The 240,339-nt window shown below is 57.1% G+C and overlaps 9 protein-coding genes and 1 long non-coding RNA gene across 21 annotated transcripts; 6 read left to right on the top strand and 4 right to left on the bottom strand.

Annotated features, from left to right (window-relative positions):
* Positions 1-31,186: 31,186 nt before the first annotated feature.
* On the top strand, positions 31,187-53,720 carry LDLR (low density lipoprotein receptor). Its single transcript, XM_038378727.2, has 18 exons — positions 31,187-31,428; positions 39,627-39,749; positions 40,128-40,250; positions 40,953-41,327; positions 42,103-42,225; positions 43,432-43,554; positions 43,879-43,998; positions 44,672-44,797; positions 45,376-45,547; positions 46,072-46,299; positions 46,550-46,668; positions 47,404-47,543; positions 48,367-48,508; positions 48,666-48,818; positions 49,106-49,282; positions 49,838-49,915; positions 50,509-50,666; positions 51,809-53,720. Exons 1-18 carry the CDS (start codon positions 31,350-31,352, stop codon positions 51,842-51,844), a joined length of 2,595 nt encoding a protein of 864 aa, XP_038234655.1. The 5' UTR covers positions 31,187-31,349; the 3' UTR covers positions 51,845-53,720.
* Positions 53,721-68,831: 15,111 nt separating this feature from the next.
* Positions 68,832-71,585, bottom strand: LOC119845974 (probable serine/threonine-protein phosphatase ECU05_0440). Its single transcript, XM_038379004.1, has 3 exons — positions 71,493-71,585; positions 69,992-70,208; positions 68,832-69,112 (listed from the first exon to the last, which is right to left on the bottom strand). The coding sequence occupies exons 2-3, from the start codon at positions 70,197-70,199 to the stop codon at positions 68,862-68,864; spliced, it is 459 nt and encodes a 152-aa protein (XP_038234932.1). The 5' UTR covers positions 70,200-70,208; positions 71,493-71,585; the 3' UTR covers positions 68,832-68,861.
* Positions 71,586-75,936: 4,351 nt separating this feature from the next.
* KANK2 (KN motif and ankyrin repeat domains 2) lies at positions 75,937-103,189 on the bottom strand. Of its 3 annotated transcripts, none has more exons than XM_043506320.1 (14): positions 103,108-103,189; positions 102,655-102,704; positions 93,962-94,096; positions 88,551-88,666; positions 86,446-87,879; positions 82,750-82,848; positions 82,544-82,643; positions 82,092-82,283; positions 81,510-81,597; positions 79,099-79,318; positions 78,786-78,928; positions 78,150-78,350; positions 77,725-77,823; positions 75,937-76,948 (listed from the first exon to the last, which is right to left on the bottom strand). In XM_043506320.1, exons 4-14 carry the CDS (start codon positions 88,585-88,587, stop codon positions 76,886-76,888), a joined length of 2,676 nt encoding a protein of 891 aa, XP_043362255.1. In that variant the 5' UTR covers positions 88,588-88,666; positions 93,962-94,096; positions 102,655-102,704; positions 103,108-103,189; the 3' UTR covers positions 75,937-76,885. The 3 variants fall into 3 exon arrangements, with proteins under 3 accessions (XP_043362255.1, XP_043362254.1, XP_043362256.1); XM_043506319.1 differs by having other exon boundaries at positions 102,655-102,798; positions 103,108-103,181; XM_043506321.1 differs by lacking the exon at positions 93,962-94,096 and having other exon boundaries at positions 102,655-102,798; positions 103,108-103,181.
* A 2,721-nt stretch (positions 103,190-105,910) lies between these two features.
* Positions 105,911-155,671, bottom strand: DOCK6 (dedicator of cytokinesis 6). Its single transcript, XM_043506301.1, is given in 51 exon segments — positions 105,911-107,607; positions 107,958-108,121; positions 108,449-108,555; positions 108,904-109,047; positions 109,359-109,595; positions 109,996-110,085; positions 110,950-111,075; positions 113,047-113,061; positions 113,662-113,793; positions 113,978-114,121; positions 114,595-114,787; positions 115,205-115,305; positions 115,683-115,841; positions 116,165-116,317; positions 116,834-116,968; positions 117,377-117,473; positions 117,873-117,957; positions 119,441-119,567; positions 120,214-120,396; positions 120,852-121,003; positions 121,826-121,906; positions 121,909-121,994; positions 122,285-122,424; positions 122,774-122,944; positions 123,699-123,812; positions 124,194-124,334; positions 124,625-124,720; positions 126,215-126,301; positions 126,574-126,678; positions 127,057-127,232; positions 127,672-127,833; positions 128,953-129,184; positions 129,814-129,900; positions 130,382-130,483; positions 130,853-130,991; positions 131,155-131,225; positions 132,007-132,124; positions 136,279-136,441; positions 136,930-137,023; positions 137,316-137,440; positions 138,141-138,291; positions 138,604-138,684; positions 138,845-138,994; positions 143,630-143,696; positions 144,299-144,384; positions 144,724-144,936; positions 145,197-145,308; positions 146,119-146,187; positions 146,959-147,134; positions 148,749-148,839; positions 155,542-155,671. Coding segments are annotated over 51 exon segments (6,321 nt in total). The 5' UTR covers positions 155,586-155,671; the 3' UTR covers positions 105,911-107,560.
* LOC122458317 lies at positions 118,119-118,920 on the top strand. The gene is made up of 2 exons (XR_006278310.1): positions 118,119-118,511; positions 118,598-118,920. It is a non-coding gene; the product is annotated as an uncharacterized LOC122458317 (long non-coding RNA).
* Positions 155,672-159,623: 3,952 nt separating the features above from the next.
* Positions 159,624-172,349, top strand: LOC119845948 (tetraspanin-1-like). The gene is made up of 8 exons (XM_038378954.2): positions 159,624-160,029; positions 163,275-163,341; positions 163,556-163,762; positions 165,704-165,778; positions 168,635-168,742; positions 169,337-169,477; positions 170,098-170,181; positions 171,427-172,349. Exons 2-8 carry the CDS (start codon positions 163,285-163,287, stop codon positions 171,481-171,483), a joined length of 729 nt encoding a protein of 242 aa, XP_038234882.1. The 5' UTR covers positions 159,624-160,029; positions 163,275-163,284; the 3' UTR covers positions 171,484-172,349.
* Positions 172,350-180,406: 8,057 nt separating this feature from the next.
* On the top strand, positions 180,407-189,836 carry TSPAN16 (tetraspanin 16). The gene is made up of 7 exons (XM_038379125.2): positions 180,407-180,475; positions 181,087-181,284; positions 181,909-181,983; positions 183,169-183,276; positions 184,703-184,855; positions 185,450-185,533; positions 189,789-189,836. The coding sequence occupies exons 1-7, from the start codon at positions 180,407-180,409 to the stop codon at positions 189,834-189,836; spliced, it is 735 nt and encodes a 244-aa protein (XP_038235053.2).
* Positions 189,837-195,952: 6,116 nt separating this feature from the next.
* On the top strand, positions 195,953-216,455 carry LOC119845871 (KH-type splicing regulatory protein). Of its 3 annotated transcripts, XM_038378775.2 has the most exons (21): positions 195,953-196,343; positions 199,494-199,550; positions 200,766-200,862; positions 201,474-201,512; positions 201,818-201,857; positions 202,439-202,488; positions 203,776-203,847; positions 204,582-204,639; positions 205,534-205,705; positions 206,701-206,799; positions 208,806-208,904; positions 209,120-209,222; positions 209,813-209,913; positions 211,723-211,864; positions 211,967-212,127; positions 212,248-212,366; positions 213,215-213,303; positions 213,402-213,599; positions 214,230-214,307; positions 214,479-214,639; positions 215,896-216,455. In XM_038378775.2, the coding sequence occupies exons 1-21, from the start codon at positions 196,143-196,145 to the stop codon at positions 215,902-215,904; spliced, it is 2,145 nt and encodes a 714-aa protein (XP_038234703.1). In that variant the 5' UTR covers positions 195,953-196,142; the 3' UTR covers positions 215,905-216,455. The 3 variants fall into 3 exon arrangements, with proteins under 3 accessions (XP_038234703.1, XP_038234702.1, XP_038234704.1); XM_038378774.2 differs by having other exon boundaries at positions 214,479-216,455; XM_038378776.2 differs by lacking the exon at positions 199,494-199,550 and having other exon boundaries at positions 214,479-216,455.
* On the bottom strand, positions 215,955-222,301 carry LOC119846017 (adenylate kinase isoenzyme 1). Its single transcript, XM_043506333.1, has 4 exons — positions 221,854-222,301; positions 219,818-220,017; positions 219,292-219,405; positions 215,955-219,057 (listed from the first exon to the last, which is right to left on the bottom strand). The coding sequence occupies exons 1-4, from the start codon at positions 221,912-221,914 to the stop codon at positions 218,746-218,748; spliced, it is 687 nt and encodes a 228-aa protein (XP_043362268.1). The 5' UTR covers positions 221,915-222,301; the 3' UTR covers positions 215,955-218,745.
* Positions 222,302-222,683: 382 nt separating this feature from the next.
* Positions 222,684-237,103, top strand: GTF2F1 (general transcription factor IIF subunit 1). Of its 8 annotated transcripts, none has more exons than XM_043506311.1 (14): positions 222,684-222,719; positions 223,917-224,119; positions 224,496-224,542; positions 225,300-225,372; positions 225,983-226,176; positions 226,573-226,743; positions 227,398-227,576; positions 228,047-228,194; positions 228,447-228,511; positions 229,150-229,269; positions 229,992-230,065; positions 235,608-235,746; positions 236,037-236,163; positions 236,450-237,103. In XM_043506311.1, exons 1-14 carry the CDS (start codon positions 222,713-222,715, stop codon positions 236,652-236,654), a joined length of 1,752 nt encoding a protein of 583 aa, XP_043362246.1. In that variant the 5' UTR covers positions 222,684-222,712; the 3' UTR covers positions 236,655-237,103. The 8 variants fall into 8 exon arrangements, with proteins under 8 accessions (XP_043362246.1, XP_038234090.1, XP_043362241.1 ...); XM_038378162.2 differs by having other exon boundaries at positions 228,041-228,194; XM_043506306.1 differs by lacking the exons at positions 235,608-235,746; positions 236,037-236,163; positions 236,450-237,103 and adding an exon at positions 230,435-233,387 and having other exon boundaries at positions 228,041-228,194; positions 228,450-228,511.
* The last annotated feature ends 3,236 nt before the right edge of the window (positions 237,104-240,339 follow it).

Below are 240,339 nucleotides of genomic sequence, written 5' to 3'. Positions count from 1 at the left end.
TGCGTCCGCCATGGAAGGGATTCTTTGCACCCCCGAGGACTGGAGATTGAGTTAGTATATGAATGAAGGTTCAGATTGTGGAGCATGGTTCTGGAGACAATTTAAAAAATTCAGTCTCGTTTCCAGCCTGAGGATGTGCCTGGAGCCAGTAGGGGAACACTGCTGCAGTGACCCGCAGAGAGACCCCAGTGACACCCAGCCATGAAGTTCCTGTCTTCCCAGCAAGGTCCACTAGGTGGGGGTGTGCAGTCAAATACAGCAGAGGGTCTCGCCAGGGTCTGGCGGTGGCTGGCTACTGGCAGCCCCCTGCAATGCCTTTGCTTCAACATGGGCACGGAGAACCAAATTGCCTCAGCCTCGCAGGGGACTTCTTGTTTGTTAATGTATTTTAAACTTCATTGTTCCTGAGGGTTTCTTTTTACGATTTGTGCCGTGTAAGCACGGCTTAGTGGATTAGGCTGAGAGAGACAGGTAAATAATCCACCTCTTTTGGGAATTATTTACATGTGTCTGTGAAGTCCCAGAGGTTCTCTGCTCTCCCATAGGCTCCCTGCTACCCTTTCCTCTGCGCTCGATGGTGCAACAGCCTTTTTCACCTAATAATCATTAATATTTTGGCAATGAAAATTGAGGGCAGCCAGGGAAGATGAGTGGGAGGGAACGGTTACTTCGAGACGTCTTGGCTGCATGGACCCCAGTTACAGCTCCCATGCGTGCTACATGTGAGCATCAGTGGATCCACATGGACAAGACCTCTCGAAGAAGCAGAGGGTTTCCCATAGGAGCTGTAGCCAGCTGGCACCCCGGCAGCACCTCCCCTCCTAGAGCCAGGCTGCGCTGCTCAGAAGCAACTGAGCTGTATTTCATCTGCCCTGCCACACTAGGAAGTTGGAAGCTGGCTGAAGGCGGGGCTGGTTTGACTGTGGAACATAAGCAGCAGTCAAGTCTCTCCTTCCTGGGATCTGTTGTCCTCAGTGGCTTGAGTCAAAGATCTCTCCATGGAGTTGTTGCCACATGGCTCTGACTGGAGGGCAGCAGACCAGCGTCTGGGGCACCCCTGTGATCGATGAGCCTGGCTGAAGAATCTGATTAGATTAATGTCTGTCTTCATCCCCAAACATCACAGGATCTAGCCGCCTTAGTCCTCTCTCCTGCCCTGCTGTTGGAAAGCGTGGAAGGTCCCGGGAGGAATGACAGCTGCATCTTGCATTGCACGGCGCTCGCAATAACACCAGTCATGTGGATGCAAACTTCCCCCGCCTGATTTTTGCTGATGCCATCTGTCCATGTAAGTCAGAACCGGAAATCCACCTCACCTCTTTCCCGGCCCCCTCGCCCCCCCCACTACAGTTGCACCAAGTTGCTCTGTACTAGGCACTGTGTTCTTCTGCCTTCCTTCCTGTTTAACGGAACATGTTCTGGTAGAGAGGCATTCCGTAGGAGATGCGGGGAGGGGAGCATGGCCCTGCCTTTCCCAACTGCTGTTCTGAGGCTTTCTTTTTCCCCAAAGTGAAAGCAACCCAAGCAGGAGGGACTGATTTGCTCTGGGACTTTGTCCCACAGTAGTGCAGCTGAATGGCCAGTTGCAGGCTGTGAAGCTCTTGGTTTGTCCTGTGCTATGGGAAGGTGCTTTTCAGAAAAGAACAGGAAATAAGGGGTGACATTTTCCAAAGCACCCTGGTGATTTAGGAACCTACTTCCATTCTCCAAAGGGATTTAAGACTCACTGTGTCACTGAAAGCTGATGGGCTGTAAGTCTACTGCGCCAGCAGCCTCCCGCTTGGGTGAACCTACCTTGGTTTGCCAGAGGGGCACGTGAGATGTGTGCTGAGGACAATGGCTGGGGGAGAGAGGAAGACCTCAGCCCAAGCATGGCATGGATGCCCCATTTCACCCCTGCCGCTCGGAGCCAGGCCAGCTCTCACTAGCCGTTTGCCCTCATAAGAACATAAGAATGGCTCTACTGGGTCAGACCAAAGGTCCATCCAGCCCAGTGTCCTGTCTACCAACAGTGGCCAGTGCCAGGTGCTCCAGAGGAAATGAACAGAACAGGGAATCATCCAGTGATCAATCCCCCCTGTCGCCCATTCCCAGCTTCTGGCAAACAGAGGCTAGGGACACCATCCCTGCCCATCCTGGCTAATAGCCATTGATGGACCTATCCTCCATGAACTTATCTAGTTCTTTTTTGAAGCTAGTTATGGTCTTGGCCTTCACAACATCCTCTGGCAAGGAGTTCCACAGGTTGACTGTGCGTTGTGTGAAGAAATACTTCCTTTCATTTGTTTTAAACTTGCTGCCTGTTAATGTCATTTGGTGACCCCCTAGTTCTTATGAAAAGTAGTAAACACTTCCTTAACACATCTACTTTCTCCATACCAGTCATGATTTTATAGACCTCAATCGTATCTCCCTTTAGCTGTCTCTTTTCCAAGCTGAAAAGTACCAGTCTTATTAATCTCTCCTCATACGGAAGCCGTTCCATACCCCTAATTTCTGTTACCCTTTTCTGAACCTTTTCAAGTCTAATAGATCTTTTTTGAGATGGGGCGACCACATTTACACGCAGTATTCAAGATGTGGGCGTACCATGGATTTATATAGCAGCAACATGATATTTTCTATCCTATTATCTATCCCTTTCTTAATGATTCCCAACATTCTGTTAGCTTTTTTGGCTGCTGCTGCACATTGAGCAGATGTTTTCAGAGAACCATCCGCAATGACTCAAAGATCTTTCTTGAGTGGTAACAGCTAATTCAGATCCCATCATTTTATATGTATAGTTGGGATTATGTTTTCCAATGTGCATTACTTTGCATTTATCAACATTAAATTTCATTTGCTGTTTTGTGAGATCCCTTTGTAGCTCTTCGCAGTCTGCCTGGGTCTTAACTCTCTTTAGTAACTTTGTATCATCTGCAAATTTTGCCACTTCACTGTTTACCCATTACCACTGTTTACCCCTCGGCCCTCCTGCCAGCCTCCTGAATGGGGCTGCCACCCCGAGGAGCAGAGGGTAGAGTCAGGGATGTTGGTGGGGATGGGGCAGAGGCTGGACCCCCACGTCTCTGCCCTGAGGCATCATGGGCCCCCTTGGCACTGTTTCCTCGATGTACCAAAGAGCCCCGCAAGAGCCAGAGCCTTGGTGTGGCCCTCTGTCACGGAGTCCTGGGGCGATGCTCTGGAACTGCTCCCTACAAAGCCAGTCAGGACTCAGGTGAAGACTTCTCTCTGGGAGCAGCCTGTCTGCAGGACAAAAAGCTCACACAGCTTCCCCCTTCCTGGGTCTGACCTCGGAGCATTTAGCATCCTCTGTGCGCTTCCCACAGCGAGTCCGCCCAGGCTGGGTCCTGGGGAAGCCAGAGGGTCCTGCCCCCCAACTCCGCAATCAGACAGGACTCTCAGCCAGCCAGTAAAACAGAAGGTTTATTAGACGACAGGAACATGGTCTAATACAGAGCTTGTAGGTGCAGCGAATAGGACCCCTCAGCCAGGTCCATTTTGGGGGGCAGTGAGCCAGACAACCCCGTCTGCCCTTCACTCCTTGTCCCTAGCCAGCCCCCAACTGAAATTCTCTCCACCCCCTCCTCCTCTGGGCTTTGTCCCTTTCCCAGGCCAGGAGGTCACCTGATTCCTTTGTTCTCCAACCCTTTAGCTCTCACCTTGCAGCGGGGAAGGGCCCAGGCCATCAGCTGCCAGGAAACAGGGTGTCGGCCTTTCTCTGTGTCCAAACCCCTCCACACACCTGCCCTCTAGGGCTCTGCAACGATCATACACCCTTATCCCACCCCCTAGATACTTAAGAACTGCCTAGGGGAAACTGAGGCACCCCCACACTATTCAGAAGAAACATTAAGAACAGTCCCACTTTGTCACACCCTCACACCGTTTTCCCTGGATAATCCCTAGAGCAGAGGGATGTCAGTGCTCTGGGAAGTGCTTTGCGTGAATGGTGCTGTACTGGGGATGTCCCACGGGGATAGGGCTGGGCAGGACCTCTGCCATGGATGAAAAGGACAGGGAGCCAGGCCTGGGCCCAGTGCTAGATGGGGCAGCAGCTTGCGGATGTGCTGGGAGCAGCAGTTGCCTCCATCAGAAGGGAAGCAAAGTCAGGTTGTAATCCTAGGACTGCTCCCTGGCCCAGAGGTGTGAATAAGGAAGGTTGCCCAGTGGTAAGGGGGCTGGCCTGGGAGAGCCAGCTGTCTCGGATCCCAAGGCCAGAAGGGACCATTGTGATAGCCTGGTCTGACCCCCTGCATAACACATGTCCAAGAACTCCCTGCCTGAGAGCAGAGCTTTTAGAAATGCATCCCATCTGGACGTAAAAATAGTCACTGATGGAGAATCCACCACAGCCCCTGGAAAACTGTTCATATGGTTAATTCCACTCCATTAAAAACGTACATCTCATTTCCAAGCTGTTTGTCTAGCTTCGACTTCCAGCCATGGGATCAGGTTAGAACCTCCCTCTGCTAGGCTGCAGAGCCCAGGGTTAAGGTTTTATTCCCTGTGTAGATACTTACAGGCTGGGATCAAGTCACCACTAACCTCTTTGTTTGGCACCCGGCATCTCACTAGGAGGCAGGTTTTCTTCAGTCATTCTTGTGGCTCTTCTCCGATCCCTTCATCCTTCTTGAACTGTGGGCCCCAGAACTGGACACAGGGTCCCAGCAGCGATTTGCACCAGTCCCAACTACAGAGGTAAAATAACCTCTCTGCTCCTCCTCAAAATTCCTGTTTTATGCATCCCAAGATCACATTAGCCCTTTCGGCTTCAGTGTCACCTTAGGAGTTTACGTTCAGCTGATGATCTACCATCTCCCCCAGCCTCCTAAAATATATATTTTTTCTGTCCCCGCTTCCTCCACCCTGTGAGCATGGCCTGCATTCTTTCTTCCCAGCTGTGTACACTTCCATTTAGCCATATTCCAACCCATATTGTTTGCTTCCGCCCAGTTTACCATGTGACCTGGATCACTCTGTGACCTGCCCTCCTTGCTAGGAACCACTCCCCTCACTTGTGCGTCATCTGCAGACTTCCTTTGTGGTGATTTTTTTTTCTTCCAGGTTCTGCTCTGCCATAAACTCTGTGTGACCTTTGGGTAAATCATTTAGTTGCTGTGCTTCAGTTTCCCACCTGTGCAATGGGTTTAATAGCCCTGCCCTGTCTCCTGGGTGGTTGGGAGAATAAACACAGTAAGGATTGGCAGGGGCCCAGATATTATGGTGATGGAGTCTAGCTAGATGCTTAAGCCGTGATGCTCACTGGGGTTGAATTAACCACAGCTGCTGTTCTTCCCAGGCCTGCTCTGGGGGAATTGTCATCGGCTTTTGACTTGGAAAGTCCCTGCTGGAGAATGAAGCTCCCTCCCCTGCCTTTCACTGAATCCTCTGTGGAAGGACACGACCCTCCTTGAGTAGCTCTGGGGGGTTTCTGGGCAGCAGGTGTGAGCTAATAGTGACTTGGTGTGGCCCTCGCTGAGCTCGGCGGTACTTGTGGACCTTTGTCATGAAGGCAGCAGTGTGGTTCGTAGCAGCATCGTACATGCACCACGGCTGTGGTGGGGCTGTGCCTTAGCAACGCAGGCTTCCACCATGCTGCCCCACCTGTTTGCCAGCAGCCCTGTGGAAGTCAGTCCGGAGGCCCTCAGGGCCCATCTCATCGGGGAAGCACCTGTGGGTTCTAGCTGGTGTTAGCCTTGATTTAGCACTGGGGGCCATCCTTGTCTACGCTCCTAACATCTGCCCTTGGGCTTTGTCTAAGGGCTCTTGCTTATTTGATGTTCGTTTCTTTTGTAGGAGATTTTTGCACAGCCACAGCAAGCTTTTTGGGGGGGGGCTGGGAAGAGGGGGGCAGGAGCTGGAGAAAACCCGTTTAGTTCAAGCCTGGCAACTCCCAGCTCAGCAGTGCTAGGGCTGGTGTATCATGGAAAGAGGCAAAAAGCGCCACAGCATGAGCTGAGCCCAGGCCCTCCTCCTGGCGCTGCTCGTATGGGCTCAGCAGGAGGATTAAGTCCCCCTCGGTGCCAGGATTCCTGTCCATGGCGTGGTCTCTGAGCTGGCTGCCAGTGCAGCAGAGAGCAAATGAAGCCCGATGACAGGTCAAGCTGGGCTGGGACAGCCGCCAGCCTGGCTTGTGGGGATGCACAAGTGTTTCTGGGGGGGGGCGGTGAGGAGCCGCACTCATGGGTTAGAAAATCCCAGTTCTGTCTGGAACGGCATTGAGAGGCTGTGAATGAGCAGAAATCCTGCCCCCTCCCCTCCCCATGCGCACACACACACTGGATTCTGTGCAGAATTGGCTTTAGCTTCCACCCTCGTCGCTCTCAGCAGTGCTCGGTTTTCTTTCCCTGGCTGCAGTACTGCATAGAGCTGCTGCAGAGCCGGCTATGACTGTGTCCGTGTCCCTCGGTGCTCCTTCCCCCCGCTGTGCTGCAGGGCCTGTCTGCACCCATGTGCCCTAGTTTAAACCCTCCTCTGGAAACTGGTTTTGGTTTAAGAGTGACTTCACTTCAGCTTGACCCTGCTCCTAACTGATCAGGCTGAACTAGAGTAAGCCTGGTTTGAATGGAAATCTGAGCATCCATACAGCCGGTAGCACAGGTTGATCGTCGTGCTTTTAAAGTGGTGCTGCTCTGCCCGTGCCTCTGCTCAAATAAACTGACCCCTACCCGACCCAGCTGTCTAGCTTCACTTTCCCCCAGGCCTTCTTCCCAGAATTCCCAGGAGCCAGCCGCAGCCCTTCGTGTTTTCAAAGGGAGCTGCATCACACGCACCAAGGGCCCGCTTTCCATGGAGGCGTGGGCTGGAATTAACGGCACCGAACTCTGAGCCTGCCGTGGCTTGAAGACGCTGCCCTAGGAGTTTTGCAGTCTTGCACCAGCTGCGTTAGGACAGTGATGCAACATGGTGTTGGTACCCAACTGCCCTCCTTCCTCCAGAATATCACTGTGGCTAGGGAGTCCCCTTGGGATTCCAAGCAGCCGTGGGCTGGCCCAGGGTCAGGGCCTCACCCAAAGGTGGCTTAAGGCCACTTTTGCATGTACACAGCCCTCACCAGCTGGGGCAAATCCACCCCACGGGTGGTGGAGGCTTGGGCTGAGAGGACGGGCCATCAGCACACAGCTAGAATCCTAGAAATGCAGGGCAGGGCTGCGAGGCCACGTGGGAAGAGGAGTCTGCACCTACCCAGGAGGGAGGCCGATTCCCCAAGAAGAATCAAATTCTGAATCTGAGCTGCCCTTTCCTAGAGACACATTCCGGAAAGGCCCTCCTGGCCCACAGCCACCGCCTCTTGGATGCCTTTCATCCACTAGGGATTGTTTCCTCCAAGAAGCTGCCCCTTTCCCATTGCCAGAGGCAAGCTCTGGGGAGGAGTCTCCTCCCTTCCTTGTCCCCTGTGGCTCTGCAGCCAACCAGCAAAGGAGCAGGGAGGAGTCACAAAGTGGCCTGATTTCTTTTTAAGGTAAACCTGACTCCTCGCCATGTAGACCTGGCTCCATTTTAGCGGCTGCCAGATTCCTCAAGTACAGCCAGCTGGGAGAGGCTGGGCCTCACTTCATGGATGTCAGCGACTAATGAATTAAAGGGCCATGATAGAGCGGCTTTGCCTGCTGGCGTGATGAACACGGGCAGCTCCACTCGCTCTTTGTGACCACTGAAAACATCCGATGAAATGAGCTGTAGCTAACGAAAGCTTATGTTCAAACAAATTTGTTAGTCTCTAAGGTGTCACAAGTCCTCCTTTTCTTCGTGACCTAGCAGTTCACAGGGGTCCCTGGGATCAGCTGAGCAAGGTTCTCTGCCTTGTGAGATGATCACAATGTCCGGTCTCCAGGTAAACTCGGGGGTGAGATTGTCACCCCCCTCCTGCCAGGAGTGGTGTGGTCCCCATACCCAGGCAAGGGAGGATTCACTTCCCAGGGCCCCCTCGTAAGCCCTGGGCTAGAGGGGGGCAGTGTAAACTCCTCCCTGGAGCACATGGAGTCAGCACGCTTTGGCTCTAGCAGCTGTCCAGAGCCTTGACTCCCGGATGCATGGGAGCATTTAGGTCGTCATGGCTGGTGGCATGTCTCGGTAACTGGGCGAATTGACCAGAGCTCAATAGAGCCGGTGGCGGGATTGAAACCCCAGCAAGTATGTTAGTCAGCGTCCCTCGCTTGCTGCGACCTGGGCCAAGAGGCCTGTCATGCTGATCCTGTGCCCCTCGGAGAGTGGGACCATTGTTCTTGTTTATGGCTAGTATTAAAGTCTGGTTTGGAGGCCTCCGCTGAAATCAGGGCCTTGTTGGGCCGGGCGCAGCGCAGACACAGGCTGAGGTGGTCCCTGACCCAGGGAGTTCACAGTCAAAACCAATGAGAGACAGGAAGGATCATTCTCCCCATAGTACAGATAAGGAAACTGAGGCCCAGACCCTCAAAGGTATTTTGGTGCCTACAGGAATCACTGATTACAATGGTAGTTAATCATGTAAATGTCTCTGAAGCTCTGGGCCTAGATCCCTGACCGGAACAGTGCCTCAGTAGCTCTAAAGATCTGGGCCGAGACTTGCCCAAAGTCGCCCAGGGAGTCTGTGGCAAAGCAGGGACTCTCACCTAGGTCACCCTAACCATTGCACCCTCCTTCTGCCCCCCCCCCCCGCCCCCCTGGAATGAGTGTCGCTACCATTTGAGCTTCTCAGCAAGACGCTCGATTTGGAGGGCGGGAGGGGTTACACTAGCTCCTGGGAGCGCAGTCTGGTGCAGAATGGAAGTGACTGGAAATAAATCCTACACCTCTGCAGCGCCACCCATCCCAGGAAGGGGCCTTTTCTGTGCAGCACGCAGCCAGGCTCCCTTGGCAGCACGCAAACAGTGAAGACATAAGCTGGGCTCATGTTGGTTTCATGTGACCCCTGCCATTGATGCTCAGTTACCCAGACAAAAATGCACAAAAATCCAGGAACTGGCTCCGGACCAGTGAGTTGAGGGTGGTCAGGCTGCCGGAGAGAAGATCTCTGGGAGGAAAATACTCCAGCAGGAGGATTAAACTCTGGCTATGTCAGCCCCAGACGACCCAGCAGCGATTGTCAGAGAGCCAGCACAGACGCCTGCTTGGTCCAGAGACTCAACTCCTGCCACAGCATCTCACCTACCAAAGGTGCAGGGCTCAGACCCTCCACGCCGTGGGCGTTAGGATCTGGGCCGAGGGGTCTAGGAAGGGCCCCCCCAGAGGAAGGAAGCGGGAGCTCGCAATGAAGGAGAGCCAGTGACAGGCTGTGGCTATCATGGCTAAGGTGCTGTTGTAAGAAGGTAGAGTAGTCTAGTGGTTAGAGAAGGGAAGAGGGGTCAGGACTCCTGGGTTCCGTTCTGAGCTCTAGGGGACAGCATGGCCCGTGATTCGAGAAGGAAACCAGGACTCCTGCATTCTGAGGTGGAGGTTTGTCCAGTTGTTGGAGGTGAGAACCGGGGGTCAGGACTCCTGGGTTCTGTAAGTCACTTCCCCTCTCTGTGCTTCCTCTCCACTTTATCTTTCAAATGGGGCTGCTCCTGATCCGTCTCCCGGGTACAAGGTGTCAGATTGGCTGGTCCCTGAGATCTGGAGGATCAGCAATTGAGGGGCTCATTGCGTGCTCCTAGCTGCACTGACGCTCAGTTCTCCTGGTCTGAGCTGAGTCACCTTCATCCTCACCCCTGTGGCTGGCCTCCTCCTCTTCCTGGCCCCGGACTGGCTAAGCCACGTGCCATGCCAAAGGGGAGATAGAGGGGATACACTGCTGGGCGACGGGACGAGTCAGAGCATCATGAAGTAGCACAGGCCTATTCAACGTGGATGCTCTGAAATGGGACCCCCATCTTCACCTTCCTTTGATGTTGATTAATGAAGCTGGGTTCGTCACATGCTTCCTGCCCCCAGCAGCCTCTTCTGCACAGCCCACGGTGGCCTGGATCGGAAGAGAACTCGCTGCCCGATTCCAGGCACCAATCCCTTCGGTGAGCATGCGCACAAGGGAAGGAGAAGAGGTCCCCTGCGGGGGCAGGGCTGCGTGATGACTCTGTGCAAAAAGCTCGGTATGTAGACGTTGCAAGGGGACTGTGACCAGAAAAAGCTCCTGGAAGAGGAAGTCAGCAGAGGATCCCGTCCTCCATTGGTGTCCAACACCCGCAGCTAATCTCTCCCTGGCGTTTGGCTTGGTGTTCTGGGCGGGCAGGAGAAAACTCAAGCACCACAGCAAACCTAGGGCAGGAGGACACCAGGGTGTGCGGGGCTGAGATCTAAACCCGTTCTCCTCTTGGACTGACTAGTGCCAAAGCGGTTCCCATTGCAGGGTGTCTGTGGAGGGCAAGGCCCCTCCGGGTTAAGAAGGACCCAGGATAAGGAACGTTTTAATTGTAGATTGCTTTGCTCAGAGAATGGGAACGAAGCCGGCTGGAAGTAAGTTAATTTCTTTCTCCTGAAAGGAAGTGACTAGTGTCAGAGCAATTATTTCAGCTCTTACTGTGGGTAGATCTCAAAGCACTTTACAAAGGGAGGGTCAATGTCATTATCTCCATCTTACAGGTGGGGAAACTGAGGCACAGAGAAACAAAACAAGGTTCAACAAGGCCATGTGGCAGGCCTGGGCAGAGAACCTAGGTCTCCTTGAGGCCCCAGCCACTGTTCTATCCGCTAGACCATACTGTCTCCTCATCTGCCATCCCTCCCTTGTGTGTTTTTAAACACCTATGGAGACCGCCGGCAGCTGCCTTCTGGAAGCTCTGCTGCCCCAGCCTGCATCTTGCATCCACCTGGTGGTCCGTCTGCCATGGCCGCCCGGGGCGTCTTACTGACCGATCCTGCCTAGAGCCGCTAAGCTGTATCAGGGAAACCCGCTGAGCCAACGCTGCAGGGCTGCCAGCGGGGAACGCTCGCCAACAACTCACAGCAGCATTGGGCAGGACCATCTGGCTACGGGGGCAGGCCTGGTGGACTTTACCCCATGGAATCGAGGGGCTGGCGTGCTGTTTAATGAGAGCCAGCCGTGTGTTTGCAAATTCGAGCTGTACTCTGGCCACAAATAGACGTGCTGGCCCGGTGGATCTGGGGGCACCAGTGAGGCACTCCGTCTAGCCAATCGCACGCCTGGGAGACACGCCAGACAACACCGTCCACTCCGGCGGGGCTCACTGAGCCAGGGCCATCAACCAGCAGCGCTTCCCTGGGCTAATTCTACTGTAGGGCAGTGACGGCTGGCCACCCCGGGTGGGAATTAGAGCGCCTTGTCCAGTTTAGCTCCTGTCACTGGGGAAGCACCTTGAGCTAGAATTAGACTGCTGAAGCTATGCTGGTGAATTGTCCCATATAGACATATTGTGCCAGGAGCTGTACATTATCTATTAGGTGTATTATGGTAGCACCTAGGAGCCCAGTCATAGCCCAGGGCCCCGGCGTGCCAGGAGCTATACAAACACAGAGCAAAAAGACGGGCCCTCCCCCAAAGAGCTTCTAGTCCAGGTATGAGACCAGACGCCTGCTGGGTCCGGACGGGCGGGCAGCCCAAGGAAATGCTAGATGCTAGTGCCCAGTGCGATGGGCTGTGCTCAACTCGGAATTCTCGGGTTGGTTGCAGGCCTCCCGGCAGAGAGGAGGGATTTGCAGGTGGATGATGAGGCTCTTGGCGGGGTTTTACAGGGAGCTGCTCCCAAGCAGAGAGAGAGCACCGTGGGTCTGGTTTGGAAAAGGTCCAGGCAGGTGCTGGAGGCTGGGATCGGGGCCGGTTGGAGAGTGGAATCGGCAGCTCCATGTCCGTGGAAATGAATCATGCACCAAAAATGCAAATTATTGCAAAGAGAAATTCACTAGCTCAACAGGTTTCAGAGTAGCAGCCGTGTTAGTCTGTATTCGCAAAAAGAAAAGGAGTACTTGTGGCACCTTAGAGACTAACACATTTATTAGAGCATAAGCTTTTGTGAGCTACAGCTCACTTCAACCCTGACTCAGATCCTGTCCTGTCTCCCAGGCTGGAAATCACTGGAGAGTTTGGCTCCGGGGGCCGTTCCCCCTCCTCCCCTCCTGTCAGCACACTGCGGACTTTGAAGTGAGTTAAATCATTGCTTGAGGCTGCAGGAACTCAGAGTGGGTGTCAGGTGCAGCTACAGCCCCTTTAAGGGACCTGGGCACTGCTGGATTTTTGCCACTGTCTCTGCACCTTTTATGCCCTGAATTTGAGGGATCAGCTGCTACTGGTAGCCAGCACGATCCTGAACTTGCCCAGCAGAGACCAGGGAGGGCAGCCAGAGGCCGTCCACACTGCAAACCACTGTAGCTCTCTCAGCTGCTGAGCAGCCCTGGCCTCCTATTCCAGCCGCCAGGGCCATGCTCAGGCACCAGACGAAGTTCTGACAGGGAAGCCTGTTAGCTGGACTCTAGGCTGGATCCCTGGGGGTTTGGGTCACATGCTGCACTATCTTTTCACCTGCACAGCTGGTGGACCTTGCACGAGCCAAGCTCGCGTAAGCCCTGGGTGAAGAAGCAATGCAGGACCAAGCCCCAAACCGGACTTAGGACAACTCGTCAGGGCATGCAGAGGAACTGTGTGAATGCTGGGGTCCTTCCTCGGAGGAAAACAAATGGGCTGGATCTCGACAGGCAGGAGGCGCCTACCTTCACTTTGGAAGTGAATTGAGCTAAACTGCATGAAGGCCACTTCAAGTCTGAGGGCTTGTTTAGGCCGTTGCGAGCTGGGGTGTGACTCTACCCCACGGCAGCGGGCCGCGCGCTGGCTGTCTGGCTGCAGCTGCTGCGTAAACGGTTCCGGCGTGGGCTTTGATCTGAGCCGTTTTGAAACGGGAGTAGCCTCCAAGCGCCCTTGGGAACGGTTAGTGCGCAGACGCAGTGTCCAGGCAGACACCGAATGCGCGGCCGACCAGGTCAGGGGAGGGGCACGGCCCAGCTTGCCACGAACTCGGTGTCCAGGTAGACAAGCCCTGAATGAGCGTCCACCGAGGAGTTTGATGTGATTTAACTCTTTACATTCACGCCGGCGGTGAATTTGGTTTTGTTCCCCCCCAAGTGCTGGTGTATAGACAAAGCCCTACTTTAGTTTTAAAAAAATCAAAGCAGCTCCTGACATCATCACGTGACTCAAACTGCTGGGGCCATGGGCACAAAACTACGGGGCCTGTACCATAGTCCGGGCCTGCCCCGTTGCAGCCATTTCAGAGGGGGCTTTGGAAGCAGTTACGGCTACAAATCTTTTAATAGAAGGAACTAGGAATAAAGAGCAGGGAACAGACAAAAAGATTCCTGCTCTTTGCCTCTGCTTCTCCAGGAGTTGAGCAATCAGTGCATGGTGACGCTGTTATTTTTCTGGGGTGCCAGCTCTCCTATTTTCATTGCCAGTGTCGTGATATTTGGTTTTTTCCTGTAAAGCCCCAGATCCTGGAGTCTCGTGATTTTTTTTTTTTTGCCTGAGAATTGCAGCTTTCATTTAAAAAAAAAATATTATCCTGCTCTCCACAGTTGCAGAGAAAAGCTTGTTAATGTGACCCACACGATTCAGAACCCACACGGCAAATGGGAAGAAACCAAATAATATATTTTGGGAAGATCTCATAATTTTTCTAGCCATTCGCTTTAATTTTTTGAGGCTGGATTTGTGAGTTTTCTGAGCTTGGCAGCGCCGCAGTTAAAATGAACGATTGCTATGGCAGCTGTGAAGGGTTTTGAGGGATGTCGTGGCCAGGGTCAGGAGACCATTACAATCATCTGGGGCTTGTCATGCAAAGGGGAAGCAGCCAGAAACTCTGGGTCCAAAAAGAGGCAAGAGACAATTTCCTTTGCTAAATGTTTAATGGGGATCCCCCTGGCCCCTTAAGACCCAACTTCACAACTCAAAGTAGAATTTTATTCTATCTGCACCAGTTTCTACATAACGCCCTTTGCCTTGTTCCTGGGGGGGAGGGGGCTGCCCTCCTGGCCATACATCAGGAATTGAACCTGGGATCTACAACTGCTGGAGCCTGTAATAACTCGTAGACTCTGTGGACTGACAAAGAGGGGGACTCACCCGCGTGGGGTACACACGTGTGGTCAGATGGCCGGAGCTCACTGGATGTCCCTGAGGCGGGCTCTCTTACGGAGACACCCACGTACATAACATGTGTGTTACAAGCAGACAATCTGACACCCCTGGCCTTGAAGAGAGAGGCAGTGAAATTCGGGGCCAAGCTCTCTGCAGTGACGCATAGTGCAGACGGAGCTGTCAAGGTCTCCTGGACCCTGTGGTGTCCACGCCCCTGTCTCCCTATAAACCACGTGATCCTGCAGGCTCATGAGTGCAGTGGCTTGAGTCCTTGTAGCATAACATAAAATATCTCGGTGATTCTAGGCTCATTCCTTCCCCAGGGCGATGCTGAGACACCCGTGGAGGGTCTGGCCCATGACGGGGGCTTGCAAAGTTTAAGTGGTGCCTCTAATGTCTGGTGGGCAGGGTTTGCCCAACGCTGTGCCCCGCGCTGCTGTGGGCCAGTAGCCGAAAGGCCGCACCTGCCTTACAACTGGGACATCTTGCAACCAGTTCCTCTTTCCTAGAGATGTGCAGCCCCTGCGCCCAACAGTGCCCGCTGAGCCAAACCTGCCCTATGGTGCATTGTCTTTGACACCCAGGTGAACAGAAGAGTTTTATGATCTGTAGCAGTGATTCTCGGCCCGTGGGCTGCCTGCAGCCCAATCAGCACACAGCTGCAGCCCATGTGACATCTTCAGGGCCACACAGGCAGTCTGTACACTGTGTGGATGTGGCCCACATAACAGAGAGTTGCGTAGGTGGCCCACAATGGTAGACAGATTGAGAACCACTAGTCTATAGGGACTTCCAGCTGAGGATCGCAAAGCACTTGCCAAACATGAATGAATTTAGCCTTAAATCAGTCCTGTGAGGCCATTACTATTAGTCCTCATTTAACACGTGGGGAAACTGAGGCTATGATGTACCAAAGGGCGCACAGCATTAGAGGTATTAGCGGCTGTGGCTCTTCTTCTCCCCCCCCCCCCCCCCCGGCCGCCTGCTGCTCATCTTAGCAATCACGTGGCAGATGGCCTTTTAGCAAGGCCCAGAGCAGCTGCTGGCGGGTTAAGTTCAGCTGATTAATCGGAGCATCAGGGAGAACCTTGGAGGACAATCGCCTGTCAGTTGTCAGTCCTTGAGCTGGTCGCTGTGGTTACAGAATACTGGACGGCAAGCAGAGGTGGGAATCCTGGGACCGGAGGGAATAGTTCTTGCAATTCACATTTGGCATCGCTTCGGTGAAAGTCTCGCCGGTATCATCTTCGAGTCAGTGGAATCATCTCGTTTGACGTGCGTCGCACATGGGGCTGCCCTGAATTACTTCCTGGTTGTACTAGCACAGATCTTAGACCGGAGGAACGACAAAGAAGGGGCCATCTGTTTTGTCCTGTGCTCGTAGGGGCACCTCACACAAGGGGTCCTGAGCGCTACCCTAGTGCAAATAAATATTCATAGTCTTCTAAGTTATCAACCGTTATCTAAAATGAAATCTGTGCTACACACGTTCCTCCCTGTTTGCATCCTCACCGGCTCAAAATACAGCTCTCAGTTAAGCGCACAACTCTGCAAATCTTCCCATGCAGGTTTTAAACACAGTGTGCCTGAAATCCTGAGGGCTTGTGTCTCCTCACACATCGGTTTACCCTGGGGTAACTCCAGGGGCCGAAGTAGAGTGATTCCTGACTTTCAACCATTTAAATGAGGGTAAAATCAGGCCCAAAGTTCTCAAGGAAGCTGCCAAATAAGGAGGTTTCAGAGTAGCAGCCGTGTTAGTCTGTATTCGCAAAAAGAAAAGGAGTACTTGTGGCACCTTAGAGACTAACAAATTTATTAGAGCATAAGCTTTTGTGAGCTACAGCTCACTTCATCGGATGCATTTGGTGGAAAAAACAGAGGAGAGATTTATATACACACACAGAGAACATGAAACAATGGGTTTATCATACACACTGTAAGGAGAGTGATCACTTAAGATAAGCCATCACCAACAGCAGGGGGGGGAAGGAGGAAAACCTTTCATGGTGACAAGCAGGTAGGCTAATTCCAGCAGTTAACAAGAATATCAGAGGAACAGTGGGGGGTGGGGTGGGAGGGAGAAATACCATGGGGAAATAGTTTTACTTTGTGTAATGACTCATCCATTCCCAGTCTCTATTCAAGCCTAAGTTAATTGTATCCAGTTTGCAAATTAATTCCAATTCAGCAGTCTCTCCTTGGAGTCTGTTTTTGAAGCTTTTTTGTTGAAGTATAGCCACTCTTAGGTCTGTGATCGAGTGACCAGAGAGATTGAAGTGTTCTCCAACTGGTTTTTGAATGTTATAATTCTTGACGTCTGATTTGTGTCCATTCATTCTTTTACGTAGAGACTGTCCAGTTTGGCCAATGTACATGGCAGAGGGGCATTGCTGGCACATGATGGCATATATCACATTGGTAGATGCGCAGGTGAACGAGCCTCTGATAGTGTGGCTGATGTGATTAGGCCCTATGATGGTATCCCCTGAATAGATATGTGGACAGAGTTGGCAACGGGCTTTGTTGCAAGGATAGGTTCCTGGGTTAGTGGTTCTGTTGTGTGGTGTGTGGTTGCTGGTGAGTATTTGCTTCAGATTGGGGGGCTGTCTGTAAGCAAGGACTGGTCTGTCTCCCAAGATCTGAGAGAGCGATGGCTCGTCCTTCAGGATAGGTTGTAGATCCTTGATGATGCGTTGGAGGGGTTTTAGTTGGGGGCTGAAGGTGATGGCTAGTGGCGTTCTGTTGTTTTCTTTGTTGGGCCTGTCCTGTAGTAGGTGACTTCTGGGTACTCTTCTGGCTCTGTCAATCTGTTTCTTCACTTCAGCAGGTGGGTACTGTAGTTGTAGGAATGCATGATAGAGATCTTGTAGGTGTTTGTCTCTGTCTGAGGGGTTGGAGCAAATGCGGTTATATCGTAGCGCTTGGCTGTAGACAATGGATCGAGTGGTATGATCTGGATGAAAGCTAGAGGCATGTAGGTAGGAATAGCGGTCAGTAGGTTTCCGATATAGGGTGGTGTTTATGTGACCATCGCTTATTAGCACCGTAGTGTCCAGGAAGTGGATCTCTTGTGTGGACTGGTCCAGGCTGAGGTTGATGGTGGGATGGAAATTGTTGAAATCATGGTGGAATTCCTCAAGAGCTTCTTTTCCATGGGTCCAGATGATGAAGATGTCATCAATGTAGCGCAAGTAGAGTAGGGGCATTAGGGAACGAGAGCTGAGGAAGCGTTGTTCTAAGTCAGCCATAAAAATGTTGGCATACTGTGGGGCCATGCGGGTACCCATCGCAGTGCCGCTGATTTGAAGGTATACATTGTCACCAAATGTGAAATAGTTATGGGTCAGGACAAAGTCACAAAGTTCTGCCACCAGGTTAGCCGTGACAGTATCGGGGATACTGTTCCTGACGGCTTGTAGTCCATCTTTGTGTGGAATGTTGGTGTAGAGGCTTCTACATCCATAGTGGCTAGGATGGTGTTTTTAGGAAGATCACCAATGGACTGTAGTTTCCTCAGGAAATCGGTGGTGTCTCGAAGATAGCTGGGAGTGCTGGTAACGAAGGGCCTGAGGAGGGAGTCTACATAGCCAGACAATCCTGCTGTCAGGATGCCAATGCCTGAGATGATGGGGCGTCCAGGATTTCCAGGTTTATGGATCTTGGGTAGCAGATAGAATACCCCAGGTCCTGGCTCCAGGGGTGTGTCTGTGCGGATTTGTTCTTGTGCTTTTTCAGGGAGTTTCTTGAGCAAATGCTGTAGTTTCTTTTGGTAACTCTCAGTGGGATCAGAGGGTAATGGCTTGTAGAAAGTGGTGTTGGAGAGCTGCCTAGTAGCCTCTTGTTCATACTCTGACCTATTCATGATGACGACAGCACCTCCTTTGTCAGCCTTTTTGATTATGATGTCAGAGTTGTTTCTGAGGCTGTGGATGGCACTGTGTTCTGCATGGCTGAGGTTATGGGGTAAGCGATGCTGCTTTTCCACAATTTCAGCTCGTGCACGTCGGCGGAAGCAGTCTATGTAGAAATCCAGGCTGCTGTTTCGACCTTCAGGAGGAGTCCACCTAGAATCCTTCTTTTTGTAGTGTTGGCAGGAAGGTCTCTGTGGGTTAATATGTTGGTCAGAGGTGTGTTGGAAATATTCCTTGAGTCTGAGACGTCGAAAATAGGATTCTAGGTCACCACAGAACTGTATCATGTTCGTGGGGGTGGAGGGGCAAAAGGAGAGGCCCCGAGATAGGACAGATTCTTCCGCTGGGCTAAGAGTATAGTTGGATAGATTAACAATATTGCTGGGTGGGTTACGGGAACCATTGTTGTGGCCCCTTGTGGCATATAGTAGTTTAGATAGCTTAGTGTCCTTTTTCTTTTGTAGAGAATCAAATGCTGTCGTCATCATGAATAGGTCAGAGTATGAACAAGAGGCTACTAGGCAGCTCTCCAACACCACTTTCTACAAGCCATTACCCTCTGATCCCACTGAGAGTTACCAAAAGAAACTACAGCATTTGCTCAAGAAACTCCCTGAAAAAGCACAAGAACAAATCCGCACAGACACACCCCTGGAGCCAGGACCTGGGGTATTCTATCTGCTACCCAAGATCCATAAACCTGGAAATCCTGGACGCCCCATCATCTCAGGCATTGGCATCCTGACAGCAGGATTGTCTGGCTATGTAGACTCCCTCCTCAGGCCCTTCGTTACCAGCACTCCCAGCTATCTTCGAGACACCACCGATTTCCTGAGGAAACTACAGTCCATTGGTGATCTTCCTAAAAACACCATCCTAGCCACTATGGATGTAGAAGCCTCTACACCAACATTCCACACAAAGATGGACTACAAGCCGTCAGGAACAGTATCCCCGATACTGTCACGGCTAACCTGGTGGCAGAACTTTGTGACTTTGTCCTGACCCATAACTATTTCACATTTGGTGACAATGTATACCTTCAAATCAGCGGCACTGCGATGGGTACCCGCATGGCCCCACAGTATGCCAACATTTTTATGGCTGACTTAGAACAACGCTTCCTCAGCTCTCGTTCCCTAATGCCCCTACTCTACTTGCGCTACATTGATGACATCTTCATCATCTGGACCCATGGAAAAGAAGCTCTTGAGGAATTCCACCATGATTTCAACAATTTCCATCCCACCATCAACCTCAGCCTGGACCAGTCCACACAAGAGATCCACTTCCTGGACACTACGGTGCTAATAAGCGATGGTCACATAAACACCACCCTATATCGGAAACCTACTGACCGCTATTCCTACCTACATGCCTCTAGCTTTCATCCAGATCATACCACTCGATCCATTGTCTACAGCCAAGCGCTACGATATAACCGCATTTGCTCCAACCCCTCAGACAGAGACAAACACCTACAAGATCTCTATCATGCATTCCTACAACTACAGTACCCACCTGCTGAAGTGAAGAAACAGATTGACAGAGCCAGAAGAGTACCCAGAAGTCACCTACTACAGGACAGGCCCAACAAAGAAAACAACAGAACGCCACTAGCCATCACCTTCAGCCCCCAACTAAAACCCCTCCAACGCATCATCAAGGATCTACAACCTATCCTGAAGGACGAGCCATCGCTCTCTCAGATCTTGGGAGACAGACCAGTCCTTGCTTACAGACAGCCCCCCAATCTGAAGCAAATACTCACCAGCAACCACACACCACACAACAGAACCACTAACCCAGGAACCTATCCTTGCAACAAAGCCCGTTGCCAACTCTGTCCACATATCTATTCAGGGGATACCATCATAGGGCCTAATCACATCAGCCACACTATCAGAGGCTCGTTCACCTGCGCATCTACCAATGTGATATATGCCATCATGTGCCAGCAATGCCCCTCTGCCATGTACATTGGCCAAACTGGACAGTCTCTACGTAAAAGAATGAATGGACACAAATCAGACGTCAAGAATTATAACATTCAAAAACCAGTTGGAGAACACTTCAATCTCTCTGGTCACTCGATCACAGACCTAAGAGTGGCTATACTTCAACAAAAAAGCTTCAAAAACAGACTCCAAGGAGAGACTGCTGAATTGGAATTAATTTGCAAACTGGATACAATTAACTTAGGCTTGAATAGAGACTGGGAATGGATGAGTCATTACACAAAGTAAAACTATTTCCCCATGGTATTTCTCCCTCCCACCCCACCCCCCACTGTTCCTCTGATATTCTTGTTAACTGCTGGAATTAGCCTACCTGCTTGTCACCATGAAAGGTTTTCCTCCTTCCCCCCCCTGCTGTTGGTGATGGCTTATCTTAAGTGATCACTCTCCTTACAGTGTGTATGATAAACCCATTGTTTCATGTTCTCTGTGTGTGTGTATATAAATCTCTCCTCTGTTTTTTCCACCAAATGCATCCGATGAAGTGAGCTGTAGCTCACGAAAGCTTATGCTCTAATAAATTTGTTAGTCTCTAAGGTGCCACAAGTACTCCTTTTCTTTTTGCCAAATAAGGAGACTCTGTAAGATAAGGATTGGGGGTAAGTGCTGCTTTTTAATTTCGCCTCATTCAGACGCTGTTCTATCCCCCTAATTATTTTTGTTGCCTTTCTCTATACCTTTTCCAGTTCTAATATCTCTTTTTTGAGATGGGGCAACCAGATCTGCATGCAATGTACAAGATGTGGGTGTACCAGGGATTTATAGAGAGGCGTTATGATATTTGATAATAACGTTGTTAATGCACCTATTCATTTTGTGGGGTTTGCTGTAACTTTATAATTATGACTGTGACTGTCACAGATCCCATGAGTTCTGTTGCTCTGTACACATGTAGTGGGTGCTTTCGAAAGCCCTAGACATTCTGCAATGTATGTTGTGAAATGACAAGGATAGATGATGCTCCCTAAAATCAACGTGTATTGCAAACCACAACCAGACCCGGAAATGATGTGCAAAGCAAAATAAAAACTCCAATAAAAACTCTGAAATCAATGAACAGAACAGCACTTCACCAGGGGAAAGAGCATCCCTGTCCATTTCACTCTGTTTTGGCTACACCTGCAGCAGTGTGTGTGAGGTGGGGCTGTCCTGGCCCTCCCCCGGGGCGGAGGGACAGGGATGCAGCCTCTGGTGCCACGTAGATTGTCCACAAGCGTCTGCAGCATCTGTGTTTGCTGCCAGAGAAGCCCTGTTATGTCCTGGTGCACCTCCCTCTGCTCTCCTTTTCCTGCTGGGTCTCTCCTGTCTGCTTCTTCCCTCTCCTACCTCTAGAGACAATGCTGCCCATGCAAGTCCCCTAGCGGCTGACGGGGGAGCCCAGGGCTCCTCAGTGCAAGCTCTGCCCCCAGGACTTTTCCTCCAGCTGGTTATTGGTTCCCATCTAGCTGTGGTTGCCAGCTGCAGAGTGCCAGGCTGCCCCCTGGGGGCACTGCTGCCATTCTTTAGGCCTTTAGGTCCAAGTGATCACGGTGTAACAAGAGCTAACGCCGGTCTCTGAGCTCCGACGTGCTCGGCTGACCTGCTGAACTGCACAGGCCCCGCTTGCTCCCCTGGGCAGTGGAGTTCACGACTGTGGCCAGAGCGGTCAGTGTCGGGCATTGTGGGACAGCTGCTGGAGGACTGTTTGGGTTGCTATAGGTCATGCAGCGTCTACGCTCGGACGTCAGCCACAGCCCAGTGCCACTTGGGGAGGTTGTGTTCCTGCGTCGCTGGTGGTAAACAAATCTAAGTGCAGACATGAGCCCAGCTCGGTTGACGCAAACCGTCTTACATTGACCTAAGTTTGTAGAGTAGACCAGGTGGGCTTCAGTGCCATAGGGAGCAGCCTGCTTTGTCTCTCTCTGGTTACTGGGCCTGCTCGGTCTGGAGTCTAAGTGATCAAGGCGTTTTATGTTGCAACCTCCCAGCAAGAATGATTGATGTTTGGTTCTAAGTTCTCTATGTGTGTACCGTGAAACACAGCCCCAACGAGGCTATTAAAACCCCCCAGCCATGCTCATATGATGCAGGCCACCACCTCCTCCTCCTCCAGCCTGTCTGTGTCTCCTATCTCTTGGGTTGGGATGTTAGCCAGCATAGCAAGCTGTGTGGGACAGGGATTGTCATTCTGTTTGCACAACGCCTTGCACAATGAAGCCCTGTTGCATGATTGGGCCCTTTGCCAGTTGCTGTAATGCAACTGAAAAAGAAATCCCCATTAAACCCTTGAAGGCGGTGTCTTAACATTGATTCAGAATCACCGGTTCCACTCGTGTCAGATGGAGTCCCCAGATCACAGTGGCTTATGGTGAACCTCTTGGTTGTGGGAGGCTGGCTCTGCATTGCTACACTGTGCCTCAGTTTCCCCAATTATAAAATGGGGGTAATGATACTGACCTCGGTAAAGCGCTTTGGCCCCAATTGGCAAAGGGATTTAGGTGCCCCATGGGATTTACTTGCCAAAATACCTTTTTGGAGCTAGGCCTTTTGAAATCTACTGATGAAAAGTGCTAGATAAAAACTAGGGCTTTTTATTAATATGGACCCATGCCTTCATAACCCACCAGCTCCCTTAATGAGTGTGGTGGTGTGCTAGGCCCTTAGGGCTAAGCCAACTCTTTGGGGCTGTTACTAGCTGACATCCTAAAACATATTTATCGAAGATCATTCAACCCCAAGAGGATTTTAGGTTTCTTAGAGCATCAAGGCCCCATCTAAGCTCTGGCACAATGCTGCTGTAGCACGGTATTGTAGCTTCTTCCTATAGCAATGGAGCCGGGTTTTCCACCGCTGGAAATCATCCCCCTCCAAGCAGCGGTAGCCAGGGCAATGGAAGAATGCTTCTGTCAGCCGAGCGGCATCTACACCATGGTCGGGATAGCTCCAGGGCTCGGGAGTGAATTTACACCCTGAAAGCTGGAGCAATGTCAACCTCACTTCTGAGCGTAGATGAGGTTTTAAAGTTTAGATTGGGCCTAATTAAGGGTCCCAGTTCTCCAGCTGTGGATGACAAAATTCTTTGTCTGTTTACTTTTGACATGGTTGGTTGGCTCCTATATGTGCTAATGTACCAAACAATAAATAACACTCATCTTCCCACCTGCCAGCAGAGCTGCTATTACTGAACAGACAGATCCCAAAAGGGCAGTTTTCCTCTGGGCAATTTCTTCTGTTAGTGGTGCCGTGATTCCAGTTCACTCTCAGTAAAGAAACGGGGTCTGAGCTGGCTGCAGTGTTGCACGCATGGCGTGTGTTGTCGTGTGATGGTCCTAAGAGGGCTGATCAAAGGAGTTGCCTTCAAATAATGTCCTTTTCCTTCCAAAATTTTGCTAGGTGACTTTGGTGTCTGTCACAGTCTGGTCAATTTCTGTTCAGATAAAGTATTTTCATGCTGTCACTGGAAAACTTCAAGGGAGAATTTCCGGGACAAATCAGTGGTAAAAAAATAGAGCTAACTTTGGCCCTACTTTCCCTCAAAGCCAAACCCAATCGAACTCTCAGTATCATTTAGCTCCAGAGTTCAGGTTTTGATTTTAAACACAACGGAGAGAATTTTAGTGCATCTTTCCGTAGCTGGATTTGACAGCTATAGTTTGGGCAGTAGCCACTGACGCTTCCCCTACACATCACACCCTGCCCCGTGTCCAGTTATCCGTGGCCATGTGAATGCAGCACTTATGTGAAATCAGTCCTGTGTCCTTTGCACACGGCTGTGGAAAACTGCAGTGTTCGCTTGCTGGAGACGGGACTGCAAGAAGGGATGCAAGATGTGATCACAACCTACATTGGTCCTTGTTGATTGTTCCTGTGGGGATAAGATCTGCCATGTTTCCCCACCCAGCTTCTTGCCGTGGGGTGACTGACTGCTTTCACGGGCCACGCCCTGTATGGTGTGATCCCTCTTGAACCAGTTTCTCTGGGTTTTCACTACCCCCGAAGGCCAGGAATATTGCTCAGCTGGTAGTCTTAACTGAGGCGGAGTGTAAGCCATGACTAGCTGCAAGGTTGCAACAGCCAAGGGCCGTGGTACCCCTGAAAAGCGCAGTGCCAGGTGATTCTCACTTTCATCAGCACTAGAATACAGGAAGGGTAAAGAGCTGTCATCAGGCATGGGTCAATTACAGAGCTGGTTTAAAGACGGAGGTCCTAGCCACCCTTCTCTAAGGCTAAAGGGGAGGAGCACTTAAGCCCCTTTGTGTAGTGATAGCTGGAGCCAATAGAAGCCATCGCCCAAGGCAATTGGCTGCATACCGAAGCACCGAAGCCTGAGTGGAATCAAACCATGTGATCTGAGGGGTCTCCCTGGGGACTGATTGGCACCCAGGGATATGGGAAAGGGGGAGTTGCTGGTAAGCTGTGTGCCTGAGGGAGAAAACCAGCAGGCAGCGAGAAAAGCAGTTATGGGCATAGGCGGCGGGTTATATGGGCCTGTCGTGCCCTGGCACCAGCAATATTCAAAGCCCAGGGGCCCAGCTCCACCAGTATTTGGGGCTGAGTGTCCCCCTCTGGCCCACCTACCGCCCCCCTGCACCACCTACAAGTGTCCCCTGACCTCCCTTTGCTGTCCCCAGGCACCAGAGCAGAGTGTCCCTGCCTCCACGCTGCCTCCCTGCAGCAACTGCTGCCTCAGGGTCCTCGTGACCCCCCCCACTCCTTTGCCAGGGTAGACTGACTCTGAGCCTGCCCTTCCACCTCAGACCCTTCCCTTTTCCGGCGGGACCTTCCACCAGCACAGGGGGCCCCCCTGCCAGCAGTCACCACTCCTGCCCCATGCTGGGTTAGGGGCAGCCCCATCCCTCACCCCCAGTGAGGCTACAGTCAGGGGCAACAGCAGGGGAGGAGGTGCACACAGCACCCCCCCCCAGCACCCACCCTGAGGGAGGGGAGGGAGATTCCTGGACCTGAGAGGGGCCCTAGGAGCACATGCAGTGACAGTGGGGGGGGGACTGTGCTGCTGGGGGGGTGGGAAAGGGGGGCTCCTCCCCCCAGAGCTCGCTGCTGCCAGCAGGGAAAGGGCCGGGGGGAATCCTCCTCTCTGGCCCCTGTCCCGGAGCAGCCTGCCTGCACCCCAAACTCATCCCCAGCCCTGCCCCACCCTAGAGCCCACACCCCCAGCCAGAGCTTTCACCCCCCACTGCACCCTCAACCCTCTATCCTAGCCCTGAGCCCCTCCAGCACTCCAAACACCTTATCCCCAATCCCAGCCAGAGCCCTCATCCCACTGCACTCCAACCCTCTGCCCCAGCCCTGAGCTTCTCTAACACCCCAACCCCCCCAGCCCCAGACAGAGCCCTCACCCCCTACACCCCTACTCTCACCCTGAGCCCCTCCCACACCTCAAACCCCTCATCTGCAGCCATACCCCACAGCCCTCACCCCACACCCCTGCACCCCCTCCAATGCCGAAACTCCCTCCTAGAGCCTGCACCCCAATCTCCTGCCCCAGCCTAGGGCCTGCACCCCAGACCTCTTCCCCAACCCAAACTCCCTCCCAGAGCCTTGAGCAGGTGGGGGGCGGAGTTTGGGCAGGGGCGGGTTCTGGGCACCACCAAAAATTATACAAACCTGCCGCCCCGGTTGTGAGCATGTCCCTGAGACAGGGCGGAGGGACAGAGCTCCTTGGGGCACAGGACTGGCTAGAGGGAGGCTTGGAAATAGCGAGCCAGGAAACTGCCTGCTGTCGTTTGTTTGTTTCTACTGTGATCAAGGAAACAGGACTTTGTGTGCATAAGGAGTCAGGACTTTGAGCATTCTGTGTAAATAAACAGAATTGCACCAGAGAACTACCTGACTTGTAGCATCAATTTTTCCTCCAAATGGAAACAAGCCTGGCACTGGTTAACCGCTTGGGCAAAGGGGAAGCGCTGGCAACAAAAATATTGGATAACTACAGCAGCTGGCGCAGCAAAGCTGGCGTGCACCTCGGAGCCAGGTGCTGGACGTTGGTGATAGGCTAACCTGCCGGTGGATTTTGTCTCAACTCACCAGCCCCCCCCCCCACACACACACCAAATCCCCTGGGGGCTGACAGAATGAGAGAGTGCTCTACGCTCGCTGTGTGCTGCGGGGGACTGCCGTGGTTTGGCGAAACCCACTGCTTAGCGGGTGCTAAAGTGCTTTGCTGAACTGCGGCCTATATGACTGGAGAAGGTGCTGGGCAATGGAGAATCTGGCCTTTGCCACTCTGCTTTTCTACCTGCTTGCATCCTCAGTCTCTCTCTCCCTTCCCGTGGGCTTGTCCCTGCAGCTCCGGTAGTTTGGAACCCTCCCGCTGTGCCTCTTTCTGCCTCACTGATCTCCTGCTCTGTACACAAGAACTATTGCAGCTAGCGGTGGGATTTTCTTTTGACTCCTCTAGTATAATTTCATTGATTTATTAGGCATATTATAGTTGCATCAAAGAGCCCCAGTCATGGAGCAGGACCCCACTGTGCTGGGCTCTGTACAAACCCAGAACAAAAAGACAGTTCCTAATCATTATACCTGCATCGCCCCTCGCGTGGATGCGTTTACCCCACTAGAATTGAGGCACAGAGAGATTAAGCAACTGGCTCAAGCTCACTCAGGAAGTCTGTAGCAGAGGACAGACTTGAATCCAGGCTTTCTGAGTCTAAGCCAGCTCCCTAGCCACCAGCCTGGTGTTTTTTTTAATCCCCTCTTGTATTATTTCAGTTCCTCTGCACTGTCCGGCGCTGTCGTAGTTCTCAGCTCCTCGGCCCTCACGGCTCTCCGGTGGCAGCCAAAAGAGTTTCAGTAGTAGAAGTGAGTGAAAACTGGACTTTTCGGTGTGTTGGCAATTTGGAGAAGTCAAAAGAGAAACTGTTTTGGGTGAAACAACATTTCAACAAAATCAAAATGTTTCGATTCTGAGCATTTTTAATTGTTTTTGGATTAAAAACTAAATATCAGTAAAGGACATCTTGAAAGCAAGACTCATTTCAGACTGAAAAGTCTGGGCGTTTCGTTATGAAAACAGCCATCCCAGCATTTTGAGTTTTCTGAAATTTTAAAACTTTTTTCCAAAACAAAAATGTCAGCAAAAGCGGCGCATAGTTGGAAACCATTTTGGTGTCACTGAAGCTGCATTGTTTGCCAAATAAAAGGTTGGTGTAAATAATTTCATCCAGTCCTAGTTATTAGCTCTCCTGCAAACCACTGCTTACTCCTGTCTGCATTTGTTCCCATGGTAATGGCCCTCAGAATGCTGCAAATGGGGCAAGGTCCTTTTAAAACAATGAAAATAACCCAGTGAGGAGCTAATTCTCACTATGGGCTCCGTGCAGCTAGCTGTTTTCTGCCTGAATTTGACTCCAATGAACAAAGAGGCAGAGAAAGTGAGGGGGCCGAAGAAAGAAAAGGCACTGCACTACACTGACACTTGGAGATAGGGAAGGGGAAAATCTGGACACAACGGAAGAAAACTAAAGCGTCAAAGCAAAACAGCAACCCCTAAAGAAATAGTGTCACACCGTCATACCCAGTGTAGAACTACCAGTCACCAAACCCAGAGGAATCAAGAGAGAGAAGGAAAGAGGAACGCACATCAGGAAATCTCAGTCACAAAATATAACAGTAAATTATTTTAAAAGAGAGAGAGATCAAAGAACATTTAAATACTTGTTATGTTTCTTCCTCCAGCTTGAGTGTGTCACATCAGTGTCAGTCACTACCGTGCCTCTCTCTGTGAATAGTAAATGTTGTACATTTCTACAACCCTTTTCATCCCGACAGATCCCAAAATACTTTAACAAACTGCTAAACACACAAATGACAGGCCGGGATTCCCTGTGTGCCCCAGGGAAACGCAGCTGTTTTGTAACCCGCAGCGACACTCCATGAGCGTTTGGGACAGGAAGTCAATATTTCCTCCAAATTCGTTTGCAATTCTAATTAACCCCATTGCGGTGGACCTAGAGGGGTTAGACCATATTTAACGACGTTGGACTTTGGTTAGGCTGCTTGTGGTAATATTTCAGACTCTTGCAAAAAAATGCTCTGGGATCTCCAATCTCTACCAGTGCATGCTGAGGAAATAAAGACAAATTAGACCTCTTTCCAGTTACTTTTCTCTCACTCTTCAACCCCCTCCCTGGACCCCACAAGGCCTCTGCCAACCCAGCCCTAACTTCTCCCCTCCGCTACCAGCCATCCTCCCCGCTCAGATCAGCTCCTGGTTCTCGCTTTGCAGGCCTGCGCCTGACGCAGGTCCCTTGCGAGCTGTAGGAACGAGACCGCAGGCCAAGGGAGGGGAGGGACAGTGGGCGCCCAGCTGGGTTGCTGGCGTAGTGGTGGCAGGCCATTGTCTGTGTCTCTGTGAGTGTGTTCCAGGTCCTGCTCTATGCCCAAGCCCCAGCACTGTCAGTTGCAGTCCCAGCTAGGGCGTTTCAGCTGTGGAAGTCCCCGGTTCACTCCTTAGCGTGCTGAGCGACACGGCAGCTGTCACATCTCATGTAGGTGCCTCGACAGGTCACCTCCACAGCTTGGCACTCATTTAGCAACCCAGCTGTTAGCTCTGCCGTGTACCCCCCAGCGAGCTAGGGGAGAATCCTTATCCCCATTTCACAGGTGGGGCAGTCTAGCAAAGACAGCGTCCACCATGAAACGTCTAGTTCTCAACAAAACGGACAGCGGCGTGGGGAAGAGATGAAGGTGCCAATCGGTGCATGTTTCCTATGGCAGCGGTTTGGCCGTGGTACGAACCCTTCCCCCTGCACAGGTTGGGAATGGCCCCCAGCGGGGTAAACAGGGATCAGACAATGGAGCTGCTGTGCAGATCTGCCATTAGCACGGGAGAGACAGTCAGGGCCCAAACGTTGCGCTGGGAGAATTTGCGACGGGTGAACTACAGAGAAGCACCGGAGGGGGCCCCACTTTCCGTTCTGCTCACAGAATTAAAAGGGAGCCCAGTCAGAAGGCTGCCATGCTGCTTAAGTCCCACTTAAGTGCTACTGTGAAGGCTTAAGTGGGACTTATGTGATGCATCGGAGGTGGGCGGGGCCACGCTGGACATTAAGAGGTGCTGAGTCCATGACCCTCCCATTGCTGGAGCTAGAAATCTCGGGACGTTCCAGGTGCTCAGGGCCTCTCAGGATGAGACCTTGAGGATGGAAAGTAGGTTTTAAATCTCCTGCATGGAAACTTGCAGCTACTGCTGTGGCGTCCCCAGGCTGTGTCTCTCCTGGCCCTATGCCAGCCTTCCCAAGAGAGTTGCTGCAGTTCTGATGGTGGGGGATCCTGGGAAGCAGTATTACCTAGGGGCTAGAGCTCTGGGCTGGGACTCTGGAGACCTGGCTTCTAGTCCTGGCTCTGCCACAGGCCTGCTGGATGACCTTGGGCAAGTCATGTCACTGCCCCGTGCCTCAGTTTCCCCATCTGTGAAATGGGGATAATGCTGCCTCCGGTGGTGAAGCCCTTTGCGCTCTGCTGATAGAAAGTGCTAACTCAGAGCTGGGGCTTATGATTTATTTTCAACAAAACCAGCTTTCCTTCGCTGGTTTGAGCTGGCTGCCATCTTGGCTCGTAGTGCGTGTCTCTATCATCCTGCTTTTCCTGCAACCTGCGTTACAAAGCGCTGGGCTGCCATTTCCACCTGTAGCCCTTGATATTCATCCCTGCACGGCATGAGTGCCCCCACCCAAGCATGACGTAGGCGTGGCCTTGTGAAAGAGGAACACAGGGCAGGTGTTGTGGAGACACAGTTGTAGCTTTGGCTTCAGATATTTCCTCTCTGGTTCAATTTTCTAGCTGGGGTTGAATATCCAGGTTAACGGCGTTTTAGGAAGACAGATCTAGTGCTGGGCTGTTTTACAAGGTAGCGTTTCTCCTCCTCACTGTCTCTGCCTTAGATTCATGCCCAGCCCCACCTTTGCTGAAAAATTGAACTCCTAAAACCCAAGAACCGAGGGGATTGGTGCAAACCCAAGTTCCTGCACCTCCCAGAAAAAGCTTCAGATCTCTGCTTCCCTGCAGTGGGTTGGGAATGGCTCTGAAAAGCCAGGGGGCACGTGCCTGCCGCAGCGTCCCACACAGAGTCACTGGGCCTGAGTCCTGTCTCTCTTACTCCGGTTTTTACATCACTGTAATGCTGCTGACTTTGGTGGAGTTACTACTGATCCATGCGGCTGGAAGTGACGAGAGAATCAGGCCTGGTGTTTCTTCGGGAATATATTGGTGCTGCTGCCTCACTGTAGAAGACCAGGCATCGAGGCACCAGGCCAGGGCCCTGGATTTCTAGCATGGCACACTCTTGATTTCAGCAGAGGCAGGAGAATTACTCAGCTTTGCTTCATGCTCTTAGCACATCCACCTCTCCCCGGTGAGAAACCAGCAGCAGCCCTGGATTACAAACAGTGAAGGGAATAAGAACGGGAGTTGAGCTGTAGCCCACGAAAGCTTATGCTCAAATAAATTTGTTAGTCTCTAAGGTGCCACAAGTCCTCCTGTTCTTTTTGAGGAGTACTTGTGGCACTTTAGAGACTAAGACATTTATTTGAGCAGTGTAGGGAATACAACCCCATTGGGGTTCCTGCACTGGCCCCTCACTCATTCTTACTAGGTGGGGCTTCTTAATAGTGTGACCTTCTTAATTGCTAAAAGAACAGGAGGACTTGTGGCACCTTAGAGACTAACACATTTATTTGAGCATAAGCTTTCGTGGGCTACAGCTCACTTCATCGGATGCATCGGATGCTGTAGCTCACGAAAGCTTCTGTGCAAATAAATGTGTTAGTCTCTAAGGTGCCACAAGTCCTCCTGTTCTTTTTGCAAATACAGACTAACACAGCTGCTACTCTGAAACCTTAATTGCTAAAGGCTCTTTTATTGAGTAGCCAGGTTGGCTTGTGCCAGCCCCTTTACGCGTGAACCAGTCCTATTGCTACCTTGCATTCCTGCAGCACCGGGGGAAACCAAAGCACTTTGCTAGCAGGAGTCAGGCACCAACAGTAAAATTAACTCCTCCATTCGTAGCGGGGACCGGTTTGGGGGGAGACCAGGACCGGCCATTACCATGGCTTCGGTTAGTAAACGACCCAGCCAGGGGGAAACAGGGTCCCCCCCTTGTCTCTGGTGGCCGCGGAGGCGCTCAGCACCCGCCCCAAGGCCAGGACCGGCGGTGGGGGGGGTGTTAAGCCGCCCATGTCACATCATCCGTTCCCAGCTCCGCCCCGCCGGTGAGGTTTGAAAATCACCCCACTTTAAACCCCTCCCCGCCGCAGCCCGTTGAAATGCGCTGACTCCAGCCCCCCGGCGCTGGCCAGCAGAGCGGGCTCCCGGCTCCGGATTAAAGGGCGCCCAGGCCGGCCGCTGCACGGAGAGGCGCCCCCGGGGGAAGCCGGCATGGGGCAGGCAGGGGTCGCAGCCTCCCAGCTGGGGCTGGCGCTGGGGCTGGGGCTGCTCGTCCTGGCTGCAGGCGCAGGTAGGGCCGGCGCGCTCCGCCGGGGGCAGCCCCCCTCCTTGGGAAGCACGTGGGGCGCTTGGCTTGGCTGGGCGGGGGGGAGTCCCGGGGGGGCGCTTGTTGCCCCCAGGGCGGTCGGAGGGAAAAGGGGGTGACTGGGTGGTTCTAGAGTGTGATGTTGGGGCTTGGGGGGGCCGCCCTGGCTGGGGCAGGGGCTAGTTACTGCCCGGAGTCCCCTCGCTGCTCCCCAGCCTCGCTGCAGCTAGACGTGGGGGGGACCCCACGTTTCTCAGGGTGAGGGGCTTTCCTGCCCCCCCTTGCTTCCGATGGGGGGGTTACTGTCAAGCCGCTTCCTCCCTGGTGTGTTTCTCTTGCACCCCCCTGCCTGGGGAGGGGTTGGGAAGTCTGGGGGGGGCTCAGTCCCTCTGTGTCGGGGGGGTTGCAGCTGGATTCACCCCCCCTTTTCCTAGCACCCCTTAACCCAGGTGGAAACATCCAGGGCCCGCCTGGCTCCACCTGTTGCTGCGTTTTGACCCCCCTGACACACCCTGCTCCCCCCGGCGTGGCTAGACCGGAGTTAATCCGGATTGACACCCGAGCGCCGAATCAAACCCTAGACCTTGCTGGGGGGGGTCTCTGTAGAAGGAGGGTTCAATTCCCCCCGCCCCCCCGGGAGCAGGGGATTGACATGGGGACTGATTTGGTCTTGAGGCGCCCCTGAGCCCAAAGTGCCGTCAAGGGGCGTTAGGAGCCCAAAGTGGGGGCGTGCATGGTGGGGGGCCTGGTGGCTGCTTGGGGGGTGTAAGGTGGAGGGTCCCTGGTGGGGCTCTGAGGCGAATGGGGGGGCTGGTGTTGGGGGGGTAACAGGGTTTCGCACGGGGGGGCACTGTCCGGGTGACGGGGGGACTGGAGAACTTGGGGGGGGGAGGGTTTGGCATCGTGGGTGGGCGGGGCCACCCGGATGGGCGGGAAGGAAAGGGGCGGGGCCCCGCTCCTCCCCCTCTTCCGCCCCAGCTTGCGCGCGCTGGGCTCTCCCCTCGCCCATTGGCTGTGGCGGCAACTGGCCACCGGGAGGCCCCGCCCCCTGCCCAATGAGAGCTGATGTGGGCGGAGCCCAGCCTAGGAGTCCCCCCTGTCTCTCATGACCCCCCCCATGGGAGCCCCTCTGAACCAACCCCCCTCCCCACATGAGCCCTGTGACCCCCCCACATGGCCCCCTTCTGTGTCTGCCTCAACCCCCTCCCCACATAACCCCTGAGCCCCCCCAGGGTCTCTCTCAGTGACCCCCCCACATGGCCCCCTTCAGTGTCTGCCTCAGCCCCCCTCCCCACATGACCCCTGAGCCCCCCCCAGGGTCTCTCTGTGACCCCCCATATGGCCCCCTTCAGTGTCTGCCTCAGCCCCCCTCCCCACATGACCCCTGAGCCCCCCCCAGGGTCTCTCTGTGACCCCCCATATGGCCCCCTTCAGTGTCTGCCTCAGCCCCCCTCCCCACATGAGCCCCCTAGTGTATATTGAGTGCCCCTGTGTGTACCCCCTGCCGCAAATCCCCTTCTCCCCATAAACCCAGGACCACCCCCCCAAGAGCCCCTGGTGCAGGTGTCCCCAGTGCCCCCCCACCCATGGCCAGCGTCGCGCCCCAGCCAGGGGGAGCGGGACCTGGGGCATTGGCTTCTTTGCTGACTTGGGGATGTGGCTGATCCCAAAACTAATTTCTGTGGCCAAGCCCGACTCGGGGGGCGAATGGTCGCCCTGACTGCGGCAGGACCACGGGGAGCTGCAGCCCGGCCCTGTCCTTAGTCGCTGAGTCTAAAAATCCATAAACAAGCTTCAGGGCCATGGCCCCAGGGCCATGGCCCCGTGTCCAAAGCCCCTTGTCAGGCAGCCTGCAGAGTGTGTCAGAGGGGCCCTGCTTTGACATGCCAAGGGCTGTGACCAAGGTGAACCCTCCAGGCCTGTTCCTGGCACGTTTCCGTCCCATCCCCACAGTGCTTGGATTTTCATGAGCGAGGATCCTGCGTCACTCTGCGTCTTGTGTCGTCACTTACACTAGTGCAAGGGGCTAAACCATTTGGACTTGGCAGCGTTTTGCACCTCAGTGTGCAGGAACATAAACCTGTTTGGAAGGGCTTTGTCTGCACACAAATGCCTGTTGCTTTGAGTGTCAGGTGGGCATGTCCTTGCTTCCCCTGAGTGGTGGCTGACTGCAGTCTTTTTTGGGGGAGGGACCCCCCCCCAATTTTTTAAAAACACGCTAGTATTCAAAAGAAGAGAGACGCTATGTGAGTTGATACAAAAGACTAACTGATCATCTCAGTATTTAGTAGGGTGTCTTTGATGCTACATACACAAAATGCAGCTGCGCTGGGCTTTACAACGCCCCTTTAAAACCTCTGTGTCTAGTCTGAAAGAGTCCGGTGGCTGGCAAAATTTCAGATTCAGCATTCTTGAGTGTCTAGCAGTGTGGTTTGCACGTTGGTGCTTTGGAAGCATTTGCTAGATCTCTAAATGCTCCTGTCCTGAGATTTGTATGGTTTTGGTTCAGGATCTCTCTCCACTTGTTCAAAATCCCCATGCAGGGGTGAACTCTTGGGATGTTTTTACACACCCCTCTCCTCAGGTGCTGCCCCCTGTAGCCGGGGAATGTGCACTTGTGCTCTGTCCAAGAAAGCAGATAGTTGTTATGCCTCTCTAGGCAAATATCTACCTGTATGTTCAGCAACCACAGATGTCACTGTAGCATTGCTGTGCTCTCCCAGTTATCTCTGTAGCCAAAAATCCTAGTTAGCTGAATCCACAGCCTTGGGCTCCCCCCTTCCCCACCCCCCTTGGGTGCAAACACTGGATCTAGATAGCCAACATTGCTGTAAATTGGGAGTTTACCGGAATTAAACTACTGTAGGGGAGCACCTGTATCTTTACTAGCTGCAGATGTTGCTGTAGCATTCATTTAACTAGAGCAAGAGGCAGAGTCTCTTCCCTACAAACCTACCCTTCCCTCTGATTTCACCAGGGCACTGTGGTGTCTTGAGAAATCAATGTTTCCTTTCAGTCAAGCACAGTGAGCTGTATTGAATGTAGGGTGTTTTATTCAGCAGGAAAGGAAACTCATTGCTCATCTTACAAATCTGGCTCATCTGAGATTTCCCTGCCTGTGTCACATAGAGAGAGAGTTTCGACATCAGGCTGCATGTCACATTGGGGCTGCTTCTCAGGGCACCACTTGAGCCAAACTGTGCGGACATAAAGTTAGACTAAGGGCCAAATTGATGATGGTATTTAGGCACCTGGAGATGCTGATAGGTTCTCTTGTAAATTCCTCTAGGTGCCTAACTCCTATTGACTGTCAACCCAACTCGGATGCCTTTGTAAATCTGGTCCTAAGTCTGTAGAGTAATTACTCTGTTACTTTGTCATTAGTTTGCTTTGGCCTTATAAGCTGTTCCTGATCTACACGGATTCCTGCCTTCCCCCCCCCCCCCCATGGACTCCTGCCATCTGCGCTAATTGCCTAGTGCCCTTGGTCTTCCGGAGTGTGATTCCAGGTCCTCTGGATCTGTTCCCTTGCTTCTCAGCTCCTTCTGAAGGCTGAATGGAGACACGCTGGGTTTCAATTGCTTGTGCTCCAGTGCGACCTACAGCAAAATGCCACTAATGAATGCACATGGCTTTTTGGCTCGAGTACAGGCTCTGGAGTGAGTGCATTACTCATTCATCCTTCCAGGCGCTGTCAAGGGCGTGATGTCGTTGCTACAGGGAGGTGTTGCTCCAGACGCCCATGCCAGGCAAAGGGGTTTGCGATTGGCTTTGCCAGCGATTTGAGGAATTTAACTGTATTCCAGGCATTCTTACAAACTAGGCAGGGGCTGGAGTGATGTTTTATCCTGAACTTGTGACCTGAGAAAGCTGAAATGGAAAGAGTAGCTACAGGCTTCTATAACCAGTACTTGCAGGACTTACGAACAGTCTGTAGCAAAGTGGTACCTGCAGTGGAAGTGGGTTAGAAATCGTCTTGTCACATGAAAGGGTGACTTGAGCCCCCCCCCTCCCCCAATCCAGCCCTAAATCTCCAACTGGAGCAAATAGAACATCACAGTTCTAAGTGTCTGCAGTGAAAAATATTTAAACTTTGCCTGGCTTACTGTTCTACCACACACACCGGCTGTCTGCACAGAGAGAGTGGAGAGCAAAAGGAACTATTGCCTAGTGGCAACATGTATATTTTTCTCTACTGGTCCTAGAAACAAATTTAATTTTTAATTTGATTTTTAGGGAAAATAATTGAGGATGTCAATTTGAAAAGGAAGTGTTTTTTTTTTTTTTTAGTTGCTTAAACTTTTTAATGTAAATTTCAAAGAGTTTCTTAGATGGGTGTCTGTTCTGGCCAAGATGGCAGGGTCTCTTCCATTTTAACCCAAAAATACTATCTGCAAACCACCCACTCCCGTGGCAGTTGACCATGGTCTGATGGGATGCCAGATGCCCCAAGCTGGGTTGAAAATCAGTTCAGAGAGTCTTGTCGTCTGACTGTCCTCTCCAGGGGCTCAGCAGTCGAAATGTCTCCTCAGTGCTTTCCAGTTTTTTGTTGTTGAGGCCATAAAATGGTGTGAAATGGCTTAATTCTGTCTAATCTAAATCCCCAGGACCAATGCTGGCTGTCAGGCCGCACCCCTTGCTGTACAAATAGCCTTACAAAGAGATGAAAACCCCGTAAGGGATGCTCTTCTTCCACAGTCAGTAGTGGATGGGGCCTCACTGGGCAAAGCCGAATGAGTGGCTTTCTCCTGCAGTGCATTGACTGAAGTATTCTTTTGAGCAGCCCTCATCTCTGGCTGAGTTCTCACTGATGGGTTAAAGGGAAGTAGGTTGCCTTTACTGGAAATTGAGCAGTGCTGTTGCAAATTGTGCCCAACAGTCCTTTTAATAACCTTGCTTGGGCACTGCTAGTTTCCAACATTAAAGACCTGTTGGCTCAGCGTTGCCTTGGTGTGGCTGAGCTGTACGGTTCTTGCACTTAAGGCCTGCGAGGGGCAGAAAATGTTGAAATCTGCAAGTGATGCGCCACTTGGCCCTGAGCCCCTAAAAGCTCTCCCCAGGCGAGTGGAATCACTTGAGCCCTGATCCTGAAAAGACCAGAAGGTGAGCTTAGCTCTGCCCTGGGGGCAGCCCCAAAGCTAAGCGAGTGCGTGTATGTTCCCAGACAGCCTCGGGGCCCGGACGAATAGGGACGCTGCGGTGACTCTAAAGTGAAGTGAAACCAAGGGATGTCTCAAGTGCCGCTTTGATGTGTCTGACCTTGTAACAGACAGAGCTGCCAGCTCCTGCTAGATGTTTCCTCTGGCCGTAGGACAGGGCCCCAGCCTTGGATCCCTCAAGACTCTAGCGTTTGGCCTGGCTGTGTGTGGTTAAAGTAGACCACACTAGAGGTTGATGTCCAAGGCTTTGGACTGCTACGTTGCTGGGAACTGGTTTCCCTGGATACAGATGCTGTTTGCTTTCTTGGATCCTTCTGCGCATCAGCTGACGTCTGTGTAGCGACAACCCCATCTTAGGATTGTTTACGCTTAAAACACTTGTGACAAGTAGAGAGGCTCCCGTCAGTGCAGGTAACCCACCTCCAAGAGGCAGTAGCTAGATGGACGGAAGAATTCGTTCGTCGACCTAGCGCTGTCTCCACGGGGACTTGGTACAGTGTAACTGTGCACTCTGGGGTGTGGATTTTCCCCACCCCCGATGGGCGTAGTTCAACCAACCTCATTGTTTGGTGTAGTCCAGGCCTTTTGGGGGAGCTGCAAAAAACAGACACCACAAAGATGGAACTGTGCATTAGTGGAACTTCCCTAGGGGAAGTCGGATCCAGCGAAGCCCAGTTAAAAACGGAATGAAAGTCCCAGGTGGCTTGTGGTGCCTGTCGAGAGGAGAGGTGGTGTGTGGGTTGTACTTGTCAATGCCTTCCTGCCGGAGCCACAGCTGCCATCTTGTGTCTCTTCCTTCACAGGAAGAATGTTGCAAAGCAGCCAACAATTGGCCTCTCGGGGTGCCTTACTATCTGTTCACTCGTGTTCAGATGTCAGGTGAAATAAGCCATCTAGGCTGGAAAAAATGCCCGGCTCATGTCCATTTCAATGCCACAAGATTTGCAAATTGGTAGCCATTCCAGATCCTGGGAAGAGCACTGTGGTCAGGGCCGGCTATATAATAGACTCACTTCTAGAAAGGCTCCAATCTGCCATTATCCCTCATGACAGGTGCAATCCTGTAACAAGGTGCATACTAGAAATGGACCAACAGCTGCAAAATTCAGCTGGAGGGGAGGAAGGTTTTTACTTCAGGCCCCCTGAGTATTTAAACTTGGGTGACACAACTGGGTGTGCATGTGAAGGCAGGGAATAGATTTCAGTGTTGTGCCAAAGATGTCCCCATGGCTCAATCACCTGATGGTGTCTTGTTTGTGTTAGGGTCTGGCTGGCAAACACTGAAGCGGTGGTGGAGCCAGACAGGAAAAGTACCTCTCCTTTGGAGAGCTTATCTCAGAAGATTAATAGCTGGGCTGAGCCCTGGGTGCTGGTGGTGTGATCCTGGCTCCTCCTCACTGTGCGCTGGGATGACTGTGACACAGAGCTGGGGCAGCTCCCCTGTTTTAAGGGCGTGTGAGAAATGATGTCTTGTGAATCAGCTGAAACTCGGTGGTGTGCTGCAGAGCGGAAGCAGTAGTAATAGTACAAACAGCAGTGGGAGGAAAACCCAGTGTGCCATGAGTCAGCTCATGCCTGAGATGTGCGTGTGTCTGTTTCACAGGGCATGTCTGATGCCAGCTGGGATCCGAGGGCCGAGCACAGTCATGTACTTCCTCCTGGGGTGCAGGAGCCGGGGAAGAACAGCCTAGTGCCCAGCTAACCCTGGTCTCTTTGAATCATTGTAGTTCAGTGTAATTATCTGCGGCTTGCAGCGGGACTGTCCCTGGAGTTTTAAATATTCTGGCTGACCCCAAACATCAGACAGTCCCAAGCTGGGCCCCATAAAATCATGAGATCTTAAAAGTGGACTCTCTTGGTGTAGGAACTGGGTGGCCCAGCAGTTAGAGCACTAGCCTAGGATCTCTGGGTTCAAATCCCGGGTCTGCCAGACTCCCTGTGTGACCTTGGCCCAGTCTTTGGGCCTCCATTCCCATCTGGATAATGGCCTTACCCTGCCTCCCAGTGGTGTTTGTGAGGCTAAAGATGTTAAAGGCTGTCAGGTGCTCAGCTGTTCTGGTGCTGGGGGCCAGAGAAGGACCTTGGGTATGGCTGACATGTTTGAGATTCCCCCAGCAGCTAGTGGAAAAGGTACCCTGCTTTCCTACCAAAAACTCCCGGCTCCTTCTGGTCACTTTCACAGCATCTCTAGTCGGGTGACGGTATTCCTTAGCACAGGGTGAACACCGGCTCCCTCTCTCCTGTGGATGAGTGAGGAGAGTTCATTTCCTTTCCTTTCCAGTGATGCTTTTTCCAAGGCTTCTGCTTGCATTGGCGAAAGGGATCAAGGCTGGAGGAGCAATTCTTTAATGATCAGCTGGTGTAGGGAGACCAGGAATTGCTTCTTGGCCCTGTGCAATGCCCATGTGGGTTCTGTAGCACTGTATGGGTACACGGTGCTTTGCAAAAAGCCTGTAAAAAGACACTGGTGAAGTCTGGGCCCATTGAAGTCACAAATTCACTCCATGGATCTACCATGAAGATCTTTAAAATGTGGTTGCACTCAAGTGGGGGACCCCAAATCCCCATGGAAAGTGGGGCTCCGATCAGAGCTGGGATAACAGCTTGCATCCAAAGATTCTGAGAGACCTTGGTTTGCCCCTCTCGCCCTCAGATGGGTTAAAGGGCCAGATCTTCAGCTGGTGTGAATCAGGATGGCTCCCTTGGCATCAGTGGGTCTATGCTGATTTACACCAGCAGATATCGCTGGAGCGAAGTTGCCGTGGAGCGGAGGATCTGGCCTGTTATCTCGCCCACTGCAGCAGACAGGCAGATGGGGGATACTACAGGCTTAGCTGGAGTTTTTCCAGGGATGACCTTGGCCTATAGGGTCTAGTCTGTCTCCAGCCATGCAGCGTGGTTCCTGATAGAACATTTCCGAGTGCTCTACTTCACTGTCTGCGTCCCGGGCTGCTGCTGCTCCCCCGGTAGCCTGTCTCGCTCTCCTCTCCGCACTAACCTGGTGGCCTCTTGTTTCTCTTGCAGCTGAGGAGAAATGCAGTAAGACCGAGTTCCAGTGCCAGGATGGCAAGTGCATCCCCTCCAAGTGGGTGTGCGATGGCAGCCCGGAGTGCAAAGACGAGTCTGACGAGTGGCAGGAGACCTGCAGTAAGTAGCCGCTCTAGGAGGCTGAGCAGGGAATCGAGGGCCGATCTCATGGGAGGAGACGTGGAGCTTGGCTGTCTCTGAGAGGGGGTGGGCCTGCATCGGGGGCGGGGGGGACCTCTGGGGGAGGGTGAAGAGCTGTTAAAGGCCAAAGTTGACCCAAGAAGAAATGGGGGCAAACTGGCCAGGGATTGATGGCCTCTGCAAAGGAGAGGAAATCTTTGAACCATCGGACGGAGGGAGGGAGGATCTGGGCCGGCCAGGGTGAGATGACAGGGTGGCCCATGCTAGCAGGGACTGGCCTCAAGGTCTCATCCAGCCCCGTGTCCCCTGCACCCAGTGCAGTTCCTGAGGCCATTGCCTGTTCCTTGTCTCCTCCAGAGTCGGTGACGTGCAAGTCGGAGGAGTTCAGCTGCGGGGGCCGCGTTAACCGGTGCATCCCGGCCTCCTGGAGGTGCGACACCAAGGCGGACTGCGAGAACGGCTCAGATGAACAGGATTGCCGTAAGTTGTGCTCGGCGCCAGGGCTGTTCGGGCTCCTGGAGCCAAAGGCTCTCACAGGACGTCCTGCATGCCTGGGTTTAAATGGAGGGAGCAGGACCTGGCATCCGAGCAGGCATGTTTGGAGGTGCTGGTGCTGGAGGGACTAGTTTGGTCTAGGGGAAAATGGGGAATCGTGATTGCGGGGTTCTGTTCCCAGCTCTGGGAAGGGAGGGGGGCTAGTGGCTAGAGCAGAGGGAACTGGGAGACAGGCTCCTGGGTCCTACCCCAGCTCTGTAGCTGCTTTGTTGTGACCTTGGGCACGTCGAACAGGGCTGGTGCCTAGCTGCAGTTGGAGGTGTGACTGCTGCGTGTGTAGACGGAGCTGAGTTCGCTCCAGGATCAGCCTCCCGGGCCGCCGGGGATGTGCCCTGGGGGCTGCCCATGCTCCTGGGGCTCTGTTGCGGCTATTCACGCTAGCTGGCTCACATGGAAGGCAGAAAGCACGTCAAGTCCTGTTGCAGGGGCCAAGTCTCTCTCTCTAGCCCCATGGCGTGGGCCGCTGATCACCCCCCTGCCTTGCCCCTCTCTCCAGTGCCGTCCCCTCACCCGCCCAGCATGGCCTGCCGATCATTCCCCCGCCTTGCCCTTCTCTCCAGTATTGTATTTCCCCCCCCCCCCGGTGTGGGCTGCTGATCTCATCCTCTGCCTTGCCCCTCTCTCCAGCCCCCAAGAGCTGCATGGACGACCAGTTCCAGTGCCACAGCGGGCAGTGCGTCTCCTTGTCTTTTGTCTGCGATGAGGACCACGACTGCGAGGATGGGAGTGATGAGGCTGACTGCCCGGCCCCGACCTGCAACCCCAACATGTTCCAGTGCAACAGCTCCCTCTGCATCCCCAAGCTATGGGCCTGTGACGATGACCCTGACTGCCCGGACGGCTCCGATGAGTGGCCCCAGAACTGCGGCGGGCGGGTGGCCCCTGCCCCCAACCCCTGCTCGCCACTGGAGTTCCACTGTGGCTCCGGGGAGTGCATCCACGCCCAGTGGCGCTGCGACGGGGGCTTGGACTGCCGGGATCAATCAGATGAGGAGAACTGTGGTACGTTGGGCATTCTCCGGGCGGGGCCAGGGAGCTGCCGATTTCTAGCCGCGCAGGGAAGGCCTGATGCCTGTGACTGGCTGGGGGCCAGACAGTGGCTCCTGGGAAATGAGTCGGGTTTTCAATGCACATCCTACTGGCCCAGTCTCCTCCCTTCCAACTGGCTCTAGTGGATCAGCATCGGGAGAGGTGTGGAACAGCCCCAGATACTAATCTCAGGGCCCATCCAGGCCCAGGGCTCAGCCGTGTTGGCTGAAGCGTGAGGTGGGGCAGGGAAACCTGACCTTCACATAAGACTGGCCGTACTGGGTCAGAGTAATGGTCCATCCAGCCCAGTGTCCTGTCTTCTGACAGCAGCCCGTGCCAGGTGCTGCAGAGGGAATGAACAGAACAGGGCAATTATCATGTGATCCATCCCCTGTTGGCCACTCCCAGCTTCTGACAAACAGAGGCTAGTGACCTGTCCCTGCCTGGCCATCTCCTGGGCTGACCCTGCTCAGGGATGAATTGGGAGTGGCTGATATGAGTGTCACGTCGCCCTCCTGCTGCATGGCAAGCGACCGCTGTGACTGCCCCTCGTTCAGCTGGCACGTTCACTGGGGCCGGCTCCAGCCCAGAGACGCTGTGTGCTTTTTGGGGTCAGATTTAAGTAAAATCCCTCCAGAGCAAGCGGGGTAGAAACCCGAGTTGGCTTTCCCCGGGCAGTGGGAAACACCACGCCGGTTGCTTTTGCAGCTGGGTCCTCAAGTCTCTGCCTTCCTCTCCGTCCCCTCAGCGAAGCCCACGTGCCGCCCGGACGAGTTTCAGTGCGGTGACGGGGCCTGCGTGCACGGCAGCCGGCAGTGCGACAAGGAGTATGACTGCAAAGACCTGAGTGACGAGGTCGGCTGTGAGAACGGTGAGTGCTGCAGGGTGGGTGCGTCCGAGAGACCTGCGTGACCTGGTGTTCGACAAGCCCAGGGCCGTCTCCTGTGGGCTTGAGCCGGGTCACCGATGCTCTCCAAGCTGTTCTAAGACCAATAATTCCCATTCGGGCCAGAATCTCTAGCTGAACAAGGATTTCTGCAGTCACAAGTTGTGCCCACGTTCTAGGATGGCTGGTACTCCTGGGGGGGCTTCTGCGGGGGTGCATAGTTCATATGGCCTTCATTTTTCTGTGCCCTCCCCCACAAAAAAAATCTGCTGGGGGACACACCTTTCTTTCCAGGCAGCGCATCTGTTCCAGCATGCCCGGAGCAGCCTCAGAGACTGGAGAGGGGCGCTGGGCGTGCGTGCCTGTATGATTGATCACTGTCGGGGGGAGAGGGGGCGCAGGGCTGGGTGTACATGCGTGGCAATGAGAGAGACTCTGTCCCTCTCCCTTGCTACTGCAGCTGGCTGGCCTGGAAGGGTCAGGCTTTTATTATGCAGGAGGCAGGCTAGAGATACAAATGTAGCAGCCTGCCTGAGTAAATTGATTTCATTCTCTGAGGCAGAAATGCAGCAGCCTGCCTGCTAGTAACATTGTTAATGTTCCTGTTGTTAGTTAACGGTTCCCATTCTCAATCCATTCCCCCAGGAGCCTAAAACCTGTGACGGTTTTAGGGCCCCTCCACAGCCAGGGTGGTGTAGAGGAGCTTTATCCTAAATGACAGGAAGGGGATCCTCAGCTAGGAAGATCTATGCGCTTTCTCGCTTGTTTCCTGTGCCAAAGTGGCACCATGGGGTTTGATTTCAGCTCAGGATTTATTTTACTTATCCATTTAAAACCAAGACTTGGAAGGCAAATAAAACATTTCCCAAGCAGTCAATAAAATGTCAGGACAGTCCGAACCCAGCACTTCCCAAAGTACCCAGCCAGGTCTGGGACAACGATTGATTTAGCAAAACTGAGAGACTTCCATGTGGAATTAGCTGCTGTGCTGAGCTCTTAGCTGAGGAGAAGGAAGACTGAACATCCCCCACCCCACCCCGTCCTGGCCTTTCTCTGCACTGCTGGAGGTGAGGCGCTCAGTTGGCAGACCTCTCTTGCTCTTGCTGAGTGGGGCAGAGCAGCCATCCAGGGCTTGTCTGTCTTACAAGAGAAGCCTGGCATGAAACTCAAGAGACCCTTCCTTCTTTCCAGTGACTGCCTGCGAAGGGCCTGACAAGTTTAAGTGCCGCTCTGGGGAGTGCATCGCTCTGGACAAAGTGTGCAACCGGCAGAGGGATTGCAGGGACTGGTCCGACGAGCCCATCAAGGAGTGTGGTAAGAGTTTGTTCTGTTGTGCGTTGGGTGTGCTGCCTTGCAGCATCATTGCTCGAAGACACACAGTTGGCCAGAGCAGGGCACCGTCCATTCAGGGGAGAACAGGTGGCTCTGTTTAGCTGGGATCCAAAGTTTCTTGCAATTGGTTCTCTCGCCATTGCTGGATCCTACAGACTCTCTGATGGGTTTCAGGAAGGGGGTATTCAGTGTCGTGTTTACAGACGCCTCTGCTCGGGACCCGTGATGGCCTTGGAGGGACGGGTGGGTTAGGTGAAAAGCTTTGCTCACCATCGTCCACTCATGCCCCAGTCGGTTTCCTTCCAGATACAAACGAGTGCCTGGCCAACAAAGGCGGCTGCTCCCACATATGCAAAGATCTCAAACTTGGGTACGAGTGCCTGTGTCCTGAGGGCTACCAGCTGGTTGGCCAGAAGAAATGTGAAGGTAGGTTCTCCACCCCGCCGTCAACCTCCCGCCAACTGCTGCATTTGGCTTTAAAATCCGCTGCCAGGTGCGGTGACGAGTCTGGAGCAGTATTTTTAACTGCTTCTCGCTGGCCGTGGGGGAGATTTCTGTGGCTTTGAGGGGTAACGGCTGCTTTTAAACAGCACACTTGAGACCGCTCCCAACGGCACCGCGGCCTGCAAGCACCGTCTGATGAGTGAGGCCCATGGAGGTCCTACTCCATCCTGACTGGGCCATATTCAGCGCAAAGGCAGGTCCGTTTACTGTGACCAGACATGCGGCTGCCAGTCCCGCCTTGCTGTCCAGGGGGCTTTGCTCCGTCTAGCGCAGCTGACTTTCCAGTGCCCTGCTGATGAGTAAGGCACTCTCCGGTTCTGGCCACCATCCCTAGCCCTGAAATCGGGGCAAGCCAGTTTTTATGATGGAGGTAAATGTAGCTCCCTTTCTGAAGCCCATTTCCCCACTCTACCTTGGCAAGACCCTTTTTAGTATCTCAAACTGAAATGCTCCTTTGAGATTGTGACACAACAAATGCATGCGGCTCTCAGCCTCCTGGGAATTAAAAAACTTTTCCCTATTTAGAATCTCTGCTGGGATATCCTGTCTCTTATGTTTCAAGGGGTTTTTAACTGCTTCCTCTTGGGGTTTGCAGATATTGACGAGTGTCTGAACCCTGATACGTGTAGCCAGACCTGCCTGAACCTGGAGGGAAGTTACAAGTGTGAATGTAACGAAGGATACCAATTTGACCTCACTACCAAAACCTGCAAAGCCATCGGTAAGTCAGCAACTCCTGGTTCTTGGGGGCACCTCTTCTGATCTACATGCCTGAATGTTTTGGCCAGGCGGGGCTAAAAAAATACTGCAGTATTCTTGGGAAAACTGGGGTTCGCTTCACTGTGCAATGCAGCATCTGGTCCCTAGTCCCTCCGTGCAGCCAGGCTGTTTCAGGTCTGCCTCTTGCCCGTCCCAGGTCCGTCTCTCAGCAGTCCCTGCTTTTAAGACCATTCCCCAGTGTTGCTTCCAACCTTAGGGTCAGGTGACTCACCGGGAATCTGAGAGCAGGATGTTTGCTTAAGGAAACTGTTACAAGTGGTTAATGAGAAACCGACTAGCTATTTCCCAGCGCCTGCCAGACGGAAACTGTGGGATGGTAGCTGTGGCCGTGGTTGTTGCCACGGCAACAGCAGGTGTCTTGGTACTGGACTGTGTCTATCGCTATGAACTTCTGCCTGGCTGTTCCCTCTTCCCGTTCATGAAGGGGACCTGGCGCATCTTGCCTGCGTCTAAGCGAACGTGACTGTCGTCTGGCTGGCCCTGTCTCATGGCCCCTCTCTTCCTTCCCGTCCCTGCCAGGCACCATCGCGTACCTCTTCTTCACCAACCGCAACGAAGTGAGGCGCATGACGCTGGATCGCAGCGACTACGGCTACCTCATCTCCCACCTGAAGCACGTGGTGGCCTTGGACTTGGAAATCGCTGAGCACAAAATCTACTGGTCTGACCTGTCTCAGAAGAAAATCTACAGGTACAACCAGCTCCGCTGGGGCAGCCTGGCTTTGCTAGCGATGGGCGCGATGCCAGATCCGCGCTGAGCAGTGGTAACCTGACCCAGCAGGGTGTGAAGGCCTCCCCCAGCTGATAGACCCTCCAGCAAAGAAGCTAATCCCATTTCCCAGTGGAGGGGGGTCCACATAGTCAAACCACAAGCCCCTTCATGGTAGCCCCAGCAGAGACTCCCATGAGGTCCCCTTCCTAGGCTGGGAGGAGTGATGCGGACTGGGGGAAGCTGCCCCTGCTGATCCCTAGGCTGGGAGGGGTGATGCAGGCTGGGGGAAGCTGCCCCTGCTGATCCCTAGGCTGGGAGGGGTGATGCAGGCTGGGGCAGGGGCTGGGGGGGAAGCCGGCCCTGCTGATCCATAGGCACTGCCCTGACTGGCCCGTTGTCTCTGCTTGCCCACAGCCCTGCTGCAAGGACGCGTTTGGTACCACTTCTCCAGTGCGTCTCGGTCCAAGCCCCAGGCTCTAACCTGTCTCTCTTCTCCCCGGCAGCACCCAGATAGACCAGGCTGACAACTCCACCCACCACACCACTGTGATCAGCACCGGCCTCCAAGCCCCCGACGGCATCGCCATCGACTGGGTCCACGGGAACATCTACTGGACGGACTCGGCGCTGGGCACCGTCTCTGTGGCCGACCGGGAGGGTGCCAAGAGGAAGACCTTGATCCAAGAGCCCGGCTCCAAGCCACGTGCCATCGTGGTGGACCCCAGCCACGGGTACGTGGCTTTAAAGCCGTCTCGTGTGTAACTGGAGGAGGGGAAGCGCCCGTCAGAGCTCCTGCCAATTTGTGAGCATTCCCTCGGCAACACAGCCGATGAGACATCTGATGCGCTGACTGGAGAATTCAAACAGAGATGGGCTTGAACTCTGTGCCCAGACTCAGAGCTTTCTCCTCCAGGTTGTGCTAGCTTAGCCTGTCCGCGATGAGCAGTGCTTTCGAATCTCATTGTGCCTCTCTCCTGGCAGCTTCATGTACTGGACAGACTGGGGAACTTCTGCCAAGATTGCAAAGAGTGGGCTGAATGGAGTGGACAGCTTCCCTCTGGTGAAAGACAGCATCGAGTGGCCGAATGGAATAACTCTAGGTACAAGGGGGGTGTCTGTGGGTCCCCCTGTTCCCCGCCAGAAGGGTGAGCACAGAACTGAAGCAACATTCCCTTGAGGAGAGCCTGGGTAGGAGAATGCAGGCGAAACAGATCGGAAACCAAAGGGAATTTGGCCAATTGGTTTCCCTGGCCTGGGCACCATGCTGCAGTGACCCCTTTCAGCGCAACATTTCTATGGGTCGAAGAACAACCACCAGGGCTAGAGTAACGAGCTGGGGGGGGGGGTGTCAGTAACACACACACAGGAGGATTTATTGGCCAAGACTTTCAAGTCTGGGAGCCCAAAACTAAGCTCCTCAGGGAGTGAGTTTCTTGGGAGCTTCTGAAAATCAGGCCACTGACTTAGGCACCCAAATATAGATCTTCTGAAGGCCAGAAATTGTCTAAAGCGAGGCTCCTGAATCGATCTGTTGTGTCCCATTTAAATCGGGTTCCTTTGACCTCTTGGCCACGCAGAGGTTTCAGGCACGCGTATGAGGCGTGCTGGTGGGTCTTGTCGAGCCAAAGATGTCTTTGGAAGCTCTTTGTTTCTGTAGCTTTGGGGAGCGTTAGCACAGAATGGTGCGTAACATGTTCCTTTCACGTGGCTGGATTCTCCATGGCTTGGCTGAATGGGGAGGCTGGCTTGTCTAGAAGGTCTCTTAGCTGAGTGCTCCAGCTCCCTGCAAGATTTCTGCTGTCCTGGAGCCTTCACTGTACCCGGGTCTATTTCAGATCTGGTAAACCAGCGCCTCTACTGGGTAGACTCCAAGCTGCATTCCATCTCCAGCGTGGGTGTCAATGGGGGCAGCAGGAAAACCATCCTCGAGGACCAGGAGAGACTGGCTCACCCTTTCGCGGTTGCTGTCTTTGAGGTGAGTCTTGGGTCTAAGCTCTTCTGTCTTGGATCAGCCTCGCGAAATCATGGTGGAAACTTAAACGTCCCGGGACAAAATCAAAGTACCTGCCCCTGGTGTCATGGGGCTCCCTGCTTTCAAAAGCAGCTTGTGATGTGGGTGCCTCTGTGATTGCCCAACTTGACACTTTGAAAGAGGCCTGGCTTTTTCCCCCCGCTCTCCCAGCGAGCACTGAGCACCTGCCCTCTGAAAATCCAGCCACTTTAAGGGATCCCAAGTTGGACACCCGGTAATTGCTAGTCACTCTTGGAAAAACATTCACCTCGGAGTTAAAAGCCTCTCCCTGTCCCAGCGCCTGCTGTAGATTGTGTTGGTGGGTGACACGGCATTACAGGCTCCAACCTGGTCTGACACTACCCCATTCTGCTGGGGGCTTTGTAGACACAATGGAAAAGCCAGTCCCAGGAGCTTACGGCTGACATGCTTTGTGCATAGGGGCTGTTCCGAACGGGGCCGTTCTCCTGACTCGGTTCACTGGCGAGGCACTAAATTTCTAGCCTCTCTTCAACCCCCAATTCAATCCGTTGGGTCGACCATTCTGCTTAGAGGAGGAAGGTCTGGGACTGCCTGGACCTTGCACCATGCAGAGATCAGTGATGCAACTTGCTCTGGATACAGAGGCCAGGCATTTGTCTGCCTCTTGGTCAGTATTTGCTCTTGTGTCCCTGGCACATGCTGTTTGTGTTTTCGGTGGGTGGGTGTCAGGAGGAGTCAGTGGCTAACAAGGGGGTGGCTTTTTGATTTTTTTTTTTTTTTTTTTTCATCTCGATTCCCACTTCAGGATAAAGTGTTCTGGACGGATATCCTCAATGAAGCCATCTTCAGCGCCAACCGCCTGACTGGTGCCAACGTCACCCTGGTGGCGGAAGACTTGTTTTCCCCGGAAGATATCGTCCTGTATCACAACCTGCGGCAGCCAGCAGGTATGGAAGGCGCTCATCTGGTCAACCCGGAGTGTGCAGGCTGCGTGACTCTCTGCCCCCACGTTGGAATCTCCTTGCAGAATCCCTCCGTCTGTCTCCGGAGTGGCCTCCCCCCAGTTACTTTCGGTGCTCATGCTTATACTCTGTGCCCTCCCAGGCGTCAACTGGTGCGAGAACCACCCTCTCCCGAATGGCGGCTGTGAGTACCTGTGCCTCCCAGCCCCCCAGATCACACACCACTCGCCCAAGTACACCTGTGCCTGCCCCGATGCCCTGCACCTCGCCACGGACATGAGGAGCTGCACCAAAGGTATGTGGGGGAATCAACCACCGCTTGTGCTGCCAGCTCAGTGGCGTTTCCCGCTGCGTCTGTGCCAAGCTTTCTGTAGGTCTGGCCCTGTTGGAGGGGGAGGGAGTGTTCCCTGGTGGTTAGAGCAAGGGAGTGGGGAGCCAGGACTCCTGGGTCCTATTCTCAGTGCAGTCGTTGACACCCAGCATCACACAGGGAAAGTCACTTGACCTCCATAGGCTGCCAGTAAAATGGGCAGAGAAACCTCTCTTCCCGCCTCTCCGCTAAGTGTTAAATTCCCCTCCCAGATCCTGAAGTCCCTGCGGTCCCCAGAACCACGCCTGGGAGATCTGCCGCCAGCACCACGCCTCTGGTCCAGCTGCTCACCACGACCAGCACGCTGAAGCAGACAGCAAGGCCGCCGGCTGCCACCCGTGCCGGCCCCGACCTCACCACACCAGAGATGGTCACTCTGTCGCAGCAGGGTAAGAGCGCTTTTCTATTTCTCCCCCCACCGTGACCAGCCCAGGGGCCAAACAGCCTCCCTTCTGCAGAACCGTAGCTAGAAATGCTGTTCAGTGGTGAGAGCAGAGGGGACTGGGAGTCCTGACTCCTCGGTTATGCTCCCAACTCGGGGGAGGGCAGCATGGTCTAATGGTTAGAGCTGGGTGTTCTTGGTGTCCTGACACCTGGCTTCTATTTTTCGGTCCTGGGAGAGGAGTGTATTCTCATGACTAGACGGGAGGGGAGAATGGGAGTTGGGACTCCTGGGTTCTAATCCTGCCAAGGCATCGATTTGCCTGAGGTCACTGGGCTTCTGTGCCTCAGTTTCCCCACCCATAAAAGGAGGCTGATGCAATCAGTGGTGGAAGAGCCAAGAGTCAGCCAGTTGCTCTGTTGGCTACCGTGACAGTGGGATTTCTGTACAGTGCTTGGAAAGGATGGCTTGTCTATCCCACCAGTCCCAACCTGTCTCGAACGGCCACTTGGCTCCTGCCCCTCTGCCATGTGCTAACTGGCTTCTCCCCCCTTCCTCCCAGCTCGCAACGATGTTGCTGCTGAGACCAACCAGGACAAGCACAGCGGCCCCACTGCGCTGTCCATTGTCTTGCCACTGGGTAAGTTCCTGTTCCTAAAACGCTGGCTGCTCTGAGCAGCCTCCTTTCTCTGTGAACGAAATTGCTGGGGGCTTGGATCCTGGCTGTTCCCTGCCTTGGTTGCCAAGGCGTCCAGTCTTGGCCATTGGGTTCAGCGGCTTGCCCCAGTCTGGAGTTGGGAAGGAATTTTTCCCATGAATGCGTTAGGGACCCCTGGGGTGGGTGCCTGCCTCAGTTTCCCCATCAGTATAATGGGGAATAGCAGCGCTGTTGTGGGGATGAACACATTGGATTCTGAGGCACTCAGTCCCCATCAGCGGGGTCTAAGTACCAGAGAGAGAGACAGACCTCCATTATCTCTGATCCATCTTTCCCTCCCATCGGTGATTCTCTGACTTCAGCTTAAATGCTTTGCCGGATCAGGACCGGTTGGGGGGCCTCTGTGCACCATGGGAATTTCACATCCCAGCATCTTCCGTAGTGAATAGATAGAGACTGTACCATTGCCTCATGGGGGCAGGGATTAATAGAACTTCTCAGGTCTTGTGTTTAATTCCAGCAGTTACAATAACGTTTCCTCCTCCTCTTACCCCTCTTATCCCCCTCCCCCCCAGTGCTCATTAGCTTAATTGCCTTCGGTGCTTTCCTGGTGTGGAAGAACTGGCGCCTCAAGAACACCAACAGCATCAACTTCGACAACCCAGTCTATCAGAAAACGACAGAGGACGAGATTCACATCTGTCGGAGCCAGGACGGATATACGTACCCATCGGTAAGCCAGTTCCTGCCTCTCTGCTAGCTGCCAAAATCCGCTTGCAAAACAGAGTTCCGACCCATACACCAATTGGGAGGTCTGCAGTCCCCGCTGAAAGGAAGGTGGCAAGGAGCCCAGGGTCCAAGTATGTCCCCAGTCTGTGCTCTGCTAGTAGTCTTCAAAGAGCCGCAGGCATGGCCTGCACGCAGGGCTGGCAGCCAGGAACGTCTGAGCAAAGCTGGGCCAAAAAAATTCTGTTTGCTTTGTCAGCAACTTTGAAAACTTAAGAAAAAAAACAAACAAAAAAAAAACTTTTGACAAAGCAGATTCAGTGACCCCGCAAATGTTTCTCAAACACAGGTGTCAATTTCACTGTGTTTTTTGAAGCAGCCAGCTTCCACATGTCCTGATTGAAATGTTTGGGTTTGACACAGCTTTTTGTCTAAGCAATTTGTTTCAGTTAAAGCTACTCCGCACCAAAACAGCCGACAAAAAACCCGGAAACTTTTTTTTTTTTTTTTTAAGTTTTCAAAAGTTTCCGGGTTTTTTGTCGGCTGTTTTGGTGCGGAGTAGCTTTAACTGAAACAAATTGCTTAGACAAAAAGCTGTGTCAAACCCAAACATTTCAATCAGGACATGTGGAAGCTGGCTGCTTCAAAAAACACAGTGAAATTGACACCTGTGTTTGAGAAACATTTGCGGGGTCACTGAATCTGCTTTGTCAAAAGTTTTTTTTTTTTTGTTTGTTTTTGTTTTTTTTTTTTCTCCCCCACCCCCCCCCCCCCACACCCAGCACAGGGCTTTGGTAAAGTCACTGCTCATCTCACTGGGATAATATTTCACACCTCTTTGGATCCTGGGAGTACCACTACCCCCTACCTGATGAAATCGGAGTAGCTTGACTGTGTCCTAGCCCCTATACTGCCAGCAGCTAAGAGGAGTTCTCCTTTAGCACAAGCAATTTCTGAAGCAGAAGTTCCTGCATCCTATTTCCCAATGGTCGATGCATCCTGGCTAGTCAGAGCTTCACCCAATAGGGACAAACCCTGAAGTCTGAAGCAGCCACTTTGTTTGGTTTCTGAGGCTTAGCTAGATCCCCGCCCCATGTCTTGTCCGAAGGAGACCCCTTTGGTAATGGCTGAAATGTGTTTCCTTAACAGAGACAGATCGTCAGCTTGGAAGATGACGCCGCATGAATCTGAATGTGCCTCCTGCCAGACTTTGCTGCTTGTTTCACGGGAGGGAGGGACACACCACGTCTTTCTCCCCTCCCCCCCCCGACTTTTTGATTCTTTATCGACCGTCCAACCCTTCCACAGTGCCACACCACTTCCTGAGTAACTTGATGAGCCTGCGTTGCTTCTCCCCAATACACTGTTCACCTGGCTCTCAGGGGCAGAGACGCATGTGGTTTGACTCGTGGGGTTTTTATGTTTTATATATTTAATACTTTTTGTATCTGATGCAGTCAATTTCCCCCCAGGGACGTACCTGCTGGTTTTCTTCCGTTTTATCTGGGGAAGGAGAATTTTTCTTGCGTGTGAAATCGGGGGTGTGTGGAAAGAAACACAACTTCTCTGGATGTGAGCTGGCAGTCCCCACGGCTACAGCTGGTCAATTTCACAAAAGGGCTAACGGCAGGGAGGAAGGATGGAGCCTGATCTATATCAGGGACTTTAAAAACCAAATCGGTGCTACCATCACCTCTGTACTCAGTGTCTGCCTGCGTGTGCCCCTTCTGGGGAATGGATGTTTGCTTGGATCTGGAATCCCGCCCCCCACCCCGACACATATACATGTCCCATGGCTCTTTCCCAAGCAGGATAAGTCTTCAGACACCCCTTCCCAGGCAAATGTGGCATGACCCACGTGCTTCTCTCAGTCAGCGACACTGGCATGTGAACAGGACGGTTCTTCGGAGATGGGCCGGTTGGTGCAGTCACCCTTCGTCGATTGCTGTCGCCGGGTTCAAACATAACTTCTCCCCCACCCGCCTTGCACTTTTTGGGGTTCTTTTCAGGGGGAGGTTGTGTATTTTTGGTAACTTTTTTTTCCCTCCCTCCCTCTTGCGCTGCAGGGTTGGCAGAGCATGGGGGGCGCTAGGAAGAAATCCAAGTCGGGCTCAAAGAGGTCTCGTTGCGTTGGCGCTGTGCTGACACTAAGTACTGTATGTCCTCTGCGTACCTGGCTGGGAGGGCAAAGAGGAGCGGCTTGTGCTGGCCAGGGCAGTAGGAAATGTAAGCCATGATAGCGGGGTTTGAATTTTTATTACTGTTTACAGTTGCCACATGCCTTAGCACTTTGAGTCTTGATAACAACTAAGCCGGCTGCCTTCCCCCACCCCCCAGTTCCTCCCTCCCTCCTGCTTTGTCTGAATGCTTTTTACAGCCTCATCCCTGGAACTGCCCTTTTTTAAAAAAAAAAAAAAAAAAAAAAAAAAACAAAACAAAAAAAAAAACAACAAAACCCTGCGCAGGACTTGCGAGCCTGCTTGATTCTGCGCCCTACCAAAAATACCCAGAACGAAAAGTCTTCTAAGTTTTTTGTGAACGATGGAGTTTTTCTCTACCCGTGCTCTACAGTTTATTTGAGTTATTGGCATTCCCCATGTGCGTATATCCTGCGTTGGAGCAACTTTGCTCACAAACGTGCAGGATCAGGGCTTAAATGTTGCCTTTCTGATCTGATTTGGTACCTTCCCTATTCAGTCTGTCTGCAGGGGGGGAATTCTGCATAGATGTGAGTTTTAATGATAGAGGTGGGGGGAAGCCAGTGTAATGTTACGGGATCTAAAGGTTAAAGATGATAAAAGGGCAACTCTTCCCGCCTTGGCTTAGCCACCCTTTCCCACGGGCCGGGGAACATGGCTACAGACCAATGCAAAGAACTTGCCCCTTTTTGCCTGAAGCTGTGACAGATTCAACTTTTCTTATTTTGAAGGGTGTAAATAATAGCTGTGTACAGCTTATATATAGTATCTATTGCCACACACAATGGCCTTTTGTGTGTGTTTGTAAATGTTTGGTTGGAGCCGTTTCCTGTATGTAAAATATGATTTATTTATTTTCTCGATTTCATGGTTGCTGAGTTAATTTCTTCCTTCATCCCCCTCTTTCTATTTTGTTTTTGGGGGTGGGGGGGGTGTCTCCACCTGCCAGCTAATTTTTTCAATGAATAAAGGGATGTTTGCACTACTGACCGCTCTCCATGCCACAACCGGCACCTACTGGGGAAAAGTGTCGTCTACAGTCAATAAGTGTCACAGATTTAAAAAAATCCAAGTGTTAAAATTTCTATTCTAATATGATCGATCCGTTTTGGAATGGAAACTATTAGTAGAAACTTCACCATGTTCTTCTCTTCGTAATTAATATAGACTCTTAATTAGTTACATCTCCCTTTCGAATGACGGGATAAGGTTTGTGGAGTGTGTGTTTGTTTGTTGTTTTTCTTTCCCCCCCCCCTCCAGTTCTTCTGACTCTCAATTCAGGAAAGCTTGAATTGCATGAGACCTTAAGCATGTGGTCAAAGCTAAGGGCATGCTTTCTTGAATTGGTTTTTTATATATAATTTAAACAAAAGAGATTCTTACAAGTTCTGTAAACTGCATGTTTCCAGGTTATCTTTCCCATTGGGCACACCTATTTGTAAACTGCCTGGCAAATGTGCTGAAATTAATCATTAACTGTGCAGCATAATGTTAATCTATCAATCTGTCGGTTGTCCTCTTTAACCGCATCAGCTGTATGTTTAATTGTGACCATCAGACTCCACAGCCAAAAAATAACCCTTACCCTGGCATTTTTACTTTAAAAAAGACATTACACAGACATTACTTGTATAATGCTCCCCAGCCACTTACCCTTCCATCAAGGCTTTCGATGGTAGCTTAGTGGATGCAGTATGATCAGTCATTAGACTCTAGCTCCCTGGAGCATGACTCTTCTGCGGATTTTAAGCAAGGGCTGCTGCATGGATTGATTGATTGTAGTCAGAGATGGCTCGGAATATGCCGCTGTCTCTTCTTTTCCCCTCCTCGGCTGTCGTATCCATGTAACCAAGCCTGAGCTTGTTCTTCAATGGCTTTGAATGTGTCCCCCCAAGTCTCTCATGTGTCTGCAGAATAAGGCACGGGTTGGCTGCGCTCACATAGTCCGAGCTGCACGTACTTATTTAAACCAAGTGACTCTTAAAGAAGGAAAAAACAGCCTATGGTAACTTTTCTCTAAACTTTTTGTTGCCTTTTATATAAACAAAACTGCAACCTGTACCTGGAACGAATGTTGGGTTCTGTAGCGTCTGTCCTCAGTTACCTAAACCAACGTCTAATACTGGGCCTTCAATCCAACGTGAGCTGGTATCTTTCTGTCAGATACAGAGGCCTTTTATAAGGAGAAGAGTTCTGTACTCTGTGTCCTGGAGCGCTGCTAAGGAAATGGGGCTCCAGCTGTTAATTCCACACATTTCTTGGCTTTACTAACAAGTGGTAGATCTATTTTTTGATGGCAAAGCACTGGACCAAGTCCTTGTCTTGCAGAGGACCTGATCCAAAGGTCGCCTTTTCCAATAGGCTCTGGGTCCGGCCCAGAGGCCAAAGCCTGTGACACAGAGAACATTCCCTTTCTGTGGCAGAGGTGCCTCCAAAAATCAACTTACTCTCCTCCCACTCTTCTCCATCAGCTGGCCTCCTGCTGGAGTCTCCTTCTGCCAAAAACCAAGAGCTCTACATTGTCAGAAAAGGAAAGGAACTTAAAAATTGCACTCATGATTTTTTTTTTTTTTACGTGGAGACAGTTGCGTGGCTCACCTGCAGTCCTCAAGCAGGTTTAGTGAATTGGAATTTCTTTGTTAATTGTATTTGACCTGATCTTAATGCCACAGGCCCCATCCCTGCTCATGGTGATCATGATGGACCTGTGGGGTTCTGAGCTTTAGCCAAGTCTCCCACCGAGTGAGACAAGGGAAAGGAAATGAATAGGGCAAGCTGGGATGTTTCAAAGGAACCTAAGACCATTAAACACTAACTCCAGTGGGATTTGAGTGTTAAGCTCTTCTAAGACTGGGGAAAAACCCTGCCTGAAACCTGCTCAGGTGAAACTTGTCCTAATGCTGGCTCCAAGAGCTAAACCCAACTGCCTTGATTCTGTTCACTTTCTGCCTTGATTTCTTCTCTTTTCTCTTTCTCTCTCTTCCCCCCCGCCTTACCTTCCAGACAGGTGGCCTCTTTCTCCACAAATTCTTCATAAGGTGCTAAACTGATCTCCTGCCACTTGCCTTATTCAGCATCCCTGGTTCTAAATGTTTCGGCAAGTTGCTACTTTTATGCTCCTCTAAACAATCAAAATGCACGAAGGAAATTCTACCTCTTTTTCCCAGGCAGTGCCTCTTCCTTCTAGTAAATTCCTCCTTTCCTGAAGGCTTTGGGGGGTGGGGGCTGAAAGTTGTGGGGCCAAGGGCTAGTTGGAATTTCTTAGCTGCTCCCTAGTGGGGAAAGTGGCAGAGTGAAGTATTGGAAGGGTAGGGGGACCTGCTGGTAGAGTGGTTTCTTTCTCCATGAAGCAGCTTGCGGGGCCGTCTGTCCTGCCCATTCAGTCTGTGCCCTGCAAGCCTTAGGAGGAAGATTTTTGCAAGCTTCCCCTGTTAACAGCAGTTCAGCTACATTAACCCTAGCAATGTTGGGTGCCCTGGTGTAGACAGGTCTCCAGTGTTCTGAATACTGTTATCTAAACCATCTTGGAACAGGTTTTGCTGGCCCTCCTAGCTGGCCCTGCCCTGGCTTCCCCTTTACATGGTAGAGTTTTGAACCAGTGCCCTCAGGGGTGGCTGCGTTCTGCAGGATTGGCAAGACACTGAACTGGGGCAGGAAGCAAAAGCAATGATGGCAAAGGGCTTGTCTCTCTCCTGGGCATAGGGCTGGTGCAAAAATCACCGGGGCTACTAGACCCAGATCCTATTGAGTCTAGGGGAAGATAGAGCCCACCTGCTGCTGCAGAGCTGGGTCTAGACTAGCAGGTTCCTCTGTTCTTGGGGGGATTCCCCCAGCCAGGGCACAGCTGCCCGCAGTGCACTCCACAAGCAGTCGTGTGTTTGCCAGGGTGTTGCTACACCTGCCACAAGGGCCGTTTAAACAGCTGTCCCCCCCTTTCATTTCAGGCCATTTGCAGGCACTTTGCAGCAAACCCCAAGGGCAGGGCCTGCTCCCCTTCCCACGAGGGGTCCCTGGGAGCCCAGGCAGGGTTCGGGTTCGGGCACTGAGCTGAGGCCTAGATGTAGTTCCAGGCAGGCCTGCCGAGGGCGAGGTATTTGGGGTGGGAGCAGGGTTTGCAGAAAGGCTGGCGCTGGGTCCTCCGCAGGAGGGGAGACGTCTTAAAGTCCCACTCCTTACTCAGGCAGGGCCCCAGTCACCGCTGTGTGATTGCCTGAGGCGGCAGCCGCCGGATCGAGGAGCCCAGGGGAGCTTTCAGGGACGGCGAACGCCTTGTGGCTGGGTATGGGTCGTGCTTTGCTAGCCAAGCCTACGTGGGCCGGGGAGAGGAGGGATCGGCTGAGGAAGCCTCCTGACCTGGCCTCAGCTGTGTTAAAACCCTGCCTTAAACCACCCCCCCCGTCAACCCCCCATTGGCGTTTGACTGTTTTCATACACCAGTGACTGAATAAAACTTTAAATGTACCAAACCAGCTCCTAGTTTCTTTCCTCTGTATTGCTTTGACATTTCCATGGTGCCCATGGCATTTGCCTTGGCCTGAAGGGGGGGAATTGAGGAGCTTGGGGTGGGGGGGTCTCAAAAATATTTAGAGAGGGGGGCTTGGGTGTAAACTCCTTATTCCCTGTCTCCCCCGGAGCTCTGTGCAATGAGCCTGAATGCTCACCTACCACTGTTAACCACAGGAGGCCACTAGTGCCAGCTTCAGTTTACAGAGGGGGGAAACTGAGGCACAGAGAGGGCAAGTGCCTTGCCCAAGGTCACCTTGCAGGCCAGAGGTAGCTGGTGGTAGCTCTGCTGAATCAACCACGTTTCGGCTGAGCCCGGCTGGGGGCAAACGAGCTGCTTTGTTTTCTGTCTCCATGGGCGAGTTGGTTAACGCTTGGGAGAGCTGCCGTTTGATGTAGGTTTGCTGCTGTGGGAGCGGCCAGGGCAGGGGGCTGTTAGACTCACTGCGCTGCTGTTGTGCAAACATCTTCTGCAAATCATTTTCTAGGCTAGTTTGCAAAGGGCAGGTGTTACCCTCACAGCATCGAGGTGCACACATAACCGCGCCTGCTGGCAGCCTGCAGCGTACCATGGCTTTCTGTCTGAGAATCCCACCCCATCAAATCCAAAACCAGCGAGAGACAAAGCAGGCTGCTCCCTCTGGCAGGGGTGCACAATTCTCCCCACCTTACACTAGGCTGGGACACAGATCACAGCGTTTCCTACAGCATCTCGCTGCCAGCAGCACCAGGAGCCCCCCCTGAACCGCACGGGGTCAGCCTGCAATTTTAACATGCTTTGCTCTTGGCCCGGCAGCTCTGGGTGCCCACTTACCTCTCCCCGCTGCCAGAGAGAGAGGCGTATAAATAAGGTTTGAACTTTGTGCTAGTGGGCACTGGGCCATCCTTGGCATTGCTCCCTGGCAGCCAGCCTACGCCACAGGGCAGGGGACAAGGACGCTAAACAGCCATTGCTCCCATTAGGGCTTGTCCACGAGTCAGGGTTGAAGAGAGAGCCGCAGGGGTCACCAAAGCCAGCCCCACAGCTCACTTGCCTCTGAAAGGGCCTAGGGATTTGTCAGCAGAGACAGCCAGAGAGCCAAAGGGAGAGATGAGGGAGCCAGGAGCCAGGACTCCTGGGTTCTATCCCAGCTCTGGGAGGGGAGGGGAATGGGGTCTAGTGGTTAGAGCAGGGGGCTGGGGCTCAGGACTCCTGGGATCTATCCCAGCTCTGGGAGGGGAGTGGGGTCTAGTGGTTAGAGGGGCTAGGCTGGGACCCTGGGTTCTTTCCCTGACTCTGTAAGAGGAGTGGGGTTTACTGGTTACAACCTGGGGGGAGGGTTGAGAGTCAGGACTCCTAGGTTCTCTTCCCAGGTCTGGGAGGGTGGTGGGGTGCAGTAATCAGAGCAGGGTGTCAGGACTAGATCTGGGAGAGATGGTTTGGGTTGGGCACAGGAAGGGTTATTCACAGCATTGATACCCCTGAATGTTGGACCCCTGAGCCTGGCTGACAAATGCTGACTTTGTTTACAAAAAGAAAAGGAGGACTTGTGGCACCTTAGAGATTAAAATGTATTTGAGCATAAGCTTTCGTGAGTTACAGCATCCGATGAAGTGAGCTGTAGCTCACAAAAGCTTATGTTCAGATAAATTTATTAGTCTCAAAGGTGCCACAAGTCCTCCTCTTCTTTTTGTGAATACAGACTAACATGGCTGCTACTCTGAAACCTGACTTTGTTTAGTGATCCATTTGCTGGCTTTTGAGCATTTGTGTGTGTGAGTGTGAGTGTGAGTGAGATGCTCTTTTCTCCACAACCGAGAGGGTGAGAAATCAACTCATTTTTTAAACTGAAACCTGCAAATCTCCCTGTCCCGGTCTTGGGTGCACCCAGGCTGTGGCCTCCTGCCCCGTACCCGCGAATGCCTCCCCAGACCGTGCCACTGGCCTCAACAATCCAGCGCTCTGGGTACTGTGCAGCCATAGGCTGCTGCGTTGGGCCCTGGGTCCTGTGGGCAATAGCACAGATCTCCGCTGGCTTCCCCCAGCCTTGGTTACCTGGGCCGGTGCTGCCCCAGCCCCGAGCCGTGTGTGCGGGACCGGCCAGCCCTTTCTGGGAACACTCAGCGGGACGGTCACGTTCATCGCCCCTTTAAGGCCTCACTAGTCAACAGTTTGTTCCTTTAACCAGCGTTACCAAGCTGGGCTGGGGCAGAGTAAAACTAAACCCGGGGTAGTAACAAAAGGAGCCAGGCGTTTGTGTGAATTCCTGGCTCCGGGGCGACGACAGACCTGGGGCCTGGCAAATCTAAGTGACAAGATGCAGCTAAAAGTCTCAGCCTTAACCTAGCAAGTCTGGGGCCTGGGCTTTGCTCATGATGGCTGCTGCCCCCCAGCGCCCCTCTCCTGGCCCCGGCTCGCGCCCAAAGGCTCCATAGGTGAAAGGGGTTCTCGGCTCCTGACTTCTATAGTCCTGTGAGGCACTGGCGTCTTCTGCAGGGTCCCTGCAAAGGGCAGTTGAGTCGAGCTGTGACAAAGGCAACGGGAAGGTGGCTCTGGGCTCCTTGAATGCAAATTGCTCTGTGTCATACCAGCGCCTCCCCAGCTGCCTTGAGGCCCCTGTTTAACCCGCCCGCCTCGGCTGTGTTTAGGCCAGGCCAGTTCAATGCCATTTGCTGGGGCAGCACTGCCGGGTTTTTGAGCAGGTGCTAATAGCATCGTACAGGGAGCCGCCAAACTGCACCCAGAATACGGCCCTGGCCATTTCATAGCGACTGGCGGGGTTGTTAGTTTTCAAACGAGCCCTCATAAGGCAAGTAGTGTGCAAAGACAATTACAATAGTGTGTAGGGGTCTATTGGGGGGGGGGCGAGGGGCTTGATAATGTGACTCCAGGAGCTGGGGCTTTAGGAAAGCCAGGAAATAGTGCAAGACTTGATGTACGGGCAGTCAAACTGGTGGCACTGCTTCCCCTGCCAAAGCTGGGGTGGGAGCCAGGAGTCCTATTAGCCCACCGCTAATAGCGAGCACTTACACTATGTAACCGTTTTGTTACTCCAGTGCTGGGGAATCCCAGCGGCTGCAGCTAATGAGAGGCCCAGGGAGGGCAGCCAAAAAGAAAAGGAGGACTTGTGGCACCTTAGAGACTAACAAATTTATTAGAGCATAAGCTTTCGTGAGCTACAGCTCCAGTGTCCAGGTGGAGAGCTAGGACTGTTCATGAATGGCACGAGGGCACCCCCTAGCGGTGGGAGCCAGGCTAGCACTGCTTCCCACCAGGGCAGCTAGCTAGTGAAGGGGAGTAGTATCTAGTGGTTAGAGCAGGGGAGGGCTGAGAGTCAGGTCTCACGGACTTTATCTCTAGCTCAGGGCGGGTAGGATCTAATGGTTAGAGCAATGTGATCTTGAAACAATTGCTAGACCACTCTGTGCCTCAGTTTCCCCCTCCAGCAATGAGGCTGAGCCCGATGTCCCTCCCTCCCGCTTCAGATACATCAGGTGACTTGTGAGCTCCCTGCTAGGGCCGTCCTGCACCCCAGTGACTTTCAGTGGCACCTAAGTCACTTAGGCTCAGTTGCCCAACCCCCATTGCTGGCACCTAAATCCCACAGCGGTGCCGGGCCTGGGGCACATCCAAAGCTGGTCCCATGTGGGTGGGGGGAGGGGCTATAGCGCGACAGCAGCGCCGGGCTCCTGGCCCTTCGCCCTCACCTGAGGGTCTCCCTGCTGCTTTGGGACGTGCTGCCCCAGCTGGGCACGCTCAGCCTGGGGGGTTTGCAGCCCTGGCCGAAGCACGAGCTGCTGGAACTAGCAGGCGGCGTTGGCCAGCCCAGGTCAGCTCTTGGCGCGGCGGTGCTCAGCCTGGCACCTGGATGCCTGGTTTCCTAACTGCCCTGCCCTCACGCCCACATGTACAATGGCCCGGGCCCCATGCATCATGCAGCTCTGCTGCCCCACGCGCTCTGCTTAGCTTGCACAGGAGCCCTGCGTGCCCACGGGCCGCCCACCTTCACGCCCAAAGCCCGGCCGCGCCCACGGGCCACCCGCCGAGGTGGCTGAGCAACGACCCGGCAGCTCGCGAGCAGGCCGGGGCTAAGCGGCTTCTGCACACCGGCGACTGGCTCGGTGCCGGTTGGGATATGGGAAGCCCAGCACAGAGCCCTGGCTCTACGGGGAGTGTGGGGGGTGGAGGGCCGGGGAATGCATTTGCCCAGGGAGAGCTGGGCTCAGGGCTGTGTCCACAGCTGCACCCCTGCTCTCTGCAGGCTCCTAGCCGCCTGTGTGCCCAGTCCCTCTGTCCCAGGACAGTGAGTGTAGCGGGTGGCAGGCAGGGGGAGAGTCTTGGAGGTGGATCTGCAGGACTCCTGGGGTCTCTCCCTGGCTCTGGGAAGGGAACTAGCATCTCGTGGTTACAGCCGGGGAGCTGGGAGCCATTTCCCCAGCTGTGTGGCAGGAGGTGCAGGGGGTGATGGGGGGGTGTCTGTGCCCCCCCCCAAGTCCTTCCTGGGCGTGTTCCACTTGCTGCCCTTGAATATCCCCGATACTGTCACGGCTAACCTGGTGGCAGAACTTTGTGACTTTGTCCTGACCCATAACTATTTCACATTTGGTGACAATGTATACCTTCAAATCAGCGGCACTGCGATGGGTACCCGCATGGCCCCACAGTATGCCAACATTTTTATGGCTGACTTAGAACAACGCTTCCTCAGCTCTCGTTCCCTAATGCCCCTACTCTACTTGCGCTACATTGATGACATCTTCATCATCTGGACCCATGGAAAAGAAGCTCTTGAGGAATTCCACCATGATTTCAACAATTTCCATCCCACCATCAACCTCAGCCTGGACCAGTCCACACAAGAGATCCACTTCCTGGACACTACGGTGCTAATAAGCGATGGTCACATAAACACCACCCTATATCGGAAACCTACTGACCGCTATTCCTACCTACATGCCTCTAGCTTTCATCCAGATCATACCACTCGATCCATTGTCTACAGCCAAGCACTACGATATAACCGCATTTGCTCCAACCCCTCAGACAGAGACAAACACCTACAAGATCTCTATCATGCATTCCTACAACTACAGTACCCACCTGCTGAAGTGAAGAAACAGATTGACAGAGCCAGAAGAGTACCCAGAAGTCACCTACTACAGGACAGGCCCAACAAAGAAAACAACAGAACGCCACTAGCCATCACCTTCAGCCCCCAACTAAAACCTCTCCAACGCATCATCAAGGATCTACAACCTATCCTGAAGGACGAGCCATCGCTCTCTCAGATCTTGGGAGACAGACCAGTCCTTGCTTACAGACAGCCCCCCAATCTGAAGCAAATACTCACCAGCAACCACACACCACACAACAGAACCACTAACCCAGGAACCTATCCTTGCAACAAAGCCCGTTGCCAACTCTGTCCACATATCTATTCAGGGGATACCATCATAGGGCCTAATCACATCAGCCACACTATCAGAGGCTCGTTCACCTGCGCATCTACCAATGTGATATATGCCATCATGTGCCAGCAATGCCCCTCTGCCATGTACATTGGCCAAACTGGACAGTCTCTACGTAAAAGAATGAATGGACACAAATCAGACGTCAAGAATTATAACATTCAAAAACCAGTTGGAGAACACTTCAATCTCTCTGGTCACTCGATCACAGACCTAAGAGTGGCTATACTTCAACAAAAAAGCTTCAAAAACAGACTCCAACGAGAGACTGCTGAATTGGAATTAATTTGCAAACTGGATACAATTAACTTAGGCTTGAATAGAGACTGGGAATGGATGAGTCATTACACAAAGTAAAACTATTTCCCCATGGTATTTCTCCCTCCCACCCCACCCCCCACTGTTCCTCTGATATTCTTGTTAACTGCTGGAATTAGCCTACCTTGCTTGTCACCATGGAAGGTTTTCCTCCTTTCCCCCCCCCCTGCTGCTGGTGATGGCTTATCTTAAGTGATCGCTCTCCTTACAGTGTGTATGATAAACCCATTGTTTCATGTTCTCTGTGTGTGTGTATATAAATCTCTCCTCTGTTTTTTCCACCAAATGCATCCGATGAAGTGAGCTGTAGCTCACGAAAGCTTATGCTCTAATAAATTTGTTAGTCTCTAAGGTGCCACAAGTACTCCTTTTCTTCTTGCTGGAGAAGTGTCTGAGTTCCCTGATCCCCCCCCAGGGCACTGCAAGTGCGGTGAGTGCCCCGCTGCTGGGGAGCCCCCTCGTGGGGCGGGAGGTGGGGAGCTGGATGGCTCAGCAGGGGCATCCAGGGAGTCCCATTTGTGGGGTGGGGAGGGAGATTAGGGAGCCCTCCAAGGGCTGTGGCACCTCAGGGGGTCCAGCGAAGGCGGCTGTGGCAAGCAGCTGGAGGGCTGGGAGCCAGGTGGGCAGAGGGGGCCCTGCAGTGAATGGTACTGGGAAGTGGAGGGGGGCATGCAGGTGGGTGAGGCCAAGGCGTGATTGAAGCTGGGGGGGTGCAGTGTCCAAGGGTCAGACCCCCCCCCCAACCCCCTGTCCCAGCCTGGTTCCCTATTGACCATAGGGCCAGGTGGGTGAAGGGTATTGGGGAGGATCTGCAGGGGCAGATCCCGGGCTGGTAATGGTCCCGATCCGGGGGCAAAGGTGGCCCTGGGCCAGACCTGCTGTCCCCATGCCTTTGGCGGGAGTCCCCAAGCCCCACAACCTGTCAGGCCCTTTTCGCCAAGGAGCTGCCCCTGCCTGGTGGGAGGGTGGGCCCTGCTGAGTGGGGGGCAGGCAGCGAAGCCTGGGGTACAGATGAGGTGTTCTCAACCGCCCTGCAGGCTATAAAAACACCAGGGCCCAGTGGGGCAGCCCCCAGGCTTCAGCTGCCAGCACAGGGGTGATGCTGGGGGTCATCCAGCTCCCTGGCTGAGGAGACGGGAGCCAGCCCCCATCCCAAAGAGACACAGCACGGCCCAGTCCCCCTGCCATGGAGCTGGACTGGAACTGGCAGCCCCTAGAGGGGAATGGCCCCATGTCCCACTCCACAAGCCCTGGGGTCTGGGCTGGCTGGCTGGCATCTCTGGGGTGGGGGCTTTGGGCAGCAGTTTATAGCGAGTGGCCGGTGGGTCCTAGGGGGTGGCATGGCAGTGTGGGGACACCGGAGGGGCTGATGCTGAGCCCCCCGAGCCCAGCAGGACAATGGTGCCACTCCGAGGACGAGCTCCAGGACAGCCAGGGGCAGCAGCAGCCCCATATCATCTTCTGCCTCAAGGCATCCACCCCCCCCCCACCGCGCTTCTGCTCTAGCCCCAGAGGGTGGAGCTGACGCCCTGCCCCGTCTGTCTGCCCCTAGGGTCTCCTGAGCGTCGCCGCGTCCGCCAACGTGTCCCTCTTCGACTCCCCCGGAAGGTACGGCCAGGCCTTTGGGGGGTGGGGATGCTCCCTGTACCGCAGTGCCCTGAGCTGGCTCTCCTCTGATGGGATCGTGTGCTCCTTGCCACGGTCACGCCCTGGCCCCGTTCCTGCCGCAGCTCTCTCCGTACACACCCTGTGCTGTCTATGTGAAGTCCTGGCCCTCCCCTCCTGCTCTGTCTCACTCCCCTGCGCTAGCCCTGCAGATCGCCCGTCTTCACCCTGTTGGACCCCCTGCTGGAAGTGCACCTGGTCTTGGCCATCTTGTCAGACCCCAACAGCAGCTCACAGGCCCGCTCCACAACCTTGCAGGCCTGGCCGGCCAATGGGTAAGCAGGGCCCTGAGGGTTCGATAGTGGCACTCACAGTTGTCATTAGGGTTCAGAGTAAACAATCCCATTGGACTTGCTGGCTGCCACCTCCCTCATAGGGCTGCTGTTGCAGGATGTCTGCCGACTCAGCTAGCAGCTTCTGTGGGGAAGCCTAAGGGTGGGAGAGCTGGGATACTGGTCTGGCTAAAGGGGGGTAGGGTAAGGACCGTATCTCTGGCCCAAGCCCCGCTCCCTTCTCCCCACAGGGCCTTTCCCCCAGCTACCCCTGCTGATGACTTCATGGGTGATGACGTCGATTCCTACATGATTGCCTTGGAGACCACATGTGTGGAGGGGCTAGGGCTGCCCTCCAGCCCCACCTTTCCCCAGAGATGCCCCCATCTGGGCGCTGCCCTGGAGTCAGAGAGCAGTGACCTGGAGGGGGCTGCCAGGGACCCCCCCCCCCACAGAAAAAGGTATGTAGTGGTGACTGGGGGGGGCCCTAATGTGGGCAGAGGTATCTGGGCTGTTCTGGGGGGGGCGTAGGGGCTGTATTGATGCCTGGGGGGAATGGTTTCAGAGTAGCAGCCGTGTTAGTCTGTATTCGCAAAAAGAAAAGGAGGACTTGTGGCACCTTAGAGACTAACAAATTTATTAGAGCATAAGCTTTCGTGAGCTATAGCTCACTTTTTCCACCAAATGCATCCGATGAAGTGAGCCGTAGCTCACGAAAGCTTATGCTCTAATAAATTTGTTAGTCTCTAAGATGCCACAAGTACTCCTTTTCTTTTTGGGGGGAATGGGATCATGTGGATGGGTGGGGAAGCTGGGGAGTTCCTCCCGCATCCTGCTGCAACTCTTTCACCTCTGCTCCTTGTTCTTTGGGTCACCTTCTGCAGCCCGGCTCCAAGCCCCCCCCCCCCCAAAGCCCCCAGGAGCCTGCATGGAGAAGCTGGACTTTACAACCCCCTCATCTTTGCTGGAGCAGGGCAGGAAGACCGGGCAGGGGCTTTGCTTCCAAGCCCCTGTGAAGAGACGTAGCCCTGTAAATAAAGCTTTGATTAAGATGTTTAAAAAAGAAAACGTGAACAGTACAGAGTTAAAGCGTTGGCATTTCTGGTTATCAGGGAACGAGGTACAGATTATCAAGGGGTGCGAAGTTCGGTTTCACAGTGGGTGGCGGAAGGAATACATAATCTGCAGTATCCCTGATTGGGGGTAAAAGGTTGACGAGTCAAGGTACAGGCAGTGAGATATGGGGTAGGGTGTTCATAGAATGGCTACGTTCCAGCGTGGAGCATAACGAGTGGATATGATGATGAGGATGGATTGACCCTCATTTGGGGAGATTTAACGTTCAGAGAGTTTATGGTCCAAAGGAAAAAGTCTCTCGGTCCCTTTCTCACTGTCAATCCGGCTCACCCCTCCTGGTACTGTCGGTAGCCGGTGACGTGTTCGGTGTACATGGCCCTGGACCAGCGGCTGGCGTCCGAGACCACAAGGGGCCGCATGAGCCGCGCGTAGCGTGGACCGATCCTGCAGACCCGCAGCACATGCTCGTCACAGGGGTCCCAGGTGCCCGGGGCTCCGACGATCAGGGCGTCCATCTGCCCCCATAGCCCTTCGCTCTCAGGTGGTTGGCCGGGGGGCCCTACTTTTCCAGCTTACGAGCTGGGGCCTCGCGAAAGGCCGGGGTCCTGTTCTCACAGGAGACCGGGACGTCGACGAGGGTGATCTTTTTCTGGGCCTCATGGGCGACGAGGACGTCAGGTCACCGCTGGCTGTCGGTGCGGGGATGGCGCGGTTCACGGCGCCCTCCCCCAGGCACAGCACACGCGTTCACCAGGCGGTTCTGGCGGGCGTTGTGTAATAAAACCGACTGCTGCTGCTGGTGGAGAAGCTCAGCTCCCCCCTCTCCTGGGCAGAACAGCACCCCAAGGATCCTTTCCCTCCTGCACCTTGCAAAGGCTGGGCCCGGAGTGGGAGGCAGGCTAGTCCATCCCCCAAGTTCCTCTTACAGTAGCCAAGCTAGCCTAGGTCCTTCTTGCAGTGCTGGTGGGTTTGCGGCGGGGGCAGGGGGTGTATCAGTCTCCCCCAGCTTGCCCTGCAGGGATGGTCCTCGCTCAGGGCAAATTCCTGGAAGCTGGCAGAGCCCTGCTGCCGGCCGAGAGGGGGCTGGCTATGGAGCTGAGCGGCTGGGGCCCACGGTAACTCTCTAACTGCCCGCAGAGCACGATCCCACCCAGCCCTGGGGCTCAGTAACCGGCCGTCCCCAGGCCGCCCTGCAGAAAATCTGCAGCTGCCAGGACTCCTACCTCGGCCGAGGGAAGCCGCTAGACGGTCCCCCTCTGCTAGGCAGAGCGGGGAGCTGGGTCCCGCTCCTGGCTCGTATCAGCCCACATGGGGGGCAGGAAGAGAAGGCCCATGCTTCACCCCCCCCGCAGCAATGCAAGACCCCCTGCGCCATTGTAATGGCTGTGATACCCCCTGAGATCCTCTGTGACAGCGACCCCCACTTTGCCAGTCTGGGCTCAGCTTCCTCTGACACCCTCAACACCCGCTTCCGGGCAGGGGCCCCTTGGCTCCTGGAGCCATCAAGGTCCCTGCAGGGGCTGTGGCCCCCTGCTCTCCTCCATCGCACCAGCAAGGTAGATCCCAGTGGAGTTCACGGTCCCACTGTAATACCCCCCCCCCCGACACACAGTGAGGGGCAGCCCAGCTCTCCCCAGAAGTGGCTGCACATCAGCACTCTGCCCCGGGGTGATGTCAGAAGGTGCTGGGGCCCGGAAGACACCACCCAGGGCAGGCCCCCTATGAGTCTGCTAGATTCCTCCCCTCACAGGAGCCCCACCCCTGTGGCAGCATATTAATAGGGCCCTTTGTTTTCAGTTTTTATTTTATTTAATTTTCCCCAGGAATTTATCAGTGTTTGTTACCACCACAACAAACCCAGGTGAAAATCAGAGCAAAAATTCATTTTTTTCTGGGTAAATATTGGGTTTATTTTGGTGGATGGAAGGACGGGGGGAAGTATTCAGCAGATGAATGGAAGTCACAGCATTAACCAACGCGGTTTGATCTCTAATCCCCAAACTGAAAAGTTTTCGTTTGAACAAACAGGTTACTGGTGTAGACTTAGAACTATTAGCCTATAAATAGTGACAGTTAATAATGGGGCTGCACCTTTTGGGGCGCGAACACTCATCTTCGTCCTGTTTTCCTGTTTCGGTTTCTGAAAACTTTGGAATACTTCCTTGTGTTCGGAAATGTATTCCGACAGATTTTCCCCGTCTTCCCGTTTCAGTGTGTCAGATCGTTGCACCATTATCTGCTAACAGCTTGAAACGCGTACGTGGCAGGTCAGATGCGCGCGCACCTCCGAGCTTGCCTGTTTCTGGCGTGTATCTTCGAGACCGATATGTAGCCTTAGTTCAACAGGCAGCTTTGCATAGGCACCCAGACGCATGTATTATCGTGACACATTTCGCACATGCAATGCTTTATCTTTTCCGAATCAAACACGTTCTTTATATATATTTAAATGATACAAAAATAGGGCGAAAATCATAAAAAACTGAATAGTCCTTTTTGTAAAACCTGGGGATTTTTCAGTAAAAATCATTTAAAACTGAAAACGAAGGGGCTTAATTTTTAATTATCCCACCATATACAGCCCCTATAGCAACTCCCTGCCCTCCCCAATATCTGCCCCCCAGAAGCCTCCCAGCATCCATTAGCCCTGACCCAGCACCCCCACATCCCATCTCCATGACAACACCCTACCCTGATCAAGTGCCCCCAGCCCCAAGGTGCCTAGCACCCTCTGCCTTCCCCAGCAGCGCCCTCCACTGGACAAAGCCCACATTGGCATTCCTGCAACACCCCGCTGTGCTGTCTCCCTCCCTCCCAGGGACAGGGGCACGGGGCACTGCCCCCCACACCCTGCGGCCCCTCCCACACCTCCATGGCAGCAGAAGATCTTCTTGTCCACAATAGCGGCGATGGGCAGGCAGTTGAAGCAGTCGGTGAACGTCTTCCACAGCTTGATGTGTAGCGCCTCTTGCCTGTGGGACACAATCGGGGGCATGGGGGCCAGCCACTGAGGGAGACACGGGAGAGGGGCCCCCTCCCAGGCTGGGTCCTGGCCTGCTGGGAGAGACCCAGGCCATACAGGGAGCCAAGTGAACTGTGCAGCGACAGCACACAGGGCCCTCCTCCGCCAGACCCCAGCATCAGCACATGGCACGTGGGGCAGAGGCTGCCATGGGCACTGGCGCACTCATGGTTGGGGGTGTAGGGGATATGGTGGTCAGGGCAGAGGGGGTACAAGAGTGTAGATGTGGGGCGGTGGAGGAGATGGAGTGTACAGGGGGCAGAGTAATGCAGGCACACTCATCATAGATGCGGTTGATGCTGGCGCACTCATGGTAGGGGTGAGGGGAGCGGGGTGGGAGGGACTCGGGGGGACCGGGCGGGGGGGGCCACACTGTCACTCATCGTAGAAGCCGTAGATGCGGTTGATGCTGGGGCACTCGTGGTAGGGGTGAGGGGAGCAGGGTGGGGAGGACTTGGGCGGCTGGGTGGTGGGGAGGGGCCCACACTCACACTCATCGTAGAAGCCGTAGATGCGGTTGATGCTGGGGCACTTGTGGTAGGGTGAGGGGAGCAGGGTGGGCGGGACTCGGGGGGCTGGGCGCTGGGGGGGGGCCCACACTCACACTCATCGTAGAAGCCGTAGATGCGGTTGATGCTGGGGCACTCGTGGTAGGGGTGAGGGGAGCAGGGTGGGGGGACTCGGGGGGCCGGGCGCTGGGGGGGTCCCACACTCACACTCATCGTAGAAGCCGTAGATGCGGTTGATGCTGGGGCACTCGTGGTAGGAGTGAGGGGAGCAGGGTGGGGGGGACTCGGGGGGCCAGGCGCTGGGGGGGTCCCACACTCACACTCATTGTAGAAGCTGTAGATGGGGTTGATGCTGGGGCACTCGTGGTTTCCCCGTAGCAGGAAGAAGTTCTCGGGGTACTTGATCTTGTAGGCCAGCAGGAGGCCGATGGTCTCCAGCGACTGCTTGCCCCGGTCCACATAGTCGCCCAGGGAGACGTAGCTGCTCTCAGGCGGGAAGCCCCCCCCCCATACTCGAAAACTGCCCATGGATGTCACCTGGGGAGGGCGGGAGGTGAGGGAGCAGCTACCACAGCCAGGCCTAACCCACCTCCCCCCAGAGCTAGGGATCCCTCCCACCGCTGGAAAGGGCCAGCAAGGGGGCCACGGATCCACCCCTGGCCTCCCCACCCAGCCCAGCCCCAGCCAGTGAACTCCCGCAGAGTGAACAAGGGGTGCAGGGAATCCCCCCATGGCCGCTGGGAGGAAGGGTCCCCACCCCCCGGCCTCGCTCACTCCCCGCAGACCTGATCTCCCGCTCTGGCAATTGCACATTCGTGCCGGGCCAGGAGCCTTGCACTGCAACACAGCGCAGCGGGCGTCTCTGCCGGGGCAGGGTCATAGCCCCCGTACTGCTCACAGACCCACCCACAGCTCAGGGCAAGGCCCCAGCTCCAGCTGGGATGGTCTAAGGGGTGACCGGGCTGAACTGCCAGAGGCTCTTCTGGGCGGGCCTGTGTACCACCTCTCTGCCCCCGGCCAAAGGGCAGGATCAGAGCCGGTGCCCGCTGGAGGGACAGGTCCTGTATCCCCCCCCCCGGGGCTCCTGGTCACACTCGAGTCCTTTCCAGCATTGCAAGAGGCAGAATACACATGCTTTAAGAAGCAGGGTGGCCTAGTAGCTGATACTGGACTGTGAGGCCGGGCACCTGGGCTCTTTCCCCAGCTCTGAACGGTTCTGTAATCTTGGGCCACTCCCTTCCCCCGGGCCTCAGTTTCCCCACATGACACACAGGACTGGTGCGTCTGCTTTGCCTGTGTGATGCGAGATCAGATAATCTGCCACTCCGCAACTGCTCCGGTCCAGGGTCCAGCCCCAGGGCCAGGTGCCACCCAGAAAGCGTAGCTGGGGTCACCCCCCCAAACACCCCTAGTATTATAGGGGTGCAGGGAAGTAACAGCTAATCTCCCCCGCCCGTTTGTTAGCAGCACTGGGAGAACAGAGCTCGCACTGGGACGACCGCCCCCCCCCCGTCTCCACTCCCCTCCCCCGCGTAGGGGCAGCCCCGACCCCCGCCCAGGAGCGCTGCAGGCGGGGAGACCCGAGCGAAAACAAAGGAACCCACAAAGTCCACACGGAACTTCCCGGAGCGCCCGGCCCGCGGCCGTTCCAGCCCCAGCGCCCCTGGGCGCCCCGGGCCCCCCACGGCCGGCCCCGCCACAGCCCAGCCCGTGCATGGGGGCGGGGGAACAGGATCCAACCGGACAAACCCCCCAGCACCGCCCCACGCCCTTGATCGCCCCCGCTCAGACTCCCCCCCGGCCCCAGGGCCCCCCCCGCACCTTCCAGCAGCCGCCCGATGATAGAGTCCAAGTTGAGTTTCTCGCCCTCCGACATGGCAGCTTCCGCCCCCGGGAAGCTCCTAAGCCCCGACAAACAGCGATTAGGGGGAGGGAAGCGCTGGGAGGGAGGAGCGGGGGCGCTGGCTGGGGGGGGCGCCCGGCTATTCCAGCCTCTGCCGGCAGGGGGCGCTGCAGGGAGCGGGGCGCTGGCTGGGGGGGGGCGCCCGGCTATTCCAGCCTCTGCCGGCAGGGGGCGCTGCAGGGAGCGGGGCGCTGGCTGGGGGGGGCGCCCGGCTATTCCAGCCTCTGCCGGCAGGGGGCGCTGCAGGGAGCGGGGCGCTGGCTGGGGGGGGGGCGCCCGGCTATTCCAGCCTCTGCCGGCAGGGGGCGCTGCAGGGAGCGGGGCGCTGGCTGGGGGGGGGGCGCCCGGCTATTCCAGCCTCTGCCGGCAGGGGGCGCTGCAGGGAGCGGGGCGCTGGCTGGGGGGGGGGGCGCCCGGCTATTCCAGCCTCTGCCGGCAGGGGGCGCTGCAGGGAGCGGGGCGCTGGCTGGGGGGGGGGCGCCCGGCTATTCCAGCCTCTGCCGGCAGGGGGCGCTGCAGGGAGCGGGGCGCTGGCTGGGGGGGGCGCCCGGCTATTCCAGCCTCTGCCGGCAGGGGGCGCTGCAGGGAGCGGGGCGCTGGCTGGGGGGGGGCGCCCGGCTATTCCAGCCTCTGCCGGCAGGGGGCGCTGCAGGGAGCGGGGCGGGGGCCACACGCCCCTTGGCCTCAGCCCTCCTCCCCCCCCAGCCCCTGCCTCAGCCCAGTCAGGTGCACAAGGAAATGGCAGCAAAGAGGAAACCAGTCTGCAGCGCCCGCGGGGAGCGCGCTGGACTGGGGGGTTGGCAAGGGCGGGTGCTCGGCCGTGCCACCTGGGCACTGCTCCACTGGGAATGGCCCCAGCACAGAGCACGACCCAAGGGGATTGGGCACACTGAGGTGGGAACAAGGGAATGGAGCACGGGGGGGGGCTCCTTGAGGGCAATGTGGAGAGATTCCCTAGGAAGCCCCCTGAGCCGTGCCGGGGGGTCCAGGCTTGGAGACAAGGGCTTCACAAAGTCACCCCCCCGGGATAGACACACGAGAAACCAGCCCCCCATGGATTCCTCCCCACAGTACATATGGGGTGGGAGGAGCTGGGCCCGAGGGGGGGGCAGGGGAATGGAGGTGTGGGGCCCTGGGCTGGAATCAAAGATGTGGGGGAAGAGCCCTGAGTGGGGCAGATCCTGGGGGATGGGAGTGTGGGGTTTTTGGTGGGGCAGATCCTGGAAAAGATGGGGGTGAGGGGCCCTGGGTGGGGCAGACCCTGGAGGGGAGGGGATGAGGGACCCGAGGGGGGAGACCCTGGGAGAGATTGGGGGTGCGGGGCCCGGGCCATTCCAGCCACAGCACCCCGGGGCTCCCTGCCTCCCCCAGCCCAGCCCAGCCTGTGCTTGGGGGGGCGGGATCCAACAGGACAAACCCCCAGCACCGCCCCATGCCCTCAATCAGCCCTGCTCGGTCTCCTCCCGTCCCGGCCCCCCATGATGGGGCCCCCCCGTGCCTCCAGGGCCCCCCGCACCTTCCAGCAGCCCTGCGATGAGAGAGTCCAAGTTGAGAGTCTCCCTCTCCCCAGTGACAGCTCTACAGGGGGAGGCCCAGAGGGTTCAAAGCCCGGCTTGGGGGCTTAGTGTCGGAGCATTAATGCAATTGGCTTCGCGCTGCCCTGGCTGAATGGCGGGTCAGGCACTGCCTGCCATGAGGGGCTGCAAGGTGCCATGTTTGCTGGGGGGAGTTGGTCTGGGCTAGCTGGGGGGGCAGTTGGTCAAGAGTGAGGGGCATTGGGGGGCGGGGTCAGGAGAACTAGGGTAGGGGTGGGAATGAGACCAAGGCTGGAGCCTGCCATGTTTCTGCCTGAGGCTCGCCTGGCTCAAGCCAGGCCAGGTGAACCCCAAGGCCTGTGTGTGGACAGCAGCTCCCGGGCTGCCGGGACCAGACACTAGCAGCTGCTGATGGCTTGCACTGGCAGAGCAAGGGCAGGCCCTGGGGCTTTTCCGGCCCAGGCTGGGGCTGTGCAGGGAGCCGGGCACCAGCCCCTCTGTCTGGACCAGGGAGACGCGCGCCAGCCTGAGCCCAAGGCCAGCGCGTGCTGCAGCACCTGGGGTGGGGACGGGGGGACAAAGCTGCGTTGTATTAGTGACACATGCGCCCGGGCTGGTGCCACCCAGACCAGCCCGATGATGCTTGGCTCCCTGCATCAATGCACTGATTTTATTTCAACCTGTGCAGTCCCTGGCCAGTAGGGGGCGTCTGGCACCTTCTTCTGCAGCAGCTGATGGCTGTCGGAGGCCAGATACCGGGGTAGATGGGCCCCTGGAGTCTGGCAATTTCTTTGCTCTGACGGGCCATGCAGGGATTTTGAGATGAGAGCTTAAAATCTGAGTACTGGCCTGACAATAACGCTCCCCAGGTGAGGATGTGATTTCACAGCTAGCTGGCCCCATTAATATTAGTTGCATTATGGTAGCAATTAGAGATAGATAGACTGAGATTGACCCCCCCCCACACACACACACAGCATGCCAGGTGCTGCACAAACCCGCACCCAATATCAGGGCCCCGTCGTGCCAGCGCTGCACAAACACCCAGCCAAGATCAGGGCCCTGTCGTGCCAGGCACTGCCCAGGCCCCAGCCAAGATCAGGGCCCTGTCGCATCGGGCGCTGCCCAGACCCCTTGTCATGCTGGGCCCTGCAGTGACATGTTGAGACAGTCCTTGCCCTAAAGAGCTCACAGTCTAACTCGACAAAGGTAGAGAGGGGAAACTGAGGTATGGAGGGAAAAGTGACTCACTCTAGGTCACCCAGCAGGACAGTGGCAGAGCTGGGACCAGACCTTGGGTCTCAGCTCAGCCTGCAGCATGCCCCAGCCCTCTAACTGCCCTGATGTTTAACAAACCAGAACCAGGGCATCGTTTTTCCAATAGCTTTATTTTTAACAGGTTATAAATGGGATTAACGTAATACTGACATCAGCGAATACACCTCTTTGTATGTGTGACTAAACAGCCCCCCCAGGTATAAACTGAGTGCTGAGCTCACCGCCCCCCACCCCAGGATACTGCCCCAGCATACGTAGGGGCAGGGGATTATAAAATGTTCAATAAACGTGGCTGGGGGGTGGGGCGGGTCAGGCAGCAAACAAAACAAAAAAACAAAAGACACAGATTTGTACCGCAGCTTTGAACCAAGCCCCAAATGTGGGGGTGGAGGGGGCAGGGGAGGGGAAAATAAGACATTGCCCTAAAAGTCCGACTGGCTCATACCAAGGCAGAGTGTAAATGTGGAAGCTAAACACCCGGCGGGTCCGTGAACGCTGCAGCCAGCCCTGTCCTGCTCCGCTTTACACGCTGGCCGTCTGTGTCCACCGAGGCCCTAAATAGCAGGCGGTAAAGTAACATATATCTGTCGTTTTTTCTTGGCGTATATTAATATATAGATTTGATATAAAATAGGAATATTTCCTTTCTTAGTTCTTTGTTTTTAAAAGCGCTTGCCACACACTTTGGTTCCAATTTCTTTCCCGTTCTTTGGCTGGAGAGAAATGGCTTTTGGGAGAAGTTTGGTACTTAAAAGGTTTTGTTATTGCAACTCAAAGATATATAGAGCTAAGTTTCAGAGTAACAGCCGTGTTAGTCTGTATCTGCAAGAAGAACAGGAGGACTTGTGGCACCTTAGAGACGAACAAATTTATTTGAGCATAAGCTCTCGTGAGCTACAGCTCACTTCATCAGATGCATGCAGTGGAAAATACAGTGGGGAGATTTTATATGCACAGAGAACACAAAACAATGGGTGATATATGCCATCATGTGCCAGCAATGCCCCTCTGCCATGTACATTGGCCAAACCGGACAGTCTCTACGTAAAAGAATAAATGGACACAAATCAGACGTCAAGAATTATAACGTTCAAAAACCAATCGGAGAAAACGTCAACCTCCCTGGACACTCGATTACAGACCTAAAAGTGGCAATTCCTCAACAACAAAACTTCAAAACAGACTCCAGCAAGTGACTGCTGAATTGGAATTAATTTGCAAACTGGACACCATTAAATTAGGCTTGAATAAAGACTGAGAGTGGATGTGTCATTACACAAAGTAAAACTATTTCCCCTTGTTTATTCCCTGCCTCCTCTACTGTTCCTCACACGTTCTTGTCAACTGCTGGAAATGGCCCACCTTGATTCTCACTACAATAGGTTCCCCCCCCCGCCTTCGCTCTCATGTAGTAATAATTCACCTTACCTGATCACTCTCCTTACAGTGTGTACGGTAACACCCATTGTTTCATGTTCTCTGTGTGTGTATATAAATCTCCCCACTGTATTTTCCACTGAATGCATCTGATGAAGTGAGCTGTAGCTCTAAGGTGCCACAAGTCCTCCTTTTCTTTTTATATATAGAGCTAGGTAGGTATATAGAGAGAGGAGGTGCTGTCCCCTACTGGCCAGGTAGGGTAATTAATCCATGCAACCTCCCAGAGAGTTAACACCCTATGAGTTGTGTGGATATTTACCAGGCTGGAATTTTTAGGAAGGTTTTTTTTAAAAAAACCTGCTCCCTTTAAAATCGATTCTAGAAACAGAACCCCAGCTGCTTCCATCACAGAAATAACACTGAGTAGAGCAAGTTTTTTAAGTGGGGGAAAAAAATCCAGAGGGGAAACTGAGGCACAGAGCAACAGAATGTGACTTGCCCAAGGTCACACACACAGGAGGAGTCTGTGTCTGTCACCTGAAGATGGATGGAGTACCCACAATGCACCAAAGAGCCCCCCGTCTCCAGCTACAGTCCAATGGGGGACAGGGGAGGGGAGCTCCCGGCTCACGTGAATTTCCAGGGCGTGTAGGAATGGCCCCTGGATGGGAATCCTGTGTCTGCCAGAAGCAGGCCAGGGCGATGCAGCTGCTGCTGGAGTGGAGCCTATCAAACCAGCTGTGGCAGGGCCCACAGTCGCGGGTCCTTCCATGTGGGACCTAATCCAGCGGAGACGTAGAAAACGCAGCTGCCCGATTTCCGCCACTGAGCTTGTCTCCAGCTTCCTTTGTCTCGTGTCCTTGCTGCCCCCCGACATCCATCCCAACTCCCACCAGCCAGCGGCAGCCGCCCCCCGGCTCCGGCTGGCACAGAGGCTCCAGTGGCTTGGCTCGGACCGCAGGAGGGACGGGCCTTCGTAAGTTTCAGTGCTTGGGGTGGACGGCATGCCCTCGAGACCCGCCCCACATCTCGGTCACTGTCTTCAGGGCTGCCTGGGCGGAAATGCCGCCCCCTGCTGCCAGCGAGAGGGGGGAGAAACAGAGCAGGTCCCTCCTCCGCTACTTAGCCTCGGTGGGCAGGACGGCTGCTGCGGTCTCGGCTTTTGGCTGCCTTGGGGTCCCCTGGAAAGAACATTTTGCCTTCAGTGTCGACCCGGCCTTGGCCCTGTCCTTCCGCTCCCTGTCCCTATTTAACAGCTGGGGAAACTGAGGCATGGAGCAGGGACGGGACACGCCACTGCTCATGCACAACAGAGCCAGAATTCGAACCCAGGGCTGCTGAGTCCCAGCCCAGGGCGTCCTCTCAGCCGTGCTCAGGGAGCCTCTCTCAGAGCCAGGGATAACGGCCCAGATCCGGGGGCCAGCTGGCTCTAAGCCGCACTGACCACTCCAGAAGCAGCCCACCCAGCTCGGTCTGCATCTGCAGGTGTCTTTATGTGTGAGACACGCCCAGGCCTGCCCCCCACCCAAGACACTGTCCCCCCATCCCACCCTTGGGAGAGGACACCAGCCCCTGCAGGCTCTGTCTCCCAGAGGGGCCTTGGGCCCTGAGCTAACCCAGCCTGCTCCTGCTGCATGCCGAGGGGCTGCTGGCCCCAGCTCTGCCTGGCCTGCTCGCTGCCCCATCCTCGGGGCTCCCAGACGCCCCGCAGCCAGAGCTCCCTCTTTCGGGGCAGCGCTGCCCCACGGCTCCCCCCAGCTAGAGCCACTAGGGACTGGTGGAGCCGGCGGGGGGCGCTGAAAAACAGCGCCCAAGCCCGGGAAAGCTGGACTTGCCCCTTGGCATAGCCCTGCTCCATTTGTATCAGTGTGGGGGGCTGCGTGTTACATGCCCCAGGTCGGGCTCTGTCTGCACCCAGGGGTGCCATGCAGGGGTGGGGGGCACACCCATCACTCACCGGGGAAGGCGGCTTGGCGAAGTTCATGTGGGCGTAGAGCATGGCGGCGATGTCGTTCTGCCCAGCCTCCAGCGCGATGGACAGGGCCGTGCTGCCATCCTGCCGGGGGGGACGGGGTCAGGGGCGCCCGCTTGGGGTGACCTGTCCCGTCTCCGCAACTGCCCCCTCCCCAATGCTCCTGGCCCCTCTGGCTGCCCCAAAGCAGCTAGCACCCACCCAGTAGGGGAATGGTTACGCAGAGGGCTGACGCATAGGCCAATATGCAAATCAGGACATCACCACATTTGCATAAGCTCCCCCCACACCCCTCAGAGTATCTGCAAAGCTGGGTCTCCCCCCATCCTCACTTCGAGGGCCCCCCTTTAAGCTACCCAGGCCGGGGATGCTGACAAAGTCCCTGGCTGCCCCCCGGGCGTGGCACTCACGTGGTCGGCCATGCCCACGTGGCAGGCGGGCGTGGCCAGCAGCAGGCGGGCGATCTCGGCGTGGCCGTGCTCACAGGCGCACATCAGGGCCGTCGAGCCGTCGGCGTCCTGCAGGTTCACGTCGGCCGTGCAGGCCAGCAGAGCCCCCACCATGTCCTGGCGCCCGTGGCTCACGGCCAGCATCAGGGCCGTCTGCCCCGCCTGCGGGGAGCCCGGGGTCAGGCAGAGCTTGTGGGATTGATCCATGGGAGCAGGTGGGAAGGATGAAACTCAGCGTGAGGGGAGAGACTGATGGGGGAAGGAGGCCGGGAGGGCGAATTTCAGGAGAGATCTATAGGGGGAGGAGTCCACAGGGGACAGGAGGGGTGGGGGGGTGTCTGTGGGTGGGGGGGGGAGAGCGAGCTGGGGGGGTGAGGGAGGAGTCCATAGGGAAGGGGGTGGGGTGGGGCGGGGGCCAGGTGGGATGGAAGGGGTTGCACCCAGGCTAGTTCATCCAATCCCTGCCCCCCCCGGCCAGTCCCCAGCCCCCTGCACTCCTGGCCAGCCAGTCCCCAGCCCCCCATGCTCCCAGCCAGATCTCCCCCGCCCCGGCCAGTCCCCAGCGCCCCCGTGCTCCTGACCTGCCCCCGCCCACACCTGGCTGGCCTTGGCGTTGACGTCGCCCAGCTGCAGCAGCTGCTGGATGGTGGCCATGTCCTTGTCGGAACGGGTGGCAGCCAGTGCCGTCAGCATGATGGCCGTGTAGCCTGCTTTGTTCTGCTTGTCCACGTTGCACAGGCCTGAGGAGGGAAACAGAGTCAGTAGGGGGAGACACCCCCACCAGCCCCGCTGTGCCAACCACTAGCTCCCACCTCCATCCAAGTGCTGGAATAGAACCCAGGAGTCCAGGCTCTCCACACACCCCCTGCTCTAATCACTAGCCCCCACTCTCCCCTCCGTGGCCCCTCACCGGTCTCCAGGAGGTGCTGGACCACGGGGAAGTTGGAGTGCGAGACGGTGTAGTGCAGGGCCGTGTTCCCATTCCCATCTGCCATGTTGAGGACGAACTCCAGCAGCCGGGGTGAGAGGGCACGGTATGCGGCCAGGCGCCCCCCCACGGCCTCAGGGGCAGCCTCCCTGTGGCACGACAGCTGCAGCCAGTCCTGCAGCACCAGGGTGTAGGCGGCCTTCTGGGGGGAGATGGGGAGAGAGGTGTCGCCCGTGAGCTTTTGGAGGAATTGACACGGCCCCTGCTCTAGCCACCAGCCCCCACTCTCCTCCCAGAGCTGGGACAGAACTCAGGAGTCCTGGTGTGATGTTGGACTCCATATGTTTATGGAAATATGCTTATGAGTGTAAATATAATGTAACTGGAATACGCTTTATGCAAAAGGTCTCTTGTAAGGTATCATTACAAAGCTTATAATCCACTGAGTGTAGTCATCCTATGTGTATGAATGTTCTTGTATCTAAAACTAGAAATATGAAATATAACTCTGAGGTCCTATTGTAATTATGCAAAGCATGGGCCATTAATGGTGGTTTGGAATCTTGATGGCTCCCACTAACCAGGACAATTGACTGTAGATGGCTCTGTTTACTTGCAAGCCTTCCTGTGAGTCAGGCCTAGAAGAACAAAGGCTTGGGGGGCTCACAGGACATGTGACCATGTCACCTGGTACTGGAATCCATCTTAAACCTGGTGCTTTTCCTTTTAGAAGAATGGTGGGAACCCAGAGAGAGACAAAGGATTCCCGCCTTGTGCCAAAGCTATAAAAGAGGGTAGAAGAGAACAAAGGGGGCTGCCAGTCATGAGAAATCCCCTAGTTACCACCCGAGCTGGAACTAACAAGGTCTGTACCATGGGAAAGGATTGGGCCCAGACTAGGAAGGAGTCTAGTCTGTGAAAGAAGCTTATTGGAACATCTCTCGGGGTGAGATTTACCTGTATTCAGTTTCTTAATGTATCAGGCTTAGGCTTGTGTGTTTTGTTTTATTTTGCTTGGTAACTCACTTTGTTCTGTCTGTTATTACTTGGAACCACTTAAATCCTACTTTTTATACTTAATAAAATCACTTTTGTTTATTAATTAACCCAGAGTAAGTGATTAATTCCTGGGGGAGCAAACAGCTGTGCATATCTCTCTATCAGTGTTATAGAGGGCAGACAATTTATGAGTTTACCCTGTATAAGCTTTATACAGAGTACAACAGGTTTATTTGGGGTTTGGATCCCATTGGGAGCTGGGTGTCTGGGCGCTGGAGACGGGAGTACTTGCTGAGCTGTTTTCAGTTACGTCTGCAGCTTTGGGGGCCTGGTTCAGACCCTGGGTCTGGATTGCGGCAGGCTGGTGTGTCTGGCTCGACAAGGCAGGGTTCTGGAGTCCCAAGTTGGCAGGGAAAAAGGTCTCAAAGTCTCAGCACATCAGGTGACAGTCTCAAGGGGGTCTCTGTGACTGAACCCGTCACTTCTGGCTCCCAGATCCCCTGCTCTGACCACTAGACCCCCTCAGGCTCAGCTAGGAGCTGTGCAGCACCCAGCATGATTGGTCCCTGATTTTGGCTGGGGTCATTACCCCCTAACCCTAGTACAAAGAATTGACAGGAGCAAATCTTTGCCTGGCACCTGCTTTTGCTCTGTTTCAATCCCCCCACCCTGTTTCTCTCAGCTGACATGAATGAGGTGCCTCATTTCACTTTAAGGCCACCTCACTTTCACCTCCTGGCACTGCTCTGCTTCGCTGGCAGAATCCTGCCGGGGAATTTCCCGGTTGTTTGAGCCCCTCTATGGGCTCTTCGGCGGGTCTTCGCGTTGTATAACCCCTGGCTCTTCCCAGGGTGCTCCCTGCAGCTAGCCAAGAGGGCAGTGTGAAGGGAGGCAGCATGGCCTAATGGGTAGCACACTGCCCTGGCCCTCAGGAGCCCAGGGATCTCCTCCCAGCTCTGCCCTAGGCCCGCTGGGTGAGCTGGAGCAGGTCACGTCCCTTCCCAGTGCCTCAGTTTCTCAGATGACGATTCTGTGACCTGCTTTTCAAAGGGATCTGAGCTCTAGGGATTATTCTTGTTAGTTCCTCCACGTCCATTAAACCACCTGCCGGGCAGGAAGCTGGGCCGTGTCTCGCTGCCCTAGGCTGGCAGGATGTGTTCTGGGCTCGCTGAGGAAAGCCCTCTGCCAGGAGAAAGCAGCGAGAACCCAGGAGTCCTGCCTCCACCCACAGCCTGCACCAGGATAGTTCACTGTCCCCGCCCCCCCACATGCAGTGGCCACTCTGTGAACAGCAGTTGCTTCAGATCCTGTAGCTCAGGCAGAAGCAGCCTGGGCTGTCGTACCCTGAGGTCCCAGGTTCTAGACCCGCGCACGGGCCCCTTATCTCTCCGTACCATCTCCTTGTCCATGAGCATGTCTGGGCTCTCCAGGTACTTCTGCAGGATTTCACAGGCCGCTAACAACTCTGGGCTGAGTCCTGTCCTGCAACAAGAGGTGGGAGCAGGGGGCTAGTGAGGTCTAACCCATTGCAGGGGGATCCTGAATTGGGGGGGGGATGAGATGACGAGCCAGGGACTCTAGTGAGTCCTGCAGAGAGGGCTGCTCCCTGAAAGCGGCATCCAAGGGGTTATGTTGGGTCTAACAGGCAGCAGGGCCAGGGCAAGGTGGCTGGAGGGGAGAGCTGCCCTCCCCAGGTGTGGTGCAGGACAGAGGGAAGCCAAGGAGCCAGCTGCTCAGGGCATGATCCTGGCTCCGGCTGCAGTCCTGAGAGCCCAGCCTGGGCCCAGGTTAGTCCCGGCTGGGTGGGGGCAGAGCCCAACCAGGTGCTGAAGGCGTTAGCCCAGCTAGGATCCAGACAAATCCCTGGCACAACATTCCCTGCTCAGAGCTGGGAGAGAACCCAGGAGTCCTGGCTCCCTGGTCTAACCCCCAACCCCACTCTCCTTACACGAGGGCGCAGACCCCTGTACAGTTACCCAGTGGCGCTTCCTTGTGCCATGCTGGGGGGTTCCCCTGCCGTCGCCATGTCGCCCTCTGCCGGGACTCTCTGGGGGGCCGGCACCTGCCCCGCCGGGGGCCCCTCGCTGGCCTCATGGTACTCGCTCTCCGTGCTCTCGTTGTCGGAGGAGTTCTCAGCCGTGCTGGAGCCCGAGGAAGTGGACTCATACCTGAGGTGGGGAAAGGGCTCAGAGCTGGCAGGGCAGCACCAGGCCTCGCACCCCTCCCTGAACTCAGGAGTCCTGGCTCCCAGGCCCCCTGCTCTAACCGCTAGACCCCGCTCCCCTCCACAGCTGGCAAATAGAACCCAGGAGTCCTGGCTCCCAGCCCTCCTGCTCTAACCACTAGACCCCGCTCCTCTCCACAGCTGCCAAATAGAACCCAGAAGTCCTGGCTCCCAGCTCTCCTCCTGCTCTGCAGTTCTCCTTACCCGCCATTGACGCCCACAAACTGGAAACTTTTCCTGCCCGCCATCTCCGGGGCCTCCTCCTGCCGCTTCATGCCGGTTCTGATGCCCCCCTGAGCCGAGGCTGCGGGGAGACAAGCAGAGAGGCCAGGATCAGAGACGGGCCCGGGCCCCCAGCCCCTCAAGCTCCTTGGCCACTCCTGAAGCCCCTGGCCCACCGCACCCCTCACCTGGGTCCTCTGCCTTGCTTGGATATGGTGCAGCCGGCTGAGCTGGGACGAAGTCCGGGATGACTGGGGCCTCTGGCTTCTGGGGGGCTCCGGGGGGCTCTGGAGGGGGGGCAAAGGGGGGCAGGGTTAGAGACACAGAAGCCATGCCCAGGTGGCACCACTGACCCTGGGCTGGCTGGCGGGGGAGGGGAGATGCTCGGATGCCAGCTGGGCCTGGCCCGACACAACCAGGACCCGGCAAGGCTGTGACCGGTGCCCAGCGGGCAGGGGGATGGTGGAGTGTGGGGGAGGGGCTCTAAGAGGTTCTAAGTGGGGGAGTTGGTTGGGAGATGGGATCAGAGATCTCCTGCCCCCCCTTAGCAGCAATCCTTGCGTCCATGGGCCCACTGCCTCCCCAGCAGGTCCCGTTCCACCCTCCAGCCCCACCCAGCATGTGGGGCAATCGGGGGGGGATGACACTGGGTGATGCAATGAGCAAGGACGCTAATCAAATCTCACACTCCGGCCTCAGCTCCAGCAGCCCAGAGCCCCTAGGCAAGAGGGGGACCCAGGGGTCCGGGCTCCCAGGACCTCTAGGCAGGAGGGGGAACCAGGGGTCTGGGCTCCCAGGACCTCTAGGCAGGAGGGGGACCCAGGGGTCTGGGCTCGCAGGACCTCTAGCCATGAAGCTACAATCCCCAGCTAGGGCTGGGAAGGGACCCAGGTGTCCTGCGCTGCACTCACTGTCTTGTGTGGTTTCCCAGCCCTGCACAACCCTTTCCCCGCCCCACCCCCCAGCTCCCTCCTAGGCCTTCCCCGCAGCTACCCCCCATCTCCCCTTCCAGCTCTGAGGCTTAGGCCAGCTGCCCCCCACATCCAGCCCCCCCTCAACTCCACTTGTGAGACCACAGACCCCTCAGTCAACATGAAGGGGCCTGATTCTCAGTGATGCTCGCCCCACCCCCGGGGTGGAAGTGCACCTCCGAGGTCGCTGCTCCCAGGTGTAGGGGGCCGGGTCGGGGGCACGGCCAGAGCACATGGCATTATGGGTATTCTCTGCTCGGCCATGCATGAGGTAGAGCAGCCCCAAGGCTGCTGGAAGTGACACAGGGTCTGGGCAAGACAGGGGGAGGGGAAGGAGCTAAGGAGGCTCAGACCCCCTCCCCCAAGGACAGGCCGGACATTTGTGGAGAGAGCTGGGGCCCCAGGAAACAAGCTTGGAGCCACCCCAGAGGCACGGGCAACGGGACTGGGGTGCAAGTAGGTTTATCCATCCAACCGCTGGGAAAGGACTGAAAAGAACCAGAGCTTGCCAGGCTCCTGGATTCCCAGCCCTCTTTGATCTCCCCAGGGAGGAGGCTGCTTAAAGTCTCTCTTGCCTGCTCTAAGCAGGTGGCCCCAACCATCCTCTCCAAACAACCCCCCACGATTTCGGGCAGGCGGGAGATGGGGACGGCCAGCGGTGCCCCTCCCCCGTGATTTCGGACAGGTGAGAGACAGGAGATGGCCAGCGGTGTCCCCCCACAATTTCAGGCAGGCAGGAGACGGGGGACGGCCAGCGGTGTCCCCTTGTGATTTTGAGCAGATGGGGGACGGCCAGCGGTGCCCTTCCCCCCCTTGATTTCGGGCAGGCAGGAGACAGGGGACAGCCAGCGCTGTTATTGCAGGAGCCGACTGTGATGAAGCGGGACTGTTCTTAATAAGAAAAGGAGGACTTGTGGCACCTTAGTGACTAACAAATTTATTTGAGCATAAGCTTTCGTGAGCTACAGCTCACTTCATCGCTGTAGCTCACGAAAGCTGATGCTCAAATAAATTTGTTAGTTTCTAAGGTGCCACAAGTCCTCCTTTTCTTTTTGTGAACACAGACTAACACGGCTGCTACTCTGAAAACTGTTCTTAATGTTTCCTCTGGATATTGTGGAGGTGCCTCAGTTTCCCCATGCAGTTCTTAAGTATCTAGGGGGTGGGATAAGAGTGTATGATCATTGCAGAGCCCTAGAGGGCAGGTGTGGGCAGGGGTCTGGACACAGAGAATGGCTGACACCCTGTTTCCTGGCAGCTGATGGCCTGGGCCCTTCCCCCCCTGCAAGGTGAGAGCTAAAGGGTTGGAGAACAAAGGAATCAGGTGCCCTCCCGGCCCGGGAAAGGGACAAAGCCCAGAGGAGGAGGGGCTGGAGAGGGTTTCAGTTTGGGGCTGGCTGGGGACATGGAGTGAAGGGCAGATGGGGTTGTCTGGCTCACTGCCCCCCAAAATGGACCTGGCTGAGGGGTCCTGTTCTCTGCCCCTACAAGCTCTGTGTTAGACCCTGTTCCTGTCGTCTAATGAACCTTCTGTTTTATTGTTTGGCTGAGAGTCCCGTCTGACTGTGGAGTTGGGGGGCAGGACCCTCTGGCCCCCACAGGACCTTGCCTGAGCGGACTCGCTGTGGGAAGCGCAGGGGGGGCAAAGGATGCTGGATGCTCCGAGGTCAGAGCCAGGAAGGGGGGAGCCGGGGGAGCTGTGTGTCCCGCAGACAGGCTGCTCCCAGAGAGGAGGCTCCCCCAGAGTCCTGCCTGGCTTCGCGGGGAGCAGTTCCAGAGCATCGCCTGGGGACGCTGGGATGCCATTGGCACCGGATTCTGCTCTGGTTCCAACGGGGACGGACGCTGGACATTTTAAACTCAACACGGGCTGGGTTCTGGCGAGATCTCCCTCTAATGCCCGAAGTGCCAGGGCCCATGTTCCCCAGGAGACTGGAGCCCACGGTCACTGCGGCCCAGCTGGCTGTGCAAGGCTCGGCAGCCAGTGGGTTTATTTTGGTCTCATTTTGATGGCCAGCACAGTTTATTTTTAAGCATCTTTTCTCTATTTTTATCGATTTCGGTTTTCCCAGTGGTGCTGGCTGACGGGGTTCAAGCATTGCTTTGCTATTTCCCCAGTGGTGGGATATTACGGTGGGGCAGGCAGGAATTGTTTTTTACAGCAGCCGCTGAGCGTCCAAAATTGAACACGCTGCAACCGGTCCAACCCAAACCGCCCGGGGCACAGGTCCGAGAAGCCCAGGGGAACAGCCTGAAGTCAAACGCTGACGGCATCTCAAGCAGTGGCTTGCTGGCTTCGCCCACCTGTGCACTTCGCTGATTACCGTGGGCGAGATCTTTCGGTTGGGTCTGTGCCGTGACATCAACAGTCCCTGAGAAAAATCTGACCCTTCCAAACCTGGTTCTAATCGATGGACCTATGAACTCAGAGCATGTTGTTCCCTGCAAAACCCAGCTGTCTTCTTACCCTTAACTCAAGTAAAGATCCTAATGAAGCCCCACAAATCGCAGAGTCAAGAGGAATCTGGAGGTCACATTAAACTCCAGACGCCCTTATGATTTTGACCTTGGTCTGCTAACTTGTGTTCGACTCCTACCCACCGCTCACTCACCTGAGCTGCAGCCAGTTAGACCGCACCTCGCTGCGCCGTGTAGACGTGCCCCGTAGCTGGGCTTTCAAACCAGTTTAGGTCGGGCTGGTTGGACGAGTGCAGATCTGGTCTTTCCCCTGGGGGGCTCTGCATTGGATGGGGGGGGATGGGCTGGCTCAGGGGGGTGGGGAACGGGACACAGGGACTTTCCCATTTAGCTCTGCCCCCCAATAATCCCCACCCCAGCACTGCCCGGGGGCAGGGAGCCCCTGAGGAAGGACACAGGGCGCCCCCTCCCCCAGATGCCTGCGCTTGGCCCTACCTGGCGAGGCTCCACCGACCAGGCCCGTCTCCTCCCCGTGGGGCTCAGCCACAATGCTGATCTTCTTAACGCCGTGGATGGGGGTAGCGTGGGGCGCGGCGGCATGGACGGGGAAGGCCGTCTCCACCACCACGGCCTGGGGCGGCGTCCCCGGCTCCCCCCGGGTCAGGGCCCGCAGACTGGTGTAAGGCTCCTTGGTCTCCAGGCTCTGTGCCCGCTGCGGCCGGTGGGCCACGCCCAAGGCCGTGCTGGCGGCGATCTCCGGCTCCCGCTGCACCTGGATCACCTTGACCGTGTCTGCCTTGACGGGCACATCCTGATGCTGCCAGCCAGGGCATCCCTCTGCCCGCCGCTGCCCCGCAGCTCCCTCCTGCCCAGCTGTGCCCGGCTGCGCCAGCTTCTGCTGGGCCCCCTGCAGCTCCCGGAGGGCCTTCTGCAGCTGCTTCTCCAGCACGGTGACCTTGGCCGACAGGGCAAGCGCGACCTGGCGCTGCCCCTCCGGCGCCAGCTCCTGCTCGCTCACCCCCACCCCCACGCTCCGCCTGTGCCCCGGCTCCGATGTCCCCACCCCCACCGACCTCACCTCCTTCCGCTCTGCCGCCGGTGGGGGGCTCAGGGGGGCCGAGCCCCCCGAATCCAGCCTCCGCCTCCCCCGCAGCGGGGAGGTGGCCCCCTCCCCGCCCCCACCCCCGTCCTCCTCCGGGATCTCGATGTAGAGCTCGCCCCTGGCTTTGCCCTTCCCAAACCCGCCTGGGTGGCCCAGGAACTTCTGGCTCTTCAGCTGGACGCTGAGCTGCCGCTTCTCTTCCTGCAGCACCGAGATCTTCACCTGCAGCACCGGGATGACCTTCACCTGCTCCTCCAGCTGCCGCAGCTTCTTCAGGGCCACGGCCATCTGCTCCCGCACGTGCTGAAGGTGCCCGGGGCTGGGGGACACGGGCGTGGACAGCCCTGAGCCCAGGGGGGTGAACCCGGCCTGCGCGCCGTTCAGCTTGCCGGGGGGCTGCCCGCCCACCAGGGAGCTGGTGGAGCCCGAGACGCTGCTGTGCAGGCTCCCAAGGGCCCCCGCCTGGTCCTCCAGCTTCTTGCGGGCGTCCAGCAGGGTCTTCTCCACGCGGGCGTTGAAGGCGCCCGTCCCGCACTGGGGGTAGAAGCCGGTGGTGCAGTAGGAGTAGGAGGAGTGGCGGCTGTCCAGGCTGGCGTTGGAGCACAGGGACTCGGTGGAAGTCCACCAGGAGCCGGCGCCGCGGGGCAGGGAGCCGTAGCGGGGCCGCCGGTGCACCGGGACCCTCCGGATGGTGTTGCCTTTCTCGATGTCGTCCACGTACTTCAGGAAGTCCAGGTCGAGGCGGTAGCCGTACGGCGTCTCCACCGAGTAGGGCAGCTGCGGCTCCTGGGCCCCAAAGGCGGCGGGGGAGGTCGGGGTGGGCTTCCCTGCAAGCCAGGGGAGGGAAGGGGTCAATGGGGGTGCACAGACGTTAGCTGACGCCCCCGCCCCCATCCCTGTTTGCAGAGAGAGAAAAACTGAGCCACGAGAAAGTTACCCCAAGTTCATCAGTAACTAGAGCCCCAGAGTCCAGGCACCCAGCCCCCGCTTCACTAACCCACTCCCCTCCCCGAGCTGGGGATAGAACCCAGGAGTCCTGGCTCCCTGCCCCCCTCCCAACACACACATTAACCACTGGACTCCACTCCCCTCCCCAAGCTGGGAACAGAAACCAGGAACACTGTGATTTGGATTTATCCAGCGCCGTGCACCCTGGAGGAACCCAAAGGTCCTTAGAAAACTAATTTACCGTCTATAGGTGCCCAGGCAGCTTCCTTATCTCATGGGTAGAGTGCAGCCACCTCTGGGGTGGGGCACAGCAGCTGTTTATACAGCGATCACTTGCCCAGCACTAAAATGCACCTGCCTCTGGGGTGGAGGGCAGCAGCTGACTAATACCCCACAGCACCGCTGCACTGGACAGGAAGTGAGGCTGTTGGGTTCTACTGAAACCGCATTGAGGGCAGACTTTGGCCCAGACTCCTGCTTTCACACGTGAGCTCTGCAAAGCGGGCCCAGAGGTCTTTGCACTACCTGTGCCCTGAGCACAAGCACTCACCTGGGAAACCGGACTCCATGTGCAGCACCTGTGCCATCCCGGCCCGGGTTCAAGCCTCAGCCGATCACCAAAATCCTGGGGAGTTCTTAGCAAGTGGGAAGACGCAGCCCCACGACCTGCAACAAGAGGCAGTGACGTGGCTGAGAACACGGCCGGGGGAGGAGACTGACCAGGGGGCCCATCAAGCTCCAGGCCCCCCCAGCCCCGAGGGGACTGGCTGGCCCAGGAGTCCTGCCTCAAACCACTACACGCCCACTTTCCTCCCAGGGCTGGGGAGAGAACCCAGGCGTCCTGGCTCCCAGACCCGCTGCTCTAACCCACCAGCCCCCCTCCCCTCCCAGGGCTGGGAGGGAACCCAGGAGTCCTGGCTCCCAGCCCCGCTCCCCTCCACCAAGATCCCAGTTTGCTTGAAGCCTGACTCTTCAGGCCCCGTACCCCCGCCCCGGCTCTCGCACTCCCAGTGACCCAGCGCCCAGACCCCCCCAGCACTTTCCCATCTGCTGCGTCTGGTTTCCTGGCCCCGCTAGGCTGGGCCCTGCGCCAGCAGCATGGATCCCGCCCTCCCCCATCCGCTCACTGGGGGGTCCTACGAGGTGTCCCCTCCCCAGCCTGCTCAGCCAGTCACGGGGTGGGGACATGGCCTCCCACTGACCCACAGCGTCCCCCACCCTCCCACTCCCTCCCCCAAGAGCCCCTCCTACTGCAGGGGGTCCCTTCCCCACTCCATCCATGCCTGGAGCCCAGAGCAGGGTCCCCACACCCAGTGTGGAGCCCGGTGCCTTGGGGGGGGGGAGTCCTGCTCTGACCCCCAACTAGACCCCACTCCTCTCTCAGAGCCAGGGAGAGAACCCAGGAGTCCTAGCTCCCCAATGCCCCCCATCCCCCCACTAGACCCCGCTCCCCTCCCAGAGCCAGGGAGAGAACCCAGGAGTCCTGGCTCCCAGCCCCACCCTGCTCTAACCCACCAGCCCCCACTCCCCTCCCAGAGCCAGGGAGAGAACCCAGGAGTCCTGGATCCGACCCCCACCAGCTCTAACCACTGGACCCCATTCCCCAGCCAGGCATTAACGTGAGCTGCTTGGCCAGGCTGCTCAGCTGGGGTGAGCTGGCGTTGCTCCGTCAGCTGCAGGGGGGGCCCGCTGGGGCTTCGGCCCCCTGGCTCCGTCATGCCAAGGGCATTTTTGCAAAGGAGCCAGGCGCAGAGAACCAGTGATGGGGGCCAGGGAGCCACAGGGACTTTCCAGCCCCCTGGCCAAGTGGAGCTCCTGGCGGGGTCATTCCCGGTGCCAGGCCTCTGGCAAGTCTGATGCTGGGCAGGGGAGGGGGCTGGGAACTGGACCAAGACAGCGTCTCGCTGGGAGGGGAAAGCGCCCCCCTGGGGTTGGTCCGGCCTCCCTGGCAGGGGACTGGCTCCCTCTGCCGGGCACATCGACGCCTGGCGGCGGGACAGGAGCGCGGCTCGGGGAGGAGGTGGTGGCTGGGAGATGGAGCTCCTTTCCCACAGTTGGGGAAAGAACCCAGGAGTCCTGGCTCCCAGCACCACAGCTCTCCCAGACCCCACTCCCCTCCCAGAGCTGGGGAGAGAACCCAGGAGTCCTGCGTGATCCCTACAGACCCGGTGCCAAGGGGGTGGGGCTGGTGGTGCCAATCCCAGAGCATGGGGCTCTGACACTGTGTTAATCTTGGGGTGCACCCGCCCCCCCTCCAGCTGCCTACCCACAGGCCCGCACTCACCCGCACCCCCCACGCACCTCGGCAAAGCCCCGAGCCGGGATGCAAGCGGCACAGAGAACCGGAGAGGACCCCGGGCTCGGGGGCGAGACGGACACACGGACACAGTGAGAGACACAGACAGCGGGCATGCGCGCCCCCTCCCTCCAGCCCTCGCCGGCAGCGGAAACGCACCAATGGCATTGCTGGACCGGGGCTGTTCACGGCCCCCCGCCCCCCCCGGGCAGCTGCCCCCGGCAAAGCCTGACCCACATCGGCACATGGCTGGCGCCCATTGATTTTTCCACGTGCCGCTGGGTCGATGGGCCTTTGCCCCCCCGCCCGCGATGTCGGCCTTAGAGGCAGAGGGCTCAGCTGCCCTGGTGCTCTGGGAATGGCGCTGGGGGGTGGGGGGATAACTGGGCCCCGAGGCCCCTGCTCAGCCCGTGGGGGGGGGCACCATCTGATCTACGGCATCCGGTATTTCCCCTTTGCAACCCCCCCCGAGGTTGCCATAGTGACCGGAGGTGGCATCACTCACAGGATGCCGGGGTTCACGGTGCAGCTGGTGCCCAGGCCGCAAGGGGCTGAGATCTGGTCACAAGGGGGGGAGCTACCGGGGGGGGGCGAGAAGCGTGTGGTTGACAGAGATCAGCGTGGCACCAGCGCAGCTCCCAGCGCGGCAGGGGCAGAGAAGAGATTGTCCCATCTACAGCCGGGGCGGGGGGCTGGGTGGGGGGTGTAAGCACCAGCTGGGGGGGGGCAGCTGGGCGGGGGGTTAAGAGCCAGCAGAGGGGTGTAGGTGCCAGCAGGGGGGGCAGCTGGGTGGGGGGTGTAAGCGCCAGCTGGTGGGGGGCTGGGTGCAGAGTGTAAGTGCCAGTAGAGGGAGGCAGCTTGATGGGGGGAGTAAGTGCCAGGTGGGGGGGGTGGCTGGGTGGGGGGTGTAAGCGCCAGCGGGGGGGAAGCTGAGGGGGTGTAACTGCCAGCTGGGGGGGCAACCGGGTGGGGGGTGTAAGTACCAGCTGGGGGGGACTAGGGGGTGTGTGTAAGTGCCAGCTGGGGGGGGCAGGCACAGGGTGTAAGCGCCAGTGTGGGGGGTGGGGGCGGCTGGGTTGCTAGCGTGGGTGCTGGGTCGGTCAGTCCCCCCCCCCCCGGGTCAGTTTCCAGGCGCTGGGTTCTGCCAGGAGACGGGGCCCGGGGTCACCGGGATGTTTTCGTGTCATGATGGCAGCCGGGAGCCCCAGCCATGGCCCAGGCCCCCTTGTGCCAGACACTGCCCCCCACGCACCGAGGACCCGCCCCTGCCCCCCCAGGCCCTAGTCCACGGGGACAGGAGGGACTCGGGCCCAGCTGCTGCGGGGGGAGGGCGACCGGACCCCCCTCCCCCAGGGGAAGAGCAGGGCCCAACCATGCTGGTCCCCCCAGGCCCTGCAGGAGCTCCCCACTGACCCCCCCAGCCCCCGACTTCCCAGTGCCGGGGACCCCGCTGGGGGGACGACCCCGGCCGGGCTGAGACAGGACGGATGTTGCTGGGGGAGGGGGCGGCTCCGTAGCTAAAGCATCAGATGGAAAATAAAACAAATGGTTTAAAAATAGAAGCGGGGGGGGGGGAGCTTTTGAGGCACAAACCCAGGAAGCCGCATCTGGGGCCGGGGAGCTGCCTTGACCTTGGCCGGGGTGGTGGGGGGCAGTGGGGGGAGGCAGAGCACAGAGCAGGATCAGGCCCTTACCAGAGCCCTGCCCCCCCCGCCTGCCGGTGCCCCTCACTCCCGACCCGCAGCCCCCTGCCCCCCCCGCCCTGCCGGTGCCCCTCACTCCCGACCCGCAGCCCCCTGCCCCCCTGCCCTGCCGGTGCCCCTCACTCCTGACCCGCAGCCCCCTGCCCCCCCCCCTGCCGGTGCCCCTCACTCCCGACCCGCAGCCCCCTGCCAGCCCCCCCAGCCCTGCAGACCCTCAATGGAGCGGCTGGGAGGGGAGAAGTGGAAACCCAAATCTCCTTCCCAGCCCAAAGCTGGGCTCCGGCCCCTTTGGTGGCTGATTTGAGAAACAACCTGGGGCTCCTGGCCCAGCTGGAGGGAGGGGGAGGAAGCTGGAGAAATGGGAGGGAGGTGGGGGGTCGGATCTGTGTGAGCCGGGGGGAGAGGGCAGAAGGGAAGGGGGGGAACGGGGAGGGGGCAGGGCTAGGGGAGCAGATAGGGCAGTGAAGGGGAAGGGCAGAGTGCGGTGGGGAGAGATGGGGAAGGGGATGGGCGATAAGGGGGACTGCAGCTGGCGAGGGGGGGAGCATGGGAGTTGGGGATGGAGCGGATGGGCAGTGGGGGGAGAGCAGGGGATGGGAGGGGAGAACAGGGAGCGGGGGAGGGTGGAGGAGGGGATGGGCAGGGAGGGGAGCACAGGGAGCTGGGGAGGTGGGGGGGTGGGCAGTGGGGGGAACGGGGAAAAGGTGGGGGAGGGGTGGGAGAGGGGGAGGGGCAGTGGGGGGCACACAGGGAGCGGGGGAGGGTGGAGGGGGTGGGCAGTGGGGGGAGCGGGGGAAGAGTGGGGGAGGGGTGGAGAGGGGGAGGGGCAGTGGGGGGCGCACAGGGAGCGGGGGAAGGTGGAGGGGGGTTGGGCAATGGGGGGAGTGGGGGAGGGGCGTGAGAGGAGGAGGGGCAGTGGGGGTGCACAGGGAGGGGGGGGAAGGGGCCCCGCAGCCCGGGTCCTTTCCGTATATGGCAGAGATTTGCTCTAAAAATAAACAGTTTTGCAGGCGGCTACGTGAGAATTTCCTGCTGGCTGGGCCACGCTCAGTCCCCCGCCAACCCCCGCCTGCAGCCCCCCCAGCCAGGGGCACGGGGGCAATGAGGCAAAAGCAACAAGAGGCCCTTCCCCTAGGAGGCGCCGGCTCCCATCCAGCCCCGGGGGGGGGGCTCAGGGTCGTCCCCAGCTCAGGCCTGTGTGTGGCCCGTTGTGCACCAAGCATGGCAGGTCTCAGCCCAGGTCCCTGTGGCCAGTGGGGAGGGGGTGGTTTTACCCCCAGGGGCCCGGCTCCCCCCGCAGGGCGCAGAGCAGGGCCCTGGGTGCCAGGCAGGCAGGCAGCCGTGGGCCTTGCTCTGGGAACCACTGGGGCACAGCAGCCCCCCCTCCCGCCCCACGCAGGGTCCTTCCTCTGGGGCAGCCCCTCCTCCTACGCTCCCCCCTGTGAGTGTCACCCCCTGCCCTGCCCAGAGCGGGGCACCCCTTCCCCCTGGTCCGCCCTTAGCAAAGCTGGGGACCCCCCTGACCACCCGAGGGGCAGCCGCTGCAGCCTCTTCTGGAGGGGCCCTCAGGGGAGCCGCTTGGGGCGAATGAACCGGACCCAGCTGTGTCGTGTGCTGCATCTAACTGCCCATTCCCCCGGGAGCCCCTGCTCCGGCCACGGGTCCCCCCGTCCCTTCCCTCCCCAAGAGCCCCCATGCCCCACAGCTACCCCCAAAGGCTCCCTCCCACCCCCCTGCCCCCCAGCTCCTGCCCCGCCAAGGGGAGCTGCCCGGCTGCAGTCTCAGTGGGTTACATTGGTGCTAAGCAGGTGGGTCCCTGGCCCGTCGGGCAGTGCAGCTGGGTGCCCCCTCCCTGGGCAGTCACCTGTGAGCCCTTCATTGCACAACCCGGGACCCTTCGACCCCTCTGGTCCCGGGGGGTGGTGCCCCCCATGCCCCCTGTGGCCGGTGACCCGCTCTCACCCCCGCCGGCAGGCGGCCCTCCGATCACTCTGCCTTTGTGCCAGGGGAGACGGGACGCCGGCACCATGCTGCCCCCGTGCCGAACGTTCGCCCACCCGAGCACGCCGCCACCTCATCCGGCGACGGGTCGCTGCCCTGCGGAGCAAAAGGCACCGAATGTCAGTCACTGAACGGAGGAGAACCCAGGAGTCCTGGCTCCCCGCCCCCAGTTCTAACCACTGGACCCACTCTCATCCCAGAGCTGGGACAGAACCCAGGAGTCCTGGATCCCAGCCCCCAGGTCTAACCACTGGACCACCACTCTCCTCCCAGAGCTGGGACAGAACCCAGGAGTCCTGGCTCCACAGCCCCCCCTGCTCTAACCACTGGACCCCACTCCCCTCCTCTGACCCACGGATAGACCCCCAGGCGTGCTCTGCCCCCCACCCATGCAGCAAGCTGCCAGCCGGTGCATTTAGGAAAATCAGCTTCACTCCTGAGTCTCCCACCACAGACCGGACTCTGCCGGATCCCCCCCTCCCGGCAGGGCTTTGGGAGCTGAAGGATGTGGGGGAAACGCCCCCCCAATGCTGCACTTACGGTAAATTTTTCCATCTCCCCCTGGATCCCGAAAGAATTTGTATTAATAAACAGTAAGATTGAGGTAGTGCCCAGACCCCGACTGAGACCAGGACCCCATCGTGCCGGGCGCTGCCCAGACAACAGCTGAGATCAGGGCCCCATCGTGCCAGGCACTGCCCAGACCACAACCAAGATCAGGGCCCCGTCGCGCCGGGCGCTGCCCAGACCCCAACCGAGACCAGGGCCCCGTCGCGCCGGGCGCTGCCCAGACCCCAACCGAGATCAGGGCCCCGTCGCGCCGGGCGCTGCCCAGACCCCAACCGAGATCAGGGCCCCGTCGCGCCGGGCGCTGCCCAGACCCCAACCGAGATCAGGGCCCCGTCGCGCCGGGCGCTGCCCAGACCCAACACGAGACCAGGGGCCCCGTCGCGCCGGGCGCTGCCCAGACCCCCGACCGAGACCAGGGGCCCCATCACACCGGGCGCTGCCCAGACCCCGACCGGAGACCAGGGCGCCGTCACACCGGGCGCTGCCCCGACCCCCGACCGAGATCAGGTGCCCCGTCTCGACCGGGCGCTGCCCAGACCCCAACCGAGATCAGGGCCCCGTCGCGCCGGGCGCTGCCCAGACCCCAACCGAGACCAGGGCCCCGTCGCGCCGGGCGCTGCCCAGACCCCAACCGAGATCAGGGCCCCGTCGCGCCGGGCGCTGCCCAGACCCCAACCGAGATCAGGGCCCCGTCGCGCCGGGCGCTGCCCAGACCCCCACCGAGATCAGGGCCCCGTCGCGCCGGGCGCTGCCCAGACCCCAACCGAGATCAGGGCCCCGTCGCGCCGGGCGCTGCCCAGACCCCGACCGAGACCAGGGCCCCGTCACACCGGGCGCTGCCCAGACCAGGAGATGGGTCTCCTGGAGGTGGGTACACGGGAAGGAAGGGAAAGGACACACAGAGAGAAGAGGGGCAGGGCAGCCCGTAAGCCCCGCTGAAGCGAACGGGACGGGGAGGGATGCACAGAGACCGCGGGCGAGGCCGGGGCGAGGGAAAGGAGCCAGCGAGGGCCGCGAGTTGCCGGCTGGCCGAGCCGCTCCCTGACCCCAATCCCCAGAGACACCCCTTCTCCTTCGATTCCGATGAGTCAACCGGCGCTGAGAGGCCCTGCCTGGGCGGTGGTGGGGTGGCTGGAGCCTGGGTTGTGCGAGCGGGGCCCCGGGAGAGGAGCTGCTCCTGGGGAATCCGGGCGGGCCCGGGGCCCTGCGCCACCCCAGGGAGCCAAGCATCCCAGCCTGGCTCAGAGAGCACCCGACGGGGCCCGCTCGGCCCTGGGGGAACCGGGCTCAGAGCAGCCCCTGGCCAGGAGCCACCGCTGCTTTCCCTTGCGCTGGGCGGGGCAGGGCCATGGCCCAGCCCAGCCCCTGCCCTCGGCCCCGGGAGCTGGGGAGGGATTTGGCCGGTGCCCGGGGCCCCGGCTCCCACACACTGGAACATCCATCGCTCCTGACCACAGCTGGCGCCGTGGGATCCCTGCCAGCTCCTGGCTCTGCCCTGGACCCCACCGCCGCCTTGGTCAGCTAGAGAGCTGGCTCCTGCCCCAAATGCAGCCACCTCTGGGGCGGGACGCGGCAGGCAGGCGATCCCCGGGCAGGCCAATGCCCCAGTGCAGCGCTAGGGGGTGCTGTGCTGCAGGGAGGGGGTGGGGCAGCAGGGGGCGCTCTCCCGGGACACCGAGCCCCCCCGTTCCCGGCCACGGCCCATGGAGGAGAGGAGAGCGCCCCCCGCAGCAAGGAGGGGCCGCCGAGGCTGTCCTGGGTTGAAGGAGCCAGAGTGGGGCTGGCTGGGGGGCGGCACTGCCCCAGGGCACATTGACCTGGGGGGGCACACGCTGCAGGGAATTTGCTGCGCCAGCCCAGCCCCTCACTCCTGCCCCGCAGCCCCTGAAACCCCAGCCCTGGGCTCCCCCTCCCCCGGCCCCTCACTCCCGATCCACAGCCCCCTGCTAGCCCAGCCCTGGGTCCCCCCCACAGCCCCTCACTCCCACCCCACAACCCCCTGAAACCCCAGCCCTGGGCTCCCCCCCGGCCCCTCACTCCCGCCCGCAGCCCCCTGAAACCCCAGCCCTCAGCTCCCCCCCCCGGCCCCTCACTCCCGCCACACAGCCGCCTGCTAGCCCAGCCCTGGGTGCCCCCCCCAAGCCCTGCCAGTGCCCCTCACTCCTGCCACCCAGCCCCTGAAACCCCAGCCCTGGCTCCCCCCCCAGCCCCTCATTCCCGCCCCGCAGCCCCCCGAAACCCCCGCCCTGGGTTCCCCCCCCGGCCCCTCACTCCCGCCCCACAGCCCCTGGAAACCCCAGCCCTGGGTCCCCCCCAGCCCCTCACTCCCACCCCACAACCCCCTGGAAACCCCAGCCCTGGGTCCCCCCCCAGCCCCTCACTCCTGCCCCGCAGCCCCTGAAACCCCAGCCCTCAGCTCCCCCCCCGGCCCCTCACTCCCGACCCACAGCCCCCTGCGAGCCCAGCCCTGGGTCCCCCCCCGGCCCCACAGCCCCCTGAAACCCCAGCCCTGGGTCCCTCCCCAGCCCCTCACTCCCGCCCCACAGCCCCCTGAAACCCCAGCCCTGGGTCCCCCCCCAGCCCCTCACTCCCACCCCACAGCCCCCTGAAACCTCAGCCCTGGGCTCCCCCCGGCCCCTCACTCCCGCCCCACAGCCCCCACGTGTGGCTTTGCCTATAGCAGGCCAGGAGGCCGGGGCAAAGCTGCCACATTCCTGCTTGTTTTGCAGCTGGGAGCTGCAGGGCGCTGGCTCCAGGACACGCCCGAGGGGTGGGGGCCGCGCTGCCCGGGTGTTTCCATCGACCCCCCCACCCCGTCCCTCCAGCCCAGCTCAGGTCCTGCTAATCCTGCTGCTCGGGGTGTCAGGAACCCCCAGGGCACCAGGGAGCTGGGGGGATCCAGTAGGGTTAGAGGGACCCTGGCTTGTGCCTCCCTCCTTCCACCACCCAGGGACTGTCACCCCCCAGCCTTGCTGCATGTGTCGGGAGACTGGGAGTCAGGACTCCTGGGTTCTAGATCCAGGCCTGGGAGGGGGGTTCTGGGCCCCCAGATCACACCCCAGGGCCCTGTGTCTAAGTGCTCTCCCCATGGGTGCCCCACACGGACCGGTCTCTACAGGGCCCGGCTGCCAGGCTGCAGCCTGGGGGGAGGATCACAGAAGGGACACTCTCCCCCACCCCAGACCTCAGCGCTGCCCCTTTAAGGCAGATCCGCTCCCCCCTGCACAGCCCTGGGCAGCACATGGAACCAATTAGTCTGGGCCCGGCTCACATGGGTCCGGGGCTCGGGTTTCAGCGTCAGCCGCTCACGCCCAGAGCTGTACGCATGGGATCCCAGCCCTGCCGTGCCGAGAGGCGGCTGACTCTGGGGAGGGGAGCAGGGGCTGGTTATACAGGGACCCCGCCCCCAGCGCTGAGATGCAGCTACCTCTGGGGTGGGGCACAGGGGCTGGTTATACAGGGATCCTGGCTGCATCTCAGCTACGCAGCTGGGAAGGAGGGTGCTGGCGCCAGGCTGGTGCCGGGGTGGAGTGGGTCGGCTGGACCCAGCCTCAGGGGGTGCTGGGGGGGGGGGACGCAGTGAATCAGAAACCCGGGCTTGCTCCTGGCCGAGACTGGGTTTTCTCAGACGCCTGCATCCAGCGCTGTTCTGAGCCACAGCGGCCTTGAGCCCACCCGGCCCCCAGTGACTGCGTGACCTGCCCAACTCTGACCCCCGCCGGCCCCCCACAGCAAGTGCAAGTACCCCAAAAGAGTGCGGGGGCCACGGCCGGGGAGGCAGCTGCCTAGAGGAGCTCCAGGCGCAGACACAGCCGTGGATCAGTGCCCCCGTTCTAGGGCAACCCCTGGCGAGGCCGGTCTGGTCCCACCCATGGTATGCTGGGCCCTGGGACGGCGCTGAGAGCAGTGACCCCTCGAGGGTGCCCATCCCCGGGGCATCTGGGCCTCAGACACCACTCTCAGAGCCGACCCTGTGGCAAAGACATGGACAGGGTGCCCCGAAATCCACCCTATGGGCCAAGGCCAGGCTACCCCAGCCAGGCCCCGGGCCCTGCCCCCTGCCTCCCCCAGCCTGGGGCTGGGTCAGAGGGGAAAGGGCCCGTGTCCCGTTCCCCCTTCTGCGGCCGTGGGGATGGGCTCAGAGGCCAGGTGAGGGGCTGGCATGGGAGGAGGGCAGGACCTCCAGATGGTCCATGCTACAGCCCTACAGATTTTGGACCTCCTGCCCCTGTCTCTGCCCCAGGGGGGAGCTGCAGGAAATAAATCAAGCCCCCACCCCCATCCCAGCTGGAATCCCACCCCCAAGCTCCCCACCCCCATGCTCTGAGCCCCCCCCCCCAGCCACAGGCCCCACCCAGACCCCCTTAGGGACTTTTCCTACTTCCGCCGGGGCCTGGCATGAAAGCAGCGATTGTCTGACCTTCCCCCGCCACCCGCGCCTCGCTCGCACAACGGAGCCATTCAGCCAGCCCCCCTCCCTCCCAAACGGGGTCCAGCCACTGCACAGGGACCGGGGGGAGCCGTGGGGAGGGCTGCACCTTGGGAGATGGGGCCCCCAAAATGGGGGCATCCATGTGAATCCTCCCCTTCTGGCAAAGACCGGGGGGTGGGAGAGAGGGGCCGCAGCACGTTAAATGGGCTTGCAGCTTGTGGGGCAGATCTGGAATGGGGGAAGGTTGGGGGACCCTTTTCACTTTCCCCAAATGGCACAGAGCCCCCCCCACAAGAAGGCAGGACTTAGCCCAACCCCCCCACCCCCCGATGCTGTTCCTGGCCCTAGCGCCGAGATGGGAGGGAGCAGAGAGGCTCAAAAGGGCAAAAAACAGCCGCAGGCTTCAGGGCTTCGGCAGCCGCAGGGGGTCAGGAAGGACCCGCCGCTAATGCAGGGGGCTGGGGCCTCTGGGGTGTCAGGCGCTGGAGATTGGACCGGAGCGGCTGGGTCCAGGGATCCAGACTGGGGCGGCAAGGAACAGGGGGAGCCTGGCTAGCTGGGTCCATGGGGCTGGGCTGGGTGGTGGAGGGCAGATGTGGGGCTGGAGGGATACCGGGGAAGCTGATCTGGGGGATGGAGTGTGCCAGGGGATCCCACAATTCCCATGGCCCCTGGGAACAGGCTTATCCCTCTGCCCAGAGCAGCTGCACCCCACACACTCACCCCAAACCCAGCCAGCCCCAGGTGTGGCAGCCGCCCCTGACCCAGACAGGGCTGGGCCAAGCAGCCCCCATGGCCCAGGACAGTGACTGGAGGGGGGGGAGAATCAGGCTGGGGGCTCCTCAAGCTATGATGTGGGGAGACAGAGACTGGCTGATGTGGGTCTGATCCCCCCGATCCTCCCTGCAGGCCAGGACCCCCCCCACCCTCTGCCCCATCCCTCCTCCCCTGCCCACAGCCCTATGACCCCCCCCTCGCAGGCCAAGCCCCCCCAGCCTGAGCCTCCCCCCTGCTGCTGCTGCCCCATTCCCCAACCCCCCCTTCCCATGGGCCCAGTCCATCCCCCAACCAGCTCGAGTTTATCTCCCAGCACGACTGGGCCCAGCTACCCGCGGCCCCTCCCTGCCCAGCGCTGAGAATGGGGGACCCGTGGGGCACCCCTGTTGGGCACAGAAATTCCTTCTGCTTTTGTTGTTTTTGAGCCACCGCCAAGAATGTCCCCGGGGGGGGGGTGTCTCCTGCCCCGTTGTCCTGCCTGGGGTGGGGAGGGATCGGGGCCCAGCCCCCAGCCCTGCACCCTGCCTGGCCGCCCCAGACCCCCCCCGCAAGGAGCCTGCGCAGAAGCTGAAAGCAGCAGATGTTGGGGCCAGGTGGCCGCCCCAGAGGTGCTGCAGCACTGGATTGGGAGCCTGGACACCTGGGTTCCATGTCTGCCTCTGATCCCCTGGCTGAGTCCCTTCCCCAACTCCGTGCCTCAGTTTTCCCCATGTGAGCTCTCACAGTACATGTCCCAGCACCCAGCATGATGGGGGCCCCACACTTGACTGGGGGGGGACACACAATGGGGCCCTGATCTCGGTTGGGGTCTGGGCAGCACCCAGCACGATGGGGGCCCTGAATTTGGGGGGACACACAATGGGGGGGGTCCCCGATCCCAGCCATGGCTGCGCAAGGATTTTCCCCCAGCAGCTCTTAGTAGTGGCCATGGAGGAGTTAATTGCTAATCGGCCCTAATCGGCTGATCCCGGTTCTGATCCTTCCCTTCTGACATCACACGTCTCAGCTGCTCCTTGGCACTGTCCCCACCGTTACCTCCCCCACGGCCGGCCGCCGCACCCAGCCTGCCTGCCGGGGTGGGCTATCCCATCAGGGCCCCGGCCACCCACCGAAACGCCACCCGATCCAGACCTTCACCTCCCCAACTTATTACTGGCCCCTCCCCCTAAATTCCACCCCCTTAAAGTCCCCCAGAGCCGGGATTCTCCCTCACTTCCCGTTCCAAATGGCTGCCGCGTTCCACACCAGAGGCAGCTACATTTCTGCATGTGGGGATGCAGGAAACAGGCTCTTGTGATTTATGGCCCTGATTCTGCAACTGCTTTTGCACGTGCAGAACTGGGATCTTAGCCTGGGAGCTCTAGGCTCTGCCCCTCTGTGTCTGCAGCACCAGGCCCGCCAGGGCCCCGAACTCAGCTGTGGCCTGGGGGCACTACTGCAACATAGTTCGTAAACCTCCTGCAGGTGTGGGAGCCTGTTAAACCAGGGGCATTTCCACCTGGAGGGTGAGTCTGGGGGAGATCTGGCCTCCAGCGACTGGAGGAGAAATGAGGTATTGCTTACTCGATACTTAGTACCCAGAGATCCGGCCGAGGTTGTGACCCCCTGTTGTGCCAGGCGTGGCCTAGACCCCGGCTAAGATCAGGGCGCCGTCGCGCCAGGCGCTGCCCAGACCCCACCCTAGATCAGGGCCCCGTCGCACTGGGCGCTGCCCAGACCCTGACCAAGATCAGGGCCCCGTTGCGCCAGGCGCTGCCCAGACCCTGACCGAGATCAGGCCCTGTTGTGCCAGGCACTGCACAGACTCACAATAAGATCCAGTCCCTGCCCCTGGGATCTCCCAATCAAGGGGTCATGGCCCCCAAGTTCCCCCCGGAGAGGCTAAGTGAGCAGCCCAGGGCCCCACAGCAAGTCGCTGGCAGAGCTGGGGATTTGACCCCCATCTCCCAGCCCTGGGCCATGTGCTAGAAGCATGACGCTGTCCGCCCTCCCCCCACCAGCCCGCGGACCGCCCCGTATCCCCCCGCACCACCCGGCACCCTCACCTGGCACCCAGATGTGTAGGGAGAAGCCAAGATGGCTGTCCCAGGGCAGCTGCCCAAAGCGTCTATTGTGGTGGGCCAGGCTGGGCCCAGGGACCTGACTCTGGTCCCCAGGGCTGTGGCAGGGGCGATCTAAGAACCAGACAGGGGTGGGGGGCCCGAAACTCCAACTGGGAATCAAACTGCAGGCTGAGGGGGCCAAAGACAAGGCGCTTCCCCTGGGAGCCCCCATCCCGTTCCGATCTCAGCCTCCAGAACTGGGCCGCTCCCGCGTTTCCCTTCCCCAAGGCCCGGGGAGCCGCTCTGCGAGCCCCTGCCCAGCTGGCCCAGCCACTAGCCACCCCAGCCCCCAATCCGCCCGTACACAAGTGGAAAACAGGGGTAAAGCCGCTGGAGTCTAATGACAAACCTCTGGAGCTGGGAGACTGACCAGAGCTCCCTCCCCCCGGCTCAGTCCAGCCCAGAACCGTGCCCTCAAAAATATATTCCGATTGCTTCCGAGCGGAGCCATCCCAGCCCGTGGCTCCCCTCGCCGGGCTGGAGGGCAGGGAACCAGGAGAAAAAGTGGGCCCAGCAAAATACTCCAGCCTCTTCCAGAGCCACTTGGTCAGGAGTTGGGGACTTCTGAGGGCCGCCCCTTTGTCCCTCGCTGTCTTTCCGAATGGACCACGGACAGCCCGATCGACGCCCCTGGGGTGCAGTTAGATTTCCCGACTCTCCGGGCTCCTGTCCTGGTCCTGCCCAACGAGGGGCCGGGGAATCCGGCTGGAAAGTCGCCCGGCGAAGAACGCGAAGCTGAGGAAGCAGGAGGCCAGGGATCGTCGCTCGCTTACCTTGGGAGAAACCCTGTCCCCGCGTCAGACTCTCCTCGCCCCGTCCCGACCTGGCGAAGCGAGAAGAAAGGTGTCGGTTTAACGAGAACCGGCTGTTCGAGGGGCCGGGGGCATCGGGACAGCGGCACCGCGTGGGGTCAGAATCTGGGTTTTGAACAGGGGCAGAGAAAGAAGCGGCTGAAGTGACCTCAGCTAAACTCGGGGGACGGGACGGACCGGACCTGATCTCTGCAGGCCCCAAAGGAGACGCCGGCTCCCTCTGGTTCCCCACCTTTCCCCTCGACGCCGTGCCGGAAAAGGTCCCCCCAGGGTGGCACCAAATTAGTCAGGCTCCTTGGGAGGAACGAGGGGTTCCCTGGGTCTCCAGCCTTCCCGGGGCCCAGTTGCGCCCCTCGGGTGCCCCGCGCCAAGGGGGCAGAGGAGGATCTGGGGGGATTTTGCAGGGACTGGTACCTTTTTCCCTTCTGCTGTCAGTTTCCCAGTCTCCCCGGCAGAGACTCCAGAGCTCTGAAAGTGACCAGCCCCCCCAGCGGGGCTCCCTTCAGTCCCGCCCTCCTGCCCGGGACACACCCCTCCCCAGCTAAAAGGGGCAGCCACCCGTGCGAGCGGGGGCCCGATCCGGTGTGCAAAGCGCTGCGAGGAGCAGAACCAGAGCCCGGCTGCAGCCTGCCGGGGTGAGCGGCTGGAGAGCTGCAGAACCAGGAGGCCAGAGCGCCAAGGGGTGGGCCTCAGGCCCGGCTGCTCCCGAGCTCCAGGCAAAGGGGATTTGGGCAAACTGGGTGAGCTGAGCTGGGCTGGGCTCATCAGGGTAACGGCCACATCTTCCTGAGGGTCTGGGCGGCACGACGGGGCCCTGATCTCGGTCGGGGTCTGGGCAGCACCTGGCGGGACGGGGCCCTGATCTCGGTCGGGGTCTGGGCAGCACCTGGCGGGACGGGGCCCTGATCTCGGTCGGGGTCTGGGCAGCACATGGCGGGACGGGGCCCTGATCTCGGTCGGGGTCTGGGCAGCACCTGGCGGGATGGGGCCCTGATCTCGGTCGGGGTCTGTGCTAGGTAACATTCCAGGGGAATCTGTGGGGATTGAGGGGCCCATTTACACCCTCCATCAGCACAGTAAGTGGCATTTAGTAGGTGTATTATAGTAGTGCCCAGCCCCCCCACCCCATGCCAGGCGCTGCACAGACCCAGAACTAAAAGCCAGACCCTGCCCATTGCGCTGCCCCGCTCCTGGGGCTCCCCCTGGGTCTTGCGGGCGACTGCGACGCAGGGAAAGAGCCTGGCAGGAGTTAATTCACAGCGGCTGGTGAGCGGCTCTCGGGCCTGGTTCTAATTTAGCTGCTGTTCCCTGCTCTTGGTGCGTTTTTGCTTGGAGCTGAAACGTTACACGAAGAGTTTGTGGCTAGTGATAATGACGTGGGCTAGAGCTTCATGGGTGGAGCCCAGCCGAGATCAGGGCCCCCTCGTGCTGGGTCCTGCCCAGACCCCGACCGAGACCAGGCTGGGGTTCGGATGCACCAGATCACTGTGGGGCTGCCGGCCGCAAGGCTCTGCTGCCAAACACAGGCCCCGGCCCTGCAGCCCGGACTCCGCCAGGCAGCCGAGGTGGGGGGCAGATCCTGGAAGGTCGGGCCCTCGACCTGCACTGGGGCTCCGGGGCAGGGCGCGGGGACAGTTGGGTTTTGCTCCTGCCTCGGCCCCGACTGACGGGGGGCCAAGTTACGTCATCCTGCTGGCTGTCCAGTTACACGGCACTCTTCCAGGGTCGGGGTCTGTGCCGCACCCGGCCCGACAGGGCCCCGCTCTTGATCGGGGTCTGGGCGGTGCCCGGCGCGATGGGGCCCCAATCCCGGTTGGGGTCTGGGCGGCGCCCAGCCCGACGGGATCCTGGTTTCGGCTCCAGCTGCTCCCCCCCAGGGGTAGCCAGCGAACCCAGCTGCGTCGATTCCGCACCCCGCTCGGCTGGGTTTCGGCTCAGAGCAGAAGGCGTCGCTCTGTAAACAGCAGCTCAGCTCCCGTCTTTCCCGTTGCTGGCGGCTCCAGCTCTGCCCTGTCGCCCGGGGGAAGGCGCCCTGCCCTGCAGAGGGGGCTTGGCCCAGCGGGTGCAGAGAGGGGCTGGCAAAGGGCTCACAGCCAGAGGCATGTGGCACCACCCTGAGCTGGCGTTTCGCTCGGTTCTGCCCGTCCGCTCCTGCCAGGGCCCTGGGCTGGGCTGCCCCGGAGCTGAGCAGCTCTAGGGCCGGATAATCCCCCCTTCTCGCCCCCAAAACGGGCCCAGCCGGACCCAGTAACTTGCCCGGGGGCCTGAGGGAGGCCTGGTGCCAAGCCGGGCATTGAACCCAAGGTCCCGGCCTCCATCTCAGGGCCCCTTGTGCCCCTCCCCACACCTGCTGGGGCGATTTGCAGGCAGTGTCACCTCACAAGAGTCCCCCGGCTGCCTTGCCGAACCCAGCCGCATGGCCTGGGGCACCTGGGTTCTTTCCCTGCTCCAACCAAAGGCAAGTCCCGCCCCCTGCCTCAGTTTCCCCTCCCACCCTGCAGCTAGCTAGACTGGGAGCTCTTTGGGGTCTGGACAGTCTCTCACTGCGTGTCTAGGCAGCGCCAGGGCCCGGATCTCAGACAGGGTCTGGGCAACACCTGGCACCAAGTGGGGTTGCCCGAGATCTCAGTCAGGGTATCTCAGTGCTACTGAAATACACCTAATAGTAAATAATTCACATCCAGCCCAGCCCCTAACCCTGCTGAGGCCCTTCCGCTGGCCCCCACGGCCGTCAGCAATTCCTGCCCAGGTGCCCGCCTGTCAGCAGCGCCTGCCTCCCAGCTGCCCGTGAACGAGCCGGGCCCCCCCGGCGCAGCTGACTGCCCCCTCCCCCGTGCCAGGCCCTGCTCCAGCCGTTGGGTCTATCAGAGCTGGGCGCTATCACCCAGCACACACCACCCTGGCATGGGCCTGGCAAGATTAGATGCCACAAGCTCCAGCGAAAGGGGGCGGGTGTGTGGTGGGGCCTGGCTTTGCCACTGGCCCGGGGGGTCCTCAGTTTCCCCTCCAAAGCCTTGGTGAGCGTCAGCTCTTCAGGCAGGGATGTGTCTGCACAGCACTCAGCCCGAGGGGGCCCCCACATTCCTGGGGGGCTGCACGGGGGCTGGCGGGCAAAGGGATCCCCCCAGCCCGGCTGGGGGTGGGGTCTGCACAGCCCTCCCCCGGGAGCCCCGCTCTCGGCCCCACTGCAACACAAACCAGACTCGGCTCCTGGGAATTCAAACAATCCAAAGGTTTTGGGTTTTATTGTTAAATTGCTTTATAAATAAACCCCCGGCCGGCGCCTCTCCCCGCAGTCCCAGCCGGCCAGACGCAGGGTGGGGGGGCAGGCCCAGCCTGGGGGGCTATGGAGGATGCTGAGGGGAGACCACGTCCCCCACGTGTCCTGGCCCAGAGGAAAGCAGGAGCCAAATCCAATGGGGTGCATGGGGGGGAGGGAGCTGGGGGGGCAGCAACAGCTTCACCCCTCCCCCACCTGGTATTTAATGTGGGGGAAAATTTGCAGTTTGGGGTTAAGGCCGGTGGCTCAGACCGTGAAGAGGGTGGGGTGGAGGGGGCACAGCACCAGTGATTGGAAGGGGGAAGGGAAGGTCTGGGCTCCCCCCCCAGGACCTGCTGGCGTTGAGGGGGCAGCAGGGCCCCACGCTGAACACTCTTGGCCCCCCCCAGGTACAGCTGGGGAGTGGGGGGGCTCGCACTGACACTGCAGGGCCTGGGGAATCCCCTGCCCACCCTACAGGTGGAGGGCCTGGAGTGGGACCTAATGGAGGGGCCCACGCCTGGCAGTCCCCACTCCCCAATCTCTGTGCCCCTTTGCGGGGGGCACACCTGCCCCACTGCCAGTAGATCAGCCCCCCCCCCGACTCACAGGGAAACTCATAGCTATGCTTCACCCTGCCTCTGCTTGCCCCCCCCATTTAACCAACTCAGCCCCCCAGCCCGCCCCTTCCACCCATGGGTTAATGAACGTCCCAGAGGGGCCCCCCCGTGCTGGAGGTCAAGGGAAGAGATAGCAGAAGCAGGGGAGAGGAAGACTCCTCAGGGTGAGAAAAGAAACATACAGAGATGAGGAGGGTGGGAAGTGGGGCGCCCCCCCTTACACTACAGCTAGGGCAGGCCCTAGCCCTTGGCTGGCCCCCCCCAGCAAAGGGATTGGGCAGAGGCTGTCTCGTGCCCCCCCCCGGGAGGTGTGGGGGAGCAGGATCCTCAGGCACCACAAGGGCCATAGGGCCCCTGGCTTTGGGGCGTGGGGGGAGGGAGCTAGGACTCCTGGATTCCATTCCCTGCACTGGGAGGGAGACCTCCATGGCCTGCCCCCCTCTCTAGCCCCAGGAACCAGCCAGCTGTGCCATTTGTCACGGGGCGGGGGGGGGGGAGATCCCGGCCTGGTGCCACTTCGCTGCCCACATTTGGGGGATCCGCAGGGGGAGACGCTGCGGGGGCAGCTTGCTGAGCTTTGGTCCAGAGGCAGGGCCCCTGGCAGGATTGGGGCCACCCAACTTCTACCCCTGGCTGCTGGGTAAACAGGCCAGAGAGCCCGCCTGGCTCCCGCAGCACCGGGCACAGGCTGGGGGAGAGACACCAGGCCCGAGCCCTGCGCTTTAAGGCCCCGGGCAGCAGAAGGCAGAGGGAAGGGGCGGAGACCGACCCCGATACACCATGGACACCTGGCATTTGACTGGGTCGAGTGGTCTCCCCGCAGGCCCTGCTGGGGGCAGAGTTTGAGCCTGGGCCTGGACCCGGGGGAGGCGGGCTGGGCTGGCTCCATACGGGGGGCTCAGCAAGGCACGCTGGAGGCTGGGAGAGGTGTCCCCCCCAGGCTGGAAGAGCAGATGCAGCCGGTCCAAGGTGATCCTGCTGGCTCCTCCTAGCCCTCCAGCTTGTGGAGACTAGACCTGTTCAGAGAGTTTCCGGTGGTGGCGAAGGGGGGAAGCCTCCAATTAATCCAATGGGTGAAATTAACATGTGGCAAATCCGCACCCTCCCCGGCGGACCCTGGTAACTGCCGGGTGTGGAGAGACCCCAGGGAACAAGCCAGCCCTGGATTCCCAGCTCAGGGAAGGGAGTGGAGTGGAGTGGTTAGAGCAGAGAGCCAGGACTCCTGGGTCCCATTCCTGGCTATGCCACAGGATTCCCTGCATGACCCTGGGCAAGTCCCATCTCCTCTCTGCCTCAGTTTCTCCCCTTGTCCTGTGCGTATTCCAGCTGGGGACGGTCTCTCCCTGGGTCCGGGCAGTGCCTGGTGCTGGGGGATGCTCACTGGTGGGTGGAGCGCGGGACGAGCGGGGCGTAGAGCTGGGGGATCCGGCGGCCCAGCAGAGGGTGCAGCGACTCCCGGAGGCGCAGGTAGTTCCGTTCCAGCTCCCGGTGATACTCGCGCTGGTCCGGCCCGATCAGCGACTTGTTCTTACGCAGGGCGTCTTCGCACCTGGAACCGAGGGGTGGGGCTCATGACCACGGCCAACAGAGTTCCCAGAATGCACTGCTTCGCCCCAGCTGAGTGCAGCACCCAGTGCTGGGGGAGGGGGCTGGGGGCTCGGAGCCCAACGGAGGGACCCCAGGCGGGGGGAGGGGGAATCCCTTCTCCCTTTGGGGAAGCCACCCCCAAGCCTGCGCTGGGCAGGGAGGAGCCAGGACCCAGCCCCCCAGCTCCTGGGGATGAGGCCAGCCTTGGGGAAGTGGGGGGCTGGCGGCCGGGGTCGAAGGGGGGCTGGGTGCTGGGGGGCAGATGTGGGGTGCCGGGGGGGGCCAGTACCGTTTGGTGAAGTCCCTGAAGCAGAGGCGCAGCTTGTTGTGGTGCCGGTAGAGTCGGGGGTCGTCCGGGATCTCGGCCAGGAACACCTGGGCCACCTCCAGCGGGCCCTGGGCAACGGGCAGTGGGTCAGCGCGCTGCCCCACCCCCGCCCTTTGCCGGCCCAGCCCTGCCATGCCCCCCTGCCAGCCCAGCCCCGCCCCCGACCAGCCCTGCCAGCCCAGCCCAGCCCTGCTCCACCCCCGACCAGCCCAGCCCTGCCCCCCTGCCAGCCCAGCCCAGCCATACTCTGCCGGTGCCCAGCATGACCAAAGCTGCCATGGGGTGGGGGCAGCGGGGGATGTGGGGGGGGCACTGGCACAGCCCCAGAGGGGGGTGGGGGGAGGATCGATGCCCCCTCCCAGCCCGTGTCCGGTGCGTGACCCCCAACCCCCCTGCCCTGCCCAGGGCCGCCCGACCTGGTTGACGGTGGTGCCCACGCAGCCCTGCAGCACCATCTGTAGCATCTTGGCGTCGGCCGGGTCCTGGTGGGTGGCAAAGGCCAGTTCCTGCGTCTTCTTCTGCATGTCCTCAATGGCCACCTCGATGGGGGTCAGGATGATCTGGGTGCACCGGGGGGGGGTCAGCTCGGCCCCCCCAGACCCTCAGGCCCCTGCGGCACCCTGTCCCCCGGCTGAAGCCCCACCTCACTCCCTGCTGCCCAGCCCCCACTGCTGAGCCCCCCACCCCCTGGCGCCCCTGCCAAGCCCCCACTTCACTCCCCGCAGCCCGGTGCCCACTGCCGAGCCCCCACCCACAGTGCCCCCGCCAAGCCCCCACCTCGCTCCCCGGTGCCCACTGCCGAGCCCCCACCTCACTCCCTGCAGCCCGGTGCCCTGCCGAGCCCCCCACCCCTGGCGCCTCCCAGCGGCACCTCCTCCTTGTGGACAACGGGCAGGCGGGTTCTGATGTAGGGGAAGGCGTGCGAGGTGGTGAGCAGCGTCTTGCGTTTGTGCTGCTCGTGCAGCTCCCCGTGCGCCCGCCCGTCCGGTGTGAAGGGCGTGCAGAAGAGGAAGCTGCGCAGACCGTAGTTCTTCTCGAAGTAGGTGACTCGCTCCTTCAGCTCGTAGGTGTCGAAGAACGGCTCCACATAGGTCAGCTGGATGTAGGCCTGGGGGGTGGAGGGGCGTGAAGGGGGGCACGGCCGGGAAAGCTGCCACCCAGCCCCAGGGAGCCCCATGACAGGAGGACTCAGCCCACCCCGCTCTCCTCACAGCCCCAGAGCTGGGTAACACTGGGCAAGTCCTTGTCCTGCTCCGTGCCTCGGTTTCCCCTCCTGCCTTGGGTCTACTCAGACTGGGAGCTCCTTGGGGCAGGGCATGTCTCACTGTGTCCATGCAGCACCCGGCACGATGGGGACCCCCAATCTTGGCTGCGGTCTGGGCAGCAGCTGGGTGACAGGGGGCTCTAATCTTGGCTGCACCCGGTGCAACAGGGGAGAGAGGGGGCCCAGTCTCAGCTGGGGTCCCCAGGCACTGCCGTATACTCCTACCCATGGGCCCCAGCTTTACCTTATTGGGGTCCAGCTTGGCCTTGTCCACAGGGTTCGAGTCCTTGATGATCTCGACCAGGTCATCCCCGAAGCGTTCGGCGTAGAACTCCTGGGGGGAGAGGGAGAGACCCCTCCGTTCTATGGGGCCGGGCCTGGAACCAGCCAGTTTCCAGCCAGGGAGCCTCTGGCCGTCACCCTGGGGGGTGGCCCCAGAACTGCCCCAGGTCCCCCAGCCTGCGGCCTCCCTGGCTGGCAACGGAGGGACAACGGAGGCCCAGTGTGTGTCGAAGGGCCCCCAGCCCCCCACCCCGCTGTCCCGGGGCAGAGCTGCCCAAGCTGCAGACAGAATTCGTCTAGGCGCCCAGAGACCACAATGACAAGCAGAGGGGGCATGGGCGCCTGGCGATCAGGGGTCCATGGGGGGGCACCCAGGCAATGTCCCACACGGGGGGCAGGTAACAAGCCGGGCTCCCAGGAGAGCTGCCAAAATCCAGCAGGGATTCCCGCCCCTCCCCAGCCACTGCGGGGAGCTGGGGGGCAGTGTGAGGGGCGGAACCAGCCCACGGGACTCCGGCCAGGGAGGCCCGAGGGGGAGAGCAGGGGCCATTTCCAGCCGACCCACAGCCCGCAGCTACCCCAGTCCTGGGCTCCCCCCATCCTGCCGGTGTCCCTCACTCCGACCCGCAGCCCCCAGCTACCCCAGCCCTGGGCTCCCCCCATCCTGCCGGTGCCCCTCACTCCAATCTGCAGCCCTGGGCTCCCCCCATCCTGCCAGTGCCCCTCACTCTGACCCGCAGCCCCCAGCTACCCCAGCCCTGGGCTCCCCCCATCCTGCCGGTGCCCCTCACTCCAATCTGCAGCCCTGGGCTCCCCCCATCCTGCCAGTGCCCCTCGCTCCGACCCGCAGCCCCCTCTAGCCCAGCCGTGGGCTCCCCCCATCCTGCCAGTGCCCCTCTCCCCACCCCTGCCTCACCTCCAGCCGGTGGGAGATCTCGGCCAGCTTGGTGATGGATGGCTCTTTATACACAAACTCCTGCTCGTCCAGGTCCCCGAACTTGCTGCCGTAGAACCCGACCCGGAAATACGTCCCAAACATGCGCTGGGGAACTGGGGCAGAGCGGGGCCGGTGAGCCTGGGCGCCAGCCCTCCCTTAACTGCAGCCATCTCTGGGGTGCAGCGCGGCTGCTGGATACAGCAACAGCTTGGGGGCTGGAGAGAGCGCCCCCTACTGAGCCCCCCACCCCCTGCAGCACAGTGCCCCCTACTCACATCCGGCATGAGTGCCCCCCACTGAGCCCCCTGGAGCAGTGTCCCCTAGCGCCTGGCAGTGACCCCTTGAGTCCCCCACCCCACTCCCTGATGTTTCCTTTGGGGGTCTCCCATCCCCCAGCATCATCTGGGGCCTGCTGCCCCCACCCCTGCCCAGTGAGACCCGTCCCAGACCTGGCACGCAGCCGCGCTGCGTCACGAGGCTGGTGAGCTGTGGCAGGCCGTGCCAGGAGGCCGTTAGCCAGGGAGCTGACAGGGTGGGGAAGGGGCGGCCATGGTGCTGCCATAGGGGAACCCCGGGACCTGACTGGTGGGGGGGAGGGGGGTGATGCTCTGGGCTCCTGGCTGGGGATAGAGCGGGGGGGGGCTGCAGGGGGCAGTGAGGCCTAATGGTCATAACACGATGCCTGAGTTCTCCCCCCAGCTCTGGGTGGGGAAGTGGGGGCTAGTGGTTAGACCCCACCCAGAGCTGGGGAGAGAACTCAGGAGTCCTGGCTCCCGGCCCCCTGCTCTAACTACTAGATGCCTCCTTCCCTCTCAGCAGGGACCCAGGAGCTGCTCTCTGACCCTGCTCCCCAAACCGCTGCCCACCCTGCGGGGAGCCGGGCACAGCAGGGAAACCCGCGGCCTTGCCTGGGCGTTCCTGGGCGCGAGGCTCCGAGGCCGGACCCAGAACCCACCAGGCTCAGGGGTTTCCAGGGAACAGCCCCCCCCAGTCCCTTCCCAGGCATTCGGCAGCCACGGCCGCACCCCCACACAGACGCTCCCCCCCATCCTCCAGCACAATCCAGCCCTCAGAACCCCCTGCCCCCCAGGGCACCCCCTCTCCCGTTCCTGCTGAGAGGAGAGCCCCCCTCTCCCTCGGTAGCCTCAGGACCCCGGCTCAGGCCCCTTCCCTACGAGCTTTTCTCTGGCTCCTCCCCTGCATCCCCACCCGACCTGGCTTTGCTCCCTGGCTGGGAGGTTCCCGCAGCTTGGAGGACATGGCCCAGGTACCCCTCCAAATTGGTGGGACGCCCCAGGGGGGCGACTTACCACAACATCGAGGTGGGGGAGCAGCAGCGGGCAGGACCGGCAGCCGGGGAGAGAAGACGAGAGGCAGCAGGTTAGTAGGAGGCAGGGGGTGGCTCCTAGCGTGGCACTGGGGGGCCCAGGGCCTGGCAGGGGGGGCCCCCAGGACACATCGGCACCCCCCCTTGTGGTAGAGCTGAAACCACAACAACCATGCAGCCCCCATCCCCCCCCGAGGCACTGCCACCCCCAGCCACCTCCACTGTGACCCTCCATACCGAGGTGAAAGGTCACCACCGCCACAGCTGGGGTCACCCGGGGCACACTGGGGCAGAGGGGCCGGGGGGGCTGCAGCCCCACCCTGAATGGGGATTTCCTGCCCTGGCCCACAGCTCTTCCCAGCCAGGGCTACCCGGCCCCCCAGCCTGGAAGTGGGCGCTAAGCAGGGACCAGCCAAGACCTGCTAACTCATCACGCCCAGGACAACCACCCACAGTCGGGGTCACTTGCAGCAGGGAGAGCAGGGCTACTAACCACTAGGCCACACCTGGCTCCCCAAGCCAAGGAAAGAACCCAGGAGTCCTGGCTCCCAGCCCTTGCTGCTCGAACCGCTAGGCCCCACTTCCCAAGCTGGACAGGGTTAGAAACAGACCATTCTGCCAGGCAGCCCAGAGCATGCACGGGGTGGGGGGAACACGTGGGGGGGGGCTGTGAGGATGCTGCACACACAGGGCTGGGGGAGGGGGTGGGTACAAACAGACACACCCACACCCACACACACGTGTCCTACCTCCCAGCCAGCGCTCTGACAGGACGGGCGCAGAGGGGGGCGGGGGAAGAGAGCAGGAGAGAGAGCTCGTCAATTGCCGTCGGGACCACCCCCGCCCCCCGCCCCCCAGGATCGCACCCGCAGCTTGCCCCAACTCCCCCCCGGACGCTGCAGATGGGGCTTGGAGGTGAGGCCTGACCGATCGGAAAACACTGCCCCCCTGGGGAACTGGGGCAACCCCGAGGCAGCTCCCCACTGCAGCCAGGTGGGCACCCCCCACTTCGCCTTCAGTGGGAGGCTGGGGTCCCCTCCCCTCCAATTCACATCTCTGCCACAAGGGGACGCTCTCACCAAGGGACCATACCCATACTGTGCCTCAGCCGAACAGCCAAGGGGCCCCCCTCAGGCTAATAGAAGTCGCTCCATGGTGCAGAGAGGGAAACTGAGGCACAGACAGGAAAGGACCTGCCCAGGGACGCGGGCAGACAGTGGCAGAGCCAGGGAGAGAACCCAGGAGTCCTGGCTCTCAGTCCCAACACCACCCACTGGAGCTGCTCCCCTCCTGGAGCGATGGCCCGAGGCTGCAGGGCCCCGGCCCGCGGTGCCCCCCAGCTGTGCCCACCGGCGGGTGCTCACCTGGCTGGTGATCTTGCCAAAGGCATCCTGCAGTTTGCCATGCAGCGCCGCCAGCTTCTTGAACTCCCGGTTGGCCTCGTGGATGGGGATGAGGATCTTGTAGACCTCGTTCACTGCCTCGTACAGCCCGCCCTGGGGGGGTCAGATGGGGATCGCAGCCCCCCAGCCACGTGAGCAAAGGGGGCAAATAGTCTGCCCCTGCCCAGCTCCCCCAGGCCAAAACACGCCCTTCCAACACCCCACGCACTGCCCCTTCCCCCGCCGGGGCAGGCTCCCTCGGCCGGCGGCGGCAGTAGGGCCGTTCCCTGGCGCTCACCATGGTGAAGTAGGCGGCTGCCTGCTCCAGCAGCCCCACCAGCCCCAGCTCGGTGAAGAACTTCCCGGAGCAGATCCCCTCCTCGTCCGGGGCCAGCACGTCGTCCGAGACGGCCGACTCCTCCAGCACGTTGGATGAGATGCCCTGCCGGAGACGGGCGGTGAGCGAGGCTGGGGGGCCGAGAACCCCCCCCTGCTCCCCACGAGTGGGCGGGTCAGCGCGCAGGCCTGCCCGGGAATGGGGCAGGGAGGAGGCTCTACTGTTAGAGGGGTGGGGGGGCAGCCAGGACTCCTGGATTCTCTCCCCAGTTCAGGGAAGGGAGTGGGGTCTAATGGTCAGAGCATGGGGCTGGGGGCCAGGACTCCTGGTTTCTCTCCCCAGCTCTGGAGGGGAGTTGGGGCTGGTGGGTTGGAGCGGGGGGGTGGGGGCTGGAAGCCAGGACTCCTGACTTCTCTCCCCAGCTCAGGGAGGGGAGTTGGGTGGGGTCTAGTGGTCAGAGCAGGGGGCTGGGAGCCAGGACTCCTGGGTTCTCTCCCTCTCCCCCTGGCAGGGGTGGTGTGTCTGGTCAGCACTTGAGGGGGCACCGTCCACGATCTCCTCTGCTGCCCCCCGCTCACCTGGAAGGAGACGCAGCCCACGGGCAGGTAGCGACAGTCCTCCAGCATGCTCAGGTACTCGGCCACCAGCGCGGCCGCGTGCACCAGGCACTGGGCCGCCTCAGCGTGGTTCCCCTGCGACGAGTGCTTGGCCGCCATGTTCTGCAGCCACGTCAGCCGCAGGTCCGGGGAGTTCTGGTAGCCCCTGGCAATCCTGGGAAGGAAACGGGCTGGGAGCCAGGACGCTTGGGTTCTCTCCCTGGTCGGGGGGGGTGTCTCATGGGTTAGAGTGGCGGTGGGGGAGGGCTGAGAGCCAGGACACCTGGGTTCTCTCGCCGGCCCTGGGAGGGGAGGGGGGTCTGGTCGGTTGGAGTGGGGGGCTTGAACCCAGGACTCAGTCCGTTAGCTTGTGACAAGTCTCCCCTCTGCTCCTCAGCCCCCCACTTCTCTACTGGGAGGTGCCACTTCCAGGGAGTTGCCGGGGGGGCTGTATTCCTGCCTGTACAGTGCTGAGCAGTGGATGGGGGGGCAGGACCAGGAACCTGGCTGGGGGCGGATAGGGCTTGGGGGAGGATGCTGGAGGAGCAGGATGGGGCGTGGCCATGGCTGGGGGCGTGGCCGGGGCTCTCACCTGTACATCAGGTCTATCAGCATCTCCGGATCCTCCTGATGCTCCTTCATCTTGACGGTGTCGGTGAGGATCATGTGCAGGTTGAAGACGAGGTCCTGCACCTGGGGGGGAGGACATGGCCCAGGTACCGGGGCTCAGACTCCCCCCTCCCCGCCCATCACCCCACACTGCCAGTGCCGCTCCGGGAGTGTGGCTGGGCTGGGGCCCCCAGCAGAGCCGTCCATGCACCGGCCTGCCCCAGGGGGCCGAGAGTCGGGGAGCCCTTGGCTGGACCAGCCCCAGGCTGTAGAGGGGACCCTGTGCTCCCCCCGCTACCATGGGAACAGGCTCCGGCTGGTAACCACCCAGTACCCACTCAGCTACAGGAATGGGCCCTCAGGGGGCACAGCGGGGGAGCCTGGCTGGCTGGGAGCCTGTCAACCAGGGCAGGCCCCCCTGTTCAGCGAAGGTGCCATGCAATGAGGTTGCCCCCCTGTACCTGCTCAGCGAAGCTGCTGTCCCGCAGCCCGGCGTCCTCCTCGGCGTAGGTCAGGATGGTTTTCAGCGAGCGCCGTAGATGCTCCTCGTTGAAGTTGGACGAGGTCCCGACCAGCGAGGAGAGCGACATGGTCACCTGCATCTTCACCCGGGCAAAATTCTGCGGGGGGGAGCGGAGGGGGTGAGCTGAGGAACCTGCAGTGCCCTCCGCTGCCAGGCACAGCTCTGCCCGGCTCCTGGCACGGGAGTGAGGGCAGGGGATGCCCAGACAGCCCCTGGGATCCCGGTGGCTGGCTGTGCCCGAGTTCCCTGGCAGCCTGGAGCTTCCAACAAACCACCCCCATTTTCCTCTTGCAAAGGAGCCGGCGGTGTACCCCAGACGGCCCATCTGACCGCTGCGCTCCACCCCAGAGACAGCCGCATGGCAGTGGGCAGGGAGTGGGGGCCATGCCCGGGGGGGGGGGGGGAAGGGGCTGCACTCACGTGGCCGATCTCGAAGTTCTGGCGCATGAGCAGGTAGAGGGAGGCGCTGGCGTGGGTGCGGATGGCAGCCACCCGGCTGCTGCAATGCCGCAGCAGCCGCAGACACAGGTCGGCGCAGAGCTCCGTGTCCTCCTCAAACAGCATCTCCGGGAACTGCACCGCGGGGAGAGGGGTTACAGCTGCCCCTGGACCCCAGGACGCCTGGGTTCTCGCCCAGGGCTGGCAGGGAGCGGGATCCAGTGGCTGGAATGTGGGGGGGTGCTGGGAGCCAGGACTCCTGGGTTCTCGCCCAGCTTGCCGGAGGGCCCAGCAGCTGCGGCAGGGGGTTGGGTTCCCATCCTGGCCTCACCACTCCCTCCAGATGGAGTCACACAAACCCGGGCGCGACCCCCTCAGACCTGGCCTGGCCCAGTCACCCATGGGACGGGCCCTGGCGAACCCGCCCCGGGCTCCGATCTCCCGCTGCCCAGGGGCCCAGATGGGTGGGCAGACAGAGCCCTTCTCCCCACAGCCCAGTCACCCCCCCACCCTCCCCACCAGCTCCCCGCGGGCCATCGATCTCGGGGCCCCTGGATCGACCTGTCCCGGCTGGGCTGAGCCAGCGGGCACCTGCTCCAGTCCCGGGGCGCAGCTCCTCGGAGGCCACGGAGCGCGGGGGGCCCCACTCACCTTGCTCACCAGCGCCCTCTGGGAGGCGAAGCAGTGCTGCAGGAAGAGGGCGCTGGGCGTGCAGGCCATGCCATGCAGCAGCACCCGCAGCACCCCGTCCAGCACGCTCTCCTTGGCCTCCACCAGCAGCACCGTCTGTGGGGGAGAAGGGCCGTGAGGGCGGAGCTCCCAGGGGGAGGGGCCGTGAGGGCGGAGCTTGCTGGGTGGGGGAGCTTGCCAGGGGAGGGGCCAGGAGGGTGGTGCTCCTGGGGGCAGGGGGGGTGGAGCTCGCCGGGGGCGGGAGAGGAAGGAGCAGGAGGGCAGAGCTTGTGGGGTTGGGGGTATTGCCTGGGGGGGCTGGGGGGGCCGGGAGGGCGGAGCCTCCTGGGGAAACCAGTCCCCGATGTTCACAGGGAGCAGGGGCTGGTTGTTAGAGGCAGGAGCTGGGAGCCAGGACTCCTGGGTTCCATCCCCAGCTCTGGGAGGGGGCAGGACAGGTCAGCGGCAGCTGCTGGGGCGCGGGGGGCTCTGGGAGGGAAGGGGTTAACGCCACCTTGCCCCCACCTGGACGATGATCTCCAGCGTGTCCAGCACCACCAGGTTGGCCTCAGTCGCCAGGTTCCCCTCCACCAGCACCTCCTGCTCCACCTCCTCCAGGCTCCTGGGGGAGAGCGGGGCATCAGCATCCACCCCTCCCACCCCGGTGCCCCCCACCCCCCAGCCTGGCACTCCCCCGGACCAGCCCCCCACAGTGCCACAGGCTCCTTGGCGTCACTCCTATCCTGGTCCCTGCCCGGTGCCCACAGCCCCCACCCACCCCATGGCCCCCCAGTGCCCAACACAGTGCTCCCCAGCATCCACCCCCCACCCAGACACTGCCCCAGCACCCCCTAGCATGGAGCCCCCCCCGGACCAGCCCCCCGCAGTGCCCCGGGCTTCCTGGCATCGCTCCCATCCTGGTCCCTGTCCAGTACCCCCCAGCCCGGTGCCCCCAGCCTGGTGCTCCCAGTGTCTCCCGGCACCCCCCACCCCAGTGCCTCTGGCGCGGCAGCACACGCACTTGTCCACCTTGTCGGAGTTCGGGCGCCAGTGGGCGAGGTTCTTCCTCCAGCGAACGCTCTCTTGGCCCCCCAGGGGGCTGCGCTCTGCAGGAAGGCGGGGGTGTGTGTGTCAGGAGCTGCATGGCAGGGGCTGGGGGAGCTGCAGGCTGGGGTGGGCAGAGGCAGGCGTGGCACAGCAGGGGCTGGGGGAGGGGGGGCATGCCACAAGCTGGGGGAGTCTGGCAGGTGCAGTGGGCAGGGTCGGCCAGGGCCAGGGGGCAGGCACAGTGGGCAGGGCCGACAAGGGGGTGTAATGTTATTGACATGAACTGGGACCGTATAGATCATTGTTGCAATCAAGATCCTGTAGTTGCACCAAATCTTGTACAAAGGAGGTCGAGGACGGTGTCTATGGAGAGGTTTCGAGTTGCTGGTTATGACGATGCTGTCTGTGTGTGTCTGTGTGTGTGTGTCATTTGCGTAGGTGACGTTATGACTGTTACGTGTTTTGATTCTAAGCAGCCTCAGTGAAGTATTTGGACAGCTTCTTGAGAAGGGGCTATTCTCCGAAAGTGCCCAATCCAGAAACACTTTGTTGACAATGGACTTTGAGAGACGCCAATCCACATCTGAGCTTTCCTGGGAACTCAAACTAACATGTAAACAAGGGCAAACTGAGTCATGCATGGACATGTGACTTGCCCATGTGACTCCAGACTCCATCTTGCTGCTGTGATTTCCACAGTGAGAATGGAGGGGGGTCCTCCCACGGGCAGAGAATATAACAGGCCCTGAAAACCCCTCCCATCTTGTCTTCTGTCCTGCTTCTCACCCCTGTGGGGGACCTTGCTACAAACTGAAGCTCTGAACAAAGGACTGAAGGACCCATCCCAGCTGGGGATGTTCTCCAGAGGCTTGATTTGAACCTGCAGCTTATTCCATCGCTGCTACAAGCCTGAACCAAGACCTTTGCCGTTACTGGATGGAACCGATTCCATTTCACCAGTGCTGGCTCTCACCGATATCGGTTTCCTTTGATCAATAAACCTTTAGATTTTAGATGCTAAAGGATCGGCAACAGCGTGATTTGTGGGTAAGAGCTGACTTGTACCGGGGCCTTTGGGATCAGGAGAACCATCTTTCTTTTACTGGGGAATTGGTTTTCATAACCATGCGACCCCACAACGAGTGGCGCTGGTGGGGATCCTGGGAAACGGGCGTGTCTGAGGGCATTGCTTGCCTGACTTGTGGGTAGCCAGTGGGGTGAGACCCAAGTCCTCTCTGGCTGGCGGGCTTGGTTTGCCTTAATTTGCAAAAGACCTGCCCTGCTCTCAGAAATTTGTACTGAATTGATATGCTCAGAAGTGTCCCTCCAAAGCCAGCATTGTTACTGGGTGGGGAGGACAGTAGTGGGGGGGGCAAGGAGAGCTGGTGGGAGGGCAGGGCCAGTAGCAGGGGGGGCAGGGCAAGGGGGGACATGGCCATGGCTCAGCCCCGTAGCGTTGCTCCCCCCGGCCCATGAGAAGCTGTCGCTGCAGCTCTTGTGATGGGGGGGAGTCAGGCCATTGTCCCCCCCACCCCGGCTCACCCCTGCTGCGCCGCACCATCTCCTGGCGCGCCCCGACGGTGCCCAAGATGGCCTCCTCCAGCCGCGCCTTCATGTCCAGCGACTTCTTAAAAGCCAGGCTGCTGATGCGCTCGAAGGCCTTCCTGCCCTGCGGGAGTGGGGGGGTGAGAACAGGGCTGGGGTCGGGGGCGGCCGCAGGGAGCCGGATTAAGCACTGCGGGGCTGATGGAAGGTTCCCCAGGGAATCAGACCCAGCCCCCCCAGCATGGGCACCTTCGACTCCAAGTGGGGCGCTGGACAGGGGAGGGGCCCCCCGGCAGCCTGGACAGAGGCTGGAGATGAGGGGCCCCCAGCCAGGGCACACGCACAGCTTGCAGGGGACGCTGCACCCTACATGGAGCCCAAGGGGGCCAGGACACTCAGGGCTGTGTCTGGGGACCGCCCTGCCCTGCCCTGCCCCGCCGCGCTGGATTCCCCCCACAGATCTGCCCCCTGGCCTGCTGGATCCCTGCCCCCAGATCCCCCCAGGGTTCTGGGTCCCCCCCCAGATCTGTCCCCCTGACCTCTGGGATCCCTGCCTCCAGATCCCCCCAGCCTGCTGAGTTCCCCCCCAGACCTCTGGATCCCTGCCCCCAGATCCTCCCAGCCCACTGGGTTCCCCCCCAGATCCGCCCCCGGCCCCCAGATCCCTGGTCCACATGCCCACAGGCCGCTGGGTTCCCCCTCCAGATCTGTCCGCTGGATCCCTGCCCCCAGATCCCCCCAGCTCACTGGGTCCCCCAGGTCCCCCCCACCTTGTACTCGAAGCAGGCCACGCAGAGGTAGAGCAGGTCGAGGAGGTGGCCGAGGTGCAGGGGGGACAGCTCCACAAACCAGCCGTGCAGTGCCCCCGCGTCCCCGTTCTTCAGCACCCACAGCAGACAGGCCAGCAGGGTGCGGCTCGCCTCGGCCGACAGAGTGCCACCCGGGCGGGGGGGCTGCGGGGAGAGACAGGGTCAGCGCCCATCCCCACCCGACTGGGGGGCAGCTCCGGGACCATACCCCATGGGGTGCCCTCCAGCAGCTGCCCCCCATTCCCAGCCCCTGGTTTCACTCTCACAGCTGGGGCCCAGGATCGATCCTGGGGGCAGACCCCACCCCGCCCATGCCCAGCTGCTCACTAAGGACAGCCCTGCAAGGCCGAACGAGCCTGCAGATGCCACCCACCCCCAGGGGGCGCTGTGCTCGAAGGGGAGCCACTCCTGGCTCCGGGTGGGGGTCTAGTTGTTAGAGGGCGGGGGCTGGGAGCCAGGACACCTGGGTTCTCTCCCCAGCTCTGGGATGGAAGGGTCCCTGGAAAGAGAGCTCTCCATCTCCAGAGATCGGGGTCGCTCTGATGTCCCGGGGGGCCTCTAGGCTCCCCTCCTACCCCCGCGCCCCGACAGGTACTCACGGCTGCTGGCAGCGGGAAGGGGCTGGGCCGGTGGGCGTGGGGCAGCGGAGAGCCGGCGATGGCCATGGCCACTGACTGGCTGATGGTGCCGCTGTCGCTGTCTCCTTCGTCCCCCGGCACAGTGACCAGACGCCCACGTGGACTGTGGTTCTCTGGGGGGAAAGAGCGCAGGGCTGGGGGGTGTCGGGGCACTAGGCAGCCTGGGGGCTCCCCAGACAGAGAAAAGGGAACAGAGCCAGGAGCTGGAGTGGCTGGAGCTCAGACTCCTGGGTTCTCTCCCTGGCTGTGAGAGGGGAGTGGGGTCTAGTGGCTAGAGCAGGCAGGGCTGAGAGCAGTGACTCCTGGGTTCTCTCCCCAGCTTGGGGAGGGGAGTGGGGGCTGGGAGCTAGGACTCCTGGGTTCTCTCCCCGGCTCTGGGAGGGGAGTGGAGGCTGGTGGGTTAGAGCGGGCGGGGGGGGCTGGGAGCCAGGACTCCTGGGTTCTCTCCCCAGCACAGGGAGGGGAGCGGGATCTAGTGGTTAGAGCATGGGGGGCTGTGAGCCAGGACTCCTGGGTACTCTCCCCGTCTCTGGGAGGGGAGTGAGGCTGGTGGGTTAGAGCGGGGGGGGGGGCTGGGAGCCAGGACTCCTGGGTACTCTCCCCGGCTCGGGGAGGGGAGCGGGGTCTAGTGGTTAGAGCTGGGGGCTGGGAGCCAGGACTCCTGGGTACTCTCCCCGGCTCTGGGAGGGGAGTGAGGCTGGTGGGTTAGAGCGGGGGGGGGGCTGGGAGCCAGGACTCCTGGGTTCTCTCCCCAGCACAGGGAGGGGAGCGGGGTCTAGTGGTTAGAGCATGGGGGGTTGTGAGCCAGGACTCCTGGGTACTCTCCCCAGCACTGGGAGGGGAGTGGGGTCTAGTGGTTAGAGCCAGGGCTGGCTGGGAGCTGCCATGTACTCCAATGGGGGGCTGCCCGGTGGGTCCGAGCCCGCCCTGCTCACCGGTGAAGTCGTAGAGCTGCGGCAGGGCGTCCAGGACGATGCTGAGGAGCGGCAGGTACAGCTGGGCCACGTGGGCGCGGGGGGGGGGGCAGCGTAACGGGTGTCGGTGTCGTGGCTGCACAGCAGGCTGTGCAGAGCGCTGATGGCCTTCTTGTGCAGGAAGAAGACGCTGGGGGGAGGGGCGGGAAGGAGGGGGCTGCGTGAGACGGGGCCCGGGAATGAGACTTCCCCGCTCTACCCACTGCACCCAACTCCCCTCCCCAAGCTGGGATAGAACCCAGGAGTCCGGGCTCCAAGCCCCACCCCCCTCTACCCACTGCACCCAACTCCCCTCCCCAACCTGGGATAGAACCCAGGAGTCCTGGGCCCATCCCCCACGGGAAGCTCTCACAAGCTCTGGGCTGGATTGCAGGGGGGACCCGGGTCTCCCCAGGAGAGCGGCCATGCGACCCCACTCACCCTTCGGCGTCCGGCTCCAGGACGAGCGCCAGCTCCGTCAACACGAGCCCCGCCAGGAAGTGCTGCCGGCGGTAGGGCCCCGACAGCTCGAACATGCCGGCCACCCGCGGGTCCTGCGCCGGGCTGGAGAAGGCCGAGCCCTGTGGGAGCGAGCGGGCAAGAGCCAGGAGCACAGGGGGTGGGGGGAGTTTGGAGCATGGTGGAGGGGGGGAGAAGGTGGCACAAGGGAGGGGCGGAAGAGCTATGGGAACAGGAACTGCCTGGCCAGCAACTGCCCCAGGCCTGGGTCCCCCACCCCCGCGGTGCCGCCCACCAGCCGGGGGCTCCCTCCAGCTGCGATGCCCGGGCTGGGGGTGCCAAAGCTCAGTGTACGACCCCTCGAGATTGGCACCCCCCAGGCAGAGACAAAGACAGAGCCCCCGGGCCCAGGGTGGATTTTCCTCCGCTCCGGGGGGCGCCCGGGGACTTTGGCCTGGCTGCGGGCTGTACCTGGGAGGTGGCGGAGGACACGGAGGGCGAGGGCGAGGCGGGCGGCGAGAGGCGGTGCCAGGGCAGGTTCAGGCTGACGTAGTGCTCGTGGCTGCAGATGACACGTAGGAAATCCAGACGCAGCGCCACCAGGGCGGGGGGGTTCTGGGCGCTTGGCAGCCGGTTACCGATCTGGGGGGGACGCAGCCAGTTACCGATCTGGGGGGGAAGGGCTCCTGGGGACAGCCCAGCAGCCGACAGCTCCCCAGGTAATGCCCGTGGCCCAGCTGCCCCCCCCGGCCCAGCTGCCCCCCCCAACCGCCCCCTTTCCCACCTGCTCCCCCCGGCCTAGCTGCACCCCAACCACACCTTTTCCCGCCTGCCCCCCGGCCTAGCTGCACCCCAACCACCCCCTTTCCGCCTGCTCCCCCCAGCCTCCCTGCACCCCAACCGCCCCCTTTCCCGCCTGCCCCCCGGCCCAGCTGCACCCCAACCGCCCCCTTTCCCAGCTGCCCCCCCGGCCGCCCCCTTTCCCGCCTGCCCACCCCAGCTGTTCCCCCCCAACTGCCCTCTTTCCTGCCTGCTGCACCCCGACTGCCCCCTTTCCCACCTGCCCCGTTTCCTGCCTGCCCCCCGGCTCAACTGTCCCCCCTAACACCCCTCTTTCCGCCTGTCCCCCCAAAGGCCTCCTTTCCCGCCTGCCCACTCTAGCCCAGTGGTACAGGCCCCTGTGCCCACCCCTTCCCCAACTCTGGGAGTTCACTGGCTGACCTCCCGTAGCCCGGTGGCACAGCCCCCCACGCCATCCCCACCCTGGTTCCGAGGCCGCAGCTCCAAGTGGAGAACCGACCAGCCTAGGGGGGTTTCAAAGCCCTGGAACGGCCCGGCCCGGGCCTGCGGAACTCCCAGCCACAGGACGTCCCATGGGAAGGCTGCCCCAGCCAACCTGCTTGTAGTAGGCGCGGATGAGTCCAAAAACGAAGCCGCGGTCCATCAGGGAGAGCAGGTCGTTGAGGAAGAAGGCCAGGCTGCTGTTGAGGCGCTCCACCAGCTCCACATCCTGCCGAGACGACACGTAGGAAGGCCAGGGGTGGGGGGGTGTTTATGCCCCCCAGGGACACGGGGCTCCAAGCAATCCAGGAGCAATGGGGAGGGTGAGAGAGGAGGCCGGGCTGGGGGCCAGCAAGGGCAGGCGGAGGGAGGGGCAGATAGGAGGAGCGGATGGATAATAGGGGAGCTGGCCAGGGCCGGGGGGGGGGTAGGGGATGGATGGACAATGTGGGGCTGGACAGGCTGGGGCTGGAGGGAGGGACACACTGGTGGATTACGGGGGGCTGGCTGGCCGGATACCTAGATGGACAGATGACAATGGGGGGGATAGCTTAACGGGAAGGGGGGCAGGTCAGGTGTCCAGGGGGCGGGTGGGGGAGGGGGCACTGACCTTCTGGTAGCGGGTGGCGATCTCGATGCTGACGGCGCCCACCAGGGCGGCAACGTCGTCCACGAAGCGGCCGGGGAAGCGCACCCGGCGCGGCGCCTCCAGCTTCTCGGCCTGGCGCAGATGCAGGGCCATGCTCTTCCCCTGCGGGCGAGAGCCGCCAGCGCTGGGCACGGGCCACCGGGGGGAGGGGGCGCTGCGGGGAGCTGCAGGGGGGCAGGAGCCGTGGGGACCAAGGAACCCACCGCCAGGGGACGGCAGCCACCAGCCACCTGCTGCCAGAACCGCAGCCTGGAGCCTCCCTGCCCCGCCCCGTGAGCCCAGGGACAGTGTTGGGGGGCTGCCGGGCCAAGGCCGATGCGCAGCGGGGGGACGGACACGGGGCTAATGCTGGGGGAGCCCGGACACTAGGGGGGCCCCTCCCGGGCACTCACCAGCAGCCGGAAGAAGAACCAGGCCTGGCGTATCACGGCCTCTCGCACGATGCTGGTGCTCACCACCCACTGCAGGGCCAGCTCCTCGTGCAGCAGCTGGGCAGAGACAGACGGGTGATTAACGGGGGGAAGGGGGGGCAGCACCAAGGGGGTAACGCGGGGTGGGGAGTTCGTCTCCTCCCAGGCTGGGGCATCAAGCATCTTCCCCCTCCCCCACTGCCCCTAGGCCTGGCCCCAGCAGGAATTTACACCGATTTACACCTCTGCCTGCGGCCCCCATCACCCTTCCTGCTCCGCAATCCACACAACCGCATCCCCCTCCCCTGTGGCCAGGCCCTCGGCACAGGTGGGAAACCGAGGGGCAGGGCGACTCAGCTACGTGGGTCCAGCCCCGCTGGCATGTGCCAGGCCTGGCTCTGGCAGTTCTCCTGGCCTGGGAACGGCACCCGCTCCCCACCAACGCCCGCCTGGGCGGGCCGAGCGGCGGAAACACTCTGGAGAGGCGCCCGGGGCGGAGGCGTTAGCGGCTCTGGCGGGGACAGACCCTGGGTCCATCTGGCCCCAGCACGGCCCTGCCGGAATTCCTTATGGCACATGGCCGCTCTGCAGCGCGTATCCCCCCGTAACACACTGGGCCCCTCCGTTAGCTCATGGCTATCCCTGGGCACCGGGCCTGCCCTTGGCTAGCGGGACCCGCCCGGTGGCTGCACCTCCCCACCGGCCTGAGGCTGCAAACCTGGAGGGGAAAGCGGCCCAGCCGAGCGCTCCCTGGGCACGCCGGCGAGGGGCCGAGGTGGAAGGCGGCTCACGCAGACATGGCAGAGGAGGGGTGGATGGTGATGGGGCACAGGGCAGAAGATGGATGGAGAGTAACAGAGACAGGAGATTTTAGCTGGGGGGTGATAGATGGAACCTGTCTGAAAGGAGACGTCTCCCCCCGACCCGGATTCTCTCTCTGTCTGGCCGGGGGACGGGGCACAGAAGGATTTTGGAGCTAGGGGATTCTGAATAATGCGTCGGGTGTGGGTGGGATCACAGCCCGGTACCAATTCAACGCTCTAACGACACACCGGGACTCTCCAGGGCAGGGCTCCAAGCGCGTCCTTGGGGTTCGTTAACTCGGCCTCCTGTCACCCCAGTGAGGCTAAGAGTTATCAGTGGGGAAACTGAGGCATGGAAAAGGGACGTGACATACCCCAGGCCATACAGGACGTCAGTGGCAAGGCTGTGGGGGCAGAGGACCAGACTCCCAGAGCTCCAGCTTTAGCCATTATATCACTTCCCGCTCCTAGAGCCAGGGATAGAACCCAGGAGTCTTGGCTCCCAGCCCCCCGCTCTTACCACTAGCTCCCACTCCCCTCCCAGAGTGGGGGGACACAACTCAGGCATCTGGGCTCCCAGCCTTGGGCTTTGATCATGAGACACACCCCCCACCTCCACCCCCAGGTCTCCTCAGTCACATGGGTGGAGGCCGGAGGGTGTGGGGGGTGGGGAGTGTCTATCCCAGGAGCCTGAGGATCAGCTGTAGCTGAGCAAGAACCAACCCCCCGCTCCCCGACTTTTGCTAGGCCGCCCTCCTGCCCCCTCTACCTTCTTGGCGGTCGGCCTGGTGGGGACGGCAGGCGCGGAGGAGCGCTCCAGGAAGGAGGAGAGGCGGTTAGAGCTTCGCTCGCAGGCCTGTGGGATGCGGGGGGCAGCGATGATGGAGGAGAGGAGTTAATAGAACAAGAGGATGGAGCAGAGGAGAGATGTGATGGACGAGCCCCCCCCCACCCGTGCCCCATGCGGCGTCTGCTCCGGCTCTACCCGCCCACCCCGGGCGGAGGTGCCGAGCGACAGCGAAGTGGCGCCGCAGGCCTTGCTCCCCACCAGTAGGGGTCAGCGCTGGGCAGGGGCCCGGCGGGGGCCCGGCACAGCTGGCAAGCGAAGCGGAGAAGGGGAAGGGGCACCTGTTTGAGGTCGGCGCTGGAGCTGGGCGGGTTCCGGCGGAGCACGGCCTTGGGCCCGCCGGGGGCGTAGGCAGAGTTCACCCAGGAGTGCGAGCGGTCAATCCCCTGCACCGCGGCCGCCAGGAGAGAAGAGAGCAGCGAGAGCCGTCACCAGGGGGAGGGCGGATTCAGAGCCAAGAGCAGGACCCCCGCACACCCCCAGCCCACGGGGGGATTGCAGATGGGAACCGGGAGGAAAGGCCCCACCCAGAGCGACCCACCACCGGAGCAGCCCCAGCCCGAAAGCACCAAGCGGGGAAGGTGGCAGGGGAGCCGTGCCCCGACCGGCGGCTTGCACGGATCGCGGGGAAGGGCCGACCCAGGGGGCCAATTCCACCCCGGAGGGTGCAGAGCGCCCGGGGTGAGTGGCAGAGCCGGGAAGGGGGTCGGAGGTGCGGGCACCGGGCGCCCCTCCCCCCAGGGCACAGCCAGCGCCGGCCTTACTTTGCTGCCCAGGATCTTCTGCACCTCGTCGTCGGGGGAGCCGGGCGCGGTGGCCAGGTCGGGGTTGCTGTTGCTGATGCTCTTGGAGCGCGACAGGTTGAGGCTGGCGGGGCGGCCGGAGGCGCGGGACAGGGTGGCGCATTGGATGGCAGCCCCTTGGGGCGGCATCCCGGCCTCTGGAACAAACACACCCGGGGGGGAGACAAGGGGATGGGGAGGCATTTTAACCCCCTTGGAGAACTCAGGAGTCCTGGCTCCCAGCCCTCCCATTCTAACCACTGGACCACACTCCCCTCCCAGGGCTGGGGATAGAACCCAGGAGTCCTGCATCTCAGCCCAGTTCCCCTCCCAAACTCTGCCCCCATTCCCAAGGATCCCCCAGAGGAAACATTCCCAGAAGACCTCTCCTGGGATCAGACAGCCCCCCCAGGAGCAGCCCTCCCCTCCCCACTGGACTCCTACCACCCACCCCTCCCCAGATGCAGCCCCTGCCTCCACCACGCCCCTGAGAACTGGCCCCCCATGGGTGTTAAGCCCCATGGGTGTTAAGGGGCCGGTTTCCTGGAGCTCCCCCATCCAAGGAGCCCCCCGGGGGCTCTGCCCCCCCCAGCTCACCGCTCCCTGGGGCCGGTGGCTCGGCGGGCAGGCGGAAGGCGAAGTGGATGTAGGCAGCCAGCAGTGGGTTGTGGCCATGCTGGCCCTGGATGGCCTCCAGGCCCTGGTGGATCTGGTTCACCATGATGGCCATGGCCTCGAAGGCGGCACGGCCCAGGTTGACTGAGGGAAGACGCGAAGCGGGCGGGGGTGAGCCAGGGCAGGGCTGGGCCCCAGGACTCCTGGGTTCCTCTCCCTGGGGCACGGGAGCAGGTCCCCATCAGGGGGAGCCCTGCACTAGCACGTGGGAGTGCTTGGCTCTGCCTCTGGCAGATCACAGGCAAACAACTGCCCCTCCCGGTGCCTCAGTTTCCCCTTCAGGACAGCAGGGCTAAGGCTCCCCTGTGGCGGGGGCTCTGACGCGCCTCGGGTCACAACCAGGAAATGGACTGTGCAAAAAGCCCCCTCTGATTGGCTGTCTTCCCCACTGCCCCGCCTCCTGGGACAAAGCAGCCAATCAGAGCAGCTGCAGACATCACCCCCGTAACAGCGCCAGTACCGAAGGGGAGGTGGGGGCAGGGGGAAGACAAAAAAGAGCCTGGCAGCTCTGCACCCCCCTCCCAACAGCATCTAGCCTGGGAAGGGGGAGGGGACCCCAGTGCTGCCCCCCCCAGGCCTGGAAAGGGGGTGAGTGAGTCCCCAGGAGGAGCAGAGGTGGGGGGGCAGAATTCGATCGGCATAAAACGACAGACCCCCCCTCCCTTTTTCCAGACCCTGTTAAGCCTGGAACTTGCTGCTCTGGCCCCCGGCACTCAGGGGCCAAGATCCTCGTAGGGCGGGTGGTGGGGAAGAGAGGCCAGGTAATCCGGTGATCAGCAGGCGAGGCCCCTGTGGAGGGCTGGGGGCAGCACTAGGTACTCTGGTGATCGGGGGCCGAGAACCCCAGGTGGGGGAGGCAGGTACCCCCCAATCACAGAGCGAGGTCCCTGTGGGGTGTCCGTGCACACCCGGATCACAGGGCGAGGTCTCTGCGGGGTGGGGGTATTGGGTGCCAGGCACCCCCCTGATCACAGGGCGAGGTCCCTGCAGGGTGGCGGGAGGCACCAGGCACCCCATGATCACAGGGCGAGGTCCCTGCGGGGTGGCCGGGCACGCCCAGATCATAGGGCGAGGTCCCTGCAGGGTGGTGGTGTTGGGCGCCAGGCGCCCCCCAATCACAGAGCGAGGTCCCTGTGGGGTGGAGGGGGGCTGGGCACCCCCGGATCACAGGGCGAGGTCCCTGCGGGGTGGCCGGGCACTCACCAATCTGGCCCCCGATGACGGGCGGCCGGGCGATGAGCAGCAGCAGCTTGTCCAGGACCTGGTGGCAGTGGGCCAGCAGTGGCCCCAGGCCAGCCCCCCGCAGCCCGGCCACGCTGGCCCGCAGCTCCCCCTCCACGTTGCTCTCGGTCAGCACGGTGTCCCGCAGGCGCACCGGGAAGTTGCTCTCCTCCAGCACGTGGCCCAGCGTGAAGAACTTATCCAGGGCGGGGTCCTGCCGGGGGACAGGGGCAGGTGGCATCAGCGGGGCAGCCCCCGCTCCTGCCTCCTGAGATCTCCAAGCACCAGCCAGCGCCGATCCGCCCTTTTGCACTAGTGCCCCCAGTGCAGGGGGGGGACCAATGAGCTGGGAAATGAACCCAGGAGTCTTGGCCCCCAATGCCAGGCTCTAGCTCCCCAGTGGGTACATAGCGCGGGCACAGAGGGATCTGACCCATCAGCCACAGGGACGCTGGGTAGGTTGGCAGAGGGGGGCTGGGGCTGCCCAGGTGGGGCCGCGAGCGGGCATTGCGTGATGGCCAAGAGCCGGGGCGGTGGGTCGGGAGCCAGGAGGCGCAGGCCCCAATCCCAGCCCCAGAGACAGACTGTGCAGCAGAACGATGGGCAGGGCCCAGATCCTCAGCCAGGCCCCCGGGGACCCAGCGCAGCTGAGCAAAGCGCCCAACACGCAGTAACTAGACACGGTGCCCAGGAGCCTCGACCCCCGTGCCCCCATCCCCTGTACCTCCCCACCCCCCGGGGATCCCAATTCCAGCACTCCCCATTCCTCCCACACCTCTTCCCCCCCCGTTGGGGAACCACACAGCTCCAGCCCCCCAGGATGCCCCCCCAGCTCCCTCTCACCTGCGTGTGCACCGAGGACACAGCCAGCAGCTCCACATGAAACACCCCCTTGTGGTTATCGACCCACTTCATGCCGGGGAGCTGCACCTGCCGGCGGGGAGGGAGAGCTGTGGGCCCCAGCCCCTGACCGCTCCCGGCCTGGCCCCCATTCCCTCCCCTGGCCCCCACACCCAGCCCTACCCGGGGCCCGACCCCTGCACCTGCTCCCACCCCATCCCCATGGGCAGAGGGCACGGCAGTGCTTCCTCTTGGGATCTGACCATGCCCCCGTGACTCAGTTTCCCTACCAGCTGCAGGGAAAGTAGTGCCCAAAGGAAGGACACCCCCGCCCGGCCCTGCTTAGCTCTGTCTCAAAGGTGGCTGACTCCCGCACCCTGGCCTCACTGGGCGAGGGGGCTGGGTGTGGGGAGGTCCCAGCAGGGCCCTGCAAGGTCCAGACTGGGTCTGCTGGCCTGGACATGCACCTCCCAGAGCCCAGCCCAAGCCGACCGGCGCCCCCTAGGGCCAGGGGTCAGAACAGTGGGTCCAGCCGGCCCAGGGCTGCCACGGAGTCACCGCGTCTACTTACGTCAGGGGTGAGCACAGAGTAGCTGGGCGGGGGCTTCTCCACCGACACGGGCAGGCAGAGGGGCCCCGTCCGCAGACGGCCGTGCTGCAGCAGCGGGACCCACTGGCGGGAGAGAGCGAGGATGAGACCGGGGGACTGGGCCATGGAGTGGGGAGGTTCCTGGGGGACCCGAACATAGGGCGGGGGGTCCGAGCGTCCGGGGAGGTTCCTGCCGCAGGGACACAGGGCAGGGGGCCTCAGGGCTAGGGAGGTTCCCAGAGGGCAGGGATTTGGGGGTCCGAGGCATTGGGGAGGTTCCGGGGGGCAGGGATGCGGGCCTGCAGGGGGACCAGGGGTGGGGGAGGTTCCGGGGGGCAGGGATTTGGGGGTCCGAGGCCCTGGGGAGGTTCGGGGGGCAGGGACGCGGGAGGTTCTGGGGGGCAGGGATTTGGGGGTCCGAGGCCCTGGGGAGGCCCCCGGGGCCAGGCTGACCGTGTAGCCAACGGGTGTCTCCAGCGGCGTGTTCTGCTTCGGCTGGCAGCTGATGTGGTAGAAGGTGAAGAGCAGGTGGTGATTGTCCGTCAGGGCGGGCGGGATCCGCAGCTTGAACTCCTCGTAGAACTCGGGGCACCTGGGGGGCGCCAGCAGGCAGTGAGGGACCCAGCACCCCCCAATCCCCACGAGAGACCGGCCTGGCCCAGCGCCCCCCTCAACCCAGACACCCCTGGACGGGTTACCGTATTAACTGAAATAGTGCCCCCGCAGGCCTCGACAGCTGGGTGGGCAGTGCTCACCTGTTATGATACACCACGGCCGTGTAGGCCTCCCTCGTAAACTCGCTGCAGCTCGACTTGCCAAATATCACCTGGTAAAAGACAAATGAGGTTACACCAGGTGAGGGGGGGGTTGAACTGCGGCCACCCCTGGCCTGGGGCAGACAGGCGGGACGGCCACAGAACAACACGATGGCAAGAGATGGGAGAGGGACAGTGCTGCCGAGGGGTTTCAGGCACCAGGTGTGGGTCTAACCTCCCTGGGTTCCTGGAGAGAGTTTAACCTTTGGCTGGAAGTTTTGGGTGCCCCCTATTAACATCGCTGAGCTGGGGGCCCCCCACCTGATCTCAGGGCTGACCTGAAGTGCCTCGAAGGGCCCTGAGTTTGCAGGCAATGCGTGGCTCCCCTGAAGCCTGGGTGTTTTTGGGGTGTCTCAGGCTGGGCAGCCCCGAGGAGGCAAAACTCTCCAGTCAGGCCCCTGAAATCCCAAGATCAGTCTGAAAGCTGCGGCTCAGTGAAGCCCCGAGGAGAGCCAGAGCCTGTCGCCCCCACAGGCCTAGCACCCCCAGGGTACCCCGTCCCTCTCGCCCCGGGATGGCGCTTTGATGTAGGGCCAGGGCCCCCCAGCCTCTTGCTCGGCCAGACTCTCCTTCCAGGCTGCAAGCAGGGAGGGGCAGTGCCCGATCTCAGCGGAAGGGGACAGACCCATCTCAGCTTCACACCTTTCTCGGGTCCACTTTCGCTGCCCCCCGAATGGACCATTGGCACAGATGCCCTGGCCGCGCCCTGGGGTGGAAGGAGCTGGGTGCCCCTGCCGGTTGTCGCTCTCGGGGGGGGGAATCGGGGAGCTCTGGGCTGGGGCCGGCACTCACCGGCAGGGCCTGGCTGGGGTCCTCGCCCGCCATGAACTGCACCTTCACGGCGATGTTGCGCACCGAGCCCTGGCGGCTGCTGAAGTTCAGGCTGTGGGGGTAGACGTAGAGCAGGTTCCTGGGAAGGCAGGAGAGATACACAAGGGGTCAACGGGGCCCAGCAACACCCATTCACACAGCTGCAGGCTGGGACGGGGTCCTGCCTCCCAGAGGCCTGCGGGGCAGAGCAGCAGCCCCATTGCAGGGAGGGAAACTGAGGCACAGAGGGGGAAGGAGCTTGGTGCCAAGGCAGAGGAGAGAACCCTGGCATCCTAGCTCCTAGGTGGTGCTGCCCTGCCTCTCTCCCCACAGCTGTGCAGTGATGCCTCCTGCCCCCCAGCCCCTGCCTGACCCCCGCCTGCACATGGCTGCCCGCCAGTGACCCTGATGGGAGTGATCACGAGGCCGCTCTGGGGCGGGCATGCAGCTGGGCAGGCAAAGAGCCAATGGGCAGCAGGGAGCCAGGAGTGCGGGGGAGGGGGATGAAAGGCGGGGGAGGATTTGGTGTCATCCCCTGCTGCCCTGCACCGGATTGCCCCAGCTCCTGTCTCAGCTGGAACCCCAGTCTGAGAGGGGAGCAGGATCTAGTGGTTAGAGGGGCAGGGCTAGGAACCAGGACTCTTGGGTTCTCTCCCCGGCTCTGGGAGGGGAGTGAGGTCTAGTGGTTAGAGGGGGTGGGGGGTGTCAGGACTCCTGGGTTCTCCCTCTGGCTCTGGGTGGGGAGCAGGGTCTAGTGGTTAGAGGGGGGTGGGGGATGTCAGGACTCCTGGGTTCTCCCCCCAGCTCTGTGAGGGGAGCGGGATGTAGTGGGGGGGGTCAGGAGCTCTACGGTTCCCTGCTGGGGCTCTATCCCGTGCCCCTCCCAGCCCACGCTAGTGGCAGGCAGCTATGAGGAGCCCTCGCCGGCTCTGCTATTAACCCCTCGCTGCCTGCCTCTGACGCAACCCCCTTTCGCAACTGCCCTGCCCCGGCCAGGGGCTCCATGCCCCAGGGCAGCCGTCAGGACAGGACGCTGGACCCACGCCAGCTGCCAAAGTCTGCTGGCACCGGAGCCCCGGGGGCGGGGAGGAGACGCTCACCAGACACCCAATGCCCTCCCCCACCCCACCCCCCGCCCCCAGGCCCACATAAGGCCGCCTCCTACCCTCCAGCGCCAGGTGCTGAGCGATGCTGAGCCTGGTGCTGCTGCTGGCCCTGCTGCCCCCTGGCGCAGCCCTGTCCGCCCCAGGGGGGGCCCCACAGGAAGAGGTGGACATCCTGGTCTATGGGGTGCTGCAGTTCAGCCAGGCGCTGCACGAGACCTACGGCACCACGGGGCAGCGGCTGGAGCAGGCCAGGCGCCGGGTCGGGCACTGCCAACACCTGCTGGGGGCCCCACAGCGCCAGGCGCGCCAGGCCTGGCAGGCCGTGGGGGAGCTGCGCGGCGCAGTGGAGGGGCTCAAGGTACCCACTTGGGGAGCATGGGGGAAGTAGGGGAGAGGGGTTGGGAGCCAGGACTCCTGGGTTCTATTCCTGGCTCTGGCACTTCCTCAAGGTTTCAAGCTGCGGGTCACATCCGTGCCTTAGTTTCCCCAGCTGCACAGCAGAGGGTGATGGTTTAGAGTCTGCAAAGCCTGCGGGAGGCCAGGCGGGGAGAAGGATGAGGCCGCTGGATCCTGGTCCTGGCTAAGAGGATTTGGGGGTGTCTCCCCGGCTGGGGCCAGTTGTCTATTAACCCCCAAGTCTCTGGGTCTCCCACTTCATCTGCCCATCTGAGAGCTCACCCAGCCCCTGGCCATCAGTCCCACAGCCTCAAGGACAGGGCAGGATTACCATCCCTGGATGGGGAAACCGAGGCACAGAGCAGGATACTTTTGCTGCTCTCCCCCCTTGCAGTACCCCCAGCCCCAACTCAGTGGCCCAACAGCTCTCTGCTCTCCCCCCCGGCCAGGCCGAGGAGACGGCCCTGCGGCTGCAGACCCAGAGCACGGCCCAGGCCTTCCGGGCAATGCTAGCCGGGCGCCTCCTGCTGGCGAAGCGGGTGAAGGAGCTGGAGGATACGCTGGGCGGTCTGGCGAGGAGGGACCCCCGGGATGGGGGCAGGGAGCTGGCTGCTCTCAAGGTAACACGCATGTGCGCTGGGGTCCTTATAGGCTGGGCCCTGGGAATTCCCAGCTCCAGATGCTGCACTGACCCCCCATCGCTCTGGGCTCGGCGTCAGACTCCCCTAAACCCAGCCCTGGCCCGGCCTGCGCCATGACGGCGGCTGCCAGCAGGGGAAGCTCTACCCTTGCCTGGGGGGGATCGACACAGCCCGTCAAGGGGAGTGGAGCGACCCCAGCTGGGATCTGGCCCCAACAGCCCCCGTGGAGCGACGCCGACCAACCCCAGCTGGGATCTGGCCCCTGTGATCCGTTAGGCCCCAACGGGGTGGGGGCACTGATCCCCCGGGGCTGCTGGGCCCCCAGCTCAGGGGAGATGCACCCGCGGGGAGCGGGTGGAGGGTTGACAGAAGGGGAGCTAGGGAGAGAGCAGCTGGCGGGGGGGTGTCTGACCCCCGCCTCTCCCCAGACGCAGGTGGAGCGGCAGAACCTCACCCTCCAGTCCCTGGCGGACGTGGCCCAGCAACAGAAGCAGCAAGCGGCCAGGCAGGCGGAGCAGCTGGCCCGGCTCCGGAAGCAGGCAAGACCCCCGTGGGATGGGGGGGGGAAGCTCGGCTTGGGAGAGCATCGGGGCTGGCATTGCTACCCACAGGGAAACTGAGGCAGAGAGGGCCTAGCAGAGCTGGGATTAGAACCAGGTGCCCCATGGCTATCGCACTAGCCACTAGCCCATGCTGCCCATGATCCCCAGCCCTCAGGCACAACTACCCCCACCCCTGCAGCCAGGGGGCCTGAGTCAGGCTGGGGACCCTGGGTCTGTGAGCGGGATCGGCTCCTTTGGGTGCTGCCCGTGGGGGTGGAGCCCAGGTGGTCTCCCTGCAAAGCCAGTTGGTCCCCCCACCACGATGCCGATTGCCCCCCCCCGCTGCCCAGCCCCCGCCTGCTCTCAGCCAGCCTGCCCACTCCTTCCCCTGGCAGATGGAGGGCCAGGCTGGCACCAGGACATGATCAGGCCCCACGGGACGGCCGAGGAAACCCACACGGAGCCTCATTGCTGCGAGGGACGGCCCAGAGAGCACACGCCCAGCTGGCCGTGGGGACCCCGGCTCCAGGGCCCGCTGAGACGAAGAGCTGGGCAGTGCCAGCCGGGCTGCTGGATCTGGAGAACCCCGGCTCCCGAGGGATGGACACGCCTCACGGGGGCTCTGGCACTGAGCGCCGGAGCCTCCCTCCCTCCCCCCCCGCATCTCTCCTGGGAAATAAATGAACCTGGGGCAGGGGGGAGCCACCCTCCTCCCGGGGCTGATTGGAGAGAAATGACTCTGGCTTCTACAGGGGCGTTGGGGAAAAGCTCCCCCATAACACAGCTCTGCCGGTGCCCCTCACTCCCGACCCGCAGCCCCCTGCTAGCCCAGCCCTGCCCCCCCAGCTCTGCCGGTGTATCTCACTCCCGACCCACAGCCCCCTGCTAGCCCAGCCCTGCCGGTGTATCTCACTCCCGACCCACAGCCCCCTGCTAGCTTAGCCCTGCCCCCCACAGCTCTGCCGGTGCCCCTCACTCCCGACCTGCAGCCCCTGCTAGCCCAGACCTGCCCCTCCCCCAGCTCTGCCGGTGCCCCTCACTCCTTACCTGCAGCCCCCTGCTAGCCCAGCTCTGCCCCCAACCCCTCGAGTCCTGCCGGTGCCCCTCATTCCTGACCCGCTGGCCCCTGCTAGCCCAGACCTGCCCTCCCCAGCTCTGCCGGTGCCCCTCACTCCCGACACCCAGCCCTGCCCCCCCAGCTCTGCCGGTGCCCCTTTCTCCCAACCAGCAGCCCCCTGCTACTCCATCCCTGCCCCCCCCAGCTCTGCCAGTGGCCCGGATTCTCAACCTGTAGCCCCCCCACTATCTCAGCCCCGGCTCCCCACACCCCATCTTTGTTGTTGCCCTTCAGAAGTCAGACTACCCCCACAGTCACATTTTCCCAGCGGCTTTCGTGGGTGCACTCGGGGCTGGTAGCCAGGCCTTCTGGCCGTACCAGGAGTCCCAGCGGACACGCCCGGCCTACTGATCAGCAAAGTGCCCATCTGATCGCCGATTGCGCAGTGCCCGGGTGTCGCTGCGTGGCCAGTGACTCCCCAGGAGAGGCCAGCAGCGCAAGTGCTCACCCACCTGTAGGTGGTGTGGGGGACATAGACCTCCCGGGCCGGGAACTCCAGGATCTCCTTGGTGGGCCGCACCCGGGGGTCCGGGTAGGGCTTGACGTGCAGCAGCTCCGGGGAGAGGCAGTAGTGGGGGCTCTCGGGCGCTGGCGAGATGTCCACCTTGAACTGAGCTGCAGAAAGGAGGCGACAGGCCGTGAGGATCTTAGCGCTATGGGGCCAGTGCATGGGGCAGACCCCCAGGGACAGAGCCGGCCTGGTGGCTGATGGGAAGGGAGGGCCATGGCTACACTAACACACAGGACTGAGTGCAGGGGCTGGTGGGAAGGGGCCCAAGGAAGAATCCAACGGAGGAAGGCACCTGGCCAGGAAAAGGTGGGACCCAGGAGGGGGTGGGGCTTGGAGCTGCAGGGGGCGGGGCTTGGAGCTCCCCTCCCCCAGAGCTGCCGGAGGCTCCTTTGGCCTCAATGTAGATTAGAGCAGCCGTGAGGGTTGCCCTGGGTACAACGGCCATTGTGGGTGTGCCTCTGTGGCTGCCCCCAGGGCCCCACCCCCTGAAGGGGGCATAGTCAGCTTCCCCGGGGGGCCTTACCGCTGCGTATGGGCCCCTAACCGCCCCCCCAGCGGCCCCCGCTGCCCACACCGTCCCCGCCAGCCGCACCTGTGACGGGCCGCAGCCGGCGCAGCAGTGAGGATGGGCGCCTCATGTCCGCCAGGAACTTGTACAGGTCCTCGGCGCTCAGCCGGTCGCCTTCCTGCGGGGGCCGGGCGGGCGTTAGAGCGGAGTGGGCTGCGGCATCTGGCACCAGCCCCCAGAGCCAAAAGGCGGCCAGGCGCCTCCAAAGCCAACGCACCCCACAGTCCCAGCTGCCCCCAAACCACACACCCTCCGTAGCTCCACCCCCAAGCCAAACGCTGCCCCTCACACCCAGCGCAGCTCCACCCCCCAAGCACCCTAAATGCTGCTTCCATCCACCCCAAGCCCCACCCCTACTAAAAGCAAAGCAATCCCTGCCAGGGCCAGCGGGGGCACCCCCGCCCCGTTACCTGTTTGAAGAAGTTGGTGACGGTGAGGGTGGCGGGGCGAAAGCTGCCGAAGCTGCACGGCTCCTCCCCGGCGCTCACGCGCTCCAGCATCCTTCGCTTGCGCTCGTTCCAGGTGCCCCGGCGCTCTGCCGGGGAGGGGGGAGTGGTCACGCCGGGGGAGGGGGCTCCCAGCGGGCAGGCCCAGCAAAGCCCCACGGGCCGTGCCAACCAGCGACGTGCCCGGCTCCACTGGGCCTGCCAGCCACCCAGGGAGAAGCCCGGCAGCGCCCAGACTCTGCCCAGGGGGGCCCCCAGCTCAGCTATACGACGAAGGATTTTTTTTTTTTGCAGCCAGCTCTGGGGTGTGAGGCAGCAGCTGCCTAAACAGCGAATGGTAAGAAACTTGCGGCCCACTGTATCCACAGGGTGCGGCCAGCCAGGGGAACAGGAACCGTTAACCCCCAGCAGCAGCCAGGACCTAGTATTGGATTAAAACCCCCTGCAGCACACTGCCCCCTAGCGCCATCCCGGGGCTCTGGGGCCAGCCCAGCCTGCCGGGGGAGAGCCCCCCCCGCCGAGCCCCATCTCGCCCCGGGGAACAGCGCCCCCTAGTGCTACGCTGGGGCCAGCCCAGCCTGCCGGGGGAGAGCCCCCCCGCCGAGCCCCATCCCGCCCCTGGGGAACAGCGCCCCCCGGGGGCTCTGGGGCCAGCACCGAGCCCGAGGGCAGAATGCCCCCTTCCAAGCCCAGCAGTGCCCTCCAGCCCCAGGCAGTGGGGAACGTCGCGCCAGGGAGGTCTCCGGACCGCGCCCGGGCCCAGCCCCAGGTGCCGCCCGCCAGGCTCACCGCTCTCGGCGTCCTCGCGCTCCAGGGACCCGGCGGTGCTGGTGATGTTCAGCAGGTGGATGGCCGTCCAGGCGAAGGGCATGCGGTACCGGCCCAGACGGCTGCAGAACTGCGCCACCGACCCACGCAGCTTCTCCAGCTTCTCCTTGTTCTGGGGTGGGGCGGGCACCGAGTTACCGGGGCGGGGAAACCCCGGCTCACCCCGAGCCCCAGACCGAGCCCTCTGGGGCACGGGGCTTTGCACTGCTGCAGTCAGAGCTGTACCCTGGTTAGAGCGGGGTGGGGCTGGGAGCCAGGATCCAGGGTTCCCTCCCTGGCTCTGGGAGGAGAGCGGTGCTGAGTGGTTAGAGCGGGGGGAGGGGCTGGGAGCCAGGACTCCGGGGTTCTCTCCCTGGCTCTGGGAGGGCAGAGGTGCTCAGTGGTTAGAGCAGGAAGGACGGGCTGGCTCCAAGGCAGCACCTACCTTGGCTGCGTCCGTCTCCTTCATGACCATGTAGGGCTCACAGCAGTCCCCGATGTCCCCCTGCTGCAGCACCTTCTCCAGCTGGGAGAGAAGAGGAACAGTGACCCACTGGGGAGGGGAGTGGGGGCCAGTGCTTAGAGCAGGGGGATAGGGCTGGGAGCCAGGACTCCTGGATTCCAGCTCTTGGAAGGGAGTGAGGTCTAGTGGTTAGAGCAGGAGGCTGGGAGCTCCGCCCCCTCACCTTGATGACCAGGAAGATGTCGGGGGAGGGGTAGGTGATGGAGAAGATGGCGGAGCGTGCCAGCGTGGAAATGGCGGGGTGGGCGCCGGGCGCCCGCAGCAGCCCCTTCACCTGCTCCGAGTTGAGGTCGAAGTAGAAGTTCTCAGAGATCTAGGCACGGAGCAAAGGTGAGAGCAGGAGACAGAGCCCCCACATGCGCTGGCCAAGGTAATGCCCCTCAGCCCGCCCCCCCCAGTCAATATGGCCCAGGCCCCGCCCCTCAGCCCTGGTCAGTACAAGCCAGGCCACGCTCCCCACCCCACATCCACGCCCCCTGGTCAGTTGTGACAAAGCAGGACTGTTCTTTATGTTTCCTCTGAATAGTGTGGGGGTGCCTCAGTTTCCTTATGCAGTTCTTAAGTATCTAGGGGGTGGGATAAGGGTGTATGATCGTGGCAGAGCCCTCGAGGGCAGGTGTGTGCGGGGGTCTGGACACAGAGAATGGCCGACACCCTGTTTCCTGGCCACTGATGGCCTGGGCCCTTCCCCCCTGCAAGGTGAGAGCTAAAGGGTTGGAGAACAAAGGAATCTGGTGACCCCCTGGCCTGGGAAAGGGACAAAGCCCAGAGGAGGAGGGGCTGGAGGGCAAGTCAGTTTGGGGCTGGCTGGGGATGAGGAGTGAAGGGCAGACGGGGTTGTCTGGCTCACTGCCCCCCAAAATGGACCCGGCTGAGGGGTCCTGTTCTCTGCACCTACAAGCTTTGTTTTAGACCATGTTCCCGTCGTCTAATAAACCTTCTGTTTTACTGGCTGGCTGAGAGTCCCGTCTGACTGCAGAGTTGGGGGGCAGGACCCTCTGGCTTCCCCAGGACCCCGCCTGGGTGGACTTGCTGTGGGAAGCGCAGGGAGGGGCAGAGGATGCTGAATGCCCCGAGCTCAGACCCAGGAAGGTGGAAGTTGTGTGAGCTGTGTGTCCTGAAGACAGACTGCTCACAGAAAGGAGACTTCCCCAGAGTCCTGACTGGCTTTGTAGGGGGCAGTTCCAGAGCATCGCCCGGGGACTCTGTGACAACTGGTGGCAGCGGTGGGATGCACCCTGTAGAAGGCACTTCCTGCAGTAAGTGACTGGGGAGCAGTAAAACGAAGGGGGATTGACAAGGACCAGGCCTGCTGAAGGCTCAAAGAGAAGCGGTTTCGGGGGGGCAGTTAACCCCTGGGATTGTGTGACCAGTGAGAAGGACTGTGCATTAATGGGGTCCCCCTGGGGACTGCAGTGAGCAGTCTTAGGGTGGAGGAGTCTGCAGCTCGACCCTGGCAAAGAGGTGGTGACCTCGAGAAGGGCTGGCACACTAGGAGTTCTCCCTGGAAACCGTGGGGAGCTGAGATGCACCGTCCTAGGGTTGGGGGTTCCACAACCACCACTCTGAAGAGAAGGAGGCGGGTGGTGGTGGTCGGGAACTCTCTCCTCGGGGAGACTGAGTCATTTATCTGCCGCCCCGACCGGGAAAACTGAGAAGTCTGCTGCTTGCCAGGAGCTAGGATTCATGATGTGACGGAGAGACGGCCAAGACTCATCAAGCCCTCGGATCACTACCCCTTCCTGCTTCTCCACGTGGGCACCAATGATACTGGGCATACCAAGAATGACCTTGAGACCACGTGGCTCTGGGAAGAAGGATAAAGGAGTTTGAGGCGCAAGTGGTGTTCTTGTCCATCCTCCCCGTGGAAGGAAAAGGCCTGGTAGAGACTGTTGAATGGTGGAAGTCAACGAATGGTTACGCAGGTGGTGTCGGAGAGAAGGCTTTGGATTCTTTGACCAGGGGATGGTGTTCCAAGAAGGAGGAGTGCTAGGCAGAGACGGGCTCCACCTAACGAAGAGAGGGAAGAGCATCTTCGCAAGCAGGCTGCTAACCTAGCGAGGAGGGCTTTAAACTAGGTTCACCGGGGGAAGGAGACCAAAGCCCTGAGGTAAGTGGGGATGTGGGATACCAGGAGGAAGCACGAGCAGGAGAGCGCGAGAGGGGAGGGCTCCTGCCTCATACTAAGAAAGCAGGACAAACAGCAAGTTATCTCTAGTGTCTATACACAAATGCACGAAGCCTGGGAAACAAGCAGGGAGAACTGGAAGTCCTGGCACAGTCAAGGAATTATGATGCGATTGGAATAACAGAGACTTGGTGGGATAACTCACATGACTGGAGTACTGTCATGGATGGATATAAACTGTTCAGGAAGGACAGGCAGGGCAGAAAAGGTGGGGGAGTTGCATTGTATGTAAGGGAGCAGTATGACTGCTCAGAGCTCAAGTATGAAACTGCAGAAAAACCTGAGAGCCTCTGGATTAAGTTTAAAAGCGTGAGCAACAAGGGTGATGTCATGGTGGGAGTCTGCTATAGACCACGGACCAGGGGGATGCGGTGGACGAGGCTTTCTTCCGGCAACTCACGGAAGTTACTAGATTGCAGGCCCTGGTTCTCATGGGAGACTTCAATCACCCTGATATCTGTTGGGAGAGCAATACAGCGCTGCACAGACAATCCAGGAAGTTTTTGGAAAGCGTAGGGGACAAATTCCTGGTGCAAGTGCTGGAGGAACCAACTAGGGGCAGAGCTCTTCTTGACCTGCTGCTCACAAACCGGGAAGAATTAGTAGGGGAAGCAAAAGTGGATGGGAACCTGGGAGGCAGTAACCATGAGATGGTCGAGTTCAGGATCCTGACACAAGGAAGAAAGGAGAGGAGCAGAATACGGACCCTGGACTTCAGAAAAGCAGACTGACTCCCTCAGGGAACTGATGGGCAGGATCCCCTGGGAGAATAACATGAGGGGGAAAGGAGTCCAGGAGAGCTTAACAGTGAAATCCTTGCTGATCTTAAACACAAAAAAGAAGCTTACAAGAAGTGGAAGATTGGACAAGTTCCTAACAACCAGAAATTTTCTGTTGTGAATGGATCCACTGACTTTCCTGTTGAAAGATCCAGGGTGGATGGCTTTGAGAAGGTCTGAGATGGAGTGAAAGCTGTTAAGAAAGTTAAACAGTCCTATCACCAAGTGGCTGTGTTTGGCCAGCTTGTTGGGGAGACAAGGTTGTTGAGAAAGGGATGTCTCCATGCTAGTTCTGTAAGTGAACAGTGTGTGGCCCAGGTCAAGATGGGGGCTCTTAACCAAGACAGCCTGAATTGCAGCCCTCCAGACTGGAGTGCTGGGAGAAGACCCGATCCCAGTTTGACCCCCAGGGGTTTTGGGGTGGCTAAAGGGCACAGGCCACATAAACCTTCCCACATGCGGCATGCGAGTGCTATCGACCAGCCCCGACCTAAGGGAGGGTGTGAAACTGGAAGGGCGTAAAACTGGAAGGGCCTGGTGTAACTCCCACCAAGGAGCAGGAGAGATGATGGGGCATCCATGGGAACGTTGGTGGGTTCGAACTTCCCCAGGTCACCGGGTAAAGCGACCCTGCTCAGTTTGGTCTCGAAGGGAGGAGAGATGTGACGAAGCAGGACTGTTCTTAATGTTTCCTCTGAATAGTGTGGAGGTGCCTCAGTTTCTCCTAGGCAGTTCTTAAGTATCTAGGTGGTGGGATAAGGGTGTATGATCGTTGCAGAGCCCTAGAGGGCAGGTGTGTGCAGGGGTCTGGACACAGAGAATGGCTGACACCCTGTTTCCTGGCAGCTGATGGCCTGGACCCTTCCCCCCTGAAAGGGTTGGAGAACAAAGGAATCTGGTGACCTCCTGGCCCGGAAAAGGGACAAAGCCCAGAGGAGGAGGGGCTGGAGACAGTTTCAGTTGGGGGCTGGCTGGGGACATGGAGTAAAGGGCAGACAGGGTTGTCTGGCTCACTGCCCCCCAAAATGGACCCGGCTGAGGGGTCCTGTTCGCTGTACCTACAAGCTCTGTGTTAGACCCTGTTCCTGTTGTCTAATAAACCTTCTGTTTTACTGGCTGGCTGAGAGTCCTGTCTGACTGAGGAGTTGGGGGGCAGGACCCTCTGGCTTCCCCAGGACCCAGTTTGGGCGGACTCGCTGTAGGAAGCGCACGGAGGGGCAGTGGATGCTGAATGCTCCAGGGTCAGACCCAGGAAGGAGGAAGCCGGGTGAGCTTCTTGCCCTGCAGACAGGCTGCTCCCCGAGAGGAGACCTCACCCGAGTCCAGTTGTAGGGAGCAGTTCCAGAGCATCGCCCAGGGACCCTGTGACAATACACCCTAGGCCACGCCCTTCACCTGGCATCCCCGCCCCCTGGTCAGTATAGCCCTGGCCACACCCCTCACCCTGCATCCCCACCCCCTGGTCAGTACAGCCTGGGCCACGCCCCTCACCCTGCATCTCCACCCCCTGGTCAGTATAGCCCTGGCCACACCCCTCACTCTGCATCCCCGCCCCCTGGTCAGTACAGCCCTGGCCACGCCCCTCACCCTGCATCCCCGCCCCCTGGTCAGTACAGCCCAGGCCACGCCCCTCACCCTGCATCCCCGCCCCCTGGTCAGTACAGCCTGGGCCACGCCCCTCACCTGGCATCCCCACCCCCTGGTCAGTACAGCCTGGACCACGCCCCTCACCCGGCATCCCCACCCCCTCGTCAGTACAGCCTGGGCCACGTCCCCCGTCCCCACCCCTCTGACCAGTAGGTATAGACCAAGCCAGCACATGCCCCTCACCCTGTGTCCTTGGCCCCCCGTTCAGTCAGTACAGCCCAGGACAGGCTCCCTGCCCACCCATCCGGTCAGTACAGCCGAGGACATGCCCCTCACCCTGCATCCCCGCCCCCCTGGCTGGCACATGCCCTGATGGGGCGGGGCCATCGGGTACCTTTTTCTTTTCCTTGATGTCATACAGGGCGAGTGTCCCGAAGATGGGCTCGATCTCGATCTCAAACCTGGCACCGGAGAGATGGCGAGCGCATCAGGGCCCTTCAGCTGGGAGCAACTGCCCCACGGCCAGTCCTTATCCCCAGCTCCACCCCCCTCGGCACTCAGGGGGCAGTGTGGCCCAGGGGGCTGCGAGCCAGGACACCTGGGTTCCATGCCCAGCTCGGGGGGAGCGGGGTCTAGTGGTTAGAGTGGGGGGTGGGGGGAGGGACTGGATTCCTGGGTTCCATTCCAGGATCTGCCACTACTCACTGGGCTGCCATGGCGAAGCCCCACCCCCAGTGCCTCAGTTTCCCCTCCAACACAGATATCACTGCCCCCATATGCCCCCAGTGGTTCTAGGGATGAGCAGGGCTCAGCATGGACATCCAAGGCTGAGCTGTTCGCCCTCACAGCCAGCCCCTCTTCCCATTCTGCGGGAGGAGCCAGGGGACCCCACCCCACCCGGAAACTTCTCCTCCTCCTGCTGGACAGGCCCAGCTCCCAGGGCAGTTCGCTTGGCTCTGGCAGGCTCCTCCCTGCAGCGGGGATGGAAACACTACCTCCCCCCAGCCCCACGGAGCCCCCACAGCCCCTAGCTCCGTCATTGTGATGATGGGGGGCGACTTACTTGAGAGACAGGCACTTCACCAGGATCCGCTGGCCGAAGTGCTCCCGGGGCACCTCGGGCAGGCTGCAGCGCTCCACCGCCTCGTCCTGCCGGCCGTGGGAGCAGCGGTGAGAGTGGCCCCTCGAACCCAGGGCCCTCCAGCCCGCCCCATGCGGCCACCCAGACCCTGCCTTTATACACACTGCATATGCAGGCCCTGCGCAGGCACCGTGGCCTTGTGGAGACACCGCGGCTCTATTCCCCGCTCTGTCACTGACTTCAGCTCTGTGCCTCAGTTTCCCCTCCCCCGGGGTATGTTTAGACTGAGAGCTTGTTGGGGCAGGGCCCTGCCCAAAGAGGGGACCCGATCTCGCTTGGGGCATTGGGACACCACCTTAACACACCTAGGAAAGGGGACCTGGCCTGTTCCCCGAGGCGGGGCTCACCTCGTCGGGGGCGGGGAAGAGGGCCAGGAGCTCCGGGTGCCGGTTCTCCTTGCGCAGCTCCTCGTTACGCCGGTCGACCTCCTCCATGGCCGTGTGCTCCAGCAGGGCGGGCAGCAGCGGGTCGGCCACCGAGTTCTTCAGGTCGAAGATGCTGGAGGCCCAGCTGCCCCGGGGCGTGTCGTCCAGGGAGGGTGAGCGGCGCTTCAGGTCCTCCTGGGGCAGCGGGGTGGGGTGGGGTGAGGGGGAGCCAGGCCACCTCCCACCACCCCAGGCCAGCCCAGGCCTGTCACCCCACAACACCCCGTCCCAGCCCCCCCAACATCCTCCCTCTACCCCAATGTCCCTCCGGCCCAGCCCCCCGACCCCTGCAGGGCCAGATGATACCGCCGTCCCAGCCAGGCCTCTTCCGCCACAGATCCCCCAGCTGGGGCCACGCTCTGCCCGGGGCATCCTCCCTTGCCCCCTGGCCTCACCGGCTCCTCCGCGGCCTCGTCCAGCTCAAAGACCTGCCGGGGCAGCCCCCTCTGTCTCTGACGCTGCCGCTCGGCTGTGTTGGGGCTGTACATGGTGCTGAGACGCTGGTACCTGCGAGCGCGGGGAGCCTTGGTCACATCCCCCGGCCCCCTGCAGCGCAGCCCCACAATGAGAGCAAGGGAGTGCCGGGAGGGAGTCCAGGCTATTGTCTGGGGGATAGGGGGAGAGGTGCAAGAAAGGATATTTCCCGTCATCTTCCCCCTTTATTTCAGCCACGCGATGGGTCCCCTAGCATGGGGGGGCGGGGCAGGGAACAACACACCTGAATCAGCCCAGCCCAGGTAGAGAGGGACAGGGACCCAGGCTTGGAGCACAGGAGTGGGAGCTAGGAACTAGCCACCCCGCTCTGTGCCTTGATTTCTCCATCTGTAAAACAGGGGGTGGCGCTCCCCTCCTTCCCAAGGATTCAGCTGCTGTGTAACCCGGGCTGAGGGACGGACAGATGGGCAGAGGACAAACAGCCCATTGTCCCTTGGCTAAGCCGTCAGTTGCGCCCGCCTCCAGAACACAAGGCATAGCTGGGCTCGGCTGACCGAGCCCCAGGCAGCAAGAGAAACAAGGTCCCTTTCTCCAAGGACTGAGCGGATCCGGTTACCAGGAGTTTGGAAGCCCACAGCGGGTGGCTGGCTCTGGTATAGCTCCGGGCAACCCAGCCACGCGCCTGCGTGCTGGGCCCATCCCCCTGGCCTCCTGCCAGGTATGCAGTGGGCAAGTGATTTCAGCCTGCGGGGAGAGGGGACGGGAGACACGCCTGGCTCCAAAGCGCAGCACTGGAAGCTGTCCACAGGCGCCGGGTCAGGGCGCTGGCTCGAGGCTTGCGCTGCCCCCTCCGATCGGCCACGGGATGCTCCGCCAACTTACTTCCTCCGCACCACGAGCCAGTCCTCCGTGTAGACCTGCACCGCGTCCCGCACCCGGGCATCCAGCTTCCTGGCGGGAGGGAAACACACAGGGCTCGCCTCTGAATCAGCGGGTGGAGGGATGAGGGCAGGGGACACTTGGGCAGCTCCAGGGGACAGCGGGTACACCACAACCCCAGGGGGCTCTTTTCCAACCCCGCAGCCTTCAGAACAGCCAGGACACCTGGGTTCCCTCTTCCTGGCTCTGCCGCTGGCTGCCTGGGTGATCTTGAGCAAGTCACTCTGCCGGCATTCGTTTATTATAACTCTCTAATTAAGCCTTGTCACAGCCCCCGGGGCAGGCAAGGAGCGTTATCCCAGCCATGCGTCCAGGCCGGGGACGTGCCAAGGTGGCTGAATGCTCAAATGCCCCATCTCAAAGCACCCCTTGTGCAGCAGAGGACGGGGCTGTGCCAGGCACAACGTGTGCACGGAAAGGGGGCGAGACACAGAGAGAGTGGGGGGTGATCACGGGGCTGGAAGCCGAGAATTCATGAGCTCTCGTGCTTCAAGTCCCCACCCCCGTCCGGTCTGTATGGCTCAGGCCACGCCCCTTATCCCGAGTCCCCGCCTCCCCAGTCTGGTCAGTCCCCCTAGTGGCTCAGTTTCCCCAGGGGGAGGACAAAATGCCCCAAGACGTAGGACCCTGAGCTAGATGCGTTGCCCCCTGCTGGTGGCTGGGCAGTTCTGAGACGCTAACCTGCGATGCCCCATCCAGGGCTGGGGGTCTCTTGCAGCACCACCCAGGACCAGGTCCCACCCCTCTCCCACGTTCAGTAGCAAGCCTGGCCCCGGCACCCACCCCTCGTCGGGCACCCCCGGTTCCAGCGTGCGGCATTCCCGCGGCTCCCGGACCACCTCCACGTCATCAGTGGGGAACTCGATCAGGTCACGGAGTGGGCCAGGTTCCACCTCGGGAGGGTGGGCAGCCAGGTACTCCTCGAAGTCCACCGGCTCCACCACCTCCGTCAACGGCACCTGCGGGGACAGACCGGTCAGCACAGGGCAGGATCATCGCAATGCAGCCAGGGCAACTCTCTGCAAACCCCACCCCACCGCTGCCCCCTGCTGGTGGTTGGAGCTGGGACAACCCCGGTGTAGACCCCTAAGGATAAGACAGGCTGCGCTCCCCACAGCGGTGCTATAAGCTAAGGGTTAGATCAGGGGGCTGGGAGCAGGACTCCAGTGATTGGAGCAGGAGACTCAGGACTCCTGGGTTCCTTTGCCAACTCAGTGTGCAATCTGGGGTACCACATCACTGCCAGTCTTTTTAACCAACCCTGAGAGAGCGGGGAGAGCACCCCCGGCTGAGCTCCTGGCAGCCCGGCAGAGCTGAGAGTCAGTATCGACTGGGAATAGAGCACCCCTAGCGAATCCCCAGCATTGCTCCCTGCAGCCCCCCAGCTCCCCCCCAGGCATCCTCCCAGCCTGGCCACCGAGAGGCGGCAGGAAGTCGGGCAGCTGCCGGCACGTGGCTGGCCAAGGGGGCTCTCTCAACACTCCCGGGCTGGGTGGGGGCCTCGCCGGCTGACGGAAGGGGGTGCGGGTAGCACAAGCTCTGTGACAGAGGAAATCTCAGCGCCGACCTGCCCACAAGCGCCTGCCGGGCCGGCACTAACTGGGCAGGAAGTGAGGGCAAGACACCGAAACCACACGGGAAAGGGAAGGGGAAACCAACGCAGTTAGATCTAAAGCGCGCCGGAACCCTCCCCATGGCGCCTGGCCCCAGCCGCTCGGCCTGGGGCTCCCGGAGGCAATGCCAATGCTCCGGCCCTGAGCCTGCCAGCACGTGGGACCGGAAGATGGATGGAAACGCCCCATTCTCCACGGCATGCTCCCCCCAGTGCAGCCCCCCTGCTCTAACCACTAGCCCCCCACTCTCCTCCCAGAGCTGGGTAGAGAACCCAGGAATCCTGGATCCCAGTCTTCTCCCCCACCCACTCTAGCCACTAGACCCCACTCCCCGTCTAACAGCTCTACCTCCTGTTAAAAGCTCAGCCGGTTCGCCGCCGGAAAAGGCCGCAGCCACGGGACAAGAGGCAGCGCGGAGAGAGGCCTGGAAACAGTTGTAGAGGGGGAGCCTGCGCCGTCCCCCTCCCTGCCGCGGGCCCCTCACTAAGCCCCCAAGGGCCCCCAGGGTCCTGGAGCAGAGAAGGGACAGCAGGGAACAGCGCGGCTGGCTCCTCGCCTGGGTGCTGGGGCCCTCACCACGGCCCCATGTCTAGCGGGGGCCACGAGCCGGCTCCAGCCGCAACTCCCAGCCTCGGCAGCGCCAGCTTGGGCAGGAGGGTGTCGCCTTTACATACCCAGGTGGCAGGTTCGATGCCTGCTGCCGCCCGCCGTCCCCCCCCGCCCAGAGTGATGGGCGGGGTCTCCAGGTGGGGTCGGGCGAGACGGGGATGGGAAGGGCAGGACCAGGGAAGAGGAGTCCCAGGATGTTCCCATGATGCTTTGGGAAGGGGAGGGGAAGAGCTAATGGCAGGAGCCGGCGGTAACGTTCCCCAAGGTGGCTCTGTCCCCTCTAGTGGCCGGACCACGTTGAGAGCCCGTCAGTGCCGGGGGCTGAGGGATGCGGGGCGCTGGGGTACTCACCAACTGCTGGGAGCCACTGCGCTTCTTGGAGAGCTGGGGGGACCCACTGTGCTCCCGGGACACCTGCTTCCGCACCTCGGCTGCCACCGTCCTGCAAGAGACATGGGTCAGGGTCGATAGCGCCCTGGGCTCGGCCGATCCCACGGGGCAGGGAGCCGGACGAGGCGGGCTGGGGGTTCACACAGGGGGCCACTCGCTAGTCCTTCCTGTCCCCCAGTCCTCTGGTCTAACCACTAGGTCACACTCCCGCTCCGAACAGAACCCAGGAGTCCAGGCTCGCAGCCCTGCCCCCCCACCAGCTCCTGTGAACTCCTCACTCTGTGCCCGGCTGCAGATTAGATCAAACAAGACCAGCGCTGCACACAGCTGAGCTGGAGAAATGCACTCCCAGCCCCAGGCCAGCAGCTGCTGCCCCCCCTTCCCCACCCAGGGCTGTGCTGCCCCCGGCGCCTCCCTCCCCGCCCTGTCTCCCATCACAGCCCAACTTTGGTCTCTCAGGCTCAGCTGGCCTGGCAGGCTCTGAACTCCCCTCCACGAATCGCCCCAAGGCCTGGGGGTGGCACCGGCAAGCCCGGGGGAGCCTCCTTGCTTCACCACAGCATTTGGTTTTTAATTCCCCTACTCTCAGTGATGTGCACTGAGGACACCCGGGCTCTGCTACTGACTCCCTGTGTGACCTTGGGTAAGTCATTGGGCTGCCCCATGCCTTAGTTTCCCCCACCTGTAACATGCAGCTAATGATCCTTCCATTTCTCTCTCACTGGGTTAGGGACTGTCCCTTGCTGGATCTGTGCAGTGCCTGGCACAACAAGGCCCCGATCACTGGGATCCGGGCAGCACCCGGCACGATGGGGTCCTGATCTCGGTGAGGGCTCCGACGCGCTACCATAATATACCTACTACTAGGTAAAGGAGTTGGCAGGAAACAGCAGGCCTGGGATTAGTAGATCTGCAAGCTCTCTCCAAAGCTGGTTACCATCACCCCCATTTCACAGATGGGGAAACTGAGGCACAGCGCAGGGAAGGGGCTTGCCCCAAGGCACCCAGCAGGCCAGTGGCAGAGGCAGGAATAAAACCCAGGAGTCCTGCATCCCTGGCACAAGCGTTCTGGAAGCAGGGACCCCCTCCCGCACTGGCAGTGGATCCTCTGCTGCCTTTAGCGCCCCTGTCCCGGGAGGGGGCCCCCAAATTCCTTCTAGCTCAGCAGCAACTGCAGGGCTGTGCCTCCGAGAAGCCGACATGTGGCTCGCCATCAGCCCAGCTGGGTGAGGTCAGCCCTGGCCCCCGCTCAAGTTCCCGGGGGTGGGAGCATCATGATGAGTGGATGTCGTCGTTCCCCCCCCTCCATCGCAGACCGGCACTGCTGGGCACGTGTGAAAGGTGACGGGTGCTGCCAGGTAGCCCCACACCCAGAGATCTCCCCACGGCGACAGAGAGTCAGCTGCGAGTGGCACCTGCCTGCACAGAGAGAGGGGCGCTCGGAGAGCAGGCGCCAGCCGAGTGGGAAATCCCCAGGGGCCGGGGGGCTGCTGAAAAGGAGGGTCTGTTGTCTCCCGGTCCCCCCTCCAAGCAATGACTTTATCTGCTTAATGTCACTTAACCCCTGCCAGGCCTGTACCAGTGCAAGGGGAAAAGCAGGGAGCTAGTGTTCGAGGGGGGAGTCAGGAATCCTGGCTTCTGGCCTGGCAGGGGAGCGGGGTCTAGGAGTTAGAGCAGGGGTATGCGGGTCAGGACTCCTGGGTTCTCTTCCAGCTCTGGCAGGGGAGAGGGGTCTAGGGATTAGACCGGGGGGGCTGGGGGTCAGGACTCCTGGATTCTGTCCCGGCTTTGGGAGGGGAGTGGAGTCTAGTGGTTAGATTTCAACTTTTCAGTGGGGAAAAAAAAAAAATTTATCAGTCAAACCAGCAACTTTCAGCCCCAACCTTCCTCCTCTGAAACAGGGCCACAGCACCGCCGAGGCGGAGCTGAGAATTGAACCCAGGTGTCCGAGGCCCTGCCCAGCACCTTCCCCGCAATCCGGGCCGGAGTCAGCTCTGAAGTGCCCGAGGCTCCGCACTGCTGGCCCTGCTCCGAGACACGGAGGCATCCGCAGATGCATGCGCAGAGCGACGGGGGCAGCTCCCTGCCCCGCTGGAAGGAGAGGGCCCCGAAGAGCCAAGCGTCTCCAGGCCAGCAGCTCTGCAAACTCCAGAGCAGACCCTGAGCGGGTCCGAAGCCAGCGGCTCCCCGGGGGCCCAGTTCACCCAGTGCGCTATACCGCGCAGGCCAGCTGGCGCTCTCTACCCTCGCTCCAGCCTGACACTCAGAGCATGGCACAGGGCCCCGGCTGGGCACCCATCTGGCCGGGGCTGGCAGTGCCAGGCTTGGCAACTCAGCCATGGTGCAGCAGCTGCCGGGCCGGCCTCCCTGGCTCAGCGCTCAGCCCAGCTTCCTGGGGAGATGGATGTTTTTCCAGCTGGCTCCTCCGCCAGGCTCCCACGCTCCGGCAGCGGGGCCCAGCCGGGGAGGGAGGAAGAGGAGTCGTCGGGGTGGCAGGCTAGTCCAGTGCCCCAAGCTAGGCCAGCAGGGACCCCAGCTTCCCTGGACGTTGATGCTGCCGGGACAGCAGGGCGCGCGACCATGCTAGAGGCTTGCGGCTCAAAGCCCAGAGCAGACAAGGCCTGAAGGTCACTGCCCCCCACCCGCCCCCCTGGGAAAGCTGACCTGCCCCCGGGACAACAAAGCCAGCGACAAACCATCCCGAGATTTTAACTGCGGGATTCCTGCAGGGAGCGCCCCAAAGCAAACGGGGAAAGGTGCACCGGGAACAGCGCCGCCGTCCACTGCACAGGGACCGTTAATGCCCGAGCCCAGCGGGGGGCTCGGCCCCCTAAGGGAGGCGGCGCCCCCCAGTTGGAGGGGAGAGACTGTAGTGACCAGAGCCGGGATTTCGTCAGGACTCCGGGGTCTCTCCTCATCACTCCCACGTGCCAGGGCCCCGGGATTACAGCACATGCAAAGGGTGGTACCCACAGCAGCACACTGGGGCATCGGGCCCCAGAGGCAGAGAGAGCACCCCCTACAGCACAGGCTAGACGTATCAGCCTGGGGAACAAATATTTCACACCAGGCTCTTGAGTCTAGCAGCCAAAGGAGGCTGGAAGTGGGAGCGAGATGAACTCAGACTGGAAAGGAGGGGAATGGACCCTGGGCGCAATTCGCCCCGGGCTGCGGTGGCTTCTCCATCCAGGCAGAGGGTCTGTCCACGGTGAGAAACGGAATCGGGGCACCCGGCAGCTGCTCAGACCAGCTGCTCACCGGGGTCCCCTCGGGCCCTGGAATCCACAACGCCAGGGGAGCGGTCCAGCCGCGGGACAGCCTTCCTGCCCCCTCCCCTCCTCCGGGGCAGGCCCAGCCAGGAGCTCAGGCTCACCCTACCCCGAACAGGGTCAAAGGGCAGTGGAAGTGGGGCGGTGCCACGTCTGGGGGAGGATGTGGAGGCCGTAAATAAGCTGCAGTCAGCCCAGCCCTGCGGGGGGGGGTATCTGTCCAGCTCCAAGGTGCCGGGATCAGGCCAGGAAGCCTGGCGGTGACTGGCTCCCTCTCTCCGGTGCACTGGCTGTGGGGGAGGGGGAACCCGGCCTCCTGCAGCCCCACAATAACACCGGGCCCCCTTTGGCTGAAGGGAGTCAGGCCCCCAAGTAACTCAACGGGAGCCCAGAGCCTAAATCCCTGCCTTGGCTCTTATCCAGCATGGGCCACCCGCCTCTGCAGAGGCCAGGGGAGATCATTCACCCCCTCTTATAGATGGGGAAACTGAGGCAAGGAGGGATGCTTGGCCCAATGTCACCAGCAAGGCCAGGATTGTCTTGCCAGATTGTGAGTTCCTGCATCGCCCGAACCTTTGAGTCACAGCGAGGGACTCTTTCCTCGCCACCTCCCCACAGCCTGGGAGCGAGGGGCGAATGGGAGGGGTTGGGGTAGGGACAACCGCCCTGCGCTCCTGGGACTAGCTCAGAGATAGGCTCCTGCCGCAGGCTGTACGATGGATTATTTATGGGTTCTGTGATAGCACCTTGGAGCACTGTGATCGCTGCAAGGGCCCCGCCCTGGAGCGGTGGGGAGGCTCCCATGCTGTCCTGGATGCTGTCCTGGACTGGGGGGGCTGCCCCGCCCTGCTGGGTGCTGCACAGAGTCCTTGCTGGAAGGGGCTTACAGTCCGACGAGACAAGAGGGGGAGGGAGGACTTTTATGCCCATTTTTGCAGCTGGGGGAACCAAGGCCAAGAGAGTGGAGGGGAAGGATGGTGCAGTGGTTAGAGCGCTGGCCTGGGACCTGTGAGGCGCCCAGATACCACGGGGATGGGGATCAGACAAGTCCCTGAGACGGCTAAATGAAGAGACTTGCCCAAGAGAGTCTGCAACCCGGGCAGGTCCCCAGGTCCCAGACCCGTCTCTTACACCCCCAAGCTAATCCCACGGGACGTCTCTCTGCCCGCTGCCCCTCTGCCTTCCCCTCGGAAACCAGTGGGGCCAAGTGCAGCCACAGGCCTGGTGGCCCAGCCCGCCGCACACACATCCGCCACCAGCAGTCTGGCAAAGGAAAGAGGAAGCCGAAAGCAACCACAGAGGCGGGGGAGGGAGAGCCCAGAGCACTGAATTATTCACACACCTGCTCCCCGCTTGCTGCCAGCTCATGAGATGACCCGAAGGCCCCGGCATTGTCCATTTTGCAACCCTGCCCCAATACACACCCCGGAGATCCTGCTCTTACTCCTTTGGTTATCGCCAGGCAACTGCCGGACGCTGAGCTGGGTGGTGTTGGGCGGGGGGTTGTTTTTTGTTTTTTGTTTTTTTACAGAACGAGAAAAAGACGTGACACAAATCTAAGACTCCAGCCACAGAACGAAACCGACACAGTTCAATGTCCACTAACTGCTATTTAAATTTGAATGGGTGCGTGGGTGGGCCCAGCTCCCTGCCTTCCACCTACAAGGTGCCAGCACTTTGCCAGAGCATTAGCCCCACACTTTGCAAATTGGAGGAAAAGTAAACCCATGCGCGTGCACACGCGCACACACACACGCCCCCCAAGCAGGCAACGCAACAACGGCCAGCAATTAAAAACTGCAGGGCCAGCTCTGGTCCCAGCGGGGAGAGCCAGGAAATGGGCCAGAATTTCCTTCCGCGGGATGAAACAATACATGCCAGAGCGGGGCTGGCCGAGGGCCGGGAAGGGGAGGAGGCGCTGGTGACCGTGGCCTAGGGCAGGTCTTGCCTGGATCCAGAGGGCGTTAGCCCCTTAGGGACACACGGGTTAAGATCCTGGTGTAGACGGGCCACTTGTCATATCACCGCGTTACCTGGCCCGAGTCACCGCTCGTGCGGAACGGAGGGCTGTCGCGGGGCCAGTCCATGCTTCCCGGCGATCATCTCAGCCTGTCTGCACTACGCTCCTCAAAGGGGGTAGCCAGCGCCCACTACGGTCACCCTCTCAAAGCAGCGTCTACACAAGGCTGCAGCTGTGTCAAGGTTTTGTGGCGACGGCGAGCTGTTAAAACCACAACCACCCACGAACGCTGAGGTGGTAAAACCCACCTCGCCACGAGGCACCCTCCTGAAATACACCGTGTCTCCCGCACCACAGACAGCCTGGTGTCTCGGACACCAACCCGGCCCCGTGCAGCTCTAGCATTTCACAACGGGACACGTCTGGCACAAGCACGTGCAAGAAGTCACCAATGCAAGGGGAGAGCGGGGATACCTGGCTGCCCCATCCCCCCGTCATCTTCTGGGCCTGGGGCTCAGCTCACATTTGAGGGGTGAGTTGGGGAGACTCCAGTTCTCAGCCCCATCGGCGCCCAATCCCACATCTTTAGAAAGAGGCGAGTGCGGGTGACGCTCCCATCCGGCAAAGGCAGGAGGAGTGGTTGGCTCACACTTCCATTTGGGGAGGAAGGGGGGATGCCAGCTGGGACCCCACAGACCCACCCCACGAAGGCCATGCTAGGAAGCTGTTCAGGATTCTGTCCCCTTCCCCCAGTGCACATCCTGGGGACACCCCCCCGCCCACTCAGCCTACGCCTGGCAGGAGGGGGCTCTGCTGGGAGGTAGAAGCAGGTTTTGGGGGACACCAGGCTATCAGCTGTCAGAGGGGATGGGAACATGGCGCCCCCAGTGCAGAGGGAGCTGTGGGGCTCAGAAGTGCCCCCCAGGGGAGGGATCAGGGCTGGGGGTGTCCGTGGGTGGATGGAAAATGGGGGGTGCCCCACAGGGGCCTGTGGGGTCAGGACTAGGGGTGGCTGCCCATTACCTTGGCATGGGGAAGATCGGGGCTGGGAGTGGGGACACCGTGGGGTTAGAGGGGCCCACGGGATGCAGAGGGAGAGACACAGGGATGGGTAGAGGTGCACAGACTGGGGTGCCCATGGAGTAGGTGCAGGGTACCATAGGGGGCAATAGGGGGGTACCGCTGGGGCTGTGGGTTGGGGACTGGGTACCATGAGGCTGGGGGGCTGGGTGGCCTGAGTGGTGGGTGTCCTGGGCAGTGGGTGCCAGGTGCCCTGGTTGCTGGGGGGTGGACGCTGGGTGGGTGCCCTAGGCGGTGAGTGCTGGGGGTCCCAGAGGGGCTGGCTGGGGCAAGGCTGCTGGGTGCCCTTGGGGTGGGGTGGGTAGGGACTGGGTGCTCTCAGGCAGGGGTGGGTGCCCTTGGGCAGGTACACTGGTGGGACTGGACTCTGGGGGGGTGCTGGGTGAGTGGGGGGGGGCGCTCGGTGCCCGGGGGGGGTGCCTGGGGGGGCCGCTGGGTCTCTCACCGGCTGATGCGCTGGGCGAAGGCCCGTCGCTCCGGGGCCGCCATGTGGCTCCGTCCCGCAGCCGCCGGCTCGGCTCGGCTCGGCTCGGCTCCGCGCTGGGCGCCCCGCGCCGGGCTGGGCAGGCGGGGCCGAGCCGGGGGCGGCACCTTCCGGGTCCGGCCGCCGGGACCGCGCCGCCACCTGCCGGCCGGAGCCCTATGGGGCAGCGTCCCCTATAGAGACCCTATAGAGCGCCCGGAGACAGCCCTGCCCCAGGCGGAGACCCCCCCCGAGAAACCCCATAGCGAGACCCCCTCGAAACCCCCTATGGACGCTTCCCCTCTACACATGGCGAGAGAGCCCTGTATAGACAGAGCCCTTATAAAAAGACAGCTATAGGCAGAATCCCCTACAGAAATGTGCCCCTAAAGACTGAGAGGTCCCATAACGAACTCTGTAGAGAGACCACTTCCCCCATAGAGAGCCCTCAGAGAGAGAGAGAGAGAGACCCTTCCTCTACACAGACCCTTATAGGGCACCTATAGACAGACTTTCCCCCTCTAGTGAGACCCCCTATATAAACAGTGCTTTTATAAAAGACACCTATAAACAGCAGCATCCCCTACAGAAATACAGCTGTGAAGGCAGAGAGACCTTTTCCCCTAGAGAAATCGCATCAAGATGGAGACTCCTCCTGCCCAGGGCCCTTTCCCCTATAGAAATACCAATGACCCTATAGGGAGTCCCTCCCCCCCACTTTAGGGAGATTCGACTCCTTGCCCTCCTGTCAAGGAGTGGGGCTGGGTGTCATTTATTCTGTGGGGCTGGTGGGTCGGCCTATTATCAGCTGTACAGTATGATAGTGCAGGGGGCCCTGTAGTAGCCGGCATTGCGCAGACCCCATCCGAGATCACGGCCCCACTGTTCAGTGTGCTGCACAGACAGACATTGAGAGACAGTCCCTGCCTCAATTAGCTCACAGTCTAAAGAGACAAAGGGTGGGAGGGGAAACTGAGGCACATAGAAGGCAGGGGATTTGCCCAAGGTCACCTAGCATCTTGAATGCTGCCTGCAGTTCTGGTCACACCAGCTCAAACTAGATATATTAGAACCGGGAAAAGTACCGTGAAGGGCAACGCAAGTGATGAGGAGTGTGGAACAGCTGCTGTGTGAGGAGATTACAAAGGCTGGAACTGTTCAGCTCGGAACAGAGACGACTAAGAGGGATCTGAAAGAGGTCTGTAAGATCATGCCTGGGGTGGAGAAAGTGACTAGCGAAGTGTTATTTACCCCGTCACATAACACAAGAACCAGGGGGTCACCAGGTGAAATTAGTGATCAGCAGGCTTCAGACAAACAGAAAGAAGCATTTCTTCACACAACGCACAGTCAGACTGTGGAACTCCTTGCCAGGGGATGTTGTGAAGGCCAAAAGTATAAGCGGGTTCAGAAAAGAACCAGATAAGTTCACAGAGGGTAGGTCCATCAATGACTGTTAGCTAGGATGGGTAGGCACATAGCCCCATACTCGGGGTGTCCCTAAACCTCTGCCTGCCAGAAGCTGGGGCTGGAGGACAGGGGCTAGATCAGTCAATAATTGCACTGGTTTATTCATTCCCTCTCTACAGATGGGATAAGATTCAATTAGAAATAGGAACAGGCAGATCTATAGATCAGATGGGATCAAATTAGCTTGCCTTAGAATCGATTACAATCGGAACCAACATTTGCACAGAGCAGATTGAATTAGCTACAAACAGGGTTAGTTACAATGGCTCAGCCCGGGGGGGCCCATCGAGCCCGGTGTCCCGTCTCGGCCAGTGCCAGCTGCTTCAGCTGCAAAGGATCACAAAGCCCTGCAGAGGCAGTGACAGGAGATGTTCCTTCGGGACCCCGGGCAGCTGCAGGCGGGCAGATTCTCCAGCCAAACCAAAAGCTCTTTTCAAACTTTTTTTTCCCCACTCCTGAAATTATTTCTATTAACCCGGGGCCAGATCCTGAGCTGGTGTCCATCGCCTGAGCCCCACGGATTGACACCAGCTGAGGATCTGGCCCAATAAATCTGATCCACAGCACTGAACTGGGGACCCTAATTCTCTTGACGGTGGGATATTGGTGGCTGAAGACAGACACAATCCAGCTGGAAATAAGGCACAAAATTTATCGGGGGGGGGGGAGTAAGCACTGGGGGGTTGGGGGGGAACTCCCCAGAGAAGTGGTGGATTCTCTGGCTCCCCATGGCTTCCCATCCAGCCTCGCTGCCCGCCTGGAAGATGCTTTAGCCGAACGCAAGTGGCTGGGCCCAGCACAGGGGCACCTGGGTGCAACGGGACGGCCTGGGCTCTCCAGGAGCTCTGGCTAGATCACAGGTGGGCCACTCAGCCAGTGGGACCTGGCCCGGGCTGGCCCCGGGAATGGAGGTGGCTTTTGGGCTGCCAGGCACGGACGGGGCCTGTAACCAAGCCAAGACAAGGGGCAAACGGGGCCGGGATGGCGGGGGGGGTAACGCTCAGCGGTGCATTGGGGTACAGCGAGGCCCCCGCTGACCTCCCTCCGCAGGTCACTGGCTTTCCATGGCCCCGGCCCGAGCCCGGCGGGGAGATGGAGAAACATCGCCCTCTAGTGATGCTTTGCAGAGCAGCCGCATGAACCGCAGGGGTGTGTTTGCCAAGCTTGGGGTGAGATTTCCCCCTGCTCCAGCGAGCAGCGGCCCCACATCCATCCCTCCTGAGCCGTGCAGTCGCTGCCAACTGCAGAAGCCTCTGCCCTGAGTCAGGTCAATGTTTACAGGCTTCCCGGAGCTGTTTCAGCTGCACAATCAGAGCAGGGGCCCGTCTCTGAGAGGGGCCAGGAACAACTGCTCCGAGACACCCTGCTGCAGAAGGCAGAGATGGGACATCCAGCCAGCGGGGACAGCTCCTTCCTGACTGCTCCCCGCCAAAGGTCTGCTCAGGCCCTGAAGCATCAGGCTTTATAACCCTTCCTAGCTCCTTCATTTACAACTCTGGCTTTGAGTGTTCTTGTTAAACCAAGAGCCCAGTGGATGCAAGAGAAGTCAGGACAGGGCAGCAACAACATTATGGCCGGGTCTGGTTGTGTTCTGGGGACCTGATCCCCTACTGGGGTAAATCAGCCTCATGCCAATTCAGTCAATAACGCTGCTCTGATTCACAGCGGGCCAGGATCCAGCCCCAGACACTACAGTGATGCATGTTCAGATAGAAAGATAGAGGGGGTGTGTGGGGATAGATAGACAGCCAGACAGACAGACGGAGGGGGTGTATGGGGATAGATAGATCTATCTGAAGAAGAGCTCTTTGTAGCTCGAAAGCTTGTCTCTTTCATCAACAGCAGTTGGTCCAGTAGAAGGTCCTCACCCCCCTTGTCTCTCTGGGTAGGTAGGTAGATTCATTTACTGCACTGAAATGAAATTCAGGCCCTTTGACAGGTCTCCAGATGAGCAATCCCACAGTCATGAGTCACCTTTTAAAACTACTGTTTTACGCTCTCTGGGCCTCAGTTTCCCCATCTGTAAAGTGGGAATAATAATCCTTTCTCCCACCTTTTGTCTCTTCAGACTGTGAGCTCTTCAGAGCAGGGGCTGCCTCTCTCTGTGGCTGCGCAGCACCCAGCACGACGGGGCCCTGGTCTGGGTTGGGGTCTGGGCAGCACCCGGCACAAGGGGGCTCTGATCACGATCGGAGTCTGTGCAATGCCCAGCATGATAGGGCCCTTATCTTGGTCAGGGTCTGGGCAGCGCCTGGCACAACAGGACCCTGATCTCAATCAGGGTCTAGGCAGTGCCTGGCACCATGAGCCCCGATCTCAGCCAGGTCCTAGCGGTGTTATCATAACACAGATAATACAAGGTGGGATTTTCTAAAGCTCCTCTTCCCAAGTCCCATTGACTCAGGGTAATCTCCCCTGAATGCCTGTGCTCCCCGAGGGCTCAAGGGAACTCCATCCCACGTTCCTCTGGGCCAACGGCGGCTATGCCCAGAGCACCGGGGAGAGCTCTGCCCTCGCCTCAGGAAGCAAAGCGTTAAAGCTGCGAGTGTACAAGCCAGTTGCATGTATTCCCCTCCCCTGCCCGGCTGGGAGTTCAGGCGGGCTCAGGTGGGGAGGGCAATGAAGTCCCGAAGCAGGCGCAACTCCAGCACAGATTAAACCACGGAGCCGCAGCTCGCTGTTGTGTGGCAGGTGGGGAGCCACACCCTGTGGAAAGGAGACACACACCGGCACATGCACACCCGCACACTCACACACCCCGCACACTCACCCGCATACACACCCTGTGGAAAGGAGACACACACCGGCACACACATCAGCACACTCACCCGTGCACGCACACACCCCCGCATACACATCAGCACACTCACCCACACACACACACTCACCTGCAAACACACACTCACCTGCACACACATCAGCACACACACCCCCGTGCGCACTCACACACACACCCTGCACACACACACACAGCAAACTTCTCAGCCACCCCTCCAAGAGGTAAGAGCTTTTGCATGTCCAATATCTGCATTTCTCTTGCATGTATAGCCAAAGGAGGCCAGGCCCTCTGCTGTCGCACTGAGGAAATCAATGGAGTAGTGCCCATCTTACGCCAGCTGAGGATTTGGCCCCGGGAGATCAGGCCTGTTGCAAAAGTGCAACTTGCAAACCTGAAATCTGACCCAGTTTGCTAAAATGCTGGGTCTCTATAGTCTTCCGTCATAAATGTGTAATTCCCAACATGCAGCTCTGCCAGTGCCCCTCAATCCCGACCTGCAGCCCCTGCTATCCCATCCCAGCCCTGGACTCCCCCCCAGCTCTGCCGGTGCCCCTCAATCCTGACTCTCTAGCACTGTGGACAATGGATTTATCCCTACCCCACCCCCAAGTGAGGGTTACCCCCATTTCACAGATGGGGAAACCGAGGCACAGGGCAGGCATGACTGCATTTCTGTGCCTGCTTTGAACCCGGGTGTTGCCAGCAGAGCGCTGGGCTCCCGCTACAGATGGAGCTTCAGCACCAGCCATCAGCACCCACATAGCTCTGCCGCTGCCCCTCAGCTCCAGCCTGCAGCCCCCTGCAATCCCAGCCCCACAGACCACACACAGCACAAGGAAGGTGCCTCCTGGCTGAGCCCTTCTGAACAGGGAGTCGGGCTGAACCCTTTGGATTCCCTGCTGGACAGGTTTCAGTGCCCCACCCTCAGGCCCCCGAGCTCTCCTAGTGGGAGGCTGCTGTTCGTGGAACCCCCAGGATAAAGGGGTGCAGGTGGATCCCAGCCCATTGGCTGCAGCTAGGCAACAGCTTCAGCTGCGGGGAAACAAGGAGCTAGGAGACAATGCTGCAGAGGTGGCCTTAGGGAGCAGCGGTGCAGGGAGGAGGTGCAGGGAGGAGCCTGTAGCCGCAGGGCAGGTTGTCCCATCGCTGCTGGGAGACGGGCGAGGCCCTGCTCTAGTCTGATCCGGCCAGTCCTGCGCAGGAGCAGTGCACTGGGTGGATATTGGATGTGATGAGTCTGCAAGGCTCAGCAGCCCCTGTTCTTAGGCCCACCGTGACTCACCCCCTTCCAGTATCTAGAGTGTGGGTTGGGGTGGCACGACCTCCAACAGGTTGTGCAGAGTCTTCGGGGCTAGATGGGAGGGAAGGCCGAGCACCACTGAACTCGCCGTGGATTCACTGAGACGCGTCACCCTGAGACCTCCCCACCCCCTTTTCCCAGCTCAGTGACTTGCTTATCCAGGCCCAGCTGCCGCTTTTATAGCTTCCACATTTCGGGGGAGGCACCGCTTGGGAACCAGCCCAGCTCCTGAAGCAGTCAGGAGCTACAGAGCAACGGTCCTTGCTGGCCCCAGCACGGACTTGACCCATTGCCAAGGAGCCACGGCAGGAGGAAAGGCCTGAGAGCAGACAACTCTCTCATCGTGGCCAAACGAAACCCCGCGGCTGGAGCCAAAACTGGACAATTCAGATGGGAAAGAAGGGGCAGATTTTGAACCATGAGGAGAATTAACCATTGGAGCAGCTGCCCCAAGGCCAGGGCAGATTATCCATCACATGCCCGCTGTCAGTCAAGACTGGACGTCCTTCCAAATCTAGCTCAGCAGACGTGACGGGCTTGATGCAGGCATTGCAGAATGAGTTTCTAGGCGTCGGTGCCAGAGGAGGTCAGAGGGAGCATGGGTCAGTGCCCAGCACTCTGCAGACTGGGGTTCTATTACCCACTCAGCACTTGGCCTGTCACTTCCCTGCCTCAGTTTCCCCAGCTGCATAATGGAGCTAATGAGAGTGGCCTCCTTTTGAGGAGCGCTTTGCAATCTACAATGGAAGAAGCTATGTAAGAGTGAGGTATTGTTCTCAATGGTCCCTTCTGGCTTTAAAACCTAGCAACTGCCTTTATGGTACTTTACTCCTGCTCCATGGGGAAAGTGAACCCCTCTCTGCTTTTTACCGCGGTTGCGCATTTGGTGGTTTGCAAAGGGTTAACACATGATGCACCAACGTTCTGAGCCTATTAAAGACATAAGCAGCTTGTGTGATCCGTGTTCACAGCTTCCTAGATCCCCAGGCCAGAAAGGACCATTGTGATCTTCTGGTCTGACCTCCTGGAGAACACAGGCCCTGGGGATTCCCTCAATCCATTCAGACCTGAGACAAACACCCAGCTTAATTTAAAAACTGGCAATGCTTACAATCCACCAGGATCCATGGGAAGCTAGTCTGGTGTGTAATTACTCTCACCGGTACAAATTTGCACTTTATTGCCAGTCAGAATTGGTCTAGCTTCAACTTCCAGCCATTGGCTTTTGTTAGATCTTTTTTGGCTGCTAGATTGAAGAGCCCCCTATGGTTAAATATTTGTCCCCATGTAGGTACTTACAGACTGTGATCGAGGCACCCGTCACCCTCCGCTTTGTTTAGCTAAAGGGCTCGAGCTCCTGCAGGCTCTTGCTGGCAGTAGGTAAGATCCTCGGGGGATGATGTTCTAGACAGTTATAAGCCCTGGTTATAAGCGAGAGCAGTGGTTTGACAATTGATGGGCTATTTATGAAAACGTCTAACCGCCAGGTTTTCATCTTTTATAGATGCCTTATAAATTGGAAGCTTCATACAAGGTGTGAGCTACACTGCAACCTGGCTGGGTGGGGAAGTTATTTCATATCAATGTCTGGAACGCTGCTAGCCCTGACCATTCAGAAACCGTCACTGTGGCCTTTCATAAATCATGAGCTGGTTTTTTTTAATCAATTTTCTGAGGATCTGTTTCTTTGCCTTCTATTTGTTGAGTCTTTGGGGATCACATCTACAAAAACTTCTCTCTGCAGCTGGGAGAGCTAGAAAGTTGCTTTATTTTTCTTTTCTTTTTTTTAAATGAAAACTGTGAGTCTCATAAAATCACCTGACTCCAGTGGCTGGGACTTTAAGAAAAAGGCCAAATATAGTGAGAGTTAGCAACACTGTAAACAGTGGAAAACACTCACATCCTCTCTATCCTCTGCGTGGTCTGCTTCACCCCTCTACATCACATTTCTTATCTCAGGCAGCTTGGACAAGTCTGGGCCTGAGAAGGTTTTGCAGGGTCGGAGCTATCACCTTATTTATTGTGTGTATTACAGTAGTTCCTAGAGATTCACACTGAGTCGGGGGGGCCCCCTGTAGTGCTGGGCGCTGCACAGCCCCCTATCCCGACCGAGCGGGGCCATGCTGAGCCCCACATCTTTACTGCCCCCTTCTCCCCTCCATGTAGGTGCTGGAAGATGGGCTGCTTCTCATTCCTGAAGATGATGATGTTTGTGTTCAACGGTGTTATATTTGTGAGTAGGAAAAGCCGCAGCTGGCGGGCTGGGGGCTCTGATCCCGTGTGGAAGGGGAGGAGAAGGCCCTGCAGGCTGGGGGTAACCCTAGGAGCTGCAGTGCAGCCGGAGAGAGGAGCCTTGCACAGAACGTGGCCCCATAGGGCCCTTTCCCATGGTGAGGAATGAAGGGAGGCCGCTCGCTGCTTACCAGCCTCTCTCCTCTCTCCTCCAGCTGGGCGGGCTGGCCGTGCTGGGCATTGGCATCTGGATGAAAGTGGATGGAGGCTCCTTCGTGCAGATCCTGGGGGCCGCTGCGCCCCAGCTGATGCAGCTGATCAATGTGGGGTACCTGTGCATCGCTGTTGGCACCTTCCTGCTGCTCATGGGCTTTCTGGGCTGCTGCGGGGCCATGAAGGAGAGCAAGTGCATGCTGCTGCTGGTAGGGGCTGCAGCACCACAGGGAAGGGTTGGGGGCTAACGGACAGAGTACTGGGCTGGGATCCAGGAGTTTCCAGGACCTCAGGCCAGCTGCCTCCCCTCTGTGCTTCATTCTCCCCAGTACACTGTGGGGATAGCAGCCAGACCTGCCTTTGCGCAGAGTCGAAGTGCTCCTGGCTAGAGGGATCGTTAAGGGGGTTGGCTAGGACACAGGACATTTTGTTTCAGATTCTGGCTTTGCCCCAGACTCCTGGAGTGACCCTGGGCACAGCACTGCTGTGTGCCTCAGTTTCCCCTACCTACAATGGGGATGCAGGTCATGGCAATTTCTGCAAAACCGATTCCGTTTTGAACCTTTGTCAGAATCCTGGGTGACAGTAGGAAGGAGGAGGGGCAGGAGCCAGGAACCAAAGCCCAGGGTCAGAGAAGCTGAACGGCAAACCCAGGGTCTGAGTCTTGAGTCAAGCCGAGGGGCAGAGCCAGAGATGGAGTCCAGGCCAAGGGTCAGCACCAGGTATCAGGGTCAGCTTTGAGGTTCCGGGGTCGAGCAGGAGACAGGTCAGAGCCAACGTCAATACTGGTTGTTCAGAGGCAGAGAAGCAGCATGGTCATGGCAGCTGGTCACATTGTTATCCTCTGGGTGCCCCCTGGGGTGCCCAGGGGCTTATGGAGGATCAAGGAGCCAATCAGGGATTGTTAAACCAATGGTCAGCTGGCTCTTCCGGGGCACACGTCCCATGGCGTGCACCCTCTGTGGATTGCGGATGGACAGGCAGGCTATGACAGCACTAGGAAGTGGTGGCTGATAACTCTGCAGGCCTGGGTTTGAGTCCCACCGTGGAAACGTGTGAGATATTTCCCACAAAATGATTTTTCCAGTTCATCCACCAGCTCTGCCCCACCCCTGCCATCTCTCCAGGTTAGGAAGTGGGAAAATTTCCCTCTAAAGTTTTTTTTGGACATTTTCACCCCCAAAATTCCCACTGTTGTTGGAAATACTCAAGTTTCTGCCAAAAATACCCAACCCCTGAAAACCAGTGGGGGGAGGGAGAATTGGTTTTCAGCAACGGCATTTTGTGGCTTTGAGAAATTTCAGGTTTTGATAGAAAAATACCAGAACTTTTTGTCGGAAGGAGGTTGATGAAAACCTGAAATATTTCTAAGAAACATTTGATGAAAATGTACAAAATTTTGTCAAAATTTCCAGGGGAAAAATATAATTTCCCAGCTAGCTCTGAGCTCAGATTCTTCTAAGACTATCCAAAAGTCAGTACCGCTGTAGCTAACACCGAACAACTCATTGTCTCCCCTAGGGGCTGGAAGCCAGATTTACAAGGTAGTTCAGAAGCAGATTCCTAGATGCTAAAGCCAGAAGGGACCATTGTGATCCCCCAGCCTGACCTCCTGTATAACACAGGCCGATCGACCCTTCCCGACTCAATTCCTGTTTAAGTGAGAGCAGATCTTTCAGAAAAACATCCTGTTTTGATTTGAACACTGCCAGTGAGGGAGAAGCTGCCTTAGCCCTTTGGAACTTGTTTGAATGGTTAATTACCCTCCCGGTTAATAATGTGCCCCTTATTTCCAGTCTGAATGAGTCTAGCTTCAACTTCCAGCTGCTGGACCTTGTTAGACCTTTGTCAGCTGGACTGATGAGCCCTTTAATAAAACAGGCGCCTACTGGAATGTAAAAAGTGCCTCTGTGAGTTGGGTACCTAATTTCCATTGGCTCTGCATCTTCAGATGCCTAAATACCCAAATCTGGCCCTTGGCCGTGTAGGTCTATTTCTGACCGTGACCGCCTGGAGCTGCCACACCTGGTACTGGCAGTAGTAGCAGCTCTTGCCAGTAGACCCTTTTCTTCAGCCCCCAGGGATGGCTCCTGCAAAGGTCTCTGTGCTGGTATGGGCGGCTTTTGATCTCGGTCTCTCTCTGTCTCCAGTTCTTTGTCATTATCCTGATTCTCTTCATCGCTGAGGTCACGGGGGCTGTCGTAGTCCTCGCCTTCTCTTCCATGGTAAGTTAAAGGCTGGGCTTTGAGAACATTCGAGCTACCAGCCTGGGTCAGACCAGAGTCCATCCAGCCCAGGATCCTGTCTCCACCATTGCCCTGTACCAAAGCATCAGGGGAGTGTACGGAACAGAGCCGTTCAGTGAGCCACCGCTGTCTTCCACTCCCGGCTTCTGGTGTCCGAGTCAGAGCCCCACAGCCTGGGAGCTGTTTGATGGCTCTCCTCCGCCTCTTAAAACAGGACCTAGGGGGATTCTGCTAAGGGAGGTGGAAAGTCATGGGAGTCAGGATTCCTGCTACAGCATCCCCGGGGCCCTGGCCTAGGCTTGTCTCCCTAGATGTTATAAATAACAGTTTAAATAACAATGCCTAGAGCCTAGAGACAGCTGAGTGAGCGACTGAGTATTTGGTTCAGTGGCTGAACTGGAATTGTTTTAAAAAATATTTCAGGTTGATCCCAAACTTTCATTTTTCTCTTGCCAAAACAAAAAACTGAAAAAAAAATGTTAATAGATTCATAGATATTCAGGTCAGAAGGGACCATTATGATCATCAAGTCTGACCTCCTGCACCCCACAGGCTGCAGAATCTCACCCACCCACTCCTGCAATAAACCTCTCACCTATGTCTGAGCTACTGAAGTCCTCAAATCATGATTTAAAGACTTCAAGATGCAGAGAATCCTCCAGCAAGTGTCCCACGCCCCACGCTGCAGAGGAAGGCGAAAAACCCACAGGGCCTCTTCCAATCTGCCCTGGAGGAAAATTCCTTCCCTACCCCAAATATGGTGATCAGCTGAACCCTGCGCATGTGGGCAAGACTCACAAGCCAGACACCGAGGAAAGAATTCTCTGTAGTAACTCAGATCCCACCCCCTCTAATATCCCTGGGTTTGTTTAGTTTCTCGGTGTTTTTTTTTTTACCCTTTTGGGATTTGTTTGGGATTTTTTATTAAATCTAACTAAATTTAGAAATGAAATGTTTTGACTGTTTAGGAGAAACCCCTCCCCCCCTTTTTTTGTCCGAAACTATGCAGAAAATTCAACTAAACCTGCATTTTTGGCCAATAAGCATTTTGTCCCCCCCAAAAATAATAACAATTTGTCCAACTCCAATCCTCATGACTTTTTCTCTGGGTCAACATTTAAAACCCCTGTCAAAACACAAGATCAAGGGGACGCTGACTGGAACTGAAAGGTGTCAATCTCAGGGTTGATTGACAGAAATATGTTTTCATACAACGTGCTATTTGTCTGTGGAACTCACTGCCGCGGGATGGTGCTTAGGCTGAGAACATAGCAAAATTCAGAGAGAGGTTGGAAGATTACATATGTACTAGTAGTAGGTTTCAGAGTAACAGCCGTGTTAGTCTGTATTCGCAAAAAGAAAAGGAGGACTTGTGGCACCTTAAAGACTAACAAATTTATTAGAGCATAAGCTTTCGTGAGCTACAGCTCACTTCATCGGATGCATCCGATGAAGTGAGCTGTAGCTCACGAAAGCTTATGCTCTAATAAATTTGTTAGTCTCTAAGGTGCCACAAGTACTAGTAGTAGAGTTGTGATAGTTAATGCAAATAAAGGGTCCTGGAAAGGAAATTAATCGTATAGCTTCCTCTGAAGGATGTGACTTTGACCACTGTCAGAGATGGGATATTGCGTTAGATGGACCATTGGTCTGATCCAGGCTGGCCGTTCCTGGGTTAAACAAATAGAAGATAAAAGTATAAAACACTAGATCTGCCATTGTTATACCAATAAAATAAAAACCAGCAGAATCTTATTAAAGGGGAAAAGGCAAAATACCACATTTACTGTGAATACAGAAAGAATCATAGTAAGCAGTTAGTTATAGCTATAACATTCCATTCAATCTCATATTTATTCACACATTCATTCATACACACACACACACAGGTTCTGCAAGGTTGTTATCATAGTTACCAACCTTAGAGTTGCTCATGCCAAGCCACTGGCCAGGGGCCTGGACATGAGGAGGGAGCAGGGCCTTGTCAGATGCACATCTGATGCTCCTGGAAGTTGGTTTGCAGAATCAGACCCCAAAGTTCTCACTTTCTAGAGTCCATTTTTATAGGAATTTCTTCCTATGCCAGTCTATGGGAATTGCTTCATCATGCTGTTGCTGAATCAATCAGCAGATGGCACATTCCTGACGGCTCCGTGCTGCCAGATGTTATCTTGTTCTTTGGTTCTCCCATCCTTGAGGCTGTTAGGTGGATTCCAGTCTGCCCTCTGTGGGTCCTCTGGTTAGTTCCACTTGATGCCTTCTTCAGCCGATGGACACTGGATTCTTAGGCTGGCACCTCCCTGATCATTCAGTTATTATCCACACCAAGCATCCATCCACATACATCCTCTAGCTCTATTTTAATCACAATTGTTAACAAAGCAAGATGAATACAACAAAAGGGCGGGGAGTCTCTGGGTGCTGTTTCTGTTGTTACAGAGTATTGCTTTGAGTCTCTCTCTGTGTGAGTAGTTGTTGTTACAAAGAATTGCTTTGAGAACAGACTCTGTCTTAGAATGTACTAACACAATTAGCAGCTTGCAAGTTTCACACATAGAGAGAGAGAAACAGTACCAACGACCAAGAGACCTCTTAACCAGTAATACCCTGGAATTCAAACCATGGGGAATCAAACTCATTTGTGATTTTAATACAGAACTTCTTTACTATGATCCAACACCATGTGTCTCCCGAGGGCTGGTGCAGTCATTTAAATGCCTGGCTCGTTGCACTGGGAGGTTGTTTCATTTGTCTGCTAAGCTCAATAAAGGAAAAACCAAACAGCTCCCGAAAGACAAGACAAGGTGCCAATCTGTGTGTGTCTCTGGGTTCCAGGCTGATATATTCATTGAGCACTTGAAAACCTGGGCTGTGAAAACCTTACGAGAGGATTACGGGAGGCAGGACGACATGACTGCAATTTGGGACACAACCATGAAGGAGGTGAGCAGTGGCGCATTTCGGCATTCCCTCTGGAAGAGATGGATTTGGCCAGCTGATGCATGGGAGGCAAGGGGAATTCCCCCAGCAGTGTGTGTGTGTGTGTGTGGGGGGAATCTCCATGCTGGAAGGCCCCAATTCAGCAAAGCACATTAGCACACATCTAACTCGCCTCCAGTGGGACTTGAGCACATGCTTGAAGTTAAGTACCTGCAGAAGCAGCTCTTACATTACTCCCAGGGGTCCGGCTGGAGGGCTTTTGTGCTCTGGATAGTGTAAGCTGGCCCATTGGGGAGCTGGAAGGATCATTAGCTGCATTTTCCAGACGGGGGAAACTGAGGCACAGAATCTTGCCTAGGGTCACCCAGGGACTCTAGGAATTGAACGTAGATCTCCTGTGTCCAAGCCAAGCACTTTAAATGCAAAGCCACCCGCTTCCGTTAGCGATTAGGCCTATGTGATTCACTTTCAGGGCAGGGCAAGGTTTTTACAACACTGCCTTCTTTAAACGGCCACATCCTCCACGCAGTCAAACCGTCCTGGACGTGAATCTAAACCGTGGCTGTGGCTGTAAACCAACTAGTGTTCTCGTTCTAGCTGAAGTGCTGTGGCTTCAACAACTACAAGGATTTCAACAGCTCCTACTTCTACCAAATGCACAGCCAGACTTATCCCGCAGGCTGCTGCCTGCCGCCCAAGCAGGAGTGCCTGGAACCTGAACTGGACAGCACCAAGAAGGTAAGGAAAAGATTTTAGCAAGGTATTTGCCATAGGAGACAGGCTATGAGTTGTTAGTGCATATGGAGCTGACATACACGGTCTTCCAAATTCTTCTTATTTTTTAGCATTCTGAGCAAGTTTTCAGTCTTGGGAAGAAATTCTGTGTTCTTAGTTTTGGGTTAGCAAGGCTCTGGATAGAGTTTGCTATCTGCCTCGGGCTCTGATTAGTCAGTTCCTGAGGTAGAGTTGCTCCCGGGGAAACTGGTTGGATTGAAATTCCAAGACGAAGGAATTGCCTGGCTTGCTGTTTGGTCACCTCTATGAACTCTTCTGCCGGTAGATGCTGCATCTCCACTAGGAGGGTTTGCTGATAGAGCTGCATAGCTCTATCAGTCAACCCTGTCTAGTATAGACCTGGCCTAAGAAGAAACTTTCCCAGGGACGGGTTGTGGAACTACCGTTGGTTTTTCACACCAACAGAGAATCTGGCCCTAGGTTTGATATTACAATCACATCCACAGTTATTAACGAGCTGCTATGGGCCATTGTGGGGACAGACTGCCATTAGTGCCAAGATGAGACGCACTGGCCCCATCACTGGCCCGCTGTTGCATCTGTGATTCTCTTTCCCCTCCCAGGGTTGCTTGCAGGAGTTCCAGACCTTCCTGAGCAGGAACGGGAGGATTGTTGGAGGGGTGGCATTAGGAATCGGTGTGCTCGAGGTACGCTTTATGCTTTCATGGCATACTTGTGGTCTAGGACTCATGAGAACTTCATTCAGTTCCTGGCTCTGCTACTGCCTTGCTGGGCAATCCCTGGCAAGTCACTTCCCCCAGCCCCACTCGCCCCTGCTCCCTGCCTCAGTTTCCCCACCTGTAAAATGGGAGGCAGTTATCTTTCCTTGGATCATGCCCCTCGGCATCTTGGCTTGAAAAGTTTGGCAGTGTCAGAGCTCAGGCGTGATGTTGAGAAGCCAGGGATAGGAGTGAGAGGCATTGGAATAGCTGTTAGGGGATCGGAGTTTAAACAACACCCAGTGCCACACCAGGAGCGAATGGCTGTAGTAGCTTGTGGGCCACTCCCATGGTCTATGATTCGAGGGCTGGAGAAACGCCTTCCTAGCAGTATGTTCACGCTGCACACTGAACTCTGTCTCAGGATTGAGCCCAACCCTTGCTTCCATCCAAGCACACATCAGTGTGATTCAGGTCAGCAACTGCTCAGGGCCGGGTCACAGCACACTGCTAAGGGGGGTGGTTCTGAGCCCAAGTTCTGCTGAGACTTAGGTCTGAGTCCTGTCACTTTGCAGTGTGGACACAGCTCAAGCCACATACCTGAGTCAGAAGGTCAGCGTAGCGCAGTGTGGACGCGTCAGCTCGGCTGGGAGAGCCGGGTCTAACACTTGTAAACCCAGCTTAGACACTCAAGTGCGGGCATGGAAACGAGTGCAGACCCGGGTTTACAATGCAGTGCAGACAGGGGTAATTCTCTGGCCTGTTATACAGGATGTCAGAGTAGAAGTTCTAATGATTTATTACAGGGGTGGCCAATCTGAGCTTGAGACGGAGCCAGAATTTACCAATGTACATTGCCAAAGAGCCACAGTAATACGCCAGCAGCCCCGCATCACTTCCTGCACTTCCTGATCAGCTGTTTCGTGGCCTGCAGGAGGCTGAGGGGGGAGGAGCGAGATCATGGCAGGCTCGGGAGGGGGCGGGAAGGGGTGGAATGGGGATAGGGCCTGTGGCAGAGCCGGGGGTGAGCAGTGAGCACCCCCCCCGGCACATTGGAAAGTTGGCGCCTGTATCTCCAGCCCTGGAGTCGGGGCCTAGACAAGAAGCCGCAAACTAACTTCTGAAGAGCTGCATGGGGCTCCGGAGCCACAGGTTGGCCACCCTGATCTATTATGATCTTAAAATCTATGAACTCTTTGTAACTGTTTCCCTCTTTGTTTTCTTGTTTCCTAGCTGGCGGCTATGGCCGTTTCCCTGGTTCTGTATTGTCAGATCGGTACGAACTCGTGAAAAACAAGATTTCCACCGGAAACACAAAATGCTTCTCCTGCCGTCCATAACTCCTCCTGCCTTTGCATCTTCCTGAAGTTTACTGGTTTACTGCGAGAGGAACCTAACTTTTCTTATTAATAACTAATCACTAATAATTCCTGTTAATCTGTAATAGCACTAAGCAATCAGATGGATACGATGCCAATGAGACTACGTGAAAATTGAGATGGTATCTTTTCCATGCCATTTTTTGTGTATGTTTCAATGATAAGTTTGATCTGATTTGTTTTTCTTGTGTGCTCAACAACAAATTAGCTTAAAGGTGGCAATCTAAACGTCTAAAAGCGGAGAATGAAACCAACATGCCCCTTAACACGTTATTGTAGACCCTACCCAAAACATGCACTGACTGAGGATCATTTACATAGCTCTTACAATACTTCCTTTCATTTGTCACATGCTTTGAGCTGTGACACAGTGAGCCATGTTGACATTTTAACGTACTCTCATTGCATCTGAGCTGCAATGAAAAGGGCAGGTTACTCCTTTCAGAGTGACTGATTCAGGCTCTCTGCAAACTCAGGCAGATGTCACTGCATCGGTTACTTCACATGTTGAGGGTTCTCTTTGCAGCCGTAACATCTAGAGACTGGCTCCTCCATCCCTTCTTTTAATGAAAGCAGAGACTTGGGAGAATAATTACAAATTCCAGTCATCCCTCTGTGCTCACTACAGCTTTAAACATGCCCAACAATCTGAGAAACACTTAAACGATGCATTTTTACTGATGTAGCACATCATGAACTTGAATTCTAATGACAGGTTTCAGAGTAGCAGCCATGTTAGTCTGTATTCGCAAAAAGAAAAGGAGTACTTGTGGCACCTTAGAAACTAACAAATTTATTTGAGCATAAGCTTTCGTGAGCTACAGCTCACTTCATCAGATGCATTTGGTGGAAAATACAGTGGGGAGATTTATATACACACACAGAGAACATGAAACAATGGGTTTTATCATACACACTGTAAGGAGAGTGATCACTTAAGATGAGCCATCACCAGCAGCGGGGGGAGGGGGAAAGGAGGAAAACCTTTCATGGTGACAAGCAAGGTGGGCCATTTCCAGCAGTTAACAAGAATGTCTGAGGAACAGTGGGGGTGGGGGGTGGAGGGGGAGAAATAACATGGGGAAATAGTTTTACTTTGTGTAATGACCCATCCACTCCCAGTCTCTATTCAAGCCTAAATTAATTGTATCCAGTTTGCAAATTAATTCCAATTCAGCAGTCTCTCACTGGAGTCTGTTTTTGAAGTTTTTTTGTTGAAGGATAGCCACCCTCAGGTCTGTAATCGAGTGACCAGAGAGATTGAAGTGTTCTCCGACTGGTTTTTGAATGTTATAATTCTTGACGTCTGATTTGAATTCTAATGAAATATTTAATGTCCCTTTTTCCCCCCCTCCTTGTGTGTGTTTGGAAAAGATCAAGTCAACAGCGTGTCATTGGTTTTCTGCCCCCGACAATGTTTTTTCTGCCAAGGTCTTGTATTTGTATAAATTAAATATCCATGATCTTTCTATGCAGACGTTGTTACCTTGGCTATTGTGAGTGGCTGTTTGAAAGTCACAGGGTTCAGGAAAGAGCAAAGCTGGGTTGTGGAGCGAAAAAAAGATTTCCCTTTACTCATTTTGGAGTGAAATTCATCACTGGGGTTATGGACAGCACACGATCTTAAACTCCCAAGGGGTGACTCTTATCCTTCTAGAATTCAATTGTCTTGTTAATTTCTAAAAGGAAGATGGTTTTTTGTGTGTGCCTATTTATTGTTTGTGTTATGGTAGCACCCAGAGGTCCCCTGTACAAACAGTCTCTGCCCTCCAAAGATTCTAAAGAGACAAAGGAAGGAGAACGATCTCCATTTTACAGACGGGGAAACTGAGGCACAGGAAGGGGACGTGACTTGTCCAAGGTCACACAAGGAATCTGTGGCAGAGCCAGGAACAGAACCCATGTCACATGAGTCCCAGTCCCGCCCCTTAACTACAAGCCCCTCCTTTTTCATTTTAGGAGTTCTAGTCAACAAGAGCTAGCCCAGCCCCCTCCTTGGCTAACTCTCTGTAATGTACGAAGCACGACCGTGATTACTAAGCCCTGTACAGAATGGCCCCGTGGGAACACTTGCTGCAGGATCGCAGCCTGTGCTTTACAGAGAGGGAGAGGTGGGACTGGGCCTTGTGCCCCCTGGCCAAAATGCCCCCGGGAGGCCTGTGGGTGGCGTTGCACGGCCGGGGGGAGGGAATCCCCTATCTCCCGCTGAATGGAGCTGAAGAGTCATGGGCTGCATGTTCCAGCATATGCCGCTCAGCCTGGCCCCCCCAGACCCCATGCCCTCTGCTGGCACGACCCTGCTCCCGGCAGTGGGTAGCTGGATGTGGCAGAGGGGTGGGGTCCCACATACGGGACCAAAAGAACAGCCCTCGGTTGGTGGTCACGGACAGAATGGGGTCCCCTAGTGTTCTGTGGGGAAGATCTGATTCAGTCCCAAACCACAGACCCTGCAGCCATGGGAAACTGAGGACCCTATAGACACTCTACAATGAATCATAGAATCATAGAATCATAGAATATCAGGGTTGGAAGGGACCCCAGAAGGTCATCTAGTCCAACCCCCTGCTCAAAGCAGGACCAAGTCCCAGTTAAATCATCCCAGCCAGGGCTTTGTCAAGCCTGACCTTAAAAACCTCTAAGGAAGGAGATTCTACCACCTCCCTAGGTAACGCATTCCAGTGTTTCACCACCCTCTTAGTGAAAAAGTTTTTCCTAATATCCAATCTAAACCTCCCCCATTGCAACTTGAGACCATTACTCCTCGTTCTGTCATCTGCTACCATTGAGAACAGTCTAGAGCCATCCTCTTTGAAACCCCCTTTCAGGTAGTTGAAAGCAGCTATCAAATCCCCCCTCATTCTTCTCTTCTGCAGACTAAACAATCCCAGCTCCCTCAGCCTCTCCTCATAAGTCATGTGCTCTAGACCCCTAATCATTTTCGTTGCCCTTCGTTGTACTCTTTCCAATTTATCCACATCCTTCCTGTAGTGTGGGGCCCAAAACTGGACACAGTACTCCAGATGAGGCCTCACCAGTGTCGAATAGAGGGGAACGATCACGTCCCTCGATCTGCTCGCTATGCCCCTACTTATACATTCCAAAATGCCATTGGCCTTCTTGGCAACAAGGGCACACTGCTGACTCATATCCAGCTTCTCGTCCACTGTCACCCCTAGGTCCTTTTCCGCAGAACTGCTGCCGAGCCATTCGGTCCCTAGTCTGTAGCGGTGCATTGGATTCTTCCATCCTAAGTGCAGGACCCTGCACTTATCCTTATTGAACCTCATTAGATTTCTTTTGGCCCAATCCTCCAATTTGTCTAGGTCCTTCTGTATCCTATCCCTCCCCTCCAGCGTATCTACCACTCCTCCCAGTTTAGTATCATCCGCAAATTTGCTGAGAGTGCAATCCACACCATCCTCCAGATCATTTATGAAGATATTGAACAAAACGGGCCCCAGGACCGACCCCTGGGGCACTCCACTTGACACCGGCTGCCAACTAGACATGGAGCCATTGATCACTACCCGTTGAGCCCGACAATCTAGCCAGCTTTCTACCCACCTTATAGTGCATTCATCCAGCCCATACTTCCTTAACTTGCTGACAAGAATGCTGTGGGAGACCGTGTCAAAAGCTTTGCTAAAGTCAAGAAACAATACATCCACTGCTTTCCCTTCATCCACAGAACCAGTAATCTCATCATAAAAGGCGATTAGATTAGTCAGGCATGACCTTCCCTTGGTGAATCCATGCTGACTGTTCCTGATCACTTTCCTCTCCTCTAAGTGCTTCAGGATAGATTCTTTGAGGACCTGCTCCATGATTTTTCCAGGGACTGAGGTGAGGCTGACCGGCCTGTAGTTCCCAGGATCCTCCTTCTTCCCTTTTTTAAAGATGGGCACTACATTAGCCTTTTTCCAGTCATCCGGGACTTCCCCCGTTCGCCACGAGTTTTCAAAGATAATGGCCAAGGGCTCTGCAATCACAGCCGCCAATTCCTTCAGCACTCTCGGATGCAATTCGTCCGGCCCCATGGACTTGTGCACGTCCAGCTTTTCTAAATAGTCCCTAACCACCTCTATCTCTACAGAGGGCTGGCCATCTCTTCCCCATTTTGTGTTGCCCAGCACAGCAGTCTGGGAGCTGACCTTGTTAGTGAAAACAGAGGCAAAAAAAGCATTGAGTACATTAGCTTTTTCCACATCCTCTGTCACTAGCTTGCCTCCCTCATTCAGTAAGGGGCCACACTTTCCTTGGCTTTCTTCTTGTTGCCAACATACCTGAAGAAACCCTTCTTGTTACTCTTGACATCTCTTGCTAGCTGCAGCTCCAGGTGCGATTTGGCCCTCCTGATATCTTTCCTACATGCCCGAGCAATATTTTTATACTCTTCCCTGGTCATATGTCCAACCTTCCACTTCTTGTAAGCTTCTTTTTTATGTTTAAGATCCGCTAGGATTTCACCATTAAGCCAAGCTGGTCGCCTGCCATATTTACTATTCTTTCGACTCATCGGGATGGTTTGTCCCTGTAACCTCAACAGGGATTCCTTGAAATACAGCCAGTTCTCCTGGACTCCCTTCCCTTTCATGTTAGTCCCCCAGGGGATCCTGGCCATCTGTTCCCTGAGGGAGTCAAAGTCTGCTTTCCTGAAGTCCAGGGTCCGTATCCTGCTGCTTACCTTTCTTCCCTGCGTCAGGATCCTGAACTCAACCAACTCATAGAATCATAGAATCATAGAATATCAGGGTTGGAAGGGACCCCAGAAGGTCATCTAGTCCAACCCCCTGCTCAAAGCAGGACCAAGTCCCAGTTAAATCATCCCAGCCAGGGCTTTGTCAAGCCTGACCTTAAAAACCTCTAAGGAAGGAGATTCTACCACCTCCCTAGGTAACGCATTCCAGTGTTTCACCACCCTCTTAGTGAAAAAGTTTTTCCTAATATCCAATCTAAACCTCCCCCATTGCAACTTGAGACCATTACTCCTCGTTCTGTCATCTGCTACCATTGAGAACAGTCTAGAGCCATCCTCTTTGAAACCCCCTTTCAGGTAGTTGAAAGCAGCTATCAAATCCCCCCTCATTCTTCTCTTCTGCAGACTAAACAATCCCAGCTCCCTCAGCCTCTCCTCATAAGTCATGTGCTCTAGACCCCTAATCATTTTCGTTGCCCTTCGTTGTACTCTTTCCAATTTATCCACATCCTTCCTGTAGTGTGGGGCCCAAAACTGGACACAGTACTCCAGATGAGGCCTCACCAGTGTCGAATAGAGGGGAACGATCACGTCCCTCGATCTGCTCGCTATGCCCCTACTTATACATCCCAAAATGCCATTGGCCTTCTTGGCAACAAGGGCACACTGCTGACTCATATCCAGCTTCTCGTCCACTGTCACCCCTAGGTCCTTTTCCGCAGAACTGCTGCCGAGCCATTCGGTCCCTAGTCTGTAGCGGTGCATTGGATTCTTCCATCCTAAGTGCAGGACCCTGCACTTATCCTTATTGAACCTCATTAGATTTCTTTTGGCCCAATCCTCCAATTTGTCTAGGTCCTTCTGTATCCTATCCCTCCCCTCCAGCGTATCTACCACTCCTCCCAGTTTAGTATCATCCGCAAATTTGCTGAGAGTGCAATCCACACCATCCTCCAGATCATTTATGAAGATATTGAACAAAACGGGCCCCAGGACCGACCCCTGGGGCACTCCACTTGACACCGGCTGCCAACTAGACATGGAGCCATTGATCACTACCCGTTGAGCCCGACAATCTAGCCAGCTTTCTACCCACCTTATAGTGCATTCATCCAGCCCATACTTCCTTAACTTGCTGACAAGAATGCTGTGGGAGACCGTGTCAAAAGCTTTGCTAAAGTCAAGAAACAATACATCCACTGCTTTCCCTTCATCCACAGAACCAGTAATCTCATCATAAAAGGCGATTAGATTAGTCAGGCATGACCTTCCCTTGGTGAATCCATGCTGACTGTTCCTGATCACTTTCCTCTCCTCTAAGTGCTTCAGGATTGATTCTTTGAGGACCTGCTCCATGATTTTTCCAGGGACTGAGGTGAGGCTGACCGGCCTGTAGTTCCCAGGATCCTCCTTCTTCCCTTTTTTAAAGATGGGCACTACATTAGCCTTTTTCCAGTCATCCGGGACTTCCCCCGTTCGCCACGAGTTTTCAAAGATAATGGCCAAGGGCTCTGCAATCAGCCGCCAATTCCCTCAGCACTCTCGGATGCAATTCGTCCGGCCCCATGGACTTGTGCACGTCCAGCTTTTCTAAATAGTCCCTAACCACCTCTATCTCTACAGAGGGCTGGCCATCTCTTCCCCATTTTGTGTTGCCCAGCACAGCAGTCTGGGAGCTGACCTTGTTAGTGAAAACAGAAGCAAAAAAAGCATTGAGTACAATAGCTTTTTCCACATCCTCTGTCACTAGCTTGCCTCCCTCATTCAGTAAGGGGCCCACACTTTCCTTGGCTTTCTTCTTGTTGCCAACATACCTGAAGAAACCCTTCTTGTTACTCTTGACATCTCTTGCTAGCTGCAGCTCCAGGTGCGATTTGGCCCTCCTGATATCTTTCCTACATGCCCGAGCAATATTTTTATACTCTTCCCTGGTCATATGTCCAACCTTCCACTTCTTGTAAGCTTCTTTTTTATGTTTAAGATCCGCTAGGATTTCACCATTAAGCCAAGCTGGTCGCCTGCCATATTTACTATTCTTTCGACTCATCGGGATGGTTTGTCCCTGTAACCTCAACAGGGATTCCTTGAAATACAGCCAGCACTCCTGGACTCCCTTCCCTTTCATGTTAGTCCCCCAGGGGATCCTGGCCATCTGTTCCCTGAGGGAGTCAAAGTCTGCTTTCCTGAAGTCCAGGGTCCGTATCCTGCTGCTTACCTTTCTTCCCTGCGTCAGGATCCTGAACTCAACCAACTCATGGTCACTGCCTCCCAGATTCCCATCCACTTTTGCTTCCCCCACTAATTCTACCCGGTTTGTGAGCAGCAGGTCAAGAAAAGCGCTCCCCCTAGTTGGCTCCCCTAGCACTTGCACCAGGAAATTGTCCCCTACGCTTTCCAAAAACTTCCTGGATTGTCTATGCACCGCTGTATTGCTCTCCCAGCAGATATCAGGAAAATTAAAGTCACCCATGAGAATCAGGGCATGCGATCTAGTAGCTTCCGTGAGTTGCCGGAAGAAAGCCTCATCCACCTCATCCCCCTGGTCCGGTGGTCTATAGCAGACTCCCACCATGACATCACTCTTGTTGCACACACTTCTAAACTTAATCCAGAGACACTCAGGTTTTTCCACAGTTTCGTACCGGAGCTCTGAGCAGTCATACCTCTCCCTTACATACAGTGCTACTCCCCCACCTTTTCTGCCCTGCCTGTCCTTCCTGAACAGTTTATAACCATCCATGACTGTACTCCAGTCATGTGAGTTATCCCACCAAGTCTCTGTTATTCCAATCACGTCATAATTCCTTGACATCACCAGGACCTCCAGTTCTCCCTGCTTGTTTCCAAGGCTTTGTGCATTTGTATATAAGCACTTGAGATAACCTGTTGATCGCCCCTCATTCCCAGTATGAGGCAGGAGCCCTCCCCTCACAGACCTTCCTGCCTGTGCTTCCTCCCGGTATCCCGCTTTCCCACTTACCTCAGGGCTTTGGTCTCCTTCCCCCGGTGAACCTAGTTTAAAGCCCTCCTCACTCAATGGTCCCAGTCTATGGCCCAATCGCCGTCCCAAGGCACGGGCCCTATAACCGTCCTACTCTCTGGCCCCTAGGGATGAAGGAGGCAGATGTTGCCTCACAATGGAGTCTGCTCCCCATTCCCCCGCCCCCCGCCCCTTCCAACAGCCATCGGGCAACAGTTGGAATCCCCGCAGGCGCCGGGCGAGCTGGAGCGCAGGGGCCCAGACCAAGGACACGTGAGCCCTGGGGCGCGTTGCAGGGCCGGGAGCCAGGCTGGCCAGGGCAGGAGGCTCCGGGGAGCCAGCACAAGGCCCCGTGGGTGGGTCTGAGCAAACGTGCCGGCCGCTCCCTTAGCTCCGGGCTTGTGAGTTTCGATCCTGGGGCCTGGATGGCAGCCACGCCACCCGATAGGGCTGCTGGCCCCTGGACACCCTGGCCTGGGCCGTGGGTGGGAGGTGAAGAGCCCTTGATGTAGGGAAGGGAGACGGAAGCGCCAGTATCAGCCCCCTGCTAGCCCTCTACGCGGGGCAAGTTTCCCCCACAGCAGAGTCCGGGCTAAAGCTAACAGTGGCTGTGATGGTGGATAAACACTTTCCTTCCCACAGCCCAGGAGTCACCGGGTCCGTAGTCTGTAAGGCCATGACAATCGTCGAGTACTGAAATCTCCCCTGGGGGGGGCTGGATTTTCACACGTCACAGAGACCCCATTGCCCCAAACTCAGTGACAACCTCTCAGCACAGCCACTGATCATTATTTATAGGACGCGCTCGCTGGGGCCTCACTGTGTCAGGCGCTGCACAGACCCTCTCAACCGAGATCAGGGTCCTATTGTGCCAGGCGCTGCATAGATGCACAGCAACAAAGTCCAATCTCCCAGTTCCCAGGCCAGCAGTACCCACTAGACTAACCTCCCTGCTTAGCATTAGCTTTTAAATAAAAGTATTTTTGCCCCGTCATAAGTAAAAGCCTCCAACAATGTGCTGCATTGCTAGTGGGTTTAACATAAAACCAAGGTGGGAATGGATCCTTGTGAAAGGCAGCAAGTCCAGCTGAAAATCTCTCCGCCATCTCTCCAACCTAGAAGCCATTCTGCGAGCAGCCGCACTGGCCGGTTTTCACCATGGCTCCCTCGCGCAGTGGCTATGCCACTCTGAAGACTGTAATGATTTGCTTCAATACCATTATCTTTGTAAGTCTGTGTTTTCAGACACACGTTTATTTAGGTGTATTACGGTGGCACCAGGGTCCCATGGTGCCAGGGTCTGCACAGACCCAGAGTGAGAGGCAGTCCTGCCCTGAAGAGCTTACAGCCTAACCAGGCACTAGGTGAGAGGGGAAACTGAGACACAGAGCGAGGAAGAAACTCGTTCACGGTCACGCAGCAGGTCTGGGGCAGAGCAAAGGATAAAACCAGCTAGTCCTGTGCCCAGCTGCCTTCCCCAGAGTTTAGGGGCTCGATCCTCAGCCGGTGTAGATCTCTGTTGACACTGATGGAGCTGCAATGATTTACATCAACAGGGGATCTGGCCCTCGGCATTCAGGTAATATTCACGTCATCCCACGGCTGGTCAGAACTGTGGGTTGTGTTCAGCAGCCTCTGTTCAGTTCTTGGTGGGCAGACCTGAGCGGGGAGGAGGGACTGGCCTTGGAACGGCACAGAGGGGCTGGCTCTCAGTGATGTTCATGCCCCTCCGGCCTGGCCCTGGCATCTCTGCTCCTTGCCCCGGGTGAATTGGGGGAATGGCTGGAGCGCTCGAGCCGAAGGGCCAACGCACGCATATACTTTTATTGTCACCCTAGGTTGTCGGTTGCACCATGGTGGCGCTGGGCCTGTGGATTAAACTGGGAAGCGCCTCCTTCGTCAGGGTACTGGGCTCCACCTCGGTGTACTTTGCCCACATCGGGTACTTCTGCATCGTGGTGGGCATCATGGTGGCCATGCTGGGGTTCATGGGGTGCTGGGGCGCAGTGAAAGAGAACAGATGCCTCTTGCTGACGGTGAGTACACACAGCTGCTCTCAGTTGGGGCGGAGTCCCGGACCGCGAGGATGGGGCTGCAGACCTTTCCTGCTTGAGCTATAGGGGGTCAAGTATGCCGTTACGATGCACCCATTGGCACAGCCATGTGATTTACCCCAGCTGGGGATCTGGCCCCCTAAATTGGCCCTAACCATGGTTTAGGCTATAACTAAACAGTGGACTCCCTTGCAGTCATAAGCTATTCTTTTCCATCCTTAGCGTGTGAAACTCACATCTGTTCAGACGGAGCGGGACAAGATCCACACACCACTTAAGTCCTTTGGCAGCTTATGTGGTCCCCAGCACGCTCTGTTCTGGGGGGGCTTTGACCATGTGTGCCCTGCTTTCTACCCACAGGAAAGCTTTGTTTACAGTGGTCAAGACTCTTATGGACGGGCATGACCTACTGACCCCTGTTCACCTTCATTTGGGCAGCCCCAGTCCCTCTGGACTAAATCCTTTTACTGCAGTGTAAATTTACCTCTTGTGTTTCATTTCGCAATCCCTGCATCTTCATCCCGAATGAATCTGAGCGTGAACAAGGCCTCCGCTGTGTGCACTCACAGCAACCTTCCAATTTCCTTCCACACCCCTCTCTCACAGTACTTCTTAATAATGCTGGTCATCTTCATCGCCGAAATCACAGCAGCCGTCGTCGTTTTCGCTTTCACTCAGTTTGTGAGTATCAAGAATTCCCTTCTGACATGGGAAATTCTCATTATCCTTGACAAAGCTGCAGACCCCGATCCTACAAAGAAGAGTCGCTTGGGAACGGGTCCTTTTTCCAAACAGGGAGACATTTCCAAAGGGAAGTTAAGTGGCCAATTTTTGTGAGTACCTTGGAAAAATCTAGGAGTCACATGGGACCCTAAACATCTAGTGCTGCCTCTTTCCAATCGCACTGCACCAAAGAACGAGCACAGAGTTTCCAAATCTGGAACTTTTGTTGACCAAATAAAAAAATGTTGACAAAATTTCCCCTCCAGGTTCTGATCATCTGGACTCTGAGAGCAGGAGGAATTCAGACTAACTCTTTTGTCAAAAATTTAATTGCACAAAAAGAAAAGAAAAAAGAAATCTCTTCCCCCCCTTGCATTTGAATCAGCTCTGTCCCTCAAAAGCAACTCACGGCTTTAACTGAGGTCTACCCACTCCCCATGCTTAACTGAATAAAAGGTTCCTCTTTGCTTTAGAATTATTCCTACTGCATTATTCTTATTGTTTGTAAAGGCAAATTTAAATATGAGTGATTATCCTTTGGCTTGGATATACATTTACAAAACTAATGCCCAGATCCTGCACAGATTCACAGAGTTTAAGGCTAAAACGGATGGTTATGATCTAGTGCGACCTCCAGTGTAACACTGTCCAGAAAATTTTACCTAGTTATTCCTGTATCCAGACCACATAACTTTTAGTTGAGTGAGCGACTCCTCTAGAAAGGTGTCCTGCCCTATGCCTTGGGAATCTGATTCACTGGCTTGTTACCCTACCTGTTAAATACCTGCACTTTACTTTCACGCAGGCTTCACTTTACACCCATCCATTGCAGGAGCAATAGATGTCATGTTAAGTGCCTGAGTAAATCTTTGCAGGATCGGGGCCCACCCTAGGGCCAAAGTGAGCTCGCTAGTCTGAGGCTGGCCCGCAGCTGTTGCTGTCAGCTTTTACCAGCCCAGCGTAACACTTTGCTGTCTCTGGGCTAGATCTTTAGCGGGTGGACATCAGCTCAGTTCTGCTGAGCTCGGTGAAGCTATGTAGATTTACCCTCCCTGAAAGCGTTTAGCCACACTTTGGCACCAGACGGGATCCGAAGAGAAAATATTTCCTGGTCTAGCCCCCGTTTCATTCCCCCCATTTAAGGCTCGCAGTATCGTCCTAGACAAATCGCTAAATGCCTTGAAGAAGAAATACAGCGGCTACAAACATGATGATATCGTGTCCTATGGATGGAATGCATTCATGCTGAAGGTAGGGGACCCTCTGCCCCCCAAACCTCCTGTTTCAAAGGACTCAACACATTTTTCCCACAGTCTTATTAGATGTATTACGGTAGCTCTGAGAGGCCCCACCCAGTGTGCCTGGTGTTGCACATACACAGTGACAGTCCCTGCTGTGACCAGGTGGTGTGAGAGGAAGGACAGTCTAGTGGTTAGGACAGAAAATCCTGGTTCAATTCCCTTCTCTCCCACATACTCCCTGTGTGACCTGGGGCCAGTCACCTGGACTCTCTGGGCAACAGTTCCCCATCGGTACCATGGGGATCGTAGCCGAGAGGTTGGGAGGAGACGCCCAGCTGGTGCAGTGATGGGCCCATGTACACGCCTTAGACAGAGAGCAGAATTTACAATCTAAAGAGGCAGGCCAGGGGAAAGGGAGGCTGGTTGTATGCCCACCCTACAACTAGGAAAAGAGACACACAGATTCGCCCAAGAGGTTCTGTAACACAGCTGGGAATTGAGTCCCAGGGCAGTATGATAACCCCATGCCCTTCAACGCAAACGTTGAGCGAGTCTCCAGGCCGGATTCTCTGTGTGACTCAGTGCTGCTCGGGCCTCAAAGCAGTCAAGCCGATACACACATGCTGAGGATCTGCTGTGTAGATTTTTTGGGCCAGAAGTTTCACACAGTTTCTGGCCAGACGGGATAGCCAGTCTGAGCTCCCGTTCAGCACAGGGCACTAAACTCCACGCAGTGACTAGTTAGATCAAAGCATCCTAATCCTCAGAGACAATCCTCTTGTGAGCCACAGGCAGAGAATAGGGCCCACCAAGGAGTGACCAGTGCCTACAGCCCCTGCCATGGCAGGGAACTGATTGGGTGAGACAAACCCCAGGACCCCAGTAGCGACCTGCACCCCACAATGCGGAGGAAGGCGAAAAAACCCTGTCAGTCTGAGCTGGGGTTTCTTCCCAACCCCAGATCTGGCAACCTCGAGCATGTGAGTGAGATGCACCAGCCAGATGGAAGTGCCTCTGTACCAGCTCAGAGCACTGGTCCATCCCGTCTGGTGTCCCATCTCCCGCTGTGGTTGATTTCTGGCGTTTCAGAAGAAGGTGGAAAAACCCCACCCCAGAATACAAGATGGGATGATTTTGTTTATCTAGTCTGACCTGTCAACCACAGGCCTTAGAATTTCACCCAGCGATTACAACTCAGACATTTGATAGCAACTGAATCCTAGAATCATAGAAGATAAGGGTTGGAAGAGACCTCAGGAGATCATACAGTCCAACTGAAGGGTTAAACGTACTTCTCCTCTGGGAAAAATCACCATTTGAACAAAGGGGCATTGAGGAAATTCTTCCAGGATACAGCAGGGAAGGGGAGGTAGAAAGGAAAAACTAACCGTTCAAGACCCTGACCTTTAACAAACCCTGTTGTGTGTCATTCCTAGCTGAACTGCTGTGGGGTTCATAACTATACAGACTTTTCTGGCTCCGCCTTTCAAATACGGACCAACCTGACTTATCCCAAAAGCTGCTGCAAAGATCCAATGAGCTCGGCATGCAATGGACGCAACGTCAGCAGCGTGGTCATCAACCAGGAGGTCACGGCCCGGTTTGGGGGTTGAAAAGGAAACCATGGGAATAGTGCTGTTAAAAACCTAGCCCGTGTCTGTTGGAGTCGGAGGGAGCAAGGGAGCATGTGGGAGGAGTGACCAGCACCCTGATCTTGCAGCGAATGCTGCATGGATGTCTCCCTGCACTCACAGGGATTTCATGGCAGGATCAGTGCCTATGTGCTCTAAATTCAAAACCAGAAAGCCCCTTGTACACCCCTTAAGTGAAGGCCATGCGCCTAATGGGCAGGGCACTGGGTTGGCTCTTCCTGCAGCATGACTTTAGGCAAGCCACTCCCCCGTGCCTCAGTTTCCCTCTCTGTAAACAGTGGGGGAATAACAATACAGACCTCTTTTGGCAAGTGCTTTGAGATCTATGGATTTAGGCACAGCCATAGGCCAGTGGCCAGTCATCCACACAGAGGCTAATTCTACCCACCCCTTGTGAAGGGAAGATACAATAGTTTGCACAGCAAGTGTGTTGAAGCCAATGGGATTCCACTGGGTGATGGACAACCATTGCTTTTAATTTCCGATTACTCTTAAAGCAGCCTACACCTCACTGTCGTTTTTACCCTTCAGGGCTGCTTCCACAAGCTGGTTTCCCTGGTCAAAGAGAAGAGCCTGTTGCTTGGCGGAGCTGCCACCGGAGCTGCCCTGCTGGAAGTGAGTTGAACCCAAGTTAGCCTGGCCTTAAAGGGACGTGTTCACTTTTAAGTACTCCAATGATGCACAATTAGCCAGCTGTGCACAGATCGACCATGGGTATGTGCAGCGCCTAACACAGTGGGGCCCTGACCTCAGTTAGATGCTAGGGGGTTACACATAAACATAAGAACATAAGAATGGCCAGACTGGGTCAGACCAATGGTCCATCTAGCCCAGTATCCTGTCTTCTGACAGTAGCTGGTGCCAGATGCTTCAGAGGGAATAAACAGAGCAGGGCAATCATCAAACAATCCAATCCCCGTTGTCCAGTCCCAGCATGTGGCAGTGAGAGGTTTAGGGACACCCAGAGCACTGGGTTGCATCCCTGACTATCTTGACTAATAGCCACTGATGGGCCTATCCTCCAGGAACTTATCTCATTCTTTCTAAACCCTGTTATACTTTTGGCCTTCACAGTATCCCCTGGCAGTGAATTCCACAGGTTGTGTGAAGAATTGTGTGAAGAATTACTTCCTTTTGTTTGTTTTAAACGTGCTGCCTTTTAATTTCATTGGGTGACCCCTGGTTTATGCGTTATGTGATGAGGTAAATGACACTTCCTTATTCACTTTCTCCACACCAGTCATTATTTTGTAGACCTCTATCGTATCCCCCTTAGTCATCTCCTTTCTATGCTGAACTGTCCTAGTCTTTAAAATCTCTCCTCATATGGAAGCTGTTCCACACCCCTGATCATTTTTATTGCCCTACGTTTTTTCCAATTTTATATAAAATTTTTGAGATGGGGTGACCAGAACTGCATGCAGTATTCAAGATATGGGCGTATCATGGATTTATATAGAGGCAATATGACATTTTCTGTCATATGATCTATCCCTTTCCTAATGATTCCCAACATTCTGTTTGCTTTTTTGACTGCCGCTGCACACTGAGTGGATGTTTTCAGAGAACCATCCGCAATGACACCAAGATCTCTCTGGAGTGGTAACAGCTAATTTAGATCCCATCATTTATATGTACAGTTGGGATTATGTTTTCCAATGTGCATTACTTTGCATTTATCAACATTGAATTTCATCTGCCATTTTGTTGCCCAGTCACCCAATTTTGTGAGATCTCTTTTTAACTCTTCGCAGTCAGCTTTGGACTTAACTATCTTCAGTAAATTTGTATTGTTTACAAACTTTGCCTTGTCACTGTTTATCCCTTTTTCCAGATCAGCTATGGATATGATGAACAGCACTGGTCCCAGTAGAGACCCTTGGTCAACCTCGCTAGTTACCTCTCTCCACTGTGAAAACTGATAATTTATTCCTACCCTTTGTTTCCTGTCTGTTAACTAGTTATTGATCCATGAGAGAACCTTCCCTCTTATCTCATGACTGCCTACTTCGCTAAAGAGCTTTTGGTGAGGGACCTTGTCAAAGGCTTTCTGAAAGTCCAAGTACACAATATCCACTGGATCACCCTTGTCCACGTTTGTTGAACCTCTCAAGGAATTCTAGTAGATTGGTGAGGCATGATTTCCCTTTACAACAGCTGTGTTGACTCTTCCCCAACAAATTGTGTTCATCTAGGTTTCTGACAATTCTGTTCTTTACTGTAGTTTCAACCAATTTGCCTGGTAGTGAAGTTAGGCTCCCCAGCCTGGAATTGTCAGGATCACCTATGGAGCCTTATTTAAACATCGGCGTCACATTAGCTATTCTCCAATCATCTGGTACAGAAGCTAATTTAAGCGATAGGTTACATACCACAGTTAGTAGTTCTGCAATTTCACATCTGAGTTCCTTCAGAACTCTTGAGTGATACCACCTGGTCCTGGTGATTTCTTATTGTTTGATTTATCAGTTTGTTACAAAACCTCTACTGACACCTCAATCGGGGATAGTTCCTCAGATCTGTCACCTAAAAAGAATGGCTCAGGTGTGGGAATCTTCCTCACATCCTCTGCAGTGAAGACTGATGCAAAGAATTTACTTAGCTTCTCTGCAACAGCCTTGTCTTCCTTGAGCACTTCTCTTACTTTTTTTTTATTTGGGGTATACATTTAGTTTGAGCTTCTATTATGGTGTTTTTAAAAAGTTTCCATGCAACTTGCAGGCATTTCACTCTTGTGATTGTTCCTTTTAATTTCCAATTTAACTAGCTTCTTCGTTTTTGCATAGTTCCCTTTCTGAAGTTAAATGTTCCTGTGGTGGGTTTCTTTGGTATTTTCCCCTAATAAGAAAAGGAGTACTTGTGGCACCTTAGAGACTAACAGATTACTCCTTTTCTTTTTACGGATACAGACTAACACGGCTGCTCACCTAATAAGGATGTTAAATTTAATTACATTATGGCTGCTGTTACCAAATGGTTTATCTATATTCACCTCTTGGACCAGATTCTGTGCATCACTTGGGACTGAATCAAGAATTGCCTCTCCCCTTGTGGGTTCCAGGACAAGCTGCTCTAAGAAGTAGTCATTAATGATGTCTAAAAATGTTATCTCCGCATCCCATCCAGAGGTGACATGTTCCCAGTCAACAGGGCTATAATTGAAATCCCCCATTATTATTATTGCATTTTCTGTTTTTGAAGCCTCTCTAATCTCCCTTTCAGAGTAGCAGCCGTGTTAGTCTGTATTCGCAAAAAGAAAAGGCGTACTTGTGGCACCTTAGAGACTAATTTGTTAGTCTCTAAGGTGCCACAAGTACTTCTAATCTCCCTGAGCATTTCACAGCGACTATCACCATCCTGGCCAAGTGGCCAGTGGTATATTCCTATTGCTATGCTCTTATTACACAAGCACAATTGTGTTTGATTCATTTAAGATTTTTACTATATTTGACTTGTTGCTTTCTTTCACATACAGTGCCGCTTGGCGACCAACCTGACCTACTCTGACATTCCAATCTGTTTGGTACCCTGGCATCCCCGTGTCCCATTGAATATCATCGTTCCACCAAGTGTCTGTGATGCCTGTTATATCAATATCATTTACTACCAGGCATTCAAGTTCACCCATCTTAGAAGTTAGACTTTTATAAAATATGTCAATATTTAGTTGCCTGCCTTCATGTGGGGTAACTGAATGGGACTCTTTTTCATTCAAAAACCAATCGGAGAACACTTCAACCGCCCTGGTCACTCAGTTACAGACCTAAAAGTCGCAATACTCCAACAAAAATACTTCAAAAACAGACTCCAACGAGAGACTGCTGAATTGGAATTAATTTGCAAATTGGACACCATTAAATTAGGCTTGAATAAAGACTGGGAGTAGACGGGTCATTACACAAAGTAAAAACTATTTCCCCATGCTAATTTTTCCCCTACTGTTACTCACACCTTCTTGTCAACTGTTGGAAATGGGCCATCCTGATTATCCCTACAAAAGTTTTTTTTCTCCTGCTGATAATAGCCCACCTTAATTGATTAGTCTTGTTATAGTTGGTATGGCAACACCCATTTTTTCATGTTCTCTCTGTATATATATATATAATATATATCTTCCTACTGTATTTTCCACTCCATGCATCCAATGACGTGGGTTTTAGCCCACGAAAGCTTATGCCAAATGCATTTGTTAGTCTCTAAGGTGCCACAAGTACTCCTGTTCTTTTTGTTGATACAGGCTAACACAGCTACTACTCTGAAACCTGTCATTTGACGGTTTCTCTTCAGTTCCTACCTGTACTTTATGAAGTTCTATCCTCTCCTCTTTACTAGGCTATATAGTATCCCCTTTAATAAATCCTCCCCTAAGGGATGTCTCCATCCGAACCGGATCCTCCAGCCCTTAGTTTAAAAACTCCTCTATGAGCCTTTAATTTTACATGCCAGCAACCTGGTTCCATGTTGGTTTAGGTGAAGCCTATCGGTCTGTATTTGAATCTTCCTTTCACAAAAGGTTTCCCAGTTCCTAATAAACCTAAATCTCTACTCTGAACACCATTGTCTCATTCACTCACTGAGACCCTACCGTTCTGCCTGTCTAACTGGCCCTGCACACAGAACTGGAAGCATTTCAGAGAATGCTACCATGGAGGTCCTGGACTTTAATCTCTTACTTAACAGCCTAAATTTAGCCTCCAGGGCCTCTTTCCTACCCATCCCTATGTCTTTGGTACCTAGAAGTACCAAAAATGTATGTAACAATAATCATGAGTTTAGATGCCAGTCTTTAGGCACCAAGGTTGGAAAATTTTTGACATAATCCTTAAGAATTGTATTCATTCCTTCTATATTTTTTTCTCTCCCACTGCAGCTAGCAGCTATGATAGTCTCCTTAATGCTGTACGTTAAACTGGTATGACAACATTTGAAGAAACACAGAAGGACTTAAGCAATCGGTTCCATTTCCCAAACACCTGGAATTTTGTTGCATCGGGGCCGGGAGGTTGGACGGCGAACACACACTGCACTGCATTGCAGCAAAGCTAAAATAGTACCAAGCACTCACGATCCTGCCCCATGACTGTCATTGGGACTTTGCCACTGACTTCCGTAGGAGCAGGACCATTCATTTGTCCATTTTTCAGCTTCATATTCACATAACAGGAAATCCTGGGAGCCATATCAATATGCAGGATCAAAGTGTCTCCAGAGCTGTGAATATGGAAACCGCTCTACACATGTGCGGTTATTAGTGATGAGTGTACTGAAATCTGTATATTTTTTAATTCTCCATCCCCTTGGGAGGAAAATACCATTTAAACAGAGATAATAAAAATGGGGAGACTGATTGCTAGAGTCTCTGTGTTTTTAAATGTCTCATCTTCTTAAAATACCAATCAACAGCTTGCTTATCTGTCTGAGTAGAAATCAGGTTTTAATTCAACACTGGCAGGTGTCTTTTTGCCAGGGGCCTGGAAAGGACTGAGAAGGGGATAGCTACTTTCATACCACTGAAGATAAAAGGAGAGAGAAAGATGTTGGGGTTAAAGGACAGGACCAGGGCTATGTCACATTAGCAATGCTTGATCAGTTTAGGAATGCCAATATACTATATGGCAAAGCGCTCCTAGGGCAGACACAGCTATGCTGGCAAAGTGGTACAGTTTATTCCAAAGTGCAGTTTTGCTGGTATAACTGTGTCTACACTAGGTGCTTCTGTGGACACAACTGTCAGTCAGAGGTCCCACCTCTGACTGACACAGCTATGCCAGCAGAGGTCTCTAGCGTAGATGCGGCCTACGGCTCTTGAGATTTTAAGGCCAGAAGGGACCATTGTGATTATGATGGGTTGGATCACAGAAACCCCCTTGGGGACTGCCACCTGATGTGCCTAGACTACTTCTGAGCCCGTTTTCCCTGTCAGCTTGGGACTTCAGCGCCTTGCCTTGTTTGAGCTAGACACGCTCGCCTGCTGCAAACACAGATCCAAGTCTCAGCCACGTCCCCCACAAGCTGCAGGCTTAACTGAAAACAGCTCAAGAAGTGCTCCTATCTCCAGCACTCGGATACCCAGCTCCCAATGGGGTCCAATCCCCAAATAAATCCATTTTACCCTGTATAAAGCTTATACAGGGTAAACTCATAAATTGTTTGCCCTCTATAACACTGATAGAGAGATATGCACAGCTGTTTGCCTCCTCCTCCCCAGGTATTAATATTTACTCTGGGTTAATTAATAAGTAAAAAGTGATTTTATTAAATACAAAAAGTAGGATTTAAATGGTTCTAAGTAATAACAGACAGAACAAAGTGAATTACCAAGCAAAATAAAATAAAGCACACAAATCTAAGCGTAATACAGTAAAAACTAAATGCAGGTAAATCTCACCCTCAGAGATGTTCCAATAAGCCTCTTTTACAGACTAGACTTCCTCCTAGTCTGGGTCCAGCAATCACTCACACCCCTGTAGTTACTGTCCTTGTTTCAGTTTCTTTCAGGCATCTCCTTGGGGTGGAGGGGCTATCTTTTGTGCCATCTGAAGACAAAATGGAGGGGCTTCCCCGAGGGCTTATATAGTCTCTCTCTTGTGGGTAGAAACCCCTTTCCCTCTCCTATGCAGAATTCAGCTCTAAGATGGAGTTTTGGAGTCTCATGGGCAAGTCACATGTCCATCCTTACAGGCCAACATCACATTCCCAGGAAAGCTCAGATATGGATTGGCATCTCTCAAAGTTCATTGTTAGCTTAAGTGTTTCTTGATTGGGCACTTACTGAGCATAGTCTTTTCTCAAAAAGCTGACCAACTGCTTCACTGAGGGTACTTAAAATCAAACAAGTACATAGCCAATATTCATAACTTAGAATACAAAAATGATACATGCATACAAACAGGATGAATATATTCAGTAGATCATAACCTTTGCAGAGATAGGTTATATGGCATATCTAGCATAAAACATATTCCAGTTATGTCATATTTACACTCATAAGCATACTTCTTTAAAGCATTATGGGGTGCAACATCACAGTGATTATCTAGTCTGACCTCCTGTATAACACAGGCCAGAGAACTGTCCCAAAAGACTCCTGCATACAGCCCAACACTTCTGGTTCTGACACAGGTACAGTTACAGAAAGCAAATACCTCTCTCATCAGGTCACCCTTCTTCCCGGTGTCAAAACCAAATGCAAATAAACCATAAGCCAGCCACCAAAAGCCCAACCAGTGAATAACACACCCCAGGGCCTGTGTCTAGGAGGAAGGGCTAGAAAACCCAGACAGAGGAGAGGGTTATTGTACCTTTCTCGTGGCCCTGGTGGGTAGCAACCTTGGGGCAGAGATTGGGGAGTGCCGACAACCGTGAAGGGAGAGGTAATGGCCTCAGATGGGGGAGTGACAACTACGGAGGGCAGAGGTACAGGGCAGGGGGGACAACCATGAGGGCAGAGGTAAGTGGTAAAATCCCATGGGAAGCAAGTCTAAGGGGCAAAACAATTGAAGACAGTTGGCAGTTTTTCAAAGAGACATTATTAAGGGCGCAAGAGCAAACTATCCCACTGCATAGGAAAGACAGGAAGTATGGCAGGAGACCACCTGGCTTATCCAGGAGATCTTCAGTGATCTGAAACTCAAAAAAGAGTCCTGCAAAAAGTGGAAACTCGGTCAAATTACAAAGGATGAATATAAACAAATAACACAAGTATGTAGGGACAAAATTAGAAAAGCCAAGGCACAAAACGAGATCAAACTTGCTAGGGACATAAAAGGAAACAAGAAAACATTCTACAAATACATTAGAAGCAAGAGGAAGACCAAGGACAGAGCAGGCCCGTTACTCAATGAGGGGGAAAAGACAATAACAGAAAATGTTGAAATGGCAGAGGTGCTTCATGACTTCTTTGTTTTGGTTTTCACCAAGAGGGTTGGTGTGGATTGGACACCTAACATAGTGAATGCCAGTGAAAATGAGGTAGGATCAGAGTCTAAAATAGGGAAAGAACAAGTCAAAAATTACTTGGACAAGTTAGATGTCTTTGAATCACCAGGGCCTGATGAAATGCATCCTAGAATACTCAAGGAGCTGACTTAGGAGATATCTGAGTCATTAACAATTATCTTTGCAAAGTCATGGAAGACGGGAGACATTCCAGAAGACTGGAAAAGGCCAAATATAGTGCCCATCTATAAAAAGGGACATAAGGACAACCCAGGGAATTACAGACCAATCAGCTTAACTTCTGTACCCAGAAAGATAATGGAGCAAATAATTAAGCAATCAATTTGCAAACACCTGGAAGATAATAAGGTGATGAATAACAGTTAGCATGTATTGGTCAAGAACAAATCATGTCAAACAAACCTGTTAGCTTTCTTTGACAGGGTAACAAGCCTTATGGATGGGGGGAAGTGGTAGATGTGGTATATCTTGACTTTAGTAAGGCTTTTGATACTGTCTCACATGACCTTCTCATAAACAAACTACACAAATACAGCCTACATGGAGCTACTATAAGATGGGTGCATAACTGGTTGGAAAATCGTTCCCAGAAAGTAGTTATCAGTGGTTCACAATCCAGCTGGAAGGGCATAACGAGTGGGGTCCCGCAGGGATCGGTTCTGGGTTCGGTTCTGTTCAATGTCTTCATCAATTATTTAGATAATAGCATAGAGAGTCCAATTATAAAGTTTGCAGACGATACCAACCTGGGAGGGGTTGCAAGTGCTTTGGAGGATAGGATTAAAATTCAAAACGATCTGGACAAACTGGAGAAATGGTCTGAGGTTAACAGGATCAAATTCAATAAGGGCAAATGCAAAGTGCTCCACTTAGGAAGGAACAATCAGTTGCACACACACAAAATGGGAAATGACTGCCTCGGAAGGAGAACTGCGGAAAGGGACCTGGGGGTCATAGTGGATCACAAGCTAAATATGAGTCAACAGTGTAACGCTGTTACAAAAAAAGCAAACATCATTCTGGGATGTATTAGCAGGAGTGTTGTAAGCAAGACACGAGAAGTAATTCTTCTGCTGTACTCCGCGCTGATTAGGCCTCAACTGGAGTATCGTGTCCAGTTCTGGGTGCCACATTTCAGGAAAGATGTGGACAAATTGGAGAAAATCCAGGGAAGAGCAACAAAAATGATTAAAAGTCTGGAAAACCTATGAGGTTTGGACCTATGAGGGAAGATTAAAAACATTGGGTTTGTTTAGTCTGGAGAAGAGAAGACAAGAGAAGACTGAGAGGGACATGAGAACAGTTTTCAAGTACATAAAAGGTTGTTACAAGGAGGAAGGAGAAAATTTGTTCTTCTTAACCTCCGAGGCTAGGACAAGAAGCGATGGGCTTAAATTGCAGCAAGGGGGGTTTAAGTTGGACATGAGGAAAAACTTCCTGTCAGAGTGGTGAAGCACTGGAATAAATTGCCCAGGGAGGTTGCGGAATCTCCATCACAGGGGATTTTTAAGAGCAGGTTGGACTAACCCCTGTCAGGGATGGTCTAGGTCGGTGGTTCCCAAACTTGTTCCGCGGCTTGTGCAGGGAAAGCCCCGGAGGGCCGGGCCGGCTTGTTGACCTGCCGCGTCCGCAGGTTTGGGCGATCGCGGCTCCCAGCGGCCGCGGTTCGCCGCTCCAGGCCAATGGGAGCTGCGGAAAGCGGCGGCCAGCATGTCCCTCGGCCCGGGCAGGTAAACAAACCGGCCCGGCCCGCCGGGGGCTTTCCCTGCACAGGTGGAGGACAAGTCTAGGAACCACTGAGCTAGATAATACTGAGTCCTGCCTCTCGAGGTCCCTTCCAGTCCTGGTGATTCTATAACTGGGGGGGGACCCGACAACCATGGGGCAGAGGTCAGAGCCTCCGGGGGACGACAACCACCAGGGCAGGGGTGGGAGCTGCGGGGGAGGAGCCGGAAATATCTGCCTTTGGGATGGGGAGCAAAGGTCACGGCCTCGCAGCTGGGTCAGAGGTCACAGGCTAGGTAGGGGGCAAAGGTCACATCTTTAGAGCCGGGTCAGAGGTCGCAGGCCGGAAAGGCCGCACTGAGGCAAAGGCCATAGGCTGGCTAATGACCCCAGAGAGCACCGGTGGGAGCGAGGCCACGGGGGTCACGCGCCAGAGCAACCACGCACCCAAAGGATTATGGGTAAAAGGCTCCCGAACATGTCACCCCGCCTGGGCAATATACACTGGGGAAGCCAGGCTCGCTTCCAATGTGATTGGCCGATGTAGCTGTCAATCTGGCCAGAGCTTCTCACTCTCCTCTTCTTTCCCTTCAAAGTCCCACCTTACTTGCCTCCCCAGTGCCATTGGGTTAACATAACATTCCCTTCTTTCTATAGGTCCAGAGTCCTGTCCATCAGCTATCGCCCCACCTTCACGCACATATTAACCAATGGGTTTCGAAATAGGCAGAGTGAGGATGTCAATCAAATTCTGGACTTATTGGCTCATCCTCCAATAGGGAGGCAGACGGGATATATTACTTTTTATTGGCTTGTCTGCCTATCAATCAATATTAGACCCACCCGTCTATGCACCAATAAGGAGAGCCTTTGGGCACTCTATGTTTCTGATTGGTTTATATACCTGTCACTCACTAATAAGAACCGCCCATGCATTGCACCTTCCAATAAAGAAGTAGCGTGTGGAATTCCTTCCCTGTGAATGGCTCAAATACCTGTCAATTAAATGCGCTCCTGCCTTATCATCATTCAATAGGTGGACGAGATAGGGCACTTGCCATCTTTGATTGGTCCATAAAAATGTCAATCAATTATAATATCAGCCCATCCTTAATCTTCTCCAATGGAAGTCCAAAAACGAGCAACATTTCATCTCTGATTGGCTTAATTCCGTGTCAATCAATACGGGCTCTCGCCTACTTGTCCTCCAATAATAAAGCAAATTCAGGGAACTTTGCTTGTGCGATTGGATGAGTCCTCTGACACTCAGTTTTAACACCCGCCTCCTATCCCTTTAATAGGCCAGTCAGGTAAGCCGGCTCCTTCCTTATCGGGATTGGCTGTATGTCGTTGTCACTCAGAGCGCTCCGCGTGTGTGACTGGCCTTCGAGCTCCGCGGGGGGCGGGGATATCGGCGGAGTCCCCGCCCCCCGATCCCACCGTGCTTTGCGGGGGTGTGTGGAGAGCTCGGCCTGGTTCCCGCGTTGAGCCCTCGCCGCCGCCGCCTCCTCAGCGTCTCTCGCCGGCCTCAGCCGCCGCCATGTCGGACTATAGCCCGGCCGGGCCCCCGCCCTCCGGAGGGCCCCCCGGTGGGGGAGCCGGCGGAGCCGGAGCTGGGGGGCCGCCCCCGGGAGGAGCGGGCGCGGGAGGCGCGGGGGGCCCTGGCCCGGGCGGAGCGGGGGGGCCGCCCGGGGGGATCCGCAAGGACGCCTTCGCCGACGCCGTGCAGCGGGCCCGACAGGTGAGGGGGCGGCGGGGCCGGGCCGGGAGCCGGGGGGGCCCGGGCCTGAGGCGCGGAGGCGGAGAGGGGCCGGAGCCATGAGGGTTAGAGGGGATGGGCCGCGAGGGCTGGGGGGGGAGGGGACGGGTCTGGGAGCGCGGGGGGAGGGGACAGGTATGGGTATGGGGTCTGGGAGCAGGGGGCTGGGGGGGACAGGTATGGGTTATGGGGTCTGGGAGCAGAGGGCGGGGGAGGAACAGTTATGGGGTCTCGGAACAGAGGAGGGGCGGAGAAAGGGGTATGGGTTGGGGGGATAGGATGGGGTTGGGGCGGAGAAGGAGGCATGGGAGTGGGGGGAGGGAAGGGGTATGGGTTGTGGGGGCTGGGAGCAGAGGAGAGGGGGCCTGGGGGGAGGGGCCTGGAGTGTGGGGGATGGATATGAGCTGTGGGAGGAGGGAGGCGGGGAGGGTTGGGTTGGTAACAGGGCTGGGGGTAATGGGATGGAGAGCGGGATGTGGGGAGAAGAGGAATTGGGGACTGTATGCGGTAGGTGTTGGGAACAGAGGGGCAGGGCTCTTAGGAGTGGAAGGGGAGGTAAAGGGTTGGAGAGAGCTGGAGAAGAGGATAGGCTGAGTGAAGAGGGGCAGGAAGGTGAGGGGATCCCCCAAGGTGGCCTACTCCTGTTCCCCCATGGGGGTAAGACACTCACTTCTATCACCAGTTTGGGGAGGGGAAGTTCAGAGTTGTTCATCTGCATTCAGCTTCAGGATTTAATGGTCCATACTCAGCTTATTTTTAGTCCGGGTCTCACTTCTTGCTTCATGCATGTGGAAGAGGGGAGGGGGTTGGCCTGGCTCCTGGGTCTGTTCTCTCACATATGGCCAGCAGAGAGCTCTGCTCAGCCTTGCCCTATTTCTGCCTGCAGCACCCATTGGGGCCTCATCCCTAGTCCCACATTAAATAGGGACACGTTTGGGATGGTCCTCCTTAATTCTGGGGTTCTTTCCTTTTTTGTTGCAATATGACTGTCCCAAAAGAAGAAGGTTGGCAGGGTTAACCTTGTCCTCAGGTGGCTGGTGGTTTATCTAACTTAATGGGCAGTAGGGCTTGATGTCCCCATGCATCCCAACTTCTGCAGGTGTCCCTTATTTTTCTGACTTTGAAAGACTAGTGGAATGCTATAAAACTGTAGTGCCATGGGCTGCTAACCCAACTGCTCAAACAAGTTTGTCTCCAACACACAGTCTACAAAAAATAGATTCCCAATATTTGGGAGATGAGGGTGACGCGTCCCACTGAAATGGTGGAGCAGATTAGCATCTTTATCAGCTAGGCAAGCCACTGCAACTCATGGCTTCATTTCCTCAGACTACAGAGGAAGCAGTGTAAATAGTGGCAAGTCGGTCACAATTCAGATGAACAATTGCATTTGCAGAAGGAATTTCTCTACGTTGAAAATATCTGTATCCTGCTGTGACTCGTGGGCACTGGTGGTTGGACATAGCACTGAAATGTGGGCTCTGCTAACATGCAGGGAAATTCTGCACTAGTCTTCTCACTGCAAGGAAGTACTGAGATGCTGGTGATTTGGTGATATGTTTTATGCTAATTTTCTTCCCAACTTTTAGGTAAATTTTTCTGCAGTGCTAAAATCTTGGAATATTAATGCATCTGTGTGTCAGATGGATGCTTCAGTATAAAACTGACAACTTAAGTTTGGGAAATGTATGTCTAAATTTTTAACCTCTTGAATGCTTTGTAGCTGCCCCATGGCTGGCGCTTGAAATTTGACTTTTAAAATGAGAATATTATTTTTTTTGTTTTTAGGGGATCAAGGGGCAAAGCTCACTTTGTTAAAAAGTGAAGGATCCCAAAAGTGAAACAAATATATGCAACCTTTAAATCAGGGATAAGTTTGTTTTTAATAAAATGAAGGGATTGGTGGGATGGTTTAGTGGCCTAATAATGGGGTGTACAAAGCTTTTTCACTTCTATGTCACTGATTGGAATCTAGTCCAGCTTGATAGCTACCAAAAGTGCTCACCATTGAATGGTGTGGCTGGGCTGGGGAGTTAACTTTTGTCAATGTCAATTTAAGGTGTGATTTTTAATGACACTTTTATACTGACAAAAGCCTAGTGTAGATCTGGTTATGTCAGCAAAGAAATACTTTTCCAGAATAGCATCTGCCCTTTGGAGATCTGTGTAAACTGTCCCAGCACACTAGAAGAGTTTGCAAGGAGAGCCCTGCGTGGGACTGTTTTTTGTTTTTAATCCTGCTCCAGTCCTGCACCACAATATCCGCTCCCGCATTGTTTCTTGCATTTTATCCCGCTCCCATCTGTGAAAACCTTAGATCCTACAAGAGAAACAGATTCCCCCCATGCCACTAAAAACAAAACCTCAAAACAATCTCATCAGTTTTTCTCTCTGAAAAAGACTTCAGACCATTTTTACCATTAAAAGAATAAAATGAATCTTTAACCATTGAGTTTTCCCACAAATTACCGCAGTTTGGGGTATTTTTATTTTATTTTGTTTGCCCACCCAATTGCATCTGCAACAAAGTAAATTTTACCTGTTCCCACTATTAGGGCAACAGGTCCTGCGTAACCACAGGATTCCAGTCCCACTGCAGGGCTCTGTTTGCCAAGCTCGGTATCTTGCAGCTATCCCAGCAAACCTTTTCTGGTAATGACTAGGCTTCAGTCTGCTTCTCAGTGAACAAGTCTCCACAACACACATCACCAGAGTTCAATTGGCTTCCTCACCAAAGGGGCAAAGGATTGAATGTGCCATGGAAACTGAGCTGTCCTGTGTCCTCTGCCCCAAAGAAGAGTTCCTCCAGGTCACTTGAGAATTGCAGTTCTTCCGGGCAGGGATAGCCTTTTGTGAATTGTACAGCAGAAAGCTCACTGTCGGCACTTAACAATAATTACTAGTTGTAGTGGATGACACACATTGCTGGGGGCATTGTAGGGAATCTTGCCTTGCTGTTGGACTGCCTGGCTGTACTTGATTTGGCTAGGTAGAGAACTTTGACCTTCAGTGCTGTCAGTCTTGCACCTTTTATGAACACTATAAAAATGACTTATCTGCCAATACCCAAGCACGGGATTTTCTCTGTCCTGCAACAGCTGAGCACATCACCATGTCCTCTACTGTCTTCAGGTGCCTGTGGTGGTGTCAGCTCCTGTTGAGCAGAATCCTAAACTTGAGTTGCAGCAGGTAAATAAACAAGGGAGCTACTTCTAAAAATCAGTTGAAAACCGATGTTAATGCAGTGTTAAGGTTGTGAATTTAAATGGGAAATGCAAAATATCATCTGATAGTCTTACTTCTATCCTATTGGATCTTATTGTACACATTAATCTAATTAGTAATTGAAATAATGAATATTTGTAGTTTCCAGTTATTAATGACTATACTCAAGTTACACATTTGTCCTGTGTGCACAAATTTGGATTCTCATAAAAACACTAACTATTGCAATGCTTGACTTCTTAATTAAAATTTGCAACCTTAATGTTGTATTAACAATTTTTTTGCATTTAATTTCCTAAGTTTAATGAAGGAGGGAAATCTGTCTGAGTTGTGTACACTCATGTAAATACAAAATTAATGCATGCGCACACCTAAGAGACACGAGTGTATACTGATGCTTCCAGAGAGCTAGCTGGAGTGAGACATTTGAACTGAGTGTGAGCTAACTGTTCTACATACAAGAAAGTGTTGTGACCCCACATCCTACCTGAGAGGTAGGAGTGGGACAAAGTCTCTCAACTGGCATTCAAAAGTGGACTCTTAGTTAGTGAAATTTGCTGTTGCACATTCTGCTTCCACGCTCTCAAATTATTTGGAGTTATGTGGTATAGCTCTCTTGACTGAGAGTTATGTCTGGTAGGTATAAAGATTGAAGGTACTACCACTTTTGAGTTACATCAGTGAACAGAAACATGGGAAGGGACATTTATAATGTGTTTTTAAGTAAGGTTTTTTGTGTAAGTCGCATTTTGACTGAAATAAAGTACAAATCTTTCAGCCCCAGAAAATGTTTTTCAGGAAGTTTAAGCACATGCGTTATTAGTATTTAGTAGCTGCAATTTCAGCTTTAACAGTGTTTGCTACATGCAAATACTATAATTTCATTAACTCTATATATAGACCTAAGTTAGAGCATATTTTCTAGTGCTGTAATAACATGCTAGTCCTTGCTTAGCTTAAGCGTGGTTGTTTAATGTCATTTGAACTGTGTAGCCTAGCCTAGGACTTTTTAAATGGCATTGCAGTTATTGTGTGGTATATTTAATGGACTGAAGATCCTAGGGCTTGAGAATTTTGTTTTTGCTAATCGAATTGCTTTTACTTTCCCCATTGTTGCTAATTTCTGGAAGGATTTTCCCTTTGGTAGTAACTGTACAATGCCAACTGCTTTCTTTTCAGATAGCGGCTAAAATTGGGGGTGATGCAGCTACCACGGTGAACAACAACACTCCAGACTTTGGGTTTGGGGGTCAGAAGAGGCAACTGGAAGACGGAGGTACTGCAGGGTGTTCGTTGTCTATATTTGAACAGCACCATTATGTGATGAGTGCTGGGCCTTGGTGATACTTAGCACTTACCTAGTGCTTTTCGTCTATAGCTTTGGGGTTGGGGGGGCTTTTCAGTATATCCCTATTGTACAACTAGCACATCTGACATACACAGATGAGAAATGACTTGCTCAAGCTCTCTCACAGCCACTGGCCAAGCTGGGAGTAACCCTCCATGTCTCTGCACTCCTAATTCAGTACCCTCTCTGCCCGAATCCATTGCCATCTCTGATTCCAACACCTGTAGAAGTGCCAGGGCCTTTCAGCATGGGTGAAAGATTCCTGGGTATTGTCTAAGCACAGGATGGAAAGTACTACATAAATGCTAGTTGTCATAGGCGCTTGGATTTAGAATATTAATTTTTATTTTGACATGTTTCCATTGTTTAAACGTTCTAATGGTTTCCTTAATGAGGATGTACATATCTCACATCTAGCCCATCATACTTCGAGAGTTGGTCTCCTATGTCACATGTCAGCATGTGGAGAAAGGAGGCCACCTGTAAGTACTGGAAAGAGGTTGGCTTGCATCTAATCTACTCCCTTCTCTTTTAAACAGACCAGCCAGAGAGCAAGAAACTGGCTGCTCAAGGTGACTGTAAGTACAACTTACATTAAAAGGGATGGGAAAAATAACTTTATAGCCGGTGCCTGGGTAGGTGCTGTTGCTCACCTGGAGTGGGCAATTCATGTTGAGGCTGAGAAAGTAATAATGGATTGCGTGAAAAATGAGGGAAGGGGAAGATTTGGGTTAGAAATGTGCAGGAACCTGTTTTTAACCTTCTGGGATTTTTATCTTCCGTAGTCTGTCTGGATAGTGACTGATTTGTTGTTGACTGGCATTGTTCTGCATTCTGGTATGTGAATTCATAACCCAAAACGTCTCATGGTTTTCCTTTTCAGCAATGTCGGCTCAACTTGGACCGATCCATCCTCCTCCCAGGTAAACTCCACCTTCACCCTTCTCCCCCACCCCAAAGTCACGAGGCTTATGAGTTTGAACCGAACATTCAGAACCAGATTAGCAACACATCTCTTGTATTTCAGACATCTGCAGGAGGGGCAACATTGTGATGCCCCAAAACTTAACAAGCTGCTTTGCTCAGATGTGAGGCTTGCACTTGGAGTTGTGTGACATGCCATTGGGGAGACTGGTCACTCCTGGCATGTGTGCCGTGTTGGTAGTGAGGGACGTGCTTCTTGGCCACCAGCGTGGTATTTCTAGCTCTTGTGCAGCCTTTGCTTTAGGTTTCATAGCTTTGGCTTCTGTAAAAACCAGAGCACTGTGTGCAAATGCTGATACAGTGGACTCAAGGACATGTAGCTAGTTTGCCATGCATAACCCTGACACACCCGCATCCCCTAGCCTGGTGCCAATAGCTCAGTCACCTTCTAATCGGTCTGTCCTCCCAGGAGAAGGAAAGTCCTCTTTCTTTTGTTTCTGATCGATGCAGGTGACTATTGGTTCCTATTTTGTTACCCTCCCACTCCTCACTTTAAGCCGCTGACCGTTTCCCTTTGCAGGTCTACAGTGACTGAAGAGTACAGAGTACCTGATGGCATGGTGGGACTCAGTGAGTATTAGACAGGGAGGGAGCAGCCTTGCTGTTGCTTTAGTGAAAGGCTTTCACTATTACTTTTTCTCAAATACCTTCCTGGCTTCTCAGTGCCAGTCGCTGAGCTTTTTGCAGAAAAACTCAGTTGTTCTTGCCTCTTTGCTCTGATCCCCTTTACTGTTGGATTACAGCTATCCGAGATCTGACTAGCATTTGAGTCTTATCCTAACACTTTGGCAACTCTGATGTGGCACTTGTGCCAGGCAGGAGAGGTGCAGGGTGGAGTATTCTGTTTTACTGGATGCACAGGCTCAGACTCCCTGCTTTAAATGGTAGGGGTTAGATACTGAGGGAAACTTTCTAGCCGGGTGTGTTGTCACCGTGGTTGTTGGCACTTCCATTGTGCACTGAGATTGTGGTCTGTGGGCAGTGGCATGGATTCATAGGAGTGTTGTGAAGGGCTCAGTGTTCCTCTCCCAGAGAAGAGGGGACTTTCAATCTTGTCTCGCTGATCTGAGAAGCAGTGACTGGCTCTGAAGGGAGTCCAATCTAGACCTTTGCCAGAAGGAATGGTGGCTGTAACACTGGCTTCAGCGTGATGCTAAGCAGGAGAAAACTGGGCTCCATTGCATACAAGATCTGAGCCCAGAAAACAGTTGGTTTGCAAGATGTGGTTTCAGTTGGCTTGGTTTTCTGAGCTTTTTGAGGCTAGAGGAGGAGTTGGCTGAGTTTGGGTGCACCAAACTCTCCTTCAGAGGCTACTGATTGCTTTAGGCTGCCCAGGCCCTGTGGTGAACAAGGCCCTTCTGAGAGTCTTGTTTAACTAGATTTAATATTTGAATCTGTTGCTTGTCTTCCTCCTTCTGACACCCATAGACTCGCATGGGGCACTGGACTCAAGCCCTGGGTTCTGTTCACTGCTGTTTCAGTTTCCCCTTCTCTAGAAAGGGAATAATGAAACTCGCTCGCCTTTGTAGAGTACTTTGAGATTCATGGCTGAAAAGTGCCGTATGTTAGTAGCTGTGAGAGCGAAGATCGTCCTAGAACCTGCAGTGTGGGGGGAGGGACCCTCTCACTACATTATATTTGAACATTATTTTTACTATTCCTCCAGTAGAATGTAAGGCTTCTATCTTCTGCATGGAGATAGATGGATATTTTCTTTTTAAGGTGGTTGCAGATTAATAGTCTATAACTGAATCATGTGAAGCATTTTGCTTTGAGACATGTCTGCTAGTGACATTTCCTTTCCCTGTAGTAAGCCAGCTTTCCTTAGCAGTTCTTCTCCTTTTCTTTTTTTTCCAGTTATAGGCAGAGGAGGTGAACAGATCAACAAAATCCAGCAGGACTCGGGCTGCAAAGTACAGATATCACCAGGTATGGACTGGTGCTTCTTGGGAATCCTTCATGGTGCAAGAACTCTGCAGAGTGCTTATCAATGCCCAGCTAGACTTGTCTTCCTGGACCCCTTCGTTTGAGGTGTAAATTTATAGCAGTGAACATAATTACCCCTTTAAGCAATGGATGTGGTCGATTCTCAGTCATCTGATGTCTCTAGTATGTTGTTGGGCTCCGTGGCAATTCTTGGGTGGAGTTCTATGCAGCCCACATCATGCAGGTCGGACTAAATTATCATAGTGGTCCTTTCTGGCCTTAAGTCTCTGAATCAAAGAATGCCCCTGGCATCGAGCGTTCCCCAGAAATATTCTAATGTGTTCCGGGAGAGTGTGGTTTAATAGTGTGTTAGACAGCTCTGGCCATGTCTTTTCTGGGACACAGCGAGTTCACTCATCTATATAATAGTGCCTAGCTACTGTAGTGATGCCCTATAAATACCAGGGGTCATTGATATAAAATGGCAAAGGCCATCAGCACCAGCAAGTATAATGGAATTTCGAGCCACATGGCACAGTGTGCATCTGCTTAAAGAACTGATGCCACAGAGCATTTTCCCCTTCAGATCTCTGCCCAGTTATTCCAGCTCCTTCATAGTGCCATTCTGCCTTAGTTTGTAGGGAGCGAAAGCATAAGCACATCTGTAGAGGTTCCTGTGAGAACCTCCAGGCAAAACGCCCTAGGAGCATGTCATTTAACACTGTCTTCTCCTACAGACAGTGGCGGATTACCAGAGCGGAGCGTCTCTCTGACGGGATCCCCAGAATCTGTCCAGTGAGTACACCCTTTATTCAGCCATGGGTCCTGGTACATATTGTAATCAGCTGTCTGTCAGGCAGGGACTTGTTGCTGAACTTTAAGCTCAAATCTTCAGAACTTGCTTTGTGTTTGCTGCCTCTCCTTCCTCACTGACAATCACTGCCAAAGGTTCTCACTGTCACCTGCCTTCTGCTGTGCTGTCCTGGAGGTTCTGCTGCTGTTTGGTGGTTTTCTTCTTGGGAACTTTCCCAGTCTTCAGGGAGGACAAGAGCTGTAGAAAGTTAGTGGGAAGAGAGACCCTAAAGAAAATTCATAACCCTTCCCCTCCCTTTTCCAAATAGCGGAATTCTGAGTGGGAGATTTGTAAGCATAGGGTCTCCTGCCCCATCATTAGAAGGGACCATAACCTCTTGCCTTGAGCTGGGTGGTTGTGAAAGGGTTTGGCCATAGGCTGTAGAACCAAAATGCCCAGGTATAGATGCAGCAGTAGGAATCTCCTGACCTTACTGCTCAGAGCTCTTGATGACAGAACAGCAATGTCCACTTTGGTTTATAATCATGGGGTTAGGGTGTAGCAAATGTCAACCCTGGGCAGCGTGGCAACTGGGTCTGCCTTCTTGGCAAGGCCTTGCTGTCCTTGACTGAACAACCCCCTCTGGAACATGCAGGGCTAGACAGAAACACACTGTGCAGGTTATCTGGACTGGCCAAATCTTGAGACTTGGCATGGTGGGATGGGAGCTCCCGGAGAGAGGGTCATCCTGGAAAGGGGCTGGATGGGCCACTGCGGTGCCAAGGGCCTGTTCTGTGTATTGCGGCATTAGTCTGGGGTGTACGAATGGCTGATAGGTGTCCGTTCCCCTGCCACCCCACCGCTCACCACCATTGCTGGTTTTCTTCCCCTCACAGGAAGGCGAAAATGATGCTGGATGATATCGTGTCGCGGGGTCGTGGGGGGCCTCCTGGCCAGTTCCATGACAACGCCAATGGGCAGAACGGCACAGTGCAGGAAATCATGATCCCGGCTGGGAAGGCAGGGCTGGTGATCGGCAAAGGGGGAGAGACCATTAAACAGTTACAGGTAAGGACTGGGAGCCACCCAGGCTGTGGGGCAGGTGGACCGAGAACTGCCAGTGGTTAGAGCAGGAGGCAATGCACCAGAGTTGCCTCTTCCCCTCACTTAGCAAGTTCCTCCTCTTTCCTGTCTCATTAGCTCTATCTGCCTTGTGGCTCAGCCTGCTCTAGCATGGTGCCTTTGGTGGCCTCTTCATCTTGAGCTGTGAAAGGCTTGTGCCCTGGAGCCACTCTGATTCCTTCCGAAATTCTGGGTCACTCGCTAATGTGGTGTGTCCAGCTGTGCCCTGTTGGCTCAGGTGGGGTGCATGGCCATCTTTTCCTCAGGGGGCTCAGCAAAGTCCATATAATGCCCCTAGGGCCCTGTCTATGCAACGGGGTTATGTTTGTCACTCTATCAGTATAAACTGGGCTTGGCACCCATTTAACTTACCAGGATAAGTCACTTGTGCAAGCCCCACTTTGCCCTGGAGCAACCCTGTGCAGACTTCCCTAGTCTAGATAAGCCGCAAGGCAGTTCAGCTTAGCTGCCTCCCTGGCATCTCTGGAAAAGTGCAGCAGGAACAGAGGGACACTGAGTCACCTGGGCATCAGCCAGGGCGCAGGGAATCTGCCTAAGTTGGCACATGTTCAGAAAGCTTCATCACTGGAAAGGCTAGGAGTGTAACCCAATGGAAGCCTAAAACCCTGGAGATCCCAAAATCTACAGGTAGGGGCTTGTGCCCTCAGCTGTGATGGTTCCAGGGCTGGTTTCTACTGCCAACTGCTGTCTGTATTAGAACCATGGTTCACAACACAAGCTGAATTCTTGAGTGAGTCTCTCGAGACCATGGTGAAGGTCCTGGCGTTGGTTAGTGGGGAAGTCTGGTCCCTTCTACTTCCCCCTATCAGAGCTCTGGTCAGCGTAGGCTATGGCAGGTTTATGCTATAGAGCCTTGATGGCTGGAACTCTCCAGACTTGCTCAACCTCTGGCTGACTTCCAATCTTCCACCCCAATATAGGAGCGAGCTGGAGTGAAAATGATTTTAATTCAAGACGGTTCCCAAAACACCAATGTAGACAAGCCCCTTCGGATAATTGGAGACCCCTACAAAGTACAGGTAGGTCAGGCTGACTTGCCCTAGTGGGAGTGTTTGTTTGTGTATGTAGCTGTCTGGTGTGGAGAGTGAGGGCAGGAGGTTGACTGACTGCACTGTTGCCCTATTTGCCTGTGGGGAGGGCTTGTTGTGGATGGTATAAGGTGGTTCCCGTTACATGGTCCCTTTATTGCAGTGGCTGTCAACCTTTGACTATTGTACCCCTTTCAGGAGACTGATTTGTCTTGTGTACCCCAAGTTTCACCTCACTTAACCACTTGCTTACAAAACCAGACAAAAATGGCAAGTGTCACAGCCTGCTATTACTGAAAAAGTGGTTACTTTCTCATTGTACTATATAATTATGAAATCAATTGGAATATAAATATTGTACTTTCAAGTGTATAGTCTATAGAGCAGTATACACAAGTCATTGACTGTATGAAATGTTTGTTTGTACTGACTTGGCTAGTGCTTTTTCTGTCGCCTGTTGTAAAACAAGACAAATCTCTAGATGAGTTGATGTGTACCCCACAGGATACATGTACCCCAGCTGAGAACCACTGCTTTACTGATCAGTGTTTACCTGCCTCAGGGCCATTCTGAAGTTAACTACTTTGGCTCAAACCTTCTAAATGTCCTAGTGCAGTGGTCCCCAACCTTTCTTGTGGGAATAGCATATTGCTATTCCCAGAAGACTGGCGGGCACTGGACACCCCACCACCGAAAGGCTGCTGCTGAGAAGCAGTAGTGGGAAGAAGCGTCGCCGCCGAGAAACTGCAACACTTCTCAGCAGCATTTCAGCGGCAGGGTGTCTTGCAGCCACACAGAAATGCCCTGGCAGGCTCCATGGCACCCGTGGGCACTGTGTGTTGGGGAACCCTGTCCTAGTGAGTCACTTTGATCTCTCCAGAACACTTTACACATTCAGAATTGCTTCACGTGCACGCCTCCCCTTGTGAAACCACTGAGTCCAACAGCACAACCTTGTTTAGGACAGGAAGTAAATACTGAATGGTCTCCACCTGAGAGGAGGGATGGGCCTGTGGTTAAAGCAACAGGCTAGGAGTCTGGAGACTTGGCTTCTAGTCCTAGCTCTGCCTCTCACTTGCTGTGACACCTTGGACAAGCATGTGAGATGGTGATGGACATCTTGCGAGAACGTGGACATTTCGTTTCTTTTCCCTATTTCCCCAAAATTATACTTTACATCAAATTCACTTCCACATCCTATTAAACTTCTGAGCTCTTCATGTGGTGGGCATGGTACAGGTATAAACGTGGTATTGAAATGATTAAATTAAGCAGCTAGGGAATTTGCCAGTGGTTGTATCCCAAACACTGTATATCCTTGGGCAGTTTGACCTCTGTCTCCTTATACCTCAGTAAAAGGAGGTTGAATGTACCTGACACACAGCTGTAGCCGATGTTCTGCTATATATAAATCACTGAGATCGTCTATGAAAGTGCTGGACAAGTGTGAATCAGGCACTCTACTACAGTGGCCTTATCATACCTGCCACTGGGGTGAATTTGGGAACTGCCCAGCCTTGGCCAGGAGACTGAGAACAGAGCTGTGTATGCCTGAACTGTCAAACGTGGCTGGGGATGTGCGTGTCACTCTTGGATCTTCACTTGAGCTGTATTGTTCCCAGCCACTTGGTAGCAGTTTTCAGAGTAGCAGCCGTGTTAGTCTGTATTCGTAAAAAAGAAACAGAGTACTTGTGGCACCTTAAATAAATTTTAGTCTCTAAGGTGCCACAACAAATTTATTTAAGGTGCCACAAGTACTCCTTTTCTTTTTTGGTAGCAGTTGTGACTTTCCTGGACCACTGGGATCCTTTGTGTTTGGGACCCCTGGGATTAGTCACTTAACTTAGCTAATGGTCCCCATGTATTTAAAGAAGGAATTCTCGGCTGGGTGCCCGGTGGTCCATGCGAGCCTCAGTACTGCTTACTCTGGGAGCCAGGCCTGCGGCATGGGGGGGTCACTGGTTCCCTGGGCTCATGTTGTTGTTTCTTGTTTGCAGCAAGCATGTGAGATGGTGATGGACATCCTGCGAGAACGTGACCAGGGAGGCTTCGGTGACCGAAACGAATACGGTTCCAGGATTGGTGGAGGAATAGATGTAAGACCGATCTAGCGCATTAGTTTGGGGCATTCTTTCCTTGCTGAACTGTCTGCCTGCTGCTGGTTCTGTCAAAGGAGAATGTTATGTAGTCTGACAGTAGGGGGCAGCAGTCACCAAAAAAAATCTTAGGCCTAGTGTCCTAGGAAATTACTTCATAGGTCTTAGCCGTGTTTCCTGTTCTCCAGTTAATTTTGCTCTTGACACTTCCTCAGGTCCCTGTGCCCAGGCATTCTGTTGGTGTGGTTATTGGCCGTAGCGGAGAGATGATTAAGAAAATACAAAATGACGCTGGAGTTCGGATACAGTTCAAGCAAGGTCAGAAGCCTAAATAGCTCTCCTCTTCCCCTTCACCAGAGAATCCCTCCAAACCCATCACCTGCATGGCTAAGCATCAAGATTCTCCTCGACCAGAAACTCAGCCTGGGCTCTTCTGCACACACGTTCCCTTGGGCATCGATATTGTAACTCGCATCGTTCAGTGATCGCTTCAAAGTTCCTCGTTCATATCTGCACCACACGACTTCTTTGGGGGGTGGGGGAGGGTATTTTTCCTGAAAACCAATAAGACAGATTGTTTTCCTTGGGGAAAAAAAAATCCCTGGAATTGACTATTCAATCTCATGCCTTGTGGGGTAAGGGATCAGGAAGGAATAGTCTTTCCCTGTACATGAGTGCAAATAGCCCAGTGCATTATGCAAAGTGGGATGGGAAGGTATCAGCCACTTCCAGAAGTGGATAACCTGGCTTGGGGAACTTGCTGCTACTACCTTTTACTGCTGCAAACACAATGGTAAACCTTGTCCGCTGCTAAAGTGAAGTGTTATGGGGCCCGGCGCTTGTCTCGAGGAGTCGGGCATGGCAATGGGTACCTCGCTTTGTTGAGCTGGCTCCTGTGCTTGTTTCAGATGATGGGACAGGTCCTGAGAAGATCGCCCATATTATGGGGCCTCCAGACAGGTGCGAGCATGCTGCCCGGATTATAAATGACCTCCTGCAGAGCCTTCGGGTAGGTAACACTGGGGTGCCCTGCTCCAGCATACTGCCCTAGGAGGGGCCGACTCCCCGCCCAGTGCGTGTTCCTTAGCAGAAAATGCATCCTTATTAGCTGGTGAATAGTGAGTCAGGAAGACCTGAGTCTCGGAGCGACCTGGTAGATCAGAATGAGACCTACCATGGGACGGGTTACCCTGCTGCAGCAGGGTTCTTACACCTTCCTCCAAAACCTCAGAGGTGGCGTCTGCTGGGATACTGGGCTAGGCTGGCCTCGGGTATGATCCAGTCTGGTTGTCCAGATGTTCCTTTAACCAACAAAGGAATTCTAAAAATAGAACCTGTATCACTACTTTTCTGCTGTGTGATGTATAAGGGGGCGTGAAAAGTCAGATTTCTTCCTACTTAAGTTTTTTTTTGTTTTTTTGTTTTTTTTAAAATCAGGACTGATCTTCCCTGGCTTTGGCAGACCAGTGGGAGATAGAAGCTCTGTTTGTTGCAAGCTCTTAACACCTTAATTGAAAAGCTGAGTGTTGCAAATTTAGGGTTTCTTTTTAATCAAAATGTTAATTAGGTGTTAACAAACATTTAAGTGGTGACTCAAGGCATGCCCACACTAGGGGAGCTAGAGTGTCACAGCTGAAGCATCTTAGTGTGGACACTTCCTACAGTGGAAAGGTTTCTATTGCTGTAGGTAATCCACCTCCAAAAGGCAGTAGCTGGGTCAAATGAAGAATTTTCTGTTGAACTAGCCACTCCTGTGCTGAGGGTTAGGTCTGCATAGCTACAGCACTCGGCAGCATAGCTAGGTCAATCTAAATTGTAAGTGTAGAGGGAGGCTAAGGGGTGCTCTGCAGGCTTTTTACTGATTTTAACTATTTCAGGTGTGATTATTTCTTACTGAAATAGTTACTCCAGTGCAGCCTGTAAAGTGGATGCTGTTAGGATAATCTTTAGTTCTTATTAGTAGATCACAAAGGAGGTCAATATTATCCCAATTATACAGATAGGAAAAGTGAAGCACAAGGAGGACTTGCCCAAGGTCACCCAGCAGAGCAGAGCTGGGAAGAGAATCCAGAGCTCCTGAGTCCCTGGCTGGTGCACTCTCCACTAGACCACACTGTCTCCTTTTATCTGTGCCTTATACCAGTATGGCTTGGTCCCTTTCCCATAGCGGAATAGCTGTATCTGGAGAACTGCCCACAGTAGGGAGTGGTGTCACTTTAATGGTACCAGGGCAAATAAAAAAGCTGTACAAAAATGATTAGCCCACTCCTAAAAATCTGTCCCTCTTAACATGTAGCTTTTGTTGTCATCATTAACACTAGCTCTGTTCCCAGCCTCCCAGCAGACTGGACCTGAATTTTAGAACCTAAATAAGGCAGAAAGATACTTTGAGGGGGCATTTCTCAACCCTTCCAGGATGGTGGCTGCTATCTAGAGGTCACATTTTCATGACCACCCTCTAAACTGACTGTAGAAGTGTGAAAAATATATATATAATATATAAATATAATCAGCGAGAACCTTATAGAATGTGTGTTTGAGAGGCTGACTGAGAATACCTGACCTTGGAGGGAGAGATTTTTCTTGGCTTTCAGTATATGCTCGCAACCTGACCCCAAGTGATTGCTCTTTGTGCTCTCTGGGGCTTGTGACCTGGCACACACCTGCTTTTCCTCACTCAGTGGGTTGCTTTTAAAGCACAAAGCACCTGAATCACTAGACTGATTTCCCCCTGCTGGCATGAGGTGCCAAGATGTTCAGCACTGCAGCTGGCTGCCAGTGACCCATCCCTGAAGCTGTTTCTGCTGTTATCTTGCAGAGTGGCCCGCCGGGTCCCCCTGGCCCAGGAATGCCCCCTGGAGGCAGAGGTCGTGGCCGAGGGCAGGGTAACTGGGGGCCTCCTGGAGGAGAGATGACCTTCTCTATCCCTACTCACAAGTGTGGGCTGGTCATTGGCAGAGGTGAGTGCCCTTTGCCATCGGTTCTTCATACAGCAGTTCCCAGCGTCTCCCCCGCCACCGCTCCAGCAGAGCCAGAGCTCACAGCTCCACCCTCTCTTCCAGGTGGGGAGAACGTCAAAGCCATAAACCAGCAGACGGGAGCATTCGTCGAGATCTCCCGGCAGCTGCCTCCCAATGGAGACCCCAACTTCAAACTGTTCATCATCCGAGGCTCCCCACAGCAGATCGACCATGCCAAGCAGCTTATCGAGGAGAAGATCGAGGTGGGTGCGGGGAGTGCCCCCAGCTTCCACCTACCCCCACAGCGAGGGGGCAGCAGAGCACTGGAGGCTGACCCGGGGCATCGTGGCTCTCAGCACTTACGGATTATTTCCTCTCTCCAGGGCCCCCTCTGCCCAGTTGGGCCTGGGCCTGGGGCTGGAGGGCCCCCGGGCCCTGCTGGCCCCATGGGCCCTTTCAACCCAGGACCTTTCAATCCAGGGCCACCAGGAGCTCCCCCTCAGTAAGTATTGGAATCTCCTGCCTCTTGGGGACAGGGGAGGGAGTGTCTGGCATGCTGCAAAAAAGGTGTTTGTGGATGATGCTGGGTCTGTCTTTAAGGGGGTGGAACGAGCAGTGAATCCAGGGGTGGCCTGGATCTGGTAGCCTGATTTTGGAGGCAGGGGCTGCTCCCCTAGTGTCTAGGGAATCCCCTATAACGTCTAGTGCCCAAACTTTGAACCATCCTTCCAGTCTAGGAGCAAGAAAAAAAACAGCCCTAAGTTCTGCTGGGAAGCTCCTGGCCAAATCCTCCCCTCCTCAGGGAAGATGGGAGAATGGATAAGACTGCAGAGACCTGGTTTTGGATCTTGATGGACCAGAAGCAGGGCTGCAGGGAGTTGCTCTGCACCAGGGAAGATTAGTCTTGGGCTTGCCCTTTGGTGGAGGTGGATGCTAAGAAGTAGCCTGTAAAATAGGTGGGGTTAACCTCACCAGATCTTCAGTCAGCTGGCCTCTTTCCATCCTCCCTGAGTGCTCGAGAGCTGTGCAGCTGGTACTTTATACTGGGGTGGCACCGAGGAGCCTGGTCACTACCCTGGAGCCCATAGTGCCAGGCCCTGTACAAACACAAACCGAAGGGAGCAGAGCAAAGCCTCTGTCCGTCAAAGGGACCAGCTAACACCCATTTGGCTCTGGTGGGCTGCCTGTCCCCACTGGTGCTGCAGCAGGGATCTGAGAACCATGCTTTGGGGAGAAGTGCAGGGACATTCCCACCCTCCCAGTCAGCATGTCCCAGCTGGGTTCTGCTCCTCCCTCTGCAGTGCCTCCTATTGCCCCTCCTCATCAGTGTCTCTTGCTCTCCTCTTTCAGTCCTGGGGCTCCTCCCCCCCACCCATACCCACCCCAAGGCTGGGGGAACACCTACCCGCAGTGGCAGCCTCCGGCTCCTCATGACCCAAGTAAGTACCTAGAGCCACCCCCTGCGAGGGTCAGGCTGACTCTGCAGAGCCGGTGGGCAGGGCAGGAGCCAGTGTCTGTTCTCGTGTTTCCTTTCCAGGTAAAGCAGCAGCGGCAGCAGATCCCAATGCAGCCTGGGCAGCGTACTACTCGCACTACTACCAGCAGCCACCTGGCCCCGTGCCTGGGCAGCCACCAGCTCCCACAGCGCCCCCCGTTCAGGGAGAGCCGCCGCAGCCGCCCCCAGCTGGGCAGTCCGACTACACTAAAGCGTGGGAGGAGTATTATAAAAAACTAGGTAATGCCCTGGGCTGCCCGAGGGACTGAGCCACCCCGCCCCGCTAGAGGCAGACCATCTAGAGCCAATGCAGATACAGTCCCGGGTGAAGAGCGCTGTGCTGGATGGCAGCAGTGAATAGAGGGTCTCGGCCCAGCTCCTTGTGGCCTCAGGGCTGACACTAACTGGCCCTAGTGCAAAGGCTGAGCATTGAGGGTCCTGAGGACTGAACTCCAGAGGCAGATACCTCTTGCTCAGGGCTGGAGCAGACTGCCCTGGCCACACATGTGGGCAGGGGGTTGTTCCAGTGACAGGCCATGGGCTGATTTCCCCAGCACTGAGCAGTCAGACCTGTTCTGAGAGGGAAAGTCACTGAGGTCGGGTGGAGAAAGGGGTTCAGCAGCTTGTCTAGTTCGGAAGATGTAGGACCGTGGGGTGGACCCAGCAAGTGAGCCACATGCCCTGCAGAATTCATGTGACCATCCCCAGTCTTTGCCCCAACCAGAAATGCCACTTGGCAAAGTCAGTTCATGTTGGTCTCAAACCCACTGGGCAAAGGAGGCAATACTGCCAGGCTCCTCCTCCCTCCCTAGCAGCTCATTCCCTCGCCCACTTGTCCGGGGTCCCTGATGCATGTGTCTCTGCCCACAGGCCAGCAGCCCCAGCAGCCCGGGGCACCCCCACAGCAGGACTACACAAAAGCCTGGGAGGAATATTATAAGAAACAAGGTGAGCAAGGCCTGGAGCTTGCGCGTGTGTGTGTAAATCAGCAAGGAAAGTCCAGCTCTTGTCTGCTGACCATTGGAGACTTATTGGGGTGGGGGTGGGAGCCCTGTGGGAGGGAGCCCCATGCCCCTGGAGTCACTGACACCCCCTCTTCTCTCCCCTGCCCCATCATAGCAGCTCAAGTGGCTACTGGTGGAGGACCAGGGGCACCACCGGGACCTCAGCCAGACTACAGCGCAGCCTGGGCAGAGTACTACAGACAGCAGGCTGCCTACTACGGACAGACACCAGGGGCTGGGGGCCCAGTGCCACCACCGACACAGCAGGGACAGCAGGTGAGTGATCGGCCATGTGCCCCGCTGCCTGCCTTCAACCCCCAGCTGTAGCTCCTCCTGCCTGGGTGAGACCCTCGGTCCCACAGGAAGCGCTTCCTGAGCGGCATCTTTGTGCTCGTGCACCGGCTCCCACATCGGTCGTCGACGGGGATTCAACCCAGGACACCTCGACCTACAAGCCTGAGCTCCTACTGCTTGAGCTAAAGGACCCAGTCCGTTAGCTGGAGGCAGTAGCAGACTCGTAAACCTCTTCTATGGATCCGCCACTAAGTGGCAACAAAGACCCACGCTGTTAATGTGGAGTTACGTTGACCCATAGACACCTGGGGGGTGGTCAGAGGAGATGGGAGCTCAGGGAAACGGACAGAACTGGTAAGATTCTCCAGTTTCCCCTGGGCTCTTAGCTCTGGCTCATAGGTCCATTTTCAGGGGCTAGGATTTCTTCGTAGGGTTAGAGGTTGTCTTATCCATTGGGGGATGTGGGGGGATCACTTTGTTAGTCCTGGTAGTTCAGGGGGATCAGTCTGTAGAGCTGTTGGAATATAGCGAGCTTCAAACCAGGGGAACTCGTTCAAAGAGAACCTGGATGCAGATTCCTACGTTTCTGACCAGCTTCTCCCTAAGGTGAGAGCACGCTCAGCATTGCCGACCTGAAAGGTGCTGTTCGCTGACCCAGAGAACTAGATTCGCTCCCACTCAGCCTCTAGCCTGTCCTGCTGCAGCTCTCGGGCTGTTGACCCTGCACTAGGCCAGGCTTAGTGGTTACATTCTAGGGCCATGTTTTTCAGAAACAGAAGCCTAAAAAATCAGGTTTCAGCTACATTTAGGCACCCGACTAAGTGACTTTTCCAGCAGCGCCTGGTGACTTCACTTGGTCTCGCTAGGGGCTCCGTGCCACTTACTTAGCTGCCTAAATATGCCGAATTTCAAGCAGCCCCCTTTAGAAATGCTTTCCCCAGGCCAAGACTTTCATCTGATCTTCAGGACTGACCAAAGCTGCTGCTTCCGAAACCTAGATTCTCTTCCAGACTTGACCTGCCAATTTCCTTTTCAAACACCCTGCTTCAGTGGTGGGATTTCCTAGTGTGCAGGGGAGTTGGGAGCCGAGGCCAGTTTTCACTCTACTCCCCAACTTGGCAGTGCATTGCCAGTGCTGTTGCAGCAGAGGGCGGCCCTGTGTTGCTTTCGGACTCTTCGGTCCGTAGCGGTGTCTGTCAGGGGTAACTGACTCCTGTCTCTCTCCCCGATCCTTGCAGGCTCAGTGAATTGAATGTGAACTTCCCACCTGTGAAACCCTTTTTGTTTTTGGAAAGAGATGGCCGCTGTTGGGGAAGGGAGCTGGGTCTGATTGCTGGGTTTCTTAGCGGAACCTCGGCTGCTCCTCCTTCAAGTCTCTTTAAAATAAAATATAAAATAAAATAAAATAAAAATAAAAATATCTGAATCCTTCATGTTGAGCCAGCTGTAGAAGATAGTGAACTAAAACTGCTGCAAGAACTCAGCCCTCCTGAAACACACGTGGATTTCAGGGTAACATGTTTTTTCTTTTCGTTTTGTTTTTAAAAAAAAATAAAAAAAAACTTTACAAGGAGAAAAAAAATCACTCTGCTTTTTAGTTAGAGTTGGAACATTCCTCGAATAAGGTGTCGGTGTTTCAGATAAAACAACCCCTTTCCCCTCCCATTTTCCCACAATTGGGACTGGTCTGTCATGTATTTCGTCTGTTCAAGAGGAGACTGAAACAAACAATTGTACGCTCAGTTTTTACTTTTTACCGCTTGTTTTTAACTTCACAAATAAATGATAACAAAACCTCCCTGTGTCTGCTGGGTGGTGTCTGTCTGTCCATAGGGTTTTGAAGCGGATTGTTCTCATGATATAGCTGTTGTAAAACCTGACGAACTAAGAGCTCCTGTGGTGTTTGTTTTTTTTATAGTTTGAGCAGACAATTGTGCGTTGTTAAATAAAATGCTCTTTTTGTTTTGAAACCAACTCTGCTGCACTGTTTCCAAACCGAGCAACTGGTGATACAGTATGCCCCCGATACTGCTTGTTAGGAGGGGCTTTATGCCACTGCCCCTCAGCAGGATATCTGGCCTGGTGAGCTGAGGTTACCCATGTGGGGTAAAGAATTGCTGCTTTTGACAGTTCTGAGGAGCAAGTGGAGCTGTGCTCGGCCCATTCAACACCTCCAGTCTCTTGCTGAGCAGTCCCAAGGGACTATAATTTCACTACTGATACCTAGGCAGGTCCATTCCCCCTGTGAGGCCTTAGCTGGCCCTATCTCTGTAGTACTTGAACGCCTCCTACCCATCCATGTTTGTCCCTGCATCCCCCTGGACAGCAGGGCAGAGCTGATCCCCACTGGACAGATGAAGAACTGGAGGCCCAAACTGTGACTGGCCCAGATTCCTCTGGGGTCAGACCTTACACCTGATTTTCCCCAGTCCTAGGCTGATGCCCTAAGCACTGAACTCTCCTCTGCTTACGGACAGATGAACCTCCCTTGGCTTGGACTCTCCAGCTGGTGCAGGAGGTTGTCCAAGCAGCTGTGGGGGACCTGGTACTTCCCCCAACTCACTCTGGAGGGTGCAGGTAAGACATTTCTCCCATACAGCGAGTGCTGGCTATCAGAAAGCACCTTTGGAAAGGTTCTTTCCTATCCACTTGCTGGACAGTCCCTGGCTTTGGGTGATGCAGGGCGAAGCCTTCCCTGGAACAGCTTCCTGTGAAATCTCTGCTAGCCTGCTGTTCTGCCCTGAGCTGTCAGGGCAGCTGAGGGGAGAGCTTGGCACAAAGCTCAATTTCAGATGACTGATGTGGGGCTGATCTCTGTATAAAAGCTGGTGCCCAGCTGGAGCTCTCTTCACTCACATGTAGCTGAGCTTGAACTTTTGTATTGAAAAAACAAAAGGACTTGTGGTAATAAACTCAGTGTTTCCATGGATGTGGTCTCGTCTCGTCTCGGCTGCTACTCTTCCCCTCAGAAGAACCCTCCCCACTCTCCAGCCTGGCTGTCTTGTCACAGCTGTTCTCCTTTCATGTAGTCCTGCTCCTTGAAGGGGGGCTGATTTGGAAATGCATAGGTCTGCCCTGGTGAGTAGGGATTAGGCCAGGAGGCTGGTGAGCTAATTGGTGGCTCCAGAAGGCAGAGCAGGGAATTTCACCCTGCAATATCTGCCTAACTCAAAGCAGCCAGTGTAGTGGAGCTGTGGCCGTCTCCCCTCTGCTGGGACCTGGGCGTTTGCTCTTTGCCCTAGGCCCCACCCACCTTGGCTGGCTCCCCTGCATGTGTCAAATACTTTCTGTGTCCGCAAGCCCCTGGATTCCTGCGGGCCGTTTCTGTGCACCTGGGCCACTGCCTCACTAGCTCTGAGGTACCTTGGCTGCTTGTATAACTAGCTCCAGCAGCCTGACGCTGCCTCTGAGGGGGGAGGCGAAGGGCTGGACTGGGAAAGGGAGCTGGACCATCCACTTAAGCATGTGGTGTCAGCTCTAGGCCACCAGCTGGCACTCAAGCCCTGACCTCATAAGCCCCATATGGCGGGGCAGGTGCTGAGGGCCATCTCTGCATAGGGCAAGCATAGGATGAGGGCCAGAAGCTGAGCCTTTATTTGAACACAGCCCCAGCTACGTGGTGGCCCCAGGCAGGGCAGCAGCAGGCACCTGGCCTAAAGGAGGCTGTCAATGACAAAGCAGCACTTTGTGAAGATGGCGTCTTCAGGCTCCTCGCCTAGAATCTGCAGGATGCAACAGAGCAGCTGGGCTGGAGCAGCACCTGCCATGGGCCCTGCAGGCACCCAGCTCTAGTTCCCTCCCGCTAGGCTCACTGAGCCCCTGGCATTAGTACCCACCCCCTGGGAAACCCTTGGGTGTCCCTGTGCTTGGGGGGGGGGGATGCAGCACTAGGCCCTGCTCAAAACCACTGGGCGTTTGCAGCTTTTGTGCAGCCCCAGCCCATCCTCTCCCTCCCCCGGTGCTGTGGGCAGGGGGGGCTCCAGCTGCCACTGAGTTCCTCCTCCCCTCTCGGGCCCAAGGGGCCTGCCCACTGGCTCAGCCCCTGGATGATGTTTCCATGCACCTGGTGAGCGGTACCCACAATCTTGCTAAACCAGGGGGGCCCATCCGGGCAGCCTGCAATGGGCTCTGCTGGGCCATGGGGGGAGAAGGAAAGGGGAGGGGTTAATGCCCAGGAGGTCTGTCTTGTAATACCCCCCCCCTACATTTCTGAGCAGGTTCTGCTGCTGGTAGTAGCTGATGACGGGCTCACACAGCGAGTAGTGAGTCTCCAGCCGCTGGCGGATACAGGCCTCGTGGTCATCGGCCCGATGGCCAGTCTGGCCCCGCAGCAGCAGCCGCTGGATCATGGTCTCTGTCGAGCAGTCCAAGACGATCACGATGTTGGGAGGACGCCCCACCTGCAGCATGGTAAACCCCCGCTCAGGGGCACAGCACCACCCTGGCAGGCTGCTCCACCCAGAGCCCTGCTGGGTCTGAGTTCGGGAAGGGGGAAGAGCAGCTGCAGCTCCAGCATGTGCTCAGCCCCTCTGCCTCACACGGCCTCCCTCCTCTACCTCCTGGGTGTCAGCACAGTGCCTGCCCCCCGCTTTGGCCAGGGGCCTGCTGGTCCTTCCTCCCCCCACGGCGCTTACCACACGCTCAAAGTCCTTGGCCTGCTTGAGCTCCCGGGGGAAGCCATTGATCAGGAAGCCCTTTGCCTCCTCTCTCTGCAGCAGGTTGTCGTTCAGCAGGTCGAGGATGAAGCCCTAGGGAGACAGAAACCCCCTCAGCACTGGGGGTGAAGGACTCTGTCCGGAGCCACCCCTGGTTGCATGAGCAAGTGCCCCACATCCCCTTGCCCACAAGACTAAGGCACTGGAGGGACCCCAGACCCCCACACAGCTCCTAGCCTCTCCCCTGGGCTGGCTGGTGGGGCTGGATCCAGACAGGGAAAGGGGGTGGGAGAGGGATGAGCAGGGCAGGGAGCAGTAGAGGGGGAGCCAGGGCGGTGGCAGAGACGGCAGGCTGGCGCTTGCAGAGGGTGGCTCTTTTGCAGCCTTGGAACATTTCTTGGGGCCCTTAGGAAGTGCCAGGCACTGAGCTGACTGGGGGGATCATTCCCCCAGTGGAGCTGGGGCTGCTGCACTCCGTGAGGGAAGTGGGGTGGGGGAGCCTCACTGAAGGTACGAGCGCTCCTTTCATCATGATGTCCTTGATTTGTCGCCCCTGGCGCGTGGGCTGGCTGGCTTCTGCCCGCAGGAGGTTCCCCAGGCCCAGGTGCTGGAACTGGTACTTGGCAGCCAGCCTCTCACACTGTGTCCCTTTGCCAGAGCCCGGGCCTCCTATCACGAAGACAATGACTTGCGACTTCAGCTTCTCTGTGGCGAGAGACAGAGATGGGGCAGGGAGAAGGGGTGAGACAAGGATCTCCCAAGGCGCATTGGACAGGCCTGATGCTGCTCAGTTTGATGAGATCCCAGCCCAGAGCGGGGTGGTTGCGAGCACAAGCCCTGGCTGGGACCAGGAGTGCCTGGCACTGGGTGCTGAGTTAGATGGACCCCCGGTCTGGTCCAGTGTGGCAACTCCCCCATCTCAACCATGCAGTAGACATCAGCTCCTGAAAACCCTCGTTAATTTAGTGTGTGTGGCCGGGGGGGTTTGACAGCCCTAGACCCCCTCTGCAAGTATCCCAGTGTTAACACCCATGTGCCTCAGTCCTGCTCTGGAGAGATCCCTCTTGTGGGAAGCTCGCTGTCCTTGGCCCACCTCCCACCCCCAAAAGGGGCCCCTTAGTTGGTGGATTCTGGGCTGTGTCCATTAGGAACTAGTCACCACGCTGGCTGATGGGAGTCACAGCCTGAGCCCCTCTGGTGTCAATGCCCAGGAGGTGGCAATTGTAGAACCAGAAGCAGAATTTGGGCCAAGGCCTTTCAGTCACTGCCAGCTGTTATAAAGCAGCCACCTTGCTAGGACCTGCCCCGCAAGCAAGCCCTCAGAGCCAGCCAGGGTTAAAGTGCCTGCTGAGCAGTTTATAAAAGCCAAGGGGCCTTGGTGTGAACTGGCCACCCCATAAATCGCATTCAATCATCCTCTAGAGACATCTCTACTCTGTAGGATGAACAAGCAGCCAGGGCAGCTATGGGCTATGTAATGCCCCTCAGATACCACAAAGGGCCAGATAAGAACACAGATGGGCGAACCTGAGCTCTGTTCATTTCTAGCTGGAATAAATTAGTGGATGAGCCAGGCCTGACCTTGTGGTAGCAGATCGGCTTCAACCTGCGTAGAGAGCCCTTAAAAAACCCAGCCCAGCCCAATTGCTCTAGTGCAGTCCGAAGCGACTGAGCGTTGTTCTTTCTCCAAAGGAATTTCGTGCTGTAACAGGCGTGGGCTGGTAAGTCCGGGGCCCGGCATTCTGCATTTATCTCCAGAACTGAGACCGACTCGCTCTCCCTTATGCGGACATGCTGCGCTGCTGGTATTCGCTACCACGTGCACACCCCCTTCCCTGGCACAGATGGACACACGCACTGCCACTCCACATGCATCCATCCCTACCATGGTGGGACAAGACAGCTGGGCCTCCATCCCCCAGAGGAGGTTGGTCCAGGCTGCGATTTTGATGGGATCGGTTGTTCTCTGGGACCAGAAAGAATCCCTTCTCCTCCCTCTGACTTTCTGCGCCAAGCAGGGAATGAGTTTTGATCATCACCCATGGGAGCTGGATTCCAGATGGCGAGGCCGGGCTGGTGGGTTTCACACCCCATGCTCCCTCCAAGCCAACATCCAGCATGCCTATTGCAGCGAGATCAGGGTACACCCCGGACCAGCGTCTTCCCCCTAAATCCCAGCCAAGCTAAAGTGCTGCTAGCAAATATGCACTGTTTTCCACCTGGAGCCAAACACCTGCTGGCAGAAGCAGGAGTTCCTGGAAGAATCATATGGTAACAAGCCAGCAAATTAAATCCTCCCTCGTGGTCCAGTGTCATTGCTTGGGTGGATTTGTCCCTTCCCATAAAGGCTATTTCCCAGCCTTCTCTCAGCTCTGACCACTAGATCTCACTCCCCTTCCGGAGCTGGGAATGGAACTGAGAGTACGGGCTCCCTGGGCTCTAACCAGCAAGACAGACTCACCCATTCATACATTTTGATATCCCCTGAAAGCTCAGAAAGCCCCACCCGCACCATGCCCCCTGAGCCAGCTTGCCATTTACCCTGCAGTTCAGGTTTCAGAGGCTTGGCAGTTTTAGGAAGCCGGGCCTGGCAGAGTCCCATCTTCCAGGGCACAGACCGATCCCCTCTGCACTCCCTTTCTGGGGGGAGCCCAAGGTGCCGGCCTGGCCTGCAGCCCTCAAGCCCCCGTGTAAAACTAATCTGGCCATTTTAGCCCGGGCCCTGCTGCTTAGCCAGCCGGGCTTTCTGATGTCACAAGGCAGCCATGAGCTGGCCTGTCGCCGGGGCAGGGTCAGCACTGGGATGCGATTCCAGTTGGTGCTGGAAGTGGGGGATGCAGCCAGGAAGCCAGAGCACATGGTCTCGTGACCGGAAGGATAGACTCAGGACACCTGGGATCTCTCCCAGCTCCGCGACTCGCTGGGCCTCAGTTTCCCCCAGGGGAGGGGGCTAGTTCCCCAGCTCTGAGATCTCCAGACCGGAGATGCATTGAGGGCAGCCTGGCCAGGATCCAACGTAAGAGCAGCTGCATTACCCCCCATCCCGCCCCGGGGCGAGGGGCCCGTTCCCCCCACCACAGCCCCCCCCCCGGGGCGAGGGGCCCGTTCCCCCCACCACAGCCCCCCCCCGGGGCGAGGGGCCGGTACCCCCCACCACAGCCCCCCCCCGGGGCGAGGGGCCGGTACCCCCCCCCACAGCCCCCCCGGGGCGAGGGGCCCGTTCCCCCCGCCAGGCTCCATCCCCCTCGCAGCCCATGCGGTGGTAGCTGCCTCGCCCCGCCCCGCCGTGGGGGTAACCACGCCCCTTTTCCATGAGGGGGCGGGGCACGGCCCTGCAGGTTCCCATGGCAACCATCAAGGCCGGCCTACTTCTGGTGCGAGGAGGCTCCGGCTTCCGGTCATGCGCGGTGAGCGGCGCACGCGCAGGCAGCCGCTCCGTCATTGGCGTGGGGGGGGCGCTTAGCGCGGAGCAGCGGGACCGGCGGAGAGCGGGCGAGCCGGGGGAGGGGTAAGGGTCACTGAGGGGGGCTGGGGACGGGGGCTGAGGTAAGGGTCACTGGGGTGGGGGAGGGGTAAGGGTCAGAGGGGGCTGAGGTAAGGGTCACTGGGTGGGGGAGGGGTAAGGGTCAGAGGGGGAGGGGGCTGAGGTAAGGGTCACTGGGGTGGGGGAGGGGTAAGGGTCAGAGGGGGAGGGGGCTGAGGTAAGGGTCACTGGGGTGGGGGAGGGGTAAGGGTCAGGGGGAGGGGCCTGAGGTAAGGGTCACTGGGTGGGGGAGGGGTAAGGGTCAGAGGGGGAGGGGGCTGAGGTAAGGGTCACTGGGTGGGGGAGGGGTAAGGGTCAGAGGGGGTGGGGGAGGGGGCTGGGGTAAGGGTCAGAGGGGGAGGGGGCTGAGGTAAGGGTCACTGGGGTAAGGGTCAGGGGGAGGGGGCTGAGGTAAGGGTCACTGGGTGGGGGAGGGGTAAGGGTCAGAGGGGGAGGGGGCTGAGGTAAGGGTCACTGGGTGGGGGAGGGGTAAGGGTCAGAGGGGGTGGGGGAGGGGGCTGGGGTAAGGGTCAGAGGGGGAGGGGGCTGAGGTAAGGGTCACTGGGGTGGGGGAGGGGTAAGGGTCAGAGGGGGAGGGGGCTGAGGTAAGGGTCACTGGGTGGGGGAGGGGTAAGGGTCAGAGGGGGAGGGGGCTGAGGTAAGGGTCACTGGGTGGGGGAGGGGTAAGGGTCAGAGGGGGTGGGGGAGGGGGCTGGGGTAAGGGTCAGAGGGGGAGGGGGCTGAGGTAAGGGTCACTGAGATTAGGGGCTTGGAGAGGATGGTTAGCACTGGGAGGGGCTCTGAGTGGAGCGTGAGGTCTGGGGCAGGGCTTGGAAGGAAGCACCGTGGGGGAGGGCCAGGCCGGGCTGGGCCGACTCGCCCGTGGAACTGGGCACACAAGAAACTGGTTCAATAGTGTGTCTTCAGTTTATACCTTTGTCCAATATCATTCCCAGCACTGACCAGCAGACCCCACTCTGCTCCCAGCGCTGAGAACAGGACCCAGGAGTCCTGGCTCCCAGTTCCCTGCTCTAGCATGGCTTCTCCAGCTGAATTTCTGACCATCTGTTCTTATCCCCAGACTTCCCCGTGTGTGTTGGCTTCTCCTTGCCTCTGTCCCTTTTAGGATTTTGGATTCTCCTGGCTCCCCTTCCCAGCCCCTCAAAGGTAGTCCTGCCAGTGCTTGCTCTGCTAAGAAGCCCTGACTTTTTGTTTCTCTCTTGGATCCTTTCCTGGAAGCCCAGGTGGACACGCAGCCCTATCTCTGCCAAAATGACCTCCCTGGTAAGTTCTCAGTTTCCTAAACTTGGAGCCATCATAGGTTTGGGAAATACGCCCTGTCTGCTTGGCCTAGACTGATACACCAATCAAGTTTGGTATCCAGTCTCCAAGTGACCTGTCCTGAGTGCTTCAGAAGAAGCTGCTAACCCCTCATCGCCTGCCAACTCCCCTCTTATGTGAAAATCCCTTCCTGACCCCAGCTAATGCCCTGAAGCAAGAGGACAGAGAACCCTTGTTAATTTTTCCCCAGCTAGCCTCGTTGCTATTCTTATAGCCATCTCCTGTGTCACCCGCTGTGATCTGGGAGGGGGGCTCCCTAACTAGCCCTTGGCTAACGCACACCTCTGAAATGAAACCTCAATCTTTGTTCTCTCCCCAGGGCACGAGTAGCCAGTCGGTTACAGAGTATGTGGTGCGAGTACCCAAGTGAGTCCCCTCTGATTTCCCAGCCCTCTCTGCTTACGTGGCACCTTGCTGAAAGCTTATCTCCCTGGGGAAAACAGAAAGCCACAGTTTAAGATGCCAGAGTTGAGGAGAGCGGAGATGGGGGAGTCCCTTGCGTTGCTAGGTCAAATCAAGCTCCGGTCACTGTTCTCTGGCAATGGATGAACCAAGTTGTAGGTGTCAGCCTCTCTCCCTGGCTGTCCAGCCTCTGTTTTGTTTGATCTAAACAGCAGGCTTATTGCTGAGCCTGAGGCCACGTATGTTTGGCGTATTGCAGTAACTCCCCAACTGAGATCAGGGCCCTTTGTCCCAGACCTTCCCGGCGACTGCCCTGAAGAGCTTGCATGCAGTTTAAATAGACAAAAGGGTGGGGAAGAGAAACTGAGGCATGGAGCGGGAATGTGGTTTGCCCACAGTCACCGAGTAGGGCAGGGCTGGGAATAGAGCCACGCTGCCTGTTATATCATATAAACTACTGGCTCCTACTGGACCCTGTGGTGGGTTCAGCACAGAGATGGGGGTCTGAATGGGACCTGGGGACCAAATGCCCCAGGGAGGGGGGCTGGGCAGGGCTGAGGCATTCTGGCAGCAGGGGTTGGGTAGCTCTGGTGCCTGGGTGCGATTCGCTGCGTGGCTAGCAAGCGCTCAGCATAGCGCCAGCCTCGCAGCGGGGGGACAGCTCTCACTCCTCAAGCTGGAGCCACTGGCCGCTCAGGTTTCTGCCCTCCTCTTGCTGCAGAAACACACCCAAGAAGTACAACATCATGGCCTTCAACGCCGCTGACAAGGTCAACTTCACCACTTGGCACCAGGTAGGGTGCTGCCATAGCTGCGCCCCCAGCCCCACATGGCAAGGGCAGCCTGCCTGCTGCTTGGAGGCACTTCCAGGTGCCAGAGCTCCCTCTGCACTGATGGCCTGGCCACTCGAGCGGAGTGCTGGACTCTGTGACTGCATCTGGCACCGGGCCTGCCAGCAAGGCTAGAAATACTGGGCCCAGCATCCCCCATGATGCACTGGACCACAGGGCAGCCTCTTGCTCCCCTCCCACCCATGCTGGGGAATACATCAGGGTCCATCTGGCCCCACCCCCTGCACCGATCGATTCCTGATACTGCAGACAGCAGCGAGCCCTCTCTCGGTGCCCAGGGTGCAGGGCTGTTCTCTGGGCCTGGCGAGGGATCCCAAGAAGTGGCTCGGTTTCAGCCCTGAAGCCCGGTGTTCACTCTGGCTCTTAGTGTGTGGAGTTGTGGGCAGCCTGGGACGGGTCACTGCATGGCCATCGCTAGCTTGGCGCTGCAGGGAGCTGAGCCGGGGTACTGCCATGCAGCGCTGGGGGACTGGACGCACGAGGTGATCGAGCAGGGGGGCTTTTCCCTCCCCAGGGCCGGGGAGGTGACATTCTCCTTTGCTCTCTCCCCTAGGCGAAAATGGAGCGAGATCTCAGCAACAAGAAGATCTACCAGGAAGAGGAGATGCCAGAGTCAGGGGCTGGTAGCGAGTTCAACCGCAAGCTGCGCGAGGAGGCGCGCCGCAAGAAGTACGGCATTGTCCTCCGGGAGTTCAAGCCTGAGGACCAGCCCTGGATCCTCAAGGTCAATGGCAAAGCTGGGCGCAAGTGAGTGGGGGTCCCAGGGGCTGAACCGTGAGTGCTGGGTCCAAAAACACAAGCTCCTCCAGTCTGCGCTCCAAGCCCCAGCAGTTTTGGCCAGCAGCCTCCTTTGGAGAGGGAGAGTTAGTGGCACTAACGCCATACCACGGGGCAGAGGAAGAACCCAGGAATCCTAGGTCACTGTGTCCTTGCTCTGGCCACTAGACATCACTCCCTCTGAGCCAGGAGTGAAGCCTAGGAGTCCTGCCTCCCCAGGCCCCTTGATTTAACTACTAGTTTCTGCTCCTTTCCCAGAGCCTGCAATATAACTCAGGGTCCTGGCTTCCAGCCCCACCCACTGGGCCATTCAGCCAGATCCCAGGTGCCCCCCTGAATCCAGCTCTCCCTTTCCCTCTTGCCCAGGTTCAAAGGGGTGAAGAAGGGCGGCGTGACCGAGAACGCCTCCTATTACATCTTCACGCAGTGCCCTGACGGCGCCTTTGAGGCCTTCCCGGTCAGCAACTGGTACAACTTCACCCCCGTGGCCAAGCATCGCACCCTGACGGCCGAGGAGGCTGAGGAGGAGTGGGAGCGGTGAGTGAGGGCATGGGCTGCCCCTGCCCTGCTGTCACCAGGAGTCCTGGCACTCAGTGCTCTAACCTGCAAGACCCTCTTCCCCCCGGCCCCCACGCACAAGGGGAATAGAACCCAGGAGTCCTGGCTGCCAGCTCCCCTGCTCTACCCGCTAGACCCAAACCGAGATTGTTCCAGGGGTTGGCTGACACAGGAAGGGCTGTGCTCCTGGCAGCTTGGAGCTGGAGGATGGGCTGGGGGTGCAATGTCTGGGTATGGCCTGTGCTGCATCTGGGACTCTTTGCGGCCTGCACGGCGTCCAGGGTGAGGAGTCCACCCTGCATTGCCAGGAGGTTGGTTTGGTGACTGGTGCAGGCCCAGCTGCTGCTAGAGGCCTCCTCTGGTCCTCTCCCTGGCTGCTTCCACCAGGGGCAGGCGTGGAGCTCAGCACCGGCCTCTCTGGGTCTGGAACCCCCCTTCCAGCCTGGTACAGGGAGCCCTGTTCCTTTCCCTGTGGATCATATAGGCTTTGGGGATCCCTTTTGCAATCCCAACAACAGCCTCATAGGGCTGGGTTTCACTCCATCATGGCAGACCCCTCTCCCCTGTGGTGGGGTCAGGCAGTGGAGGGGGTCCCACCTCCAGTGTTCTCATCCCCTGCCCTCTCCCTCCCAGGCGGAACAAGGTGCTGAACCACTTTACCATCATGCAGCAGCGGCGGCTGAAGGACCAGGATGACGAGGAGGAGGAGAAGGAGAAGAAGACTAAGAAGAAGAGCAGCGAGCTGAAGATCCACGACTTGGAGGACGACCTGGAGATGAGCTCAGACGAGAGCGAGCTGAGTGACGGCGATGGTGAGGGGCCCCTGGAGGCTGAGCCGGCCCTGCTGCCCTGGGACCACCAGCACCTCTTTCTGCTGCCCTGAGGTCACTGAGACAGCCCTAGCTTGGGCCTTCCCCAGCAGGGGGCAGCACTGGGCTGGTCACAGGCGTAGAGCAGTGACCCCTTTCTCACTTACTGCCTGGGAGACGTAGCCGGGTGTCCTGGCTAACAGATGAGCTGGCTACTGCCTAGGCCCTGTGTCATGAACCCCGTAGCTTGGGGCCCAGGCTGACCCTTGTGCCTTCGAAGCGTGGTGCTACCCCTCTGAGAGCCTGCAGCCTGTCGGGAGTCCCCATATAGAACCTTCGGGTCCTGGTTCTCAGCCCCTCCTTCTAACCCCACTCCCCCTCTCTCACTGGGCCCGTGGCTGTCACCTCCACACCAGCTCTTGCCATGACCTTGCCACTGAGTCAGCCGCGGGCTGTTTCCCATAAAGCTACAGGGGAGAAGGCAGCCAAGCCCCAGAAGAAAACCCCACTGACCAAGAAGAAGAAGAAGAAGAAGAAGGGCTCAGATGATGAGGCCTTCGAGGACAGTGACGACGGAGACTTCGAGGGGCAAGAAGTAGATTACATGTCAGACGGATCCAGGTAAGGGTGGGGCTTTAGGGGCAGGGCCTGCTCCACCCCCTCCCCACTGGAACGGGGTGCCTGGCTCAGCTGCACTCGGCTCCTTACCTGGCACTGCCTGTGCCCATTAAGCAGCTTGTTATGTTCCCCACCTGTCTTGGGAACGTAGAGCTCTGCTGTACCCTGCACAGCTAGTCTAGGCAGAAGCAGGTTCCCTCCCCCACCCCTTCTGTGCCAGGCTGTGTCCATTCAAATCCTTCCCGTGTCTTGCAGCAGTTCGCAGGAGGAGGCAACGGTGGGGAAGCCCAAGGTGACGAAGGAAGAGGATGGTCCCAAAGGTACGTGGCAGATATGGGGCCCCGGTTGGTACCACTGAGACCTGGCGGGGGCAGCACCCTTTGGACCTCAGCGGGCTCCTTGGTGCCATCGCGACTGGTTGGAAATTCTCCGTCAAGGCTGCTTTACGGTGGAGAATTGGGTGTTGGACAATGTTCCTCAAAAAGTGTTTTGTTTTCCACCCAAAAATCCAGTTGCTTTAATAGAAAACCAGCAAGTGAAATAGCTGGTTTCGGCTGTGCTGCCCCAGTGCTTTGTGGGACATGGGGCCTTTGGCCCCCCCTTCCCACCCCCATAACCTCAGCAGCACCTTGCTCCTGAACTGGCTTGGGGGGGCATTGTTGGCAGGCCTAGGCAGCGCTGAGCTGTTCAGCACTTGCGCCCTTGCGGGACGGCCTGCAGGGTGAGAAGAGGGCTGCGCGGCCCTGGGCTGGGAACGCCCAGCACGAGGGCTCAGTCAGCCAGGCAGTGGGGAGCTCACTGCTCTGTAGGCATCGAATCCAGGAGGCCCTTTCTCTTGGACGTTACTGTGGCTCATAGGCAGTGGGCTACTGTCCCGTGGGCTGGCCGCAAGCCGGGCTCCACCGCTGCAAAACGGCTCCTTCCTGCCCCCTGAGCCGGCTGTCGGTTGGCTGCCCAGGGATCGACGAGGCGAGTGAGAGCAGCGAGGAGAGCGAGGAGGAGAAGCCTGCTGAGGAGAAGGAGGAGGAGGAAGAGGAGAAGAAGGCCCCCACCCCTCAGGAGAAGAAGAAAAAAAAGGGTGAGTGTTTCAGGGAGGGGAGGGCGCTGTGTCACGGGGGCCCAAGGGTGGCAGTCTCTGCCTCTGGGTCATCAAATGGGCACTGAGCTACACAGGGTCTCAGTGGAGAGTGAGGTCTAGGGGACAGAGCTGGGGCGGGAACTCGGACTCTTGGGTTCTTTCCCTAACTGCCACTCGCTCACTCAAGCCCCTTGGTCACTTTCCCTCCCCTCAGGCAGGGCTGGTGCTGAGTCCCCATGGGGGTGTCTGGGGGACGAGCTATGAAATCACTTTGAGATCCTCAGGGAGGTGCTACAGAAACCCCTCCTCGTTAACCCTTGGAGCGCTGGTATCTACCAATTGGCCTCCTCCAAAGGGAGCTGCAGAGGGGACAGGACTCCTCCCTGTGCTGCCCCACATCCCACCCCTCAGTTGATGCTGTGTCAGCTGGCCCGGGGAGGGGGGGGGGGGAGTTCCCCTCACTGGGGGGGTGTGTTGTGGCTGGAACTCCTCACCCATTTCACAGCCAAGGCTTCTGGTTCAGGTCTCTGACTGGCCTAGAAATAAGCTTCCTCTGGACTGAGTATGCTGAGCAAAGAGCCCTGGGGTGGCTAGAGCCAGGGGTCATGGGAGGTCGTAGAGAGAGAGAGCTCTGACCCCGAGCACCCCAGAGGGGCTGGAGATTGACAGGTGATTCAGAGGGGAGGGACTTGCTCAGACAGTGCCCGTACCATGTGTTCCAGACAGCAGTGATGAGTCGGAGACGTCAGAGGAGAGCGACATCGACAGCGAAGCGTCCTCGGCACTCTTCATGGCGGTAACCCCGACCCGCGTCCTTTGGGGGCGGGGCTGGCTGGGTTGCCTGCTTGGGGGCTCTGGATGCTCGGGGCCTTGGGAGGATCCCAAACCTTAGCTCTTCTTTGACCAATGTCCCCATGGGTGCTCTGCGTTAGGTGTGTGCATCCCTGTGCCTAGGATCACAGGGTTTTGGTAGCAGCGCCGTTTGGGCCACACTTGTGCTCCCCCGCCTTGCGCCCTGTGTGGCAGCTGTGTAGCTCTGTGCGGCCCAGCTGCCCTTGGCCTGAGCACTCCTAGCGAGTCTTCAAGGGCCTCGGTTCTTGTTTCGTAACGTTACAATTTTAGTCAGTTTCCATTTTCCCCCCTTTCCTTGTCATTACCCCTGTAGGTTGATTCCAATCAGGGGGTTATGCCTGGATCCCCCGGATTCAAACAGTGCCTCTCCTGCCAGGAGGCCGTCCCCGTCAGCGACGGGCACCCCTATTGCCTCCGGTGCTTGGGAGAGGCACATGTGCCCCAAAAGTGCATGCATTGCCTTAACCTTAAGGCTCGCAGTTGGAAAGCATGTGACCTGAAGCTAAAACCCCAAATGAAGGAGAGCTCGCTGCGGCCAGCCTCAGACCCTGGTCCTGGGACCCGCCCTGGACAACAGTCACCGTCAGCACCAGCTGCGCCGTACTCCCTGCGGGCTACAAAGAGGAAATCAACAGGTTCCTCGCAAAAAGACACTAAAAAGCAAGCCTCGTGTTCGCCCACCAAGGAGCCATGGAAAAGAAAGAGGTCCCCAGCAAGATTAGTAGCTTTGGCCCCCACAGGTATAATACTGAGCACCTATGACGCCCCTGGGACCTCTGGTATCATCAGCGCTGGTAAGTCCAAGGACGCCAAGAGGGCAAGACTGGACACGACTGCGCCGTCAGATGACAGAGGCAAGGAAAAACCCAAAGCCTCAAAGATGGAACCGACCAACCTCATGGCACCGGGCACTTTGGCGCTGCCTGCTGGGCATTCAGTGGAACATAGAGCAAGCTTGGCGCTGACAAGACAGTCAGCACCGGCACCGACACAACTGCCTCCCACGGTACCGAAGACGCCACAGGAGTTTAGATTTCCAAAAGACGGATTAATCTCTGAGACGCCAGAGTCTCCACCGCTCCATACTGGGATGGCTGCAGTACACACCAAACCACCGGAGGAGTACGCGGTACCCACCCGTTCACCGTCACCATCTAGGACTGCCCCTCCCTGCTCCAGTGGAGATGAGGAGGAAAATGATGCTTATTCTGTGCCTTCACGCAGGGGCCCTTCGCGTTGGGGTGCTGCACGACTTGACTCTTCTGCCCACCGTAGGTACCAGGAGCCCAGAGGTGACCCACCACCCTGGCATGGACACCCATGGATGCCCCCCTTCATGCCTGTGTCCCAACAATGGCCTTGTTGGGATCCATGGGCTACTTACAGGCAACAGTTTTCCAGGCCATCCAATACCCAGAGGGAGAAACTGAGGCACTCCCCGTCGTCTTCAGTATCCAGACCTCCTGAGCCTGAAGAAGAATCTGTTAAGGAGCAGGAGGAAAGGCTCAAGCAGGAAGCTACGCCTGCACCCAATATACCGTCGTCCTCAGCAGCCAAAGCAGTTGTGCCTCCCCCGCCATTGTTGGCTGACGATTTCCGACAGCATCAGGAGCTATTCAGACGGATTGCAGATTCTCTCCACATCCCATTAGAGGAACCAAGAGAGTCACGATGCATGTTTCTGGATATACTGCCCACATCAACCAAGATTGGGTTGCCTATACTTAAGGCCCTCTTAGACCTAGCTAAAGTGGTCTGGCAAACTCCAGCCACGATCCCTCCCACCTGTAAGAGGGCTGAGAAGAACTATTTTGTCCCCTCAAAGGACATGGAGTTTTTATCTTCGCTGCCCACACCGAATTCAATGGTGGTCTTGGCAGTGAACGAAAGGGAGAGACTACGTCTGACCAACCCGTATGACAAAGATTGGAAGAAACTAGATTTGCTGGGCCGTAAAGCATACTCCTCGGCAGCTCTTCAATTCTGAATTGCCAATTATGAGGCGTTCATGTCACGGTATAATCATACGAACTATTCAAAACTGAACAAATTTACTCAATATATCCCAGAGGACAAAAGAGAACAATTCCAGGCAATTGTGACAGAGGGACAGCTGCTGGCAAGGACAGCATTGCAAACATCCCTAGATGCGGCAGACACAGCTGCTCGCTCTATAGCAACAGCAGCGGTCATGAGGCGAGCATCGTGGCTACGTCTTTTGGGACTCCCGAAGTACATACAAGCAACAGTGGAGGATTTTCCCTTTGAAGGCTCCAACTTATTTGCCGACAAGACTGATGACTATTTCCACTCCATCCAGGATGCAAGAGAGACATTGAGAGCATTACACGTCTCCACACCTGTACCAAGAAGGCAGCAGAATAGATACCACGCTAGCTCGAGATCTCGAACCTCTGCAGTTCCCCCATCTCAACAACACTACGACCCGGAAATGACTGATACCTCCCAAATGTAACCGCCCTCCACATGGTCAAGTGCATCTCACCAACCCACTTCACAACAGGCGTTCTGAAAATGGGATCGAGGCTCCGAGATGCCTCCTCCGGATCCGTGTGCTGTGACCACCAGAAAACATCCATCAGTTTGGCGACCGCCTGACCCCGTTCTACCCAGTGTCACCTTGGACAAGTGGGTGTTGGAAATGGTCAACAACGGATACTTGATGCAATTTTTCTCCCTCCCTCCATCCTACCCATCTCCCTCTCCTCCCACCCCACCCCCTGGCACCTTCTGCAAGAAGAAATAATCCACTCGGGGGCTGTAGAGCCAGTTCTGATCCAACACCACGGGAGGGGCTTTTATTCCAACTATTCCCTCATCCCAAAAAAGAGCAGCGGGTGGAGACCCAGTCTAGAAATGAGAACACTCAACAAGTTAGTTCGTTCAACAACAATGATTCAGCATGGTCTCGTTAGCAACAATAATCCCAACACTGGACCAGGGGGTTTGCTCTCGGCCCTTAACCTCCAAGATGCATGTTTTCATATTACCATACACCATCTCCCAGAAATTCCTCAGATTTGTTCTGGGCTTGGATCCCAGCCAGTACAAAGTACTTCCCTTTGGCCTCTGGCACCCAGGGAAGCTCCTTGCGGTGTGGTGCACCTCCGCCAACAGGCAATTATGATATTCCCATCTCGTCTAATTGCCTTCTCAAAGCCCCCCCTTGAGACGACGCAGTCCTGGCTACACAGAGAATTATGGACCTTTTCTCACAACTAGGCCTTCAAATAAACACTCAAAAATCAACACTGACATCTACCACATCTGGGGTTCATTGGGCCCTACCCTGCCGCAATGGAGGCCAAAGCCTCCTGACCAACACATAGGCTTGCCACCCTTGGCAATTTGATCTCCACGGTACCAAATCAGTTCACAGGTATCAGCCAGAACATGTAGACAAATACCAGGGCACATGGCAGTGCCCACATGTGTTGGAAAACATGCCAGGCCACGCAGGTGTGGCTCCAGACAATATATGTTCCGCACAGGCACAATTTAAACATCTCTCTCAAAGCCAATCTTACCCGTGTGAATGGAAAAGATTCCAGACCTGGTGTGATTAAAAAGCACGTTTCAGCTATAACCTCTCCCTTGTCACTGGTACTGGACTGCAACTTGGAACTAAAAAGGCCAGGGCTGTCCCCGAGTTCAATCAGAATGCATCTTGCAGCCATCCCGACCTTCTGCCGCAAGGTCGCTGGCCCCTCAGTGTTCACCCACCCTGTAACAAGACGGTTTCTCAGAGGAATTTGAAATCTCTACCTTGAAGTAAGAGATCCCGCTGTACCTTGGGACCTTAACCTAGTCATGCGATGCCTGACTGGACACGCCTTGGAGCCCTTGATGACCTACCTGCTCATTCATAGACTGTCTTCATTGACAGATGTTTCTCATTACCCCATCCCAATATAATCTTCAACGATAGTTTCATTGAGACCTCATCCAAAGTTACTTCCTAAAATACCTTCCTCATTGCCCCTGAATCAGCCAGTTCGCCGGCCATCGTTGTTCTTAAACCGCATAGAACTAAATGTTCCACACGCTAGATGGGTGCTTGCCTCTGACCTCGAAAGGACTAACCCTTTCACAAAGATCAGAGATCAGCCATATCTAAACAAAGACTTTCAAAACAGATTTCTGACTGCATTCACCTTTGCTATTGTCAACCCGATTTGCTCCTGAAGGCACTCCACACGATCGATTTCCACCTCTCTAGTTTTCCCGACCCATGAACCAATCATGGATGTTGGTAAAGCAGCGACCTGGGCATCGGCACGCACGTTCCCAGAGCATTACGCCATTGTGCAAGTCTCGACAGCAGATGCTCACTAGGATTGTCCGTGTGATTGTTGCTAACAAATCCAACTTCGAAGCCCTAGGCTTCCAGTGGGGGGCACTGTTCTCCTGTCACCTAAAGTGGAGCACCTACAGGGACACAACTCGCCCTGTGTGGTAACTGAGGTTCTTTGAGACGGGTGTCCCTGTGGGTGCTCCACTGCTTGCCCTCCTACCTCTGCTTCGGAGTTCAGCCATGGGCTCTGCGGTAGAGAAGGAACTGAGGGCGGTTGGACCGCACAGTGCTGCATAGCCACCGCACACAGCGTGAGATGGGGTAGCACCCGTGCAGCCCAAACGGGCGCTGCTATGGAAAATCTCCGATCCTAAGCGCAGGTACGTGGCACCCGTAGGGACATGCATCTCGGAGAATCCAGATTCCTGCACAGGGTGAGTAACCTTTTCTCCCCAGGCAGCCAGCCGAGAGCTAACTTCCCTTCTGGCTTGTGTACGCCAAGCTGGGGGTGTTCTTAGCCTGGCTTCTGGGGGGATGGGGATCCCCATCTTGCTGACCACCTCCCAGCTGGAGGACTCAGCAGAGAGCCCAAGGCCCCAGTTCCCCTTTGGCCCCAGAGGGGTTCCTTCCAGGCTGGGGATGCTGTGCTTTGCTCCTTGGTCATGTGGAGGGGCCCTCCATGTGGCAGCAGGACTGGTGGTTTGGCTCAGGCAGGGGGGGCCGGACTGGGGTTAGCTCCCAGTCTGGGAACCTGGAGGGGGAATCCCTTCCCAGGGAGCGGAGTGGGGCGCCGACCCCTCTAGCACTGCTGGGCAGACTGCCTTTTGGCTAAGACTCACCACTACAGCCTTGATCTCCCCTCCCTTTCCGGGATAAGGGGATGGTGCCCCACGGCCCTGTGGAGCCGATTCCACTCTGACTCCCTAGCCCTCCCCTCGGTTCTTACCCGGAGCCGGGAGTCATCTCCCCTTGCCTCTGTGCCGTCATGGAGATGACATGTCAAGTATGGAAGATGCTGGGGAAGGAGGGGTGCCCAAGTGGGTTGCGGGGGGTGCCTGGTTGTTCCTCTGCATAGCCCCCTGTGCCCTGGCTTGGCTCAGTGTGTGCGGTACACTAGGGGGCATCTTGGGACGATGCCCAATGCCGGCTCCTCTTCTCACCCGACACCTAGAAGAGGAAAACTCCACCCAAGAAGGAGAGGAAGGGGTCGGCCAGCAGCTCCCGGGGGGACAGCCGCCCAGGGACGCCCCCCGTGGACGCAGGCAACACATCCTCCACACTGCGCGCTGCAGCCAGCAAGCTGGAGCAAGGTAAGGGCTTGGGCGGGCTGGCCGCATCGGGCGCTGCTCGGGCATCAACCTCTGGGCGGGGGCTTCCAGGCCAGATGTTGGAACAGTCACAAACGCCAGCAGGGGGCAGCGTCCCTCTGCAGCTCACCCAGCCCTTACACCAGCTGTTGAAGGCAGGGAAGGAGGGGTCCCACGTGCAGGGGTCTGTGCGGCCTGGTTCCTGACCTCGTCGGCGGGGGGGCAGGGCGCCTGTTGGTGGGAATTGGGGACAGGGTCTGGGCAGGACACTGAGCTGCTTCGTCTTGGTGCAGGGAAGCGGCAGTCGGGATCCGGTGACCTCCCGGCGGCCAAGAGGCTGAAATTGGACTCGGGACCCCAGACAACCTCGGGCAAGTCCACTCCCCAGCCACAGTCGGGCAAGTCCACCCCCAGCAGCGGGTGAGTGACTGGGGGCGGGGCTTCTCAGCCTGTGGGATTGGGGCCTATTGGACGATCCCATGGGGGTGGGTGGGGCTGCTGCCAGGTGCTATGGTTGGCTGGTGTCACCAGATGGAAGAGCCAGCACGTGGGCTCTGACTGGCTAGTTTGGGGACAGAGCCAGCCCCTGCCCCATTGGGTGGTGCCTGCAGTTCTGCCTGTGGGCATCCTCTTCGGCGCCCAGAGCCTCCTGGGCTATGGCCCAGCCTTCGGCACCCCCTGCTCAGGCCCCATTCTGCCCCCGCAGAGATGTGCAGCTGACGGAAGAGGCCGTGCGCCGCTACCTGACCCGCAAGCCCATGACCACCAAGGACCTGCTGAAGAAGTTCCAGACCAAGAAGACGGGGCTGAGCAGCGAGCAGACGGTGAACGTGCTAGCCCAGATCCTCAAGCGCCTCAACCCCGAGCGCAAAATGATCAACGACAAGATGCACTTCTTCCTGAAGGAGTGAGAGGTGGGGCCTGGGTAGGCCACACCCCCATCCCCTTCCCCACTCAGGCCCAGAGGGCAACGGTCATCTTCCTTCCTGGGTTCAAAACCTTCCTGCTGTAAGGGCCTGGGCCCCCATGTCAGCTGTGGGGAGACCTGGCCCATGGGGTCCTGCTCCCCAAGGGACCTCAACCCATATCCCCCCACAGCCCAGATGTGGCCACTTCATGGTGAATAGGGACAAGGCGGGCTGGGGTAATGTCCCTGTTACCCCCCTGCCTGCCTCGTTTCCTGAGAGATCTCACTCAGGAGCAGTCCCTGGGGCCCCTACCTCCCTCAGGTGCTCCCTGAGCCCTGCCCCCAGGGAGTCTGCATGGTGCCCTCGAGAGGGTTGATTCTGTTTCTCCCAAGGTGGGACCAGTGGCTGTCCTGCCCCCTTGTTACAATAAACGGGTGTCTCTTCATTCCTCCGACCTGCATCAGGGATGGTTTATTGCTCGCTGAGGGCACGTGTTGCCAGATACTCCTGCATGGGGCAGGCCCCTGCTCTGAGAGGGGTTTACGCTCACCACCTGCCCCACAGCAGGGATGATTCCCTAGCGCTTGGAGTCCGGCCAGGGGCAGGGCCTCTGCTGCTCAGCCAGCCCTGGGGAGGAGCGGCAGGGTGCAGCCCTGTGTCCGTCTCCCCCACTGCCCCTGGAAGTGGCTGCTTTGCGGGATGCCTGAGATGCCGGGATTAATTCCCCAGCCATGTTGTGTGGTTCGGGCGAGCATTCCAGCGGCTCGCCGTCCCCCAGCTGGGGGATGCATGGGCACAGCACCGCCACCTTTTATGGTGAAGCCGAGCATGGAATCCAGGCCCGGGGTGACTTCATCCAACCTGGGCTGAGCCCTTGCCCTGGAGGGCCAGGCCCTGTGCATGCATCCCCCATGGGCTGCATGGGCCGGCTCTGCTGAGGAGCATCGTCCGCCAGCGCTGACTTCCTCCCGGGCTGACCCTAACCCTTGACCTGCGGTGCCCAGTCCCACCCAGAGGCAGCCATGTTTCTGAAACCCACAGCCCAGCTGCTCAAAGGACACCGGCTAGGTCACTTGCTCTCTCAGCCAGCAAGGGGGAACCAACTGCAGGAGCAGTTCCTGGCCACCCACCCCCAGGGAAGCCAGCTGAGATCCAGCCAACTTGTTTCACAAGTGAGTACAGCTTCTATTCACTCCTGAGCCATGCAGGACTCGAGTTGGTGACATCTGGGCAAAACAGCCTGAGCCAGCTGCTCCTCCACGTGGCCAGAACTGGACCTAATGGGGGTGGGGGGGGCATCTTCTTAAAGCCCCCCTCCCCCGGCCAAGCCACTCCCCCCAGGTGCAGAGTGCAGACTGTGGCCTGCCTGAGCTGTTTTTCCAGTGGATTAAGAGCTGAGCTGCTTTGGAAAAGTCTTGGAGCCACCGGACTTGATTTATCATCCCAAGAAAGAAAAATCCCCAGCCTTGCTCTGGCTGCTATTTATTATTTTTCCAATGCTCCTAAGGAAAACCTCCAGGCTTTGCCACAGGTGGGAGGCTATGGACACACAGTTCAGGCCAGCTGAGTCTGCGGGGGTGCTGGGTGACTTATTGCTGGGTGAGCTCTCACAGCCCAAGTCCCCGGCATGGGCCGCTTAGCTGTGTAACCCCAAGGGTTGCATCACTGGCCAGCAGCGGGCCCTGATTAGAGGCACCTGCCCTGGTTGATGAAGATGGAGTGGTGGGTTCTGGCTGCCAAAGGGGCAAAAGCCCCTTGAATCAGGGCCTGTTGAGGGACTGCAGCTCTAGCCCTAAAGCCAAACAGGCCACGATGGCGTCACGCCTGAGCTGGGAAAGGCCCCATGTCCCATTCCCTGCTCTCTGGAGCCAGCCACTCTCCCTGCCAAGGGGCTGGCTGGAGCCGCTGGCCTGATCCCCTTTCTTACCCTCTCTGCCCTGGGGCTGAATCAGAACCAGTGCTGGTGCCTGAACTGCCCCTCTAGTTTTGTTCGCAGTCCACCCACTTGCTCTGGGCGAAAGCAGAGTCTGTTCCACCAGGGGCTAGCAGGAGTCAGCTGGGCCGTGCCATCCTCAAAGCAGAGCCATGGTAAGGAGCATGGGCTTGGGCCGTGGGCACAGCCATCACACTGCACCTGGGGCGCGGGCAGTTAACAGAACCCTGCCTGGTTCCTGGCTTGCGGGTGGAGGGACCCTGAGCCCATGGGGCAGGGAGCACAGCTCTGAAAGCGGAGGCACTGTGGGGGTGGGGGGGAGCAGGTGCCTTGCCAGGAAGGCAGAGAAGCAAAGGGCAGGCAGGGCTGCAAGCCCTGAGTTAAGGTGATTGCCCAGCTGGTGCTGCAGGAAGGGAGCGACCAGCCAGCCCCAGTGGGCTTGGGCCTATGGGGAAGCCAGCTGCCCCCTTGATCCCCAGCCAGCAATGGGAGAATGGGGGGCACAGTGACTCCTGCCCCTTTTACCAGGGAATGGGGCCCTCCACTATAATGTCTGTGACAGGTCCTGGGTGGGGGGTTAGCGTGGGTGGGGCAGGGACTCCTGGGTTCTATCACCAGCTCTGAGAGGGGTGTGAAGTTGAGTGGTTACAGCAGCTGGGGGGCAGGGCTTGAAGTCAGGCTCTGCCATGAGGTGCTAAGTCCCATCTCCCTGTGGTGCCTCAGTTTCCCCACTCTGTCCAATGATGCTCCTGCCAGGAGGCTGCCCTAGCCTGGACCCCTGTGTGCCCCTCCAGCTGAGCATCATGGAGTGACATTAAACACGCTTATGTGGCCAATGCCCTCCCTGCTGCAGCCAGTCCCTGGCCTTGCTACGCCCCCGCGTAAAGGAAAACCCAGCCGTGATTTATCCCCAGTGAGTCCGGCTGCCCTTGGCGCTGCCCCCAGCATTCCTCGCATTGCTCTTGCCTTTCCCCACATGCTGCTCTCGTTAGCCCGGCCAGCTGGGGGGGGCACTGTGCCGGCAAGCGTCTGGCCTGTCAGATCTCCCTGCTAAAAATAACCCACTGCGACGGGCCAGGAGATAACACCTGAGCCGGCCTCCAGCTAAGCTGCCTCCGTTCCCAGAGCCCAGCGGTGGGCAGAGGCAGCTGGTGTGTCTGGCTGCCAGAAGACACCCCCCCACCCCCGTCTTTGCCTCTGCAGCTAATTCCCAGCTTCCCCCATGCTGGCAGCAGGGCTGGCTCAGGCAGGCCTCAAAGGCTGAGACCTGGCTCCTCAAAGATATTTAGGTGGCTAGCTCCCAGAATCAGGTGCCTAAATACCTTTGAGGTTCTGGCCCTACATGGCCCCTGAGTGCCTGGGTTGGGGGGGTGTTACTGAATAGCTCAGGGGCTGGGGCTGGCCTTGCTCTGTGTCCCAGCAGCTGAAAAGGTCCCCCTCCCCCTGCCCACAAGATATTTACTTCTTGGTGCAAGCATCCACTACAGCCCCTCCTCCACATGGTACCCTGAGGGCCAGACTAATGGGAGGTAAATACCTTTGGCTCCCAGGTGGGAAGAGCTGAATTCTGCTTGTGGCTCTGTACAAAGTGAGGCCTGCGGATGTGCCTGTATCTAGTAGCAGTGAGTTCCATAGGCTTTTGGGCCAGTCACTGGGAATGTTCTGTCTCCCTGGAGTCAGCCCAGTCAAAGTACAATCCCCTCATTACATAACAGAGCCTCACCCACCAGGGCTTCCTTCCCCACCTGAACTAGC

Source organism: Dermochelys coriacea, chromosome 20 (assembly GCF_009764565.3).
Source record: "Dermochelys coriacea isolate rDerCor1 chromosome 20, rDerCor1.pri.v4, whole genome shotgun sequence".
Taxonomy (NCBI): domain Eukaryota; kingdom Metazoa; phylum Chordata; order Testudines; family Dermochelyidae; genus Dermochelys; species Dermochelys coriacea.
Note: the sequence above shows the minus strand (reverse complement) of the source record. Positions and strands in the feature narration are given on the sequence as shown.

What these genes read in the sequence shown, in the direction of transcription:
- LDLR (XM_038378727.2), top strand. Translation starts at nt 31,350, where the DNA reads ATGGGGCAGGCAGGGGTCGCAGCCTCCCAGCTGGGGCTGGCGCTGGGG. An exon ending in CGTCCTGGCTGCAGGCGCAG is followed by an intron (nt 31,429 to 39,626) that starts GTAGGGCCGGCG and finishes TTTCTCTTGCAG; the next exon opens with CTGAGGAGAAATGCAGTAAG. An exon ending in CGAGTGGCAGGAGACCTGCA is followed by an intron (nt 39,750 to 40,127) that starts GTAAGTAGCCGC and finishes TGTCTCCTCCAG; the next exon opens with AGTCGGTGACGTGCAAGTCG.
- LOC119845974 (XM_038379004.1), bottom strand. Translation starts at nt 70,199, where the DNA reads ATGGGCAGTTTTCGAGTATGGGGGGGGGGCTTCCCGCCTGAGAGCAGC. An exon ending in CTACAGCTTCTACAATGAGT is followed by an intron (nt 69,113 to 69,991) that starts GTGAGTGTGGGA and finishes TGTGTCCCACAG; the next exon opens with GCAAGAGGCGCTACACATCA.
- KANK2 (XM_043506320.1), bottom strand. Translation starts at nt 88,587, where the DNA reads ATGGCACAGGTGCTGCACATGGAGTCCGGTTTCCCAG. An exon ending in TGCTCATGGACAAGGAGATG is followed by an intron (nt 79,319 to 81,509) that starts GTACGGAGAGAT and finishes ATCTCCCCCCAG; the next exon opens with AAGGCCGCCTACACCCTGGT. An exon ending in ACGTGGGCATGGCCGACCAC is followed by an intron (nt 77,824 to 78,149) that starts GTGAGTGCCACG and finishes CCCCCCCGGCAG; the next exon opens with GATGGCAGCACGGCCCTGTC.
- LOC119845948 (XM_038378954.2), top strand. Translation starts at nt 163,285, where the DNA reads ATGGGCTGCTTCTCATTCCTGAAGATGATGATGTTTGTGTTCAACGGT. An exon ending in TGTTCAACGGTGTTATATTT is followed by an intron (nt 163,342 to 163,555) that starts GTGAGTAGGAAA and finishes TCTCTCCTCCAG; the next exon opens with CTGGGCGGGCTGGCCGTGCT. An exon ending in AACTGGACAGCACCAAGAAG is followed by an intron (nt 169,478 to 170,097) that starts GTAAGGAAAAGA and finishes TTCCCCTCCCAG; the next exon opens with GGTTGCTTGCAGGAGTTCCA.
- TSPAN16 (XM_038379125.2), top strand. Translation starts at nt 180,407, where the DNA reads ATGGCTCCCTCGCGCAGTGGCTATGCCACTCTGAAGACTGTAATGATT. An exon ending in GGAATGCATTCATGCTGAAG is followed by an intron (nt 183,277 to 184,702) that starts GTAGGGGACCCT and finishes TGTCATTCCTAG; the next exon opens with CTGAACTGCTGTGGGGTTCA. An exon ending in CCGGAGCTGCCCTGCTGGAA is followed by an intron (nt 185,534 to 189,788) that starts GTGAGTTGAACC and finishes CTCCCACTGCAG; the next exon opens with CTAGCAGCTATGATAGTCTC.
- LOC119845871 (XM_038378774.2), top strand. Translation starts at nt 196,143, where the DNA reads ATGTCGGACTATAGCCCGGCCGGGCCCCCGCCCTCCGGAGGGCCCCCC. An exon ending in CCGTGCAGCGGGCCCGACAG is followed by an intron (nt 196,344 to 199,493) that starts GTGAGGGGGCGG and finishes TACTGTCTTCAG; the next exon opens with GTGCCTGTGGTGGTGTCAGC. An exon ending in ACTGGCTGCTCAAGGTGACT is followed by an intron (nt 201,513 to 201,817) that starts GTAAGTACAACT and finishes TTTCCTTTTCAG; the next exon opens with CAATGTCGGCTCAACTTGGA.
- LOC119846017 (XM_043506333.1), bottom strand. Translation starts at nt 221,914, where the DNA reads ATGGGACTCTGCCAGGCCCGGCTTCCTAAAACTGCCAAGCCTCTGAAA. An exon ending in AAGGAGCGCTCGTACCTTCA is followed by an intron (nt 219,406 to 219,817) that starts GTGAGGCTCCCC and finishes CTGTCTCCCTAG; the next exon opens with GGCTTCATCCTCGACCTGCT. An exon ending in CCAAGGACTTTGAGCGTGTG is followed by an intron (nt 219,058 to 219,291) that starts GTAAGCGCCGTG and finishes ACCATGCTGCAG; the next exon opens with GTGGGGCGTCCTCCCAACAT.
- GTF2F1 (XM_043506305.1), top strand. An exon ending in TACATGTCAGACGGATCCAG is followed by an intron (nt 228,195 to 228,446) that starts GTAAGGGTGGGG and finishes CGTGTCTTGCAG; the next exon opens with CAGTTCGCAGGAGGAGGCAA. An exon ending in GGAGAAGAAGAAAAAAAAGG is followed by an intron (nt 229,270 to 229,991) that starts GTGAGTGTTTCA and finishes CATGTGTTCCAG; the next exon opens with ACAGCAGTGATGAGTCGGAG.